Source organism: Neovison vison, chromosome 1 (genome assembly GCF_020171115.1).
Source record: "Neovison vison isolate M4711 chromosome 1, ASM_NN_V1, whole genome shotgun sequence".
NCBI lineage: Eukaryota > Metazoa > Chordata > Mammalia > Carnivora > Mustelidae > Neogale > Neogale vison.
The window spans coordinates 12,711,574-12,921,322 of record NC_058091.1 but is presented as its reverse complement, the minus strand read 5'-3'; the positions used below and the strand labels follow the sequence as shown (position 1 = coordinate 12,921,322).

The following is a 209,749-nucleotide window of genomic DNA, read 5'->3' as shown; positions in this document are numbered from 1 at the left end:
ATTTGGATGAATGAAACTTTTAGACTGTAATACACTCTAGTTTATCAATGATAGTGGTTTTTACAACCTGTTTGAGACATCTTTGCTGACTAAAAAATGAAGAAGATATTCTCCTATGTTTTTTTCTTTTACTTTTGCAGTCCATAATCCTTTCATAACATGCAATTATTTATGTGTATGAAATTAAGAAGACTTTTCCATAGGGACATTCAAGTAACAAGAAATTTATTGGAAAGATGGGATCCCCTCTGCCTTGTACTACACCTATGCTATAACTCAAGTAACCATATATATATCTAGGTCTGTTTCTCTTTAATCCATTCCATTGGTTGGGTGAATGGATTATCCTTATCTGGAAACACTGACAATGTTTTAGATATAGAAATTTAGAGTCTTGACTACCTAATAGCATAAGGCCTCTAACTTTGTTCTTTGCCCTCAAGATTGACTTTACTATTCTTGGCCCTTTACTTTTCCATATAGGTTTTAGAATCAGCTTGTTGATTTCTACAGAAAAGGTCAAAGAAATTTTGATTAATACAAAGTATTGCCTGCTGAGAAGGACCTATGCCTGGAGGATAAGGTTTGAGAGCTGAACAATGAAGCAGTTTTAAGTTGGACTGAAATCAAGTTTTAAAGGACTTTGAATATTATTTAAGGAAAATATACCTTATTCAGTGGACAGTGGGGAGCCATCAGAAATCTTTAAGCAGGAAGGTCAGATGATTAGATTTGTATTTTTGAAAGATCACTAGGAAGCGGCATCCATGCCAGACTCCAACCACCTAAATTCCCTGATACCAGCCTTAAAAGTAGATTTATGTTTATACCCACGTTCTGGGCAATGGATTATTCCCCCCAGAATCTCATAGCTAAGAAGTTGTTTCATGCTTAGAATTGGAGAGGGGAGAAGCCTCCCCACGTGTTAGAGCAAACACAGCTAGCCATGTGCTTCTTTCCAGTGCACCAACATTCAGTCCAAGTCTTGTTTTGAGAATCAGGAGAGTGTCAGCCTCTTTGAGACAGTTCATGTCTGCAGGAAAGACACATCGTTCTCTGGGATATCAAGATCATGAGAGCAGATACGATGGCTCCGTACTGGAGTTGTGCCCAAATGACCACCCTACCCCTGCATTCTCACTCCCCCTTTCTCTAACTCCCAGGCAGAGGCAGGGAGCACACTCAGCACTAAAAGTGCTGGACACTTAACATACAGACACCACACTGTGTGCAATAAAACACACACAAAACAGCGACTTGTCAAAAGAGCTTCATCCGTGATTCAGACTCCTTTTATCCCAACTTCTGCTCCAGACCGCAGGAGCAATAAGACAGTCTTACAAAAGTACAGGCAGTTCTCTTCCAGAAACTGGCTGACTGAGCAGCTCATTTAAAAAGTCGTATGCATTTTTAGGACAAGAGTCAAAGAAAAACGTTATTCAAGAAGAGGAAATGGGAATCATAGTTAGCCCACTTATCAAAAATAGATGACACAACTGTCTACTTAAATTAGATTTGATGCTGAGAAGGGAAGGTCTCAGAGTCCTTCTTGGTTTCCCACCAATTTCCTATGCAGTCATGGGTCTTTCAGAGCAGTCTGGTGGCCAGCTGAGACCTAAACCATTTCTGTAGGTCAGATCTGTAGTCTGCATCCTGACAAAGCTTTGTTCACTGTGGGTGTCAAGGTGGTTATCCTGGGATTGATGATCCTTTGTCTGTACACTAGTTGTGATGAGAGAAAAACTCTCTAAAGGCCTGATATACAAAGGGAGTCAGTTTTGATTTCTAAGTCAACATGACTGTGTATAAACTTTGTTCAAAACCAAAAACCTGATGAGAGCTCACCACACATGCCTTGTACATCTGCTTTCTGAATGCGTAGCCTAAGGAAAAACCATCTTGTCCTTGAGATATCAATCAATACTCCTACACCTCCATTCTTTTGCCATGAAACTCTTGACTCCTGCTTATATGCTCATCTATCATCCATAATCTTTTGAGATTTTACAAGATGTGAAAAGTATAAAACCCTGTAAATATTGTTCATTCTCCAGAGCACCTTCATCCCTGTAAAAGGCATATGTTCTGGGCAGCTGTCCTAACTTGGGCTCGAATAAAGCTCTCTTTCTTACTTTTAGGGATTCTAAAAGGTTTGCTCGTTTTATGTTGACAGGTGTCAGAATCCAGCAGAAAAGATGGGAAGAGGATCAGGTGTGCACCACATTTTGGAAAGGTCAGGGGCAGTCCGCTGGAGACTTAAGCATGGTTCCCCTTTATAATGTATCTCAAACACCTTGAGTTCCACCCTTACAAGCTCTTGTCTTCAAATGTTCTTTCAACCTGCAGCAAACCACAAACCAGAAAACACATATAGTTAAACAACCGCAGTGGAAAGGACAGCAATCAATAGTAGTGCCCTTTGAGTGACCCCATGTTCCCATTCACCCTATGATCATTCTCTCCAATCTGGTCACTGGCATGTCAGAAAGAGCCCCAGACATGGGGATCACTGGGACACCCTTCTTAGTATAAAATTGTCCTTAAGAAAAGGAAGAGTATCACTATGGCTACAGATAGCTAGTATGTTTTCAGAGAAGCAATCAGGATGAAAGACACTTCAAGACCCAGGCAAGGGTGGGTAGCCACTCATATCAGACCCTATTATCTGGCTTGCTAGAAATGTAATCAAATGCTCTTCATTTTTGCCATCGTGTATGAAAGGAAAGACATGACCCGCAGACCAAAATGGCCAGAAACAAGGAGCATGAGATCCCACTACTCACATTTAAAATTTCCCCACGGAGGTATCTCACACTTGAATCAGCCTACCCCACAGTAAGATGAGGAAGCACGTGTGCAGACTCCAGCAGTGACACATAACCCCGTTTGCATTCCCTCTGTGCTGAAAAGGGGCCTGAAACATTGATATGCAAGTCATTCTCCAGATGAGTCAGTTTTCTTCTCAAGGCAATTAGCAATTACCAACATTTATTCAGTGAGCAGGATTCAGGCACAGACACTGACAGTCCGTCATTATCACAACAAAAGAACCACAGCTTTTATCCTCCCCAAAGGAAGTAAGATTTTCAGAACTCCAACTTTCAAGCTCTCTTTCTCTTGCTTCCCAGACCTATGATTTATTGCATCATCAACCTTAAAATAATATAAAGTTCAGCCATTTATTGATGAAAATAACCTCTTATAGATGTGCCTCCCAAGAATCACGTGCAGCCCCAGAAAGCTCTGAGAGACTATTAAGCATAGATTTAATAGCTCAGCCCACAGGGGACGCCATTTCTATGCTCACCACCCTATTGATTATCTTCTGAGAGAGTCCACACTTTCTGCAAACCTCCTGTGGACTGCTTCCACATTGTCCCACCCTAACAACTCAGATGCTCTCATAACGTGGTCAAAGCAATCATTATTTGCCACATTCCAATTATAAGTCAGTACTAGACACTGTGGAAGCAAGAACAAACAAATGACCCATGCATAGTCCCAGAGCCTCAGTAATGGAGCCAAAGCCAAACTGGAATGAAATCTAATCCACTTCCAGCTCTTAGGGGATGCTCAGTTTGGGGCAAAGCAATTACCATTCTGAGCTTTAGCATTCATTTATCAAAAGGATAAAACCTACCTCACATAAAAGAGATCATGTATATAAAGCACATTGCCTTACGAACAATATGTAGGCAATGTGTTTCAGTGTCAGAAGTTACCAGTTTGTCCCATCCTTATTTATACCCTTATTATTTATACCCTTATTTATATCCTTATTTATACTCTAATTACTTATACCCTTAGTATAAATATTCTAACGGTCAGGCCTACCCCTAAGCCTCAGCCTATATGCCCCAGGGCCATCATGGCTGGAAGTCCAGCCCTTTCCAATAATTCTTTCTCTATTTATTCCCTTAAAGTTTTGATGATGGTGGGGATGATGGAATTCCTGGCAGCTCTGGTGCACAGAACTTCAGACAGGGCTAGAATTCCAGCCGTCTTGTCAGAAGTTCCATGTTCCTGGGCTGCAGCACAACAAAGTTTTCCCTGTCTACAAGCCTCCACGCTGCTTTGCCTCATGCCTCTCATGACCAAGTTCCCATGTAGACCTATGGCAACTGTAGTGCCATGGATTCCTCTTTCCTTGGGCACTTGGACACTTGACTTGCAGAGAAAATGCAAGTAGCCTAACCCTCACTCACTCTGAACCTGACATCTGCGACCATGCATTCTTACTTCTACAGTATTTAGTATTGGTCTATTTCTGTGCTACACCCAAGTTCTATAATTTCTCTCGTGGATTCCTTATCTCTCATGAAGATATTTTCAAGTGGGAATAGTTGCTCAAATTGATGTTTCTTTGAGGGGGAAGCGCTGGAAACTCCTATTCCACTGTCTTGTTGACAGTTTTCCCCTTGCTTGGACTTTGATATCATTAAACCTGTCTGTTAATTTGGGGAGAATTGACACCCTTACTGTGTTGAGACTTCTAACTTGTCAACAAGGTATATCTCTCCAGTTACTTACATTTCTTTGATTTCTTTCTTCAATGTTTTATAGTTTATAGCATATAAGTCCCACACATTTTTGTCAGATTAACACATACTTCATTTTTTGAGTGATTATAGATGGTATTCTGTTTTTAATTTCAGTATCCATGTGTCCATGGATATGGAAGTATATGGAAATACAACTGATTTTGTGTGTGTGTGTGTGTTTACTCTAAGTTCTGTGATTTTGCTGAACTCTCTTACTAGTTTCAAGAGACTTCTGTTTGCTTTTCTGGATTTTTTTTTTCTTTTTTTAAGATTTCTTGGGACTTTCAACATAGACAATGGTAGCATCTGCAAAAAGGGGAAGTTGTATTATTTTTTCCTTTTGTGATCTCTATGACTTTTTATTTCATTCTCTTGTCTTATTGCACAGGCTGTAACTTTCAGCATTATGACGAATAAGAGTGGTGAGAGTAAACATCTTTGTCTTTTTTTCCCAGTCTTGGAGGGAAAGGATTCAGTGGTTCACCATTAAGTATAATGTTAGCTATAGGGTTTTGGTAGATATGATTTATCAAGTTATGCTATATCAATTAATATAATCATGTGATTCTTCTTCTTTAGCTTGCTGATATGGTAGATTTGTTGACTTATTTTAAATAATGAATTAGCCTTGCATCCCTAGAATAAACTCCACTTGGTCATGGCACATATTTCTTTTTATATATTGCTGAACTTTATTGCTTTAAGAATTTTCAGATCTATATTTATCAGGGACATTGGTCTGGTTTTTTTCTCCTAACTTTACCTGGTTTTAGTATCAGTATAATAGTTTCAGAAAGCAATCTGTCCCCTCCAACCTTTGGCCCTCTGCCAAATTTCTATTTTTACAGTTCCACAGGCTCTGCCACTCATCTTGCTCTTTAGTCCAGTCTCATTGGGTGGTCCAACAATCCATCAACTAGGTGGATGGATTATCTTAATCCCAGCTGTACACTAGTTCTTTTTCATGTCTCTTTCATGTTCAATTAGATAGTAGTTTTAGATTCCCTAAAGTTTTTCTTCCCAGAATAGAGAAACTCCAACCAGAGTAACAGAGTATCATTTATAACATAGCAGAATACCAGGTCATTAATACATACATATACACATGGATATAAATGCATGGGCATAATACAGGTTCAATAAAAGAAGTTTATATTTATTTTGATTACTTTTCTACAGAAAGCTAAATAGCTTATTTCATTAATACATCTTGTGTTTTTCTGACTTAATGTTGCCCCTTTGTGTCTCAGACTAACATTCCTAGTTCCTCTCTTCCTCTTCTGTATCTCAAAATCCAACTCAAACTTCACCTCCCCAGTGAAGCCTTCCCTGACCATTCCAGCACACAGCTCTCTCTTCTTCATCTGCACTTTTTATTATTTTCTAGGATACACATCTGTCAATGAATTTATTCTTCTCCAGGACTTATTAAAGTTATTATTAAATAAATAAATAAACAAACAAATAAATGAATTATTAATTAAATAAAAAGAATTTATTAAAATAAAAAAACTGTCTTCACTTGTATAAACTACTAGAAAATGCAGATAAATGAATTGCATTTGAGTCTGGGAAGGCCTAATGACCTACTAGTAAGTATTCATCAGCTATTTCCATTTCCAGGAAAATTAAATGTACTTTTTCTTATTTTTCCAATTAAATACAACTAATATTGAAAACAGAAAAGCAATAGAGAAAGTTAATAAAATTAAAAGGTATCTGTGAAAAGATAAAACTGACAAATGTCTAGCAAGGCTAATAAAGAAAAAAAGTCTATAAATTATCAGTATCAGGAATAAAATAGGAGTTAACAGTACAGCCCTTGCAGACATCAAAAGATAATAAGGAGATATTATAAACAACTCAAAACAAATTTGGCAACATAGATGAAATGGACCAATTCCTTAAAAATCATAAACTATCACAACTTGTCCAATATCAAATAATTTGTATACCCTGTATGAAGGAAATAGAATTTGTTATTTAAAAATTCCCAAAAAAGATACTTCCAAGTCCAGATAGTTTCACTAAAGAATTCTACCAAACTTTTAAGAAATAATTAACCATGGTTCTACACAATCTCTTCCAGAGAGTAGAAGAGAATATTTCCCAATTTGCTTATCTATTATCATTAAAATATAAATGGATTAAGTTGGCTAGTCAAGAGATAGAGTAGCTAGTGAGAAAAAATGGGATATAAATTTATGATATCTACAAGAGATTCACTTCACTTTAAGGATATAGCTTTAGCTACATAGTTGAAGCGAAGGGATGAAGAAAGATATTCCCTGCAAATGGTAACCCAAAAAAGCATGGGTAGATGTATTTATATCAGACAAAATAGACTTTAAGTTAAAAACTGTCAAAGGAGACAAAGGTCAGTAGATAGTGATAAAGGGTCAATCCATCAAGAGGATATAAAAGTTGTAAATACATATGCTTCCAAAATTGGTTTATAACAAAAGGCCATAAACTGGGAGGCTTGTGAACAACAGAAATTTCCCACAGTTCTGGAGGCTGAACGAGCTCAGGGATTAATCATGGTTCAGATGAGAGCTCTCTTCCTGGTGGCAGACCCCTAAATTCTTGTTTCATTATCACAGAGTGGAAAGAGAGTGAATTATCCCTCTGGATTCTTCTTAGAAGAGCACTAATGCCACTTATGAGGACTATCCATCTTCATGACTTAATTACCTCCCAAAGATGCCACCTCCTGGTTTCACCACACTGGGGATTAGATTTCAACACATCCTGAAGGGGCACCAACATTCAGTCCACAATAGTGATTGTATGTGGGACCCAATACATAGATTAGACATTCTTTGAGTCCTTGAATGGTTCAATCTAATCAATTTGCCAACAAGTATCTACCTGATTTCCTCAAAGCATGGTACCTTCTTGGGATTCACCACTGGTTTTTGTTACTACTAGGCTAGATATTCAGCAGGAAAAGTAGCTTTCAGCTTGATGACAAAATGCATGATCTGGGGTCTATGGTTAGCCTCCATCTCTGTCACCGTGGCTTCTCTGTTCATGAGCTCATTGCACAAGTCCTGGAGTCATCAATGATAGAGGCTAGCTGACATCAGTTAGCTGATTCATGCTGCCCACTTGGTTGCTTAGTGCTTCTTTTGAAATGGATGCTTTTGATGGTATTAACATTTTATGCAAAGATCGGATCTTCACAAATTATGCCCACTCTTATGGGTAGATTCTCAAGTATCTCACCCAGACCCCCTTATCCTTGATGTTCCTTGGGCCACTTCTCTCTCCATTCAAAGTGGATGACCTGGTGCATTGCCTGAAACTTAGACTCCTGAGAGGTTTTCCACTCACCAGTGGCTTTTAGAGTCACCCATAAGTGAAGCTGTATGGCAGTAAGTCATTTCTGGCTTGAATTCACATATCAACTCAACCCAATAATGACCCATGTGCAGGCATTTTTCTCCTCTACCTGACAGAGAACTCCCCCCATGAGGTCATATGTGTGAACTGAATGAGAGGTAAAGATGCAACAGTGGGAAGGGGCTTAGGTGTCACTTGTTCATGGAATTTTCTTCACTCTCTGGAGCTGCTTAAGTCCTGTCTTGGACCTGCCACTTCCATTTCACAATGAATTATTTGTACACCACTCTCACTTTCATCTATTAGTACCCTCTCTTAAGGTTTAGTTCTGGCTGAAAACTTAATTGATATTCCATGGTTAGACACTCTACCATAGTTAGTATCTACCAGACCTAAATAGCATACCAGGCGCTCTTTTTTTAATGACTCTTTCTCTGTTTTTAATGGCATGGGCTTGATCCAGTGACTCTCAAATTGGAGATCATCAGACTCCATTTTATTTCTTTCTGTATTGTATATATCTTTACTACCATGGAATCTGCTGAGTTCTTAAAAACTGGAACAGGCCCACCAAGAATAATGCTTCTTACATACTGGTAGAAGTGCAAGATACAGTAACTTGTCCTCTACTTTGAGTGAGCTGTCCTAGCTTTTCCCAGGCCATTAGACCCCTAAATCTTTCACATATTTGGCAGGCCCTGAATCTTTGTAGGGTTTGTCTCTTGCTCTCTGGAGTTCTTGTGCCTAATAATAGCCTCCAGTGCACTTGCCACTTCTGGTTTATCAAGTTCTCAATGCTTATTACATGATATTATCAATATAGTGGATTGATGTGATGTCTTATTTAAATGGTTAACTGTCAGATAAAGGAAGAAAATACCTCAACTTCTGACATTTTGTAACACATAGCAGCAGAATTAATATAGATCTGGGGCAAGACCAGAAACGTGTATGGTCATCCATCACATTTAAACGTGAATTGCCTCTCATCCTCCTTCATGATGGATATTGAAAAGAATATACTTACCTAGCCAAAGCCCATGTGCTTGAGACTGTACTCTGTTCTAGTAAAGATACCACACCCAACATAGTATCTACTGTGGGGCTATATTTTGGTTAAGTTCGCAATAATCCACTTTAATTTGTCATGATCCATCTTGTTTTGTCAGGAATCAGACTGGTAAATTGGTATGATTTGGGACCACTACTCTTGTTATCTTAAGTCTTTTAGGGTGACATTAATCTCTGTCATTTCTCTTGGGTGTGATACTTGTTTTTATTTACTATCTTTCCTAAAGGAGCTAGCTTTGTGGACTTTTATTTGGCGTCTACTAGTACAACAGCTATTATTGGCCAAAGAACCAACATGAGCATTCTCCCAGCCACTAAGTATTGTCATTCCAATTATACACTCAGAAACCAAAGGATATGGGGCGCCTGGGTGGCTCAGTGGGTTAAAGCCTCCGCCTTCGGCTCAGGTCATGATCCCAGGGTCCTGGGATTGAGCCCCACATCTGATGGCTCTCTGCTGAGTGGGGAGCCTGCTTCCTTCTTTCTCTCTGCCTGCCTCTCTGCCTACTTGTGATCTCTGTCTGTCAAATAAATAAATAAAATCTTAAAAAAAAAAAAAGAAAGAAAGAAAGAAAAGAAACCAAAGGATATGGGCCATTTATCACTTGACTTGTATATGCTCCTACCCTACCCTAACACGGTGCCATAATATTTGGTGGTGGTTCCTGCGAATCAGCAACAAGTTAGACCCTGTATCTAATTTCCCTTGAAAATATATGTGCTATCTATTGTTGGCTTCCCATATACCTGTTCTCTAGGAAAATTATTTCATATTAGCAATCTTTGAAGATGCTTATGGTCAGGTCCCAGGCCACCACTCTGACCTTGCTACCCATTAGAATAATTCTTACTACTTAGCTGATAACTGTTAAGTGCTGCCATCTGGCCTTGACTAGTCACTTGTCATAGTCACCCTGGTTAGGGAAGTGGAACAGAACCTCCTGGCCTCTCTCACTTAGCTGAAGGCAGTTTTCTGGAAATGAGGGATGCTCTTGGCTACAAAACCTCCTAGCAACTGGGGAATGAAAGCTCTGGCCAGGTGAAGGGCTCTGGGCTGACATCCACGGTGTCCACAGTGATAGCCTTTGGCACTAGGATAACTAACTAAACATCCTGACACCCTGTTTGCCTGGGAATTCTATCCCTTCCCTACACATCCTCCTCTGGACAGAACTGTCAAGACATACTGAGTATAGACTTCAGCAGGACAAGTGTTTATGACTTCCTAAAAAATGTGACTAGAAAAACCAACCAGCATTATGGGGTTACCTATAAATACGTTTGCTCGTTCGTTTGTTTGTTTGTTTAAGAGAAAAGATAAATATAATGTTCAGATTTACAAAAGCCAGAGCCAGGATGTCTGAAATTCTATGCTTATCAGTACATTGGAACATCAATCTGCACCCACAAGAGTCTCTTTAATCCTGTGACTTGTCCACACCCTCGGTCAGTCCAATAGGGCACAGGGCAGCTCACAAACCTAAGCATATGAAACCTAAATTATCCTTTGCTTTATGATACTTGATCCTTGAAAGTAACTTTGTAAGGCTTTGTCTTTAAATGCAGATATTATTAAAACCTGATCTGATTATTATGATACTGTACCTGTTACACTTATGTACATGTGCTTCTAAAAGCTAAGATTTTGTTTATTCGAAAGATGGAATTACCTTCTTTCAGTGAACATATTTTGATGAAAACAAATTAAAGTCACAAAGTAGAACAAAGAACTTTCATGCTTGTGGTTAAAACTTGGAAATCCTAGACTTCCTTGGAGAAATTGTTGGTGCAAGGGAGACAACGCAGGATATTTGAAATGGAGGTTTGCGGCAGGCAGAACGATGCCCTGATCCCTGGAAACTGTGTATAGGTCATGAAAGGGAATTGAGGGCCGGCGGAATTAAGGTTGCAAATTGAATTCAGGTTGATAATCAGCTGACATAAAAACAGTGTCCTGGACTAATCAAATGGACCCAGTGTAATCACCAGGGTCCTTGAAAGAAGGTGTAGCTAGAAAGAAGGGTGCACAGAGATACAATATTGTTGACTTTGAAGACAGAGGAAAGGAAACAAGAAGCAAAAAATATGGGTATTCTGGAGAGGGAAGGAAATGTATTCTCCCATGGACCCTCCAGGAGAGATGTATTCTCCACCTGGAGCAATCTCAAATATCATATTTTATTAGACTGAAGAAGAGATATACATAAAACTAATAATCCTGCCAACACCTTGATTTTAGCCCAAGAAAGCCATTATCAGACTTCCGACCTCCAGAACTTTAAGAAAACACATTCTTTGAAGCTGCTAAATTTGCAGTAATTTGTTACAGCAGCAACAGAAAACTAATACAAGGTTGTTGTAGAAATCAGGAATACACTGTACCTATACCTTTTGCTGATCCATTTGGTCTAGGATTTTTCCTGCTTCTGTGTGGGAGCCCAGACATAAGGGGTAGTGGCTGGAAAGAGGAAAAAAGAGGGTAGGGCTCAACATGTGAAGTGATAACTGAAAGAGAGAGAAAAAATTACTCCTTATTTGTTTTGTAGACAGCAATCAAGGAATTGTGAATCAAGTTCAAATGTAGGCTAATTTCCTCCTATCAGTGATCCAAAATAAAAGCAATTTATTATGCTATTTCAATATTCTCTTTGTTCATTTTTCACAAAGAAACAGCTTATGCATTTTAAGTAACATATGCGCCACAGGTCTTAATTTTTGTGATCTGCAATTTTTTTTTTTCAAATTCTCTAAACAAAATGTGGGTGCCTCGTAATGATGAGGGGTATGTAACGTGCAAGTCACATTTTGTGGACCAACAATTTTGAAAAATATACCTTTTACTAACAAGCCTGTAAGCTGAGGAGCTCTGGAGAAGAGCAGATCAGTTATTACTGAAATAGATTTCCCAACATAATTAAATGCTGCATTTAAAAATAAAACCATCGAGTCTAGATCCGTTATTCTTATAATGGCCACCAGAGGGCACCACAACCTTTGCAGAAGCTAAAAGCCCAGTCGTCAAACCCTTCCTAGTCAAGTTTGTTCTTGGAGGAAGCAACATAGCAGGGCAGAAAATGAACACCACTAGTAAATTTCCATTTTTTTCCATGTCATTTTACTACATATATTTTCTCTTGTTTTTATTTATATCTTACAAGTCGATCTCAAACACATAAAGCCGAAGAAATGAGCCATGCCTCTTTTTTCAGTTCGAAGAGGACAGGTGACCGAGAATGAAAGCACAATGAAATTGAAGAGATCATTTCCACATTGTTGTCTTGCCCCCAACACCATGCAGTGCTAAAAATCACATCCCCATCATGCAAGGACATTGACGTCTATGATGATTACAGATCCTGGTGTTTATTACAGGATGCTTAATGTCTCCACAGAGCATGCTTCCCCTTTGGACTCAACACAAAGAAATACCAATACAGGGCCGTTACGTCTCACGAGAAGAGATATGGAAGAACCTTTGCAAATGTAGAATCATTTTTTCATGTTTTCTGTGGTCTGTGGTAGTATGGGAAAGGGGAAATATGCAGAGGAAGCAAAGAAACTGTTTCTTGTCTCCCAACAAAGAAAAACAGGGAGCTGTTTGGTATCTTTCTCACAGAGAAGGGTGGCATACGTTGAAGGTTAGAATTATTCCTCCTCTCACCCATTTCATATGGGTTGTTAAAACCTAGTTTCAGGGGCTTTCCCTTTTAATTACACATTACAAAACCCTAGCAGGGCGGTCACCTGACATTTCTAGGACTCGATTTCTCTCGTGAGGTAAGCACACAAAAAAACTGGAAGGAAAATAAAATGGAAAATCTCAAATATCATATTTTATTAGACTGAAGAAGAGGCATATACTAAAACTAACCAAAAGTTTTTGGTTAGTTTTATTATATTGGCTCGTTTTGGATAGGCATCCTCTGTACCTAAATTACTCACTTAAATCTACTGTGTGGCTCCATATGAAAACATTATCTTTCAAGGAGAGTATCGTAAAAGAGGTGTGAGTCCATGCATTTAAATATGGCTGGAATTTGTCTAGTACCTCTCCTCAAAAGACTTAGAGTGTATTTTTTTTTTCTATCTGTTTCAGCTTTGTGTTATTGTTTGTCATTTGAAGTCTATCTGAGGAAGCTACCATAATTGCAGGAGAAGAAATCAGGAGACGAAGGTGGAGATTCTTACTCCTATTTCTGAGGCTCCGTCTCTGATGTCTCCTGAAATGCTTTTAAAAGAAAATAAATGAATTCCATTTCTTTAACTACCTCTTTCATCCAAGGATCTCACAGTACCTAACAAGCAGTCTAATTTCCAGAAGGCAGGAAAGGAAGCACAGGGTGACTAGGTCACACCACAATCCAGTCAGCCCAGAAGCCAGTGGCTGCAGAAGGGACAGCTGCCCTTCAGCCCCGAGGAAGAGACTGTGCTCAAGGAAAAGAGGCTCCCTCAGGTTTCCCGTGACTGACTTCACAAAAGCCCCCACAGGTGTGCCCGGTCCACTGCAATGCACATACATAAACCCCACGTCATGGGACTGGGGTCCAACAATAACTGTGCAAGAGAAAGGGAGAGAAAGGGAGTTAAGGGAAGCTAATATCCTCCCTGGCAAAAAAGGAGGGATGATAATCCACCATCATCCCCGCAAAGACCACTGGGGAGCAAAGTGGGGGGAGCCTGAACACACAGATTGGCAAACTACAAAGTGCTACATAAATGTAAGGCTTGGGTTTCACATTGAAATCTGACTGCAAACACCATCTTTCTTAGGCTTCCTAGAGTCTCTGCAGTTGTATACATTATGATTCATCCTGGGTCAGTGTGGGCTACACTGAGAGTGTGTCATGGAGGTATCCTACCAGGCATAGTCTGGGTCTACAGGCTCACCAAAGAGAGGAGGGGTCGTCCCTGCAGCCCCAAAGAGGTGTCACATCCAGATCCTAATCCACAGCAGGTGCCACAGGGCTGGACCTGATTTCGCTCAGAGCAGCCATGGTTCTGGGTCATTCCACAGCCCTCAGATCCCATGTCTACAGGAGTGGTGGGGGAAGAGGTCACCCCTTAAGCCCCCATGAAACTACCCAAAATCCATTTCTGAGATGCCCCAATTCCCAGGAATAAACTGGAAGTAATCCAGTTTTCCCAATATCCTTTGCACCAGAAAAATGGCAGGGTTATTCCTAAACTGAGTGGAATGGAAGGTCTCAACCTACTCTGCCTGTCACTTCCTACTGCCTCCCACCCCACTTCCTCTCAGGGACCACAGCTGATGCTGGGACCCAACAGAGGCAGCTCCCTACTTCCTAACACGAGGTAATGCAGAGTGGAAGCATTTATAGAGGGGGAAACACTGACAAGCAGGCAAGCTTGGTCTAGAAGAGGGCATACAAGACTAGGTAGGCAGTTTGGTCTGAACCTCTGGGAAGATTCTGTGGGGTAAGTGCTTTCACAAAGCCAACATTTCTGGACTGATGACTTTGAAAAATAACTGAAATGTTCAATTCAGTAATCTCATGGACCCATTTTGCCTTCAAGTTTGAGTGTTCCTAAAGGACTTTACACTAATGGGTGAGTTATGTGTGTCTTACTGAGAAGCCAAAGCAAAGCACTGACATGTACTCACAAGCCCTGGCCAAAAGCTTCTCTAAAACACTTCAATTTAAAGACTATTTTGAAGTTTCTAAGTTGGTATCTCAAGCTGAGGGAAAAAAAGGTGGAAGAGAACTTTGCCCAACAATTATCTCTTCCATCTCTTCCGTTAGTACTTCTTCCCTCAACATTTCTTTGACATCATGAATTCTAAACAATGAACCTTCTAACAGCTGCTAATTGTAGAAATTGTCAATGATAACTCTCAGAGTAACAAGATGAAAGCACTGGCCTCTCAAAGCAGAAGTTTCAGGGTCCCATCTGAGGACCTACATGGTTCCTTCTCTCCTGCAGCAGAGCTAAGAGTAAATTCACTGGAAGCCAAGCCCCTGCTTCTGTGTAGCCTGTGTCCTTCCCTCAGCACATGCCCCAGCACATCCCACTAGGAGCAGAGGCTCCTAAAGGTTGGCTAGGCATCCCCTCTGATTTTACAGAAAACCTTACAGTACTCTGACTCGTTTCCTGTTGTTTTTCTTTCTTAATACTAAGGTTGTTTTTGTTTACAAAGTATTAACACTTCTGAGTAAAGCTTGGGGAAACCTTCAAGGACTCTTTCCATTTGGTCTTCAAATAAAATTCAGTGGGTTATTTCCATTTGAATGTCAAGCCACACATTGACTCTCTGAAACACGCCCATGTTGGGCTGACGGTTAGCTAGGGATAAGGGCAAAATAGGTTTTTGGTGGGTTGTGGTTATTCGTAAGATGAAAAATATTCCTGGTGATTAATAAGGGACGATTTTCATATTCTCTAATAAAATGAGTTCTCTTTAACAGAAAACCCCAAAATTTCTATTAGACCTTAGACAAAAGACTATATTAGTTGTGTTTCATTTGGTTTAGGGCTTGTGGGCATAAATGGCATAAAGCTTAAAAAGTCTATTTACTAGAAGAAATAACCTAAGGTGAATGTCCTTTTCCGGTTAAGAGAGTGACAGAATTCTGAGCACTCTGGGTTGAGAAAGAGAGGCAGAGAGATAGAGAGAGAGAAGCCAGAAAATGAATAATTATTAATACATGCCTCCACATTTATCCCACAAGATAGCCTGAGCATTCCTCATACATTATAGTGCAACATAGTAATTCCAGTGATCAACAGTATTCCTATTTTCTCAAGCAAAAAAGTATATACTTGGAGAATATATATTGGGCAAAACATATAATTACTTTACCATCTTTAAAACACTAGTAATTTTACCTTCTATAAATATACTTAAATAACAAACGTATTATAGATAGCTATTCACATAGGACCCAAGGTAACACAAACATACAAAAATAAAACAATCATATTTTAAGTCTTTTGTTGTTTTTGTTGGGTGTTTTAGGAGTAAAGATATCAAACCCATTCAGATACCAGAATTATCTTGTCCATCTTGATCTGGGGAGACAGGATATAAGTTGACACTGTGTCTAGGCACCACTCTCCGAGACAAAACCAGCAAGCATTCCTTGGTGGACTTATTTCTATCTCCTGCAGTGGTTTAGATAAGCTAGGAGGAAGTAGAGGTCTCTACACACAATGAGATAGATTTCTTTAGTTGTTCTGTGGAAAGGAAACTTTAATCAGATCCTCTCTGCCCCACCCCTGAGTCAAGTGTAGAAACATCAAACTGTACTTTGAGAGGGTTTTCAATAGAACATGGCTCCCCCTTGGGCTCTCCCACACACCAATCACCACGAAGTATTTCTCAGCTTATAGAAAAGGCACCGCTACTCCAGAGAGATTTGGGTTCCAAAAAACCACATTTGTCCCATTCCAGTTTATGCTGTAAAACACATTCCTCCACTCCAAGAAATGATTTGAAGAATTACACTACCCAAGCCGGGGGAATATGTACATTCTTCTTTTTTGGAAAACAGAACATTTCTATGAATAATTATCCCTGGTAAAATGTGATCTTTGTCCTTTGAACACCGTGGTTCTCTTGAAAGCAAGGAACATACACTTCTCACTTCCCACTTAAAGCTTAGCATAACCGAGAGCTCCGAGCAGGAACACGAAGTTTGTTCAACTGGACTCCACCCCTCCAGTCTCGATGAAAGTCCTCCAACTGGAATGAGGAGGCTGCTGTCAGAGTGGGTCCTCACCTCACTTGCTTCTTTAGAGAAGGAGCCAATGCTTGAGGAACTGGTTTCAGTTTTCCTTTGATGGAAAGCTCTTGCAACTTCTTGAAGAGTCACTTGGGGTAAGTAGCAGGGAAGAGAATGCTGGCTTGTTCTCAAATAGAATTTTCAACACAGGCAGAGGAAGGTGGTTCCTCAAGTCCCTCAGGGGTGCTTTCATGGGCAGACGTAGGGGCCCGCTGCTGCTGATAGATATCCTGGATCAGCAGAGTGTTCATCACCTTCCACTCCCTGTATTTCCTGGCTGTCAGCTTTGGATCATCCAGCAACTGGTTAATCATGGCCAGGTCATGTTCTTTACACTGCCCCAGTAGGGTGAAAAAAAAAAAAAAAAGTCAGAGGAGGGTGTGAGATATAGTGAGTATCTTAATTTTGATAAACCCTTTTTAGTCCTTTTACAAGTACACAGACACATTCATCATAAAATTATCAAGGTGTTTTTACACACTAATATTCTAATCCCTAAGCAAGCCTAAGAGATATGGCAGGACAACCATTTGCATGTATGTGTCAAAAAGAAGTTAAGTGTCCTACGTGAAGGCTGCTGGAAGAACTAGACGTATAGACAGGATTTTCCATATGGCTCTTCCCTGACCAATCCTTATTCCACACCTCAGTAATATTTCTATCTCAGAGTGAGCGTTATTCCTTCTGAGACTTATAATCATATTGTATCATCATTTCATTGACCTACCCAAACTTCACTAAGTAAAATTGGGATGTAGCACTATCCCTAAGACATCAGATAATATATTATTATTTTTATTAACTTGTCCTCTTTTTTGATAACTCACACACATGTATTTAATTAATATATACCAAATAAATATATAGGCTTTTTATTCAAAGAGAAGACTACTAACTTTCCATCAAAACAGCATGTGTTCCAATTATGCTAATAGAGCAAACAAATCCATTCACGTTATTTTACCCTATGTCTTCCATAACCAATAACACACATTTCTGAAACGCCTGGCTCAGGTGAGGGGAATGTTCTGTAGCCGAGGTAATGGGTTAAAAATGAGCTTCCACCTTCAAAAAAGATCATGTAATCCTGACAGTTTAATCTCAAATCTATTCTTGCTTCCTCCATCCCTTTGACCATAATCCTAACTTGGGGTACAAAGTGCAGTTCCTCACACTTGATGTGACCCTGCCTCCAATCCTCCCTGTAAATCCACACTTCTCATGAGAGTGCAGGGCCTCCACCTCAAATTTGGGATCCTCGAAATGGTTCCCCTTCATGTCCAAGGTTCTGTGGACTTGAGCTCATCTGTTGATCCTTCTCACTTCCTGCTCCAACAGTGGTGGTATGTATTCTGCCACATAACGCCACTTCACACTCCGTGATGCAGTACCACGTGGCCTTCCTTACCTTTCTTCTGGAGAACTCTACTTTCTAGAGTTGCTTTCACATGGAACACTTGCCAATCTTTCTTTACCAGATTTTACTATACCTCATAAATCTATACTCACTTCAGGCATCATGTTCTCCAGAAAATCTCTGAACTTCCCAATTGGACTGAGAAGCTTTTTTATGCTCTCGTGCCTTCCAGTACTTAGAACTTGCCATGTTATACTTTGATGCGCATGGATATGTCATGCCCCCCATTCTAAAGCATTTTAAGGAAGGTGACAGAAAGCATTTTATTCATCCCTGTATTCCTTGCACATAATACAACACTGAGTTCCAGGGAGACATTCAGTACATGTTTATTATTAAGCCAATCTTTTGGTCTATCTCAAGGCCAGCATGTGTGTAGCTAAAAATTTACAATTAGACTCACTGGTGGCAGTTCAAATTCATGACCACTGCCATTAAGTGGCTTTTACTACTACTATCCAGTAGTCCTATTTTCCCACTCCTTTTCTCTCCCAATCTCCCAAATTACTATTTCGAAACTTTTCATCTCTACTCAAACCTCCTCCCCCATTCTCCCTTAGAACAGATGACCTTCTTTTTTTTTTTTTTGTGGAAATGGAAACAATCAGAAGAACACTTCTCCCAAGTTCCCATTGCCTACTACCTACATCAAGACAGGTACATCTCAGCCTTCCTTCCTGTTCTTTTGGATGAAATCTCTGTGCTTCTAGCAAAGGCCAATCTCTCCATTTGTGCATGATCACCCACTCTTGCACCATCAAGAAATTCACTCCCACAGTTCTCCCTTCTTTCTTGTGACTCACTGATTTTCCATCTTCACTTAATCATAATACATGCTGTCACCTCTCCCATCTTTGAAGCCCTCTTTCAACCCCACATCTCTGCTCGAGGGAATGCCCCGCTCTTCTCTTTGTCCCCAATATTCCTCCCCCCACCACCATGCCCATTCTCTCTCAGAGACCCACTCCTATCAGGATTCCACCAAAACTGCTCTTGTTAGGGTCATCAGTGACCTCCATGTTGCTAAATCCAATAACTATTTACCTTCAATTTATTTATCAACAACATCTAAAACTATTGACTACTCCTTCTTAAACACTTTCATCATGCCATTTCTGTGACAAATTTTCTTGATTTTTCTCATCCTAAAATGGCCACTTATTCTTACTCTCCATTGTTGATTCCTCATTCTGGCCCAATCTCTGAACATTGGAGAGCTCCAGAACCCAGACTTTAGCATCTTCTTTCCTCTATGTATAACTGCGTTCTTGCTAAGCCTATGTAATCTCAGGTTTCCTCTTCTCCCTATATACTAAGAGTCACAAATTTATCTGGCAAAGCTTATCTCTCCTCTGAACTTCATGCTTATTTGTCTAAACTTCCTCTTCAGCAGCTCCCCCTGGACACATACCAGGTATCTCAAATACAACATGTCCAAATCTAAGCTCCTACTGGGGTGCCTGTGTGGCGCCAGTCAGTGAAGTGACCGACTCTTGGTTTTGGCTCAGGTCATGATTTCAGGGTCCCGGGATCGAGCCCTGTGTGGGGCTCCCTGCTCAGTGCAGGGCCTGCTCCAGATTCTTTCTCCCTCTCTGTCTGCCCCACCTCCCACCTGTGTAAGCGTTCACTTTACCTCTCTTAAATAAACAAGAAAATAAAATATTCAGAACTAAGCTCCTATTATTCTCTATATGACCCGCCCATCCCAAGTTCCAATACACACTGAAGCCTGTTTCTATCATGGCCTTTTGCAAAGCTCCTAATGGCAACTCCACCTTTCCTGTAGCTCGGGCCCCAAACTGCAGTCATCCTGCTCTCACTGCCAATCCACCAACAAGTCCCACGTTCTCCCTTCAAAATATGTCAAACTATGGCACTCTTCTGTTCCTAACCTTCCAAAGGTTTCCTATATCACTAGGTAGAAGCTGAAGTATTGGCAATGGCAATAACGCACAGTATGTGATAATCCTTCATCACCCTTCTGACCCACCCTTCGGACCATTCTCCTGCAACACTTCAGCCACGATCTCCTCGCTCTTCCTCAAGCCTAGGAGGCGTATTCCCATCACAGAACACTTGCATTTTTGTTCTTTCTGCCTGTAGTCTTCTGCCTTGGATCGCATCAAGACTTACTCCTTTTCCTTTCTCAGATTTTACTCCAATTCTACTTTTCAAAGAGCCTTTTCATGCCTATCCTAATTAAAAATCAATCCGTCAGCATTCCTCATCCTCCTTTTCTCGATCAAATCTATCATCACTTCGCATCTATAAAATTCATTTAGTTAGTTAATTTCTTCTAGTACTCAAATGTAAGCTTCTTAATGGCAGGCATTTTTGCCTGATATGCTCACTGATTTATTAAACAAACCTTTACTAAATATTTGTTGTAGAAAAATGAATAGATGTTGTGTTGCCTGAGTGGCTCCATCATTAGGTGTCTGCCTTTAGCTCAGGTCATGATCCCAAGGTCCTGAGATGGAGCCCTGCTCCCTGCTCAGTGAGGAGTCTGCTTCCCTCTCTCTCTGCCTGTAACTTCCCCTACTTGTGCTCTCTCTGTGTCAGGCAAATAAGTAAAATCTTTTAAAAATGAATGCATTAAATAAAATGTGAATGAATAATTGTCCACTTTTTGTATCATGAACCCTATTTAAAACCTTGAAGAAATCCTTTTTGTAAGCAAATAAAAAAAGATTATACGTATGTGTGTGTTATGCACATATTTATTATATATTTTATATTTGTTTATATATAAATACATAGATAGATATTTATGTCTATACATTTGTATATAGTTTTGGGATTCTAGAATTGGTAACATTTCTTCTATCCAAATGAAGGATTCGGTCTTAGATGATCGCAAACACTGACATTAAAAAATGTATTATTTGTTCCTTACAATTATCTTTAACTTATGTTTCACTTAAGGCATTTTGTTACATTTTCTTCTCTCTTTTTCTACTTTTTAAATTTTTTTTTACTACACATATATGGTAATCTGAGTAGTAAGATTTACAATTTTGAATCAAGAGAGCAAGAATGTGGTGATAGATGGAAGTTAAAATATATATTTGGATTTCAGGAAGGAAAGAAAAATTGTGTAGTGGGAAAGTAACCAAAGAGTGATAATAAGCAGGCTGACCAAGAGCAGGAAGCAGAGAGAAGGCAGGCTAAGTAAGTGGGTAACGAGAAAAGATTGCTTGTAGAAAATCAAGCAAGGCCAAGAGAATTTTCTTTCTTCCCTCTGAGTTCTCACATCTGCACTTCAAATTACCATCTTTTCCTCAAAAAATGAACTTTCATCCTTTAATACCATCATAGTACTATTCATAGGAAGTTGTTTAAGGAGTTTTACTTTGTTCTTGGAGATTTCAACATCTGGGATGAATCGGTGATGGGGATAAAGAGGACACTTCTCATGATGAGCACTGAGGAATGTATGGAAGTGTTGAATCACTATATTATACATGTGAAACTAACATAACACCGTATGTTAACTATATTGGAATGACAATTAAAAATTTAATAAAAATTATTAAAGGGGCACCTGGGTAGATCAGTCAGTTAAGGATCTGCCTCCAACTTGGGTCATGATCTCAGGGTCCTGGGATCGAGCCCTGTTTCTTCCTCTTCTCCCCCATTACTCTTCTCCTGCCTTGGCTTTCTATTCTCTCTCTGTCTCTCTCTCTCTATATCTCTCAAATAAATAAATCATTTTTTAAAAAATTATTAAAAATTACAATTTATTCCAATCAAAAAAATTTTGACATCTGCTTCAGAGAGCGATCCTAACATTTTATTGGAAGAATTAAATAAGATATTTGCAGATAAACAAAATTTGAAGAACTAGTTTTCTTAAGGCAAAATGAATTAACCACCCCTCTAAATCTGATCAAAGGTTTTAAGAAAAGGTCTCTTCAACTTTGGGCTAACACTTCTCCTATGCCTTTCAGCCCTAAACAATTCAAATTTCTTACCAGTTTGGCTCAAGTCTGTGTTAAGTTCTTTCACGGATGAAAGAAATAACTGTAGACAAGACTAGAAAGGAAGGAAGTTAATGAAACAACAGCAGGCTCTATAATGCTAACCAGCAAAGCGTGCCAGTCAGCAGCATGGTGCACTGCCCCTGCCTCTCCCCTGCAGTACAGCAGGCTCACCAGATGCTTTGAACTACATTTACAACATCCTCCTTGCCTTCTGGTAGGCAAGGCTGGGCAGGGCCTTCAGGAAATACCATGAGAGAGACAATGCTCTACTTTTCTTTTTCACTCCAAACAATTCGTACACACATGACCTGACTTAAGACCGAAGCATTGAAAAATGGGTTCTATCACAGAAATTGGGGAAAGGAAGGTTCAGTCCTCTTTTGACACAGACTAGAATAGCCCTGAGACCAAGTTTCAGTTGGATCCATTAATTCTTTATTTTACTATTTTTTAAAGGATTTTACCTATTTATTTGACAGAGAAAGAGAGAGAGGGTGAGAGAGCAAGCCCAGCAGGGGAAGAAGCAGAGGAGCTGAGCAATGAGCCCGATGTTGGGCTCGATCCCAGGACACCAGGACCATGACCTGAGCTGAAGGCAGACACTTAATCGACTGAGGCACCCAGGCAACCCTAATTATTCATTTAAAAAAAAAAGACATGCTTAGCCAAAAGTCAAAGAATGCTGAATTACCAGAAATTCCTAAAGATCTGCATTTAGGGTATGACAAGATGGTTTGCTCATCTTCCTAGAATTTCCATAAAGAGACTTTGTTCCAGTGTAATCCCACTGTAAGGGTTTTCTTTATTTAAGAAATGTGCCTATCATGAATATAAACATTATTGCTAAAACAGTTTCATTATTTCTGCATGAAACTCTGTTATCTTGCTCACGCTGTAGTTTTGAAGTATTTTTTAAAATAGACATTTATATCACAATGTAATATACATAGACAAAAATGCACATATAGAAATCTTGGGGCTTAATGAATTATGATGAGATGATACATCTGTGTAACCCCTGTGAGCTAGAGGGGACCCTACCCAGCACCTCAAGAAGCTGTTCTGTGGCCCTACTCCTAGGAATATCTTCCCTCCTCTTTAAAGGCAATGACTATCCTGACTGTTCTGAATTTAAAAGATAGTTATGATCAAATTTGACTCAATTACAGGTAGTTAAAATAATTCTTATAGCCTTCTGACATGAAGAAACAAACATGTGCCAAATTATCTTTCTCCAGTGAATAGGTTGATGAGCTTTTTTTTTTTTTTTTAATCCAAGAAGGCCGATTTCCACATAAGTGTGTCTTCCTTTCTCCTGATGAGGTTCATAGGACCACATAACACTGATTATGTTTCACCAGCCCCAACATTACCCTTTTGTGACATCTAAGGGATCTGTGGAAAGGGTTTCATTCCAGGAATGCAAAGAGACAGCAGCAGATCTTCAGGTAGGTGTGGTCAATAGCCCCCAAGATGGTCCCTGGTGCTCTCTGCTTCCCAGCATTCCTGCCTTCATGTAATTTCCCCTCTTTGAACATGGACTGACCCAGTGTGTTGCTCCTAATGCATAGAACACTATAAATCTAATGTGGTGTCACTGCTGAGACAAGCCAGAACCATCTTGCTCAGTCACTGTTGCTGTCTTACTCACTCTTAGGGAAGCCAACTTCCATTGGAGAAGCTACTGTATATCCACAGGGCAAGGAAATGGGTGAACAATTGGGACCTCAGTCCAGCAACCTACAAGGAATTGAATCCTGCCAACCAGTACGTGACAGAGCCTGGAAGCATAACTCCCCAGTGGAGCGATGAATGCAGCCCCAACTGATACCAGGATTGCAGGATTGTGGGAGACCACCCAGTCAAGCCACATTGAGAGATTCCTGCCCCTCAAAAATGGTGAACCAACAAAGGTTCATTGATTGTAGTTGCTAATTTTGGGGGTATTTTGTTACCTCACAATAGATAACTAATACACAGGGCGAAAATTTAAAAAGCTGCTGAATTCATAAATTCCACGGCCATAGTACATGGAGAGCAGGAGGTCACAGAGAACAAAATTCTTTGTACAAAACTGGCCTCCCAGTGGCCAGGGGAGGGCATGGTCCTGTGACAGTCTAGAGTTTTGTGTTGCTATTCTGTGGAAAGTTAAGACATAGTCTTTCTTCTTCTAGAAATGACCTGACCTGTCCAAACTTTCCTTAGCCTATTCCTTGTTTCTCCCAACATGGGCTGCAACCTCCCCTGATATACATTTCTCTAGGCCAGTTCCTCCTCCATCAAAGTACTTCCTTCTCACCCTGATATTCTTCATCTCTTACTCATGGGCCAGTTGTCAGCATTTCCATGACTTTGTTCCCAGTGGCCTCAAAAAGGCAACCATGTGCCTCCTCCAGGTTACCAAATCACCCACGTTTGTATCAGCTATACATCTAAACACATTGCATTCTGTTTTCCTTTCTGTTTCCACCATCTGGTGGGGTGCATTCAATGCTCCCAGTGTCTAAGAATAGAACCTGGGACATAGTAAAATCCAGGAAATATTTGTCTAATGAAAAATGTATTCACTTACATCAGTTATCACAAATAAGATAGTAAAATCCTAACATGCTGTGATATATTACATCGAATGACCAAATGTATTTATCAACTTCATACATATCAAGGGATATAATATATTTGGACTTGAAAGGAATGCAACTGATGTCTTTCATCATTAAGCACTAGAGAATTTCTCTGCATTTAGGTTTTCTTTATATAATTAAAATACTCCTCTGCCTTTTCTCTTTCAGTCTCATTTTTTGCAGCTTTTTTGGGTGCTTAGCTATTCTACCAACTAACAGCAACATCTGACCAAGAATCACCCAGCCATTTCTCTGTAGCCCTGTCCTTTGATTGCTGGTATTTCTTCCTAGAAAAAAACTCAAATTCTTGACGCAAAAGGACATGTACAAATCAAATTAAACTGCAGAATCTATCAAGGCTATTCAGAATCTATAAATCTTCTGCCAATTTGGGACTACTTTACAAAGTATCCTGCCCTCCTCCTCTTCATGCTATAGTCTTCATGTGAAAGCAAGATGTTTTTCTTATGAAGAACCATTTTAGTTCAGGAGGCACTGAAAATAACTTCAGTATGTTTTCTACCCTGTCCCCCATTCCCACTGTGAAAACATCTGCTGGCCTATTACAATCTACCATACATTTCCCATTGACCATCTTTCATGGCATGTTCTGGCTCCAAAGCTGAGAATCATGGCTGAGAATCATGAAGTCTTGGCTCAATCTGAAATCTAGAGATTTTCTTCTGGATGTAGTAGGAGAAGAAAGGTACTCTTTAATGAATCAGGTGAAATTTCTAAGATCTTATTTAATATTAGTATTTATTCTCACAAACTATTTTAAGCCCTCATTAACATTTATTGTGGTAGGTAAAGGGTCTAGGAGCTTAGCATTTAAACTTTTAGACCAAAGTGAATGCAAAAATCAAGGCCTAATGTAGGTAGTGCAATGGGTGCTACTATGTGAATGTTCTAGTGCTTTAAGGATGCCAAAGGTCATCTGACCCTACAAAAGATTGTATTTGCTTTTACTGCCCTCCCTTCTATTCATACAAACACTCCGGTGTACATGATTTTCTCTACAGAAACAGCCTTGCCCCATATCCACAGAGTTCATCAACAATCAGAATTTTATTTTATTATTATTATTTTTTTTTACCTTCAATGTGCTATTCAAGGTTCGGATTTTGTGAAGTTTCTCATTTATGGATGGATTCTTACATCGCTTAACAAAGGACTTTCTCAACTCCTTTTTGGTTGAAGGTCGACGGTCCCCAAGGGGAGACAGACTGGCTTGTTCTAAAGATTTGTAGAGTTTCTCCATCTCATCATCTTCAGACAACTTTGTTTCTTCTATTAAAATTTAAAAAAAAAACAATAAACTCAGTTAAAATCAAGTTGAGAACATTAGATTCTGTGATCCTAACACAAGGCCCTGTTGACACATTGATCTTACGTTTCTGACTTCCAGAGTTGTGCGACAATACATTTTTGTTGTCGAAGCTACCCAGTTTATGGTACTTTGTTAGAACAGGGCCATGTTCCCTTTGAAGGCACAATGGAAGGATCTTTTCCAGGGCTCTCTTCTATATTTTGGTAGTTCCTTAGCTTGTGGCAGCAAAACTAATCTTCATGGAGTGTTTTCCTTGTGTGTATATCTCTGTGTCCAACCTCTTTTATAAAGATACAAGTTGAATTGCATTAGGGGCTCACCCTCCTAACATCTCTTAACTAACTACATCTGCAACAACCTCATTTATAATAAGGTAACATTCTAAGGTACTTCAGAACTAAGATTTCATGAGAATTTTGGAAGGACACAATTGAACCCATAATAGTCCACCATCTAGTTCCCTCCAAATCCATGTCCTTCTCACATGTGAAATGCATTCACCCCATCCCCAAATCTCCAAGAGTCTTAACCCACTACAACATCAATTCTAAATCCAAATTCTAATCCAAATATCGTCTAAATGTGGTATTGGTGAGACTCAGAGAATGATTCATTGCATGGCAAAATTCCTCTCCATCTGTGAATCTGTGAAACAAGTTAGCTGCTTCTAAAACAAAGTGGTGAGACAAGCAAACCCTAGAAAACTAATACATAACCTAAAGCTTGAGAACCATTGTTCCTGATGAGTTTTTAATGTCCTTCTTAGAACTGCCCTTTGAAAGAAGGAATCTCCATCTGATCTTTGTGGCTTTGAGCAAATAATAATCATTCCTCATCCTGCCACATACTTCCACCCCCACTTCTTAACCACAACTTGCTAGCCTCAGCCCAAATGCTTCCAGTGAAGCGACACCACACAGGATCCAGAAGGGACCACATGACCGAGGCTAGGCTAATGGCAGTTCCACCATGCTGGCCACAGTCTTTGATTCAGGGATGAGCATGTGTCTCAGGTCAGGCCAACTGGGGCCAGGAAGACTCAGTTCTGAGAATTTGTTTGGGGATCCAGGGAACCAATCTCTCTTTTCTTCTAAACAGTGATGATATGAGCTAGAAGCTTCCAGGGATCACCCCCAAGAATCATAAGAATGGAGCCAATCACCAGGATACAGCTGAAACATGGATCTTGGTGATTCTGTTGGAGCCCTTGCAGTGAATAGGAGCCAAAATGTTGCCTTTGTTAAATTACTCTCAATGTAGATCTCAGCCACATCCAAATGAAAGGACCCCAAATGATAGAGATTACCAAAGAAAAGTCTTCATCTCTTGATATCGCTTCAATATCCCACTAAGAACTTTTGTCCTTTATTCCTTCATTCCCTGAAAATGAATTTAAGAAAGATGCATAGCAAGATTTCTTTTCCTTGTGTGTGTGGTTACTTTCTAGTGTCTATGTGCTTCACGTAGAAGCTTGATAGCCATCTACAAAGTATGGCATGAAGAAGAACTGAAAAAAGGGGCCTCGCCAAAGAAGAGGGTAAAGTGGCGGGGGGGGTGGGAGGTTGGGGTACCAGGTGGTGGGGATTATAGAGGGCACAGCTTGCAAGGAGCACTGGGGTGTGGTGAAAAAATAATGAATACTGTTTTTCTGAAAATAAATAAATTGGGGAAAAAAAAAAAGAGGGTAAAGCATACAATATTAACAGAAGGCTTCAAAATCCAGCAAACTTGACTTACTTTACATTTTTTACTTAGAAGAATAGAAATCTTTAAGCAATAATTGAATTTTCCTCATCTACTGTCAGAAAGCTACCATAGGTGTTCCCAATATTTTTTCATAAAATAGAGGGCAAAGATGTTGAACTTACTTTACAACCAACTTAAAATACTGGCCAGCAAATCTCTTTGCTTTCTACCAAAACAGACTCCAAAAAGGGGGAGATATTCAAAACTTCATTTGAATACAATTAGAACTTTTGGTTGACACTTACACACATCAAAAGTGAGTTTTTCCACAAAAAGCACATGAAAAAATGCTCAACATCATTAGTCATTAGATAAATACAAATCAAAACCACAATGAGATACTACTTTGTACCCACCAGGATGGCTAAAATTATAAAGACAGACAATAATAAAAATAGACAGAGATATGGAGAAATTGGAACCCTTGTACATTGCCTGTAAGAATGTAAAATGAAACTGTTAAAAATATCAGAAATTATCTTTCTCCTCCATACTCATTCCTTTCCCTGACTTAAATAGGAACATTAATCATAAGAATATGGGTTTGTGTGGGGGTATGTGTGTGTGGTTATCTATTTGTGTGTGGAGTCTTTGTGTGTAATATATATGGTCTTATTTGTAATGCATCATATATATAATGCATGTGTGGTGTGTGTGTGTGTGGTATGGTGTATGCATGTGATATGTATGTGTGGTATGTATGTGTGTATGTGGTGTGGTGTGTACGCATTGTGTGTGCATATAATATACATGTGTGATGTGTGTGGTATGTATATATGGTGTATTGTGTGTGTGTAACTGTGTGTGTGTGTGTGTGTGTTGCATGTGCAGCTTGACTTTACAGTCCCCCAAGAAAGAGTAGAACTTTAAAATTAACACACAGATAAAGTGGACCTGTGGAATTACTGAAAGTTAATGCAGAATCCACCAAAAATAGGACCAAATAATGTTCAAAAAACACTCTCTATTTGAATTCATTTAGAAACTGGAGATAAGGGAAAGGAGCATGTATGCTCAAATAAGTTTAAAACTGTTAAGGAAATGGGGGAAACCTGAAAGGTAAACGTACTTGCTGTGTTCTTTCCTCTAACTATCCACCCCTTCTCGGGGTAAACCTGAAACTGAAAGTCTATACATAATTCTGACCTCTAATAATAGGATGCCAGAATTGCCCATAAACATAAGGACAATAAAATAATAAATGGTGATGTTGGGAGTCAAGAAAATATTCCTATTGGATTTTTTGTGTCATAATCTGAGAGACGTACAATATATCATTAAATACTCAGGGGACATACCTCTGATCCAACCATGTCTATGATCTACCTAGGAGCGTTGTATTGTTCTTACTGCTGCTAATGGCTGGTGCTTAGGTCTTCACAGGGCCATAAAATGAACATCCAATTATAATGGAAGAAAATGATAAACAGAATTCATAGGACAACAAAAGACCCAAAGGGTATAAGCACACAGCAACATTCAACTTACACCTGACCCCAGAGCACAATTGAGAGTTTTCCCAATCCCTCCAGAGAGGGTAGTGCTGGTATGTTAACCACGTGCCTTTATGGAGCTTCTGCATAAAGTAATGTTTTAAAATCTCCCCTTTGCGTTTTTATGTAAATATTTTTCTACATTATAATATCGTATTAGGAAGCACTAGGTTATTTATCATATTTTACCAGATTGTAGAAGGAGCAGGAAAAAGATTGCCAACAAAGACCGCTGGCCTGTCTCATGCTAGAAAGTGAAGCCAAGTGCATCATTTCCGCCTCCCTTGTCTTCTGCAGCACAAGGAATGAATTCTGTCTGACAATCAAGTGTTTCCAGTGCATTTGCTAGCCTTCCTTTCAAGAGTCTATCTTAGTATTCTTGGGTAAAATAACAGGACTTTCATTCCCTCTACCACATAAGGCACTTTACAAACTACCTCAACTAGCTGCCAAGGCTTTGCCAAGGAAGAGGAAAACTATTTTTATTTCATAAAGGAGAAAAAAATGGAGATTCTTGAAAAACAGTAAGGGATCTTTCCAAAATGTAAATCAGGGACGGAGTTAGGAACAGAAGTTCAATTCCACATCGCGCAGGCTTATGCGTTTCTAGACCAGTCTTCTCAAACTTTAATAGGCAATTGACTACCCGGGCTCCTGTTACAATGCAGAATTCCAGACTGGCCGAGTCTGGGATTACTTCGAGCTTCTAAACTATTAACAAGCTCCTAGGTGATACCGAAACTGCTAGCCCATGGGCTATGGTTTGCATAGCAAGGCTAGACTGTCCGATTTGTCATGCAATACCAGCTGCAACTCACTGGAAGAGAAAGGGACTGGAGTTAAAAAACACAGGGACTCATCCAGAAGGAAGCACCTACGTTCTCTGTGACCCTTTACCCCTGTTGGGCTAGCTCAGAATGTCTCAGAGGTCCAACTAGCAAACTTTCTCTAAACTTAGGTCAATGTAATACAGAGATTGACTCAAGAAAGAAACCGATTTTTTTTTAATAGGATCTTTCTTGGTGACCTTAGCAAAGAGGCAAAGCAGCATTCTAACTAATGGTTAGAAGTTCACTCCTTTCCAAGATTATGCCAGATGAATGTGCTGCTCCCTTGCCATCCTCCCACGTAATCCACCCTATTGTCTGCCTCTGACAGGGCAGGCATGATCCCGTAGGCCCAGAATTTGGCTGTCGAGAACACTGTATGCAGATTATCTCTTTAAACGCAGTATTTTCAACTTTGCCTCCCCCACTATCTTATTTTTGGTGTTTCCTTGTGCTTTCTAGAACGTGGTTTTTATTTTCTATTTAGAACATAAGTGCGGAAGGAAATTCACATACCATATTTCATATCAGAATTTGAAAGGAATCCTTTTTGAGACTGAAAAAGTCTACATGTTATCCCAAGGAAGACAAGGTTAGCTCCCAGCCTTGAAATACTTGGAAAGGTTTATGTAGAAAAGAGTATTCCTTGCTTATGTGGGATGTTCGAAGCTTTTGAGAAAGGAAAAGACCATGGAAGGCACTTATCACAATAGGATAACTACATAGTCATTTCGACATTATGTGTAGCCTTTAAAACTTTGCAAATATTAATATTAATAGAAGACCTGATGCTAAGAGATTCAAAAACTTTTACAGGCTTCCTCTAGTTAGTGATTCTGACAACTCTCCAACATGACAAAAGACAGAATCATACTGACAGACAAGTTTGAATTATGTAACTAAGATAAATCTGGATAAATGATTTTAATAGTAAGGATACTACTGATCAAGAACATTACCATGGTAGAATTTTGAGAGACTGTCTGGTTTTGCTGCTGGTGGAGACAACCATCAGGTACTGAGTTTTTAGTATGTAAAAGCTACCATACTGACTACTGTACCAACACGACTTCACTATCTTTCTAACAATCCTGTGAAAAAAAGTATTATTAGCCCTGATAGAAGGAAGAGACTGTTGAAACATTAAAAACTTTGACCAAACCCACAAAGAGAGACATAGGTAATGACTCAAAACCCACAGTCTTAAACACTATGCTGTACTATAAATATATTTGATGAATTGTCTTTTGAATAAAGCCCAATGAAGAAAGATTTCAAATCAGGCAATAGACAGCAATTGAGATGATAGCCACTTGGACCAGACAAACCAAGGCTCAGATCCATGCTCCCACTATTCTGTCTTCCAAAGGAAAAATCCCCACCCAGAGCCTCTGTTTCTGAGGTGGCCAGGTTTTATACTGCAAACTCTATTCTCACAGGGCCATAGAGCACCTGATCAGGAAATTCATAACCTGGTCAGCAACCTAGGAGTCAGGCTGAATAATCAGATTCTCTGCTTGGTGTTTGAACAGGGCACCTAGGGATAATCTAGTTCTAATCAGTAGTAGAAAATGAGTCATGGTCATGGTAGACTGGGCTCTGTATAAAACAAAGGCAGAAAAGCTTAGAAACGGAAAATAGAATGTTGGAAGAATACTAGTTAGGAAAGAGAGAGTCAAAACAAAACAAAAAAATGGCAGGTAAAAAAATCCTATTAGAAATCAGATTGTGAAGAACAACGCATCCAAGTATAAAGCCAGTACTTGTATTTGTACTCATTTAAGTCTGAGAGGAGAGTACTTTCACTTTGATTTCCCTCATTTTTTGGTATTAGATTTACCTTCTCCACCAGAGTCATAAACCTTTCTTCTCCTGGGTATTTGATGCTTCTATTAAGTAAGCTGACTCAGTACTCTTCTACCATATTATTGCTTTTTGATAAGAAGAAACCTAGTCTACTGGACAATCTTAAATGTTGTTTATTATGATTATTATGATTATTATTATTGCATCTTATGGCAGTGATTTTTAGAAATAATCTTAGGTTGAGTCCGTGGTCCAAGTATCTGATAAGCAGCTCTACATTCTTAAAACAAATATTCCATTTGTTTTTAAAATGTATTTGTCCCATCATAGGAGCACCTAGGATTAGGTGAAATATTTAATGTAGACATAAAATTTCTATATCTGCTCACATCCTAAGAAAACAAAAAAACAAGTATGCAAAAGTGACAAGTATGCAAAAAAGGCATTTCCTTGTTGGTTTTTTTTTTGTTTTTTTTTTTAATATACTTGCAAGGTAGAGGATGAACGAGAGTTTAAAAGGGGGAAAATAGCTGGAAAATCGCCTAAATTCAAGGATCCAAATCCAATGTACTGTAGATAAACATGTCAACGTTGGTTCCATAAACTGCTGAGTCCACCTACCATGTGGATCCATGATGGAGACAGAGGAGCACAAAATATAAAAATGGAAGACGCAGGAGGAGGGAAGCGATGGAAGGAGCAGTGAGGCAAAAGAAAGGAAGAAGTTAACCTACTTTAATCTCACTAAACAGAAACGAAGGTTTGGAGCAGATAAATGCTCTTAACTTTTTCAGATGGCACTCTCTTTTCCTTACCTCGATGATTATCATCTGGTGTGATCTATAATTACTTGAATAACATCCTTCTTTTTTCCTTATTGGAAACCCACAGTGTACATATTTAGAGTTATGTATTTAATTATGATGTTAAATTCCTACTAGCAAACCTTTTCCCAGGAAATGATACCAGTCCCTAAGAGTTGCAATTATATTTAGTAACATGAGAGACTGAATATGCTGGAAAACCTATAAGTCATCCTTGACTCCTCTCTTCCCCTTGCACATTTGATCCATTCATTTACTCAGTTCATCTATCAAATACTCTCAGAATGTTCACCGTGTGCTAAGGCAGTGTATTTTAGAGACTAGGGATAGACTAAATAGGCCAGAATCTTTCGTGATTTTTATACTCTTATATTTTATGTGTATGATATATCCTAAATTTTTTTCTGCCCCTGAGCCATTTCACTGCTCTCAACTTAATCCAGGCCATCATTTCACTGTTGACATATCTCAACAACTACATACATCATCTACTACAGCTTCCTAATACCCATTTTCCATATAGTGAGAAGATATGAACAGACACTTCTCCAATGAAGACATACAAACGGCTATAAGACACATGAAAAAATGTTCATCATCACTAGCCCTCAGGGAGATTCAAATTAAAACCACATTGAGATATCACCTTACACCAGTTAGAATGGCCAAAATTAACAAAACAGGAAACAACATGTGTTGGAGAGGATGTGGAGAAAGGGGAACCCTCTTACACTGTTGATGGGAATGCAAGTTGGTGCAGCCTCTTTGAAGAACAGTGTGGAGATTCCTCAAGAAATTAAAAATAGAACTTCCCTATGACCCTGCAATTGCACTCCTGGGTATTTACCCCAAAGATACAGATGTCGTGAAAAGAAGAGCCATCTATACCCCAATGTTTATAGCAGCAATGGCCACAGTCGCCAAACTATGGAAAGAACCAAGATGCCTTTCAACGGACGAATGGGTAAGGAAGATGTGGTCCATATACACTATGGAGTATTATGCCTCCATCAGAAAGGATGAATACCGAGCTTTTGTAGCAACATGGACGGGACTGGAAGAGATTATGCTGAGTGAAATAAGTCAAGCAGAGAGAGTCAATTATCATATGGTTTCACTTATTTGTGGAGCATAACAAATATCATGGAGGACAAGGGGTGTTAGAGAGGAGAAGGGAGTTGGGGTAGATTGGAAGGGGAGGTGAATCATGAGAGACTATGGACTCTGAAAAACAATCTGAAGGGTTGGAAGTGGGGGGGGGGTGGGAGGTTGGGGTACCAGGTGGTGGGTATTATAGAGGGCATGGATTGCATGGAGCACTGGCTGTGGTGAAAAAATAATGAATACTGTTTTTCTGAAAATAAATAAATCAGTTTAATTTAAAAAAAAAAACCATAAAGCACATCATAACAATCCCAAGCTTTCAAAATCATTCCATTGCACTTAGAACAAAGCCAACTACTACCCACTTCTCCAATCCCTTCCTATTCTTCCCCCACCACTCTATTCTAGCCACACTGGATTTCTTTTGGTTTCCTGAACTGCAAAACTTATGCTAGTGCTAGAGCCCTTGCATCTTATTTTCTCTCTGTATGGGGCACTTTGCCAGCTATTGTTTTCATATGTAAGCTGCTTTGTGCCATTTGGCTCTCAGATCACCTTTTCAGGGAGGTGCTGCCCAACCAGTCATTTAAATCAAGGTCCTTCCTCCAACTCCCCATTATTATATATTCCTACCTTATTTCCTGTGTAGAACTTACTCATTACCAGAAATCATCCTGTTCTTATATTTACCTAATTGTCTCCCTTCCCACCATAATAAACATATATTCCAAATTATAAATTCTATGCAAGAAGGCTGTTGTCTCTGTTATTATTCATGCACATTTCTCCAAATGCCAACTGTGTCAGGAAGATAGTAGATTCTCAATAAGTATTTGTTAAACATTCATTATTTGATCAAAATGTTCACTCCTGATCTCATTCTTATCCACTCCACCTATCCTTCTACCAAATAAGCACAATGAACTAATTTTGGAATTGGATTATGGAAAAACTCAATAAGTAAATTATACTTATTAAATTCCAATTTATCTAGATAAGCTAAAAGTAAAAACATATATTATTTAGCTAGTTAAGAAAAAAAGAGGACACAAACTACTAATACCAGAAATGAAAGAGAGGGACATCACTACAGATCCCACTAAACACTGAAAGGATAATGAAAAAACATTATGAACAACCCTATGCCCAGAAATTTGATAACCTAGCAGAAATAGACCAGTCCCTTGAAAGACACAATCTGTCATAACTAGCATGAGAAAAAAATAGATAAATGAATAAGCCTATCTCTATTTTAAAAATTGAAATGTTAATAACCTTTCAAAACAGAAAACACTAGGCCCAGATGGATTCATTGGTGAATTCTGCCAAACATTTAAGGAAGAAATTATACCCGTTGTCTACAATTTCTTTGAGAAGACAGAAGCAGAGAAAACATTTCCTTCCTCATTCTATGAGGCAGAATTACTCAAGAACTAAAATCTACATTACAAGAAAGGAAAACTATAGACCATCATGTCTCATGAATGTAGGTATAAAAGTCTTCAACAAAATATTAGCAAATTGAATCCAATAATGTATAAAAAGAATTATATACACAAGCAAGTGGGATTTATCTCAGGCATGTGAGGCTGAGTTAATGTCCAAAAATTAATTAACATAATCCATCACATCAACAAATTGCAGAAGAAAAAAAAATCACATGATCCTATCTATAGATAGAGAAAAACACTTGAAAAATCTACAATGCATTTATGATGAAAACTCTCAGTAAATAGGAGTAGAAGAGAATGTTCTCGACTTGATACAAGAGATCTACAAAAACCTAGAGCCAACTTCATAAACCATGAGTAACTTGAAGCTTTCTCACTAAAATCAGTAACAAGCCAAGGATGTCTCCCCTCACCACCCCTTTCCAACACTGTACTGGAAATTCTAGCTAATGCAACAAAAAATGGAAATAAAATGTCTAAAGATTGGAAAGGAAAAAACAAAACCATCTTTGCAAACTACTTATATGACATTCTGAAAAGGCAAAACTAGGAAGATAGTAAAAGATCAGTGATTGTCAATGGGGTAAGGGGTAGGGTAGGCTGAATAGGTTGGGTACAGAGGATTTTTATGGCAGTGAAAATATGATACCATAATGATGGATACACGTCATTATGCACTTGTTCTAATCCACAGAATACACAACTAAGAGGGAACCCTAATGTAAATTATGAACTTTGGTTGATAATGATGTGTCAGCGTAGGTCAATCAGTTGTAATAATATCCTACTCTGGTGGAAGGAATGTTATTAATGGAGGAGACTATGCATGTATAGCGATGGAAACAGATGGGAAAGCTCTGTACCTTCTGCTCAATTTTGCTCTGAACCTAAAATTGTTTCAAGAAAGAGAAAAGTCTACTAAAAAATTATTTTTCAATCTTGTGCTTACTATAGTTGTGTAGTTTTAAGAAGATAGAACTTTATTTGCTTTGGTTTTAATTAGGATAGCATAACATTGTAGGGAGAGAAACTAGAACTTAACTTAATAGTGCAGGAAAAGACCTCAAAGGCTTTAGATCTTACCCTGATGAAAAGAGTCTCCCTGGAAAACTGACCTTTGAATTCTCCTTTCTAGCTGCAAATTCAGACATGTGATGGTATCTTCACAGGATGATTAGAGAAACAACTCCAGAGTAGCCAAAAAGGGACAGAAATATAATTATAGGATTAAAAAAAAAAAAAAGGAACCTGACACCGTAAGATTAGAAGCATTTCAAAGAAACACACAGGAATCTTCTCAGAGCAAATAGTGTAAACTGTAGGAGACGGTTCTCGAGAAAACATGTAGATTAGGGGAAGTCATCTTTAGTTTTGTGTAACCATATTGCTAAAAGAGATTGCCATAGCCACTGTCGTTTTCTAAGAAACCTATAATCTTTCTCTATAAAGATCATGGTTCCTTAAATTATGTCACTGACCTTTTGTCATTGATCTTTTGTGAATTCCATGCAGACAGCTGAAAAGGTATTCACTTTGAAATATTTTTTAAATTGTGTGTGTGTGTGTGTGTAAGTTTTTATTTAAATTCCAGTTAACAAAAATACAAATGCTTCATGAATTTGTGTGCCATCCCTGTGGAGGGACCATGCTAATTTTCTCTGTATCATTTCAATTTTACTATGTGTGCTGCTAAAGTGAGCACTCACTGAAATTTTTAAGAATTCTTCTAAAACTAGGTTTGGGTACAGAAGAAATTAAAAGTTAAATTACTCTTAAAACTTTTTGTTTGCAAATGGTCAACAGTGAAAGTACTACATAACACAAACTCCAAGTATCAGTCAAGGAGGTATGCAGAACCTGCACATATTTACTAGGAAAAAGATATGAAAGTGAATCAACTAGGCAATTAATTTAAGAAGCTAGCAAAGGTCCCACAAAATAATTCTAAATAAAATGAAAGATTTCATAAAGATAAAGCAGAATTATATTAAACAGATAATAAAAATAATGTGCAACCAATAATGCCAAAGACTATTTTTTAGAGTAAAAAAGCAAATAAACTTCAGGCAAATCCTGATCACACAAGTAAAAAAAAAAAAAAAAAAAAAAAGGAAAGGATAAGCTAAAATGGTCATTATATAAAGATATAAAGATAGGAAAATTTATCTAGAAACAATTAAAACAACTTCCAACCATAACATAGGGTGACTAGTGTGAGGCAAATATGAAAAAGGAGCCCCATCTCTTCACATCAGCAATAATAATTATAAAATATAATGGAATTAAAAGATTCCATTCACAAATGCAAGAAAAATTATAGAACGTCTAAGAACAAACTTAATAAGATACATGCTATACTTATAAGAAGAAAACAGTACTTAAAAATCATAAAATGAGTGGAATGGGGAAATATACCACGTTCATAGATGAAATGATTCAATGCTTTAAAGGTAGCAGTTCTCACCAAATTAATCTAAGCAAATTCAAAAATTTTTTTTCAAAATCCCAATATGAGTTTTAAAATTAAGCTTGAAAATCAAATTGAAATCTTACCTAAACAGAGTGCTAAAGACAGTAATGTTCTATTGAATAATAAAGCATACTGTAAAGGTAGACTCTAATACTATACTGACAAAACTGAAGTTAAAACATCAGTGAAAGACTATAGAGATTACAGAAATAAGCCTATATATATATATATACATATATATATATATATATATGAATTTTGATACTCTAAAAGTGGCAATACAAGTCATTGGGGAAAGAATCTGTTTAATCATATCAGGCAATCAATAGTCACTAAAAAATAACTTAGAGGCTTCTGGGTGGCTCAGTGGGTTAAAGCCTCTGCCTTCAGCTCAGGTCATGATCCCAGCGTCCTGGGATTGAGACTTTCAGGCTCTCCGCTCAGCGGGGAGCCTGCTCCCCACCACCACCCTGCCTGCCTCTCCACCTACTTGTGATCTGTCTGTCAAGTAAATAAATAAAATCTTTAAATAAATAAATAAATAATTTAGATGCTTATAATCATATATAAAATGAACTAGTTACATGACACAAATTTGCAGGTAACCTAACAGCATTACTTCATGACATCGTCTAGGGATCGTTAGACACTGGGCACGCAGCAGACAAAGCAGGTGGTAGATCATCTATGCCTGGAGCACGCTGTTGAGGTCAACAATTATAGATCCAGGATTTTCCCAATAGTAAATATTTACTTCTATTTTGAGATTCCCTCTCAAATTATAGTTCGAAAAATAGGACTACAGAGAAATCTTCCAGGGACTAAATTAAGTAATAGAGATACAAAGACCAAGATCAGTCCTCATCCTGATAGGTGAGCTATCGAAGGCCTCCAGTCTCTACTTTATTCCTCTATCCACCACCACCCCACCTACTAAAAACGTTTCCTAACTCTTCTAATTTCCTCTGTTCCCTTACATGCTTCTACCCCACATTCCAGAGCGACATAATTTTTCTAAAGTATAGTATCTCAGGTATTAGTTCAGCCTGACTCTTGTTGGCTTTTCATGACTTTAAAATAAATTGTGATCAATAATTTTAAAAGTATATTATGAGTACCTTGATTAAAAATAGTCATCTATTTTCTAATGAAATAAAACTGACCACTAGCCCAGCATTCAATGTTATCCAAATTTCTTTTCCATCCCTCCTTCCCATGGCTCCCCTCTCTGTAGGCAGATCTTCCCACTTGGATCACAGATTATTTAGATGTGATTTTCCATATTTTGAGTTCCTGCTCTCTTTTAAATCCCTTGAATACCTTCTATCTCTCTGTGGCACTCACTTTACTATGCTTTCTTTTGTTAAATGAGTCTTATTCCTCCCGCTCTCCCCATTAAGATGTTAACATTTTTTAGTCCAGAAGTTGTGTCTGGTTCATCTGTGTCTTCCTGTTAGGACCAAGTGCATGAGGACATGTTAGGTACTCAAGAAAATAAGATGAAGTTGAATGGACTTCTGTATTCAACTTTTTTTTTAATCTTCTTGCTCCCTAAAGAGGCATGCTGCATAAGTCCTACAACAGCAGCTGAGTTAGCTACCTAAAGTAATACGGCATTCATCCTGTTTGCACTCAGATTATGTGCAATTTTTGGTAATATTTGCTGACTCTTAAAATCTGGCTCATGTATGTCACATTCTTAAGATATCGTGCATATTCCAGTATGCTTGTTTCTTCATTAACAACGCTTTTTATTCAACAAGATTCCCAGATTGATTCTGAGTGGACTTGTACTTAAGCATTTAATAACATAGAGTTTTCGTCTCATTAGTGGTTTTTTAGCTTTCTAGAATCCAGGGTATGGTCACTCCATTCATGGCCTAAGTATAATCAAAATTGTCTCCACATTGTCAGCGTAATGTAAATAGAGACATACAGGGGAGTCATGATCACATGGGCATAAGTAAGAGACCAAATAACTTCTCACAGAAGAAGGAAACAATATGGGGTAAAATTGAGCTGAGATGAGTATTGCACTAACCCCATCACCTCTTTTCCCACTATGCTTAGAGGACAAATTCAGTGAAGAATCAAGAGAGCTATGGAACTCTGGAACTCCCAATGCAGAAAGGCAATGGAATGCAATTAACACCCTGCATTTTTTTTATTAGCTTACACTGCAGGGAAGAAATGTCTAAAAGGCTATTTAAATTCAGTATAAAAGTCTATCAACCACAATTTTAATTGCATAACTGCAAAACATTTTTCTCATTGTCGAAATAAAAAGAAGGCTGTAACGCATGTTCCCTACTTGTTTCAGGACTCCATTATTAACCTTTAAGAATCTTTTCTAGGAGAAAAGCTTCTTTCTCTAGCAAATGCATCTTGAAACTGGGACTTAACCTAAAATCCTAACTCCTGTCGTGGACCATGTCGACACTTCAATCCCTGTCATAAAAACACCTTGAACAATATTTCAAACACAGGACTGTCCAAGCTTTTCTTTTTTTAATTGGCAGCTAAAAAATAATTTTTAGCAGTCACAGAAATGAAAAGCTACCTTGTTCTCCAGCACACCAATATACACATGTAAAAGAATGCATAATATGCTGTCTGATTACTCAAGAACAAACCATAGCAAACGCAAGAAAAGACCAGGTTGCTGTTTCCATAGCAATGACTTTATGTGGTTTAACTCTTCTGGGAATTTAACCAAATCCCCAGCAGCAGGAGAAAATCATCAGCAAAAATTTTGTGACATATGGCAACTGCCAACATATCAGTGAGGGGAAAATAATTTTATTTTCTCTTTCTTTCTACTGAAAGGAATACCTTCATGTCAAGCTGTTGGAGAAAGCACAGAGATTTGGTTGGTCACCCTGCACTTAACTCAAAATTTTAAAATATGAGGTTTCTTCTTCCTTAGACTGAAAGAGATGTTGGTCCCCAGCCGGCTCTGCAACTCATGCATCCCAAAAGTGACTTGTGGACAAGGACAAGAGGTACTTAGATATTCCTGTGACTCGCAGCTTATTCATCCTAAAGAAAACTCAATCTGCAGGGTCATCCCTCGGGAAAGAATGCAAAAGGGAATTTATTTTCTGTTTTGCTTTTAAAGCCAGCCTCATCCTGGGGCAGTGTGTGTGTGTGTGTGTGTGTGTGTGTACATGACAATTTTTAGTTCTACCTATGGCCCAATGATTAAAGTAAGAGTTTTTCACAAGCAAATAATAGATGTGGTACTTTTCATGATTTTCTTTAGTTCAAGCAGCCCTGTATCTCGAAGACTTTTCCAAGTATCAAGTTAGAGGCTGAGCAGTTCAAGATACTTAAGGGCTCTCTTCATTATGTCTTCATAAGAACAAAGACAGTGGGGTGGCTCAGTCAGTTGAGCAAATGACACTTTGGTTTTGGCTCAGGTCATGAACTCAAGAGTGGTGAGAAGGAGCCCTGAATCAAGCCTCAGCTTGCACTCCTCAGAGAGAGTGGAGAGGTGCAGAGGGAAAAGCAAGTCCTCCCTCTCCCTCTGCCCCTCCCCCTGCTTGTGCTCTCTCTTTCTCTCTCTGTCCTCTCTCTTTCACGCTAAAATAAATAAATAAACAAACAAATAAATAAAATCTTTTTGAAAAAAGACTAAAGATTGTGATCAATATGCAATTAATATCCAATGAAAATGATTGTCTCACAATGGGGAAACACCTCCAGTGACAAGGAATACATTACTTTCCAAAAAAACCATTCAAATTTGAACCATTTTCAACATTAAAAGAAGTTTCTTAGGCCTTTTTGCTTGAGTTTCTATCCTCATGATCTGCATTAGTTTTGTACTTCCAAGGAGACAGATTATGCCCAACATTTCTGTGTGGGACAGCACCTCTCAAACCTTAGGCCAGCTCACGTCTCCTGTGTTGCATCCATCAGAGCCAACCCATGACCCCCTGTACTGCTCACTGTGCTCTTTCCACCCTGCCCCCTACTCCACCCCCTTCACTTCTAGACAAGAGTTATTTCACCAGTGACTTTTCACACTCCACTTTTTAAAATGTAAAGTAGATCACTGGCCTAAATTAGAGGTACTAAACACAAATGCCATAGCTTCCAGGCAGATAACTCAGCTGGATGAAACATCTTCAGGTAAGGACACAAGGAGTGAACAATTGTGATGACTTAGAGAATGAATTCCCAGCCTGAGCATTCAGATTTGCATATTTCAAAATACTGAATACACACACACAACTGGGACTACAACCATGGTCCTTGGTTTAAATTACCCTGATACCAAATGTTAAATTAATAGGGTATGTCTGAGAATTTGAGGACTTAAATAAACTTTCCCTGATTACGCTAGAGGGGAGAGTGGTCATCTGTGTCTTCAGGCCATTCTGGAAAGACAGCATGAGAATTTCACTGGTCAACTTTCTTTCAAAAGTACACTGAAAAAATACAGCAAAACTCGGCATTATCTTGTTGCCCAATATCTTGTATCAGGCAAGTATGTTTTTACACCCTAGTAAATAAGGTAGAAACCATGCAAAAAGACACATCATGACTGAAAACTAATAATAAAAAAAGTTCCACTGAACAAAAGATAAAGACCAGTTATCACAGGGTATGAAGAAAGCTCACATTATTAATTTCTATACTCCATGAACTGTTTCCTTTGCTATAAGACTTAGAATATTTCATTTTTTCTTTTTTTTTTTTTCCAGGAGCATAAACCGTGCTCTTCTTTGTGCTTGAAAGTTCTAGCGCTGCCTTCCAAAGTGCATATAAATTGTCTGTCTCCCTGTTAACCACACAGACACCTTCAGGAGTCAACTAACGAGGAGTCAGACCTTTTCTGTGGTTGATGCCCAGGGTAGGTGGTTGCTCTCCATTTATTTGGAACCACAAGATACCAATCTACAAAACCCTAATCTAATCACCATAAGCTCCAGGGCATAGGACATGGGACCAAAAATGAGTCAAGTTTTTCCTCAGATTGGTAGAAAATCACATGTCTAATAACTGTAAGCATGTGGCCAGTGACACTTCTGTGGGTAATTAATGGCCCTGAAGTTGGAGCCTTCCACATACAAACTCCGACAGAAGCATCCTTTGGCCTCAGCCCCACCTGATTGCTTAATTATTGAATCATCATCCATGACTTTCAACATACTTCTTATTACAAATTAGAGTTCTAGATCCACCCACAAATATTCATTCTCTAGCAAAGAGTAAACAACTTCTTGGTTTACCTCTGTCTACCGTCTTGGATCCAGCGGGCTTGTCTGGAACAATCAGATGGTCCAGGTTGCTATTCAGTGAAGACGTGTCATCACTAGACAAAGAGTTCAAAAATCCACTTTCTGATGTGGCAAAGCTGTTTTCCAGAGCCCTGCAACTGTTTGCCTCTGAGGGTGTAGATGAGTGAACCTGCACAGCCAATGTTATAGACTGTCCCTCATCATCGGCCGTGGCAGAACTATTCACCATGTCGATCCATGACTGTCTCTCTCTAGATAAGGAGGCCAAACTGCTGTTTGTCTTTATTGTACTTTCCGAGGAAGAGGAAGAGCAAGATTTGGGTGAAGAGGAAGATGCCTGCTGTGCAGCCTGTTTCACAAATAAAACCAAAAAGAATAAAATAAATCATGATTAAACGGGCATTCTCTATCTTCCATTTTTAACAGAGGTATTCCAGGGTTTCAGAAAAAAATTATTAGTAACAAATTGTTTTAAAAACCATTCACAAGTTTTGGGCCTTCATTTTTTTTTTCTTCATCTGTTTTACCAAATGTAACTCAGAATAATTGTTTTTTGTTTTGTATTTAACCCTTTTTTCCAAATAGCTGAAGACACCATATTTAACTTTTTATCTCTATGATAGGGAAATAGCTGCACTGGCCTTGCATAAGACCTTAATTCTTATACTTCACGTGACAATTATTAGTACGATCCCTTTTTATTCTGTTTGAGTTAAATTTGCTATGAGGGGAAAATTACAATTCTTAAACTTCATTACTTAATTTGAAGATTCTTTAACAGATCACAGCAAAGTTTATTATAAAACGGTTACAAGGACTTGGTAAAATACACTGACAGAGAACTGGTCTGTTTCTATTCTTTATTTCCAGTATTTGCCACAAGGAATGCAGTTAAGATTACATTTAAATTTAAATTTCATCCTACTTCTTATGGATCTACAACTGCAAGTTTAATTGACATGCCGGGGGGCTCAGTTGTGTACCATAATGTCTTATTAAAAAAGATACCAAAGAAACCTAAACTAGTCTTAAAAAAGAATCAGAAGAAAATTGTGTGATATTTATATTCCTATGGCAAGAACTATGACTCCGTTGCCCAAAACCAATTTGTATAACTTTGAATTCTTTGTTTAAGGATCTGAAACATCTCCAAACATGATTTACCCTATTGTTCAGTGCTCCCTAGAAATGTAAAAGTTCCCTTTGGGAGATTCTTTGAAATACTGAAGGATACTTTGAGGAAAAAGTAGATTGTAATCAATCACTGAATTCTCACTGATTGAGCAAAAACCCTTGAGAAAGGTAATTAAGAGAGAGAAAACAAAAGCTGAAGCCAGATAAGAAGCAAAATATTAACTGAGTAGAAAGCATGGATTTGGATAAAGTCCATACATTTCTGTTCTCCAATATCATATATATATTCTTTAGCACATACCCAGCAATAGCTTGTAACTACATAGGTAAAATCATGTTAGCTCATTAGTTCTTTAATAATTTGAAACCTTTAATAAACATTCACCAAAAAAGATAAGAATCCATTGCAAACTCTTAATTCACTAAAGAGAAACCAGCAATTGTACCTAGACTGAGAAGTAGGCTGAGGTTACAGGGATCTTCTGAAAGCAGCTCCTAACATACAATGCAAGAATGAATAAGAGTCCTTGGTAAAATGTTCATCTGCTCGTGGAGAAAACATCAGTGCAACATCACCAATCACCTTCTCTTGGAAAGGACTTCTTTTATTCTGAGATTTTATCCTAGTATCATTTTGATGATAAAATAATATGACTTCTTTTGGAAAATGGTGATAGTAGATGTTAGTTTTGTCTTTTTAAGGTTTTTTTTTAATGTCCTACAAAGCAAAATAAATATCTGGCAACTATATGTTGTTCCCTCATTTTTCATTTTCTTTATCAATAAAATCCAAAATCAAGATGACAGAGAAACCATGTTCTCTGGGTCATCATATATCTCCAATGGCAGATGAAACAGAGAAGACATTTTATCGTTGAGATTCATCAATTTCAAGCATTCAACATTCCAACGTGGTAGGAAAAAAAAAAAAATGGTTAGTAGGAAGAAGCCAAGGAGCAAAGTAGGATTTTTCTCCCCAAAACCTCAGAATCATTGCGACTAACTCAGACGGGTTGATTTCCATCTAGTATGTTCCCAAGAATTTTGTAGGTTCTAAACTCTTGAGTTCTGATGGGAAAAGCCTGCATTTACCCAATGTATGCTTAGTTAGCTAAATACTAGACATGCACTGTCAAATAATCAGTAAATCCACTTTTTAGAAGCACGACATTAAAATATCCAGTTTAATACACTATTCATCACATGCACCTTATTAATAATACATTTGTACAGACATGAAAACTTTCCATTCAAGAATGTGTCAATGAGTTTGCAAATCAATTGCCTTAAATCATTCAGATCATTTAAACAACAAAGAGATTAAAGATCTATAACCCACTAAATAAAATCTTTGTTATCTAGAGGAGATAATGCACAGACCCCAAGCTGTCCAAATAAATGCCAAGACTTGTTTACTCATTAGAATGATCTAGAAAATAAATACTAACAAAAATACCATTCAGAACTAGTCCCAACACGTTCCCCCATTGTGAGCTATTTTAGTAAAACTTGGCTTTGGTGGAGCCAGCATCCTTTTTTTGAAAAGAGACCAAGTGCAAGCTTTCCCTGTTGTTCCTGTTGATATTACTGTAATTTGATTAGCAAAATGGGCTATTTGAGCAAAATCCTGTGCACATAGCTGCTGTAGTACTTTTTCCATGAACCTTTTGGGACTTCAAAACTGCTTAATGGACTAAGGGAAAGAAATGTTTGTAGAGCATCAGAAATTTCTGTGAAGCATAATCCTTTTGGACGTACTACTCAAACACAACTCAAATGTTTTCAATCCATCATCTCTTCTCTTGCACCATGTAACATGTGGAAATTTGATTTTTAAATGGAAAAAAGAAGAGTGAGCAAGGAAAAAACAAGGAATAACTAGAGGGACAAAAAGAGAAAATAAGAAAACAGATGATGTATATCAGTCCAGAGGGAGTTTTTATTAGAAGAGAGATTAACAAAATAATAATCAAAATGATCTTGGAAAGCCGTCACAATGGAAACGTGCTTTATAGGTAATATAGTGCTAAATCACAGGTCATTATTTCTACCACGTGTAGCTAACAATAGTCACAGTCAAACAGAGAACATTTAGCTCAGTGCCTTCTATGAACTGTCCATGTAATTAATATACTCACAAAAGTTCTCACTGCAAATCTAATGAAGGCAGGAAGAAGTGACAGTCTCTTATGTACTAACATAAGCCCATCCTCCAGTATCAGTTGAAGGACTGCCTCCTCCAAGAAGACTTCAGTGGGCTCAGACCAGGTGGGTAGCTCTGTATGGTACTCCCAGGCTTCTTTCTATCATACCAGGTGGAATGTCACTTTGTCAACTAATTCTATAATTGCTGATGGACTTACTCTTTTTTTTTTTTTTTTGGTAAGATACTTGAGAACAGGCTGTTCTTAACTATTATTTTTACCTATTTTTTACATCTGTGCCTGACATACAGTTGGTAACAAATTAATGTCAATACAAAATGGTCTAGAAGAAAAACAGCCTGGAGTAGTTCAGTCTCTTATGGACAGACACCCCAAAATTCTCTGTAGAATTGCTACAAATGATTTATCCTAACCCCAGGATCTAGGAGTGACTGTCACTGATTATAGTGCAAATACTCCCACAAAATATTTTCATGATCTCAAACAAAATTATTATTTTATCTATTAGAGGTTAATAATTGCACAGCGGTTCATTTCAGAATATTTGAGTTTTAAATACTTTACTTTTTAATGATAATACTTAAAGACATTAAAGATCTAACTTTTAATGAAGCAACTATATGATTAAGTTAAAAAATCAATATTGCTTTTTCCCATTTTCTTCACGAATTTGCATGTCATCCTTGCACAGGGGCCATACTAATCTTCTCAGTATCATTCTAATTTTCGTATATGCGTTTTCAAAGTGAACGCTCTTTTTCCCATTTAATGTATATTTTTAATTTAAATTCCAGCTAATTAATATGCAGTGTAATAGAAGTTTCAGGTGTAGAATTTAGTGACTCTACACTTACTTAAGATATCTGTATTTATCAAAGAAGCTTAACTCAAATGTTGATTAGCTCTAAAATCTTTTTCTTGGAATTGTTTAAAAACACATATTTGACATAGGGAAAACAGTTTAAGATAGCCACCAACATTCTGTAATTAGGATGAAGTAAGTCAGCATATAAATGTTAAGCAACATTAATCAAAGTATATTTTTTAAAAATACAGGAATAACTTAAGATTAAACATAATGAAACCAAATGAGGGAAAAAAAAGGAACATATCCATATGGCTTTTCTTCTCTTTTACTGACCACGTTAATAACAGCAAGCCAGTCAATTGCTGCTAAACCCTAGGAAGAACTATCTGTATTTCTGCCATATGCTAGTAGAAGCATTCTTCTAAAAACCCAAAAACTTGTAGAGCACACACCCCCATCTGACCCCCATTTGATAAGGTGGCAAAGGACCTGCTCCTCTCTCCAATCCCTTTTAACCAAGTGACCTTAAAGAAACCACCTCACCTCTAAGTCTTATTGCTTTGACTTTTTCTTGCCACCATTACTCACCCACTCCCTACCCTAGTCCATCCTCCAAAAAATAACAGAGTGCTTCTTTTCTTTTTAAGATTTTTTTTTGTCCTCTAAGATTTTTTTTCCCAATTTATTTATTTTTAGAAAAACAGTATTCATTATTTTTTCACCACACCCAGTGCTCCATGCAATCCGTGCCCTCTATAATACCCACCACCTGGTACCCCAACCTCCCACCACCCCGCCACTTCAAACCCCTCAGATTGTTTTTCAGAGTCCATAGTCTCTTGTGGTAAATATTGATTGGTTTTAGAGAGAGAGAAAGAGGGAAAGAGCGTGCAAGCATGAGTAAAAGGAGAAGAAGACTCCCCACTGAGCAGGGAGCCTGATGTGAGAGTCTATCCTGATGTGGGAGTCTATCCAGATTGGGGACTCATTCCCCATCTGGAAAAAATGGAGCTTTTTTTTTTTTTTTTTTTTTTTTTTTTCCAATAGCGACATAGTCTGTTCTCTGGCTGTATTGCATTTTGTTAGCTGGTCCCCTTTTGATGGGCACTTGGGTGGTTTCCCAACATCCTTCTGCCTTTTTTGGCACCTGAGTTTAATCTATAGGGTAAGTTCCTATAAGTGGAATAGTTGACACAAACATGTGAGTGCTTTAAATTTTTTATAGACAGTCAAATGGCCAAAATGGAGGCACCAACTTAACTTACAATAAGGAGAGACCCCGTTTCCCCACATTCCTCAGCAACCAACAAAGTTTGCAGACTTTTTACTTTTGCCTTATAAGTAGGAGGGGAAAACCAGAGCCAGGGCTTGCTTTCAAGCCACAGCTCCAAGCCCGTGGTTTGGCCCCCAGCGCGAACTCTCTGTGGGTGACACCTTCCCCTCCCCCAAAACAGGTGAGCCAAGAGTTCCTCAGCCTTCTGAGTCAGAGCCCCGTGTGGAGACAGTCTCCCTGCCAGCTGTCTGCTCAGGGCAAGTCCACACAGCCCAGCTATAATACAAGGCAAATGATAACAACTTGAAAAAGGTCCCCCCTGCCTTCCCAACCCCATAAAAATAGGAACATACAGAGTTCAGTAGAGGGCAGAATTACGTGATTTAGAGGACAAGGAAGCTCTAGTGAAGGAAGTCACATCTGAACTGGAAGCAATGGAACTGGGGTGGGAGCACGTGGCTCCTACCAGTGGAGAAACTTTACCAATGCAAATGCAACAGCAGAAAAGTCTGGAAAGCTTTGGGGAGACAGCAGACAGTGTACTGGGCCACCGATAGAGGAGAAATCAGCAACAGGACTGTAATGAGAGCTTGAAATAAACCCAAGGGCCTCAAATACCACACTAACAAGTCAAAAATTAATTTGATAAGCACAAGGAGTCCCGGGACGGTCTTGTGCAGGTGAGTCAGTACCATCAGAACCACACTTCGGGAAGACTGATCTGGACGTGGTTTTTTTGTTTTGTTTTTTTGTTTGTTTGTTTGTTTGTTTAAGAAAGAGAGATTGGAGACAAAGAAAGAGAATTGCCTGCTATTTCTAGAACTCCAGCAAGACCAATTATAGGACCCGTGGGAATGGAAGGCATGATGGCTTCCATGGCTTGTGATGGACTACCAGAGGAGTCTGAAATGAACTGCTGAAGCAAGGGAAAAGATGTAAAGGCTAATTTTAGAAGTTCTGAAATCAGGTGCACCTGGGTGGCTCAGTCAGCTAAGTAAGCCTTGAAGCCTTTTGGTTCGGTTGTGATTTCAGGGTTGTAAGATTGGGATTGCATTGGGCTCCGTGCTCAGCAGGGGATCTGCTTCTCTTTCTCTCTCCCTGCTTCTCCCCTCACTAGGGCACTCATTCTCTCTCTGTCTCTCTCTTTCCCTCTATCAAATAAATCTTTTTTAAAAAAAAAAAAGAAGTAGTCTTGAAATCCATTAAATGTTCAACCATAGAGCTTGTGATAAATCTTATAAAGATGAATTTTCTTTCTACCTTTACCTGGCTTGTATTTGTAGCCACTGATAAATTTTTCATACAACTATCTCAGTTGTGAGCATTTCTAGTATATGATACCTGTATCAAAAGATCGAGTGACATTTAGTAAACAGCTGTGTGAGATTCATCTTCCCAAAACTAGTTTGAATTTCTAAAACTGATTTTACCCATTTCTGTGTTTCATTTTTTACTTCCTCCTTTGCCACTGGCCAAGGGACAATTGTCAGCAGTGTTTATTTTTATTTATAGCTTCTTCGGTTTGCTTTGGTGATTTCTTTCACCATGTAGAAAGAAAAGGAATTATACTTCCAAAAAGCACCAAAATAAGAGAACGACCATGCTAAGAGAACGATATGCAGGCACTCTTTGAAGCTGGTGTTTATAAATATTTACCTTTGCTGTTTCTCTCCTATCTCTCCTGCTGTTTCTATCCCACTGGGTGGTCCACCTTCCAACCAAATTCAAAAATCTGTCCATTCCATTTTTCTATTATGCCCTGACCCCAATCTCTCACACTAGATCACGGCAACCCTCCCTTGATATTTTTGCTTCTATCCTACCCCCACCTCCCAGGGTCTCTCCCATAAAGTAGACTGATTGATCCTTTTAAGATGGAACTGATCACATCACTCCTTTGCTCAAAACTCCCAAAGGCTCCCTAAGTCACTCAAACCATTAAAGCCCTTAACGGGCCCTGGAGCCCTGGGTGTGATATGGCTACCACTACCCTCCAACCTCAATTCCTGCTATTCTCACCTTAACTCACCCTGCTTCAGCCACACTGGCCTCCCTGTCCTGCTCTCTACTCACCAAGGAGATCTTGGCTCTAACTCTTCCCTTAGAGAACTCCTTCCCCAACATCCGCCTGACTGTCTCTCACACTACCTTCCAAGAGTTCTGCTCAGACCTCTGCTCTCACTTGGGCTCTCCTGGTACTCTGTTCATGACCACAATCCCACCTCCCACACCTTATCTCCCCATACTCACCCTACTCTATTTCTACTACACAGCAGATAATGTACTTAGAATGGTGATTATTAATTATCAGTCTCTCTCAACTCAAAGCTTGACTCTGGGAAGAAACACATTATTGTCTTTATTTACTCATGTGTCCCAAATATTTAGAATAGTGGCTCTCAACAAAATTTGTTAAATGAATGAATAAGTATACATAGATCAAATTACCAGACAATGCTTGTCATAATTAAACTTAGAGACAAAACATGTGTAACCACTTTTTATTGACGGCTAAGCTTTTAAATCACTTTGTAACTTATTACTGAGTTTGAAATGTGAATGAAGTCAGTTCCTTTTTTGTTCGTTTGTGGGTTTCAAAAAATCATGGATTTCAAGGAATCAAGGATACTGATTTCTACAGAGAACCTTCCCAAGTGAAATATACAGGGTCCCAACTACGCTATGCCTTTTTAGTAAGCCTGTCAAAGGTCCCATTTCTAATTGCTCTGTGAATCAGTGGATGTCCTTTAAACTCTCCATCCTGTGAAGTCTTCTCAAGAAGAAGCCTCTTATTCACTCAGAGAAGACCCTCATGCCTGGGTGGCTCAGTGAGTTAAGCCGCTGCCTTCGGCTCAGGTCATGGTCTCAGGGTCCTGGGATCGAGTCCCGCATCGGGCTCTCTGCTCAGCAGGGAGCCTGCTTCCTCCTCTCTCTCTCTGCCTGCCTCTCTGCCTGCTTGTAATCTCTGTCTGTCAAATAAATGAATAAAATCTTAAAAAAAAAAAAATAATAAAGACCCTCATAAAAAATAATAAAGACTGTTCTTTATTCTCTTGAGGCAGGTGGCACCAGCAATTAGAAGCAGAGGTCCAGGTCGCCTGGGTGGCTCAGTGGGTTAAGCCGCTGCCTTTGGCTCAGGTCATGATCTCAGGGTCCTGGGATCGAGGCCCGCATCGGGCTCTCTGCTCAGCAGGGAGCCTGCTTCCTCCTCTCTCTCTGCCTGCCTCTCTGCCTGCTTGTGATCTCTCTCTGTCAAATAAATAAATAAAATCTTTTAAAAAAAAAAAAAAAAAAGAAGCAGAGGTCCAAACTGGTCTACTGTTGACATCTTACAGTTTGTAGCAATTAGAATGACTGGACACTGAATTACATTTTTAATTCAAATTCTAATTTTGGGGAGATAATTTCCCAGAATAGCATTATTTTATATTTTTGAGTCATCATTTCAAAATGAAAGCTCACTACCCAAAATATTTTTTTTAAAGCAAGAACTTAGAGAAAAAAATTTTTTACCTAGGCGTATATAGCTCAGTCATGGTTAGCTTATGCCAGATTGAGCCAAAACAGTAAGTCGATTCATTCTCTGGAAAAAAGTTACCATGAATTTTTCAATTTTCATTTATTTCAATAAAAAGCTTAAATGTTATTTTAACCAAGTGTCTTGCATGTCTGTTTTTCAGAAACAAGAGGAAACAAAAACAAATCTGCCTGGAAAATATGTGAACAGGAGGAACATATTCTGTTTCTAAGGAAAATAAAATCTAACTGTTCAACATTTATCTATTTCCAATATATTTCTTTAGAAAAAAAAATGTTAGCCTTAGTGGCCTTCCAGAAAAATGCTCAACTTAGAATTTTAAAAAAATAACATTTGATTAATGACTCAGAAAATCCTATGATTAAATTCAATGACCTAACTTACTGGTCTCATATACATCCCTTCATTTGTTTGTTTTGAAACAAGCATTCCCTGAGCTTCTACTGTAACATCAGTTAAGACTCACATTGTATAATTCAACTGAACTATGATCCCTCATCTAAAAAGACAAGTTGGTTGCTTTTACTTTCAGTAGAGTTCTACATGCCTGACAATGCTTTTGGTAAGCTGTGATACTAGTTGCCACTAGAATACTAAAAATCACAGTATTTTAGAACTAAACTGAATCATATAAAGTGTCATGGGGGACAGACAAGTGGGAAGGAGAGAGAATTTCAGGAAAAGAAGGATGGCGGACTGACCAAATCATTGTGTGTCACAGGTTAAAATGGGAAAAAGACAGAGAAGAAGAAAAGACAAACATAGAAATGGAGACAGAGAGAGAGCTAGAAAGAGAGAGAGGGAAGAGAGACAGGGACAAAGAGAGAGAGAAACAGAAAAACTAAACAAAAATAAGTGCTTCTCTATTAAACCAAGGTGTGTCTATTTAATCTTTCCTAAATTCAGAAGCTGATTTTAGAAGAGGAGAAAGACTCCATTAAGGGCACATTATGAATATATTAAAATGGGACATATTGTAAGTCTAGTTAAACAAACTGTCCAAATTTTACCGTATTCAAAGTTTAATTTTCTTAATTTAATAGACTAGTCCTATTGCATAGAGATTTTGGTAAACAAACTCAGTCAACAAATAATTATTTCTGGTTTTGGTTGCTAGCCAAGTAAACTAGAAAAGGGACCACAATTCTCCACTGACAGCAGGTGACAACAGTAGAGGTCATCATTTAAATGTTATTTAATATCCTAAATCCAGAAACCGGCAAAAACACAAAGATGTAAACTTCATCACACAAAATTAAAAATTCTGACAGAAGAGGTCGGTAGGTGAAGGAGCTGCTGTAACCTATCAGAACTTCCCATTACTTGGGTCCAAGGATGGACAAACACCATAACAGGGGTGGAAAGAACATGTACAACAGAACGAGACACACCAGGATTCCCTGCTGAGGCACCCCGTTCACTGCATGCATCGCCAGACCATTCTACCTCTGAACTTCTACTTCCTAAATCACGAGATGAGGACAGCCATATTCACCTTCCCATGACCTAACAATAGGAAACAATGCTTAAAATCAGAAACAAAGGCACTAACCACAACAGAAGTAATGGATGAACCTGCCACACTGAAATCAAGAAGAACTGTCTACAAAAAGAAATCATGAAACCATCTAAAAATGTAAAAGCCATGAAACAGAAAAGGAGATGTACCTTACTTTTAACTGACAAAGAGCTAATGGATAGGATAATAAAGAAACTTTATAAACACAAAATAACAATAGTAAGACAGCTAAAATATGCTAAATAGTTCAGACAAATAGGCAAAATAAAATTCAAATGGCCAATAAATATGAAGAGATGTTCATTAGTAATCAGTGAAATTCAGATTAAATAATACTGCTTTTCAGGGTTATGGGGGCAGTGGTAAATGGTTATTTATTTAAAGCAACCACATAAGTCCTGGCACACGGAAGGTAGAAGAACCATAAATAAACTTCCCCAAATAAATTTTTCTTGGATCCTTCTAGGGGCTGTCACTATAAAGTCAACAAACCTCTAAATACAGAGCAACACAATATAGCACACGTTACGGTCAGCGCTGTGAATTGTGTAAGACTGATGAATCCCACACCTGTACCCCTGAAACAAATAATACATTATACGTTAATTTAAAAACTCTTAAAACTGAAAAATAAATAAGTAAATAATAAATACAAAGCAACGTGCCTCAGTCTTAACATCCATTAATAACCTGAACTTAACGATGGATGCTTCCAAAGCTAAGAATTAAACATGGGCTTCTCTCTAGTGAATATACAGAAAAATTACTCTACCCGCAGATTGAACGCACTAACCCCATTCCTGGCTTCCTGATGCCTTTTGGATTCTAATTTTCCCTTCATCTATGACCTTCACCCCCTTTCTGTTCATTTTGCACTATTATAATGCCTGCACCCAGGAAAGGCACTTTCAGCTCTTTCTGAAGACCGCAAGGGTGTAAGTAAAGATTATAAAACAAATCTCTGCCTGCAAGCACCGGCCTAGAAGCCCTGTGCATTACCATAAGTCCTGTCAGCAAGATACATCTGTGGGTCACACACAAATAAACCAATTTTTTCATAGCAGGGGGTTGCTATAGAGAAGACTCAAAATTTGAGAAGTGCGCTTGCTGTTTGGCAGATACCTTAATTTAGGCCATTCTAAAAATGTATTGGTCAAAGTGCATTCTATGCCATTGGAAGGAATGACACCCACGCACCTGATTGTGACCAATAGACTAATGAGGTCAGTACGTACCAAAGGAGAGAAAGTCTCTGCAGAGTAAGGAGGGGGTGGTGTCTCCACAGCAATTTCAGGGTCCTCCTGTTCACTCTCACTGTAGCATTCTATACAAAAATGAAAATGTTTTATGTTTCAACACTGTCATCACTTGTTCCATAATGCATGAGCAGGGGTTTTGCTCCATCTGGCTATTGCAATTCCAATCCGATTCAGAAAGGACTCATCTATGGAGCTACCTGGTGCAAGGAGATTACATAAGAGGGAGAAAATGAATAACCATATTAGGGTTTCTGCCCTCACTGGTGTCTAATACGTATGAAGAGGACTAGCCATAGCTCAGGGAAAATAAAATAATTCCTCAAAAGAGGTGTGAGTCATATACTAAGGGATCATAAAATCAGGAGTCATTCATTTTAATCATAAGAGCCATAAGGAGGTGAAAATGGCAGCATACGTAAACCATCAACAGTGCGCACAGAGTAATATGAGTACCAGTGTGAGGGTGTTGTCTGAACCAACTATATGGAGACCCCTAACAGATGTGGGAAAAAAAAAAATGAAGCTGAAAGTTTGCTTGAGGCCATATCACAGAAGGCCTTTAGTACCAGGATAGGGAGAAGATTTTTGTGTAATGATGTTTTCCTCACAATCTATAACCGCATTTCAAATATACAATGGGTATTGATGTTGTGGCAAAAAGGACCAAGGAGATGGTCAGGACACTGATTTCACACTCTTGCACTATAGTTCTTTATTCTTTTAAATCACATTACCACTTTTCCATTTCTCAAATTCAGCTTTTATAATTTTTGCTATCCAAAGATATAACACCCCACATTCCAATTCCCAAGTTTTATATGGCCTGAGCACTTCATAAATAGTATTAACTTTGTGACCCTGGCACCAAAAGCCTCCTTCTTCTCAATATTCAGGAGTAAATGCATCATTAAGAAGATTTTGATTCCTGTAGCTTTGAACCCAGAGAACTACAGACTGAGCTAAAAATATGGCCTGTGTCCTAATCTGACATTCAGTTTCCTAGCACAGACACAGAGTAATTAGCCTCAGCATACACCTGGTGGAAATATTAAAATATCAGAGAGGAAATGGTGGGATGAAAGTTATCTGTCTAGATCATGACGAGATCATGTCTCTGAGTAAGAATTCAGTGAGTGGGGCAATAAAACATTTGCACTGGCAGTTGTTTGAGATGTCAGTGAAGCCTACAGCTGCTAATGTGTGGGTGAAGTGTAAAAAGCATTCTTAGCCAGCATGGGAAGCTCTATTCCATGTCAGTGAGTCTGTGTGAATATGTCTGCTTCTACAAATTTTCAGATAATTTTAAATGCCAAAGTATGTTTCATTAGGACAAGACCAAGCATAGAACTTGACATTGTATTTCCATCCATCTCATCCTAATATTCTTGCTAAGTTTTCAGAAATTTAAAATAGAACATACCTTCATCCTTCGTAACAGATTCATGATGGACTACAGCAAACCCAAGCTTGTTTAACCACCTAAAATTCAAATAGAAAATAAATGCTTAGCCAAAGAGATGGGTCATCTCCTATCCACCTTCCTTCTAGACCCTGAAGGAAGGTCTTGTGCCAGACTTTATAATGCAGTTATCATAATTCTAGAGTCAGACTAAACATTTCCAGAAACAGCATGAGTTTGTAGTATCGAAACCTAAAACCATTTGTTTCACAATATTTTCCTTACTCGGGATTTTCTTTCTAAGACAAGAAACAAGGTGGTCCATTATCCAGCTTGCTAAGGTGGGCAACTACATTAAATATTCTAAATATATGAAAAAATATATCTTTTGTAGTTGTGCATTTCAAATTTTTAGCAACCATCAGAACTTCTATCACTGAATTTAGTAATCTGACCATTAAAGTCCCATCTCTATAATTCTTAAAATGTAATTTTATTTCACAAAAAATAAAGAAAATATGATCCATTTTTAAGGTAGGATTTTTATATTAATCAGTAAAAGATCTCAGAGTTTGGCAGGTATTCCTAAGCTACAGAAATTTTTAATTCCTTGAAGAGTTTTCTTAGGTAAAAAATGACAATGTCCTTATCTTACCGATTTACCATTTTATTGGCAACGATTTTCAGCTAAACATCACTAACAAAAACAAAAACAAAAAACTAAACAAACCTTAAGGAACTCAAACTTGGCTCATGACCTCAGGCCATTGGAGTTCCTTCTCAAGGGGTTAGTCAGGAACATATTTTATGACACAAATTTGTAAAAGACACAAAATACATCTATTTCATATGTTCTTAGCTATATAACCTTCTATTTAAAGAGAAAATATTGTTTTGGGGTGGTAATACTCTGATTTATTTTCCACTTCTTTCAAGTTTTTTATATTTTTAAAAAGTATTCCATAGTGTGTGTTCACTTTTTTCTTTTTTTGAGAAACCAGTACATTCAGTAGCAGCCTAAGTCAACCAATACCAATAAAATAAGAAGAGTGTTATGTACTTATTGACTCACTTATGCTCTCCATTTCTTCTAGTCCTGTACTGCCTTGTGAATTAGCCAGCACACTGTTCCCCTACCACTGCAAAATTATCGCATATTCCCAAGTCTTCAATCATCAACAAATTAGACATCCTTCCCCAACCCTCAGTGGTCTTGCCATGGTCTTGCCATATTTATTTTTTAGTAAAAGGAAATACATAAATTTCATTTTTAAAAACAAATAGGGCTTTCTGCAAGAAGATCAATGAGCTTCAGCCTCATTTAAGAATCCCCTCAGGTGTGCCTATGTGGCTCAATCCACTGAGCATTCTACTCCTGATTTCTGCTCAGGTTATGATCTTCGAGGTCATAGGACTGAGCCCTGCATGGGGCTCTGTGCTCAGTGAGGGTCTGCTCCTCTCTCTCTCTGTCCCTTGCCCTCTGCCGTTCCCCTGTTTTTACACTTTCTCTAAATAAATAAGTGGTTTTAGGTTTCAATACCACAAACTTGCATGTCATTTCTGGAAATGTTTAGACCAACCATAGAATTACAACAATTGCATAATAAACAAACAATATCTTTTTTTAAAGGCATTTTTAGAAGCCCTTTCAGTATCTGACAACTATGAGAGGGTTTTTTTGTTTGATTTGGTTTTTTTTTTAGATTTTTATTTATTTATTTGACAGAGATCACAAGCAGGCAGAGGCAGGCAGAGAGAGAGGAGGAAGCAGGCTCCCCGCTGAGCAGAGAGCCTGATGTGGGGCTCGATCCCAGGACCCTGGGATCATGACCTGAGCCGAAGGCAGAGGCTTTAACCCACTGAGCCACCCAGGCGCCCACTATGAGCTCTTTAATAGCCACTTAAAACCAGACTAACACATGAGCCCAGGCCCCACCATAGGAACCAGAAATTGTTCATCAAGACCTGATAGAATAATAAACAACTAACCAAAACAAAAACAAACAAACAAAACAAAACAAAAAGGGGGAAATCACAGAAAAAGATACAAATGGTAGTAAAAAAACAGAAAAAAATTAACAGCCTCCATAGTACTTTGGGAAATGCACATATAAGCACAGGAAAATATTCACCACTAGTTGGGCAAAACTTTAAAAAACCACTGATTTCTAGAATTTAGGAGGAAATATTCTCATCCTTTGTTCAGATGAACATCAAAATTGATATCTCCAGTTTTAAGCAGGCAATTTGATGATACTAATCAAAATTTAAATATCCACCCCCTAATTATAAATGTCTATCCTACAAATGACAAATAAATGTGGAAGGATGTTAATCGAACAAGACTTGCAATGGCAAAAAGAAAAAACACTGAGATGATATAATCATCCATCAACAGGAAAATGGATAAACTATAGCACTAATTTCTTCAGTACAACAAATGTTATTATGAAGCTAATAAAAAAACTGGGAAAGAAAGTCTTCTGATGGACCGGAAAAATCCTAACATACTAGTAAGTAAAAAAAGCAAGTACAGAACACTATGACTGGTCTAATTCACTGTACTTTTAAAACTATGTATTTGCATGTGTGCGTGAGTTGGTATGCAAAGCAAAGTATCAGGAAGGATGTATGTCAGTCGTACTGTTAAAAGTAGTTAATCCTGGGGTGCCTGGGTGGGTCATTTGGTTAAGCATCTGCCTTTGTCTCAGGTCATGATCCCAGGGTCCAGAAATAGAGCAGGGCTGGCTCCCTGCTCAGTGGGGAGTCTGCTTCTCCCTTTCTCTCTGCCTCTCCCCCTGCTTGTGCTTTCTTTCTCTCTTTCTCTCTCTCTCTCTCTTTCTCAAATAAATAAATAAATAAAATCTTAAAAAAAAAAAAAAAAAAAAGTTAATCCTGAAGAGAGAAATTGAACTGGAGGGTGAAGTTGGAGGTATGGAAAGGTTTTCATTTTACATACTAATGTATTATAAGATTTTTTACAAGAATATGTTTTATGTGTCATTTAACTAGAAGAAACATTTTAATGTACAGTTTCAAAAATTGATCAGGCAAAGCACAGTGAATTTGGTGATTCACTTTTAAAATACCAAAATAAACTATTCTTAGTTTATGTCTGGTTTCTTGACCGTATACAGACCCTTCCCCCCACCCAAAAAAAGCACCTAAAAATAAAACAGACCAACTTTTTTAACATACCAAGACAAAAAATACTTTTGAAGTGAGAATGCCTGAAACAAACAAACAAAAAAGACATTTCTAAGTTCCTTCCAGAATACAGAAATACAGAAATATGGCAAAATGAAAGAGTATGGACAATAAAGAAATCATTCTTCCCAGCCCTTACCTAACTCTCATATTCTTTTAATAGCCACCACTAGTTACTTGCTGTGGAAAACAGGATTGTTTAGAATCTTGTTTGACTGTTTCCTTTCCGGAATCCACTGGCTTAAAGGACCTTTTTGCTAAGAACTTCTTTTAAAAAAAACATTGAGATAGTAGAAAAATATCTATTCTTGCTTAAATAGATGGATGCACCAAAAAAACTTATATTTACATAAAAGAAGATGACAGATGTTTCCTGGGAGTTTGTTGTATATTAACTCAATGTGTTGGAGGAGCCCAAGTGTTAAGAAATTGATATACAAAACAGGAAGGTTCTTCCCACAAACATGTCTGAGAAAGGCAGCTACCAACCAGTCTTTGTTTGGAAAGCCCCTCTTCCATTACCCTTCATTACTTACCCCTGTACTTGTAAATTGAGGGTCCCTGCAGAACACACAGCATTTCTATTAAACGTAATTACCTTTCCTGACATTGTCCCTGAGAGAAATGTCACCACCCAAAAATGCAGTTTCCCAAGGAAGCAAACTTCTAAAACAGGAGGCATCTCTCCACAGGCCACTCCCTCCTTCCTCAGATTCTCTGTATCTCACCAAGAAGCACCCAGCCACATTATTTACTGTCTTAAACTGGCCACCTCAGTAGGAAAGGGAGCTCTTCAGGTGCCCCTCAGAACAAATCTTTAACTGTCATCTGCATCATCTTGTGGGAGAAGAGAGAAGTTAACTTGGAGGCCCAAAGGGATTGACCTTGATGCCGATTACACCACCCCAGCACGCCAGGAAGGACCACTGGGGACTAAGCAGTAATTCGGACCCTCACTATGACGGGGCTCCAAGTACTTCTGGGTAAGCCATGAAGCCTTTCACACACCATCAAAATACCTACCGCCGGCTAATCCATGGGATTCAGTTACCAATACAAATAAAGAGAGAAATAAAGAAATTAGTAACGTCTTTTGTCTTCTTTGGGGGCATCTGCTCTTCTTTTTCTCAGACTCTTGAGAAAGCCAAGGGGAGAAAGCTAACATCAGAAGGAGAGTAGACACAACTTCTCTCTTCATTTAAGTAAATAAAAGTCTTGTTTGGAAGACCCAGTTTGACTGTTCCTTGTCTTGTCATTTAACATTTAACATGTCTGTAGAGAGTCATTCTGCCCTGATCTGAAGGTTGTGGTGGGTGCTTAGGGAAGAGGTTGAGAATGTTTCCAGCTAGATGAGGCTGCTGAGGGCTGTCCTGTGAGAAGGGGGTGTGTGTGTGTGTGTATGTGTGTGTGTGTGTGTGTGTGTGTGTGTGTGCAGCTTACACATGTTTATTGAAAAGGAGCTTTTTTCTTTAGGTAGAGCAGGAGGATAAAGAGAAATTAAATAGAGAAGACTGATAAGGAAATCATTATGTATAACTAAACAAAAGAGATTAAACCATAAGCTCTCTGAATGAATTATGTATGTATTTTTAATTCTATTGCCCAAGTTCTGCCACAGTGGGGCACCCTAGTAGGTATTCCACAGACACAATTTTATTAGTTATGTGAAAGTAATGAGGAACACTGAGGGATCTGAGAATAAGGCCTCAGTTAAGTAGAAGGCCCTCTGATGCCTCAAGTGCCTCGTGTATATATGGCCTCATTCAATTAACAGCCATTGTGGTCACACTATAATCTAAACCAGCAGGGGATGGAGTGGGGAAGGTATGTATTTATTCCACTTCTTTAAACAGGAAAGAAAAAAATAAAAACAGGAAATGGAGTTAGGGATATAAAATTTTATGTGAGATGTACTCTGAACAAGGATGTTTTGCCAAATTTTTTAGGACAGAGCATGGATTAGTGATAAACACAGGGATCATCATGATAATTACACAGCACATAAGAAATTTTACAGATTTTTTTCACACAGAATTCTAAAAGCTGTGAGATTGGCCACAGTACTTTCAGGCTTTTCTTCCTGTGATGCTGATTCTCACTGTAACATTTTCTTACAATGACTTCTGTCCTTTCCTCCTCAACGTCGTAGTTCCCTCAGAAGAATCTTATTACTTCTCCCTAAAATAGACATTTTGATATATGTAGTTCCCCAAAATGCTTCTAAATGGTGGAGAAGAAAGCAAGAAAGAGCACTTTAAGTGCTAAGGAGGTTGATCCTTAAAGCAACAGAAATACATAAAACAAGAAATAGGATGAAAATATGCTTAAAACTCAAACACCTGACCAAAGTTCCCGAAAAGATTAGATTTAGCAATTTTCTCTACTTACACACTCATTTCCTGTGCATTCTCAGCCGCAAAATAAAAGGTCTTGATCTGTGGATGGCTGATCTTAAAAGCACTTACAGGGGGAAAAACACAGCACATTAAGAATTAGAAATTAATGTAGTTGTTAATGGGTTTAAAATAAATCAAATGTAAGTGTGGTACTTCATCTGCTTTCTCTGTAGATTTACAAAAAATAATTTAGTTACATTAAATATCCATTGCCTAATCTCTATTTCATGTAGAGAGCAGAGAATTAATTCATCATGTTGAGGCATCCAGAATAAGACTGAGTCTTGGCTAGTTGATAGTTTCTATTTTAAACATATGGGCATATGCTTGTATTTTCATTTGCTCACTGCTTTGCTAGAAAGAGACAATAAATTAAAATTTACAATCTCAGAGGTGTCCCTTAAATGCTCAGATCAATAAAGCAAAATATTTACTCAAATTCAATCAAATACATACAAGAATGTTATGTGTAGGAACATAACCAAATATAGAACTTCCACACTGTGACAAAACTTTATCTAAGTCACCCTCTATGAGTAAAGGAAAAAATATATTTATATTTATTTTCTTTTAAGAAAACTATAAAACACTGAAGATTAGCAAACAATGAAGTGTTTCCCCTATATCATTAGATCAGAAGTCCTGCATTTTGGTAAATAACCAGTTTGGTCAAAACCACAAAAAGTAACACAACCTTATGTATCTCTGGATATGTGCAGCAACACTAGAGGGGCAGAGACTTAAAGCTAATACCATTTTATTCGTTTTCTTAGAAAAATCTAGTCCGTTGCCACTACTGGTAAAACAGGTCAGTAGGAAAATAAATGCCTTTCTGATAAAACAGGAAAAAATGTCAAAGGTAGAAAAAGAACCACAAGAAAAAGGGTAAGAGGGCACATTTGCAAAATGTGACTGGATGCCATCATGGCCAGAACCAGTGGATGGGAATACAGTTGGCTGATCTAGAGCAGTTCTGTGAGTTCTAGGCAAGTTCAGACTTTCTGGGCTGTTCCCTTCTCAAGGACCAGAAACTGGTGTCTTTTTTTGGTTCCTGTATGTTCTCAAATCTTTTGGACTTAAATAATATCAGGGTATAATCCCAAAGTCTAAGATAACTCAGAGAATGCTATTTCCAGGATGACAATGTTATGAACTAAAAAGAAGAAACAGGTCTTGCTAGTAGTATAACTGTAGCTCTGGAAAGTCCTATTGAACGAGTCACTCTCTTCACCAGCAAAATATCTTGACATCTGATCTCCTAGCCAATCCTGGATGGGAGCTTGTTTTTCGTTCCATCTCAGACACGGTTGTTAAAAACATGCCGTGCCAAGGCTCCATGGGGTTTTAAGATCCATCTGTTCCACAAAATGAAATTCCAGAAAACAAGAGGTTAAAAGCTTCCACTGTTGTTTAGGATGCCAGCCCATAAAATTCAAGAATCTCGGACGTTTGGGTGTTATCTCCATAACTTCCAAATCATCACGTCACTCAAGAAACTAAAATTATGACGGGATGTTATTCTGGCTCAGGGTTTTGTGGAAAACGATAGACAACTTACTGCTTTTTCTTGCATTCAGATGCTCTCTCCACAGTGAAATCGGGCAGGTTGGCAAATCCATCAGCCTTCTCTGCCTGAGAAAAATACATACAACAGATATGAATAAATGAGTCAATCCTAGCAGTAAGTTTATAGAGATGATATACATTGAATAGAGATTATATAATGAAATGAAATAGAATCAAAAGATATGTCCCTGGGTCAGCACTGGAGTTATCCAGACACAGATTTTATGAAAGAAATTATATTCTCCTAGTAAGGGACGCCTGGGTGGCTCAGTTGGTTGGACGACTGCCTTCGGCTCAGGGCGTGATCCTGGAGTCCCGGGATCGAGTCCCACATCAGGCTCCCAGCTCCATGGGGAGTCTGCTTCGCTCTCTGACCTTCTCCTCGCTCATGCTCTCTCTCACTGTCTCTCTCTCTCAAATAAATAAATAAAATCTTTAAAAAAAAAAAAATATTCTCCTGGTAAGTCATCCAGAATCGTTCCATGAGAAGTAACATGACACAGCTTAGTGATGGCCAAGGTAGGGCATGCCTAAAACTTAGCCCCCCCCCTCTTTCTGCCTCCCTGGAAAATACCATCGCTAACCCGCTGAATTAGTAGGCATCCTCAGCATCATCCTCATCTCCAATAAGCCTGTTCTCATACTCAGGAAGCTACAAGCACAGAAGGTAGAATGTGATTAGCATCCTAGCATATGGCAGACAGAGGCTAGAGTTTGGAGTTAACAAATCAAGGTTCATGTCATATCTAACAACTTACTGGTTATTAGAAGGCTTAAATGAACTCAAATAAATAAAATGCTTAATGGATACTCAACAAACAATAGTTCTTCTCCCAAATCTGTAGGTAGTTCTGCAGGGATTAAACTACAGAGCCATATCTTGGAAAATCTCAGTTCTGTAATCAATTTCTAGGAGGCCTTTCTTCAAAGGAAAGAATGCAGGAAAAAAAAAGGACCCTTTTGGACATCACATGAATGTTCCTTCAAAACAACAAAAATTCTATAGGAAATGTAATTATCGTTCTACCTCTGTGAGAATTTATTAATCTTTATGGATAAAATACAACTGAAGCACAAGAAGATTGGATTGCTTATCACAGATAGAACCCAAATCTTGTTCCATCTATACTGGTGTCTCTGAGTAGAGAAATACAGTCCACAAGATTAATCATAAATCAATCAGGGGATAATTGGAGATGAGTAAAAAAATTGATTTTGAAAATATAATCTTGGGACACCCGGGTGGGGCAGTCATTTAAGCATCTGTCTTCCGCTCAGCTCATGATCTCGAGGACTTGGAATTGAGTTCCACATCTGGCTCTTTGCTCAAAGAAGAGCCAGTTTCTCCCTCTCACTCTTGTGTTCTCTCTCTCTGACAAATAAATAAAATCTTTTAAAAAAAATACAATCTTAATTTTAGACACCCGCTAGCTATTAGCTTAGTGTCATGGGTCCTCTTACTTCACTTAATTATTCTGCAACTCTTTCCCTTATCCCCAACCAGAGTGCAAGTCCTACTCTTTCTTCAGAAAAATTAAACTGAAACATTCAAACTTATGCCTGTTCCATCTTCCCTCTCCTATATGAGTTAATCTATCCAAACTCTCCATTTGAAATACTTTCTTTGTATGAGACTCAAAACTCAATTCTAAAGGGAACTTCCTTCTTAAAAAATTATATATATATATATTTTTTTTCATTCAACTCAACTATTTGTTGACAAACAGGTTACTCATCATTTCGCCGATCTTATCTAAAAAAGAATATAAAGTACTTAAAGACTGTGTAAATCAACTTTTTTCTATAACACACAATGCTTCCTGTGGGTTCTTACCAGCATTTATAAAAGTATAGTTTTGAAAAACTGTTAGGCTCTGGCAATTCTACTCCTAGATATACACCCAGAAGAAGTGAAAGCAGGTACCCAAATAAATATATGACTATGCATGTCCACAGAAACATTACTCACAATAAGCAAAAGATAGAAACAGTCCCATCAACAGGGGAATAGATAAACAAATTGTAGTACATCCACACAATGGAAGATTCAGCCATAAAACCAAATGAAGCACTGATACATGCTACAGGGTAATTGAACCTCCATAGCATTATGTAACGTGAAAGAAACCACACACAAAACATCACACCTTATAGATTTCATTTATGTGAACTCCCCAGAATAGGTAAATCCAGAGACAAAACACAGACGAGTGGTTTCCAAGGGGTGAGGAAAGGGGGAATAGGGAGAAACTGCTTAATGGGTAGGAGTTTTCCTTTTGGTGGGTTGAAAATGTTCAGAACTAGACAGAGGTGGTGGTTGCACCACATGGTGAGTGTACCAAGTGCTACTGGATTGTTCACTTTAAAAAATGGATAATCTTTTGGGTTTTCCACATAGAGTATCATATCATCTGCGAAGAGTGATAATTTGACTTCTTCTTTGCCGATTTGGATGCCTTTAATTTCCTTTTGTTGTCTGATTGCTGAGGCTAGGACTTCTAGTACTATGTTGAATAGCAGTGGTGATAATGGACATCCCTGCCGTGTTCCTGACCTTAGTGGAAAAGCTTTCAGTTTTTCTCCATTGAGAATGATATTTGCAGTGGGTTTTTCATAGATGGCTTTGATGATATTGAGGTATGTGCCCTCTATCCCTACACTTTGAAGGGTTTTGATCAGGAAGGGATGCTGTACTTTGTCAAATGCTTTTTCAGCATCTATTGAGAGTATCATATGGTTCTTGTTCTTTCTTTTATTGATGTGTTGTATCACATTGACTGATTTGCGGATGTTGAACCAACCTTGCAGCCCTGGAATAAATCCCACTTGGTCGTGGTGAATAATCCTTTGTGGTATATATACACAATGGAATACTATGCAGCCATCAAAAGAAACGAAATCTTGCCATTTGCGACAACATGGATGGAACTAGAGCGTATCATGCTTAGCGAAATAAGTCAAGCGGAGAAAGACAACTATCCTATGATCTCCCTGATATGAGGGAGTGGTGATGCAACATGGGGGCTTAAGTGGGTAGGAGAAGAATCCATGAAACAAGATGGGATAGGGAGGGAGACAAACCATAAGTGACTCTTAATCTCACGAAACAAACTGTGGGTTGCTGGGGGGAGTGGGGTTGGGAGAAGGGGGGAAGGTTATGGACATTGGGGAGGGTATGTGCTTTTGGGTAAATTGGAAGGGGAGATGAACCATGAGAGACTATGGACTCTGAAAAACAGTCTGAGGGGTTTGAAGTGGCGGGGGGGGTGGGAGGTTGGGGTACCAGGTGGTGGGTATTATAGAGGGCACAGCTTGCATGGAGCACTGGGTGTGGTGAAAAAATAACGAATACTGTTTTTCTGAAAATAAATAAATTGGAAAAAAAAATTTTTAAAAATGAAAAAAAAAAAATGGATAATCTTGGGGCGCCTAGGTGGCTCAGTCAGTTGAATGTCTGACTCTTGATTTCAGCTCGGGTCATGATCTCAGGGTTGTGGAATCAAGCCCCGAGTCAGGCTCTGTGCTGGGCGTGGATTATCTCCCTCAGGGCGCCTGGGTGGCTCAATGGGTTAAAACCTCTGCCTTCCGCTCAGGTCATGATCCCAGGCTCCCAGCCCTGCATCGGGCTTTCTGCTCAGCAGGGAACCCCCTTCCTCCTCTCTCTCTCTCTCTCTCTGCCTGCCTCTCTGCCTACTTGTGATCTCTGTCTGTTAAATAAATAAATAAAATCTTTAAAAAAAAAAAAAAAAGATTCTCTCTCTCTTCCTCTGTCCCTCCCTCCAAAAAAAGATAGTCTTATAAGAATTTCACCTCAATTAAAAAACATAACTATGTTAGGCTGAGCCATTTTTATGTAAATTTCTATAATTTTGTTAGAAAGAAAACAACTTATATCCACTATTTGCTTCTATTTCCTCCCCTCATTCATTGCTATGACCACTGTTCCACAGAAGCTATAGTTACATGAACCCCAATGAGTTTCATGTTGCTAAGTCCCATCAACGTTTTGTGGTCCTCACTTAACTGAACTCTAGTAACTGATAATAAAACTCAAGGTCTACATCTAGACATACCTCATTTCTTGCCTTTCTGACATATCCCTGTTGATCCCTTTCTCTTCCAACTACTCCTTGCTTGCTTTCACGAAGTCCTCTTCTCTTGCCTTTTTCTTAAATGTCGGTGTTCCCCAGACTTCCAAACACAAACCTAATCTCTTCTCATTCCAATACTTTCTGTCAGGGACCATATGCATAATCATGGCTGCATGTATCACCACAATTACACACATATTCAAAATCAATACCTCAAACTGGGATTTAATCCTGAGCTCTTGTCCCAGAGATCCAACTGCCTGGTGTGCCTGTTCACATGAGAATTCCATAGGTTCCCTCCTACAGACTGAATATTTGTATTCCTATTCTGAAGCCCTAAGCCCCAGTGTGATGGTATTTGGAGGTGGGGCATTTGGGAAGTAACTAGTTTTATATAAAGTCATGCGGGTGAATCCCCCATAATCAGATCAGTGCCCTTATAAAAAGAGGAAAAGACCAGAGTCCTCCACCTCTCTTTCTCCACCAAGTAACGTTACAGCAAAAAAATCAGCCATCTGCAATCCAGAAAGAAGGCCCTCACCAAACACAGAGTTTGTCAGCACCTTGACTTAGACTTCTCAACCTTCCAATCTATGAGGAATCAATGACTATTGTTTAAGCCACCAGGTGATATTTTGTCATAGCTGTACAAAGGAAGACACTCCCCAAGAGTCACAAATCCAACACCAAACTTACTATTTTATTCCACAAAACACCTGCTCCTCTTTTTTCTATGCTCTCTACTTCATTGAATGATATCACTTTCAGTCCTGTTGTCGAAAAAGAAAATGTGGCAGACATCTTTGACTCTTCCATCCCCTTCTCAGCGCACATACAAGTCATCGCAGAGATGTATTACCACTGCCTCTGTCCCAGGATTCCTTCCATGTACCACCTAGCACCTCCCAGCTTACCACTGATTCTCACCTCCCTTACTGTGAAGTCTGGCAAGCCATTTTCAACCTTCCTCTAATTTTGTCCTTCCCTCCAATATGATGTCCAAATCACAGTCGCAGCAAATCGTGACTCCTTGAACACACTTCATGTCACTTCTTTCATTAAAATCCCACACAGTTCCCAGTGGCCCTGGACCACGTCTGAGTGCCTCAGCAGAGCAGGAAGACCCTTCGTGATCCAGGCTTGTGTAATCACACACTTTCATCTCCCCCCCTCACGCAACCAAAAATACACAAAAATTTCAAACGAAGAAAAAACTTATACTCCCATTTGAGCTGAATTAAAATTGACACCAAATTTATGGCATTATCATTCTATAGACAATTTATTTTCAGAACAAAAAGCCCATCTTAGATGACAATATAAAATCAATCAACAAAAACTGAAATATAAATAAATTAAAAATCTCCATCAGGGTGGAATTTTTTTTTCTGTATAACTGAAATGGCTGAGAGTCCTTCAACTAAGAACCAAAATGAATTTGAGTAAAAGATTCCTTGGTTTTTCCTCAGTAATCCTTTCCTTCATTAAGAAAGGCATCTTTTCATTGTACTAAAGACATTCAAGCTGTATTCAAAATCACAGATAACTGTGTCAAATTTGCCTTTGCTTATTCGACTTGCAAAAATGCCTTAAAAATGACAATCACATTGGGAAAATCCTAAAGGAATGACAGTTTTCTCCTCTTCCTCCTCCTCCTTCTCCTCCTACCCCTCATGTCCCTCATTCCTTGTTATACTAACCAAAATAACTTTTCTCAAATGTATCCTTCCTCCTCAATAATTCCTAACTTTCTGAAAAGTTACTTGAAAGTTCTGCATCAGTACTTGAAATTTATCCTCTGTATCCTAATGTGATAAAAATCTTGTTCTTGGGTGCCTGGGTGGCTCAGTGGATTAAGCCGCTGCCTTCAGCTCAGGTCATGATCTCAGGGTCTTGGGGTCGAGTCCCCCATCGGGCTCTCTGCTCAGCGGGGAGCCTGCTTCCCTCTCTTTCTCTCTACCTGCTTCTCTGCCTACTTGTGATCTCTATCTGTCAAATAAATAAATAAAATCTTTAAAAAAAAAAAATCTTGTTCTTTGGGGCGCCTGGGTGGCTCAGCGGGTTAAGCCTCTGCCTTTGGCTCAGGTCATGATCTCAGGGTCCTGGGATCGAGTTCTGCACCGGGCTCTCTGCTTGGCGGGGAGCCTGCTTCCTCCTCTCTCTCTCTGCCTGCCTCTCTGCCTACTTGTGATCTCTATCTGTCAAATAAATAAATAAAATCTTAAAAAAAAAATCTTGTTCTTTGGGGGTGCTTGGGTGACTTGGTCAGTTAAATGTCCAGCACCTGATTTCATCTCAAGTCATGATCTGAGGATCATGACAGCAAACCTCACCTCAGGCTCCATGATCAGCTGGGAATCTGCTGGGATTCTCTCTCTTCCCGTCCCTCTGTCCCTTGCCTCCTCCCATTCTTGTGTTCATCTGTCTCTCCTCTCTCTCTCTCTCTCAAATAAATAAATAATTTCTTCAAAAAAATCTTGTTTTCTTGCCAGATGTAACCAACCATCCTTTCATCCTTTGGCCATCATGCAACCTTGTCTTACCAAGTCTAAGATTCTGAAGTGAGACAATACTATTCCATGTCTGGTACGGCGGTCAACAATCTCAGAGATACTCTTCCTCACATATGAGTCCATCCACCTCTGCCAGCAACTTTGATTTGATCTCAGTGGGATCCCATCTTGAGCTGCTGTATTAGACAGCATCAAGTACACTTTTTTATCAAAACTGTTAGAGTTACACATTCGTTTATTCAACAAATATTTATTATGCACCCTATTTCTAACACACACTCTGCCAGATAGGTGAGGTCTATCAGCGGACAAAACAGACAAGAGATTTCTACCTTTGAGGGGAAAAGAGACAGTAGCTCGACATATAAACACATTTATCAACATAAATTACACAGGCCATGGTGGTCCGTAATTGCTATGGAAAAAAAGATAAAGTGATCAGAGTAAAAGGGTTCTGACTATAAGCAGGACAGGTTGTCCTTATGCTCTGAGACTTATAATACCCTTCCAAATTTACTCCCTTAGGTATAACTCCACAAATCAACTTAAGTGTGACCTTCTCCAAAACTTTCCCCTGTTCCTCTAAGCCTAAAATAAATATCCTCCTCTTTGTGCCCAGAGGCAGGCTATACTTCTATACTTCTCTTCTTGTATTGAGTTATCTGACTATTTCTCTGTTTTTCCAATACACTGTGAGCTCTTTGAAGGAAATGATTTTGTCAGTTATTGTTATATCATTAGTACTTGGGACAGTGTAGGCGCTCAATACATGTGAAGCAAAAAAAGGAGTCTTATGCATGAATGAATGACCGGAACATTGTCTTTTTCCTCTGACAATAAAGAAAGTGCTAAAACGAGATGCAGAAGCCACTTTGCAAAACTGGCAATTTCTAAAAAACATAAACATATTATTTCCATACAACCCTGCAATTCCACTCCCAGGTACCGACACGAGAGAAACGAAAGCTTATGCCCACGCAAAGATGTGTATGCAAATATTTGTAACAGCATTACTCATAATAACCCCAAACTGGAAACAATTTAAATATCCATCAACGGGTAAATAGTGTGCTCTACTCATACAATGGAATATTGTCTAATGAACTATCGACGCTTGGTAAAAGATGGATGAACCTTGAAAACATGATGCTGACTGAAAGCCAGAAATAAGAAACCACATATTACTGTAGGATTCCTTTATGTGAATGTAGAGAGAAGGCAAATAGTGGACTTGGCTGGAGTCATGGTTGGAAATGAAAATTAACTGTAAATGGGCATGAAGGGTTTTATTGATATCATGAAAATTATTTAAAACTGATTCACTATGATAGCTTCATCACTCAGTAAATTTACCAAAAACTATTAAATCGTAAATTTTAATAGGGTGAATCTTATGATCTGTCACATATATTTCAATGAAACTGTTTTTAAAAATACAAGATACAAGGAAAGTTTGGGGAATAGAAAACCATAGTGAACTCCCTTCTCTTTGGGTATCAGTAAAACTTGAAAGAAGGCAAATATGAGGTCTCAGATGTTTCCATTGGTGACTCAATATGATTAGTTCAAACTTTAGGCAAAATTGGTTTACTATTTCCCATATTCTATAACTTAAGCTAAATTATGGCTTCAGTTTTGGACTATAGGAATTTTAGAGACAAAGATATTGTATATAGAATTTGCCACACTTTGGACATATTTTTGAAAATTAATTGAAATGGGGCATCAAATTTTAATATTTAAATGCAAACATCAATATCCATTGCCATCGATAATGTTTGACTCTTTCACATTACAAATACTTTTCAAAATAGACAGAATCACCTCACAAGTATCTACGGATATCAGAAAGGTAGAAGGATAGACCTAGAAAAATAAAGTGATATATATACATTTATATGTATATATATGTATTCCAGAGTAAGTAGGTTAAAGAAGACCAAATCAGAAACAAAGGAAGTGTGATATAGGAAACTGTTATATGTTTCATGGTTAAAAATAAAAAGTATAATTATCTCTCTATTCTCGATGGAATCATAGTTCCCTGATTCTAAGAAACCTGTTTTTTTACACTTCAGTAAATCTGAAATCAAAAGGTACCTTAGAATCTATATGTATTTTTAGTGCCTCATTTCCCCCCAAAACCTGATATTAAATAAATTATGGGTCTTTAAATGAATAGAATCTTAAATCAAAGGGGAAAAAATAGCTTAGGAAAAAAACCGTTTTTTTGTAAGATGTTTTTGTGTTTACATTTGAACATGTATTTAATATTCTTGTAATGACTTAAAATAAACGTAAATGAGGTTATCCAGTGACTATCAGAATCAGGAGAAGCTGCAAAACTCCATTTTTCTCCAAATAAACCCATGGTTTGCTCAGTTCAGCCCTGAGACCCCCAGCATGCTGGAAACAAGTGAAATCTAAACTCTGAGCGGAGCCATACTTTCTCATGCTATCCTGAACAGTTTGTTTCTAACTCTCAGGGTACACACAGACTGATGACCACTATAGAAATCTGGATTATAGTCTCTAAAATGCAAACCAATGTGGAGGAAAAGAAAAGAGGACCTACAGTCAATTATGAAAGCTCTAGTTCTACAGAGAAGCAGTCATTCTCATACACGGCGGGTGGTGGTGCAGAACGTAGCCCAATGGAAGGACACTGGTCAGTAACTGGCAAAACAGCATTACCCTCCGACCCAGAAATACAACTTCCAGGATCTGTCCTAAATAAATATGTATAGTCACATGTGCATGATGATGTTCTTTGCAATAACAAAATAATCCAAATGTGTATCATCAGGAGACTGTTGAATACAATGTGACATCCATAGGCAATGAATAGGTATATTCATAATATTTGTACATATATATGTATATATGTATTTTATGTACAAAAAGAGATAGGATATGCCTCTGCATATATGCATGCCTATATTTGTAGAAGGAAACCATTCAGGAAATGCAAACACAAAAGGAGGGAGAAAAGAGGGTAGAGACATAGGAAGGAGAGCAAGACTTATCTGGTTGTAATTTGTTGCATAGTTTTGACTTTGGAATTAGGCAGATGATTTCTATTTTTTGAAAAAAAAAATTTTAAATGAAGCAAGTCCTAAAAAACAAATGAACCTAACTGAATCTAAACATGGTGATGTTGTCCCCCCAAAATTATAATAACTACTCCAAGAGACCTTAAGAGCCCAGAATTTTGACGATACATAGTTGGTGGAAATAGGCTGAGGACATTCAGTAGAGACACTGCTATTTTTTAAGATAGTTTTAAGTGGTTTCTTCCAACATTCCCCCCCCACACACACAAAAGAACCGTACAGCACCCAAAGGCTCCCTCATTCTCTGCCTGTGTTCGAGGCCACCGCGCTGCTCTGTTCTGATAAGCAGCTCATCTCCCTCTTCCTTTCACAAAAGGAAATGCATGACGTTCTGAACTGTTCCCTGGACCTACAGGCCGAGAGCTGAGCTTATTAGCACCGGGCTGTGACAAGCACGGCAAGGGAAGCAAGAAAAAATGTTTGCCTTTGTATTGTCTTCCTCTCTTCTAGATATGGTAAGCAGGCCTGACAGTGATGAAGCCTGAAATCCTGTTAAGAAACATGACAAACTTGAAAAATATCCAATAAGAGCTCACATTTACTGAGTGCTCACAAACGCCCTTGAGGTACTACTGTCCTAGCCAGCGGAGGGAAATGACCACAGCTGGACGCCAAAATTTATGGAACTGATCGGTTTCTAATCTCGCCACCAAACTAGGTGAGCATCATAAATGGGAAAGTTATGGTTATTGTTAAAGAAACGGTACTCAAACCAGAACCCAGAAATCAGTTAACTAATTCTAAATAGGAGATTGAACAGTCTCAAGCAGGAGCTAAAATAGAAGAGAATCTACAGTCAACGAACACACGAAGGAGAATCCCAGATTTAGAATTGGAATATTTCAAGGAAAGTCACTGACGATCTGATCTTAATTAGAGCATGTGATCTCTTGGGTCAGGGCCACACAGCGAGAAAGCAGATACAGCCAGGTAGAGGCCAACTAGAGTTAAGAAGGAGGCAGAGTGATAAAAGAAATTTAAGATTCTATTGCCTTTAATTCCCAGGCATCAATGATAAGAATGGGGAAAAGGAATAGAAAGAAAAGATAAAGAATGATCCAAAAAGAAAAAGATGAAGTAAAATAACTTTTTATTCTGTCCATTGTCAGCTGACCCTCTGAATAACTATCTCTATGTCTTAGCTCTCCCTTGTCTTCTTTGCGTCGGATTAACCACTGTAAAAAATATTTTAGGGGCTCCTGGGTGGCTCAGTTGGTTAAACATGTGACTCGTGATTTTAGCTCAGGTCATGATCTCAGGGTCCTGGAATTCAGCCCTGCCTCAAGCCCCACAGCACAGAGTCTGCTTGGGATTCTCTGTCTCCCTCTCCCTCTGCTCCTGCCCCCACTCATTCTATAAATAAATAAATAAATAAATATCCTTTAAAAAATATTTTAAATTCTTTAGACAGCCATAATGCTAGCAAGTTCATTATATCCTTCATACATTACCTAGGTTATGTTTTTGTTAAAATATTATTGCATTTCAGTTTATCTAACATTACCCTATGAATATAAAGGAGACTCTGATCCAAAGAGACACTTCTTACAAATGCCTAGAAGTAGATATTCCACGGAGAAAACATTAGGTAGATGTGTTTAATTAAGAAACTGCAAGGCCCGATTTCCTACAGAACCCACACATTCCCAGCCTGAATTATAGAAGTGGACTGAAGCTTTGCCGGCGATCATCATGATGGGTCTGAAGAGGAGATGCTCTGAAGAGGAGAGACAGTCCTCGGAAGTAAGCAGACCACAGACCGCTGGTAGCAGATGCTGTGGGAAAGTCAGCCACATGCCCCTCTCCTTACCGCCAAGCCAGGTTGACCAGACTTTCATGACTGCGCAGGAAGCACCAGCCTCATGATGAGCCATCCAGCTATGACTGATGGGACTCGGTGTTTAAATATCCCCAGCTCCCGGCCCCCTGTGGGGGCCCTTGTGGGGGAAAACTCGGAGACGCATGTTTTCTAAAGTCTCTCAGAGTTCCCCAGAAGAACTGGACTTCAGTTTCCTGGTCATAATCTGCCCACAAAAGAGAGTTTTACCAGCTAACTTTCCACCCTGTCCCACTTCCCCATTCCCTTTCCAAGTATTTCTAATGTTACTTCCCAAATATACTACATGTACCCAAATCCCCATCTCAGGGCCTGCCTCTGGGGAATCTAAAACAGGATGCCGTTTCTCTCGCAGAAGTGTTTCTACTCATGGTTCCTACTCATGAACAGCCCAACTCTTGGTGCCATAATCCCTCTTCATTATTTCTTCCTAAGTACCACCCAAGGCCAAGACTACCTCACTATAGTATTAGGTCACATTTCAGTGGTGAACAAGAAGTGACTGGCATTCTCCTGTGATTTGTGAATCAGCTCTCCTAGTTAACATTCTTACCATATTCTTCCATTTTCTTTTTATGGAATCATAGTTTAAAAGAAACTAAGTTACTAGTGAACTTTCTGGTACTCTGACTGGTGAAGATAGTCATTGCCTTCTGCAATATCATTTGAAAAACATTTAAGACAGAAACTTTACCATATAAAAGAGTCTTGTATTATTGTTCTCTGTAATATAAAATGCTGAGCACACAGGCCCTTCATGATCTGGCTCTGTCCACATCATCTCACTTTTCAGAAGGCTTAAAACCCTAGAAATAATTTCCACCTACACAAGACTGGTGTCTTATAAAGAAAGAGAGAGAGAGAGAGAAAGAAAGAAAGAGCGAGAGAGAAAGAGAGGAAGAGAGGAAAGGAAGAAGGAAAGAAGAAAAAAAGAAGGGAGGAAAAATGGGAAAAGAGATTTCTCCAAACAGGATGTACACATGGCCAAAAAGAATATGAAAAGATGGTCAAGGTTAATAATCACTAGGGAAATGAAATCAAAACTACAATGAGGGGGCACCTGGGTGGCTCAGTGGGTTAAAACCTCTCCCTTCGGCTCAGGTCATGGTCTCAGGGTCCTGGGATTGAACCCCACATCGGGCTCTCTGCTCAGCAGGAAGCCTGCTTCCCTTCCTCTCTCTCTGCTTGCCTCTCTGCCTGCTTATGATCTCTGTCAAATAAATAAATAAAATCTTTAAAAAAACTACAATGAGATAATATTTGACACAATAAAAAGTAATTTTTTTTAAAGAATGGCTACTATAAAAAATTATTAAAAAGGTAAAACAGGGGGCACCTGGGTGACTCAGCTAAGCATCCGACTCTTGATTTTGGTTCAGGTCATGATCTCAGGGTTGTGAGATCTGACTCCACACTCAGTGCAGAGTCTGTTTGAGATTCTCTTTTGTCCTTCTCCCTCTGCCCTTCCCCCTCACATGCTCTCTCTCAAATACGTAAGTAAATCTTTAAAAAGTAAAAAAAATTAAAACCAAAAAATATAAATAACAGAAAAATGACAATTGCTATTGAGGTTGTAGAGAAATGGGAACCCTTGTACAGTACTGGAGAAGAATGTAAAATAGTGCAGCCTCTAGAGCAAACAGTGTGTCAGTTCCTTAAAAAATTAAAGATAGAACTATTGCCTTCTGCAATATCCAACAATCCCACTCCTGGGAACATAACCAAAAAAAAAAAAAAAAAAAAAAACTGAAAACAAGTTTTCAAACAGATATTTGTACACTAATGTCTATAGCAGCTGAAAGGTGGACACAACCCAAAGTGTCCATCAACAGACATGAATGGATAAACAAAATGTGGTATGCACATACAATGGAATTCCAGTCTTAGAAAGAAAGGAAAATCTGAGCCAAGCCACAACATGCAGAGCCTTGCAGACATTAATTACGCTGAGTGAAATAAACCAGTCACAGGAGGGCAAACACTGTGTGATTCCACTCATTTGACTACTCCAGTACTCCAAGATACTGGAGTAGTCAAATGCACAGAGAAAGTACAATGGTGGTTGTAAGGGATGGAGGAAAGGAGAGAAGGGTAATTACTGTTTCCTGAATACAGAGTTTTAGTTTTGTAAGACGAAGAGAGTTCTAGAGACAGTTGTACATTAATGGGAATATACTCCTTGCCAGTGAACTATATCCACAGAAGTGTTTAATGGGAAATTTCCTGTTATGTGTATTTCACTACAAGTCTTCAAAAACAAGAAATAAATTTAAAACCTTTTTTTAAAGATACTACTGCAAAACTTGTTATTTTTCAGTAAAGGAAGTGCATTTACCATGATAATCTTCAGAAGACTAAAAGTATGAGAATCATGGTTAACATGTTGTTAATGAGCACTGTCTCTTTCGCAGGGAAGAGCCAGAAAAGGAAAAAGGTGCAGAGAGAACAGGCGGTTTGCTTCAAGTGTTATTAACTAGCTACAGCATCAGGGTACAACCTGTCCTCCTGACTCCGCATCCATGGACATCATTGACAATAGCATGTTATTTCCGGTGTCTTTTTTGAAGACGTTGTTTCAGACATGTTCTCCTAAATTCTGACTCCTTTAAAAAATGTTCAGTATTTTAGGGGTGTCTGGGTGGCTCAGTTGGTTAAGTCTCTGCCTTTGGCTAGGTCATGATCTCAGGGTCCTGGGATTGAGCCACAGGCTGGCCTCCCTACTCAGCAGGGAGTCTGCTTCTCCCTCTGCCCCTCTTCCTTGCTCCTGCTCTCTCTCTCAAATAAATAAATAAAATCTTTAAAAATGTATAGTCATTTTTTTTTTTAATTTCCACTGCATAGTTTCCTTTTGAAATGTTCCTGAAATGTGCTCTAAGGGGGACCAAACACAGCAGCACAATGACAGATGAGCTCATCAGTAAGCTATTCTGTAGAAGCAGCTGGGTCCTTGGCCCTTAAAAAAGCTTGCTCCATAGGGACGATAAATCTGCAAATAATGACTTCTCAGGAAAATCCTCAGCTGTAACCAAAAGTTCAGCTCATCCCATGGGCCATGTGTCATGCTATTGCTTGGGAAATGCATACAAGCCTCACCACAAAATCATGTATTACCTGAATTCTTCCTCCACTGAGCTGAAAAATCCCCCAGGGCCTTCTAGATCATGCCTCTGTTTTATAGCTCAAAATCAACTTTTACACAGAGTTAGTAGAGCATTTTTTAGAATCTCCAGCACAAGATAGGCCATTCTTAACAGAAGAAACCATTTCCGGTGTCTAAAAACCCTTAGCCCAATTCTTTTACAACCCTAAATCATGGTATCATGCAAACACATTTCACCTAAGCATATATAACATTGTCTTTCTTTGCGTATTCTTTTGATTTTTTTATGTCTTTTCTAGTGCCTTTCATCTTCTAAAAGTTTCTCTGAATTATGTAAAGATATTGTGCTTGGTCAAAGAGTACTTGTAAGAAAACGGATCCATAGAGAGTAACATCACTGATCTAGGAGTACCCCACTTTGTAAGAAACTGCAAGACTAAAAGCCAGGTGATGTTTTGCCTTACACCATGTGGTGAAATCTACCTTTCTGCTGCTTGCTTAAAGAAATTTAAGAGTCATATACACATACACATATCAGTATATTTATACAGATACTAATATTTACACACATACTAAAAGCTATATAAACATACATATATATGTAAGTTAAAAATATGGATCACTTTATTTTTAAGTTAGTATATGTGTGCTTATGTATTCCATCACCTGATGGCTATTTTAAGAAGTTTTAGAATAAGAGGCATTTCTGATTTTAAAACTTATGAATTGGTAAATTAACTACTTTATAACTATATGTATTACAGCTATTGGAATGATGTGGATATATATATATATATATATATATATATGTTGACATGAACACATATTGGTAATAAACTGATTAGCGAGAAAATCATTACAATATTATACGTAGTGTCATTTTATTTTTAGAAAACTTAGAAAAATATGGAAAACTTAGAAAAATATTGGAAACATACACACCAAAATGTTTAAGTGATCACCTGAAAGTGGTAAGTCTGTGATTCATTTAAATGAATAAACTATCTTAATTCATTTATTTCTTTCTGTTTGCCTCCTTATCTCTCTTTTTTTATTTTGCTTAATTTTATTTTCTAATTTTCCTAAATGAACACATATTATTCTATAGGATTTTTAAGCACTTTCGAAATTAATTTAAATTTCCAACAAGCAAGAAGATGGATTATATCAAAAACAGAGCAAGTAAAACAGAGAGAAGGTGTGGAGATGTGTGCAGAAGTCCTATGAGGAGGGACAGTGCCGCATCCCCTGAAGGGGCATATCAGCCAGTGCTGTGAGCTAAGGGGATGGTCCTCTCCCACAACCCAACCTACACCATTAAGTCTGGTATCCTTTTCCAAACTGGCAGTGCCCAATCATATCACTGTTTCCTGAGAACAAGACAAAAGAAACAAAGGATTTCACAGTCTTGCTGTTTCACAATTTGATTATGTAAAGTTAGGAAAGATTTTTAAGGAGCATTATATTGCCAACACAAGTCATTGTTCCCACGTCATATGAGTTGAGCAACAAGAAGTTAGTAAAAACAGCCTGCCCCAAGTATAGACTGAGCTGATCCTAAAGCTTTAATGGAAGACCATTGTTCTAGAAATCCATTCTGGGACCTATGAAGGAAAATGAATGTTAGCACCCAACAATAGACAGCATCAGAGACAATAAATAAATTAAACCAAAGTCCCCTTTAAAGATCTTTCCCACATGCCTGAAATTTTTTTTTTAAGATTTTATTTACTTATTTGACAGACAGAGATCACAAGTAGGCATAGAGACAGGCAGAGAGAGAGGGGGAAGCAGACTCCCCGCTGAGCAGAGAGCCAGACGCGGGGTTCAATCCCAGGACCCTTGGGATCATGACCTGAGCCGAAGGCAGAGGCTTTAACCCACTGAGCCACCCAGGCATCCCATACATGAAATTTTAACAAGGGAAGTTACAGAATTCAAAATGTCCTCAATTATTCTTACATTCAGATTTTCGAGTAACAATCCTCACCCATGAGTGGTCACCCTGAGGTAAACTGCTCACTTACAGCAGCTAAAACATCCTATGTTGCCCTGTGTCAGTATTACACCTTCCAATTTCCACTCTGGGGCACTCTAGGAACTCTAGGAACATATACTGGCAAAGAGTTCATCAATTTTACACAATTAGTCTGAATTGCCTTCTCTGAAGAAACATTTTTAAATATTGGAATTTTGTTCAGGATACACTCAGAATTTGGTTGTTGACTAACAATAAATGAAGCTCAAGTAAATTAGAGGCTCATTATTAATAAAGTATCTCATTTTGGTATAATTAACATAAGTTTTTGATATAAAAACATAAGATGCTCAATAATGCTTTGATTCATTGCTTTATATAACTAATTGATGATTAAGCAATATAATAAGTAATTAACTCAAAAAATACTGGTCCCCACTCTGTGCCTACCAGTTCTAGGCTCTACTGACACAGTTTAAATGAGAAAGGTAAAGAATATACCTTTAGCTGTTTACACTGTAATTGGTGAAAGACCAAAAAAAAGAATATAATAAGCTCTGATTGAAGTATTCATAAAATTCCTCAGAAATTTTTTCCAATCTATGGCAAGCTCATGCAGACATTTTTCCAGAATCTATGCTAATAGGTAATTGCTAATCAAAGGTGCAGAAGGCTTTAGTGTGGTTTTCCCAAGGGAAAATGAACTTATTCATTTTTCTTATCTGAAAGAAAGACACTTCACATTCACTGAAACTTCCAGAGGAGTTGTCTCACAGAAAGAGAAATTCTGGCTTTCAAGTATCATTTTCTGCAAAAGTAAATTCTACCTAATCTAAAAACTGATTAGATCTTTGCTATAGAGATTCTCATAAAACTGACTCCAAGAAAAATCCCTTCCTCCAAAATTCACATGCAGTGTACATGCAGCTAAAGAAGAAAAATACATGATACAGACCCAATTGCTTGCACTCACAGGTGTGTGAAACCATTCAGATGGTGAGAGAGGAAGCAGGTCACTGCTGGGCAGGCAGACTGGAGTCTCAAAAACTGAAAAGTCTGCATAATATGTATTAAACAGATATTAACCTCAAACCTCCTCAGTCCTCATGAGACAAAAAGTTGGTTGATTCACCTCTTCTAGGTGAAGTCCAGGAGCCCCAAGCCTCCCTTGAGTTGTTGATGCAATAAAACAAATGAAATCAATGAACAGTTACTGAACTACAAACAATACAGGTATCTAATAATTTTATACAAAGTATGTACAAAACTAAAAGAAACAGTAAAAGACCAAAACAGTAAAAGACAATGAGTCTAAAGGAAATTCACATTTTTAACCATCTTCTTCCTCCCTCAGCTTTTATATTATTTTCTCAAACTCCCAGGCTCCAAAACTAGGAATCATTCTTATTATAGCCTCAAATGTTTTGTGTCTTACATCCAAGCACTCAACAGACTTTGCCATTTCTTACTGTTAAACATGTCCCACATTTTTACTGTGTCTACTACAGGCTAGGAGTTCCCATCTCAGTGCCTACATTTTGTCATATTTAACTGACCTTCCGGAAGCTCCTTTATTCTCCATACATCTCATTTACTATTGCTAGGTTAGTATTTTCACTTGCTAATTTCACTAGATCATTTTCAGATTCAAGAACCTACAGTGGCTCCCTCCTATCTACTGGACCAAATCCACATTCCTGCACGGTGCATTTGATGCCCTCATGTACTGCCCTGTCTCACCTCTCGGGGGGACACCAAGCAGTCCAGGGAAAAGAGCCTGGCCTTGGTATTGGCAGATCATGTTTTTTAATCCCAGCCCTGCCATTTACTGCTTATAGGACTTTGAGCAAGTTACTTAAATTCCCTAAGCGTCTGTAAACTCCCTTGAAAAATGGGAATAATAATATTTGTCTTGCTAGGTTATGAGAATTCAATATAATGCTCCACACAGTGGGTTGGCATTGCTCATTTATATTTTCATTCCTTTGTTCACATAGTCTCCCAACTGGAATGCCCAACCCCCTACTCTTCTTCCTTGGAGGGGAAAAAAAAAAAAAGAAAAAAAAAAGGCTGTCTTCCAAGGCAGATCTTAAGAGAACCTTCTCCCTGATAATTTTCTATATTCACTGCAATGCACACAAATAATGTTTTTGGATTGGTAAAAACTATGTTTACCTCATAAAGGAAATCTTTGACCAAGGAAATCACGTAGCTTAGAAAATGATTTTTTTCTTTAAAAAAAGAAAAAAAGGAAAAACATACCTTTTAAATAGGACAAAAAGAGAGAGAGAGAGAGAGAGAGAGATAAACTTCCAGAGATTAAAAAAAAAAAATCACTGTGGCAGAACTCCCTCACATTTGGCCCAGACTATTTCTCCTAACCCTAGAATTTACAGAATTCATCAGTACTGCTCAATTCAGAGCATTTTTTTTTGCCAATCTTTCTTTGATTATGTCATTTATATAGCTCTTTCTTCTCTATGAGTCTAGAAGCTCTTAATAGAAGAAATGTAGACTCTTGTTTTTTTATTCTTACAATTGCATTTACAACCGTTAACCAAAATTATTCTTAAGACCTCAATAATACCAGTAGAAGGATATGTAGGTGGGCGGCTAGATGGGTGAGTAGGTGGATGGATGATAAAGTTTTCATGTGAGGTTCACTTAAAAAGAAAATGTTTTAAGTCTACTCTCTGTAACTAATATTAAACTATGCTTTGTTAATTAAAGCCTAAATTATTTAGGCAATGCATCCAAGTCGTATGCCAGCGTAATGTATATGTCCCCTTGATGTATTTTAACAGTCCACACACACTCTGGATAAAGCAAGAAAATACATCACTGAGATGAGTAAATGCTCTCTGAATAGAAACATTTCAGAACCTCACTAATTTTCAATGGCTTATAGAATATGCATTTACTTTATAATCTGTCTGGGTATAAATAAAATCCAAAATACCTTTCCCAGGGAACTAAGCAGGATTTTAATGAAGAATGCTCAGAAAAGAAAACTAAGTTACAGCAAAAATGGGAAAATCTAAAACCTTAAAAAAGTAAGACAGTTTTAATAACTAAGTAATGGCATCTTAAGGACTTATTTTGTCACTAATTTGTAGTGACATGCCTGAAGGAAAACAGTAACTCAGAATTTTGCTTCTCCTTCGCCAAAGAGAAGTTGGTCCCAAACTTCTCCATTTGTGCCTGATATCCAGGTAAAGTGCTAGTGTGCAGGGGCGTTCCCTGGGACACCTGCCATCTCTCTGTCTACGTTTCCGCCCCCAGTCTGATGATCCTGATCAAGAGACCCTTGTTTACAACCAGGGGACATGGTTAGAAAAAATCTTTTAAAAAAATATATAGCCCCTCATAAAATGTCCCCAAATGGGAACAGATGTACGGGACCCACTTAGGACCACGGAGTCCTTCTAGTGTATCTCAAATCGCACTTTTTCCTATATTTTTATTTTCCAGATTACAAGTGGAAATCTCTTTACTGGAGAATCACTTTCCATCAAAAGCAGTCTTTATCCACCCCATTGCTCACATGTCCCAGGGGTAATGTAAATGCTGATGATTCCTAACCCTTACATAGTTTATGAAATCAACAAATATTAATTGAGTGCCCAGTAAGTGTCAGACACTGCACTAATGATATAATTGTGGTCCTGCCCTACAGAGAATAACAATTATGGAAATGAGTAACCCTAACAAACATGTGCAAAAGAGAAAGAGGAGTATAAAACTGAGAAAAGTATATGCTGCTACAGAAACAGGCAGAGCTGCTCTGATTTAGGTCAGAGGATAGAGTAAGACCACGTAGAACAAAGGCTACTTAAGTTAAAATTTGGTAAGAAGGCCAGCGGGATTCTGTGGGAGAAAGAAAGACTTCTGGGCATGGAGAGAGACAATTTTCTGAGCAGAGCAACAGCGTGTGCACAGAGGCTTAAAGAGAGTGTCAGCCTATGTGGTGCTAACAAGGGATTTTTTTTTTTTTAAATTCTGGAGTTGAAGGTCGGGTGGTGAAGGGGCAGGGGGCAAAATAAGAAAGATACAGTACAGGAGACTCTCCTAAGTGAGGGAAGAAAGTTGTACTTTATCCCAGGGGAAAGGGAAAACAATTGTGCAATGCAAATGCAGGACTGTGAACAGTCTGAATTTTTATGGCTGTACAGCTTAAATATGGTTTTGTAAGACCTGCCATGCACTCTTGCGTGTTGTAGCACTTTCTGAGCATGTAATACAGGGTGTGAAAATGGCAGAGGAGTGTCTGGACTTGACCTTTTTCAAGGAAATCCGGGTGGGGCTGTCTGAGGCAGCAAAGCGTCATGAAAGAAGAAGGTACTCCATGCATCCCTCACTAGGGAGCAGTACAACAGAGAGGCGCCCAGGATGAGGAGGATGGCGCCTCTCCTCAGGCAGGTGTCCGAGACCAATAGAGACAAGCAAAGGGGTCCCACAAAATCGCCATACTTTCAAATGAGAATTGCCCTAGCTTCCACCTCTAGAGCTGCTCCCAGAACCCTACTGGGTCCTTTATCCCAGTGTCTGCATGGGGTCAGGCTGGCCAATGGCAACAAGCCTGGCTGCGGAGTCAAAGGAGCTCAAGGGGGTCTGTTTTCCCCCCTTACTCCCTGTGTCTCTTGGGAGCTATGCACACAATCTTCCCGCATCTCAGCCTTCCCAACTTGGGGACCATTACTACCTCGGAGGGTGTTTCTGAGAAGAAAGAGCATGTGTGAAAGGTACCTAGAATATCCCTTGGCATAAGAGTAGGCATTCAATAAAAGGTGGTTCTTGCTGGGAGGCTATTGGCTCCATTACCTCTCAGCATCAGGCCATGGAAGAAAGAATAAGGAATAGGGAAGGAAGAATAATGGGAAGTTTGGTCATTAGGTGTAGGTGACTTGGGAGCTACTTTGTTGAATCTGAATTCCTTGGGTGGCAGAAAGTAAATAAACGTTTTTAGCTTGAGGATATGTATTTGGCTCTTATTTCACAGTTGACATTCACACAGATACCAGGAATATGACTGTTAATTAAGTGTTCATTGAGTAACCTTTTTTTTCCCCATAACAAACATATAATTAAGATGTCAGGGTATGCATGCACACCCACTCTTGTGGGTGTGTGTGTACGTGTGTGTGTGTAAAGAAAGAGAATTCTTCTGTAACAGAGTCATAGAATTAAGGAGTTGGAAGGTCCTTCTGTTACATACAACTAGTTTATTAGGATAATTCCGAGTCCAGATAACAGTAAACTCATTCTCTCTTCAATGTTGCTAATCTAAGTCTATTTAAATACATGATTTGTTACCCAAATATTGCTTTATAGATTTGAGTGAAGGCGAGTGAGAACTAGGTGCTTAAGTGTGTCTGGTATTCTTTCCTTTTCCTCTTTTCCAATCTCATCTCAGCCCACACTCCTGTTCCCTCAACATCCCAAATAGGTAACTGTCCTCTAGGTTCCTCCTGGAAGAGAGCTTTAGACAAATGAGACAATGAAGCCGCATTGGCCAAATCTGTACCCATGTGTGAATCAAAGGGGGCTTCCTTTAAATTCTATGAAGACAGAGAGCAGTCAGAACATATTTGTTGAATAATTTGAGAAAATTAATGACACACTGATATCTGAGTTTGTTACTTACCATGGATGTGCCATGCCCCATCAATACCTAATCCTTCCAACAGCCTCTGGAAATTCCCAGAGGGTATTAGAAGGTGTATCAGTAAGTCCTCCTGTTTTATAAAAGATTCAGATTATCACTTACCACAACTACCCAAAAGTGAAAGTCCAAAATAATACGAAACAAGAGGAAGAAATTTATATTGACCTTAATTCCTCTGAAGAAATAAGCTATGTTCCTTTAGGAACAATTCCTGAGGATAGAAAGTGAGATCCCGGCCCCACAATAACTTTATTTCTTTCTAGTCCTTCCCAACAGAAAACTAGCCTGTGAAGCAGACCACAGAAGGGTACTGCTAATTAAAGATAAATTAGGCAACTTTTTTCAAGCGTTGTCTGATCATCCCTCTTTAATGCCTTAGACTGGGTAAAACTACTCCACATTAGCCAAGAGATGATGGATGTAACCAGAAGAAGAGATGAAGGGAGAGAAGGGGCATAGTAAGACATCCGATACCCTGCAAGGTGATTCTTTCTCACAGCCCTCCCAAATCTTCAATAAAGTTGTTAAAGCTCAAAGGAGCCTCGAAAAAAATGCATTTTTTATGGAACTCAAAACACCATGTTTTTCACAGGATGAAACCAAAGCAATAAGCTTAAGAACAGGGTTGGAGAGGGGTTGTAGAGAGAGAAGTGTGGGAGTGGGAGGGAGAATGCTTATTCCAGAACACTGGAGTTGGATTTGTGTTCAGTTTTACCAAACCTTTACAAGACAGGTGCCTAGGAGCACATGGGTAACATAAATTTCTTATTAATGGTCAATGAATGTAAATTTATCTACTAAAAATCTTACTCACAAACTATACCCAGAACTTATATTATGTTGTGATGTTACATGATCTAAAGCTCTGTTGCCTGAGTGATGGGCATCCACAAGCCATTTTAGATGTATGGTGTCAAAAAAAAAAAAAAATGTCCTGCTTATGGGCATTCCCTAAGTAAATTTCCTTTAACTGATGAAAGGACATCCATTGCTGATTTTCACTAGACCCCAAAAGAAACTTCAACTCTCCTGAGATCGGCAATTGGTTATTGGGGGTTAGTGGAGAAAATTCCTATATGAAAAGTCCCTATTCATTCCATATTCAACAACATCATTGTCCTTAAAATGTTTCCAGCCAGGAAAGATCAGCAAACCTTCTAACAGTAATTTTATTTCCAGTCCTTCCCAACAGAGAACTAGCCTGTGAAGCAGACCACAGAAGGGTACTGCTAATTAAAGATAAATTAGGCAACTTTCTTCAAGCGTTGTCTGATCATCCCTCTTTAATGCCATCACTTAGCGTGCCAAGGAACAAGAGCCAACAGTCAGCAACACACGGCAGGTTAGTGAGTCTAAAACCAACTCACTCAATAAAGAAAGAGCAGAGGAAAACATAGTAAAGAAGGAGAAATGAAAATACATTCTGTGGACTGAATCAATTTACACCCTTAATATGTCTTAAAGCTCATGCCCTTTTTTCACAGAAATCTGGATAACACAAAGTTTGCATATAAAGTGCTGCCCATGTAAATCCTGACATGAGTACAATTTTGTCATGGAATAGTAACATTAATAGACACTGAAAACCTCCTTCAGGAAGGATATAAATTTGGACACCCCTCTCCAACAACAGATGAGTCAAGCAGGATGATTTTTCTCTTGCATAAAATACAGTAGAATAACCTACATATCTCTTGGATCAGGAACGGTTTCTAGAACTTATTTGTTTGTTAGGTCTGCTCCAAGTCCCAGAAATAAAAAATGAATTTCCCCATAGGGATCACCTGCTCCTCAGTGGTCTTTAATCCACCCTTGTCAAAGCGGCTGAAAAGGAGAGGAAGGCAGTAGACTCACCATTTGATTGCTGTACCAGTATAGCGATGTTCCCTTCAGCACTACCCAGAACTTTTTCCATTTGTTGCTCAGGAAAGTTCCTTTTTCCTTTTTCTTATACAGCCACCCTTGGCAGTCAGCATGTCCCAGGTCTTTACAGGATATCCTCCTCCGACTCATCGTGAAGAACCCTGCAACAATTATATGAAGAGGTAGGTAACATATTATCCTGGTTTATGTGAGAGAGCGAACGGTAACTGTTAACTGTTTACCTGTTGGGAATTGGGTTTTTTACCAAGACACAGGCAAAGTAAATGCAAAAAAAAAAAAAAAAAAAAAAAAAAGGGACTGATTTCTTTATTTTATTTTTAATTGTTCGTTTGGTGCTTAGAAGGTACAAGATAGGACCAAAGAAACAGTGAGACAAGAATGCAAGTGTTAGTCTAAGAATATTATTCAACAAGAATAAGTTGAAAAAATTAAAATCGTGAGGCTGGCAGGCACATCATTGCCCTAACACAGCTCCTTTCAAAATAATAGCAGTCATTATGCAATAGATGGAGAAGGGTTAATGCCCACCTAAACACAGCCACTTCCCGACTCAGTGCCAGCTTTTGACATACCACAAGGGATTAATCCAAATGAACAGCATGCCGTCATGTCTTAAAATCGATCCAAAAATAACCAAAAATTTAATCTGCCATCCACCTTCTGATATTAGCATTAAGACAGACAAAAATCTGACCCCAAAGAAGGCATCGGACAGAAAACCCACCCTCGCGCACACAAAAAGGGGATAAAGAAACAAAAGAGATCTAATTACCTTGAGTTTTCTTTCTCTGCTTCTGACGCAAAGGAACCTGCTGATAATGCAGGAAGGAAAGAAAAGAGGAAATTTCTGATTGTGTTGTAACATTTGTAAAGAGAGAAGGAGGGAGGGGGTGGCAGTGTTTATGAGCAGGATGGAAGCTAAAAAAAAAACTCCAAGCAGAGCTAAAGGGGAGCTCCTCGCTGAGGCACAAAATGTGCTAATTAGAATCCGTAGACGCTGAGCTGAACCTGAAGAAAGATACAAAGACCCGTACCTCGGCATCTAGCACTAATGTTTCCTGTTTCCACCACAAGCAGCTTTCGAGCTATCACTTCAGTTAGGACAGGATGATGTGCACCGGAGTTCTTAAAAATAGTGAAATATTTCCCCTTTGAGTGTGTGTGTGTGTGTGTGTGTGTGAGTGTGTGTGTAGAAGAAGAAGAAAAAGGAGAAAACCAGATCCTGCTTCTTCTCCTGCAATTTCTAAATAACACCCACTATTTCAATAAACTGGGATGGTTACTGTGATCTCACAATATTACAGGTTCACATCAGATTATTAAAGCAAAAAAAATTATTAAATCCATGGCCCTACCCCCACTTAAGATGTTGCATGAACCCCATGAATTAAATATCCCAGAAAAAGAAATTCCACAACCTCTTTTGGTGACATCTAAGCAACTCTCAACTCTACTTATCAGGAAATTCTTATCTACAGCCAGATTTAAATTACTCATTCTGTCTTTAAGCATCTCTGGCTATTTCTCACATGTCTTAGAGAAAATAAATTAATTTCAACTTCTATGTTATGCTAGTCCTTCAAATATACAAATCAGACATAAGATAACATATCTGAAGTACACATCTTTCACAATACACTTTAAACAATTTGTGTCAGATCAGACTATCAGCAAAAAGAGATAACAACAAAATAAAATGCTTTCAAATGACCTCGTGTATGTGTGTGCATAGAGACATTTTAGATTAAAGAAGTTTCACTTTTTCTCCACAATATCTAAGCTGAATTTACTCCGATTTAAAAGACTTAATCTTATATGTTTACAAGTAGAGAATTTGAAAACACTGTGCATAATTGCTGAGCCGCTCTCATAGTTGGCATGTAATCACAATACAACATTTGCTAACGTTACTGCAGAGGCACTTGGCTACTATATTCTACATAGTTAACTACCGATCTACCAGCTATTGTAGCTTGTCCTAGAAGTGTGAAGAGGGAATATGATATAGGGGTAAAAAGATGGGATTTGTAAATCCAGAAGCCTGAAATCATCTCCTTGCTGTCATAATTAGTAGCTGTTATTATGCAGGGAAAAGTTGATTTACCGCTAAGAACCCACTTCTTCATCTGCAAAAGCAAGATAATTCTAATAATTCTAATCCTATGGGCGTCATAGATATTCAACAAGATTGTATAGGAAAATGCTCCAAAAACTACAAAACACTGTATTATTATAGACATAAACAAATACTTCATACTAATAAACAAAAGTTTCAGCATTTTTGGAATAAGTAGGACTTGTATTTCCTTCGGCAATGTTGATGAAGTTGATGGGCTTAAATTATATTTCCTGGGAAATCTCATACTGACTTTTTATTTTACAAATGTTAGGATAAAATTTTATCCCTGAAGTCATCAGTAATCCATCCTTGCAAGACACAAGACATAACAAAGTCTGTAACTGCCCTAATTTTTAGGCAAGAATAGATTTATTAGTCATGACACGTGACTACAATTTAAGCACAGGATGACACCAAGGTCCCAGTCTCAGCTCCACTGCCCTGAATCTCTCCCACCCTGACCAGCATCTTGGTCTAAAATTCCCACCATTCTCTCAAGTGGTCTCCTGGGGTCTTTTTACTATGCAATTATCTGAGATCAGGGAAATCAGTTAGTACCTATTCAAAAATTTTATCTCAAATACATATATCATTTGGGCAGTTAAAACTTAGGTGAGAGGGGCACCTGGGTGGCTCAGTGGGTTAAAGCCTCTGCCTTCGGCTCAGGTCATGATCTCAGGGTCCTGGGATCGAGCCCCGCATCGGGCTCTCTGCTCGGCAAGGAGCCTGCTTCCCCCTCTCTCTCTCTGCCTGCCTCTCTGCCTACTTGTGATCTCTCTCTCTGTCAAATAAATCAATAAAATCTTAAAAAAAAAAAATACCTCAGATGAGAGCCAGGACTAAAGGCAAAGAAGAGAATAAATAAATTTAGATGTGGGAACAGAAGCATTCCCAAATGGTTCTGGCCCCAGAAGAACAAGGTGAATCACACTAGTCCATAAAAATAGCAACTCTCAGAAGAACAAAAGAAAGGAAAGTGTCAAGAGGAGAATTGTAGAACCTGTGAAGGGAGGCAGTGCTCAGACCATCTTGCCTCACCGAGAACCAGTGAATTTCCTCCATCCGCTCCTTCTGAGCTCCAATGGGATTGGGAGCACTCCAGATCTTGCATCCAAACTTAGGGCTGGCTCCAGAGAAAGCCCAAATGAAACTGTAGGTTTTGTCCCAATTTTGCCAAGACCAGCCCTCGGTGTTAGCTAGATTCTTGTGCCTAGGCTGGGTGAGAGTGGGTGCTCCAGGCAGAAGGATGGTGAGCATCTAACACCAAAAAAGGATTTTATTCAGACTTTTTTAAGGAGGGTAAAGGAGTTTAGTCATTGAGTATACCCTCCTCTGACCATACTTCCCCTAAGACAAATTATTATAAAATCTATATTAACTGTTCAAACTGTTTCCCCCGACCAGAAACAAAGTATATATTATAGAAATAACAAATCTTCATTAGTTTCAGTTTCACTTGGTGTATATGAATTTAAAACCTACCTTGGTTTACATGAGAGAATGAAAACAATCTTGAGAACTTCAGTGAGTTTAAGATACATCTTACTCCTCACAACAGGAAGTGGAACCCACGAACTAGTCAGTTTCAAAAAGATCTTACGGTGTGGTTTTTTTTTTTCACTAGGTAAGTGAAAAAAAGCCAAGCAGCCAGTTGAGCAATTTATGAGATAGTTTTTCAAAAGAGGAATTATAATTCATTATCATAACAAGTATCCAGAGCCTAATAAAGTCTTCCCATTGGGATGCTGGGGGTAAAAGTGAAGAATTACTCTAAATTCTGAATTTGAACTAACTTGGTTCTAAAATATGGGGGAATTTTTTCTTTTAAATATTTATTTCTGGGGCGCCTGGGTGGCTCAGTGGATTAAGCCTCTGCCTTCAGCTCGGATTATGATTTTAGGGTCCTGGGATCCAGCCTCACATCGGGCTCTCTCCTCAGCGGGGAGCCTGCTTCCCCCTTTCTCTCTGCCATCCTCTCTGCCTACTTGTGATTTCTTTCTGTCAAATAAGTAAATAAAATCTTTAAAAATAAATGAATATATATATATATTTCTTTTCTACTGGAAAATACTTTTATTTTATAAAATGGTTACAAAAATTCATTTGTTTACTAATCATTTAAAAACACAGATAAACATGCAAAGGAGCAGTACAAAATATAAAAAGGGAGCTCCTTTGATGTTGAATGATGATGGTAACACCCAAGTTACAGGTAATTAGTACAGTGACTTCTGATCTATATAGTAATTGGTAAATCTTGCAGGTACAATTTGCCCCCATGGTATATTAAAACCCAAAGTAAGATGGTTTCTCATTCCATGAAACTTCATAATGATCCTGGTCTTTAGCAAAACTGTACAGTGATATGCTAGTTAATGGGCCCTGATTTCTAGCATTTACCAGTCCCCATGGTGTGAAGCCTCACATCACTGTCAATTTCAAACTACCAACACTTTAACCAAGACACAAAATTTCTAAATGTTTTATAGTCAAGTCAATTCCAGCTGACAGAGCTGTTAGGAATGTTTCTCCATAAATGGCTTTTTCCCACAAAGACTTTTTCTCCTTCCTGGAAAATTAAACTCAACTTTATAAAGGGAATTTTAAAGCTTTCAATTATTAAAATTTTACCTGAGAAAATACATGAAAATCTCGTTTCTTTTTTTCAGAAGACTAAACACCTTAAATATTACTTAATAATTCATGTGACATGAAAATCTCTAGTGAAAAATGGAGACAGATAATAGACACTCTAATAATAATAGGCAGTAGTAGAAAACAATGACAGCTGTAAGATATATAATGTTTGCTATGTGCCTGCACTGCCCTGAATCTTTTTGCAAATACCAGGATTGAATCTTCCCAATTATTGTGGTTTAAGTGCTATTCTTATCCCAATCTTAAAGAAGAAGAAAATTGAAGAAATCGGATTCAGGATTTTGCACAAAGTCAGAAAAGTAAATGGTAACATGAAGATATTTATTTCAAGAATAAAACTCGCAATGTGGTAGCCTCTTACGATATTTCTGTGTTTGATGTTGATGTTATATAAAGGAGTAGGACAGGAAAGCAAGGACTAGAGTATGAAGGAAAGGAATGAAAGCAGGGTGACTAGGAAGAAGGGGAGAAGAAGGGGGGAAGGAAACAGGGGAGAAGGAGCCAGGGAGAGGAGCCAGAGAAGTAAAGCGGGGGTTGGAAGGGGAGGGTGAAGAAGAGGAAAAGTGAGAATGCAGAAAGTGAAGGAGAGTGGAATGCCAGGGAAAATCCTGGAGTTTCTAGCTAAAATAATTGAATAAATGACAGCAATATAGACTGCATAGTTTTAAATATACACGCTCAAACATCGAATGTGATGTGTATCTGAGGCTCTGTATGTATTGTACTTACGGGTCTGGGATTTGGAGAAAATCTGGAATAAAGATATAAAATTGGGAATCATCCATGCATAGAGAGTAGAAACCTTGAGCTGGGATGAGATCACTCATGTATGTAGAATGACAAGGAATTGAAGTCAGAATCTGAAAGAGGCCCAATTTGTTACACTGAGCAGAAGAGGCAATGAAAAGATAAAGAAAATCAGATAGGGGATATTACAGGAGTGAGGAAGAGTTTCAAAAGAAAGGTGAGTTCAAACCATCAAATGCTGCTGAGATAAAAGAGAAAGATCCACTCTCAGATATATACTGAAGCCCAAAGAAACACAAGCCTGGAGGCACAACGGAAGTCACAGACAGCAGTTAATTGCAACACGGTGGTGGTAGAGCACAACTGTAGGAAGTTGAACGTGTGTGGGGATGTGAGTGGATAGACAGTGTCACTGTCTACTGCTCTGCTCTATCACAACTAGAGCTGTATGGAAAAAAAAATCTCAGAAACACTATATTGAAAATTAACTATTGTTTGTAGTATTGTTAAATATTTCTTATAAGTACTAAGATTGCATAGGAATGGTAAACACCACAATGTAAACTGAGGTGAATGACACAGAAATAGTAAAAAGAAGGCATCAGTAGGAAAACACAACTGTATTTACGTTTTATTACTTTACAAATAATTTCAAGGGGTGCATGGGTGGTTCAGTGGGTCAAGTGTCTGACTCTCCATTTCAGCTCACGTCATGATCTCAGGGTCATAGGATCAAGCCTGCACTGAGATCCAAGCTCTGTGGAGAGTCTGCTTGAAATTCTCTCTCTCCGTCTCACTCTGACCTTCCCCCTGCTCCCTTTCTTTCTCAAATAAACAAATAACTCCTTAAAATTTTTTTAAAAATAGTTCATAACAGCAATGTCCACAATAGCCAAACTATAGAAGGAGCCGAGATGTCCTTCAGTAGATGAATGGATAAAGAAGATGTGGTTGGTGTATACAATGGAGTATTAGCCATCAGAAAGGATGAATACCTACCATTTGCATCAACATGGATGGAACTGGAGGAGATTATGCTAAGTGAAATAAGTCAAGCGGACAAAGACATTTATCATATGTGTTCACTCATGTATGGAACATAAGGAATAGCATGGAGGACCACAGGGGAAGGGAGGGAAAACTGAATGGAAAGAAATTAGAGGAGACAAACCATGAGGGACTCTTGACTCTTGGGAAACAAACTGAGGGTTAAAGAATTGAAGGGTATAGCGGGGAATGGGGTAACCAGGAGATGGAGTATTAAGGAGGGCACCTGTGGTGATGAGCACTGGGTGTTATACACAACTAATGAATCGTTGAACACTACATCAAAAACTATTAATGTACTATATTATGGCTAACTGAACATAATAATGAAAAATAATAAATAAATAAATAAATAAATTTTTAAAAAATCATCAAAAATTAAGAAAGAAAAAAAGGAACGAATGTGTACTCAATGAATTATAATATGAATATAGTTGATGCTTCTTTAACTTTTTGGATATACCCAAATTGCTTTCAAGAAGGCTACTTAAAAAAAAAAAAAAGAAGGCTATTTACAATCTCCTGCAATATATAAAATGTCTAGTTCTCTGCAACCTCAAGTGTATTTTGGTGACTTATTTCAGAATTTCAGAAATCTTTTCACTTCTTTTTTTTTTAACTATTCCATTAAGTTCTGCCCCTGATTTATTATTCCTATTTCTTCAAATTACTTTTCATCTATTCTGTTACCCTTTTCCTGATTCCCACAGAAAATATTTACCTCATTTATTATTATTCTTTGTTTTTAGTAATATATTTAGAGCTATAGATTTACATCCAAATTCTACCTATACCTCCCTGTTTTTCAATTCTAAGTAATTTCTTTCCATCCAGTGAGATATTCTAGAATGTACTTGTAAATTTCCTAACATATGAGAACTTTTTAATAATTATTTTCTTTTTGAGTTCTAACTTCATTGATTTTTTGTTCAGAAAGCATAATCTTTATGACATCAATTTCTTAAAATGTGTTAGCATTTATTGGTGACTTACTACATAGTCAAATTTTGTGAGCATTCTTTGTAAATCTCAAAGTTACTAATTTTTTTCCCTAAGTACTTCCTATTTCTATGCGAGTTTTGTCACCAGAGCTATAACTTTGTTAGTATTTCGATTCCTTTATTTTCAATCTTTCTTGTGGCACTTTTGTGTATATGGTTTTTTATTTGTTTATTCTTGCTATTTCTTTTCTTAATTTTGCTGTTTCTTTTTTTTTTTTAATTTTTTTTTTTTTAATTTATTTGACAGACAGAGATCACAAGTAGGCAGAGAGGCAGGCAGAGAAAGGAAGGAAAGCAGGCTCCCTGCTGAGTAGAGAGCCCGATGCGGGGCTCGATCCCAGGACCCTGAGATCATGACCTGAGCTGAAAGCAGAGGCTTCAACCCACTGAGCCACCCAGGTGCCCCTGCTGTTTCTTTTATAAGCAGTCTATAACTGCTTATAAAATAAGCTTATAAAATAAACTGTTTAAAAATAAACTGCTTTTATTTTTAAAAATATGATTACCTGTGCCTCTTGATAAGTGTTTAATCTACTAACATTTACTGTAACTTCATCTTGTATTTTCAGTTTACATTTATTTTTTCCCTTTCTTTCATTTCCTTACATGCTATTCCACTGATGCTCAGTTTAGTATTTCTAAATTCATGGTGAATAGAATGTGTAATCCAGCCCATTTTTAACTCCTGCTTCAGTGTCTTCTCTCTTGGCATGATAGTCTATATTTTTATTTTTCTTTTAAAATGTTATAATTATCATCATTACTCATTAATGGACAATTAAAGTTAGTGATAAGTTATCAATTTCTGTGATCATCTGTGTATCCTTTATCAAATTTCTATCTGTAGGATTCACTTTTCTTTTTATTAGGTACCTCCTTTAACAGTCCTTTTATTTTTATTTTTTTCCCTAGCTTTATTGAGGTTATGATTGGTATGCAAAAAACATACATAATTAATGTACACATACAATCTGGTGAGCTTGGACATATGTATACACTCATGTTACAGTCAAACGTATCTATCACCTCTAAAAGCTATATCTCCCCCTTTGGTAAGAAAACAACATGAGATCTACCCTTCTAAAATTTTTGGGGGTGTACAATACCTTATTTTAACAGTCCTTTTAATGGGGATTTGTAGGTAGCATATTCTTAATCTTTATGTAAATAGTAATGTCTTTATTTTGTCTGCAAATTGAATGACAGTTTAGCTGAGTATAAAACCATTTTCATCTGACACTTTGAAGATTCTGATCGTCTTCTCCCATTTATTATATTGATGAAATCGCTGCTATGAGTCTGTCAGTCTTTGTACGTGATCTCTTTTCACTCTTTTAATATATATTTATCATCCTTGATATTCTGTAGTCCCACTCCCTCCTTCTCTCCACTGTACCCATGGCTCCTTCTTCATCAGTTTGGAGATTACTCTACTGGGTGCAGAATCATCCCTACAGTCATGCCCTGAGGTGAACATAAAGTATCTTGCATATCCAGTCACAGACCTAGCTGGTGACTAGTTTGGGCTCCTGATTTTGAAGTTGGGTCCCTGTCTCTTCCCTCCCTAACCTTTAAGGGGCTAATTGCATAACCCATGCACTGGTTTGACAAATGTTTTCATCTTTAGCCCCTTTCACAATTGGAGGAACCCCCATTTACTTGTCACCAAGAAGTGAATATGGCTCCCCTCATATTTAGTGGAGCATTTTTTCTACCCCCTTAATCCAGGCCAGTAGGCAAACTACTTCCTGCCTCCAAACAAGGTACCCATTAGGCCCATATCTTCAGTCTTGTTAGCTGCTTTTCATTTCTGATCCACAGAGATAATTATTGTATTGTCGAACCAATCTGTGCTTTTTTTGGTTTTCCATGTTTCTCTTTGTCTAGCATTGCTCTGTTTCCAACAGAATGGAATATCAAAGTGTGAACTCACAGGACGATTATTGGATGGAAGTCATTATTAAGAGTCCATCTTGAAATCACAGTTCAAATGACAAGAAATTCCCTTTCCATAGTAGCCTTAATATACCAACAAGATATCCATTCATTTCCTTTTCTGGCACTTTACACTTTATTCTATTATGTAGAAATGTCAGTACTTTGACAACTCCATACTTTTGAATACTTTATTCCCTACTCCTTTTTTCATCTGGTTAAGGCTTTCTCATCTTTTCTGACCCAATTCAAATGCCACCTCCACCATGAGGCCTTCCCTGAATTAGCAGTTAGCTCCTATAAGAATCTTCTATTCATGCGGTGATCTTTATTTGTAGTCATTGTAATAACTGATTCACATCTTCCAAAAATATTCATGATAGGTGCTGTTTCTATCTTCCATTCCACAAATAAGAAACCTCATCTCAGTATAGTTAAGTAACATCTCCTTAGATCAAATTTAAATAGTAGCAGAGCCAGGTCAGTTGGCTACTAAGTCTATAAGTGTAACTCTATGTTACTTTGCTTATTTATTCTGTCTCCTATATTCCACAACACTTTCCTGATGCTCTGAAGTGGGTATTATAATTTATCTGCTTATATATCTGTCTGGTACATACATGATGGTAACCCTACCCACTCGATGGTCCAACCCAGAACCTGTGAGTAAGCTCAGACAGGCCCTTTCCCTTAGTTCACACATTCACTCAGTTACTGTCCCTGTTAATGTTGCTTCTTAAAGTTTTCAGATCTTTCATCAGCTCTGCAGTGGAGTGGCTGCAACTCTGAAGTGTCAATGACTGGCCAAGACTTTAACATAGAATTGATGTTCTTGAACATGTCCTGACTTCAAAACCTAGCACTTAGCCTTATGTCTGACACACAGGGGGTCCTCAATAAATGTTTACCAAAAAATGAACTATGTTTTAGGTCAATTTTTACTTCATACGATGCCTGACTCATAATCTTGGCACAAGGGAAGATTTAACAAATATCCAGGAAGCCATCGACTGCTTGTTTAGTCAGACCTGAAAAATACCAGCACTAAATAACACCAGCAGAGTGAAGCAGTGTAAGATTGCTCCAATACCTTCCTCACCCCCAAAGCCCCACATGCATAGAAAAAAACCTCCAGGATTGATGGACACTCAATTTGAACTCACCTGAAGTGTTGGCCCTTGCTATTTCCTTCTAGGTAAAACAAACTTATGTTGACCAGATCTCTACTTTTATCTAAAATGCCATTTCCTCAAAAACTATCGCAGCTTTCTCCAGCATCCTGTTTTAACCATATCCTCCAAATACTAAGAACCTAAAACCAAAGAAATAAGAATGCATGGGGTAGAGGAGGGGGACTTGTGAGAGGGACAAAATTTTCCAGGGGCAGCTAACAAGACCCTACCCAGGAGTCTATGCCCCAGACAGCTGTCAGGCACTGCTCTGCTGGAAGTCCTACTTGGAACAGCAAATGTGTTAAACATTCTCCGAGCTCTGATCTGTATTCGGGCTTATGCACAACATCGTTGGCAAAGCCATTTTAACACAGCATTATGTTCATGTAGCCTAAAAAACAAGCTGCCAAAATGTGAGCTCTTTTTAGTTGATCAAAAATGTGAAAAATAAATTCCTCACTTCAACCCTGAATTATCCCCACATCCCTGAGACATACACCACAGGCATAGAGTTGGAGGAGCCAGCAGCTTCCCATGGGGGCTGGAATCATTTCCAGGTGGTTCACCCCACACAGTGCACAACAATCGGGCAATACACGATGTGAACATAATGAATGTACAGCTTTCTTGCGGAGGAAACTCAATACTAGTTTGCAGTCCAGGCAATAGGAGATAACACAGCCATAGCACCAGGCGTAAATGTCCCTTCACATTCAATGAGCCTGTCCTCATCAAGCACAAAAACTGAGCACAGTTACCATGATTTATATGTAGAGACTTTTATTTCAAGAAAGTTTTCCCTTGACATTTGATTTAATTTTAATTTGCATTGATATGTATTTATTATTAATTATTAAATATTTGTTAACATTTAACAAATTAATTTTATTTAAAATAATTCTTGAGGAATCACTGTCATCAAGTTTTTATCACAGATAAATCTGATCTTTCCTTCCCCATGAAAGCCATCTCTGAAAGTAAGAATTCTCAGTAGCTTTGGGTAAAAGAATGTCGTAAGACAGTAAAAGAGGTAGTCTGTCACATTCCCTCTGAGCCTCGTCATCTTTAAGTTAAGGTTGTTTTCCTTTCTTAACTATAACTTTGTTACTAAGATCTGCGAACAGAGAACTTTCGTCTTCTTTTTTTTTTTATTTCTTTTTAGTATAACAGTATTCATTGTTTTTGCACCGCACCCAGTGCTCCATGCAAGCTGTGCCCTCTCTAATACCCACCACTGGTTCCCCCAACCTCCCACTCCCCGCCCCTTCAAACCCCTCAGATTGTTTTTCAGAGTCCATAGTCTCTCATGGTTCATCTCCCCTTCCAATTTCCCTCAACTCCCTTCTCCTCTCTAACTCCCCTTGTCCTCCATGCTATTTGTTATGCTCCACAAATAAGTGAAACCATATGATAATTGTCTCTCTCTGCTTGACTTATTTCACTCAGCATAATCTTCCAGTCCCATCCATGTTGCTACAGAAGTTGGGTATTCATCCTTTCTGATGGAGGAGAACTTTCTTAATTAAGCCTTTAAGATTCATATACTAGTAGTTATTTGTTTATGTGTTTATTCATCTATTTCTTTACTTTAGTAAGAAACTAATCATTAAAGAAAACTAAGTAATACTGATTTAGGGTAGGGGCACCTGGGTGGCTCAGTGGGTTAAAGCCTCTGCCTTCGGCTTGGGTCATGATCCCAGGGTCCTGGGATCAAGCCCTGCATCAGGCTCTCTGCTCAGTGAGGAGTCTGCTTCCCTTCCTTTCTCTCTGCCTGCTTCTCTGCCTACTTGTGATCTCTGTCTGTCAAATAAATAAATTAAATCTTTGAAAAAAATACTGATTTAGGGTATAATACTTTCTTATCACCACACTGATGTATGGAAAGCCTTATAAATATCAAGGACTGCACAGAAGGATTCTTAGAGATGTTTAGGGATGGTACCAAATCTAATCATTATGTTGAAGATCTCCCAACAAGCTATGACCTAGATCCTAAAGACGATCATGCTAATTCTTTCTTTCAGGCCACAGTTGGGTAAATTATGGCTTTTGTTTATTCAACCACCAGTTATTGCACAATTATTTGGTGCCAAGGACGGGAGATTCAGTGGCTAGCAAGCTCTCACACAGCTTCCAGTCAAAGGCAGAAAAGAGGGAATCGAACAAGGATAATGAGGTCCACACAGAAATCCTATTACCCAGAACTGGGGACTCAGGGGAGGTACCCCACACATTGATAAAAACAAAGCCAGAAAGATGAAGACCTGAGCATAGGAGGGTCTAATACAAAGATGCAGGAGTGAGCAGGAAGGCATGGACCCCGGAGTGTTGGGACATAACCACGTTCACAGTAGTGAAGTTACATCACACAGGGCCTTGTAAATTATGTTTGAAACTCTAAGGTTTATCCAAAAGCCAATGGGAAGCCACTAAACAGATGTCAGCAGGCAAGTAGCACAATCAGATCTGTGTGTAAGAAAGTTCACTCTGGCTGTCACACGGGGGATCGGAGGGGGCAGGTTCAAAGGCAAGAAGCACAGCGGGCAGAGGGAAGAGCAAGTCTCATGTCTGCGAAGGTGGGGAAATAGAAAGAAGGTAAAACCGACAGAACTTGGTGAGTTAATGCCTTTGGTTCTATGTGAAGCTTTTGCTCTGAAAATTCTGCTGTTTCCTTCAGAGGAAAGAAAAGACTACTATCAGATAACAAACAGCTCAGCTTAATGGAAAAAAAAATGTTCTTCTACCACACACATAATAAAATTTCAAATGCTTAGAATTTAGTTTCTTGAGCAGTTTTACTAGTACCATTTACCATAGCAACCTCAATAACTAGCAGGCAAGAATTTTAAAAAAGTGTCTTTAAAGTATTGCCCTCCCCCTGCACAGGGCAAGCTCCTCATCATAAGCAGCAAGCAGAGAGCTCAGCACACAGAGCACAATCAATGTTAGGTTAGTGGAAATGAAGTGTAATTCGGGATGTGATTAGGTCAAATGTGTCGAGCCTCCTGAAACTACCCAGCATAAAAATAGGTCTCCTGTGCTACATTTTATTTGGAGAACAAATGACAACAGAAAATTGAACTAATTTTCTGAATGGAAATATAAAATAGGGTAACCACTGAAAAGCACCTAGAAGAAATGCTTAAGAGAGATGTTTAGCTATACCACCTAGACACTGATGGCTATGAGATCAGAATAACAGGTAAATAGGCACACAAGGGAAGTTGAGCTGATTGAGTTAGGTGGGGAAGATGGCTCAGGAAATGAAAAAGACCCATAAAAAACCTGAGTTTCCACCAGTAAGGACAGAATCCACCTGCACCCAGGTCCAAGGAAAGCAGGTTACATATTACAGCAGTACTGGCTCTGGGTTGGAAATTATATGGGTGGTATGTTAGTCCTTCAGTGATCACATCTACAGTCTGTTCCAATAGCTAGGGTTTTCCTTGCCTTACGATGTGGAGATCTGAACTTATTTCAGATAATATTTCCATTACCAGGCCCTACATGGTATAATGGTTTATACATGATAGAGTCAGGAGAGGTAAACATTGAACATTAAATGAATGTTTGAATGAATGAATGAATGAATGAATTCATTAAAGTGTTTAGGTGCTCTCTTATTATTAGTTTTCATTTCTTCTTAAACATATATGATGAACTCCTTCCAGTTGGAACACTACATTCTCTCAGTAGGATAAGCAAACAGAATAAAAATTAAACCCTCCATTACTTTTCTCAACCATTCTAATTCTCCCTTTCCATTTCTTTGCTTCATATAATATATACACATGCACTTATAACCATATGCATTTTTTAAAAAAGATTTATAAATTTTCAGGAATGTAAACTTCCTAACTAACAAACCTGTGTTCCTAACTGACAAATCTGTGATGCCCACCTTCTTTTGCCCTGGACCACAGGACCCTCCTTTAACACCCGGTGCTATGCCTTCATGTCTGACCCTGGCCAAGGCTCCCACTGCAGCTGCATTTATGCTCTTTGTTGTCCTTCTTTATTTTCCTCATGATTATTCACATCTCCATGATCAAACAACACCTACCCATTTGTGTCCAAGGGATCACATTTTCCTTTTCTGCAATTTTTAGATGGCAAATTTCCCAGGGTACATAACTGACTATAATTTGTGTTTTCATTTTTAGTTTTCTGCAGTCCTGTCTCCCAAAGTTTCTACCATTTTCATCACTAACAAGCTTTTCCTCCTCATTTAAAATTAACATCAGAATCAAAGGGCTCTCATTGTTTTCTCTGTTTCTGGGATATAAAATTGTTAACGAAGCAGAGAATTAATCAGCTTCCCTGCTCTTCAGTAAGCTGTCCCTTCCAGGAACCATCCAGTTCAATTTCACCACCACTATTCCTACAACCTGCCTTGATGTCCATTTCCTAATTTGCATCAGGAAACCATGGCCATGTCCCCTATTTGGCAGGAAGTCCCTACTATATTCTTTCAACACCCCACTTCTGATTCTGCTTTTGGCTCTACTCTAAAAACTTTATCCTATGCATCCATCATGAGGTCATTAGATTTCCCAAAAGATGCACATCATACAGTCCCACACTACCTCACACCCCGTCTTATTAGAAATATATTATCTACATCAATTTTTTATTTTTCCTGACGCCACAGGAGTCCTTGTCAAATAAAGGGAATACACTTCCTCAGTCAACTTACCTAAATAGGCAAATTTATAGCTGTAAAATTATTTTTTTAAAAAACCTACCATGTCAGTGTAATAATAGGTAGAATGTTTCCCATAAACGTTGCATGAGAGTTTGCACTAATACCACAGTTGACCTCAAAGATGGAGATACACTATGTACCACATGTTAAAATCACAGTTATATTTCTGACCTTAAAAGCAAATAGCTAGCAGTCTTAAATACTTGGTGATCATAAGAAACCCTGAAACCTCACCAAAGGATCATTTAATTCCAATGTGGCTAAGGAAATTAAGGGCAATAAATAGCTACCCAAACTGAATATCAACTTGTTCATTTTTTTCTTACTCATTCCTCAAAGTGACAATGAATATTTAAGTCCACGGTGTCTCAAAGGGTACTTACAAGAGCATTGCCATCAGTTGCCATGTATGCTGTCAAATTGTTGGAAACAAAACCTAGAAGAGAAAAAAAGTTTTTAAGTTAAATGTGGAATTAAAGCATTCATAAAAGCATATATCTCTTTGACAGGGGGAAAAGCATTTCTATTTTGATTGATGAATTTTACAATAAAAGCGATTCATTAAATGGCCTTTTAACACCGAATTCAATAAGCCAATATCTAAAACTGAGTTCATAATATAAGCCAGAATTCATCTGAACATTGGCTAGTATCCTTTAAGTCTACAGCAAGACATGCACATTATCTCCATACTTAATAGTGTGTTCTATATAAACAAATATCTTTGAAAAACAAAACTATTTTCCTCTTTGTGTTGAACAACACAGTGTAAGATGTGGAAATATTTAATCCATTATGATTTTTTTCTGATTCTAATGACTGAACAATTTCAAAAATGTAACTAATCCCCATGCCTCAGAAGTCCCAACTTTAGTATGAAGATGAGCCCCTTTTGATGTGTTGCACTTTGTAGTGGATTACCTGAAAGACAAGATGTTCTGTGGTTTTAAGAAAAGCGGATGAAAGTAAAAACTCATATTTTCAGAATCTAACAAGCAAAGAAACTTGTTAAACATCCACCAGCCACTGAAACTCTTCCCAATGCAGAGAAACTTTCAATCACTTTCAGTGACACGAGACATAGATCCATGATCTGGGTGAATTTATTCCTTATACCAATGCTTCCCAAATCTCAAAGAATGGCTCCCTCATTTTAATGTCAAAAACATCATATCCACATTACATAGGGATGAATAAAACACTTATTTATAAAATACCAAAGAGAAAAAACCACAATAAAAAATGACTGATAAATTAATTGCTTATTTTTGTTTATTTAAAAGAATAGACTAGGGATGACTGGGTTGTTCAGTTGGTTATGTCTGCCTCCAGCTCAGGTCATGATCGCAAAGTCCCAGGATCCAGTCTCATATTGGGCTTCCTGCTCAGGCGGAAGTCTGCTTCTCCCTCTGCCCTTACCCCACGCTCACTCTCTCTCACTCTCTTTCTCAAATAAATAAATATTAATTAATTAATTAATAGACTGAAGTCTAAGTAAAAATCAAATCACAAGCTGGTGAAAATATCTGCAATATATACTTAATATATAAGAATCAATTTTAAAATGGGCTGAAGACAAGAATAGATGCTTTTCCAGAGAAGACATACAGATGGCATGAAAAGTTGCTCAACATCATGGATCATCAGACAAATGCAAATCAAAACTACAATGAGACTTCACTTCACACCTGTCATAATGGCTAAAATCAACAACACAAGAAACAAAAGGTGTTGGCAAGGATGTGGAGAAAGGAGAACCCTGCACTTTTGGTAGAAATGCAAACTGCTGTAGCCACTCTGGAAAACAGTACAGAATTTCCTCAAAAAATTAAAAATAGAACTACCCTATTTACCCAGAGAATACAAAAATACTAATTCAAAGGTACACATGCACCCCAATGTTATACAGCATTATCTACAATAGCCAAATTATGGAAACAACCCAAATGCCCATGAATGGATAAAGAAGCCATGATGTACACAACAGAATATTACTCAGCCATCAAAGAGAATGACACCTTACCGCTCGCAACAATATGGATGGAACTAGAGTGTATTACCATAAGCAAAATAACTCAGAAAATGACAAATACTATATGATTTCACTCATATGTGGAATTTAAGCAACAAAACAAACAAGCAAAGAAGAAAAAAAAAAAAAAACAGACATGGAGATATAGCAAGCAACAGACTCTTAACTATAGAAACCAAACTGGTGGTCACCAGAGGAGAGGCGAGCGTGGAGATAGGTGAAATAGGTGATGGGGATTATGGAGGGCACTTGTGATGAGCACTAAGTGGTGTATGGAAGTGCTGAATCACTATCTTGTACACCTGAAACCACTGTACATTAACTACCTGGAGCTAAAATAAAACCTTTAAAAAAATCATAATAGAACAAGTTCTTAGACTTCAATAAGAAAATAATAGGCAAACTAATAGAAAAACAAGTGAAAATTTTCAAAAAATAAAAATACAAATGACTAATGTGTAACCTCACTAGCAATAAAATAAGTGCAAAATAAAACAACATGATTCCATTTTTAATCTTCAAGATGAACACACACACAAAAGTTACATGATAAAATCCACATTTAGTGGAGGTGTGCTGAAAAGAATGTGTTGTTGTTGGAACGTCAAATTCTTACAGCCTCGCTGGAGGGTGGTTTTTCAAGATGATGATGATGACAATCAGTGATCACCAACGTTTCCTGAGTCTTTACTATCCACTATCAACTATACTACACACTACCATACCAAATGTGCAGAGTTTTTTAATATATCTTTAATGAAAAAGTAAGTAAAAACATGTGCAGGCAGCAAAGGAAACAGTCAACAAAACAAAGAGGAAACACACGGAATGGGAGAAGATATTTGCAAATGACAGTACAGACAAAAGATTGATATCCAGGATCTATAAAGAACTCCTCAAACTCAACACACATGAAACAGACAATCATATCATCATATCAAAAAATGGGCAGAAGAAATAAACAGACACTTCTCCAATGAAGACATAAAAATGACTATCAGACACATGAAAAAATGTTCATCATCACTAGCCACCAGGGAGATTCAAATTAAAACCACATTGAGATACCACCTTACACCAGTTAGAATGGCCAAAATTAGCATGATAGGAAACAACAACAAGTATTGGAGGGGATGTGGAGAAAGGGGAACCCTCTTACACTGTTGGTGGGAATGCAAATTGGTGCAGCCACTTTGGAGAACAGTGTGGAGATTCCTCAAGAAATTAAAAATAATGTTTCCCTATGACCCTGAAATTGCACTCCTGGGTATTTACCCCAAAGATAGAGATGTAGTGAAAAGAAGGGCCATCTGTACCCCAATGTTTATAGCAGCAATGGCCATGGTCGCCAAACTGTGGAAAGAACCAAGATGCCCATCAACAGACAAATGGATAAGGAAGATGTGGTCCATATACACTATGGAGTATTATGCCTCCATCAGAAAGGATGAATACCCAACTTTTGTAGCAACATGGACAGGACTGGAAGAGATTCTGCTGAGTGAAATAAGTCAAGCAGAGAGAGTCAATTATTCATATGATTTCATTTATTTGTGGAGCATAATAAATAGCATGGAGGACAAGGGGAGATGGAGAGGAGAAGGGAGTTGAGGGAAATTGGAAGGGGAGATGAACCATGAGAGACTATGGACTCTGAAAAACAATCTGAGGGTTTTGAAGGGGCAGGGGGTGGGAGGTTGGGGGAACCAGGTGGTGGGTATTGGAGAGGGCATGGATTGCATGGAGCACTGGGTGTGGTGCAAAACAATGAATACTGTTACGCTGAAAAAAACAAAAAAACATGTGCAGGGTGATCTCATTCACTTTTTATTGTGAAAATACAGGTTTATAGATGTAGTGAAAAGAAGGGCCATCTGTACCCGAATGTTCATAGCAGTCGCCAAATGTGGAAAGAGCCAAGATGCCCTTCAACAGATGAATGGATAAAGAAGATGTGGTCCATATATACAATGGAGTATTATGCCTCCATCAGAAAGGATGAATAACCAACTTTTGTATCAACATGGATGGGACTGGAAGAGATTTTGCTGAGTGAAATAAGTCAAGCAGAGAAAATCAATTATCATATGGTTTCACTTACTTGTGGAGCATAAGGAACAACAGAAAGGACATTAGGAGATAGAGAGGAGAAGTGAGTTGGGGGAAATCAGAGGGGGAGACAAACCATGAGAGACTGTGGACTCTGAGAAACAAACTGAGGGTTTTGGAGGAGAGAGGAGTGGGGGGGTTGGGTAAGCCTGGTGGTGGTTATTAAGGAGGGCATGTATTACATGGAGCATTGGGTGCGGTGCATAAACAATGATTTTTGGAACACTGAAAAAGAATTAAATTAAATTAAAAATATATATAGGTTTATATACATACATCCCATACATCAGTGCATTGGGGGAAAATGTCTAAAGGTATTTACAGCAAAATGTGTAATCATCTATGAGAATTGGAATAACCAATAATGTATTGTTTGTTCCCATATGTATGTATTTCCTACAATAAGTATTTATTTTTAAAATAAAAAATAAAGTAAAAATTTTAAAAATAAAATAAAATAAATATTTTAAAATAAAAATAGCATTCTAATAAAATGCTATAAATATTTTATTGACTTGTTATAGCAATATATTTTTAATGTCTATTGATTGAACAAATATATAATAAGCAAAAGATGGTTTGAATTCAACAGCACCTTCAGGTAAAGAAGCTTGTAAACATTTAAAAGTTACGAGCAAAGCTCTGGATTGGTCTGAACTGGATTTAAATCTCAGGTTAGCAATTTATTATGTAATCTTGGGCAAGTAACAAATATTTTGGGACTTCAGGACTCTTATCTGTGAAATGGACACAGTAATAGTATTTCTATCTTAGGTTCAGAGAAGAATAAAGTTAGAAAATATCTTTATTGTCATAAAACATTTATTTCTCTAGCACTAACTTATTAAAGTAAAGGTCAGCTACATATACCTTTTAAATATGATATAAAGCATTGCTGTGTAATTTTCCTGACTCAAATGGCTAATCAGCCCCTTCCCTAGAACAATAGAATAGCTACATCTATATTATTTATTAAGCCATTACTACATCCTCTGCCAATTGATGATTTTCATGTATTGTACCATATGATTATTAGAACTACCTAAGAATAATCCCCTATTATTACTCCCACGTCTTAGGTGAGACAACATAGGCAACATAGAGGAAGAAGTGAGTAAATGGATATTTCTAAATTCAAGCCCAGACTTGACAGTCTGTTCTCTTAACAGCACCGTACTACCCTCACTCCCCCAAAGTCCACCACAGGACATAGTTTCTAATGGCCATGGTTTTCTATGTACCATGACGCTGTAGACAGGTCTCCCTGTTTGGACAATGAGAATGTCAAAGGTAGAGGCCAAGACCCAGTCTTCTCTATGCCCCAGGGTCTATCTGAGTAAACCACACAGCTTAGACAAGAGTTACCAAAATGATTTTTCTTAATTAATAGATCAGTCCATCAGAAAATTATTATTTCAGTGGAATTCTGAATCCCTTTGCTCAGCCAGATTTCTAACAGTAAAATAAGTAGAAATGACAGAAGATGATGGAAGACAAAAAAAAAAAAATTCATCTCTAATTTTCCAGTAAGCATTGGGGTTTGATGACAACACACTACTTTAGTCATGCATATCAAGCCTTCCTTTGTTCGTATGGGATATTTCCCTTGTACGTATTGTATCCCTTAACCCCTAACAATCTCTTAGGTGTATTCACTTGTCTACACTCATTGCAACCACTGTTGTCAAAGGCACCTCCCTCTTGGACCACTGAAAAAACATCCCAGCTGATGTCCTGGTTTGCTTTCTTGACCAGAGCAATGTTTTTTAATGCCCATTAAACTATTCATCTTTTTCTTAAATCTCTACAATTGTCAATGAGTCTTGAGATAAAAAGACTAATATCATGAAAATCTATTAAGGAAGGCTCTGCCTGGCCTCTGCCTCCTCTCTAGCCCCACCTTGGATCATTTCTAGGTCTCTTTCTTCCCTGACTCATGAGGTTTCTTTTTTATTTAATTTAATTTAATTTAATGTTTCTACATGGATCTTTGTTCATGCTCTTAAATAGCCCGCACCCAAGACGGTTTATCAGCACCATCTAATTCAGCCCTTCAACCAAATGTCATCTAGTCAAGAAAGCTTTCCACAGTTCTTATGAGAGATCAATCCCCTTTGGCAAGCTCTCACAGCCTGTTGTCTTTTATTCATAGAAGTTCTCATAATTGTACTGAATTATTAATGTTACAATTAGTTCTTTCATCCTGACTCCCCAGTATAGTAAAAGTTACCTGGAGGCAGGTGCAGTGTCTTATCTTGTTCACTATTTACCACTGTATCCCCAGTGTTTGTTTACCAGGTAGTTCAACAGACACTTGTTGAGAAAATGAATTAAAAATACAAGCTAGTAAAAACACTAAACTATAGATGGGTTTCAATAAACAAAACCTATGAATTCCAAATTTTTTGTTTAGGGGGATAGTGCTGTCAGGAATATGCCTCTAAAATTCTCCTTCCCAGTCTGCAGGATATGGAAATGAGACTGTTGATGTCAGCCTTCTCGGAGCCAAAGAGCAAATGCATAGAAACGATATGCAATCAGTGGTGTGGGCAGGGAGAATAAGGGGACGGGGATACATGGGCCTGGATGTGCTATTGTAGAGATTATATGTGAGTGTTTACTTAATAATTTTAGAGTTTCAGTACCTTATTTCTTGAAGTAGTGAACATTAATGAAATTGAAAATTTCACCAAAATGATTCGAAGATAATTTGGGGCAGAAGAATCATCAAAACACTTTAGCTCAACTCTTGCCTCTCCTCTTCCATAAAAAGCCCATAGTCATAATCCAAAAGAATTAGGAAGTGAAATGGTGGTTATGGAGACGAATGTGAGTATGTTTACTTATTGCTTAGATAATGAAAACCAGGTTGGCTAACCATGTTAACAGCACACATGTTATCTATATGTTGATAAGCTAAACATGTAGTTCCAAGATTTTGATAAATATATTTATAAGGCACACAGTGAAAGCAATTAATGAAAAAATAATAATGACACTGATGAAGGTGTCTTGATAATAATTTTGCTTTATTCCCAACCCTGAGAATATCAGTTTAAGTAAGGTGCCCATAGTAAAAAGAGTTAAAGGAAGGAGTAGTTACCTGATATATCTTGATAAAGGATTTTTTGTAAAGAATTTCTGTATAATTCCCAAGAATTAAAAATGTATAAGAACCTAATGACAAGGCAAAAATAACTTTCATAAATCAAGATGTTTCTAATTCTTTGCTTTCAACAAAATTAAAGAAAAATCTATTTTGATTGTTAATTATTAAAAGCAATTGTGATAAAAAAATAAAAATAAAAGCAGTTGTGATAGATCACATGGGGTATTTGGCATATACTTGGAAGGGGTTCAAAAGTGCTTCATTTCCATCTATTTATGTGAAAAACAGTTTTAAGTCTTCACATACATAGAAAGCAACAAAAGGATTAAAACTTGTTCTGAACTCTTTCATTCCACCAATAAATATTATTCACCTATAAGTAGTTCCATAATTAGGGGAAAAGCCTCATCTATATCTCATTAAATTATGCATTCTCAATAAAAATATGTACCTCTTGCACTAACCATTGTCAAAATAGCATATTCATGTTGTTTGTCAAATTGCATACTAATAATAACTATAATGATAACCCACTCCAAATGAAATCTTATATGGCTTAAAGAATTGTGTCACACAAAAAAATTAAATCAATTCAGTTTAAGTATGTATTTTTTGCCTACATAATATAAACTCATTAATGAAAGTTTTTGAAGCAAATATGTATATCTATATATAATATATATAAATAATTGAATAAAAACCCATGGAGTAGTGGAATGAAAATATGAGTTCCACAGGGGAAGAAAACAGAGTAATGTAAAATTAAAATTTCAAAGATGACTTTTTAAAATATATATATATGTGACATACCCAATCTTTGTGCTATTTCTATCACATAGGTTATATTTAAAAAGAAATATAATCTTTTTACTATCAAGATTTATCATATGTCAGAAATGGCATCGTTTACAATTATTTAAACAAACACACAATAAAAACTCTAGGTGACAATGTAAGGTTTTGGGGGGTACATAGGGCTTCCAAATTACTTTCTGGGCAGACAACCAAAATAACATGTTTCAAAACTACTACCCACGCAGGGATTAGGGTCAAACATTTCACTCTGCCACTTGTTAAATGTGGAAACTTATTAAAATCGCTTAATTTGCCTGCATAATAGACACCACATATGTTAAACAGAAATAATAATCAGCTCGGGGATTTTGTGAGAATTAAATGAAATACCGTATGGGAAGCCTGCAAGACCCAATGCGTGTTCACCAAGTGGTAGCAATTATCTTGAATGGGAGCAATTACCTGGAAATGGCTTTGTTATAGAAAACTATTCTTCCTGATGGAATTAGCACACAACTATAGGATGTGAGCAAGTGTGATAACAGGTTTCATCAAATAAAATAGCTTTTACTCTTCAAGGTTGATTAAACTCCCTAACTTACTCTCCTAGAGACATTTCCGGTGCCTTGTTTCAGAGTTTAAGGATTTAAAGGAATAATTTTCTCAGTCCCATTTGAGACAGTTATCTTCTTTAAAAAAAAACTCCTTAACATACCACCTCATGAGACTCAGCCAAAACAATGAGGCTGCAAATACTGCTTTTAAGTTTGTGAAATGAAAACAAATGTATTCCTGATAAGCTCTGCAACTAAAAAGCGGAAACCCCATCTCATTACCAAATGGATAATAAAGCTAATTTCAAAAAACATGATAAGTCCCATAATATGTACTGGTTGTTAGGGACTGAATATTTGTGTTCCCCACCCCCTCCCAAAATTCACAGGTTGAAATTTAATCCCCCTGTGATATGTTTGGAAGTGGGGCCTTTGGGAGCTGATCAGGTCATGACGGTGGAGTCCTCATAAATAAGATTAAGGCCCTTAAAAAGACCAGAGAGGTAGCTAGCTCCCTTTCTACCATGTGAAGAGACAAGAGGAATGGGCAATCTGCAACCCAGAAGAGATCTATTATGAGAAACCAACTATGATACTGAACTCCCAGCCTTCAGAATTATGACAAATAAATTTGTGTCATTGACAAGGCACCCAGTTCTGGTATTTCGGTATAGAAGCCCAAGCTGACTAGGACGTCAGTGAAGAATCATTCTACTTTGTTTTAGGCACAAACAAAATACAAGTTTATTCTAGCAATTTATTTTAGAAATTGTTTAGCAAATTAGTTAAGTTAGAAATATCGACTCTGGTCTTCTATCATTTTAAAACCAGAAAATAAACCAACACATCAACATGCAATCAATATTCTATTGATAAAGAAGGCAATTGCTAGTATAACTGGTACTTTTTTTTAAAGAACAAAGAAAGAAATTCACTAAAGGCAGTTATTGGTACTACTGTTCCAAAAGCAACTGCCTTGATTATTCCCCTCTGGACCTTATAATCTTTGGGATGATGCAACAAAATAAGCACCATGTCTAGTTTTAAAAGTTTTTGAAAAGAAGACAACTTAGATGAGCTCTGGGCATTATATGGAAGTGCTGAATCACTATATTGTACACCTGAAACTAATATTACATTGTATGTTAACTACCAGGAATTTAAATAAAAACTTTTTTTAAAAAAAAGATAATTTTTTGTGCGATTTAAAGATAGTTTTTAAGGTGGAATAAACTATGACCTAGATTTATTATTTTTCTTTTGAACAGAGCAAGACAGCTCTGAACTAAAATTTTTAAAACCCACATACTAATTCATAACATGCTTATCCTTTAAAATTACAACACTGGCATTTGACAAGACATTCTCAGAGCAGCAAACAAATTTATAGAAAGTCCATGAACAGAGGCAAACAATGTGCATTATTCTTAATCCTGGAACTAGAGCTAAAGAGGAAATAGAAAATGCTGGTCACTCTAGAGGCAGAAGGCTCAGATATCAAAAAGCACATGATACATGTGGTAACAAACTTAACTAGAAATGAGAACCATAAGCAAGCATCTTCTGTTACACAGTAGTCCATCAAAGCAATGCCATGGGAAACAAGAGAGAAAAACCATCTTTGCTAATGTATAAAAGCAAATGACAGGAAATAATCCATTAGTTTAGCCAATTAGCAGGAGATCTCTTGTTAAGGCAGAGGAAGAGAGAAGGAAGCAAAACACAAGATAACCCCGCTGTGAGCACATACACAGTGATGTATGGGAGGTATGGTCTGGAATTGTTACTTGGTTCAAGAAATTCATGAGAGGAAAATGGCTTAATCAAATTATCTTGTTGTTTCTTTTCTTTTTTTAAGATTTATTTATTTATTCCAGTGGGGGAGGGGTAGAAGGAGAGGGAGAGAAATTCAAGCACTTCCCATGCTCACTACAGAGCCCAACCTGGGGCTCCATGCTGGACTCCATATCAGGACCCTGAGGTCATGACCCTGAGACCACAACCTGAGCTGAGACCAAGAGTCACATGCTTAACCAGATGCACCCATCTCTTCTTTTAAATTTAAGCTCTATTGTCACCCTGATTCCAATCTATTTCCTGCATGTTTTAAACATCTTATTCTTTCTTTCTCTATCATCTATTTTCTCTTTCTTATTGTTAACTTTTCCACTCATTTTGCTACATTTCTGCTCTCGCTCCACTTTGAGGATGAACTGACAGATGGTTTTCAGAGCCACGGCTTTTTTTAAACAGAAACTATGATGATTAAAATTACTTTATTTTCAACACCACTAAAATACTGCGATACATCATCTAAAGAGACTGGCAGACCTTTCTCTCACTTGTCCTTCTTGCATCCCCACAGGATGCAACTCAAGTCCTGACAATCAAGGCTTAGACGGAAAAATCTACAAATCTAAGCAAGGAAAGCTTCTCTTTCAGCCAATCATGTCAATCTCTGCTCCCAAGGGACCATTTTTCCATGGTAACAAGCAAGTGGCATACTGTAAGACATCCTGAGAAATCTGCCTCTTTTACCTCCTGGAAGAACCTGTAACAAATACAAGTGGCTGTTGACCATACCCCTTGGGGAGGCATGAAACTCCTTTGTGACCCTGGACTGCAGGGCTCTCTGGCTCTTCTCTGAGCTTCCAGAGCCCCAAATTTCAAAGATTATGGTCTGCACCCCAACATGCCCTTAGGGCTCAGACAAGTGACAGAGCCTTGCTGATCTCCCAGTGGGACCATGGCAGATCATCCTGGGCCCATGGCTCCCAAATGAGGCACTTTCCCTTCCCCAGCTCACAGAGTTGACTTGATGCCAGAAGAGACTCATGTCTGTTGGGCTGATTGTGTTCCCATGATTATTATTATTTTTTTAAGATTTTATTTATTTATTTGACAGACAAAGATCACAAGTAGGCAGAGAGGCAGGCAGAGAGAGAGGAGGAAGCAGGCTCTCTGCTCCGATGTGGGGCTCGATCCCAGGACCTTGGGACCATGACCCTAGCTGAAGGCAGAGGCTTTAACCCACTGAGCCACCCAGGCGTCCCCCATGATTATTTTAAATTCCGTAATGCCAACCCTGTAAGTGATTCTTCCAAGAAGCCTTCCAGAATTAGGCTAGCATGCTGACTTTGGCTATTCAAATTGTTCTATAGGCAGGGATCCCCCAAAACAGATTTGCACACTTCCTAAACACACACAAACATACACACTAGCAGCAGCCTTGTACAACACTGCAGATAAAACCTGCATGATACCTGCCTCCTCTCCTAGGCCAGTGACAGATCCCAGAAACTTCAAGAATCCAGTCGTTCTAAGATTCAATCTAGCTGTGTGTTTTGGTCCAATCTAAGAGATTTGTGATTGAAACCCAAGGAACCTCCTCAAAAGTTTATACTAGCACGAAGATCCTACATGAAGTAGGGGAAGGGTCACAAGCCTATCATAAGGCCACAGGAAACACTAGGAGCCCCTAAAAAAAACTATTAATTATTAGGTCCACTACAGTCTGACTCAGGAGCACACCCCAATTCTCTACAATGGCAGCCCCTAAGTAATGACACCTGATGCCTTCACTCCAGTTTGTGGGAGTAAGATCACATGCAGTGCTGTAAGATGGCCCAGATAAAAATGGCAAGGGATGGCCCTTACTTTTGTGCAATTTGCACCCTTAAATTTCTCTACTCAATTATTCTTTATTCTATAAGAATAATAATCATATTTTCTCTCTATGAAAGATAATAAATTTTTCTGCTTATAAAATCCGGACTATATGGGCACTGCTCTGGGGCAACCAATCACTCTAATTCAACTTTCCCAATTGACCTTCTACTGAACATTTTTCACCAAAGTTAATAAAGTATACCCTACGTAGTGCAGTGGTCTCTGCCATAGGACCACTGCTGGCTGGAAGAAAGCCAGAAAAAGAAAACATATGGCACAGCTATTTGCACCCATTGTTGTGGACTTGAGCCAAAATTCCTTTTTTGTCTGGCTAGCTCTTTCACTGGGAAATATCACTTTAACGGGCCTTATTATTTTGCAAAGGTAGTGTCCCAAGCCTTGTCAGACAGGAGAGGTAGACACCATTAAGAGCTAAACTGCTGTGCATAATAATGGGAAGGCCTCCTTTATTAAGAATAGGGTGACTGGAGTGACAGTCCCAACATGGTGACAAAAGTTGTTTCTTATTTTGCTCCCCCTCACAAGAAGAACAAGTAACATCTACTCAAGAACAAGACACTACTGGCAGAGTCCTAGGGCACAAAGGTGAGGCTGAAGCAAAGCCCTCTGCACCTCAAAGACCAAGCTGATGCCTTAGAAGGATAAGAGAAGAGGCTACATGTTGACTATACTGCCCCTCCCGCAGGACAGGGCCACACCATGTGCAGAGGTCGCCCTGAGCCTCTAGTTCCTCCAGTGGCAAAAAAGAACCCAAAGGGACAATCAACCGCCTCCAGCATTGTGAGTCTCTTTGTGGGAGCCTCTACCCTTAAAGTGCACTTTAAGGATCAGAGAGGAATCTGTAGGGCCCAGCCACCAAAAATCTGACTATGATGGAGAAGTTGGGAAGGGGTTGCAACAACCAGCACACAGATCTTGGCAGACCAAGTTCATGCCTGCAGTGCCCAAGTAGTAATCCCAGTCAGTGGCTCTGTTCACCTATAGAACCAAGTTGGGACTGCACTCTGACAGGGAACTCTGGCGATGCAGACCTGTCTGTTTGGGATCCTAAAACAAGTTTTGCCAGCTCCAGAGCTGTTCTGCTGAGTCAGAGCCCCACCTGCTGTGGAGAGTGCCTTCTAGGCCCATGTAATGAAAAGGGCTGATGACAAGTCCTCGAACTTGTGCAGCCCAGTGGCACCAGAGCCAAGAGGCAGGTGAAGAGAGCTGATCTCTTCCAGAACAAAGCCAGTACCAGGTGTGGAGGCTTCCCATGCTCTGTGTGTGTAGGGGGATTCATTCTTAGCCAAGACTGCCAGTAGCTCCTGGTCCAACCCAGCCAGACAGCCTATTTGGGAAGTTGAGGATAGTCTGGAATGGTTCCTCCCTTACCACCTAGGCAAGGCAGTTGACACATGGACTCACCAGCTGTGGACAGTGTCTTCTGGACCCATCAAACCAGAAGGGCTGGTGAAAACAACTGGAAGCTATGCAGCCCAGAGGTGCTGGAGGCGAGAGTAGGGCACACAGAGCCAGCAGTTTGCAGAGCAAAGCCGGTGACCCTGTTTGGCCAGGGAACTTGGGGTGCATGTCAGCTTGAGTTAAGATAACAAAGTGGCTATAGAGCTGCTTCCACTACACCTGGGCAGGGAATCTAATTCATAGCCCTACTCCTCACTGAAGACAACCTTCAGCCTGTCTGATAAGAATTTAACCAGAGCACACACAAAGCTGCTCAGTACATTCAACAGCCCTATGTACAGTGCCACTGGAAGAGAGAGCGCAGCTGGTGGCTTCCTTTATCTACAGAGCAGAACTGATGAAGTCACCTGACCAGGGAATTCAGTGCATCCTCAGGCCTGATGCAAGTCCCCAAACAACAAGCTGTATAGACCTGGACCCTGACCTACTATCCTCCCAGGACTGGGAAGCTAATTTATAGCCTCAGCTATTATTAAATATAGTACCCAGTCCCAACCATTTAGTCAACTTGACCAAAAAATTCAGGTAACTGTGGGAAGTAGCCTACAGCCTCACTTGTGTAAGGAACAAAGCCCATACTGTTCTCAACCAGTAGCACACCCCCCATCTCCATCACCAGAGTTTGAACAGTTGCCTCTCTCAAAAATAGATAATAGTTGGTCTTACCTGCCCAAACGTATCAGAAGACACACCTAGAAACCCAAACTGAGCTAACTGCTGAAAAACTGCCTCTGCCAAAGCAAACCTGTTAAGATTGGGAAAGGAACCCCATTACTCGAATGCACAAATACTAACATAAAGAAATAAGGATCACACACACACACCCCAGATAAGTGTGACACCACCAAAAGAGACTGATAAAGCTCTAATAACTGGCCCTAAAGAAATGGATATCACTAAATCCTACCCCTGGAACTAATGTTACACTGTATGTTAACTAATCGGAATTTAAATAAAAACTTGAAAAAAAAAATAATGGATATCTATGAACTGCAAGACAAAGAATTCAGAATAATCCTCTTTGGAAAGTTTGGTGAACAATAAGAAAACAAAATTAAGTAGACAGTAAACAAAATTAAGAAAACAATGCATGAACAAAATGAAAAGTTTGAAGGAAATACCAACTATAAAAAAAGAAAAGAAGAAATAAATTCTCAAGTTGAAAAATATAATAACTGAACTGAAGAATTTGATAGAGTTACCAAAGTAGACACAGCAATGTGAAAGAAAGAATCAGTGACCTGCACGATAGGACATTAGAAATTATCCAGTCAGAAAAGCAAAAATAAAAAATAATGAAGAAAATCTATGGGAATTATAGAACACAACAACAACAACAACCAAAAAAAGTATTTGCATTAAGGAATTCCAGAAAAAGAAGAGAAAGAGAAAAGGATAGAAAGTATATTTTAAAAAATAATGGTGAAAACCTTTCTGAACCTGATGAAAAAAAGTAGACATCTGGATCCATGAGTTCCAAGTGATCCCAAATAGGTTGGACCCAAATAACACTACACTAAGAGACATTATAATTAAATTGTCAAAAGACGAAGACAACAAATTTGAGAAGCAGCAAGAGAAAAGGGAGAAGTTATATACAAGGGAACCCCCATGGAATGGGATGACATATTCAAAATATTGAAAGAAACGATCAACCAAGAATTCTATACCTTATGAACCTGTCCTTGAGAACGAAGAGGGATAAAGACTTCCCAGACAAACAAAAACTGAGGGACTTCATTACAACCAACCTGCCTTATAAGAAATGCTAAAGGGAGTTCTTTGAGTAGGAGAGAAAGAACACTAAATTAAAAGCATAAAAATAGAAAAAGGTAGCATAAATTTCATTGGTAACTGTACATATATAGTCATAGTTAGATTTTGCAGTATGGTAATAATGGTGCCTAACTCACAACTCTGGTTTAAAATTTTAAAAAACGAATGTAGTAAAATAACCACAAATATAATAATCTATTATTAGTTACATAATCTAACATGTAAATTCTAGCAGCAATAACCTAAATGTGAAGGGGATACGAAATAAAAATGTAAAGATACAAATTCTATTAAAGTTAATTCATTACCAAATTAAAATAAAGTGGGTTTTTTTTGTTTTGTTTTGTTTTAAAGATTTTATTTATTTATTTGACAGAGAGAGATCACAAGTAGGCAGAGAGGCAGGCAGAGAGAGAGAGAGGAAGAAGCAGGCTCCCTGCTGAGCAGAGAGCCCGACGTGGGACTCGATCCCAGGACTCTGAGATCATGACCCGAGCTGAAGGCAGCGGCCTAACCCACTGAACCACCCAGGTGCCCCTAAAATAAAGTGTTTTAAGTTTAAGATATTTTATGTAAGCCTCATGCTAACTACAAGGGGAAAATTTGTAATAATCATGCAAAAAGACATGATAAAGATGTCAAAGCATATGGATACCACAAGACATTAAAGCACACACAAAAGGAGAGGAGAATAAGAAACAAGGAGCAATGGATCTAGCAAATAATCAGAAAACAATTAACAAAATTGCAATAATAAATCTTTACCTATAAATAATTATTTTAGATGCAAAAGGATTAAAGTCTTCCATCAAAAGACATAGAATGGCTGAATATATAAAATAACAAGATCCAACACTATTCTGCATCCAAGATACTCACTTTGGCCTTAAAGACACACCTAGACTGAGAGCAAAGATGGAAAAAGACATTTCAAGTAAATGGTAACCAAAAAAAAAAAATGCAAGAAAAGCTATACTTATATTAGACAAAATAGACTTTAAACTAAAAATAGGTAAAAGAGACAAAGAAGGTCATTATATAATGATTAAGGGGTCCACACATCAACACATCATAGTAATCGTAAATACGTGTCTGCCCAGCATCAGAGCACCTAAACATATAAAGCAAAGCCAACAGAACTAAAAGAAGAAAAGAACAGTAACACAATAATAGTTGGGGACTTTAATACCCCACTCTGCCAGTGTATGAGTCATGCAGAGAGAGAATCAATAAGGAAACAGCAGATTGGAACACCACTAATGGATATAACAGATATATAGAGAACATTCTATTTAACAACAGCAGAATACACATTCTTCTCAAACACACATAGAATATTTTCTAGGATAGACCATATGTTAGGCCACAAAACAAGTCTTAACATATTCAAGAAGATTGAAATGATACTAAGTATCGTCTCTGACCATAATGTCATGAAACTAGAAATCAGTAGCAACAGGAAAACTGGAAAATTCACAAACACATGAGCAACCTGAACAATCAATGGCTCAAAGAAGAAATTAAAGGGGAAATTAAGTTGCCAAAAATGGAAATATGACATATGAGAACTTAGGGGATGCAGCAAAAACAGTTTTTGTTTTTTTCTCCTTATAAATTAAGGAGACATTTCAAATGACACCACAGACATTCTAAGGATAGTAAGAGGCTATTATGAAGAGACTATTGGCCAATAAACCAGACAACCTAGAAGAAATGGAAAAATTTTTAAATACTGCTTACCAAGACTGAATTAGAAAGAAATAGAAAATCTGAACAGAACAATTAGTTACCAGTAAGGATATTTGAATCAGTAATTAAAAAAATGTCCCAACAAAGAAAAGCCCAGGAGCAGAGGGGCTTCACTTGTGACTTTTGCCAAATACTTCAAGAACCAACATTAATCCTTCTCAAACTCTTCCAAAACTTCGAAGAGGAGGGAATACTCTCAAAATAATTTCACAAACCTAGGATTATCCTGATACCAAGCCAGAAAAGGACACAACTAGAAAAGAAAACTACAAACCAATACCCTTGATGAATTTAGATGCAAAAATTCTCGATAAAATACTGCAAAACAAATTTAGCAACACATTAAAAGGATCATTCACCATGATCAAGTGAGATTTATCCCTAGGATGCAAGGATAGTTCGAATCAATAGTGTCCCAATCAATGTAAAGCATCACATTAATAAGAGGATCATATAATCATCTCAATTCACACAGAAAAAGTAAACAAAATTCAGCATCCATTCAAAATAAAAACTCAACAAATTATGCATAGAAGGCACATTATTCAATATAATAAAGTTCATATATGGCAAGCCCACAGCTAACATGATGCTCAAAGGGGAAAAGATGAAAGGTTTTCCTCTAAGATCAAGAATGACACAAGTGTGCTCTCCCTCACCACTTCTAGTCAACATAGTATTGGAAGTCCCATCTAGAACTATTAGTCAGAAAGAAAAAAAAGGAATAAAATGTATCATAATGGGAAAAGACAGTAAAACTGTCTCTATTCGTGGACAACAAACTTTTGTATAAAGAAAATCCTAAGACTCAACCCCCAAAAAACTGTTAGATTTAATCAATGAATTGAGCAAAGTTGCAGGATACAAAACTGATATAAAAATGATGCAAAAAAAAAAAAACAACACAGAAGTGTTTCTATATACTACAACAAAGTTTCTGGAAAAGGAATAAATTAATCCCATTTACAGTAATATACTTAAGAATAAATTTAAAGAGGTGAAGGATATCTAAACTGAAAACTACAAGACACTGAAAAAAGAAATTGAAGATACAAATAAGCAGAACGGTAGTCTGTGTTCACAGCCTGGAAGAATTGATATTGTAAAATGTCAGTACTACCAAAGCCATCTATAGATTGAATGCAATCTCTATCAAAATTCCAGTGGCATTTTTTTGAATTTATTTTTTATTTATTTTCAGCATAATAGTATTCATTATTTTTGCACCACACCAAGTGCTCCATGCAATCTGTGCCCTCCAGTACCCACCAACTGGTACCCCAACCTCCCATCCCCCACCCCTCCAAAACCCTCAGATTGTTTTCAGAGTCCATAGTCTCTCATGGTTCACCTCCCCTTCCAATTTACCCCAACTCCCTTCTCCTCTCTAACTCCCCATGTCCTCCATGCTATTTGTTATGCTCCACAAATAAGTGAAACCATATGATAATTGACTTTCTCTGCTTGACTTATTTCACTCAGCATAATCTCCTCTAGTCCCGTCCATGTTAATACAAAAATTGGGTATTCGTCCTTTCTGATGGAGGCATAATACTGCATAGTGTATATGGACCACATCTTCCTTATCCATTCGTCCGTTGAAGGGCATCTTGGTTCTTTCCATAGTTTGGCGACTGTGGCCATTGCTGCTATAAACATTGGGGTACAGATGGCCCTTCTTTTCACTACATCTCTATCTTTGGGGTAAATACCCAGTAGTGCAATTGTAGGGTCATAGGGAAGCTTTATTTTTAATTTCTTGAAGAATCTCCACACTGTTCTCCAAAGAGGCTGCACCAACTTTCATTCCCACCAACAGTGTAAGAGGGTTCCCCTTTCTCCACATCCCCTCCAACACATGTTGTTTCCTGTCTTGCTAATTTTGGCCATTCTAACTGGTGTAAGGTGGTATCTCAATGTGGTTTTAATTTGAATCTCCCTGATGGCTAGTGATGATGAACATCTTTTCATGTGTCTGTTAGCCATTTGCATGTCTTCATTGGAGAAGTGTCTGTTCATATCTTCTACAACAATAAAACTGGGGGCATCACTCTACCAGTGGCATTTTTTTACAGAAGAAAGAACACCCCTAAAATTTATATGGAAATACAAAATACCCCAACAAGCCAAAGAAATCTTCAGAAGGAACAAAGCAGGAGGTATCACACTCCCTAACTTCAAGCTGTACTACAAAGCTATACTCATCAAAACAGGAGAGTTATGACACAAAAGTAGACAAACAGACCACCAGAATTGAACTGAGAGACCAGAGATAAACCCAAGCATATATGGCTAACCAATATTTGACCAGGGAGCCAAGGATACTCAGTGGAAAAAAGACAGTCTCTTCAATAAATGTTGCTCGATAATTGGATATTCAAAAGTAAAAGAATGAAACTGAGCCCATACATTAGAAGGTGGAAGAGGAACAGTAAAGGACCTTCCAAACTGAGAAGGAACTTTGAGACCAAAAAACAAAGTAAGCCACTCCATACCGTTTGCACACTTTTTTCAGGGTAGCTTACTGACTCGCAGATGGATGACCTGGGCACTACGCAAGTATTCTCCAGAAAGTGCGGACATTGATCCACAGCTTTTATAGAGTGAGGGCCATTATGGTGAGGTCAAAGGGTAGTTATCTAAAGTGGTGCCAGAGAAAAGCTCAAGACAGGCCTTCCTGCCATATGTTAACCTCCAAGGGGTCTGGAACACACAGCCCTAAGGGGATCATGCTGCAGACACGAACAAGGAGGGCCAATGACGGAGTCAGTATTGTCATCACTGCTATTCCCTATCTTTCACCCCCACAGAATTAACTTGAAATAGGTTAAAGACCTAGATGTAATACCTAAAACCATAAAACTCTTAGAAGGAAATATAAGGAACAAAGTCCTGACATGGGTCTTACTAATGATTTCTTGGATATGACACCTAAAATACAAGTAACAAAATCAAAAATAAGCAAGTGGGACCAAATCAAACTAAGAAGCTTTTGCACAACAAAGAACCCATCAACAAAGTAAAAAGACAACCCTATGGAATGGGAAAAAGTACTTCCAAACTACATATTTGATAAAGTCTTAATATCCAAAACATACAAAGAACTTCTACAACTCCAGGGCAAAAAACAAATAATCCAGTCAAAAAATGGGCAAAGGACCTCAACAGATATGTCTCCAAAGAAGATATATGAAAGGTCAATGTGTACATGAAAATATAGATGTTCAACTGGTCATTAGGAAAATCAGCCATTAAAACTACAATGAGCTGGGGAACCTGGGTGGCTCAGTGGGTTAAAGCCTCTGCCTTCGGCTCAGGTCATGATACCAGGGTCCTGGGATTGAGCCTCGCATTGGGCTCTCTGCTTGGGAGCCTGCTTCCTCCTCTCTCTCTCTCTTCCTGCCTCTCTGCCCACTTGTGATCTCTGTCTGTCAAATAAATAAATAAAATCTTAAAAAAAAAAACCCACAATGAACTATCACTTCATGTCAGTTAGAATAGCCATCCATCATCCAAAAGACAAGAGATCACAAATGTTGGTGAGGATGTCGAGAAAAGGGAACGCTTGTACACTGTTGGTAGGAATGTAAATTGGTGCAGCCACTAAGGAAAATAGTATGGAGGATCCTCAAAAAATTAAAAATAGAACTTCCATGTGTTCTAGCAATTCCACTTCTGAGTATTTATATGAAGGAAATCAAAACCCTAACTTGAAAAGATATTCGCACACCTATGTTCATAGTATTATTCACAATAACCAGACACAGAAAAAACCTAAATGTCCATAAATAGATGAATGGATAAAGAAGTTTTGGTGCATATAGATATGCAATGAAGCATTATTGAGTCATTTAAAAAAAAAAGTAAATCCTGCTATTTGGAACAACATGGATGGACCTTGAAAGTTTTTACACAAAGTAAAATAAGTCAGAGTCAGAAAGACAAGATTTTATTTACATGTGAATCTTAAAAAAAAAAAAAAAAAACAAACAGGCAAACGTATAGAAAAAGAGCTCAGACCTGTGGTTACCAGAAGCAGGGATTGGGGGAGGGGGAATTGGAGGACAGTGGTCAAAAAGTACTAACTTCCTGTTGTAAGATAAATAAGGTACACCATACTGACTAGCTAACACCGTTGTATGACATACAGGAAAGTAGTTAAAAGTAAATTCTAATAGTTCTCATCACAAGGAGAAATTTTTTTCCTTTTTTTAATTTTTTTTACTATATTTATATAGGATGGATGTTTACTGAAGCAACTTGAGTAATCATTTTGTAATATATGTAAATCAAACTGTTATGCTGTCAGAGAATACAGTCAATAATACTGTAATAAGATATGATGACGGACGGTAACTAGACATCATGGTGATCATTTCATCATGTATATAAGTATTAAATTATTATGTGGTACACCTGAAACTAATACTTTATACATCATCCATATTTCATTAAAAAAACAAAAACCACCATGCTCTATACCTTGAACTTATACAGTGATGTTGCCATTTATTTTTCAGGAAAAAAAAAACTGGAAAAAATATTTTTTAAGAATAGGGTGACTTCTCTTAGAGGCTCTTACCATGATATTTGGCAGAATTCTTGCAGATTGTGTTTAGTCTGCATGTCAAGTCTGTAAAGTAACATCACCTATACTTTTACAAAGAAACCATCATACAGAAGATCTAACCACCTACATTCCACAGCTAGCACGTTATTCAGGCAGAATCTGAACTCAGGTCTTCAGACCCCAGGCTCAGGGCCCTTTGAATTTTAGCAGTGTTGTCTCTTATAATAATCTTTGACTTTCAGCTTCTCCTAAACAACATGCTTGATTTTTCTGCAAACAGTCAATCTCATTACATTCTTATAGGATGAAAGAGAGTATGTAAATTGTTTACCAAATCTGGACAATTCAGAGGGGGCTTATGTGACTCAGAGTAAATTGATACCTTGTACTCAAAGGGCCATGGGAGACCACTGATGAGCTGTTAACTGGGTAATTTTGAAGAATCTGATCAGGAAGGACTAGATCTCCTAGAAAGAGACATTGGAGAGCCAAACACAGCTTATTTGGGAATTGAGTATCCTTGCCAAGACTTCATTCAGAAATAACCTCTTGGTCATCATCCTAAATGGGCAGGCTCTTGTATCCTATCAGCCTGCCAACCACCCTGATACAAGTACCAGAATTTTGCATCTGCTGACAATCCTGGGTTAACGTTTGCAAAACATCTAACGCAAGAGTGAGAGTGAGAGAGAGAGCCAAGACACATCTATTTATCCTTTCTGAAGAATCGTTAAAGTCATCCCTAAATACCCTCAAATTGAAACATTTGTTGACACAACTCACGTTGACAATTTCATTTACGTGCTTAGCTTTCTCTGGCTGGAATCATAATACGTATGCAAAGAGACACCTAGTGGCCCAACGTGTAAGTACACTATTTTAGCTAGAGACCAAACGCTGAAACATTATTGGACTCCCTATGTTAGCATTCTTTTGATTTGGATAGGGCATTTTTTTTTAACTACTAGAGTTCTAAATGGGGAAATTTAAATTTTACAAAAGAATATTTTGTGTTTTTTTCTAAAGGAAGTGTTTGCTCCTCTATTTGTTTTTTAATTAGACGATCTTACTGCATAAAGTCCTGAAAAGTCACCCAAAAATTAGTAGACTGTAATTGGCCAGAGACTTCAGTTCACCTTTTCCTGAACACATGTGTGATTATTTTTCTGTTTCCATTCCTTTCTAGACTTTGTGTGTGAGATTTTCCATTTGTCTTTGGGTTGCTTTATTCTTGCTTTTAATTCAGTAAAGCCAAAGACTTTTTTTCCCAGCCAGCTTCCTGTGGTCCGCCTGGCTTCCTGTGGCCCGCCCAGCCTTGTTACCTCACACTGCCTTTGTCACTCACACCTCACCTACACAGCTTTATACGCACCTCCTCACAGTCCATTCCCATGTGCACCTGTCCCACTTCCACCACCCTAGATATCATCATCTAGCCTCAAAAGTCTGCCATCACATAAAACAAGGAATCTTCTATTTTTTCTTTACCCCATAATACAGAAATTTGATTATGCCTGAGTTTAGATTAGAAATTTCTTTTTTTTTTAAGGTTTTATTTATTAATTCGAGATAGAGGGAAAGAAAGTACAAGTATGGAGGAGGGGCAGAAGGAGAGGGAGAAGCAGACTCCCCACTGAGCAAGGAGTCCAATGTAGGACTCCATCCCAGGACCCTGAGATCTTGACCTGAGCCAAAGTTAGACACTTAACCAACTGAGCCACCCAAATCCCCTACGGTATTCTATTTCTTGACTCCCGTAGTCTAGAATTTATGCTTTATGATAAATCACTGAGATATTCAAATTTGTCTGTACATTCTTCTATATTTATATTTTAACATAATGTATTTTATATTGCAAAATAAAAGTTATTTTAAAAACAAAGATCTAACAACGTGTATCTAAAAGAAAAACTGGGGCACCTGGGTGGCTCAGTCGTTAAGCGTCTGCCTTTGGCTCAGGTCATGATCCCAGGGTCCTAGAATCAAGTCCCGGATCCTATCTTATAGGGCTGCCTGCTCAGCAGGAAGCCTGCTTCTCCCTCTCCCACTCCCCCTGCTTGTGTTCCCTCTCTCACTGTGTCTCTCTCCGTCAAATAATAAATATAATCTTAAAAAAAAAAGAAAAAAAACTGAAAACAAAAGGATATGGAAGGTTAAAAATAAAAAGATGGATACAGATATCCAGGCAAACCTAAAGGAAATGCAAGCTGTGCTGAGAATTTTAATATATGAAAATATAAAATTTATACATATATATGTATATTTACTGTGCATTGTTAAACATACATTTAATAGAGAAAGATGTTATAAGTCAATGAAAAAATCAAAGCCAGAAAAACCTTCACAAATATATATATATATATATATATAGCCTCAAATCAAGCAACCACAATTCATAAAACTGGAAAAGGAAGTAAATAAATTGGCAATTACAGTTGAGGATTATAGCACCCATCTCTCAGAAAACAATGCAGACTATAAGTAAATGGAAATGCAGATGATACAAATTAGTAAATTTCAGATACACAGAACTCTGTAATTAATACACACATTTCCAACATACATGATATATTATCAAAAATTGACAAAGTACTATATTACAACAGAAGTCTTGATAAATTGCACAGAATTGATTTAACACAGATTATGTTCTTTGACTATAATGCTTTAATTATGGAAATTAATAGCAAAAAAATAGACATTTAAAATGTCTATGTCTGGAAACAAAAATCTCGGACTACTAAAAAAAATTGAATCCAGAAGGAAATCAAATGGAAAATATTTGGAATTTATCATCATTGAAAACACTACACATCAAAATCTTAGGGGACACAACTAAAACATTTTTTGGAGGGAAATATAGACCTTAAATACATTTATTAGAATATAAGAGGAAATGAAAGCAAGTAAGCTAAGAGCTCAACACATGAAACTGGAAAAATAGCAAACTAGCAAACCGAGGAAGAAGTAGGAAAAATAAAGGCAGAAATAAATGAAATAGGAAAATAAGGGGAAGATTAATAAAGCATAAAACTAGTTCAAAATTAATAAAATAGAACTCCAGCAAGACTGACGAAGGGGGGGGCGCCTGGGTGGCTCAGTGGGTTAAGCCACTGCCTTCGGCTCAGGTCATGATCTCAGGGTCCTGGGATCGAGTCCCGCATCGGGCTCTCTGCTCAGCAGGGAGCCTGTTTCCTCCTCTCTCTCTCTGCCTGCCTCTCTGCCTACTTGTGATCTCTCTCTGTCAAATAAATAAATAAAATCTTTAAAAAAAAAAAAAAAGACTGACGAAGGGGGAAGGAGTGCTAGATACAAATAAAAACTTCTGAGTGACGGCTCTGTGCCTGCCAATTATTCATCCTGAAATTAACTTCAAAAATTTCATTTGGATGCAGGCAAATAGTTAAGAAGAAATCTAATATAGAAAGATTGTCTGATCACCCATTTTGCAATCTGCTCTCCTGAAAGAAGTAAAATATTCTTTGCCCAAATCTAGCTTATTCTTTCATATATTGGTCACTGGGAGTAAAAATCTAATTGCAATTGGAAACAAATGGTGTAGAAAAGAAGAAAAAAGAAATTATTTTCCCCATAAGTTTTTTGCAGGCAGAATTACCTAATATTTCAAGATTATTGTAACATATAAGGACAATTCTATGCACTCAAAATTCAAAATCAAACAAGTTAGAAAATTACTGTCCTGTTTCAGAATCTTCTCCTTTATTCCACCTACTCATTTTATCCCCTTTTAGCAGAGACCCCATTTCTCAATGTTCATCAGAAGGATCTTTTGGGGGGCATTTATTAATTTTTGTCCGATCAGCTCCTTTTTCTTCTCCCCACACCCCACTGAACTGGCCCTACATCCCCAAAACAGGAGCAAGCGTATGGCTTAGGTTTGTCAACCATTCACTCATTTATCAAATATTTATTGACTAACCATGCAGTAGGCACAGTCTTAGAGCCTGAAGAACATAACCCTGAACAGATAAAATCTCCTTGTCCTCGTGGGGCTTACATTTCATGGGAGTAGACAATTAACAAGATAAATAAGTAAAATAAGTGGTATATGAGATGGACATAAATGAAGAAAAATAAAATAGGGATGAGTATTACAGAGGGCTCTCATTTTAAACGCGTGGAAGGGAACAGTCTCACTAAATAGGAGACATTTGAGTAAAGACCAAGAAGAGGTAAACAAGCAATCAGTAGAAATCCAAGAGTGAGTTGTCAGGGTCAGAGAGCAGCCAAGGCAGAGCCCTGAACTGGGATTGAAAGTGTGTCTGGCATGTGTAAGGCACAGCAAGGAGGCCAGCATGGCAGAGGCTGACTGTGCAATGGGGGGAGAGAGGTAGGAAATGAGGTCAGAGAGATTACATGAGGCCAGCTCACGCGGATCGTGGGTGGTCTTTTGAGCTATTGCTGAAGACTTCAGCTTTTCTTGACGTGAAGCAGGCAAGCTTTATAGAGTTTGATCTGACACACATGTTAACAGCTCTGGCTCCAGCACTGAGAAGAGACTGATGGAAGCAAAGACATAAACCCAGAGGCCAGTTAAGAGGTTACTGCAGTAAGCGGGAGAAGATACGAGAATGCCCTGGACCACGGTGAGGGGAGTAGAGGTGGTAAGAAGTAAATGGACCAAAGTACTTAACACCTTGACCACAATGGCCAATTAAGCCAAGAGTAAATGAACTAAGGCTAGCCAGGAAATTCTCCCTAAAGCATTGGGGAAGAGTCTTGGTATTTTTTCTGGGACTTGAGCCATGAGCACAGGACAAGCCTCAAGTTAGCAGTAGCCATCTTGGTGAGTCGGTGGGGAGAACAGAGAACAAAACCAAAAAAGTGGGAAGAGAGCCTTGGGAGAGAGGAGAAAAAAGAAATCTTCCTGTGCCACAAAATGTTGAACTAGACATATTTAAGAAGATAAAGAGCTGAATATGACTTGTGGAATTTCAGAATGTCAAAGGCATACAAAGAATCCTTAAAGTTTAGGGAAGCCTGGGTGGTTGAGTTGATTGTCTGCTTCAGCTCAGGTCATGATCCCAGGGTCCAGCATCAGGTTCCTTGCTGAGCAGGGAGCCTGCTTCTCCCTCTGCCTACCGCTCCCCCTGCCTACCACTCTCCCTACTTACACTCTCTCTCTGACAAATAAATATCTTTTTAAAAATTCCTAAAAGTTCACAGACAGGATAAAATAGTATTATATATAAAGAAACACAAATAAGAATAACATCAGATCTCTTATAGGCAACGTGGAATGTTAGAGAGTATTGGAGCAATGTTCCAAAGTTCTGAATCAAAATAAATGGGTACATAAAATTCCCCATCCAAGCACACAATCAGTCATGAGGCCAAAATAAAGACACTCACAGACACGTTTATTCTCCATGTACCCAATATGAAAACAGTGCTTGATAAAACATTTCAATAAATAGAAAAAGAAATTTAAGGAGAAAAACATGAGATATAAGAAAGTCAAAGTAGGGGCGCCTGGATGGCTCAGTGGGTTAAGCTGCTGCCTTCGGCTCAGGTCATGATCTCAGGGTCCTGGGATCGAGCCCCACATCGGGCTCTCTGCTCTGCGGGGAGCCTGCTTCCTCCTCTCTGCCTGCCTCTCTGCCTACTTGTGATCTCTGTCTGTCAAATAAATAAATAAAATCTTTAAAAAAAAAAAAAATAAAGAAAGTCAAAGTAAATCATTAGATTAAGATTCAGGAAAAAATGGCCATAAAATGGAAAAAATATATAAAATAAATTAAGGACAATCTATCATTGGGTGTTACATGCAAATAATAAATCATGAACGCTACATTAAAAACTAATGATGTACTAACATAACATAATAATAAATAAATAAATAAAAATAAAATTGATCTAAAGTATGGTTTCTTATTTCCAGTACAATATCCTTGCACTGATTTTTCAGTCAATCTTACTGCATCTGGAATTCCATTTAATTTTAAGTTACAGTCTTATAGAAAAAAAGAAATGATAAAATATGACTAATAATACAAATGAAGCCTATAGATACATTGACATATGAGGACCATTTTTTCTGTAGACATTTTTCCCATGGTTGATTATACCTATGCCTTCACTGACTCCTTTTCAATAATCCTTGTTTTATTTATTCCTACCTAAAATTAGCACATAAAAAAGTGAAATAAATTTAAGAACATGAAAATCTCTTACCTATATATTAAAACACAAGGAATTATGAATGTGACTGATTTAGGTAAGAAAATTGTTTTGCAGAGATGCCTAATCCAAGCCTTTCCAGCGAAGTTTATCAAAGAGGAAATTATTCGTCCTCTCTCCTCCTTCATGCCCCAGGAAGACCACCCGCCCCGGGTTGTTGGGAGAGGCCGTGTCACTAGTTCTGGCCCCTGGCTCTGGGTGGAGGAGACGTGTGCCACGTACTCTTCTGGAGAAGAGTACGAGTGCTCCATATTCTCTCTTCCCAGTCACGGCAAACTCAGAAGCCACCTGTTGCCATGGTAGCTCCACAAGGAAGATGAGCTGCCATCAGCCTGCACCTCTGAGAGACCTTGTGGAGAAGGGGGGCTTCCCTTTTTCATGTGAGCAGCAGGGAGCATACAGCGTGACCAAGAGATAAAAGCTCCTTATGTGAAGCCACTGCGGTTTCAGGGTTCATTTGCTACCACAGCATAACCTAGCCTATCCCCTGCTCAGAGCTCCCTGTGCCTCATGTATCATTTGCAAAAGTCTTTGCTAAATTTCCTTAAGTTATGTTGAAATTTTTCCTGTATAAACTGACATACCCAAGGTCATTAGAGCCTTTTGAACACTTTATTTGGAAAGTGATTTTATTAGGAAAAACATTTATATTTCTTTTTTTAAAATTTTTTATTTCTTTTCAGCATAACAGTATTCATTGTTTTGCACCACACAGTGCTCCATGCAATCTGTGCCCTCTCCAATACCCACCACCTGGTTCCCCAACCTCCCACCCCCGCCCCTTCAAGACCCTGAGATTGTTTTTATATTTCTAGGGAGTATAACAAAACTAAGGAAAAATGAATTGTCTGACAACCAGAATACTTTTGCTCCCTGACTGAGTTAATCTTCCTCCTTTGCTCACTGTCCATAAACAATAAATGCAGATTTTCTGAGAAATTGACCCCCTAATTTGTGGAAATAACCTCAAAAGACTTTGAGATTTTCAGTTCATAACCTCTCAGTTTTGGAATTCGATTATTTCCCTTAGAAAGTTGTATCTATATTTTTGAACCAAAATTTAAGGAAACACAAATATTATTTAACCAGAAAAAATAACACCACAAATGTTAACCTGTTCTCTTGATATTTGAAAAGCTTGCAGATTCTGTTTCAAACCTAAATATAAGGTGGGTTTTTTTTTTTTTTTCAGTATTTTTTCTCTTTGTAACCCAGTTGTTCCCATTCCTGTTCACACTGGTGTATTTTGTGCAAAAAAAAAAAAAAAAAAATTACGAGCCTTCAGAAAAAAACATATGTGGTCATCTTTTCCTTAACTGCTAGCACACAGGATTTTAACTTAGAGTTTATTTTAAACTAAGCCAAGAAATCCTTGGAGTCCAAGTTGTTTTTCCATTAGAGGTATGAAACTTGGCCCCACATGTTTCTGTTCTGGAAAAAGTCCATTGACGCTCTGAATCACCTGGTAACATAAATTAACATGAGGTAGGTCTTAAAACATAACCCTCATAGGCACAGCAGGAAAAAATGAATTGGAAAAACATAACCTTGTGTTCTAATTTTATTCACTTAAAACTTCACAATATTCATTGCCCAGTAGGAATATGTCAAAATGATTAGACAAGCATTTTGTACTTAAAAACTCTGTGAAGTGTTGGTGGGAATGTAAAATGGTACAACTGTTGTGGAAAAAATTTAAAATAGAATTTACATATGACCCATCAATTCCACGTCTAGGTATTTACCCACAAGTACTGAAAACAGGGTCTCAACAAAGCATTTATACGTCTATGTTCAGAGCAACATTATTCATGAGAGCCAAAATGCGGAAGCAACACAAGCGTCTAGCAACAGATAAATGGTTAAGCAAAATGTGGTATATACACATACAATCGAATATTATTCAACCTTTTAAAAGAAGGAAATTCTGACCTGTGCTACAGCATGAATGCGCCTTGAGGGCATTATGCTAAGTGAAATAAGCCAGTCACAAAAAGAAAAATACTATAAATTCCACTTATAGGAAGTACTTCCTAGTACTTCAAACTATGAAGACAAAAGGTATAGTGGTGGTTACCGGGGGCTGAGGGGAGGGGAGAATAGAGAGAGATTGTTTAACGGGTGTAAAGTTTTAGCTCCACAAAATAAAAAGAGTTATGGGGATGTTTGCACAGTAACGTGAATGTATTTAATGTCACTGAACGTGAATGTACTTAATATTTCATAAAAATGGCTTACATGGTAAATTTTATGATATGGGTATTTTACCACAATTTTAAAAAGTGAAGAAAAATTCTGTGAAGATCTCAAAATAATCATGGGACCAGAAATGTAGGCACCCGTAAATAAGAACTAAATACAGACTGGCTGCTCTCATTACACACACTTAGGCCAGGAATCACGCCTTTAATGTATCAGAGTGACTCCAAAGCAAACAAAGCTCCTTACTAATAGCTTAATGACGACAATGGTAAAGATGAAAATTATTAATATACTTCTGCATTAAGTTGAAAGGTGTTTTATTATCTTAATAGCTGGTTTAAGACTTTCTCTTAGGTAAACATCTAACTTTGTTAGAAAAATACTATAATAAGCCCCTTTGTTGTGAAATCTGAGATCCAGAAATGTTTGAATATATGCAGAAAGGCATGTGTGAGGCCATGAGAGGAAGATGAAAAATCAACCCCAGAAAATGGAAGGATAGAAGTGTCACCCTCAATGTTGGGGTAAGTAGAAAGCTGTGAAGAGTCTGAGCTTTGTCTTCATGTTGGTTTCAAGGTGAACCAAGACAGCACCAAAATACTTGAAGAGATCAGTTCGAATACTCATAGAAATCATTGCCAGATGCACTCTACTCTTAAAGGTCATAAATTTGGGTGAGAAACGTCTGAGAATCTCTAAAAGCCACAGATGCTCTCGCTGATAACAATGTCATTCATCTTTATCTCTCATAACTAACATTGATTGAGTGCCCAAATATACACTAAGCATTGTTCTAAGAGCTGTGGTCATCCTAACTCATTAAATTAAATCCTTGCATCAGCTCTATGAGGTACTAGTACTAACTCTACTCACCAAGTGAGGAAAGTGAGCCACCTAAATGTTAGATGACATGACCAAGGTCACATAGCTAGTAAGTGTCAGAGACAAGATCAAACCCAGACCATCTGAGTTCAGAGACTGTCATTTTCACCACTATGCTGTCTCTGATTTTTTTCAGTGCAAGAATTTCTATAATGCTTAACAAAACTCAGATTTTCTAATTTGGTCATTAGCTGTGTCATCTTCCATAAAAATTGTCAAGTTTTATATTACAAGAGACCATAGAGTCATCTTACCTAGTCTTTCCACTAATGCAGGGTTCCCTCATAACATACAATTTTCTTTAAAAAATAAAAAATAAAAATTAAAAAAAAAATTACACAACTTTTTCTGACAACAAACCAGGCTCTTTCTAGATACCTTTGATAACAAGGAGGCCCCTAATCTGAGGATCAGAAGTGTTTTACTAGAAAAAGTACTTGACAACTTTTAGAGATGGCAAAATCCACCATTTTTTGTTCATATTTTTCAGTAACCAGTTTGCAAACCATCAACAAAAAGTGTAAATATGAAAAGTTATCAATTAAAATTCCTCAATGAAACATCAAATGTTACGGTGAATAAAGGGTTCTTTACCATAGAAGACAATGTGAGAGTATTATTGACTGGGTCACACAATCTGTCTCATGAATAAATGCATATCTTAAGTACACCCATGTTGAAACAATAGGACTTCACGTGTTTGAAGACATCTAAACAGCAAATGTATGGACTAAAACTATTTTTTTTTTGGTCAGAGTTTGGACAACCACAACAATGGGTTTTAACAACTTTGAAAGGAAAAAGAGAGGGGAATCCTCACCAGAAAGAATGGTGGTAGCAAATGGGTCATAGGTAGCAATGTTTCAAAGACATTGCAATACAACTGGGAGTGGTAGAAAGTGCATATCAGAGGCAATAATGATTGTTATTATTATGGTTTGGCTCATAGAAAAATAATGGCACTTAATATACTAATATTTTCTGAAAATTTACCAGATTTTCAGTTATATCCAGAGTCACACACTGAAAAAAATGTGTCCTTGATAGATAGCTGTGAAAAAAATGCTTCCCTTAGGGCACCTGGGAGGCTCGGTCAGTTAAGTGCCCAATTTTTTATTTTACCTCAGGTCAGGATTTAGGCTCTTGAGATCAAGCCCTACATCAGACTATGTACTGGGCATGGAACCTGCTTAAGATTCTCTCTCTCCCTCTCCTCTGTCCCTCTACTTCTGCTCAGGCTCTCGCTTTCTCTCTTTCTCTTGCTCTCTCTGTCTCTCTAAAAAAATAAAATAAAATAAGAAATGCTTCCCTTGCATTCCCTAACAAGTTTAGAATTGTATTTTGTCTTAAAAAAGAGTTAAACCAAACAAAAGATAGATATCCCAGTCAGGAACTAAGACATATAATGATTCTTTTAAAGTTATTTTATAAGTATAAAATCAAAGGAATAATGAGAAGAATTACACACATATTCAAAGAACTCCAGTCTTGCCTAGATCATTAGTGATGAACTTTAAAGGCAAGAACATCTTAAGATTGCTTTACTTTCATATTATAATAATTAAATATAAATATTTTATTTGAATCAGTAGTAAATTTAGATCAGTAAATACCTCATTTCTAGAGTACTCAACCTGCATCTGGGCATCGAAACACATACTTGCTTACAAATAAATCCTTCACATAACTATACTTCGATGGTACTTTGATAGTTATGGTATATACCTGACCCCCAAGGGGGTCAAGAAGGATCATTCTATATATAAATTGTTTTACTAAACAACCCTTCCACTGAAAAGTAATTACCACCAAGAATCCATTTTCAAGGGATATACAGAGGAATAAACATAGTTTGTTATTTATTAATACTATTAGCTTCCCTCTGCATTAACCCCAGCCTACGGATAAATATACCTCGTCTACTACAGTTTGTTTCACAGATTAGAATAACAAAGTGGACTACAGGTCCTTCAGGTCATAAATATCACTAAAAGAAAGAATTAGTTTTAAAGAATTTTCAATTACATACCAAAAAGCTATGAGTGTCCTCGTTCCAGTTCTGCTGCCTCTGATCTATACAAGAAAAAGACAAGAAAGGGGTCATAAGGTTTCTGCCTGGACCCAACTATCTAGAAGGAAGTCAGAATCTTACCACATCACCCCCCAAGAAGAGGCAACAAAATAGTAACTTGCTCATCATAAAAACTACCCAATGATTCTCTTGGAAAATGAGAAAGTTCTATTTCACAGGAAAGAAGACCTAGGTATAAACTAGCAGGAAATCATTAAGCTGAGATCCCCTGGAATTGAATGTTTTCTAAAAGATAGTGTGAAAATAATGTTCAAATCCCTTTGAACACTACTCAAGATATATTTTTACTTTACTTTTAAATATCTTGAAAGATGTTCACATGGATTTAGAACTTCCATCTGTTTTCCTGGAATTCTGTCAATGGGAAAATGTTTCATATTAGTAATAATCATCCCACTCATTGCTTAAGCCATAAGTTTAAAAAATACAAATTTTTTAAGACTTCATTTTTTTAAAGATTTTATTTATTTATTTGACAGACAGAGATCACAAGTAGGCAGAGAGGCAGGCAGAGAGAGAGAGAGGAGAAAGCAGGCTCCCCACTGAGCAGAGAGCCCAATGCGGGGCTCCATCCCAGGACCATGGGATCATGACCTGAGCCGAAGGCAGAGGTTTTAACCCACTGAGCCAACCAGGTGCCCCGGGACTTCATTTTTTAAGAGAAGTTTTAGGTTTATAGAAAACTGAGAGGAGGGTACAGAGATTCTTCTATACCCCCTCCCCCAACATGTGCATAGCCTCCCCCATTATCAACATCACTCACCAGAATTGTATATTTTTTACCAAGGATGAATTTACACTGAAACAACATAACTAGATAAAGTCCACAATATACCTTACAGTTCACTGTTGGTGTTATAAATCCTATGTTTATAGAAAAAAAAAGTGCAGTGACATATATCTATCATTATATCATGTGATATAATATCATAGTATATTGATTGCTTTGAACATCCTCAGTGCTCTGCATATTCATTTCTCCCACCCCAAGCAACCACTGAACTTTTTATTATCTCCATAGTTTTGCCTTTTCCAAAATGTCATATAGCTGGAATCATACAGTATGTATGGGTTTCTTTCACTTAGTACTATGCATTAAAATTTCTTTTATGTTTTGTCATAGCTTGATAACATATTTCTTTTTAACACTAAATATTTCATTGTCTGGATGTATCAATGTCTTTATCCATTCACCTACTGAAGGACATCTGGTTGCTTTCAAGTTTTACCAATGATGAATAATCTGCTGTAAACATCCATGTGCAGATTTTTGTATGGATGTAAGTTTTCAACCACTTCGGGTAAATACCAAGAAGCATGACTCCTGAGCTAGCTATATGGTAAAACTAAGTTTAGTTTGGTTTGTTTGTTTGTTTTTTAAGATTTTATTTATTTATTTGACAGACAGAGATCACATTAAGCAGAGAGGCAGGCAGAGAGAGAGAGAAGGAAGCAGGCTCCCTGCGGAGCAGAGAGCCCGATGTGGGGCTCCATCCCAGGACCCTGGGAACATGACCCGAGCCAAAGGCAGAGGCTTTAACCACTGAGCCACCCCGGCGCCGCTAAGTTAATTTTTTAAGAAACCACTGTTTTCTTCCAAAATGGTTATTCCATTTTGCATTTCCCATTAGCAGTGTATGAGAATTCCTGTTCCTCTACATCCTCACTGGCATTTGGTGTTGTCAGTATTTCAGATTTTGGTCATTCTAATAGGTCTTTAAGTGGTTGTCACAATTCTGTTTTAATTTAATTTCCTTGATGACATATGGAGCATTTTTCCATGCTTATTCCATATGCTTATTTGCCACCTGTAAATCTTTGATGAAGTGTCTCTCAAGGTATTTAGTTCATCTTTAATAATGTTGTTATCTTCTTATTGTTTAATTTTAGGAGTTCATTATATATTTTGGATAACAGTCCTTTATCACATGTGTTTTTTGCAAGTACTTTCTCCCAGTCTGTAACCTGTCTTCTAATTGCTTTATATTGTCTTTTGTAGAGAAGTTTTTAATTTTAATGAAATCAACATATTAATGTTTTCTTTCATGGATCATGTTTTCTGATGCTATATCTAAAACAATATCACCATACTCAAGTTCATCTAGACTTTCACCTACACTATTTTCTAGCTCTGTGTTTTATACATAGGTCTATGATACCTTTTTAAACATAATTTTCTCCATCACTTCCTTAAGTAGAGATCATCATTTTTGTGTGTATGGCCTGTGTCTAGTTTCACTTTTTGGCCTGTAGATGTCCAGTTATTCCAGCACCATTTGTTGAAGAGACTATCTTTGCTCCATTGTATTGCCTTTGCTCCCTTGTCAAAGATCGATTGACAACATTTATGAGGGTCTATTTATGGGCTCTCTCTTCTGCATTGACCTACTTGTTTATCTTTTTACCAATACGATACTGTCTTGATTACTGAAACTGTATAGTAAGTCTTGAAATTGGGTAGTGTCTGTCCTCCAACTTTGTTTTTCTCCTTCAATATTGTTTGGCTATTCTGGGTCTTTTCCCTCTCCATATAAACTTTAAAGTCTGTTTTTCAATGTCCAAAATATAAATTGCTGACATATTAATTGGGATTGAACTGCATCTATGGGTCAATTTTGGAAGAATTGACATCTTGACAATATTAAGTCTTCCTATCGATGAACATGGAATATCTCTCTAGTTATTTAGTTCTTCTTTGATTTTACTCATCAGAATTTTGTAGTTTTCCTCATATAGATCTTGTATATATTTTTGTTATATTTATACCTAAGTATTTCACTTCTGGGAGACTAAGGTAAATGATAATTGGTGTTTTTTTATTTCAAATTCCCCTTGCTCATTGTTGGATATAGGAAAGCAATTGACTTTTGTATATTTACCCTTTGTCCTACAACCTTGCTATAATCAGTTATTAGTTCCAGGAGGTTTTGTTGTTTTGCGGGGGTTTTTTTGGTCAGTATTACAGACTTTCTATGTAGATGATCAAGGCACTTGAAAACAAAGAACGTTTTGTCTTCCTCTCAATCATTATCTTTTAATTTCTTTTCTTGCTTTATTGCATTAGCTAGAACTTCTAGCATGATGTTGAAAAGGAGTAATGAGAAGAAACTTCCTTGTCTTGTACCTGATCTTAACACCATTAAGTATGGTGTTAGCTGCAGGCTTTTCGTAGATAGTCTTTATTAATAGCCTGTCAGTATAACTATAAATAGATAGTTCCCTTTTCTTTACCAAGAGTTCTTAACATGAATTGGTGTTTGATTTTTGTCAATTTTTTTCTGTATTTATTGATATAATCATGTGGTTATTCTTTTTATATCTGTTGATGTGATGAATTGCATTAGCCTTGCATAACTAAGATAAATCTCATTTGGTTATGGTACCTAATTCTTTTTTTACTTTTCTGGATTAGATTTACTAATTTTTATAGAGTACTTTCACACCTATGTTCATGAGAGATATTGGTCTGTAGTTTTCTTATGTCTTTGTCTGGTATTGGCCTAAAGCTAATGACCTCAGATTCAGTTAAGACATACTAGCTCTGTTTCTTTCCTCTGTAATGTTTGTAGAGAATTGGTGTAATTTCTTCCTCAAATATTTGGTAGACTTTGCCAGTGAACCCATCTGGAACAGGTGTTTTCTCTTTTGAAAGTTTATTTATTAACTTCAATTTCTTTAATAGTTATAGGTCTATTCAAATTATCTATTTCTTCTCATGTGGGTTTTGGCAGATTGTGTCTTTCAAGGAATTGGTCCATTTCATCTAGATTGTTAAATTTGTGGGCACAGAGCTATTCACAGTATTTTTTTTTATTATTCTTTCAATTTCCATGGAAGCTGTAGTGATGTCACCTCTTTCATTTCTGATATTAGTAACTTGTATTTTCTCTCTTTTTTTCTAAGTTAACCTGGCTAGACATTTACTGATTTTATTGGTCTTTTTAAAGAGCCAGCTTTTGGTTTCACTGATTTTCTCTACTGATTGCTTATTTTCCATTTCATTGATTTTTGCTCTAATTCTTATTTCTTTTCTTCTTCTTATTTTGGATTTAATTTGTTCTTCTTTTTCTAAGTTCCCAAGATGGAAACTTAGATTATTGGTTTTAGATTTTTCTTTTTTTCTAATATATGCATTCAGTTCTATAAGTTTCCTTCAATCACTGTTTTTGCTGCAAATTTCTTCTTTTTTAAGCCTATATATTTATATCTCACAGTAAAATGAGATGGCAGAAAAACATGATCTATAAATGACAGATACATTTTAAGAAGATCTGTTTTTTAATGACTCATCTGTTTTGAATATTTGGGGATTTTTTAACTTTTAAAATTTTCCTCCAAATTTTCATTTTGAAAGTTTTTATAACTATAGGAAAGTGCTGTGGGAATATTTAAAAATGAACACCTGGATAGCCTTTGCTATATTCCTAAATTATTACCATTCTGCCACATTTGCTTTATCTGTCTATACATATAAATATTTTACAAAACCACTTGAAAATTAGTTTTAAAGATGTTTCACCCCTAAAAACTTTAGTATGGACATCATCTCACACATGCCAGAATGGCTAAAATCAACAACACAAGAAATAACAGGTGTTGGAAAGGATATGGAGAAAGAGGAACCCTCTTGCAATGTTGGTGGGAATGCAAACTGGTGCCGCCATTCTGGCAAAAAGTATGGGATTTCCCCAAAAAGTTAAAAATAGAATTACCCCCAAGATCCAGCAATCACACCACTAAGAATTTATCTAAAGAATATAAAAGCACTTATTCAAAGGGATACATATACTCCAATGGTTAAAGCGGCATTATCTACCATAGCCAAATTATGGAAATAGCCCAAGTGCCCATAGACTGATGAATGGATAATGAAGAGATATTACTCAGCCATAAAAAAAATGAAACCTTACCATTTGTGAAGATGGATGGAGCCAGAGTATAATGCTAAGCAAAATAGGTCAGAGAAAAACAAATGCCATATGATTTCACACATATGTGGAATTTAATAAAGCAAATGAATTGGGGGGGGGCAAGTAAAAGAGAGAGAGAGAGAAAAGCAAACCAAGAAACAGACTCTTGATTACAGAGAACAACCTGATGTTTACTAGATGGGAGAAGGGTGAGGGGATGGGATAAATAGATGATTGGGATTAAGAAGGGCACTTGTGAGAAGCACCAGGTGTTGTATGGAAGTGTTGAATCACTGTATTGTATACCTGAAACTAACATTACACTGTGTGTTAACTAACTGGGATTTAAATAAAAACTTAAAAAAAAAAACTTCAGTATGTACCAAAATATCCCACCATAATTACATAATAATAAACATACTTAGGAAATTTGAAGTGATATAATTCTCTAATGTGTAGTTCAGATTTTCCTAGTTTTCTTAAGAATGTCCTTTTCAGCCTGAGTACTTATTATATTTTATTTTAAATCCAGGACTCACTCAAGGTCACCACTGCATATATTGTCACATGCGTATAGTTCCTTCTGTCTTGGACGACTGACATTTTTGTAGAGTCTACTTGGTTTTTGCATAATGTCTCTCAAATTGAATTTATCTAATTGTTCCTCACAATTAGACTCAGGTGAAAATTTTGGCAGATGCCCACATGTGATGTGGGAATGCTTTTCTTTTTTTATACACTAGAAAAAAAATAGTTCAGGCTAATATTTTCTTTCAATCAATAACTCTTTAGGAATTGCCTCCCATAAAGTAAATTTATTGTCACAGTTTGCAATTTAAAAAACACTCCGAAATTGATTAATTTACTCAATTTGCACAACCACCCCATAAGGTGGGTGTTTGTAATTATGTATTCTTGTTGAATGCAAATTTATCCGCATATATAGAACCAAGAAGACTATATCTGTGACCAAAATTTAAGCACAGAAATACCTCTGTGTAAATACTTCAGTGTAAATATCACACTGAAGGAGAAGCCCTGTGTTCTTAAGTCAAATAAACCTAGACATTTTTTTCTCTTCCACAACCTGCAACTCTCCATTGTCCAAACTTTGTGCCTTACAGTTTTTGTTGTATGTTAAATTATATGGTAATGTAAAATACTATGCTTTAGCAAAACATTTTCCAACTTTAATGATTTGAAATTACAATCATCAAAGCAGAAACAAAATAAAAGTGGATGAGTGTTAGCTGTATTGAATGCCAAGTAATTGGCTTTTGTTCATGTTTCGGTCTTTGCATTTGCTGCAACCAGTAATTCACCAGCTCTTATTTTCTCCCCTGAAGAAGATTTTTTTTGTCAATTCCTTCTACTTCCCAAAGCATGAAAACAGCCTTGTTTCATAGCATAGTCATCAGTATTTGTACAAGGACAGCTCAGCATATTAGATTTATAACTTTTTAATTTTCTTCTTACCTTTGGGCCTCACAAACCCACTATTGTTTAGTTTAGGGTAAAATCAAGAAAGTTTGGCTCTCGGTGTGCATAACTTGATTCACAAACAATAGCATAGATTCTTAAGTAGACATTCCAGCCAGAAAGAGCATTAACAGGTTTTCGAATCTGTGAGTCAAGGGTACTGATAAAAAGTCAGACAATTTTTACAGTAATACTGAAATTAAAAAAACAATACCACCCATGTCCAGGTAGTCACACTCAGATATGCTGTCTGTCATTTTGAGTTCAGAAAGATCTTGAAAAAATAGAGTGATATTTTCCACTGATAAAAACCAGTTTTGCCATACCCAGAGAGCCTCAAGCTCAGATGACAGATCAAGATCCACTTACATTTTCATCCATGCACAATTTTCTAGCACTCAGTGATTTGAACACCTCATTTCAAAGTAAAGAGTAATTTCAAATGCCTAAATCATGGGTATGATATTACTGTCCTTGTCCAGTGTTCAATGTGATAAGGGAGCAGATAGAATCCTGAAAATACCCAATGAAGGAACAAAACTCCTTTTTCAACTCTCACAGAGTTCTGCAAGCGTATCATTTTCTTTTGAACTAGCATATTATTCACTTCCTTAAAAGAAAGATCTATATTTTAATCCCAGGAAATGTATTATTCTCATTGTCTATCTGGATTCGTTTTCAGGCCAAATACAGTAAAGGAAGCTGCATTTGATACTTCTGCCTTGAGCATATAAATTGTCACAGGCCAGGGTGATGGAAAATTTTTCAGCTGTGAAGTCTTTATAGAACACGTATCGTTCATTTTTTTCCACCAGTCCTCAACAACAGACTATTATCATCAAATAACAATAAGAGAGACTGCCTGCAGTTAATTTAATCACTGTAATTTCCCAAAAAATAAAGACTGATGTCTTTTGAAAATTATTCCAATTACATCTTTGAAAATGAGTTCAAAATTGTTAAAATTACTACTTTCAATACTATATTAACCTCCACCAAGTGTTATTAGTTATTCTCACAATCTTCCTAGAGCAAAAATGACATCAGTGCCCAATTTTTTTATTTGGTAAAAATTCAACTTTGAGATGTCACAAGTGTTTTTAAGACTTTGCTCGAGTTCAGTTCACTTACGCTTTAATCTAACCCTTTTCAAAGGCATCCTGAGAAGCAATTTCTCTGCTAAAAAACAAAAACGCAGCCAAAATTCATTTAATTGGATCACATAAAATCAAATTATATAACCACTTGTAAACAAGTAGATGAGAAGTAGAAGAGATCACAGAAACAATGATGAAGATAAGGACAGCCAACATTTATTGAGCTCTGATTATTACTTGATTGGTGCAAGCCCGTGCTAAGTGCAGTACAGACTCTGACCATTTTGTTTCCTCAGCAACCCCATGAAGGGGGTTCTGTCTTTCCTACCATTTTGCAGTTGAAGACCTTGGCCGTGAAATCTGCCTCTCTAGCCGGCATCCTGTGTGCCTCCCAACCTCTGCCAACACCGCCCCCAACCCCTACACACACCTGTTTCTGACCATTACTTTAAGGAGGACACTCCACAGTGAAACCTGCCTTCTTTGACCGCAGCTCTCTCTCTTTGGAACCTACAGACACTCTAGAAGAAGGAGGGGCGACAGAGTGGTAAAAACAGGGAAGGTCTGTGCCCGGAGTAATGCCTCCTTCCACGCTGTCAGACTTCCTCATTCATCTTGGCTTTAACGAGGGTTCCCAGGGCTCTCCGTCCAGTCCAGCTCCTTTCGGGGGTCCGGACTTGAGTCAAGTGTGTATTGTCTAATCTGTAATTGCAGAGAAGGTTCCCCAGGACTCTGGGACCCCCGGCTGTGCACCTGGATTCTGCCTGAGTCCTTTCTGAAACAGCTCAGCTACTCACTCACTGCTCTCTGGCTCTTCCAGCGGGGAGGTGACCTGCTTTGACACGCAGGTGCTCGTTAGCAGTGGGTTGGCTGCAGCTTAACGTTGCAGATCGTGTTGGCAGACTCTCACCCTGATGCGGCTCAAAACACTATTATTTTGGATAATTTGAATAATTACAAATTATTCCAAATTATTGGCTATGTGAAGGAGGCAAAATGCGAGACTCTCAGACTTTTCCATGTTTTGATCCTTGATATAAGGTGAACTCTGTAGACATTTGATGAGGACGAAGGCAAGCACTGAGAAAAAGAAAAGAAAGATGAGTAACCTGAAGGAAAGGAGGTCTTGAGGCTGAGGAATTCCAAGGGTGCGTTCTTGTCGGGACCTTGACCACCAGAAAGGCCACGCACATGGAGAAGAGCGAAGGGAGCTGCTCTAGAAAGGGACTTAAGGAAGGCAAGAGAAAGTTCTAAGAACAGAATTCACTTCTGTTTTTCCACTCCCTACTCTGCTTCTCCCAGAGGCCAGAATCACATCTTTCAGTCTCATCAGCCCACTCCAAAGCTCCACGACCCTCCCCAGACACTCAAGTGACTGGAGACTCATCTGTGTCAACTTCCTCCAGGTAAGAAAATTCTCCCTCTGTACCTTTCTCTGACCAAAATGAGTATTTGACATAAAATGCTGTTTACATGGATGTTAGCATCTGTGGTTTGGGGTAAGGGCAAAGAAACATTAAAGAGAAAGAGACTGACAGGACCCACCCATCCCCCACTTTCAATGGTGGGAGGCAGGACTAGATAGCACGCAGACCCTGAATACTGGTTCCACCATGAATCTTTCTTCCCTGTTGATCTAAAGTCACTACATTTCTAGCTGTTTGGTTCTTCTTGCAACCACCTGATCACCACCGTGGGCATGTGTTTTAAACCCAAATTTGATAGACACACCTGACAATGGTGCCTACTATCGAGCGCTGGAAGGGACAAGTTATATTCAGGACCTGTGTTCATCATGTCCTTACTCCAAAGTTGGCTCTGCCAATAACCATAGCATCTATTCCACTTCTTAGAAGTAAAGCTTTTGACATAAAAAAAAAAAGTTACATTGTTATAAACTTAAAAATGCAAGAGCAAAGTTAGTAAAACAAAAATCACCCATCATCTCAAAGTCCAGAGATACCTACTCTTAATGTATATTTCCTGCTACAATTTCTTCCATTCATTTGTAAAACTTGTAATGTAATCAGGGGTATTCTATATATATATATAGCTTTGGGTCTAGAAGGCCTCTTCTTAGAGCTCTGCATGAATGTGGATTATAGCTAATATTTGAGCTGTTTGACAACTCACATTTTGATCCTTTAATCACAGCAGAGGCCCTGACATTCCACTAACTTTATCAGGCATGTATGAGATTTTAGATAGCACCCTAATGAGCTGTAATGCTCTGAAGACATTCTCTTCTTATCTCAGTTGTTGGGCAGGAGGTCCTACGGTGCCCAAAAATCTGAACGTCCACATGTACATTTTTAGTGTTTGAAAATCGGTACATAGAGCACAGAAGTGCTTTTGAGAACAAGACCAATAACAGTTTTAAGGCTCAATGATTAGGGCCAACTCAAATATTTCATTGTTGAATACTTCTATGTTCTTTTAGGGAAAGAGTTGCATGAACAGCAGAATGCAAAGATTGTTTAACTCGAATTCACTGCTAATAGGAAAACAGAAGATTTAGGATCATCTGGCTCAATTTTGGAGAACCATAAAATAATTTCCTTAAAAATATGTAAGGACATATTAGAAAAATACTTTACAACGCTATTTCATAGAAACACCGCTTTAACAGTTTCTCAAATTGTCCCCCAAATGTCTTTTTAGAATTAGTTTGTAGAAAACTTCTCCATAACAATTCAGCCTAAATCTAAGCCAGCAGCTTAACTTTTACTTCCCAAACACTTCATGAGTTATTATATAATCAATTCTAGAATCTCAAATCAAGACGACACTTTTATTTGTTTGGAATATGCCTAGCTAACTCAACTGAAAAAAACGACACAAACTCAAAAGAAAGCAAAGGAAATGAAGAGTAGAATTCCTTTAAAAAACAAAATGCTGGGGGTGCCCGAGTGACTCAGCTCCTTAAGGGACTGCCATCCACTCAGGGTTCTGGGATTGAGCCCTGCCTCCTGCTCCCTGTTCAGCAGGGGGGTCTGCTTCTCCCTCTCCCTCTGCCCCTCATCTTTCTCTCTCTCTCTCTCTTAAATAAATAATTAAAAAGTGAAATACTGTTCAGGGTCTCTTGTTCTTTCCGTGGAGCATGAGCGCTGCTATTTAGATGGCCAGAATCAGCCTTTCCCTTTCTCTCCATCCTCTCTCTCTCTCTCTCTCTCTCACATACACACACACACACACTCACGTGATATCACAGGAAGAAAGGACACTGTATTTCTATCTGCTGGGGAATCTCTGAGAAAAACACTGCTATTTCCTTCACAGAAGAGTTGTGAATCATCCATGACTTAAAATGCTGTTGTCTAGGGTTAGCCCCTAAGACCCTGAACAGTCAGTTCCCAGCAAGGGGCTTCACGAAGTCAGGTACCTGTTCTATGCCCAACCATGTGTCAGTTCTGCCTGGGTAGAGGGAGAGCCTAGGGAAGGGGTGCTAAGTGCCTGGTGGCGTGGGCGGTCTGCACTTTCAGTTTCACCTTGGACACAGGGCGTACTTGCATTCAGAGAAAGGGTGCTATGACTTTAAGAAAAAAAAAAATTTTGAAATTGCCCTTCCGATTTATTTTTCCAAAATTCACACATTCTATGCCTGAATAATCTATAAAATCCATCGTTGGGTTAGTACACAGACAATAAAAACCCATTTTTAGAACCGTTATGAGCCAACTGGAGCTAACGTGGATATATTACCACTTCTAGTCCACCATCTTCCTGTTCATTTTCTAAAACTTCATGCACAAAGGAGGAATTTTTCATACTACTCTGTGTTTCACATCTCCTCCCAGAAGGAAAGGACAGCTTCTGTCCATCTCCATTAAAAATAAAAGACAGGGTTAACCTTTTTGTGGATAAAGACCAAAAAAGAGGAAATTTTAGGTTAAACCATTATACCAAGAGTATTCTCACTTATTCTGAGCCTCTGAAAATTTTTATTTTTATTTGAATGCAGACATTAAGAGAAATGGATTTTTTCTTCTTTAACAAACAAAGTATATACCGCCCATCCAAAAAATATTCAAATAAGTAAACATTATACTTCCCATCAGCTTTGAAGAAGCAGACATTTTGTGTGCCTCAGCAAATTACTCTGCTTTTAGATGAAATCAGTAAACATTCCCCTTCCATAGGTAATAAAATTAGAATTCTTGTATTCAAAAACAGTAACTTTTATTTTTCCCGGGTAGGAATGGCCTTAATGGAGAGGTTGCCTGGATACTCAAGGCCTGAAAAGAAGAGATGTTGACCAACTTTTCTAAACCCAAAGTGAATCTCATTGTTAGACTTAGCTCCACACTTAACTGGCTTGTAATCAATAAATCATTAAAGTAAGTTAACTCAGTCACTTTCCAAAGTATATATTTTGCAGCCAGTTATCTTGGGGTAATTGCCAGAAAGTTACATTAATCAGTTAAAATATTCCATGTGTGCTGTACTGAGTTTCATAGTCGAAATGAGCATATGGTTCTATCGGGTTTAAATTTTCCAACATAAAATCACTGTAGTCATATTGTGGTTCATGTGTCTATGGCTTTATATACCCTTGTATCTATGAATGGAAATGGATTTGAAACCATCCCGAGTGGCCTTTTCTCATGCTGATCTTAGGCGGGTATGTTCTAAGATATTTGTCTTATTGGAACCTATGGTAAGATCATACCCTTGCAATTGGGAACAGGGTCTTTCCAGAAGAGAGTCGGAAATGTCAAGAAGACATTCCCAGGGTCAAAGAACCTGGAAAGATTTGGACTCTGAGATGGTAAGAAAAATTTCCCTCTTCTTTCTATCTTGGCCTTGCTCTCTTGAGCCTATACTGTAAGGAAACTTTTTTTTTTAAGATTTTATTTATTTATTTATTTGAGAAAGAGACAGAGTGTGCAAGCTGGTGTGGGGTGGAGTGGTAGAGACAGGGGGAGAAGAAGCAGACTACCAGATAAGCAGGGAGCCTGACTCAGGGCTAGATTCCAAGACCCTAAGATCGTGACCTGAGTCAAAGGTAGATGTTGACCTGACTGAGCCACCCAGGCACCTTATGCTAAGGACACTTACTAGAGGGTTCTGTGAAGGTGCTATGAGGTTGGCTGCCACCTCTTGGAGACAGTCTTTGGAGTGTGTTGGGAAAGAGGAAAGCAAAAGAAATTGCATGAGGGTGAGCTGTGGCCTACCAGTTCTGATAGCAGACATTTCTAGAAATGGACATATCATTTTTGTACTTAATGGTATATACTTATGTTGCTCTCACTCTCTTCCTTATATAGTTAAGATATTGCTAACTATTCAAGTATAGTAATAACTTCCAGTAACATTCTACTTCCCACTGGCCAATTCCCATGGCATGATGGCATGCTGACATGGGGTCAGAGTTCATACTACAATATGAACAAGTCCAGTATCTCCCTATGCCAATGGATGGTAGAGGAAAATAAGGTTTCTAATGCACAGAACCAGAAAGAAGTTTGTGAAGAATTCATCCAGATGTAAAGCTCACAGTTGAAAGAAACATGAGAGAAAAATCTTAAAAATTTACATTACCAGTCATCAAATGGGAAGCCAGAAGAAGTTTTTCTAAACAATCAATAAAAACAACAACAGCAAAATTCCAATCAACTTGTGCTAGATGAGGCTGTATTATCTTTCTATGTTCTTTAGACAAAATGACTTTACAAAATCATTGTCATATGAAGAGGCAACCAAAAATCACACAGCTAAAAATGTAGGGGAATGTATTTCAGAGATATGTCAGGCAGTTAATTTAAAATTATCTTGTTTTCTGGATAATGTGCTTCTTTTGGTATTTTGTCAGCTTTTTAAAATTTGAAATTTATTCTCATTTCTGTCATAACTTTTAAATATTAAATTTCTTATGACTCTCTCTCTTTGTAATTTTGTATTATTTTCCCTAAGAAGACTCTCCAAATTGTGTAAGATTCAGGCCCCACAAAGTCTGGGTCCACCCTGGCTATCCGATTCCTCACATGACAGCTTGGTCTTAGCTGGACTATGGCAAAGGATGGGGTGGCGGGGTGGAGGTTGAGGGGGGCAATGTCTAGATGCTGTACCCACATTGGTTTGGTCATCTCCTGGGGCCTTGCAATAGTGGCAGTCAGGGATTTGTGATGTCCTCCAAAGAGCATGAGAATGGCAGGCACAAGATTTGAGGCTGTATGATCCAGGCATCTCTCCAACCTTGAAATACTAGCATTGTACGTTGTTAAGTATGCCTGCAGGGTTCCTGTTCGCTAAGCTAGTAAAGCATTTGTTTAATTTCCAACATAGAATAGCTGTATTCCCATGTTTACCAGGAGCACGAAATCCAACTGGCTGGCTCTCAGTCCATGTCAAACACTCAGTTAGAATAAGCAATACTTATATAATATATTTAAAGGCATATCCATTACTCTATATCCCAGAGCTATTTACTACTCAGATTGCTGAGACTTTAAGAAGTCCATGATTCCCTAAAATTGTATACAGAATTTAATATATACATAATTTAATTTGATCTGCATTTATATCTTTCATCAGAGTCTCAAATTTGTCCATGACATCTAAAAATTAATAATCACTAGTTTACATTTCAAGAATAAGTATCTCCAACAAGGTGGTATTTAAAAAAGTAATAATACTTTGTACCTTCAAAAAGATTTTTAAAATTATACTACATAATTTTGAACCCATTTCTATATAAGCTGTGCCAGCAGACACATATGTCATTAATTACACTGAGAAATTTAAGAGATAGCCCAATGAAACAAAGGAAGATTTTAAACATACTATTAATTTCATCACAGTATATCATTACTATGGACTGAATTGGGTTGTCCCCAAAATCATAGGTTAAGGCTCTAACCCTCCAATATAAGGGTATTTCCAGATGGGCCTCACAGAGGTAATTGGGCCAACAGGTGGAGACCTCTTACGGATTTAGTGCCCTTAGAAAGTTAGAGACAAAAGAGAGCACTCTCTCCTCCCTGTGAAGACACAGCAAGAAGATGGCCTATGAAAGCTGGAAAGGCAGGTCTCATCAGAACCTGACCATCTCAACACCCTGATCTAGAACTTCCAACCTCCACAACTGTGAGAAATAAATTTTTGTTGTTTAAGTCACCCAGTCTACTGTGTTTTGCCTTAGCAGCTTGAGTTGACTAAGATAGTCCTTATGAGGCAAGATCTATGGAAGAAATTTCTCTCCACTTCCAGTAGACAAAAATTTGGGCATCTCATTTGATTTTATAGGATATGTGACCACGAATCTATAACTAGTTTCTACCCTCTGCATTGCATATTATAAAACTTAGCATCACTATGTCATTGTACTCTAGTAAAGATCTAGAGCCTTTCCCACATACACTCTGTGTATTAATGTCCCTCAAAGACACCTCTCACTTTTCACACTAACCTTTTCTTCTGTTCCTTCTTCCTCATCCACTTACTTAAATTTCATTCTACTCTGCTGTACTCCTTTATGCAACTTCCCTCAAATTCTTTCACAGACAAGGCAGATTCTAAGTAAGAATATGAATAAACAAATGAAAGGTGACATTTCCACTTGAGAATTAAAATTATAAATGTTCATTATTGCATTTGGAATTAGGCACAAATAAGTATTTGAAGAAATTTAATTTACCTCAACCATGCTCATAAGCCTGAGAAGATGATTTATATATGCTAGGAGTTCTTAACTTGGGGCTCAAAGACCCTCCAGAAGAACTGGGAACAGAATTCAGGGAGTCTGTACACTCAGATGGGGGAAAACTGATCTTCATTTTCGCTGCTCTCTAACTGAAATTTAACATTTCCTTCAAATACAAATATTGGCAATAAACCACGGAAGTATTCAGCAGTATCTCTGAATTTGTTTCCCGTACAAATGCTAGGTACGCTCATCTCCCATTTGGGTTCTTGCAGCTATCCAAAAATATCACTTACCCTCGTCATCACCTTCAAATGTCACTACACTTTCTGCTGCTAGATTATGTTAATTAATGCACTGATTTAAAAAACATATATTATTACTACATCACATTTTATAATTATATTTTTATATATTTGGCTCCCTTGTAGTCATTTGTATCTTGTTTTATACAATTAAAAACATTATTCTGAAAAGGGATCCACAGGTTTTCTTAGACTACTGAGGATGTACAGGGCATAAAACTCTGATGAACACTGAATTGTATTTGGGTAGCATCTTTACAAGTGTTTGCAAACTTCTTCCTGAGATCTGCACCATAATTAGGAAACGCTGGTTTCTCTTGATTGGACAACAGTAGCATCGTCTTGTCAATAAAAGGAAATAGTAGAAGTGACATGAGTCTTTCTATGCCATTGACAAGATAAGGTCACAATCAGGCCACAGGCAGCAAACCTATTTCTTAGGTTTGGACTTACAGCTTCTGTAAAAAACATTTAACAGCTTTGTGAAATTTGGGGTCAGCATTTCTCTTACGGAGAGAGAGGGGAAAAAAAACTATTTTAACATTTCAAACCTCAACTAAGAAGCAGTACATTTGACTCAATCGTGTAAAGACTCATTATCTATTTTGCAAATTATCTGAGCCCCTTCCTTTTACTCTTCTTTCTCCCTTGCATGTCAGGTTTCTTTTGAATTTTTATCAGACACTTTGGCACTTTTAGCACAATTGAAATAGGGCAAGAATAAGGAAGTAAAACAAAAGGCTGTCAGTATGATTACTTAACACACTCTTCAAAATTATTTTTAGTTACTGTTGTGACATTCACAATGAGGACCTGGTACAGAGAAGTGTGAGTGTCCGTGTGGGTGTGTTGAGGGGAAGAGTATAACACCTCCAAATGGCATGGGCAAACGCCTTTGTCCCCACTTCCCAAGTCCATGGATCTAAGATTAGGAGAGCGAATATGGACTGATTAGAGAGAGTCCCCCCTCCCTACAACACTTGAACTCCAGAGCAAAACCAGAGTGAGCATAGCGGATCCCTGGGATGGTTTCTTCCCTCTCTCTTCTGGGCCAACAGGAGGATATATACCTGGTCCTCCTGCCCCATCCCAGTGAAAGGTAGAGTTGGAAGTTGGAGTTCATAAATAAATAAGGCACCAGATTATCTAAAATCCTCTGAATATACATCACTTTGTATAATTAATAAGTTTTCCAGATGGCTGATTTCTTATCCTTTCAAACAATGATACCTTTTTCATGTTAGTTATCTTAGACAACTGTATTACAAATGTAGTATATATCCCCTACATACATGGAAAAATAACCTGAAATTAGTTTAATCTTTTACTGATGACTCTGGGTCAACACTGAAAACATCTGTTTTCTTGCATGGGCACATTACAAGGGTAATTTCCAGGATTCACTTGGGGCCTTTGACCCTCATCAGAACTGATGCTGAGATCTTTGGGTCCCTGAATCTGCTTTTTCCATTTTTGTCTATTCCTTTTTGTCAGACATTACTTTTATCCTCCAGCTAGATTTGAAACCAGATATGTAATCATGAATAGATTGAGGGCTTAAGGACATCTTGACTGGAACAAAAGCTACAATGTGTGAGATTTATTATTTGTTGTTTATGACATCCATTTGAGCATTCGTAGAGTTTTACTGGCTTACCGATTCCTTGATGAGTGCTAGATGTGTGAGTTTCTAATGTAACTTCCAAATAAATGAGATTCAACTGTACTTGGTTTTCTGTGAAAATCAACCAGAGAGGCTTCCTTGTTCCCATATGCATGTCTATATACAAACGCAAAACAGTTTATTCCAGTTTCTGGCTAGCAGCAAGCTTCTGTTGTTGAGTTAGCATCCTGAATTCAGTAACTGAAATATTTACAGACCTTGACAACCCAAACCACTAGGTCCCACTGTCTGAAATCTCTGAGTCACATACTCATTTTCACCGAGGCAGCAAAACCAAGAGTTCCCACTTCCTCTTTCACCCAAGCCTTTATTTGTCTCATTGAGTTGTAACCACATGATGAGGTAGAAGGACTGTGGACGCATATTGATATCCTACTTCTGCCTCCAACTTGCTGTGGAACTTGGGGAAATACTTTTTCTCAAGATTGTAAAGTATTTTCACCTGTAAAGTAAATATAATGTAACTTGGGACCCAGAGTGTTTGTGAGAATGAGGTGACATAATTTCCACAAATTTACCCAGGAAGTGTCAGGCACTTAAGCAGATGCTTAAGAATTATCTGTGTCCTAGCTTTTCCCTTATACATTTATTTTCAAGTTTATTGACTTTGCAGCACCCAGATACATAGATCACCTTCAAAATGCATAGTTATTTTCTTCACTGAGGCATTGTTGAGCACCAGCTAACAGCTTTAGAAATGCTTCTTAAGTCCCCTTCAGATTTTGAATACAGTTGTATGACAGCACTGCCCACAGTGTCTTAGGAACATGTATATGTATAAACATGTCATCCCTCAGACTCAGAATACCTTGAGGTGAGGGTTGGCATCTCATACACCATTGTATTCCCAAGTCTTAACCCAATGCCTAGGACATTTGCAAGCACTTAATAGATGAATAAAAGAATGAATCACTATTTAGATATCTTAAACAAAAGTTTGTATATAGTAGGAGTTTCCTAATCTGGTATCATAAAAATTTGGATCAGGGGGTGCCTGGGTGGCTCCAGCCAGCTAAGCATCTGCCTTTGGCCCAGGTCATGATCCCAGAACCCTGGGATTGAGCCCCAGTTGGACTCTTTTCTCAGCAGGGAGCCTGCTTCTCCCTCTCCCTCTGCCTATCACTCCCCCTGCTTGTGCTCACTCTCTTTCTTCCTCTCTGCCAAATAGAGTCTTTAAAAATCAATTAACTAAAAGTTAATTATAAAATAAAAATTTTTCAAATTGATCAGAAGCAAGAGATTGAAAAACAGGAGGCAAAGGTGACCAAATCCATAGACATTACTTACCCTTGGCTCTCTACTGACTTCTTACCACCACACCTGGTTCATAACATTAACGTGGGAAATTTCCAACTGTACCTTCAATTCAGAAAAGGAAACAAATCTTCATCTGCATTTCTAGACAGAATCAGTCTGCTATGCCTAAAATAGTCTATTTTAGATCATGGGAAAATAGGTGAGAAGGTTGGTGCCCTGGCTGTCTGCTCAACTCTCTTCATGTCATTGCTTATTCAGTCGGGTGTCTTTCTTAGAAAGAAGAAAAAAAAGAAAAAAAAAAAAAGCTGTAGCTAAATAGCCTGGTTCACCACAGTTGCCTTTCAACTATTTGGACTCCCATCTCCTTTACCCCCTTGGTACTTTTGTATTGTGCATCCTCACCAGGCATTTCTCCATTTCCATGACAAACACCAAGCCCCCCATCTTTGTGCCCATGACAAACACCAAGCCCCCCCATCTTTGTGCTTCTCCCTAGATATTTTAATCTACACTGCGCCTTTACTGAGAGCCCCATTCCTCACCTTCTCATCCAAACTTGTTTCCTTCAATTCCTTAAACCCTAATATTTTAGAGTAAAAAAAAATATGACCTTCAGTTATAGTCCAACAACGCAGGGCAATCCCCTCACTTCTCTGCAGTAAGGAAACTAAGACTCAGAGATTCTTGTGGCATCCATCTGTTAGAAAACTCTCAGGATCAACACACCAAACTTTATCAGCTCCTCTCAGGAAAGCACTTACATGCAAGGTAGAAGTAGGTGGATGAATACTATGGAACACCCATTAGGTCTATTCTTAAGTTCTTTCACATGTGCTCATGTTACCCTCATAACTAACCCATTTTATGAGAGACAAATGTAAAACTCAGGAAGGTCAAGAGTAAGGAGAAGAGGATGGCAGTAGGAAAACCCTAGGCTCATTTCATCCCATGAACACTATATAACTATCGAATCATCCTAAAGACCCCAGAAATTGACCTGCAGACAGACAGACCAAACTCCACTCCTAATGGGAGAGAAGAGGCTACATTGAAGAAGGTAGGAAGTGCAGAGATGTGGTTTAGGGGAGAAAAGGATCATAGGTGCTATGGAGGGGAAGAAGCCATGGTTGTGGAGAAGGGTGAGAGACAGAGACAATCACACGGGGAATGCACAAGGAGAAGGTTTCCCAAAACCACTGGCTTGGAAAAACAAGAACTGAATTTTGTGAGTTCTTGTGAGGCTTAAAGCCTGGAGTTTTAAAAGTCAGAAGACTTGGCTGGGATAGAGCCCAGAGGACACTGCACAGCTCCTAGAGGAGGATAGGCAGATAACTCAGTGGTAGACAGCGTGGAAACGGTGGTCTGGGGAAGGCCTGGGGCACACAGAAGGGAGAATATTTGTCTTCTCAGAGTATGTCTTTGAGAAACAACATTCGTGGAGATACCATACTGGGAACAAATACCTGACACATTTCCCTTCCCCACCCCTCAGCATGAATACAGAGCCACCTACAGGAAGGAACAAAGCACCAATACTGGTGGCCTAACTTGCTTACACTAACTAACCCCTACCTCCCTGCATTCTGGTAAGACTGCTCTTCTCAGTCAAGTTTGCTTCAGTCCCAGTACAATAGTCCCCCAGAAAACCAGCACAAACCTCTGCCCATACCATGTATTTCAACCAGAGAGTTCTGCAGGGCCTCAGTTCTGGTGGTCATTTCACAAGCAGACCAAAGCTAACCTATTGAAAACTCACCACAATGTGGCCAAGGACCAAACACTGCCCACAACAGGCAAGGAGAGCCTCTGCAGATGACTGGTCTGAAAGAGCAGGAAGAACACAATAGCAGAGTGCACACAGCACACAGGGGAGAAACTCCCTGAAGCACCAGGCCCTGGATATTACTTGACCTCTTCTTTATAAGGCCATTACTTTTAGGAGCAGGAGATATAACTGGATTTTCTAACACACAGTAGAAGGCAGGAACATAGACAAAATGCCAAGATGGAGGAATTTATCCCAAATAAAAGAACAAAATAAGTCCATGGCCAGATATCTAAGAAGAACAGATATAAGTAACGTGCCTGATAGAGAATTTAAAACAACAATCATAGGGATACTCACTGGACTTGAAAATAGAATAGAAGACATCAGTGAGACCCTTACCACAGAAATAAAAGAGTTAAAAAAGAATCACTCTGAGATGAAGAATGCAATAAAAGTGATTTGAAAACAGGCTTGATGCAATGAAGAGTAAGCTGGAAGAAGCAGAGAAACAAATAAGTGATGTAAAAGGAAAATAACGGAAAACAATGAAGCTGAACTAAAGAGAGAAAGAAGATTTATACAATATAAGAATAGACTTGGGTAATACAATGATTCCATCAAGCACAATAACAATTATATTATAGGAGTCCCAGAAGAAGAAGACAGAGTAAAGGGGGAATATTTATTTCAAGAAATAAAACGTTCCTAATCTGGGAAAGGAAATAGACATCCAGTTCCAGGAGGCACAGAGAACTCCCACAACCAAGATCAACAAAAGCAGACCAACACCAAGATATATTGTAATTAAATTTGAAAAATATAGTGTTAAAGAAAAATTCTTAAAAGCAGAAAGACAAAGGAAGTCCTTACGTTTCAAGGGAAAACCCATTAGGCTAGCTGGAGATTTCTCAAAATAAATTTGGCAAGACAGAAGGGTGTGGCATGATATATTCAAAATGCCAAATAGGAAAAAGCTGCAGCAAGAATACTCTATCCAGCAAGGCTATCATTCAGAATAATAGGAGAGATAAAGAGTTTCCCAGACAAACAAGAACTAAAGGAGTTCAAAAATACAATGAGATTTCACTCCACACTTGTCAGAATGGTTAAAATCAACAACATAGGAAACAACACGTGTTGGAAAGGATGTGGAGGAAACCCTCTTACCCTGTTGGTGGGAATGCAAACTGGTGCGAACACTCTGGAAAACTGGTGTGACCACTCTGGAAAACACTCTGAAGGTTCCTCAAAAAATTAAAATTAGAACTACCTTATGATCCAGCAATTTCACTATGTGCCCATCAACCAGGAACTGGTGAGATATACAGACCTATATAGAGCTATATAGATATCTCAAAGGTGGTAAGGAATAGATTTTATATATATATGATATGTATACATAAAAAGAGGTGATGATATATATAAATTATATATATAAATTTTATATGTATATTATATATAAGTTATATATATATAAAATTTTGCAATGACGTGTATAGAGCTAAAGAGTATAATGCTAAGCAAAATAAGTCAGTCAGAAAAAGACAAATACCATATGATTTTACTCATATGTGGAATTTAAAAAACAAAACAAAGAAAAAAAGAAAAAAGAGGTACCACCCCAAAAATGTAGAGAACAGACAAACTGTTTGCCAGGGAAGAGATAGCTGGGGGAAGGGTGAAATAGGTAAAGTGTATTAAGAGTACATTTACTATGATGAGCACTAAATAATGTATAGAATTACTGAATCACTATATTGTACACTGAAATTAATATAAAATTGTTTATTAATTATAGTTGAGTTTAAAAAAAGAAGAAAGCATGGTGATTATGGAAAGAAATAAGAACAGAATGAGAAAAGACCAAGGTATAATAAATACACTTATATTCCTTCCTGAAATATTTAACGAGTGTCCAAATTTTAAAATTTTACCACTTAATTCATTTTTTCAAAAACTTATCCTTTATCTAGAAGTCAGCTTCCTACTACATATTAATTTCAGATTTCCTAAGAAAGGGCACTAAAGGAATTCTATATACACCAACCCTTACTGCAATACATGGATGGTAACATATACTTTTAATTTGTACATTATCCATAATGTGGTAATATTTTTGAATATTTAATATGTTGTCAGTCTTACAAGATAAGAATATTTTTCAGCTTAAGGTTGGTTGTGATATCCGCAAGCTAGGAACACAGAGACAGCCCATTAAAAATGGATTATGCAGTCCTTCGTGGTTCTCATTTTGGATGTATAAACATGTACATTTATTTTTAAAAAGGGGGGGTCCCTGGGTGGGTCAATGGGTTAAAGCTTCTGCCTTTGGCTCGTGTCATGGTCCAGGGGTCCTGGGATCGAGCCCCGCTTTGGGATCTCCTCTCAGTGTGGAGCCTGCTTCCTCCTCTCTCTCTGCCTGCCTCTCTGCCTACTTGTAATCTCTGTCTGTCAAATAAATAAATAAATCTTAAAAAGAAATAAAAAAGGAATTCCCTTACAAGCATGTCAAGTCATCTTAGATGAGGGAAATTTTGTAAAGGGACATATGGAAGAAGATTAATATATGCTAAAATATACCATCTCTTCCAAATGATGCAATTTCTAACAAGAAAGAAAAAAACTAACATTTATTAAATATTATGTATCTATTGTTCTCTCCCTATTTTCCAAAAGTCTGTCAAGTAAGCTTCCCTCAGCTCTCTGATTGAGTCAAAATACCCAGAACTCCAATACCCTCTTGTTCAGGGCTCTTATCAATACCAAATATGTGTATTTGTATGATTAAAATTAATGTCTGTTTTATGGAAAACAGTTATGGAGGTTCCTCCTCAAAAAATTAAAAACATACCTATCATATGATTGAGTAATTCTACTCTGGGTATTTACCTGAAGGAAATGTGACACTAACTGGAAAAGTTTTCTTCACCCTTATGTCCACTGCAGCCTTTTTAACAATAGCCAAGAATTAAGTGTCCATTGATGAATAGATAATGAAAATGTGGCACATGCACATGCACACACACACACACACACACATTCACACATGATAGAATATTAGTTGTAAAAAAGAAGGAAATCCTGTCATATATGACAATAAGAGTAGACTTCACGGGCATTTTGCTAAGTGAAATAAGTCAGACAGAGAAAGACAAATACAGTATGATCTTACTTATACAGGGAATCTTTAAAAAGGAACAAAAACGAAAACAAAAAACACAATCTCACAGATATAAAGAACAGATGATACAGGTGTAGTGAAAAGAAGGGCCATAAGTACCCCAGTGTTCATAGCAGCAGTGGCCAGTCACCAAACGGTGGAAAGAACCGAGATGTCCTTCAACAGATGAATATTTAAGGAAGATATGGTCCATATATACAATGGAGTATTATGCCTCCATCAGAAAGGACGAATACCCAACTTTTGTATCAACATGGATGGGATTGGAAGAGATTATGCTGAGTGAAATCAGTCAAGCAGAGAGAGCCAATTATCATATAGTTTTACTTACTTGTAGAGCATGAGGAATAACATGGAGGACATGGGGAGATGGAGAGGAGAAGTGAGTTGAGGGAAATCAGAAGGGGAGATGTACCATGAGAGACTTTGGACTCTGAGAAACAAACTGAGGGTTTTAGAGGGGAGAAAAGTGGGGTGTGGTGCATAAACAATGAATCTTGGAACACTGAAAAAATTTTTAATTTAATTTAATTAAAAAAAATACAAATATTGCCAGAAGTGAGGGGGAGAGGCAGCAAAATGGGTGAAAATGGTCAAAAGATACACACTTCCATTTATGATATAAATCAGTTCTGGGAATGTAATGTTTAGGAGGGTGATTATAAGTAATATACTGTACTGAATATTTGAAAATTGCTAAGAAGGTAGATCTTAGAAGTTCTCATCACAAGAAAGAAAGAATTTGTAACTATGTGTGGTGATAAATATTAGCCAGACTCAGTGTGGTGATCATTTTATAATACATACGTATATCAAATCATTAAGTTGTACACCTGAAACTATAAAATATTATGTCAATTTTAAAGCAATATTTTAAAGTGAAGATAAAAAATAGACCATTTTTTCAGCTTTGCGCAGTGGCAGTATCGTAGCCAATGAGGTTTATCCGAGGCGCGATTATTGCTAATTGAAAAAATAGACCATTTTTAGAATTTTAATTTTAATGTGTACTACCCAGCTGATGGGTCTTCCTGAATGCTTTTGAAAATATTATGAAGCTACAGACCCTCTCTTGGAAAAATACAAAACAAAAACAATAAAAGATTCATGTCTGCCTACCCCCCCCATGGAGACAGGGATCATATTTATTTTGCTTATTATGGTGCTGAAAATGTAACAGGAGCTCAGGACATGTGCTTAATGACAGAAGAAAACAACCCTTATTTCTACCTTCCCAACCAATACATCCTTCCTTCTTCCATCTCTCGTTCAACCACCTCACCTCTTGTGTCCCAAAGGAGTTGAAGACCATTCTCTTTTTTAAAAAATTTTATTTCTTTTCAGTGTTCCAGAATTCATTGTTTATGCACCACACTCAGTGCTCCATGTAATACCTGCCCTCCTTAATACCCACCACCAGGCTCACCCAACCCCCCTCCCTCCTCCCCTCCAAAACCCTCAGGTTGTTTCTCAGAGTCCACAGTCTCTCATGGTTCGTCCCCCTCCAGTTTCCCCCAACTCACTTCTCTCCATCTCCCAATGTCCTCCGTGTTATTCCTTATGCTCCACAAGTAAGTGAAACCACAGAAACCACTCTTACATACGCTGTCTTTCTCATCTTATTGAAGACCAATCCCTACACCATCTTTGGGAGCCACCCCCTCCTAGGTCTTCAAAAAAAAAAAAAGCACATTTATCATCCCCTATCTCTCTTGTATCTTCAGAGAAACTTTTTTACTTTCTTTCCTCTAAGTGCATAACAATGTATAAATCCCACCTACCTCTAAAAAAATCCCTTCCGCTAAAACCCTACTTAGTCACTGCTTGTTTTTTAGCCTTCAGGCAAGCTTCTTAAGAGAAATTTCCTCTTACTGCTCCAGTTCTCACCATGCACTTGATTCTCAAAGCCCTGAAAGTGAACCTCAGATACAGTTGTATTGAGATATTCACAAAAAAAAACAAACAGCAGGCTTTTTTTTTTTTTTTTTGCTGAATTCAATGGGTATTTTCAACCCTTTTTTACTGATCTCCCCCCAGCACAGGATGTTGTCTCAATATTTCCCCTCCCTTGGTTTTCAGGACTTGACTTCCTCCCAGTCTTCTTTCTACCTCCCTGTCATCTCTCCTCAGACTTCTGACTCCCCCTTGTCTCCTTTTGTCTCTTAAATATTGGTGTTTCCTGAGGCCCTGTTCATGTGCTTACTTTCTCATATTACATTTTATTTAACTGTCACCAATGCCAATGGATCTCAAATCCATATTTCAAGCCAGAATTACATTCTGAGCTCCAGAGATATCATTTAGATTACCTACTGGCCATCCCACATTTCCAAGTTCTAGAGTTTATCCTAAATGTGCAAAAAAAAAAAAAAAATGAGTTTACCATCTTTCCTAAAAAATGTGTTGTTCCTCCTCATCTCAATGAATGGCATTCCCCATTCAGCCTGTCCCCCAAAACTCTACCTACTTAGTTCCTTATTTTCAAATTATCAATAAATTAATTACTATATTAACTTCTAAATGTACAAATAACATTGTTCAACTATATTGCAAAGATTATTTAAACTACCTTAAGTTATATTTTGTTTCCTTTATGACAACAAATCAATACAAACCACACAGATCTTAGAGAACTTAAAGAATAGAGAATCTAAGGAACAGATAGTAATTGAAACTAATGCTACATAAATTATGCCTCCAAAATGTTTTCAGGGGCTAGAGAAGTCTATTCTGGTGAATATTAGGAACATTTTTCTTTGTTGTGTGTCTCTATTATTGCATCAATTAGGCAAAGGTATTTTGTGTTAAATCCGGTCCCTGTTAGGCTTTGTTCCAATTAGTAAGGCTTTTCTGAATTATTATTTAAATAAATGCTTTCCAAAATGATGTGTAACTGGATGCATGCACATATAGAAGGAGAAGAAAGCTCTAAGGAGCCAAAACTTCTTCTGTTCCTGTTTCTGACTCTGTGCCACAGATGGCCACTGCCACGTCACCTTGACATTTCCTCTGACATTAAGAAGGAAATTCACCCTCCTTCGTGGCTTATAATCATATCATTTATACTTATGTACTCTTTACAGTTAATCTCATTTCATTTTGATCATAAAAACAAACCCTTGGAGTATGAGCAGTTTGTTTTAGAGATGTAGAAACTGAGCAGAGTCAAGGGAACCTGCTTCAGGTTATGAGAGCAGAAAAATTAAATCAGACATTATGACCCTGTGCCTAAGAGATCTTCCAAAAGAATGCCCAGCAGCCTAGAAAGATGAATGAGATCCTAGTGTATATATAAGTCTGATACAAGTGGTAGAAATGAAGGAATATATAAATATACATATTGTGCACATTACCAACTAAGATACAAAGGACAAACCAAAGATCAAATCTATCTGCCTGGAAAATATTTCCACATCCTCTCACTTTTTTAAACCTGTTCTTTCTCTCATGCTTCCCTCTCTAGTCTAGTATCCTAAGAATTCTTTAGCCTCTTCTAACAATGAAAGAAAGCTCGGAAATGTATTGATTGTTGCAGTTTTCACTGAATTCTCATACACTTGACCATCCAACAGTTGATCTCAAAACTTGATATGAGAAATACAATGTTCTGAAAAGTTCTCAGTTTTGTAAGATAAATTGAGATAAGATCAGGACTGTGGAAGAAGTCCTTGAAAAGACCTTTTATCTCCAATAGTCTCAAGGATAAGTTCTCATAGGAGTGGGTTTTTTCCTTTCAGGACCCCATCTGCTTTGTAGTTATGACTTTACATGACTATTTCATTAACATCTGTCTCCACATCAGACTGAAAGCCTCAGGAGAACTGGTAGAGTGAATGTTTTTGCTTGCTTTGTGCCCTAAGCACTCCATAGTCTTGGTATTCAGTAAATATTTGTAGGACACTTCTGTGGGACATGGGACAAATCATTCCCATATGTGACATTTCTATAGGGAAAGAAAGGGCCCATGAAAGGTATAGAGATCAAGTACTGAGAGTAGGAGTCCTTAGACATCTGGAGAGCTTCAAAATAACACAAAGCCAAGGGTTTTATCTAATACCAGCTGTTTTATTAACATGAATAAACTGAATTACGAGTAGCCCAGATCCCCAGTATGGAGATCAATGGGAAGATCTTTACTTCAAACATGGTTACAATATAGGGTATTAGGAAAAGTGAAGAAAAAGGGTCTGAGGCTTTAGTTAATCTCCTTTGTGGCAAGGAATGGCTGATAGGAATGGCTGGTATCTACCACTGATGGTGACAGAGCCTTAAGTCTCATATTTTAGGGGCACCTGGGTGGCTCAGTCGGTGAAGCTTCTGCCTCCAGCTCAGGTCATGATCCCAGGATCTCCAGATCGAGCCCCACATCCAGCTCCCTGTTCAGCGAGAATCTGCTTTTCCCTCTCCATCTGCCTCTCCCCCAGATCATACTCTCTCTCGCTCGCTCGCTCTCTCTCAAATAAGTAATTAAAAATCTTAAAAAAAAAAAAAAAGAAAAAAGAAAGAAAAGTCTTATATTTTAGCTCTCAGTCCTGTGGATCCACTCCAAGCCCAGGAGCTAATAGTGCTGGCCCACTAGTGCGTCTATATTTGACCATGGGATACTGATTCGTTTATCTGTCTTCAGATAGGGAAGACAGAGTTGATTTAAAGTTTTTAACAAAAAAATTTATTGGGAAAGAAATAAAAAATCAAGATACAGAAATATAGACTCAAGATTAAATGTGTATACTTTTAACTTTTGCTTTAGGTAGCACTTGGTAAAATAATGGTTGAGTTGCCCTGATATTGGCTTCTCCGCATGGAAAAGGAAGACCACCCACTGGCTCTTTGCCAGGTACCTTCTTTCTTTTTCAGATATCCCCACATTTGGACAAGAATTGTGACCTTAGTCAAGTAAAAACAAAACAAAACAAAAACCCAGATTATTGGCTGACACAAAATTGTCTTTAGATAAAGAAAGAAATAACTTCAAATTAGTAAATATATATGTACATTTCAGATGCTTAGGTGCAAACACAGCCTCTTCTCCCATAACTCTGTGAAAATTGCTCCCATAACACTGTGAAATTTACTGCACAATCTCTAACAAAATAATTTTTATTTTATAGAAATGAGGGTGACTTGCATTCAAAATTGGTAGGTTTATTGGCTTTCAAATAAAGTTCTACTTTAAGCATCATCTTCTTGAAAGAATAAGTATGATCCCAGAATATTTTCAGAAGGTATGTATATCATCAAATACACATATTTTAGCCATACAACTAGGAAAAATCCTACTTGCCAACAAGATCAAGGCAAGGGAGAAGTATGAGTGAGTATAATAATGTGTTGGTGGATAATTGCTATAAATTCCCCCATACATGAACCACCAATCTCAGAAACTAGAATACATTTAAATATTAATACAAAAGTACATTGAAGATATATCTGATATTTCAGAATGAACTTTGGATTTCATGATGTGTCTCCTCATAATTGTAAGGAAGTTCTACAAAAAGTAGACCATATCTGGGGTGCCTGGGTGGCTCAGTGGGTTAAAAAGTAGACCTTATCTGATTTACTTTTTTATTACCCTGGAGCTAAATATACTGTCCTCCAATTAAGTATGTCAGATAAATAAATGATGTTGCCATAGCTTAGCAATGTCAGAATATAGAATTTCATTTAATAGATGTTTATGCGGTATACTAAAGTAATATTAAGAGAAAGATAAAATAATATTTTATCTATTTATGTATACCACATATATGTTTTAAAGATTTTTAATATAATTTTTCTCAATTCTCTAAACAGCTATATAATATAGAAAGTGTTACTAATTCTATTTGCTGGAAAAGGGTAGAGAAAACACTTCTAAACTATTTTTATGAGGCTACCAAAACAAAGAAGGAAATTATGAGAAAAGAATATCATAAACGAATATCCCACATGAACACAAACACAAAATGCCTTTAAAAACAATTGGAATATATAAAAAGCAAAATATATTCCAAAAATACTAGTTTGTTTTCACTTTTAAAAATCAGTCAATATAGGGGCACTTGGTGGTGCAGTTGAGTAAGCCTCTGACTCTTGGTTTCAGTTCAGTCGAGATCTCGGGGTTCTGAGATCAAGCTCCGTGCTGGGCTCTGCCTGCATTCAGTGGCAAGTCTGCTTAGAACTCTCTTTCCCTCTCCCTCTGCCCCTTCCCCCCATCTCTCTCTCTCTCTCTTTTTAAAATAAATAAATCTTAAAAAGTCAATCAGTGTAATTCTGCCCATTGACATGATGAAAGAGAAGATCATATGTCTTAGTAGATTCAGAAAAAGCATTTGAAAAAAATTCAGTACTCCATAAAAAAATAAAGAACTGTCAGCCAATCATTAATAGCGGAATTTCTTCAATATGAAAGATGACATGTAAAAAAAAATCTGCAGCTGATGTCATACCTAATGGTGAAAAGCTGACCACTTGACAATAAAGATCAAAAACAATACCAGGATATTCACCCTTACCATTTCTATTTAAAATTGTTCTGGTAGGTTTAGTCAGTGTAATAATGCAGGAAGGATAAATAGAAAGTATAAAACTTTTGAAAGAAAGAGGGACACCTGGGTGGCTCAGTCAGTTGAGCTGCAGCCTTCGGCTCAGGTCATGATCCCAGAGCAGGAATCGAGTCCCGCATCAGGCTCCCTGCTCTCAAGGAGCCTGCTTCTCTCTCTTCGTCTGCCTGCTTGTGCGTGATCTCTCTCTCTCTCTCTCTCTGACAAACAAATAAATAAATAAATAAAATCTTTAAAAAAAAAAACTTTTGAAAGAAAGAATAAAACTCTCTTTGTTCACATACAGCATGTTTATATACGCAGAAAAATCCAAAGAAATCTACAAAACAACTATGCCACAACTAATAATTAAATTAGCAAGTCCTCAGGAAACACAGTCACATACAAAAATAACAGCATTTCTATATAATAGTAATTTTATATTTTTAAAAATATAATATTCTTTATAATAGCATCAAAAAAATTATGGATAAACTTCACAAAAGATATCTAAAGCCTCTGCACTAAAAACTACAAAACGTGGCTAGGAAAAATTAGAAGAGATCTTTAGTAAAGCTGTGACAATTGAGAGAGCATGATACTGGTATGAGGAGGTACAAATTGACAATGGGACAAGAAGAGAGGGTTGAGAAATAAAGACACACTATTATAGTCAATTTATTTTCAATAAAAGCACCAGAGCAAATCAATGTAGAAAGAAAGGACATTTTGATAATATTCCTGGAACAAGTGGATATTAAATAATTAAAAAATTAACTTCCATTCCTACCTCATAAACCTGAATTTAAAAGTTAACAGTATAAAGCTTCCAGAAGAATATATAAAAGAATATTTCAAACACTTGAGATATATAAAGATTTCTTACCCAGATTCAGGAAGGTATAAAAGAAAAAATTAAAGATTTTTTAAAAATTAAAGATTTTTCTCACTAAAAATGACATTAATAAGGGCACCTGGGTGGAACAGTCAGTTAAGCATCTGACTCTTGGTTTTGGCTCAGATCATGATCTCTGGTTGTGATCTCAGGGTGGTGAGATCCAACCCCATTTCGGAATCTATTCTCAGTACAGAGTCTTCCTGAGACTCTCTCTCCCTCTTCCTCTGCCCCACCCCACTGTGCTCACTCTCATTCTCTCTCTCTCTCTCTGTAAAATAAATAAATAAATCTTTAAAATGACATTAATAGAATAAACAAGCCACAGATAGAAGAAAGTATTCACAAAGTATATACCAAGCAAAGGACCCACATCCAGAATATATAAAGAATTCTTCCAACTCAATGATTAAATGACAGCTAGACCAATTAACACTGGGCAAATGATTTGAACAGATACTTCACAAAAGATCTACAAATGGCCAAGAAGTACATGAAATAATGCTTAACATAGTGAACTCCTAGGAAAACCCACAAACCCGCAATGAGATACTACTATAATAACAAAAGATAAAAAGATGTTGGCCAGATGGTTAACAACCAGAACTCTCAGATATTACTGGTGAGCAAGGAAAAAGCTACAACATTCTTTTTATTTATTTTTTATTTTTTTAAAAAGATTTTATTTATTTATTTGACAGAGAGAGATCACAAGCAGGCAGAGAGGCAGGCAGAGAGAGAGGAGGAAGCAGGCTCCCTGCTGAGCAGAGAGCCTGTGCGGGGCTCAATTCCAGGACCCTGAGATCATGACCTGAGCCGAAGGCAGCAGCTTAACCCACTGGGCCACCCAGGCGCCCCTACAACATTCTTTTTAATTGCTTGGCAATTTCTTAGTAAAGTTAAACACAACATACCCTATGACCACCAGTTCTCTTCAGTATTTACCCAAGAGAAAGGAAAACATACATCCACACAAAGACTTGTATGTGAATATTCATAGTGACTTTATTTATAATAGCCCGAAACTAGAAACAACCCAAATATCTAAAAACAGGAAAAGAATTAAACAAATTGTCATATATTTATATGATACACAGGCAACAATAAGCAGAAATGAATGATTACTGCTACATGCAACGGTACAAATTAACAGCACACACAGCATGCTGAACAAAAGAAACCAGATCCATGAGCACATGCAGGTGATGCTATTGATATGAAGTTCTGGAACAGACAAAACAAATCTGTGGAGAACAAAATCAGAATGATGCTTGTGGCCGGCGAGAGGAGAGAGGCAGGACTGACGGTGACGGAGCAAGAATGGAAATATTCTGTATCTTGGTAACAGTGCGAGTTACATGAATATGTGCTTTTGCGAAAACACAGAACTAAAGCACTTATGAGCTGTGCATTTCACTATATGGAGACGATACCCCAATAAAATAATTTAAAGTTGAGAGGGTAATTAGATGATTTTATTTTGATGAAGTAAAAATTAAACCTGAAAACAAATAAAGCAATAAAATAGGGCAACTTCGTTCCACTCTTCCCCTCCAGGAATATAAGCTCCAGGCTGTGGAGGAGACGGAAGGCACAAATCTGTTTTCATTTGCATCAACTAGAATCACAGCGAGCCTCTAGTTTTAAGGATACATATTTTCCAGGCAATGTGCTCGTGATGTCAATAGTTACCCCCTCCCGTTTGGCCCATAAACCAAAGCTATCCTCATCATCCAAAACCTGCAGAAGATAGGGGATCAGTTCCAACTCTAGCTGTGTTAGTAGAACTATGTATTTCTGTCTCCAGCAGGATGCCTTCCAGGGAGAATGTCAAGGGGAAGTCGGAATATATATGATTTTTGCCTTCCATGCTGACTTTAGAACCTAATTAGGGTAAGCTATGATTTCACAGTAATTGTTCCTGTGTAAGTTGATAAGTATTATATACTAGACTCAAAGGCATAAATGAATTCCTATCAGATGATTCTTAGTCTTCTGGTTATAATTAAATGTACTGATTGTACTTGAAGTACATTAAAATTCTCCCTAATCCTTTCTCTTCCCTCCCCCTACCAAAAATCATGAACTATTTATAAAACTTCCAGAGTCTCTTCATTTGGTTTTACTTATCTGAACCCATAAGCCATGCATGGTAAATTTCAGACCTATAATTTGTGGTTTCCTGCTTCCAAGATTACTCCAGAGCATGTGACTGTTTTTCTAGTTAAATATTTACACATATTCACGGGGTACACAGGCAGTTCATATCTGACATGATTTAACAGCATCTACATCTGTTTCTCATCATCACATGACTGGAAAATGTGCCTACTAAACAATTTTTTAATATACTTGTCCAAAACATTGTTTCTACTCTGATCTTGAGACATTTCTATGTAAAGAAAACAAGATAAGAGGGTTCTTCTCAGGCCCCCTTTCCTTCTCAATTCCCTTCTTCCGGCTTCAGGACCCTCTCCTGCTATCAATCTTGACTTTCCAAGCCTCACCAAAACACAGGTCATGTCTTATTTTTATCCCTGTGTGAAAAACACAACATAAATGGAGATATGAAGGGAAAATAACTTAATTAAAAATTTTTTTAAAGCCACCGAATGCAACAATTGGCTTTGGGTGTGGTACTCCAAGGTTAGCAAGATTGTATTTGAATCAAGTCCCTACTGACATTAAAATACTTGAAGTTGGTTTCATGTTCCCAATGCACAACTTCAAGCATGGTCTTTCCAAATACAAAACAAAATAAAAAAGGAGGAGGAAGAGGACAAGAGGAGGAGGAGAGGGAGAGGAAGAAGAAAAGAAAGTTCTTGTCTTTCAAGAGGTAATCATTTCTAAGTCCCCAAAATTTTAAAATCACAACACGAATCTGTTCTAATTCTTCCCGTCTGTTTAACAAAGCGAATTGTATTTTGAATTCATATATTTTCCCAAAAATATAAAGCATAGTTAAATTATTAGAGTATTCTCCTCAGAACAGTAATTTAGAATATATTAACCTTGTGTAAATGTCATTCTGCTGTTTTAGGTTTTAATCCACAAATCTGTTTTCTCATTTCTATTCATATATTGTTATCAGAAAACAATAACAACAAAAACTCCTGAGTGAATTATAAATCCTAGAAGCCCATCATAGTTCATATGTATCAAAGAAGCTAAAATAAAAGGATTGTCTTCAACTCTTTCGAGACCCATTTTTCCAATTTGTGTCTAATTCAAGACCTTCATTTTTTTTTTCTTTTCTCCACTGTGATTACACTCTGCTACTTCACCGCTCATTACACTCTGGAAAGAAAGAGACTGGATAACATAAAACAAGATGAAACTGAAATGAGTGCAATTGCCCTCAACAGCCCTAAGGAAAAGCTTTATTTTAAAGAAGCCTAGAAAGCTTGGCTCTGATCATGCTTTTGATGCATCTAAGAATTTAAATAATCTTCAATAATTCCTGACACACTGATTTTAAAAAGTAAGAATAGATTTTTAGACATACTTTGTAGACATTCTGTTTTATGAAATAACATGAGAAGTTGCTCAAATCCAGCTATCACACTGTATACGCAGAGTACTGGATATTTTTTCAAACAAGGTATATATACACACACACACCATGCACACACATGAGTAAGTGCTAATTTTGGTTTGCTGTTCTGATACTTCAAATACCTATGCTAGTTTTAGAAGGAAGGAAGTAATTACAATATGTGGATAAAGACAACGTGCAGATGGGATGGAAAAATGTTTTCCTCATGAACTGTCATTATGTTGTAGATAATATATACATTTAAATTTCGTTCTCAGCTTCTAGAGAGGCAAAACATAATGAGCATCCAAAAAAATCCAAAGAACCTTATAAAACCTTTCAGAAGGCCAAGGACTAAATAGTTCCCAAACTTTTTATGATGACAGCAGAACCTGGATACCAAAACCTGACATGGGTATTAGAAGAAAATTGTAGACCAGCATTTTTCATGAACATAGATGTAAAAGTTTATAGCAAAATCTTGGCAAATTGAATCCAGCAAATATATAGAAAGGATATTATATCCTAACCATAGGGAGTTGAACCCAGATGGAACATTCGGAAAATCAATCAATATAAATCATCATATTAACAGAATAAAGAGAGAACCATATGATCATTTCAATAGATGCAGAAATGTATATGCCAAAATTCAAAACCCATTTGTGATTAAAAACACAAAAGACCTCCAAGCATGCAAGTTACAGAAGGGAACTTCATCTCATAAAAGGCCATCTATGAAAAATACTTAGAGTTAATATCATATTTATGGTAAAATACTAAGTACTTCCCTATCGTTAGGAATAAAGCAAAAGATAGACCATCTCACTACAGTGATAGTACAATAAAGAAGAAAACAAAATAAAAGACTTAAAGACTCAGAAAGGAAAAGATGTAACTGCCTCCTAAAGAAAATCTAAACATTGTTAAGAAAATACTAAGCAATCCATGTAGAAAATCCTAATAAATCTTCTTTTAAAAAAAATCTTAGAAGTAATCAGTAAATTTAGCATGCTCACAGCATAAAAGATTAATCTAAAAAATTCTATTGTATTTCTATCTAGTAGCAAAAAATTGAGAAATAACATTTTAAAAACAGTCCCCGGGGCACCTGAGTGGCTCAGTGGCTTAAAGCCTCTGCCTTTGGCTCAGGTCATGATCCCGGAATCCTGGGATCAAACCCTGCCTCAGGCTCTCTGCTCAGCAGGGAGCCTGTTTCCCCCTCTCTCTCTGCCTGCCTCGCTGCCTACTTGTGATCTCTGCCTGTCAAATAAATAAAATAAAATCTTAAAATATATATATATACATATATATGTATGTATATATAAACAGTCCCCTTTATAATATCATCAAAGAATAATTAGGGATAATTTTAACAAAAGCCTGTAAGATCTCTAAACTGAAAACTACTATGAGTTGCTGAGAGAAGATCATATATTATGATTATGGATAAGAAGACTTAATACTATTCAGATGCCAATTCTCCCCAGACTGGCCAGTATGGTCAATTCATTCCCAATGAAAATCATAGCAAGCTATTTCTGTAGAAATTGACAAGCTGATTCTAAAATTTTTGTGGAAATGCAAAGGGCCTATGGTAAAAAAAAAAATTAAAAATAAAAAAAACAATTTTGAAAAAGAAAAGAAAGGTAGAGGATTCATAGTACTTAATGTCAAAACTTACTATAAAGCTAGAGAATCCAGACAGTGTGTCATTGGTGCAAGAAAAGATAAATAGATCACTGATATGAAATAGAGAATCCAGAATAAACTCATGCATCAGTGAATTTATTTTCAACAAAGTAATTCAAAGGAAAATGAAAGTGTGTTTTTTTTTCTTTTTTTTACCTCAAACAGATCTGGGAATTCGGATACTTATATGAGAAAAAGTAAATATCAACTTCTACTCATTCTATAAGCAAGACTTAATTTGAAATGCCTTATACATCCAAAGTGACAGCTATGACAGTAATGTTTCCAGATGAAAACATAGGATAATCCTTCACAGCCTCAGAGTAAGCAAAGATTTTTTAGATGTGACACAAACAGCACAAAATATAAAATAATCTGATAAACTAGATGAAATAAAAAATAAAACTGTTCATCAAGACTTCTTAAAATAAAAAAGTAATTGATAGGCCAGGAGAAAATATTCATAATAAATATATGTAACAAAAAGATTGCATCCAGAATATATAAAAAGTCTAAGAAATAAATAGCCAAAAAAGGTGAAAAAGCCAATTAAAAACAAAAAATAAAGCTTGAACAAAACCTTCGCCAAGAAAAAAAAAGTATAAATAACTAATAAGCACATGAGAACATGTTCAACATTTCATCAAGGAAACACAAATTTTACTTTTAAAAGGATAACTAAAATCAAAAGAACTAACAACACTGAATATTGGAGAATATATAGCTCAATGATGACACTCAGTATTGCTGCTGGATTTTAAGATAAGACAGACACTTTGGAAAATGTTTTACTATACCTACCTTACCAATTCCACTCTAAGTAATTACTCAAAAAGAAAAACTAAATGTTCTCAAAGCTGCTCACTGAAACTTAACTATAATAACAAAAATCTGGAAAAACTCAAATATTCATCAAGAAAATAATAGTTAAACACATTACCATATATCCAAACAATGTAATTATATTCAGCAACAAAAAAGGACGAAGTGCTGACACACAAAACAACATGAAGCATCTTAGGAACACATAAGAGTACCTGCTATATGATTCCAGCTATAGGAAGTTCAAGGTCAGAGGAAAACCAATCTATAGTGATAAAAAATCAGAGCAGTGGTTGCCTATAGTGGATGGAAATTTACAGGAAGGAGGTTAAGGAAACATCTGGAATATTAGAAAAACTCTACTTCTGAGTGGAATGGTGGTTATATGGGTATATCCATTCCTAAAATCTAAAATTGTACACTTAATAAGGAACTGCTCAAAAAACCAAAAGTATAGAGACATGTCCAAGGGGTACATTAGCCAATCTGAAAAGCCAATCTACCAAAACTAGAACAATTTCAACAACAAAATAAATAACATAGTATTGAATTCTAACCAAAGATATAAAGGAGTATCCATTAGTCCTTACTGATATAAACAAAAGACTGAATAATAAATAAAAAAGAAACAAGTCCTTATGACAGAAAAATTCCCAATAATATGCATAGATACTTTCCCCTCCAGGAAGTGAAACAATTAGCTTCCAAATACGTGAGTATGAAAAAAGAAAAATAGTAACTCCTGATCTGGTCCATCACCCTCACTGTGCATATGAAAACTCAAATTCATGTGTAATGAGTCAGAATTAAATGGAAAATAAATGACTTTCCCAAAATCGATTCCTCTTCAATACTTCAATACTCTTCCCGATAGCATATAATCCAAAACTCTTCCCGATAGCATAAAATCCAGTGGTTATTTAACTATCTACAACCTGAAAGGGCCAGTTTATCTTTTTAATTCTAACCCATCCTAGAAGATACTTCTATAAAGCACAAAATTAATTACCAGAAAAATAAAATTTTAAAAAGACACACAAACTACAAGAACTCAAATTTTTACTACTAGATGTAATAGACACAAAATTCTTTTTTTATTTTTTTTTTAAGATTTTATTTGACAGACAGAGATCACAAGTAGGCAGAAAGGCAGGCAGAGAGAGAGGAGGAAACAGGGCCCCTGCTGAGCAGAGAGGCTGATGTGGGGCTCAATCCCAGGACCCTGGGATCATGACCTGAGCTGAAGGCAGATGCTTTAACTCACTGAGCCACCCAGGCACCCCTAGACACAAAATTCTTATACTGAATTGGTACAAAGTTTCTAAAGTTACTCTCAATTTCTAAATTTATTTCATTGTGGACCAGTAAGTTTGTGAACTAGCATGATCTATAGACCACATTTTGAGTAGTAATTATAAAGTTAGCAAAGTAACAGAAATAAGAATTCGCTCATTTATTCGTTCAATAAATGCATGTCAAATTCTTACTGTGCATTGAGCATTGCTACAGGCAATAAGGAATTGATGTGAATACGATCTACAACATCCCTAATCTCTTAAAGTTTATAATCTAGTGAAAAAACAAAGATTAAAAAAAAGCCTAATAATTAAATCATCTGGGGGAGATTTCAGAAAGTAAAAGTATCAGAAAGTATCAGAGACAAAGCGATAGAAAAATGTGATAGTATCTGGGTGGCTCTTTTGGATTGAGGATCAGAGAAAACTTCTCTAAAGAGCTGACATTTAACTAAGATCTAAATGACTAAAAAATCTGTCATGTGAAGTCCAAGAGGAAGAGTTCTACAGGTAGAGAGAACAGTAGCCCAAACCCCTCATAAGTACATGTATTTCCTATCAACATACAATAACAGATATGGGATTTATCCTCTTTCCTGAAGGAAAAAAAAAAAAAACCTACAAAAATGCATAAACTATAGAAACAATGACTCTCCTGGCATTGGAAGTCAGGAAATGTAGAATAGTGATCCCTGAGAGATAGGAAACAAATAAGGTAAGTCTCAACATCACTTGATCATTTGAGTTTAGTGCGTTGAGAAAGCTTTCAGTCCCCAAAGAAGTGTTGGGGACCCTAGGCAGAGTGTAAACATCTTTCTGGATTTTCTCAACTCAGAAAGTTGAGAACTCAAAGTTGAGAAACCTCAGAAAGACCTCTTTGCTGGGGACACCAAAGAAATCAGAGTTCACAGGACAGAGGAACAGAAAAAAGAGCTATATAGAAAAAGACTTCCAGATATTTGCTGAAGATCTCCTTTAAGTACTCGCCAACAAGGAGATAAAATAAAATAAAATATAAACTCATCTAATCACAAAGAAGACAGAATAAGAGGAAAAGGAACAAAAAGTCAACATGACAAATAGAAAGTAAATAGCAGTATGGTAGGTTTACAACCAAACATATAAATAATTGATGTAAATGCTCTGATACTTCAATAAAAGACAGAGATTGCCAAATTGGATATAAAAAAGCAATATCCGACTATGTGTCATACAAGAAATGCATCAAAAATAAGGACACAAGTATGCTAAGGATAGAATAGAAAAAGATAAACCAAAACAAAATCAAAAGAAAGCTATATTAATATCAGAAAAATTAAAGTTAGCACAAAGTATATTAGCTGGATACAGAGCAGCCTTTCATAAAGGGGTCAGTTCATCAAGAAAATCTAAAGAGGGAGGAGCAAGATGGCAGAGGAGTAGGAGACCTAAATATCATCAGGTCCCAAGAGTTCAGCTAGGTAGTTATCAAACCATTCTGAATACCTACAAACTAAACAGGAGATAGAAGAGAAGAGCAGCAATTCTAGGAATACAAATTGACCACTTTCCAGAAGGTAGGACATGCGGAGAAGTGAATCCAAGGTGATTTACAGGAAGAGAGACCATGGGAGGAGGGGCTATATCCCAGGAAGTGGTAGAGCAGTGGAGCACAAAATGGAACTTTTAGAAGTCTGCTGCACTAAGGGACATTGCTCCAGAGTCTCAGCGGGGGGAGGACCCCTCACAGGGACAGTGTGGTCTCAGGACTCATGGGGTCACAAAAAGACCAGGGGACTCTAAGTGCAGCAGGGTTCCCAGGTATCAGAGCAGGAAAACTAACCACAGAAACAGAGCAAAGGAGGGGGATTTCAGCTTGAGATTACCTTAAACTGTGATCTGTGGCACAGTTGAGCCACTGCTCTTTGAGCAGGGACCCCACAAGTGGCAGAACTGGGGAGACTCCCCTTCCTCCTCCAGGAGGAGCAGTGTGGGAGTGCGCGCAGGAATCTGCTGGGTTTGGAGACTCCAAATGGGGCCATGTACTAGAGATAGAAATGTTCAGTCACAGGCCCGATGAGGATGGAGTGTGACCAGAGACCAGGGAGACAGGTGTGATTGACGGCGTTTTTCTTAGGGTACACTGAGGAGTGGGGCCCTGAGTTCTCTGCTTCTATGGTCCTGGAGACTGGGAGACCACCATTTTCATTTCCGTCCTCCAAAGTGGTACAGAAAGCATTTAGGGAACAAAAGCTACCAAGAGCAAACCCGAGCAGATTACTTAATATGGCCCCTGGCAAGGGTGGTGCAATTCCACCTCCGGCAAAGACATTTGAGAATCACTGCAACAGGCCCCTCCCCCAGAAGATCAGCAAGACATCCAGCCAAGGCCAAATTCATCGATCAGTGAGAACTGAGGAATTCCAGAGCTAGGGGAAAGCAACACAGAATACATGGCTTTTTTCCCCATGGAAAATCTATCAAAATTAATTTTTTTTATTTTATTTTTTCTTACTCTTTTTTTTAATTTTTCCTCTTTTTTACTTTAATGTTTTTTAACTATTTTATCTTATCAATACCTCTTTAAAATCCTTTTAAATTTTCATTGTTATAGTCATATTTTATCTGTTCATTGCATTTAACAATTTCCCTAATTTGGCAAAAGGAACAAGCATCACAGAGAACCCCTCCTCAAAATCAAGAAAAACAGGGCCATACTCCATCATCTAATAGTAAAACTTACAAGTCTCAGCAACAAAAAGAAAATCCTGAAAGCAGCTTGGGACAAGAGATTTGTAACATAAAATGGTAGAAATATTAGATTGGCAGCAGACCTCTCCACAGAGACCTGGCAGGCCAGGAAGGACTTGCATGATATATTCAGAGCACTAAATGAGAAAAATATGCAGCCAAGAATACTATATCCAGCTAGAATGTCATTAAAAATAGGAGAGATAAAAAGCATCTGGGACAAACAAAAACTAAAAAAATTTGTAAACACCAAAACAGCCCTACAGGAAATACTGAAATAAGTGCTCTAAGCAAAGAGAAACCCTAAAAGTAACAGACCAGAAAGTAACAGTCACCTTACAGGCAATACAGTGGCACTAAATTCATATCTTTCAATAGTTATCCTGAATGTAAATGAGCTAAATGCCCCAATTAAAAGATACGGGGTATCAGAATGGGGAAAAAAAAAAAAATACAAGACCCATCAATATGCTGTCTACAAGAAACTAATTTTAGACCCAAAGATACCTCCAGATTTAAAGTGAGGGGTTGGAAAAAAATTTACCATGCTAACGGACATAAAAAGAAAGCTGGGGTAGTAATCCTTATATCAGATAAATTAGATTTTAAGCCAAAAACTATAATAAGATATGAGCAAAGACACTATATTATACTTAAGGGCCTCTCCAACAAGAAAATCTAACAATTTTAAACATCTATCCCCTAACATCAGAGTTACCAATTATAGAAACCAATTAATAATAAAATCAAAGAAACACATCAACAATAATACAATAATAGTAGGGAACTTGAACACCCCCTTCACTGAAATGGACAGATCAGCTAAGCAAAAGATCAACAAGGAAATAAAGGCTTTAAATAACAAACTGGACCAGATGGACATCACAGATGTATTCAGAACATTCCATCCCAAAACAACAGAGTACACATTCTTCTCTAGTGCACATGGAACATTCTCCAGAATTGATCACATCCTGGGTCACAGATCAGGTCTCAAATGTACCAAAAGATTGGGATCATTCCCTGCATATTTTCAGACCACAATGCTCTGAAACTAAAACTCAATCACAAGAGAAAAGTTGGAAAGAACCCAAATACATGGAAGCTAAAAACATCCTACTAAAGAATAAACAGTTCAATGAGGAAATTAAAGAAAAATTTAAAAATTTCAGGAAAACAAATGAAAATGAGAACACAACTGTTCAAAATCTTTGGGATACAGCAAAGATGGTCCTGAGAGGAAAGTATATAGCAATACAAGCCTTTCTCAAGAAAAAGAAAGGTGTCAAGCACACAAAGTAACCCTACACCTAAAGGAGCTGAAGAAAGAACAGCAAAGAAAGCCTAAGCCCAGCAGGAGAAGAGAAATAATAAATACCAGAGCAGAAGTCAATGAAACAGGAACCAAAAGAACAGTAGAACAGATCAATGGAACTAGGAGCTGGTTCTTTAAAAGAATTAATTAGATTGATAAACTCCTGGCCAGACTTATCAAAAGGAAAAGAGAAAGGAACCAAATTAATAAAATCATGAATGAAAGAGGAGAGATCACAACTGAAACCAAAGAAATACAAACAATTATAAGAACATATTATAAGCAACTATACACCAACAAATTTGACAATCTAAAAGAAATGGATGTATTCCTAGAGACATAAACTAACAAAACTGAACCAGGAATTTAAAAAAAATAAAACAAAACAAACAAAGAAACAAACAAAAAACCTGAATAGATCCATTACCAGTAAGGAGATTGAAGCAGTCATCAAAAATCTCCCAAAAAACAAGAGCCCAGGGCCAGATAGCTTCCCATGGGAATTCTACCAAACATTTAAAGAAGAATTAATACCTATTCTCCTAAAACTCTTCCAAAAAATAGAAATGGAAAGAACATTTCCAAAAAAAAAAAAAGTTGGTGACATCACAATTCCAGACTTCAAGCTCTATTACAAAGCTGCAGTCATCAAGACAGTATGGTACTGGCAGAAAAACAGACACATATTTCAATGGAACAGAATAGAGCGCCAGAAGTGGACCCCTCAACTCTCTGGTCAACTAATCTTTGACAAAGCAGGAAAGAACATCCAGTAGAAAAAAGACAGTCTCTTCCACAAATGGTGTTGGGAAAATTGGACAGCCACATGCAGAAGAATGAAACTGGAACATTTCCTTACACCACACAAAAAAATAGACTCCAAATGGACTAAAGACCTCAATGTGAGACAGAAATCCATCAAAATCCTTGAGGAGAACACAGGCAGCAACCTCTTCAACCTCAGTCACAACAAACTCTTCCAAGAAACATCACCAAAGGCAAGGGAATCTAGGGCAAAAATGAATTATTGGGACTTCATCAAGATCAAAAGCTTTTGCACAGCAAAGGAAACAGTCAACAAAACCAAAAGACAACTAACAGAGTGGGAGAATATATTGGCAAATGACATATCAGATAAAGGGCTAGTATCCAAAATCTATAAAGAGTTTATCAAAGTCAACACCCAAAGAATAACCAATCAAGAAACAGGCAGAAGACATAAACAGACATTTCTGCAAAGAAGACATCCAAGTGGCCAACAGACACATGAGAAAGTGCTCCACATCACTTGGCATCAGGGAAATACAAATCAAAACCACAGTGAGATACCACCTCACACCAGTCAGAATGGTTAAAATTAGCAAGTCAGGAAACAACAGATTTCGCCAAAGATGCAGAAAAAGGGGAACGCTCCTATGCTGTTGGTGGGAATGCAAGCTGGTGTAGCCACTCTGGAAAACAGTATGGCGGTTCCTCAAAGAGTTGAAAATAGAGCTACTCTACAACCCAGCAATTGTACTACTGTGTATTTACCCTAAAGATACAAATGTAGTGATCTGAAGGGGCACGTGTACCTGAATGTTTACAGCAGCAATGTCCACAATGGCCAAACTATGGAAAGAACCTAGATGTCCATCAACAGATGAATGGATAAAGATGTGGTATATATATATATATATATATATGCAATGGAATACTAGGCAGCCAAAAAAAAAAAAAAAAACAACTAAATCTTTCCATTTGCAATGACATGGATGAAACTAGAGGGTATTAATGCTAAGCAAAATAAGTCAATCAGAGAAAGACAATTATCATATGGCATCTCTGATATGAGGAATTTGAGAGGCAGGGCAGGAGGTCGTGGCAGGTAGGGGTGGAAAAAACAAAACAATATGGGATTGGGAGAAAGACAAACTATAAGAGACTCTTAATCTCACAAAACAAACTGAGGGTTGCTGGGGGGTGGAGAGGTAGGGAGAGGGTGCTTGGGTTAAGGACATTGGGGAGGGTATGTGCTATGGTGAGTGCTGTGAAATGTGTAAGCCTGATGATTCACAGACTTACATCCCTGGGGCAAATAATACATTATATGTTAATTTTTAAAAGGTCTAAAAATGCAAGATGTTTATACAGCTAATAACAGAATTTCAAAATAAAGGTAGCAAAAACTGATAAAAAACTGCCAGAAAAAATGAAAACTCACCTTACCATGAGACTTCACTGTTCTCTTTCCTGCCACCAGTGATACATTTGTTACAATTGATGAACCTACATTGACACCTCGTTATCATCCAAAGTCCACATTTCCCATGACAGGTAACTCTCGGTATTATACATTGTATGGGTTTTGAAAAATCAGTAATGTTGTGTATCTACTAGAATAGTAACATACAGAATATTTTCAGTGCCCTAAATATCCTCTCCCTCCCCTCAATCCATCAACCTCTGTGTGTTTTACTGTCTCCATAATTTTTCTTTTTCCAGAATGTCATACAGTTGTAGCCCATTCAAATTGGCTTCTTTCACTTAGAAGATTCATTAAATGTCCTCCATGTTTTTTCATGGGTTGATAACTCATTTCTGTTTAACACCTCATAATATTCCATGGTCTGGACGTGCCAGTTTGTTTATCCATTCCTCTCTTAAGGAAATCTTGGTTCCTTCCAAGTTTTGGCAACTATGCTGCCAAATATCTACAAACATCTATTGTGCAGCTAGTAAGTTTTCAGCTCCTTTTAATTATAAGGGAGTGCAATTGAAAAATAGTATGGCAAGGATAGATTTTGTTCTGTAAGAAACCACTGAAATGTCTTTCAAAATAACTGTGCTCTTTTTCAATCCCATCATCAATGTATGGAAGTTCCTTTTGCCCTACTTCCCCTCTGGCATTTGGCGCTGTCAGTGTTGTAGATTTGGGCCATTCTAATAGGTTGTTCTAATTTGCATTTCACTAACAAGGTAAGATGTTGAGCATCTTTCATATGTGTATTTGTTCTGTATCTTTGGTGAGGTCTCTGTACAAATACTTTGCCCATTTTTTTAAAGATTTTATCTATTTTTTAGACAGAGAGATCTATCATGAGTAGACAGAGAGGCAGGCAGAGAGAGGTGGGGTGCAGGCTCCCCACTGAGCAGAGAGCCTGAAGCGGGGCTCCATCCCAGGCCCCTGAGATCACGACCCAAGCCAAAGGTTTGAGCCACCCAGGCACCTCTGTTTTGCCCATTTTTTAATCATGTTATTTGTTTTCTTTTTTTGTTGAGTTTTAAGAATTCCTTGTGTATTTTGGATAGCAGTCCTTTATCAGATATGCCTTTGCAAATATTTTTCCAAATCTGTGGCTTATCTTCTCATTCTCTGGCAATGATTATATTTTAATGCAGCACATTTTAACACTAGCTGTGCCTTCCATTCACCAAACCTAACTAGGTACATGTTGAAAAATATTTAAGATAAAAATAAAAAATAGTATCAGGAATACAAAATAACAAAATACACCAACATGTACTGTCATCCAAGCATTAGCTGCTCTCCATAAATCCAATTAGACTTTAAGAAAATTAACAAAATAAATTCTGTTGATGTTGTTTTTCATGAGTCAGATTTTTCCATATGATTGGAGGTACCTCCAAGATCATGAAGTGAAGAGTAATAGAAAGATAATAAGGATGGAAATGGAATTATATTGTTTGATATATTGCTCCCTGTGATCATCACTGTTACAGCATTTAAAAATTACAGAAACTTTTAAGTTTTCCTTTGTGGAAATGGTTGTTTGTTTTACTTATTGGGAGTGATGTGAGGAGTCAATTTTAAATAACACACCCTTGTTATTCCAACCTACACAGCTGAAGTTGTTAAACTGAAAGAAATGAAGGTTTCCAGTCTTCAGATAAAGTCAAAAATGTCAAAATCTTGCCTGTCAGGTCATCTTCCTCACTCTTCACTATCTACTTTTATAAGTTTGGAATTTTCCTTAATAACAAAGTTAATTTTTTTAAATGAATGCTTAAATACATTAAAATTTAGCAATGTGGCTTAATCAACTGATGAGCCATTTTAAAAACATCTATTAAAGCCAACTTTTATCAAATTCAATTTGAGGTGAGTCAAAAACTTGAGTCTATAAAATAATAAAACTATTAGAAGCAAATTAGGAGAATTTATTTCCTTTTGGAGATTAGAAAGCTTTCCTAAGCAATACACGAAACCCAAATTCCAGAAAGATTAGTGAATATGACTACATAAAAAATGGTTTTTTTCTGCACAGAAAAAAAAAATACCATAAAAAGTCAAAAGACAAATGATCAACTGGGAAAAATATTTCAACACATACAACAATGAGCTCATTTCCTTCATATATAAAGACCTCTTACAAGTCAGTTATAAAAGAACATTAAATCAATAGAAAAATTGACAAAGAACTTAGAAGCAATTCATAGAAAAGAAACACAAATGGTTTATAACATATGAAATCATGAAGAAATAAAAACAAAATGTCAATGTTATATAATTTTTCATTTATTGGAAGAAATTCTTAAAATCTATGTCATTTAGATAATTAATTGAATAAAATCAACATTAAAACAATCTATATAGTGTGCCTCTACCTATTCAAAAACAACCATATATATAAATGTATATGTGTATATATACACACATATATGTATATATGTTTAGATATGCATAGAACATTCTAGAAAAACATTATGCGAATGGGTTACCATGGTTTCTTCTATGATGGGAGTCTGGAAGTAAACATAGTCTGGAAGAGTAAACATAACTTTTTATCCTGTGTTCTTTCATAATGTTTAAATTTTTAAATGAATGTCTGCATTACCTTATCAATAAAGAATGACTAGTTAATAAAATAAACTATTTTATTCAACAAATATCTACATTGGCTCTGTGCCAATCACTCTTTTTTTTTTTTTTTAAAGATTTTATTTATTTATTTGACAGAGAGAAATTACAAGTAGATGGAGAGGCAGGCAGAGAGAGAGAGAGAGAGAGGGAAGCAGGCTCTCTGCTTAGCAGAGAGCCCGATGCGGGACTCGATCCCAGGACCCTGAGATCATGACCTGAGCCGAAGGCAGCGGCTCAACCCACTGAGCCACCCAGGCGCCCCGACCAATCACTCTTTTAAGCACAGGGAATACAGATAGTGGGCAACAAACGTGACTCTCTGTCCTCAGAGCGCTAACATGCTCCTGGGGAGAGGATAATAAAAGTTTCTAATGAATTCTGTTCCGTAATTTTGACTGCAACTTCATGAATGTTTCTTCCCTTTTCTTAATTTAAGTGAATATACTTAGTTTCATATAAAGTAGTTGCTATAGTTTCTTACTGACACAGCTGTCATAATCATAATTTGGATGGGCTTTGCTGAGTTAGAAGAAGCAAGACAAGGTTCATCCTATATGCCTCCATATGTATTCATATCATTTAATAATTTTGCTCTCCTTGCAACAAAACATTGCTGATTCTCTGCCTTTGTTTTATGGTTTACCTATTGAGAGAATTAAGAAGCTTCTCCTTCTCTTACCAGTTAATTCATTTTTTAGGATTTAAATCTAACAAAGAAGATTCAGAACAAAAACAATTCCAGAGTCACTTACTGTTCTCATTTCCATTGCATTCCCATATCTTTTCCCCTGGATATGGAAGAATGGGGCCAACAAAGTGTGAAATTACAGCTGTTATGACTGTTTAACTTGCAAATCAAAAACAAAAACAAAAACAAAGCATATTTTGGTTGAAGGGTGGAGTAAGGTAAAAAACAGTATTTCTAAAGTATAGTTAATCAGCCATAGGCTTGCTCAGTTCTGCCAGGAAGGTGTTCCTTGCCCAATAAATTGGGGAAAGCTGCTTATTAAATTCCCTTACAATTAGGAGTGCCTGGGTGACTCAGTTGGTTAAGCCTCCAACTCATGGTTTCAGCACAGGTCCTGAACTCACTGGTGGTGGGATGAGACCCGTTTTGAGCTCCTCACTCAGTGAGGAGTCTGCTTGAAAGATTCTCTCCCTCTGCCCCTCCCCCTACTCACTCTTTCTTTCTCTCTCTCTCTTTCTAAAAATGGATAGATAAATCTTAAAAAAAAAAAATCCCCACAATTAAAATTTTTCTCTACATTGGAGATTTACAAGGCATGTCAGCATCTTATGAGTGAGTTGGACAGTCAGGTAGTCAAGGCCAGGGTCCCCAACAGGAAGGTATGGAGTCAAGACAGTCAAGACCAAACAGCACTGACATCCTGTTTTACAGCTTTGACAGACCACATCAACATTCTGATTTGCAGCCTTTCCAGAAGTGACTTCTGCAAAACGTTCTAAAAATAAGACAATTAACCACAAGGTATTCATCCTTATCACAAGCAAGGGGCAATTAAGACAGAAGTCCCCAGATGTCAGCCCAAAAAGACCATCAGCACGTAGACATTAACCAAAGAGGTAGACAGATACGTGACCAGAGCCCTGATTGGCACGACTCAGCACACCCTGATTGCTTAAGATAGTTCCGCAAAAGCACTCATAAAAATCCCAGAACTTGGAAACTCCTGGGGCAACCCTCTCGGGCCTCCCTCCCTCTCTGGGAGCTTTGTGCTATTGCTCAATAAACCTTCCTCTGCTGCCCACCACTCTTCATCCGGTCCACCTCTTCGTTCTTTGAAGCGGCGTGACCAAGAACTACAGGCACTAAAGGCAGAGAATTCTTGGAACAAGCTTATCAGTGGCCCTACACAAAATCCTTCGTGAAGAAGTTTGCCTAACCTGGGAGCCTCTCTTTCTTCCCCTCTTCCCTCTGCCACCAGTTAGCACTGTGACCTCACTGAAGACTCCCATGTTCTCCAGTCTCAGGTTCTTCTGTCTGAAATATGAGTTGATGCCAGATGATATCTGAGGTTCCCATGCTACTTTATTATGCTAGATTCTTGATTTCACCTTAGAAAAATGAAGCAACTTAAGCCTTCAATGCTGTTGAATGATTCAAAACACAGTCAAGTAAATAATAATCTGGTTAGGGAATTCCAAAATATGCTTTATGATTGACTAACATGATACGGAGTGATATTCAGCCTAAAACAGTGATTGGCTTATTATAAATACCCAGGAAAAATATTTTAAATCTCTTTTCAAGGCTACTAAGCATAAATCTTAGAAGACTACAAAAAGAAACAATCTTCAATACCAAACTGTGCAAAAAGGAATTGGTTTAGGTTCTAATTTTTCTGGGAAATAGGAAAAAGTTTGAAGTTACCTCCTTGTAAAATGACTAAGAATAACATTTTTAACTATTCACACGACTTCCTAGATTGCTCATGCAAAAAAGAAAATGGGGTATTTCTTACCTGAATCTCTACCTATTTGACCATTAAACAGTCCCACACCAGCTTTTGTTATGGTCCAAAGTCTCCAAAGGCTGAGGAAGCAAATGAGGAAAACTATAGATTTCCTGACAACTCTATGTTAATTAAGAGATCTCTTGACATCAGGGGAACGTATAGTCTCAGGTCAAATCAGGACCAGTTTCAATTTTAAATCCTTGTTTTCCTCTCAGCAAACTCCAGAGCACTTTCTGGCCCCGATCCGGAATTCCATGCTGTTAAAATTTCTTATTAGCTCCTAGCTAACCCGAAACTTCCACCTGCACTACATACCTCTGTTGCAAGGACTCTGAAGCAGGCTTCATGGGGACAAGGGGATGGTGGCTCTTGTTCCCCGGACAAGAAGAAAATGAAAAGACTAAGTATGTGTGGGGTGGGAATAACTGAAATCCCATATTGCCTACCAGAATAGAATACTTCCTCATAGGGATAATCTTGCCTGATACAACACAACAATAACCAATAACAACAAAGGCAGAATCCATTTTTTTTAAAGTATGGGATAAAAGAGATCCAATTCACACCACTCTCTCAAAACAAAATAGGATGGGAAACAACCTTCCTTTTAACAGAATACCAACAGTACTTTTAAAAGTATAGCCTCTCCTTCAACTAACCCTTGGCCCAAGAAAGTTCTACTGGTTGCGACTCTAAAACCAGCCCAAGAATTTTCTCTGACAGGGCCCCTCATGAGTATGTTCAGACATGGAACCAGAATTCTACGTGATGATTACCTCTTCTACATGATGATTACCTCTTAACTTTTATCACTACACATTGCTTCCAGTACTTCCTGGGGCAAAAACAGCCTTGCTTAGTCCTAAAGTTTGACTCAGCATTTTCTAGTCTATTAGCTAAAGGTGAACCTTAATAAAGGAATCTTATTTCCATATGGAAATGACACAGTTCCCATCAAGAATATTCTGCTACTATTTCGTTAATTCACATTTAGACAAATGCAACTAAGAAATCAGGGACCATGACATTTTCCTACTACATACCCTGAAAGACATTTGGCCTATGGATAACTTTTTAGAAGCAAATGCAACTTCTGATGAAAGCCTGTGAATAACAAATACTTACCTGAGAGTCTAAACTTAATAAATCAAGAAACTAAAATTGGTTGTTTGGGGTATATATTTAAAATCTTTCTGGGAAACCTGGGTGGCTCAGTCAGTTAAGCTCCAGCTCTTGATTTTGGCTCAGGTCATGATTTCAGGGTGGTGAGATCTAACCCTGCATGGGGTTCCTCATTCAGTAGGGAGTCTGCTTAAGATTCTCCCTCTCCCTCTGCCCCTGCCCCCACCCCACTCTCCCTCTCTCTCTCAAATAAGTAAAGAAATCTTTAAAAGTAAATAACAAAAAATAAAAATGAAAATTTTCGGATTTAAATATCTTGAAAAAGTTTGAAGAGATTCTCTCCTTCAAAGACTCAAGCATTTTGTAGAGGTTCTGCTTGAATTCCCATCTCTTCTACGCCAATTAAGAGTGTCCTTCTCCACTTCCATCTTATGCAGACTTCCAAATCACAGAGAAACTGCCAGATAGAAAGTCAGCAAAAATACCTTCTGAGACTAAAAGGAGTTGTCAATGAGGGAGACACAAGAGAGAAAGGGAGCCTGAGTAGGGTTCTCTGTTGTAAGGGTGCATTACAGGATCTGGAAATGCTGTCAGTAAAGAGATGTGTAATTAGGATGTCTTCAAAATGCAAATTCTGGATATTCAGCTGACTCTGAAGCAGGCTTCATGGGGACAAGGGGATGGTGGTTAGGGAGACTTGGAAGAAACTTCCTGTGATGGAAAAGCCAGTATTAACTCCTACCTGTGCAAACACAGGTCTTTATCCTATCCAAGGACAGCAAAACTAGATGGGCTTCATTTCCTGATGGTCTTCAGAGTGTTACTGAAACTAAAGTCATGGGCTACATCCTCACACAGCCAATTCATTTCAATTTTTCCTCTGTCACAGACCATACCCTCAACCTGGACAGCTTGTGCATGCAAAGCCTTGACAAAGAAAGAGTTTTAGAAGAGTGGAAGGATGAAATAAAGTAAATCTACCATCTTCCTACTCAAAGAACAATATCTCACTATCTAGAAAGACATTTTATTTTTTTATTTTTTTAAGATTTTATTTATTTATTACACAGAGAGAGATCACAAGTAGATAGAGAGGCAGGCAAAGAGAGACAGAGGGAAGCAGGTTCACTGCTGAGCAGAGAGCCTGATGCAGGACTCGATCTCAGTACCCTGAGATCATGACCTGAGCCAGAGGCAGCAGCTTAACTCACTGAGCCACCCAGGCACCCAAAAGACATTTTAAATGAGAAGAGTTGAAAAACCCTTAAAAAATAAATGATGCAGCCCTTATATTCAGCCGTTAATATTTAGGGGATCTGGATCAGGATTTATCAGCTCAAGGCTCCACATGCAGGCCAGCTGGTTTGGCAATCTGACTTAGTGCTCACTTGGAAAAATCTGAATGGCTAATTCTCACGTTGATGTTACTAACTCATAACAACTTAAAGACCTTTCTCTTCCAAGAATGGGTTAATGTTAACCCAGATTTCACAGTGAAGAACATCTAGGATTCAAGAAATCTAGGCAGTGAACCGAACCTCACTTCCAAAAGGCTGTACACATTTGGGAAATCACAGAATCTGTTTGGGCCTCAGCTCCCTACCCATAAGGTGGCAGTGTTAGAGTAAACAGAGTCTAAATTCCCTCCTAGCTAAAGTGTGTTTAGCTATGCAGTAAGCATTAGCATCAAGCTTATGAGACAACCAGGCAAGTATAAGGCTGAGAACACATGCTTGATGGGATAACCCCAGCTAGGAGACAGTGAGGGGCAGAAGATGATTAGACTTGAACTCAGACTTCACCTTGATGTTAAATCAGTAGAGACAACTTATTGATAAAAGCCATGCAATAGAATTCTCCAAAGGGAAAAAACCTCCTGTAAGAGACAGCCAACTGGAGTTCAAGACTCAGCTCAGTCATTCACTAACAGCATGGCTTAGACACAACACTGAACCATTCTGAGCCTCAGTTTCCTCAATGGATGTGTTACTGTCTGCCCCAAGAACAGACAGTACAAAGTCTTTGTATCAATATAAGAAAATAAACACACACACTCAGTAGATTGTGAAGCAGTCACAGCTCAGAGCTTCCATGTGAACAAGTATTTAGGATTTAGTAGGAGGTCTCCCTATGATAGAATAGAACAAAAACAAAAGCAAACACAAAATTTAGAGAACTATTTTTGAGAAAGCAGCTTCCTACTTGCCTAATCCTAAAATACAGATCCCGAAATATCAATATGTGACATTTCTCTAGGCTCTTCAAAAGAATAGAGCAGATTTTCAATGGAAATATCTGCATAATAGAAAGACAGCTAAATGGCATATAAGACATTCAAGTAAGCCAAAGAATCACAGAATTTCTCCTTTGCACCAGGAGACTCAGCACAAGCTGAAGAGCCAAGCAAGGGGTAGAGCTCAACAGAGAAATTAGTCCAAGGTACCTGAATAATCATGAAAAGAAAGTACAGAAACTGGGGACAAGGGGAAGAAAAGATATTTGGCCACAACCAAGTTTACCTGGGGACTACTGACTGGGGAGAACAGGCATGGAAAGAGAGGAAAGTTTTTCTTACTTGGGGGACCAGTTGGCCAGGAAGAGAAGTATCAGACACCAAACCTAACTTGACCCAGGGACAGGCACAAGCACACAATATCAACGCATAATACAGTATGACTGGAGAAACATGCTGCTAACCCCTAAATGAGGGAAGACGAGAACTTAATGGCTTTTAAAAAAAAAAAACTATACCTCACCAAGTTCATTTTTTTTTTAACAACTCTCCATGAATTCTCAGAAAAGTCTAAGGAGAATATCCAGAGAATGCCGGGTAATAATTCGGTTTGAAGCATGACCATCAATGTCAGCGTGTATCCACCACCCTGCTAGCAAGAGGAAACTGAATGGGAAACCAGTTAGATCAAGACTGGAAAGATGGGTTTTCCAATCATTGTGTGAAACAACAGTTGTAGGAGAATTGAGGTCAGGGAACTTCCCAAGACAGAAACTCTACAGACAGCAAGACAGAGAACCAAAAAGTAAATCAGATCAGAGGCTATGGTTGACAGAGAGACTTAGGGAGAAATCAGAGAGAGAGAGAGAGAGAATAGGGCATTCAGGTAGAAGTGGTAGAAAATCCTGAGTCCTGAGCCCTACGGAAGTGATAATTGGACTATGTTACCAATCCTGAAAGACGCTGAATCCAGGAGGATGAGTACAGAGAAGCGCCCCAGACCTGACCCAAGTGGAGAGAGCAATGGTTAAGAAACATGAGCCCATGGGGTATAAACAGAGATACTTAATGCCCAACCACATCCAGAATTGAGAGGGGAAGCTCTTGCTAATTTGCTCTCAATGTAAAGCACACAGGAGTAAGTATTTAATGCAAAGTAGAAATGACCATATCCCATGTCTAGAATCCTGCTGTTAGGAAGAATACCAAAACTTGAAAGCAAAGTCGCCTCAGAGGGAATCCCCAAGGTCTACTTGCTCTGCTCACTTACTCAGCTTTGATAAATGCTCTGGTGTCTCTTTTCCTCATACTAGCTTGCTGGCTTCCCGGCTCAGGAATAGCTTGCGGTCTGGCGTTCCTCTCAAGGCAACGATTTGTACATAACTGTGGAATGTTTCCAAGTGTTCACAAAATAAAACTAAATGCTGCTCTTGTGCCTAGCTCAAACCTTGCTTGGCAATTCCCTCTCAAGTCCCCATTACCTACGCAAAAGCAGCTCTACTTGATTAATCAAGCTGAAAATCCGGCTGCAAAAAAACCTTGGTAGCTTGCATTCCAGCGTGAAATCTAGTTCTAGCTGGAAAACTTGGGCCACTTTGGACCAAGAGAGTTCAAGTTCAGATCCTTCTCTTTGACAGCTGGCTGTACCTAAGTCTAACCAAGAAAATATAGTTAATTCATATAAAGGAACTTAAAATGTAATCTTGTTCGTTCTCTGCAATGAAACACCTGGAAAATATTAGTTATTTGATAGGCATGTGGTGAATGTTGAATATTCAAAAAGGGTCTCCTATCACATTACGTGATTAACATTCATACTCACAAGTGAGACCAATTACGTGCCTTCTCTTTTTTGTGAAAATGGCAAGAGAGTTTGGGGTTTATGGTCCACAAAGAACCAGAAAACAAGGCTTTTAGCAAAATTTGCTTCAAGTGTTCAACAGGTAGAAAAAACGAGGTTGTTTTAACTGACCTGCACTTTAAGTGAATTAGTAAAATGTTCTTGTTGCAACCATTAATTTTCTAAAAGAACAGAATTTTCAAAAATGTTCAAGAGGGGCACCTGGGTGGCTCAGTGGGTTAAAGCCTCTGCCTTCAGCTCAGGTCATTATCCCAGGGTCCTGGAATCGAGCCTGCATCTGGCTCTCTGCTCAGCAGAGAGCCTGCTTCCTCCTCTCTCTTCCTATGTCTCTGCCTCCTTGTGGTCTCTGTCTATCAAATAAATAAATAAAATATATTTTTTAAAAAGTTCAAGAAATTAATAGACTATATATGGTCATCAGACTATAAAAATTATCATCAGACTATAAAAATTATTGCAAATTTCCCCAATACTATGCTATGCTCTGAGGTATCCCAACAGAATAATCATAAACAAGTAGCCTAAAAAGTATGGTTTTCGTGGTGATAGTTCAATTTTGGAAAGATTAAAAGTTTCCTTCTTAAAACATGACTTTCTTAAGTCAAACGAGTTGTGACATGTGGCACCGAGTTACATTCTATAGGAATGAACAATGTTAAATTGAGTTTCCCGGGAAATATTTTGAATCAACTTCATTGTTCTCCTTTCTGAGAAGTCTGTATTTTCCTATTTTAAACCAAGGTTCAGTATCAATACATACGTTTGCCCATAAATGGTTAAATGTTCTATTTCTTTCTGACATTAGAGATCAGAGCATAAGACCCCAAGAAAGAATTTTCCTTCACTATAAGGGAAAAAAAGAACTGCCCTGCTCAAATTTAAAATAGAATTTCACAAATTTCTGTCATGCATTTTGAAAGAGATTATATAAATTGAATACCAAGTCTAAAGAAAATTGGATATAAGCCAATTAAAAGGGGAAGCAGAACAAACAAACAAAAAAACCTGGGGCACCTGGGAGGCACAGTCAGTTAAGCCTCCAACTCTTGGTTTCAACTCAGGTGATGATCTCAGGGTTATGAGATCGAACCCCCCCATCAGGCTCTGGGTTCTGTGCAGAGTCTGATGGAGATTCTCTCTCCCTCTCCCTCTACCCCTCCCCGGCCACACATGTTTGCTCATTCTCCCTCTCCCAAATAAATAAAACCTTTAAAAAAAAAATAAAAGAGGAATCAAAAATATATTTTTAATTTTGTGTAGATTAAATGACTAGCCTCATACAATGATGTTTTCCTGCTAGAAGAATGTTGCTCTGCTAGAGGTAATTATGGTAATAAGAATTAGGGTAATTTAAACCCTATTGAAAAGGGGATTTAAGAGATTCTTATGTTGCAGAGAAACCCAAGAATATGCTTGAAATCCTGGCTATTTATGCTGTCATAAAAATAACTAGGCAGGTACCAAATTAATTTTATGTATCAAAGGTCTCAATAATTATAGATTAAACCATTTTAGATTGATTAATGATCTGATGGCATATTAATTGGGGAGTTTCCATTTGCATATGCTTTAAGTTTTAGATTTCATATTTGGACCAAAGTACCATCACACTGCATTATTTTCCAAGTCAGAATACTTAAATTTTTCCTCTAATATACAACTTGAGGAAATAAATTTCCTCCCGAGTAGACACAAATGTTCCCTATCTAGCAAATGACCACATTGGTACAATAATCTGGAATCTCTAGCTAGATTCAGTTTATGAAAAGATGCCCTTTTATAGATTTTACAATAGCTCGATTTTCATTTTGTAAATGTGTTTCATTGTGTACTGTCTTTATTCATTCCCATTCAAAGAGGAAGTGACTCTACTGTTTGAGGCCCAATGCCACAGGTTCAAGTCAGAGAAGTGAGTCATGCTGGATTTGGTCCCTAGAAGTGCTTGCCAACAATGCAGATGAGTTTATCACTAGCACTGAAAATGACTTTTATTCTTTCCCCTTGTATGTTTCCTAGGGCTGTCGTAGCAAAATACTACATAATGCAAATACTACAGAATATAAACTGAGTGGCTCACAACAACAGGAATTTATGCTCTCACAGTTCTGGAGATTAAAAGTTGGAAATCAAGATGTTGGCAGGGCCATGCTCCCTCTGAAACCCTCGGGAACAATCCTTCCTTGCCTTTTCCTAAATTTCTGGTGCCAGGTGGCAGTTCCTCGGCAATCATTGGTTTGAAGCGATGACACACCAATGTCGGTCTTTACGGTCGTGAGCTGTCTGTGTGTCTCTACAGGGCTGCCTTCCTGTAAGGACATCAGTTATACTGGATTAGGGGCCCCATCCATTAGGAGCTCACCTTAATCCAATTCAACTGATGGCATCCACAACTACTTTATTTTCAAAAGTCACATTCTGAAGGACTGGGGCTTGGGGCTTAGCATGTCTTTTGGGGGGAAGGTGGCACAATTCAGCCCATAACACCTCCTACTATCTTTAATCCTCTTCTGTCAGTAAAACTCTTGTATGCCAAAGGGGTCTCTACATGGTAAGAAACTGGAGCAGGAGTGAAGAAAGAAGACCCCGTTGGTTTATAATGTTTTTACTTTCCTTCACACCAGAAAACATACTGGTTAGACTTTTTTTTTTTTTTTTTAAGAAGAGAAGACTTATGTGTAAAGAAGTTAAATGCCTTTCTTGGTAGCACCCAACTGTTATATGTCACAGGCAGCCCAGGTCTCCTAACCCCTGGAACTATGCAGTTCCCATGGATACACAGAGCCTAATATAAAACCCCATCAATATGGGTCCATCAACACTAAAAATGAAAATTGGATGTTTTCAGATGAGATAAGTTATATAAAGGGGCCCCAAGGAGGATGCTTGCAGTGATGAAACTGTCGTTTGCCTTGATGGGGGTTTCGGATTACCCAGGGATGGTCCAGAGAGCCATGAGTGCTACTGTCCCCGGGGCCTCTTTCTTCCCCTCTGGCTGAGTGACAGTCCCTACACACTACCATCAGACTGACTGCCTAGAAAGCAGTCTAACCATACCTGCCATCCTGTAGGGCACGGGACGTTCCCTGAAGAGGAAAAAAGTCGTCCTTTTCACTACCTTCTCAGTCAAGAAATGGAAAGGAATTTCACTTAAAGAGATTTCAAGGTAGACCGTGCCTCTACTCAAACCCAGCTTTTGCCCCAAATTTTGGCCTCAAACTGCTAGCTGATGTAAGAAAATCTCTAATGTGAATGAAAATAGCCTAGGGCCCTGTGACACAGTGCCAAGCCACAGGGGAGACACTCAAATATCTGGGTTTGAAACCTGTCTCTGCCTCTGCCTCTGCCTCTGCCTCTGCCTTTCCCTCACATGGGAGTTAGGGTACTTTTGGGCTCATGCAGAGGACAACTCCTGTTTCCCAGGATTGTTTTAAGAAGTGACTGAAATTGTTCATGTATTAGTAAAGGTGCAGCTTATGGTTCCTGGAACATAGCAGGTGTTCAGTAATATCGCTGGTCCTTATTCCGTGCCCCACACATGCAGTATCCCAAAAATGCTATGGACTCTCTATGCAAAAGGCTATTGTGCTATTTCTAGTGCAAGTTATATTCCATGCTGGGATGTTTGGGCAGGAGGTTTCTCATCTATTAGATTAATTCTTTTGCTTCTCATCTTAACTCACTCTCACTAATATATTCAGACATTTTTGAAAGGGCTTACCCACAGTCTAGTAATTTGGAGGTGAGCTTAAACTGGCTAAATTTCGCTTTTTCCCTACTTCTATTTCAATGGCTATTTAGTTTGGGAGGCCTGTCCTTTGGTCACATTTGTTTCTCAGTTGTTTCTATGGCAAATATCTCTCACTTGATCATTTTTGAGACCAAGGAGAGTTGCTCAACACCTAGGAGCCTGGGTGTCTGATTCCAGGCTAGAGTCTGATCAGAGACTCCTCCAGGGTGACAGGCTGTCATTGGCTCTGTGAGATGAGATGGCCAAGATCCTAACAGCAAGAATTATTTCTTGACTTCACAAAAACATTTTTCCAGTCTCTCCCTGTGTATGCCAAGATGATAAAGATAGGTCAACATGCCCTAAAGAAGTAATTACTCTTATGCTGGCAAGTCTAAGTATAATTTAGAACTATTAACTATGGAACTATGGTATGGAATTGACTGTTGAACTTGCTAGAAAGTCATTCAATTCATGTTTAGAGACTGTTATAAATCATCCAGAGAAAATAACCCGTTTTTTAAAATGTGATTCTAGCCACTAATGAGACCAGTCAGGCCCCCGTGGGATCTTATTTGTTTATTTTCATGTTAGAGCGATCACATGACTCCATACCAGTCTTAATCTGAGAAGGAATCTCCATACAACATTAAATAACACCAACTGTGTCATGACTTAGATTTTAATGAACCACAAACATTAGCACGCTAAAACTAAAAAGCTGTTTTTGTTTTATTTTTGCTGAAAGATTAAAAGAGGGTTAAATTTTTGTTCATTTATTTTAAATCAACATTTATTTTGTATTCAGATTATTAAGGTAGCCCAGTTATGCTCAACTAATGGAAAATTTGGAGAAAAAAATAGAAAAGTACAAAGACAACTTTAACTAACAGCTATAAATCCACTAATCATCCAGTAACACTTTAGCATATTTACCTCAATCTTGTTTCTCTACATTTTTACATAGTTGAAACAGTTGTGCTTTTGCTGTTTTTTACTTAGCATTAACAAATGACAATATTTCCATAAACATGTGTGGATTGATGGTATTTCTTTTTATAGATCTACTGTCATGTGCTTAACCATCCTGATAACTAGGCTCATAACATTTGTTATTAATACATAATTATTTAAAAGAATCATGCTTATTTATGAAATTTAGAAAATACTGAAAAGCATCAAGAAGAAAATAGCCAAAAAAAAAAAAATACTGAAAAGCATAAAGAAGAAAATAGCCGAGAAAATAGCCACCATAAATTGGTGACTAAATTTTTAAAGTGGCTGTGATGATTTGAAAGGTGCAGAAAATATATTGACAAATGCCATTTAGTGACGACCCATGAAGGAGCAGACCAGGGGCAGTCGGATATGTGACCTTCACGCACAATCCTAAAAAGCTCAACATTATAATTACCACTTGACAGGTCCAGAGCTCATAGAGTTTGAACAGATGGATCTGACTCCACATTGTGTTTTCTCCCAGCCAGGAGAAATACTATATCGCTTTCCCAGAAGCATCTCCACTCTACTGCTATGTCTACCACCACCATCCCCACCATCACGGCCGCCGCCGCCACCATACCCCCCAGAACCTCCACCATCACCTCCACCACCTCCACCACCAGCTCCAACTTTATACCACCACCTCCATCATGACCGGACTGCCACCCTTAGGGCTTTTACTTCCATTACCACTTCTTCTCAGCTCATGTCTATATACCCTTTCTTCTCTTCTCCCCTTTATATTCACCTCTCCTCTTCCTTCACTTCGACTTCCAACAGGCATTTCCTTAAGCGTCAGAGTAACAGAGAGAAAGCAAAGGCTGTCTTACCACACTCACTTTAGGAACAATCCCCATCACTTATCCATTTGATAAAAACCGACAGAGACACCCAAAGAATAAATAATCCAATCAAGAAATGGGCAGAGGACATGAACAGACGTTTCTGCAAAGAAGACATCCAGATGGCCAACAGACACATGAAAAAGTGCTCCATATCACTCGGCATCAGGGAAATACAAATCAAAACCACAATGAGATATCACCTCACACCAGTCAGAATGGCTAAAATCAACAAGTCAGGAAATGACAGATGCTGGCAAGGATGCAGAGAAAGGGGAACCCTCCTACACTGTTGGTGGGAATGCAAGCTGGTGCAACCACTCTGGAAAACAGCATGGAGGTTCCTCAAAATGTTGAAAATAGAACTGCCCTATGATCCAGCAATTGTACTACTGGGTATTTACCCTAAAGATACAAACGTAGTGATCCAAAGGGGCACGTGCACCCGAATGTTTATAGCAGCAATGTCCACAATAGCCAAACTATGGAAAGAACCTAGATGTCCATCAACAGATGAATGGATAAAGAAGACGTGGTATATAGACACAATGGAATACTATGCAGCCATCAAAAGAAACGAAATCTTGCCATTTGCGACAACATGGATGGAACTAGAGCGTATCATGCTTAGCGAAATAAGTCAAGCGGAGAAAGACAACTATCATATGATCTCCCTGATATGAGGAAGTGGTGATGCAACATGGGGGCTTAAGTGGGTAGGAGAAGAATCCATGAAACAAGATGGGATAGGGAGGGAGACAAACCATAAGTGACTCTTAATCTCACGAAACAAACTGTGGGTCGCTGGAGGGTGGGGGGTTGGGAGAAGGGGGGTAGGGTTATGGACATTGGGGAGGGTATGTGCTTTTGGGTAAATTGGAAGGGGAGGTGAACCATGAGAGACTATGGACTCTGAAAAACAGTCTGAGGGGTTTGAAGTGGCGGGGGGGGTGGGAGGTTGGGGTACCAGGTGGTGGGTATTATAGAGGGCACGGCTTGCATGGAGCACTGAGTGTGGTGAAAAAATAATGAATACTGTTTTTCTGAAAATAAATAAATTGGAAAAAAAAAACCAACAGAGAGCATACTATGTGACAGACACTATTTTGAATGCTCAGTGTATAGGAACCCCCTGCCCTTTTGTGAATTTTTTTCAACATGGAGAGCTCGTTGTTTAGGATTTTCTTCATTTTCACATCTGTTTACATGTGAAACACGCTTGCAAATTGTCAGCCAGTGTTGACGTTACCAGTTCCTATAGCCTAGCCTCCATGCTGGATGGAAAGCAGAAGTGAGCTGTTCAAGGAAACCTGCGTCAAAAGGAAAGTCTCAGGCAATCGTCATGAAGTAATTTCTTATCTCTTATTGCCACAGAAAAGTACCACAGGAAAGAACTTCCTATTTCCAGACTTAGCTGATGTTCATTTGCTTAATACAGCTTCCTGCAACAGTTTACACACACACCCTCCCCAGAAAAGACACTGGATATACAAGGAAAAGAAAGGAAGAGAATTAGAACAGTGATTAAAGAATGAGTCCCTCAACAAATACACACACTGAAGTCCCTTTCCTCTTCACTTGCATGAAAGAAACCCGTATTCTTTCTGTTCCTATTTTCTATGTAAAATAATCAGTGGTAGAGGAATCAGACTCTATACATGACTGTGCACTGCCTAGGGCAGTAGTAGGAACACATGGGCCCTACAGAAAAGAAAATCCACTGCTACAGTCAAAGATGCCTTGGCGGGTAGTAACTCTGACTCCTACAACTACATTTCTTTCCCATGCACATGAAGAAACCCAGATGCTCCAGATGCATTTGGTAAAAACCTCAGGCCCAACATTATCTAACTTCTCATTTACGTATGGGTGTGATTTCAAGCCTGTGACTTTTCCCTAAGAGTAAAATCCCCTCCAGTTGCCTGCCTTCCACAAAGAGCACAGTTTCTCCAAAGAGGGTGGCCACAGAGTGTTTCCAGGAAAATTCCTCAGGACCCAAACAAGTGTTAAACTGAGCTTTTCTAAATCAAACCCATGGTCTGTAGTCCAAGTGTCTGTCAATATAACATCGGTTCAGGAAGGGGAAAAGCAGAACGAGTACACAACCATTCTCCCAGGATATTAAAGAATAATTTTAACACTGGACTTCCCAGAAGCAGGTTCATGAAGAACTGAGCCAACATTGTGTCATCTCCCAAGAGTCACATTTTAAAACTCATCACCATTCTGAAAGAGAGAGTGCTAGGGTATCCGTTGCTTTGCCACCTTGATAAGCCAAGCAACGACATCTGATACCTCAGCCAAGGAGTGATTTTACTTACATGCAAGAAAAAGAGAGTAAATCCAAGAGCTGGCTGGTTATCCCTGAGTGCAGAGAACTCATAATCCACTGAAGCAAAGGCTAGGATTCCACCCAACGCAGCCTCAGCTCTGGAGACTCCGTCTACACAGGACCACAATTAGAAGCTGAGCAGACACTCAGGCTCTTTTGAAAGAAGAGGAAGTGTCATCTCTACTTCCTCAATTTTCTTGTTCTTCCCTCTTATCATTATTGATCCCTTCCTCGACTCCCAAATCCAAGGCACTGAGCACACAAAGCGTGCGCGTCCCATCTCTCCGATTTCACTTATCCCTGAACACCACCCAGTGTCTTTGTTTCCAGGACACACGCACAAAACATTACTCAGTTTTGCTTTCCCGTTTGGGAGGCAAAGATGTTTATTTACAGGCACGGAGGGTGGGAACACTGGCAGAGTTGTTCTCAGTGTGTTCAGTGGAGATGCCGCTTGTTCATGACCCACCTCGTTTAGGCTCAATCTTCCTTCAAAGTTCTCTTCTTTCTCTTCTCCAAATACTTCATAATGCTCTTCTCAATAGAGTCTAGATACATTTTAGGGTAAAAATAAGTCTTAGTCTGTACTGTTTTGCAGCACAAATCATAAATTCTCAAACAGCAGCGCTTGTCTCTCCCCCAACCAGGCAAGGAAAGGATGGTCTGGGGGTCAGAGATACTTGAACTCCTCGTCAATAAATTCCTACCCTCCCACATCTTGTTTCCAACAGTAGCATCTTGTTTCTTGGGAAGAATACAATCTCATTAAAATTTTACTCTATTTTCAAGGAAAAGGAAACAAAGCACTAGAATGAAGCTCATGACCAAGGCCATTTTCCAGAATGTGGGAGCTACATCATTAGCATGGATATCCACTATCTGATTGCATTGGCACTTTGAAGCTTTAAACAACCAACACCTATAACCTCAAAGCTTCTGAAGGTCAGAAGTCTGGACCCAGCTGAGCTGGGTTCTCCTGCTAAGGGTCTCTCCTAGGCTATACACTCAGGGGGTCATCCATGGCTACAGCCACCTCCAGGCTCCACTGTAGAAGGAAACTCTTCCAACTTCACTCCTGCAGTTGTTGGTAGGATTCAGTTTCTCACAGCTCTGAGACCGAGGACCTCAGTTCATGCTGGTTGTTGACCTAGGCCACCCTCCGTTGTTTACCATGTGGACTTCACACAGCAACTCGTGACATGGCAACTGGCTTCACCAGAGTGAAAAAGCAAGAGTGGAAGGGCATCGGTGAGAGTGAGAAGCTCTCATTCCTGGTTCAAGTCCTATATGTGGCCCTTCAGGCCTGACTACGGGTGCTTACAAAGGCTTCCCCCGGCCTGGCCTCCTGGGGAAAGTTGCCCTCCCCATACCGGACTCCATGACAACAAGTGCACGGAGGTCTCTGAGGGGAGTTGCAGTGAAGGTCTTGGGGGTCCTCTGGACCATCATGCTCTTTTCATATTTACATTCTCAGCCCCAGATGTCTGATGTGGGAAACAAGACAAAAGAAAACTTTAATTTCTTACCACCTAGAGCCCACTGACAAATCCGTGACACAGGCAGAATGATGTCCTTCTAGAAACTCAACTGCCTCCACCTATTAACTTTGCTAGGGGCAAAAGGCAATCTTAGCCCAACCCCCAGGATCCTGTAGGTCTACATTAACATGTAAAAATTATTTGGAAACTTCCTTTATCTCTAAACCCACCAAGATAAATGTTGGCAATCATCCCCCAAACATATGACCCACCAATATACATCTGAAGGGTCTCATGACTAAGGTTTTATTCGACAGTAATAAATGACCTTTTCTCAACAATAGCTACCTTCCTCAAGGTCCTGGAAAGCTTGCTTCCTAAATTCCTGAGAGACTTGCTATCCCAAATCCCCTTTTAACTTAAAAGTATATAACGGGCCACTTCTCATGACCTCAGGGCAGCTCTTCTGCCCACAGGTCCTGTACCCGTGATTTAGTAAAACCATCTTTTTGCACCAAAGATGTCTTAAGAATTCTTTTAAAGCCATCAGCTTTGAACCCTAATATATTTCCCACATCAGTCTTCATGGGTCAAGGTCCTCTTCAGGTGATTTCATTGAGGCCTCTTTGAAGATACATTTCCTACTACTCAGCACTTCCTAGCCACCTCCCCCCTCTACACCCACACACCTACTAGGGTCCATAACACTACTGGAGCCTTTTGTTCAGGACTTCCTCAACACTGAGACTACCTCCACTTGACTCCACCAGTGTGCCATTCCCCAGTGGCAAATGGAATGGTTGTGGGGCAGGGGGTGAGGGTAGTTGGTGCTTCCTTCAGCTTTAGACTCTTGCTTATGCCCTCACAGTAATTGATTAAAGCCTTAAGTCTCTCAGTTGTGGCTGGTTCTTTTATTCAGTCCCTTATCACTTCTACCTTGCCCAGCTCTGTTGAGCTCCTGACAGGAACAGTGTTAGCAAGACAGAAGTCACAATTTTTGTAACCTAGTCTCAGAAGTAATAGTCCATCCCTTTTGCCACACTGGGTTTGTGAGAAGAGGAGAGGGTCACACAGGGTGCACTCCCAGGGCAAGGATCACAGGGGGCTATCTTGAAGGTTTAGATACAGTATGTAAAATTATGTAAAATTTTACCCAAATTCAAGTTGTCCCTGTCTAGCCAAATGTTAACAAAAGAGAAAGCCCTTCTAAAGATAAAATCATAAATATCATTACACCACTACAAGAAAATCTGAGATTTGCATCCAGGCATTATAATATCCTACAGCCCACTGTATCATTACCAAGATCATACTGCTCAGACCTGAAAATCCAATGACCCTAATCATTCAATCTCCAAGACACAGACTAATTAACATAGATGCAAACCCTATAATAAACTACAAAACTAGTCTAGAGTCTGCAATTTCAATCTAAAAAATAATTCTTCACCTAACCACAAGCATGAGAAGCCTCCAAGCAAAACCAGGGATTTTTCAGTGGGTTTGTGTATTCTCCTTAAGCATCCATCTCAATGAGATTCGAACTTCTCAACACCTGTTTCTCTTCTCTTGACATTCAAATAATCTTCTCCCTCCTAAGAAAGACCAGGCAGGGCTTCAATGCTGGCTACAGCCTCCACAACCCCCATGGTACAAAAGAATACTATTCCTTCCATCTTCCGTTGTAAGCAATTAGAAGGGCTATTTCCTGGCCTGCCACCACTGGAGGCAAGGAGGAAAAGGTCATTCTGGATAGAGAAGTAAATAATTCAATTGACCTTAGATCTTCCTCATTTGATGATGTACAGATAACAGCTGACATTCCAGACAGAAACACTAGATTTGCAGCTTAACTGGCAACCTTTTCAAAAGTCAAGTGAGATCCTCTGTATGTCATGTTTTGTGTCTCTCCTTCTTCAAAGTGTTTGAATTTACAGATTAAACATAGCCTACATCCCAACATACCCCATGCCTCACAAACAAAATGTCAATTAAAAACCATGTTAGAGAGGAGAAGGGAGTTGGGGTAAATTGGAAGGGGAGGTGAACCATGAGAGACTATGGACTCTGAAAAACAATCTGAGGGGTTTGAAGTGGCGGGGGGTTGGGAGGTTGGGGTACCAGGTGGTGGGTATTAGAGAGGGCACGGATTGCATAGAGCACTGGGTGTGGTGAAAAAATAATGAATACTGTTTTTCTGAAAATAAATAAATTGAAAAAAAAACATGTTAAAAATAAATAAATAATCCCAGGACACCTGGGTGACTCAGTTAAGTGTCTGCCTTCAGCTCAGTTCATGATCCTGGGGTCCTGGGATCAAGTCCTGTATTGGGCTCCCTGCCCAGCAGGGAGCTTGCTTCTCCCTCTGCCTGCTGTGCCCTCTGCTGTGTTCTCTCTCTCTCTTTCCCTCTGACAAATAAATAAATAAAATCTTTAAGAAAAGAAAAGGAAGGAAGGAAAGAAAGAAAGAACGAACGAAAGAAAGAAAGAAAGAGATAGAAAGAAAGAAAAGAAACAGAAAGGAAGAAGGAAAGAGCGAACCATTGGAGGAGCAGAGAAAGTGAAGACGTATAATAAAGTTACTATTTGGTGAAAGTGAAGGCTTTTGGGGAATAGAAAATAGTTTGAAAAAGAAAACTCTTCAAAAGAACTTTTGATAATCAACTCCAGGCTCCGGTTGCAGACTTCCTCTCCATTTCTTTATATTTCTTTCATAAGGAGACAAAAATGAAATTGAATCTGTGGAGGAGTGAAGGATGACAAGAAGATGCTGTAACTCTGACCGGGAATAAAACGGAAGTTCCCTCAGTGGCTTCTTGTTCACATGAACCTCTGTTTCTGGGAAATGCTGCCTCGTCTCCTTCCTGCACCGACTTGTCCCTGCTGGGCTCTGTTGTGGTTGGCAGCCGAAGATGGTATGATAAGGACTTGGTGACATCGATAGCAGGGACTTGCTTCTTATCAGGCTTTTAGATGCCCTCATCAAAGACATCCCCTAAAGAGCACCTCATTCACAACTATGGGGCTGGGATTGGAGTCACTTAAATTCCACGAGCACAGATCACCTGATTGATAGAAGAGGAATAATCCTCAAGGTGGCTGGACTTCCAGTTCAAGAGCAATAGATCACAGATGCTTCTTGCCCTTTTCCATCCCTCCCCAGATTCCATTAAATGGATGGGAAAAGCATAAAATATATATAAGCCCAAAATAACAATGGAAAAATTGCAGAAAAGGCATTAGAGCTTGACTTCTGGAAGACAAAGGAACAGAGGAGGGGTATGATGTTTAGGAGGGCCGGAAACCAGAGCCTCCCATCAGTACGACTCCACAGAGTGGTAGAGAAACTGGCCATCTGTGCAGCAGGATCCCCAAGAGGATCAGAACTCAGAAATCCAAGACAACTCTGAAAATCTAACTAAGTGCTGGGGCTGGGCACCCAGGTGGCTGCCTCTGGCTCAGGTCATGATCCCAGGATCTTGGGATTGAGTCCCACATAGGGCTGCTTGCTCGGGGGGTGGGGGGGGGGTCTCCTTCTGCCCTTCCCTAGCCCACCCCCACCAGCTTGTGATGCACTCAAATAAATTTTTTTTAAATAAATGAATGAGGGGCACCTGGGTGGCTCAGTGGGTTAAAGCTTCTGCCTTTGGCTCAGGTCATGATCCCGGGGTCCTGGAATCGATCCCCGCATTGGGCTCTCTGCTTGGCAGGGAGCCTGCTTCATCCTCTCTCTCTGCCTGCCTTCCTGCCTATTTATGATCTCTATCTGACTTGCGATCTTTGTGAAATAAATAAATAAAATCTTTAAAAAATAAAATAAAATGAAATAAAATAAATGAATGAATGATGGGCCTGAAAAAAAGGAAGACTTATTGAAAGTGTATATGAACCTAGCTCCACCCCGGCCCATACTTTCCTTTCAAGTATCTCCATCAGCACCCCCTTTCACAGAGCAAGCACAAACCAGCCTGTGGGCAGTCATTTCCCTCCACCCCAAGCAATATCATGGAAGATTCATCTCTAAAAGTAGTGAAATTATGCAAAGAATACTGACAAGGTATGTGGCTATGAGCGGTCCAGAGTGAAACTCCACATTCTGGTTATCAGAGCATCACTCAGCATGTGCTGGGACATGACATCATCTCGCTGGTGGGTAACCATGAAATGTTGTAGGAAAGTGGGAGGAGTGGCCTTCTAATGGGTCTCCCTAGAAAGCCCTGAAGATCTTATATCCATAAAAATGAACAGGGTGCTAGGAAAAATAAGAAGCCTGAAAACAAGAAAGAACATTTTGATATTATAAATATGATTGCCAAATAAGGATTATCATGGAAGGCTCAGGGGATAAATTCAAGTAAGTCTTTCAAGAAATAGTATTCACAGATCTCATCAAAGCAATAACGTAAGATTTCCCATAATAGAAGTCCATGAATATTTGGATTAAAAGTTCTCACTGAATGCTCAGGATGAAGAATTTCAAGGTATTGTAAAAGTCCCGCATTCCAAAGACAAAGAGAAAATACTAGCATCTCCTCAATACAGAAAACAAGTCACTTCCACAGACACAAGGAACTGAAGGTTCCAGATACCTTCTACGTAGCATCGAGAGTTAGAAGGCAAGTGAGCGAAGTTCTGCAGGACCTCAGGTTCACCCTAGACTTCTGTATTCACTCACTCAGCACACACGTTGGGGCACCGTTCTGGACCTGGGGGTATAGCAGCGAATGAGCAATAGGGAAAACTCTGCCCTGCTCCAATCAGGATGGAGATCTCTAAGCAAGATAAGTGATGATGTGTTCCATAGTAGTAAGTGCTTAGGAGGAAAATAAAAAGGAAGATAAATATAGAGAGTCAAAGAAAGAAATTCCACTAAAAATGAGATGAGGTAGCCAGGGAAGGACTAACAGAGAAGATGACCGCTGAGAAATGGTCTGAAGGAAATGAGTGAGCCAGCTGATGCCTGAGGAAAGAGCATGACAGGCAGAGGGAATCGCAAGTGCAAATGTCCTGAGGCCTCCAGAGACTCTTCTGCACTAGAGGAAGAGTAAGGTGGTATATCCAGCTGGAACTGAAGAGAAGGGTCAGAAAGGTAAAAGAAGCCAGATCATCCATAGTTATGGTAGGTCACACGGGGTCACAGTACTTGGGTTTTTTATTCTAACCAACTAAACCAGGTGTCAGCAAACTTTTTCCAAAAAGGGCCAGAGAGTAAATATTTAAATAGTAAATAGTCACAATCCAACTATTCAGCTATGCTGTTGTAGTGTGAAAGCATTCATACAATATAGAAATGAATGGAATGGATATGTTCCAATAAAATTTTATTTTGGACCATTAGAATTTGAATTGTATATAATTTTCTTGTGTTCCAGAATATTCTTCTTCCTTTGATTTTTTTTCTTCATCCATTTTAAAATGTAAAAAGACGATCCTATAACTTACAAGCTGCGCAAAAAACAGGAAGCAAGACACATCTGGCCCACAGGCAATAGTTGACTGATTCTGAACTAAATTATAAATTAAGAATGAGAGTAGAGGGGCACCTGGGTGGCTCAGTGGGTTAAGCATCTGCCTTTGGCTCAGGTCATGTCCCAGGGTCCTGGGATTGAGCCCCACATTAGGCTCCCTGCTTAGTGGGGAGCCTGCTTCTTCCTCTGTGCTCTTTCCCTGGGTGCTCCCTCCCTCCCTCCCGCCCTCTCTCTCTCTGTTAAATTAATACATAAAATCTTTAAAAAATAAAAAATTTTTTAAAATCATTCAAATAACTGACAGAAGCACTAAAAACAGAGGTTTGATTGTGATCGGAGGGGAATGGAGACAAGGCGGCTATCCAGCAAGCTACACCACCATCTCTTACTCCCTGAGGTCAATAGTTAGTGTCTGAAATTGATAAAAAGCATGAAGACAGCATATAGAAATCCAGAGAAGGAGGGGCACCTGGGTGGCTCAGTCAGTTAAGTGTCTGCCTTCGGCTCAGGTCATGATCCCAGGGTCCTGGGATCGAGTCCCACATCGGGCTCCCTGCTGAGCAGGGAGCCAGCTTCTTCCTCTTCTGCTCCCCTTCTCTCTTTCTCTCAAATAAACAAAATCTTTTCAAAAGGGAAGGAAGGCCAGAATCCCAAGGAGGGAAAACTGGAGAGCTAAGGGAGAAGCCTCCAGTCAGTAGACAGGGGTTATAGCCGAAGAGCTGCTCTTGCCTCGGCTGCTCCGGCCCAAGTCACCCCGCCCTCCCAGCTGCCCTTCCTTCAAGGTTCAGCCCACAAATCACACTTACCATATTATATGATGTTTGTAAGCACACATGACATGTACCTTCTCAAATCCCTGTCCTTAGAAGGGCCCACATGCTTGGTTTAATGTTCTGACGTCACCCTTTTGAAATTCTTCATCATCAGTAAGCAAGGAGCCCACGTTTTCACTTTGAACCTGGCTCTGCAGAGCATGCGGCCGTCCGTGTACACATTTGGCTCCGAACTGGACAGTCAGCTCTTTGAAAGCAGGGGTGGTTCCTTTCTGAGATTTGTATCCCCATGAATCAGTACAAAGCCTTCAGTAAATGGCCATAGGCCTAAGTGATATATTTTATCACCTAAGAGATATATTTTACTTCTGAGGGCCATAATTTTATACTCCAAAATCCAAGAACATAATCCATCTTCAGGAAAGCTACGGAGTCCCTCTAACACTATCCATAAAACACCTCTGACTCATTCACTGATGACCAAAATGCCAAAATTATCATTTTACTCCCTCACCACCACCCCCTTTTTTTGGGAAGGCATTTCCTCTTCTTGCCCTGTCAAATGTTTCTGGGAGAGAATAGTCTTTACATTTCACTAGTGAACCTTAACGAATATGAACTTGTTGTTGTCCCTTTAGACAAAACAAGCCCCGCCCCAAAAGAAGGCAAACCACTTTAAGTTCACAGTCTGAACACATAACATAGAGCTATGTTACTGCTTGCGGACATGTAAACAAATAGCTCAAATAGCTTTCTGAGCCTCAGCCACTGCAAATCAGCGAGGTGAAGATTTCAGTGTTCCATATGAAAATACATCCACTCAAGATTTTTTTTGAAAGATGCATGGTCTCCAACACACACAACATCATCTCTAACTTCTTCCCGAAATACTTTTTCACCGTTTCCACCATTCAGATATCAAAGCCCTTCCCTGCTTATTTATTATTCAGTGTATTTGTAGAATGTGTTTCTTGGGTGATGCTGGGCTAGACAATGTGCTAGAATGTGAGGACTGTGGAGCTAGGAGAGAAGGAGGCGTCAGTGACCCAAGGAGATAAGGAGAACCAGAGGCAGCGTGAAGCAGACATTGCCCAACAGGAGTAGGAGAGGTCAGAGATAGAAGGGAAAATATCTGGTTGGATCCACTTGAACTAACTTCCCAGAGAAGACAGTGTAGGTGCTGATCCTTGGAGCGCAGGTGACAATATGAGAGACGGGCCCGGGGATGACAATCCGCGTAGTGGGTGAAGGTTCAGGACATCAGCAGGGTGATGAGTAGCTCGGTGGCCCTCACTGAGGCCTCTTAAGGAGTATTTTGGATTGTACAGAGGCTTTTAATTGTCACAGTGATTGAGTGGCTCCCCATTTAGTTGACTGGGGGTCAATTTCATGACAGGTAAATTTGACAACCCTCAAAACAAAAGGCAGCCCTCATCACAAAGAATCATCGTGTGTCACACAAAATTTCAGACAACCTCTAACTGTGAATCGTATGTCAGTTTCAGCCACCTGAGCCTAGAAACAAAGTATATTTTTTACTTGGCTTTAGTACAGCTGACATATCTAGGAATGCTACTATTGTTACTTCCAAATTTATTTGTAGATGTGTTTTATTTGAAGTTTGCGAAGAACTGCTCACCATCTCAGAAAAGCACAGGAAGCCCTCACTGGCAGCCTTACTTATAGAATCAGTCTGGGATTGATCTGCATTGATAACTGTTAAATTCCCAATCATTTAGCATGTATATGAATATGGTTAGCTCAGCATGACTTCCAAAGCCAGATTTTTAGTTGAAAAAAATAGTTGACTACTATCTTATTTAGCTTAAATCAACACTTGTACCTTATTTGTTGGACCAAGGGTCTGTTTGATTTTTTTTTTTTTCCAGTGTGGTCATGTCTGAGCATTTATATATTAAAATACATATTACTTGGGGCACCTGGGTAGCTCAGCCAGTTAAGTCTCCAACTCAGTTTCAGCTCAGGTCATGATCTCAAGGTCATGAAATCGAGCCCCACATTGGGCTGCTCGCTGAGACTCTCTCCCTCTCCCTCTGCCCCTCATCTGCTCTCTCTCTCTCTCTCTCTCTAAATATAAATAAACAAGGATGCCTGGGTGGCTCAGTCGTTAAGTGTCTGCCTTCAGCTCAGGTCATGATCCTGGGATCAAGCCCCATATCAGTCTCCCTGCTCAGCAGGGAGCCTGCTTCTCCCTCTCCAGCTCCCCTGTGCTTTGTTCCCTCTCTCGCTATCTCTGTCATAAATTAAAAAATAAAAAAATAAAAATAAATAAACAAATGTATCTTAAAATGCATATCATTTTATTATAAGTTGCCCTTATATTTCATTTAGAACATTAAGAGTTAATAGAGGGTGTACCCGACTTATTATATATAACTCCTTTGAAGCAGTGGTTAATACCCCCATTTCAAAAATGAGGAAACTGAGGCATAGAGAAATCAAGTCATTTGCCTGAGGTCTCACGGTTAGCAGGCAGCAGACTCTGGAGTCGAATGCCGGCAAGTTCGTGCACTTAGCCAAATTACCGTATTGCATGATATTTGCTCTTTCTAAGCTTATGTATAATTAGGTTAAATTATTTATGAATTTCATTTCAAGATAGTAAACGGGGTGGGGGGCATCTGGGTGGCTCAATGGGTTAAGCCTCTGCCTTCGACTTAGGTCATAATCCCAGGGCCCTGGGATCAAGCCCCACAGGAGGCTCTCTGCTCAGCAGGGAGTCAGCTTCCCCCTCTCTCTCTTTCTCTTTCTCTCTCTCTCTCTCTCTGTGATCTCTGTCAAATAAATAAATTTTTTTTAAAAAGATAGTAAACAGGGCATTTTAATATATATTCTCTCAAGAAAAAAGAAGCATTGTAGCTGATAAGGTTGAAAACCACTGATAGAGATAAACATTTATGTGAAGGAGTAAGTAATGAGAAATATAACTTGAGGGTTAGCGCAGCTCACCTCACCAGGCAAGCCAAGGAATGTGGACTGAGTTACTCTGAAAGACCCCTGCCTCCTTGCATAAAAAACGTTCTGAATATAATGTACTTTCCTAACAGTCTTTTTTCTATGCAGAAGATGTCTTTGTTAAGAGATGTAGGATTCTCAAAGTTAGGGACTACATTTTTTTATTTTTTAACTTGAAACCACAAAGTACAATGTCTGGCACATTATGGTCCGGTCATGTTGGACAAATTAATACTGTTTTCAAGTATTAAAGACTAGGAAGAAAAAACTTGGGTTTTCTCCTCTCTCAATAGCCTCCATCCCACAGGGGCTTAATGAGGAAGATCAACAGTCCCAACCTGACATCTTTGAGGTCTTTCTCTTGGTAAGCAAAGACCCCCTTATTGGTCTCA

The 209,749-nt window shown here is 38.2% G+C and overlaps 1 protein-coding gene, 1 non-coding gene and 2 pseudogenes across 8 annotated transcripts; 1 reads left to right on the top strand and 3 right to left on the bottom strand.

The window, feature by feature from the left end:
- Positions 1-12,049: 12,049 nt before the first annotated feature.
- On the bottom strand, positions 12,050-190,348 carry IPCEF1 (interaction protein for cytohesin exchange factors 1). 7 transcript variants are annotated; one of them, XM_044243551.1, is made up of 14 exons: positions 190,169-190,348; positions 154,476-154,547; positions 136,365-136,425; positions 136,009-136,052; positions 103,233-103,285; positions 88,238-88,277; positions 87,436-87,605; positions 63,277-63,350; positions 61,711-61,782; positions 56,137-56,195; positions 54,693-54,781; positions 43,012-43,369; positions 25,820-26,013; positions 12,050-17,034 (listed from the first exon to the last, which is right to left on the bottom strand). In XM_044243551.1, the coding sequence occupies exons 5-14, from the start codon at positions 103,254-103,256 to the stop codon at positions 16,828-16,830; spliced, it is 1,287 nt and encodes a 428-aa protein (XP_044099486.1). In that variant the 5' UTR covers positions 103,257-103,285; positions 136,009-136,052; positions 136,365-136,425; positions 154,476-154,547; positions 190,169-190,348; the 3' UTR covers positions 12,050-16,827. The 7 variants fall into 7 exon arrangements, with proteins under 7 accessions (XP_044099486.1, XP_044099495.1, XP_044099533.1 ...); XM_044243560.1 differs by lacking the exons at positions 136,365-136,425; positions 154,476-154,547; XM_044243598.1 differs by lacking the exons at positions 88,238-88,277; positions 136,365-136,425; positions 154,476-154,547 and having other exon boundaries at positions 190,169-190,347.
- LOC122897678 lies at positions 36,900-37,006 on the bottom strand. Its single transcript, XR_006382590.1, has one exon. It is a non-coding gene; the product is annotated as a U6 spliceosomal RNA (small nuclear RNA).
- On the bottom strand, positions 46,952-47,072 carry LOC122897812 (annotated as a pseudogene).
- Positions 160,301-160,399, top strand: LOC122897102 (annotated as a pseudogene).
- Positions 190,349-209,749: the final 19,401 nt, after the last annotated feature.

Coding starts and splice junctions, on each gene's coding strand:
- IPCEF1 (XM_044243551.1), bottom strand. CDS start 103,256: ATGGCAACTGATGGCAATGCTCTT. Junction 61,783..63,276: donor TCTGAATGCAAGAAAAAGCA/GTAAGTTGTCTA, acceptor TCCCCCTGTAAG/TGCTTTTAAGATCAGCCATC. Junction 17,035..25,819: donor CCTTGAATAGCACATTGAAG/GTAAAAAAAAAT, acceptor CTACTGGGGCAG/TGTAAAGAACATGACCTGGC.